General features: G+C 56.4%; 18 protein-coding genes and 1 long non-coding RNA gene across 68 annotated transcripts in view; 10 read left to right on the top strand and 9 right to left on the bottom strand.

The window, feature by feature from the left end:
- Positions 1 to 15,194: 15,194 nt before the first annotated feature.
- Positions 15,195 to 42,090, bottom strand: HAUS8 (HAUS augmin like complex subunit 8). The gene is made up of 11 exons (XM_008539226.2): positions 41,819 to 42,090; positions 37,991 to 38,055; positions 34,635 to 34,690; positions 24,111 to 24,192; positions 21,614 to 21,706; positions 21,415 to 21,509; positions 20,734 to 20,799; positions 20,473 to 20,631; positions 19,085 to 19,226; positions 16,847 to 16,988; positions 15,195 to 15,607 (listed from the first exon to the last, which is right to left on the bottom strand). The coding sequence occupies exons 1-11, from the start codon at positions 41,845 to 41,847 to the stop codon at positions 15,409 to 15,411; spliced, it is 1,128 nt and encodes a 375-aa protein (XP_008537448.1). The 5' UTR covers positions 41,848 to 42,090; the 3' UTR covers positions 15,195 to 15,408.
- Positions 42,091 to 42,147: 57 nt separating this feature from the next.
- On the top strand, positions 42,148 to 127,050 carry MYO9B (myosin IXB). Of its 20 annotated transcripts, none has more exons than XM_070587356.1 (42): positions 42,148 to 42,279; positions 59,800 to 60,695; positions 85,608 to 85,702; positions 90,597 to 90,659; positions 91,125 to 91,224; positions 91,485 to 91,585; positions 93,335 to 93,464; positions 94,411 to 94,500; positions 95,541 to 95,657; positions 95,982 to 96,116; positions 97,166 to 97,287; positions 99,174 to 99,315; positions 99,608 to 99,812; positions 100,340 to 100,418; positions 101,527 to 101,616; positions 102,931 to 103,044; positions 104,312 to 104,351; positions 105,353 to 105,475; positions 106,384 to 106,464; positions 108,200 to 108,310; positions 109,642 to 109,764; positions 110,968 to 111,117; positions 111,200 to 111,366; positions 112,070 to 112,990; positions 113,700 to 113,778; positions 113,959 to 114,083; positions 116,212 to 116,345; positions 116,568 to 116,758; positions 118,301 to 118,399; positions 118,495 to 118,668; positions 118,761 to 118,802; positions 119,020 to 119,131; positions 120,133 to 120,206; positions 120,738 to 120,930; positions 121,058 to 121,186; positions 121,447 to 121,552; positions 121,833 to 121,964; positions 123,618 to 123,741; positions 124,201 to 124,248; positions 124,586 to 124,732; positions 125,414 to 125,549; positions 125,658 to 127,050. In XM_070587356.1, the coding sequence occupies exons 2-41, from the start codon at positions 59,856 to 59,858 to the stop codon at positions 125,546 to 125,548; spliced, it is 6,183 nt and encodes a 2,060-aa protein (XP_070443457.1). In that variant the 5' UTR covers positions 42,148 to 42,279; positions 59,800 to 59,855; the 3' UTR covers position 125,549; positions 125,658 to 127,050. The 20 variants fall into 20 exon arrangements, with proteins under 20 accessions (XP_070443457.1, XP_070443440.1, XP_070443456.1 ...); XM_070587339.1 differs by having other exon boundaries at positions 125,414 to 125,537; XM_070587355.1 differs by having other exon boundaries at positions 125,414 to 125,537; positions 125,689 to 127,050.
- Positions 127,051 to 128,392: 1,342 nt separating this feature from the next.
- On the top strand, positions 128,393 to 131,156 carry USE1 (unconventional SNARE in the ER 1). Its single transcript, XM_008539225.2, has 8 exons — positions 128,393 to 128,527; positions 128,820 to 128,869; positions 128,993 to 129,071; positions 129,166 to 129,318; positions 129,780 to 129,792; positions 130,242 to 130,269; positions 130,533 to 130,707; positions 130,952 to 131,156. Exons 1-8 carry the CDS (start codon positions 128,426 to 128,428, stop codon positions 131,132 to 131,134), a joined length of 783 nt encoding a protein of 260 aa, XP_008537447.1. The 5' UTR covers positions 128,393 to 128,425; the 3' UTR covers positions 131,135 to 131,156.
- Positions 131,157 to 133,408: 2,252 nt separating this feature from the next.
- On the top strand, positions 133,409 to 135,581 carry OCEL1 (occludin/ELL domain containing 1). 2 transcript variants are annotated; one of them, XM_070586500.1, is made up of 6 exons: positions 133,409 to 133,531; positions 133,859 to 134,035; positions 134,165 to 134,346; positions 134,562 to 134,781; positions 134,952 to 135,005; positions 135,191 to 135,581. In XM_070586500.1, exons 2-6 carry the CDS (start codon positions 133,958 to 133,960, stop codon positions 135,311 to 135,313), a joined length of 657 nt encoding a protein of 218 aa, XP_070442601.1. In that variant the 5' UTR covers positions 133,409 to 133,531; positions 133,859 to 133,957; the 3' UTR covers positions 135,314 to 135,581. The 2 variants fall into 2 exon arrangements, with proteins under 2 accessions (XP_070442601.1, XP_070442602.1); XM_070586501.1 differs by having other exon boundaries at positions 134,562 to 134,727.
- A 2,531-nt stretch (positions 135,582 to 138,112) lies between these two features.
- NR2F6 (nuclear receptor subfamily 2 group F member 6) lies at positions 138,113 to 147,091 on the bottom strand. Its single transcript, XM_070586499.1, has 4 exons — positions 146,598 to 147,091; positions 143,082 to 143,176; positions 139,879 to 140,445; positions 138,113 to 138,809 (listed from the first exon to the last, which is right to left on the bottom strand). The coding sequence occupies exons 1-4, from the start codon at positions 146,882 to 146,884 to the stop codon at positions 138,535 to 138,537; spliced, it is 1,224 nt and encodes a 407-aa protein (XP_070442600.1). The 5' UTR covers positions 146,885 to 147,091; the 3' UTR covers positions 138,113 to 138,534.
- A 3,800-nt stretch (positions 147,092 to 150,891) lies between these two features.
- On the bottom strand, positions 150,892 to 159,044 carry USHBP1 (USH1 protein network component harmonin binding protein 1). 4 transcript variants are annotated; one of them, XM_070586514.1, is made up of 13 exons: positions 158,915 to 159,044; positions 158,449 to 158,647; positions 158,208 to 158,356; positions 157,539 to 157,974; positions 155,292 to 155,417; positions 154,982 to 155,118; positions 154,678 to 154,818; positions 154,233 to 154,400; positions 153,326 to 153,575; positions 152,595 to 152,816; positions 151,733 to 151,839; positions 151,411 to 151,533; positions 150,892 to 151,157 (listed from the first exon to the last, which is right to left on the bottom strand). In XM_070586514.1, the coding sequence occupies exons 2-13, from the start codon at positions 158,500 to 158,502 to the stop codon at positions 150,968 to 150,970; spliced, it is 2,103 nt and encodes a 700-aa protein (XP_070442615.1). In that variant the 5' UTR covers positions 158,503 to 158,647; positions 158,915 to 159,044; the 3' UTR covers positions 150,892 to 150,967. The 4 variants fall into 4 exon arrangements, with proteins under 4 accessions (XP_070442615.1, XP_070442613.1, XP_070442614.1 ...); XM_070586512.1 differs by having other exon boundaries at positions 154,982 to 155,121; XM_070586513.1 differs by having other exon boundaries at positions 154,982 to 155,121; positions 158,776 to 158,972.
- Positions 159,045 to 160,346: 1,302 nt separating this feature from the next.
- BABAM1 (BRISC and BRCA1 A complex member 1) lies at positions 160,347 to 167,766 on the top strand. 6 transcript variants are annotated; one of them, XM_070586521.1, is made up of 10 exons: positions 160,535 to 160,895; positions 161,342 to 161,387; positions 161,754 to 162,101; positions 163,099 to 163,157; positions 163,822 to 163,942; positions 164,024 to 164,102; positions 164,889 to 164,913; positions 166,159 to 166,288; positions 166,481 to 166,567; positions 167,291 to 167,766. In XM_070586521.1, exons 3-10 carry the CDS (start codon positions 161,775 to 161,777, stop codon positions 167,492 to 167,494), a joined length of 1,032 nt encoding a protein of 343 aa, XP_070442622.1. In that variant the 5' UTR covers positions 160,535 to 160,895; positions 161,342 to 161,387; positions 161,754 to 161,774; the 3' UTR covers positions 167,495 to 167,766. The 6 variants fall into 6 exon arrangements, with proteins under 6 accessions (XP_070442625.1, XP_070442622.1, XP_070442623.1 ...); XM_070586523.1 differs by having other exon boundaries at positions 160,725 to 160,895; positions 161,792 to 162,101; XM_070586524.1 differs by lacking the exon at positions 161,342 to 161,387 and having other exon boundaries at positions 160,347 to 160,895; positions 161,792 to 162,101.
- A 1,008-nt stretch (positions 167,767 to 168,774) lies between these two features.
- ANKLE1 (ankyrin repeat and LEM domain containing 1) lies at positions 168,775 to 173,523 on the top strand. 2 transcript variants are annotated; one of them, XM_070586516.1, is made up of 9 exons: positions 168,778 to 168,952; positions 169,117 to 169,269; positions 169,641 to 169,746; positions 169,839 to 169,977; positions 170,191 to 170,964; positions 171,112 to 171,283; positions 172,028 to 172,187; positions 172,294 to 172,423; positions 172,683 to 173,523. In XM_070586516.1, the coding sequence occupies exons 1-9, from the start codon at positions 168,891 to 168,893 to the stop codon at positions 172,853 to 172,855; spliced, it is 1,869 nt and encodes a 622-aa protein (XP_070442617.1). In that variant the 5' UTR covers positions 168,778 to 168,890; the 3' UTR covers positions 172,856 to 173,523. The 2 variants fall into 2 exon arrangements, with proteins under 2 accessions (XP_070442618.1, XP_070442617.1); XM_070586517.1 differs by lacking the exon at positions 172,294 to 172,423 and having other exon boundaries at positions 168,775 to 168,952; positions 172,683 to 172,846.
- A 1,255-nt stretch (positions 173,524 to 174,778) lies between these two features.
- Positions 174,779 to 180,740, bottom strand: ABHD8 (abhydrolase domain containing 8). The gene is made up of 5 exons (XM_070586520.1): positions 180,601 to 180,740; positions 178,656 to 179,403; positions 176,550 to 176,720; positions 176,222 to 176,438; positions 174,779 to 175,464 (listed from the first exon to the last, which is right to left on the bottom strand). Exons 2-5 carry the CDS (start codon positions 179,393 to 179,395, stop codon positions 175,309 to 175,311), a joined length of 1,284 nt encoding a protein of 427 aa, XP_070442621.1. The 5' UTR covers positions 179,396 to 179,403; positions 180,601 to 180,740; the 3' UTR covers positions 174,779 to 175,308.
- On the top strand, positions 180,193 to 183,234 carry MRPL34 (mitochondrial ribosomal protein L34). Of its 3 annotated transcripts, none has more exons than XM_070586530.1 (4): positions 180,193 to 181,169; positions 182,153 to 182,507; positions 182,610 to 182,731; positions 182,970 to 183,234. In XM_070586530.1, exons 3-4 carry the CDS (start codon positions 182,670 to 182,672, stop codon positions 183,181 to 183,183), a joined length of 276 nt encoding a protein of 91 aa, XP_070442631.1. In that variant the 5' UTR covers positions 180,193 to 181,169; positions 182,153 to 182,507; positions 182,610 to 182,669; the 3' UTR covers positions 183,184 to 183,234. The 3 variants fall into 3 exon arrangements, with proteins under 3 accessions (XP_070442631.1, XP_070442630.1, XP_070442629.1); XM_070586529.1 differs by having other exon boundaries at positions 180,800 to 181,169; positions 182,100 to 182,507; XM_070586528.1 differs by having other exon boundaries at positions 180,800 to 182,507.
- Positions 183,235 to 184,618: 1,384 nt separating this feature from the next.
- Positions 184,619 to 193,790, top strand: DDA1 (DET1 and DDB1 associated 1). Its single transcript, XM_070586527.1, has 5 exons — positions 184,619 to 184,828; positions 188,859 to 188,939; positions 189,122 to 189,173; positions 189,900 to 189,961; positions 191,043 to 193,790. The coding sequence occupies exons 1-5, from the start codon at positions 184,634 to 184,636 to the stop codon at positions 191,151 to 191,153; spliced, it is 501 nt and encodes a 166-aa protein (XP_070442628.1). The 5' UTR covers positions 184,619 to 184,633; the 3' UTR covers positions 191,154 to 193,790.
- On the bottom strand, positions 193,717 to 203,297 carry ANO8 (anoctamin 8). 9 transcript variants are annotated; one of them, XM_070586505.1, is made up of 19 exons: positions 203,000 to 203,297; positions 202,123 to 202,233; positions 201,880 to 202,012; positions 201,559 to 201,697; positions 201,382 to 201,478; positions 200,617 to 200,733; positions 200,379 to 200,506; positions 200,120 to 200,281; positions 199,651 to 199,803; positions 199,421 to 199,547; positions 199,259 to 199,314; positions 199,098 to 199,172; positions 198,768 to 198,899; positions 197,547 to 198,353; positions 197,135 to 197,326; positions 196,886 to 197,014; positions 196,697 to 196,807; positions 195,207 to 195,864; positions 193,717 to 194,359 (listed from the first exon to the last, which is right to left on the bottom strand). In XM_070586505.1, the coding sequence occupies exons 1-19, from the start codon at positions 203,103 to 203,105 to the stop codon at positions 194,007 to 194,009; spliced, it is 3,786 nt and encodes a 1,261-aa protein (XP_070442606.1). In that variant the 5' UTR covers positions 203,106 to 203,297; the 3' UTR covers positions 193,717 to 194,006. The 9 variants fall into 9 exon arrangements, with proteins under 9 accessions (XP_070442606.1, XP_070442604.1, XP_070442605.1 ...); XM_070586503.1 differs by having other exon boundaries at positions 196,886 to 197,017; positions 203,000 to 203,257; XM_070586504.1 differs by having other exon boundaries at positions 200,617 to 200,736; positions 203,000 to 203,257.
- A 986-nt stretch (positions 203,298 to 204,283) lies between these two features.
- On the top strand, positions 204,284 to 208,911 carry GTPBP3 (GTP binding protein 3, mitochondrial). Of its 2 annotated transcripts, none has more exons than XM_070586519.1 (9): positions 204,284 to 204,907; positions 205,433 to 205,686; positions 205,800 to 205,886; positions 205,967 to 206,169; positions 206,350 to 206,422; positions 206,514 to 206,657; positions 206,829 to 206,994; positions 207,549 to 207,827; positions 208,010 to 208,911. In XM_070586519.1, exons 2-9 carry the CDS (start codon positions 205,446 to 205,448, stop codon positions 208,233 to 208,235), a joined length of 1,419 nt encoding a protein of 472 aa, XP_070442620.1. In that variant the 5' UTR covers positions 204,284 to 204,907; positions 205,433 to 205,445; the 3' UTR covers positions 208,236 to 208,911. The 2 variants fall into 2 exon arrangements, with proteins under 2 accessions (XP_070442620.1, XP_070442619.1); XM_070586518.1 differs by lacking the exon at positions 204,284 to 204,907 and adding an exon at positions 204,959 to 205,099.
- Positions 208,912 to 218,625: 9,714 nt separating this feature from the next.
- Positions 218,626 to 230,778, bottom strand: PLVAP (plasmalemma vesicle associated protein). The gene is made up of 6 exons (XM_070586531.1): positions 230,134 to 230,778; positions 226,151 to 226,247; positions 225,346 to 226,055; positions 223,424 to 223,481; positions 223,198 to 223,273; positions 218,626 to 218,967 (listed from the first exon to the last, which is right to left on the bottom strand). Exons 1-6 carry the CDS (start codon positions 230,500 to 230,502, stop codon positions 218,961 to 218,963), a joined length of 1,317 nt encoding a protein of 438 aa, XP_070442632.1. The 5' UTR covers positions 230,503 to 230,778; the 3' UTR covers positions 218,626 to 218,960.
- Positions 230,779 to 235,165: 4,387 nt separating this feature from the next.
- On the bottom strand, positions 235,166 to 240,883 carry CCDC194 (coiled-coil domain containing 194). The gene is made up of 4 exons (XM_070586532.1): positions 240,276 to 240,883; positions 239,100 to 239,196; positions 238,590 to 238,722; positions 235,166 to 237,989 (listed from the first exon to the last, which is right to left on the bottom strand). The coding sequence occupies exons 1-4, from the start codon at positions 240,597 to 240,599 to the stop codon at positions 237,839 to 237,841; spliced, it is 705 nt and encodes a 234-aa protein (XP_070442633.1). The 5' UTR covers positions 240,600 to 240,883; the 3' UTR covers positions 235,166 to 237,838.
- A 1,454-nt stretch (positions 240,884 to 242,337) lies between these two features.
- BST2 (bone marrow stromal cell antigen 2) lies at positions 242,338 to 246,297 on the bottom strand. 2 transcript variants are annotated; one of them, XM_070586537.1, is made up of 5 exons: positions 245,896 to 246,297; positions 245,194 to 245,269; positions 244,918 to 244,978; positions 244,500 to 244,634; positions 242,338 to 242,531 (listed from the first exon to the last, which is right to left on the bottom strand). In XM_070586537.1, the coding sequence occupies exons 1-4, from the start codon at positions 246,256 to 246,258 to the stop codon at positions 244,517 to 244,519; spliced, it is 618 nt and encodes a 205-aa protein (XP_070442638.1). In that variant the 5' UTR covers positions 246,259 to 246,297; the 3' UTR covers positions 242,338 to 242,531; positions 244,500 to 244,516. The 2 variants fall into 2 exon arrangements, with proteins under 2 accessions (XP_070442638.1, XP_070442637.1); XM_070586536.1 differs by lacking the exon at positions 242,338 to 242,531 and adding an exon at positions 243,944 to 244,270.
- A 3,471-nt stretch (positions 246,298 to 249,768) lies between these two features.
- LOC139077775 (uncharacterized) lies at positions 249,769 to 255,891 on the top strand. The gene is made up of 2 exons (XR_011530244.1): positions 249,769 to 252,931; positions 253,927 to 255,891. It is a non-coding gene; the product is annotated as an uncharacterized lncRNA (long non-coding RNA).
- A 2,007-nt stretch (positions 255,892 to 257,898) lies between these two features.
- Positions 257,899 to 261,702, top strand: MVB12A (multivesicular body subunit 12A). 8 transcript variants are annotated; one of them, XR_011530242.1, is made up of 9 exons: positions 257,899 to 258,245; positions 258,334 to 258,432; positions 258,554 to 258,650; positions 259,717 to 259,843; positions 260,203 to 260,322; positions 260,399 to 260,505; positions 260,718 to 260,779; positions 261,068 to 261,166; positions 261,342 to 261,702. XR_011530242.1 is itself a non-coding variant. In XM_008508683.2 (9 exons), the coding sequence occupies exons 1-9, from the start codon at positions 258,156 to 258,158 to the stop codon at positions 261,402 to 261,404; spliced, it is 822 nt and encodes a 273-aa protein (XP_008506905.1). In that variant the 5' UTR covers positions 257,899 to 258,155; the 3' UTR covers positions 261,405 to 261,702. The 8 variants fall into 8 exon arrangements, 4 of the variants coding, with proteins under 4 accessions (XP_008506905.1, XP_070442636.1, XP_070442634.1 ...); XR_011530243.1 differs by having other exon boundaries at positions 260,402 to 260,505; XM_008508683.2 differs by having other exon boundaries at positions 261,110 to 261,166.
- A 6,795-nt stretch (positions 261,703 to 268,497) lies between these two features.
- TMEM221 (transmembrane protein 221) overlaps positions 268,498 to 268,962 on the bottom strand; it is a 6,348-nt gene continuing 5,883 nt past the window's right edge. For both annotated transcript variants that reach the window (XM_070586539.1, XM_070586538.1), the window contains one exon: positions 268,498 to 268,962. This exon is cut by the window's right edge. The gene's annotated coding sequence lies outside the window, so the exon portion shown is untranslated.

A 268,962-nucleotide genomic window follows, 5' to 3' on the forward strand; every position in this document is an offset into this window, starting at 1 on the left:
TGAGATTTTGGAATCCACGTAACTATTGGGCAGTGTAGACCAGGTCAGACCTCCCCGCCTCACTGCTGTCCAGCTGACCTTTGATGAGGGGCAGGAGAGGAAAATGGTCAAGCACAGGGGAGAGAGGGAAAGACCGGGGAGAGTGAGCTGCGTTTCCTCCTTCCTGCCTTCCTTCCTTCCCTCCCTTCTTCCCTCCTTCCTTCCTTCCTCCTTCCTTCCTTCCCTCCTTCCTTCCTTCCTATCTTTCTTCTCACCCCCTTTTTCTCTTTCTTTTATTATTATTTTTTTTATTGACTTAATGATAGGTTACAATCTTGTGAAATTTCAGTTGTACATTATTGTCTGTCAGTCGTGTTGTAGGTGCACCACTTCACCCTTTGTGCCCACCCCCCACCCCCCCTTTCCCCTGGTATCCACTAATCTGTTCTTTGTCCACATGTCTAATTCCTCATATGAGTGGAGTCATACATGGATCGTCCTTCTCTATCTGGCTTATTTCACTTAACATAATTCCCTCAAGGTCCATCCATATTGTTGCAAATGGGAAGATTTTGTTCTTTCTTACGGCTGAGTAGCATTCCATTGTATATATATACCGGATCTTCTTTATCCAATCATCTGTTGATGGGCACTTAGGTTGCTTCCATGCCTTGGCTATTGTAAATAATGCTGCAGTGAACATAGAGGTGCATGGGACTTTTGGAATTGCTGATTTCATGTTCTTTGGATAGATACCCAGTAGCGGGATAGCTGGATCGTATGGTAGTTCTATTTTTAATTTTTTGAGGAATCTCCATACTGTTTTGCATAGTGGCTGCACCAGTTTGCATTCCCACCAGCAGTGTATGAGGGTTCCTTTTTCTCCACACCCTCTCCAACATTTGTTACTATTTGTTTTAGTTATTTTTGTCATTCTAATGGGTGTAAAGTGATATCTTAGTGTAGTTTTGATTTGCATTTCCCTGATGCACAGCGATGATGAACATCTTTTCATGTGCCTATTGGCCATCCATGTATCTTCTTTGGAGAAATGTCTGTTCATGTCTCCTGCCCATTTTTTGATCGGGTTGTTTGATTTTTTGTTGTTGAGTTGTGTGAGTTCTTAATATATTATGGATATTAAGCCTTTGTCAGATGTATGACTTGCAAATATTTTTTCCCAGTTAGTGGATTGTTTTTTTGTTTCAATCCTGTTTTCCTTTGCCTTGAAGAAGCTCTTTAGTCTGATGAAGTCCCATTTGTTTATTCTTTCTATTGTTTCCCTTGTCTGAGAAGACATGGTGTCTGAAAAGATCCTTTTAATACTGATGTCAAAGAGCGTACTGCCTAATTTTCTTCTACAAGCCTTATGGTTTCAGGTCTCACCTTTAGGTCTTTGATCCATTTTGGGTTTATTTTGGTGAATGGTGAAAAAGAATGGTCAATTTTCATTCTTTTACATGTGGCTCTCCAGTTTTCCCAGCACCATTTGTTGAAAAGACATTCTTTCCTCCATTGTAGGCCCTCAGCTCCTTTGTCGAAGATTAGCTGTCCATAGATGTGTGGTTTTATTTCTGGGTTTTCAATTCTGTTCCATTGATCTGTGCAGCTGTTTTTGTACCAGTCCCATGCTGTTTTGATTATTGTAGCTTTGTAGCATGTTTTGAAGTCAGGGATTGTGATGCCTCTGGCTGTGTTCTTTTTTCTCAGGATTGCTTTAGCAATTCTGGGTCTTTTGATGCCCCATATCAATTTTAGGATTCTTTGTTCTATTTCTATAAAGAATGTCATTGGGATTCTGATTGAGATGGCGTTGAATCTGTAGATTGCTTTAGGTAGAATGGACATTTTAACTATGTTTATTCGTCCAATCCGTGTACATGGAATGTCTTTCCATCTCTTTATGTCCTCATCCATTTGTTGCAGAAAAGCCTTGTAATTTTCATTGTATAGGTCTTTCACTTCCTTAGTTAAATTCACCCCAAGGTATTTTATTCTTTTTGTTGCAATTGTGAATGGTATTGTGTTCTTGAGTTCTTTTTCTGTTAGTTCATTATTAGAGTATAGAAATGCTACTGATTTATGTAAATTGATTTTATACCCTGCAACTTTGCTGTAGTTGTAGATTACTTGTAAAAGTTTTCCAATGGATTCTTTGGGGTTTTTTATATATAAGATCATGTCGTCTGCAAACAGCGAGAGTTTCACTTCTTCCCTCCCTATTTGGGTTTCTTTTATTCCTTTTTCTTGCCTAATTGCTCTGGCCAAAACCTCCAGTACTATGTTAAATAAGAGTGGTGATAGAAGGCATCCTTGTCTCGTTCCTGTTCTCAGGGCGATGGTGCTCAGTTTTGCCCATTGAGAATGATGTTGGCTGTGGGTTTGTCATATACGGCCTTTATTATGTTGAGGTAGTTCCCTTCTATGCCCATTTTGTTCAGAGTTTTTATCATAAATGGCTGTTGGATCTTGTCAAATGCTTTCTCTGCATCTATTGAGATGATCATGTGGTTTTTATTCCTCAGTTGGTTGATGTGGTTTATCATGTTGATTGATTTGCAGGTGTTGAACCATCCCTGTGTCCCTGGTATGAATCCCACTTGATCATGAGGTATGATCCTTTTGATGAGTTGCTGAATTCGGGTTGCCAAAATTTTGTTGAGAATTTTTGCATCTATGTTCCTCAGCAATATTGGCCTGTAGTTCTCCTTTCTCGTGATGTCCTGACACAGGCTTTGGTATCAGCATGATGTTGGCCTCGTAGAATGTGTTAGGAAGTGTTCCATTCTCCCTAATTTTTTGGAATAGCTTGAAAAGGATAGGTATTAAATCCTCTCTGAAAGTTTGGTAGAATTCCCCAGGAAAGCCACCTGGTCCTGGGGTTTTATTCTTTGGGATGCTTTTGATTGCTGTTTCAATCTCTTTGCTCGTGATTGGTCTGTTCAAATTGTCTGCTCCTTCTTGAGTGAGCTTTGGGAGATTGTAGGAGTCCAAGAATTTATCCATTTCCTCTAGGTTATCCCTTTTGCTGGCATATAGTTTTTCATAGTATTCTCTTATAATCCGCTGTATTTCTGCAGAGTCTGTTGTTATTTCTCCTCTTTCATTTCTGATTTTGTTTATTTGAGCTTTCTCTCTTTTTTTCTTTGTAAGTCTGGCTAGGGGTTTGTCCATTTTATTTATCTTCTCAAAGAACCAGCTCTTTGTTTCATTGATCCTTTCTACTGCCTTTTGTGTTTCAATAGCATTTATTTCTGCTCTGATTTTTATTATTTCTCTCCTTCTGCTGACTTTGGGCTTTGTTTGTTCTTCTTTCTCTAATTCACTTAGGTGTAGTTTAAGATTGCTGATTTGGGATTTTTCTTGTTTGTTAAGATGTGCCTGTATTGCGATGAATTTTCCTCTTAATACAGCTTCTGCTGCATCCCATATGAGTTGGTATGGCATGTTATCATTTTCGTTTGTCTCCAGGTATTTTTTGATTTCTTCTTTAATTTCTTCAATGATCCATTGCTTGCTCAATAGCATGTTGTTTAGTCTCCACATCCTTGTGCCTTTCTCAGCTTTTTTCTTGTAATTAATTTCTAGCTTTGTAGCAGCATGATTGGAGAAGATGCTTGTTATTATTTTAATTTTTTTAAATTTATAGAGGCTTGCCTTGTTTCCCAACATATGGTGTATCCTTGAGAATGTTCCATGTGTGCTTGAGAAGAACGTGTATTCTGCTGTTTTTGGATGGAGTGTTCTATATATGTCTATTAAGTCCAACTGTTTTAGCTTTTTGTTTAGCTCCAGTGTTTCTTTGCGGATTTTCTGTCTGGATGATCTGTCCATTGATGTGAGTGGGGTGTTGAGGTCCCCTACTATTATTGTGTTATTTTTGATATCTTCTTTCAGGTTTGTTAATAGTTGCTTTATGAACTTTGGTGCTCCTGTGTTGGGTGCGTAGATATTTATAAGCATTATTTCTTCTTGATGAAGTGTTCCTTTGATCATTATATATTGGCCCTCTATGTCTCTCTTTACCTGCTTTATCTTGAAGTCTGTTTTGTCTGATATAAGTATTGCGACACCTGCTTTCTTTTGTTTGCTATTAGCTTGGAGTATTGTCTTCCACCCCTTCACTCTGAGCCTGTGTTTGTCCTTGGAGCTGAGGTGTGTTTCCTGGAGGCAACAAATTGTTGGATCTTGTTCTTTAATCCATTTTGCCACTCTGTGTCTTTTTATTGGAGAGTTCAGTCTGTTTACATTGAGGGTTAGTATTGACGCATGAGGGCTTAATGCTCTCATTCTGTTGCTCATTTTCCGGTTTTCCTGTGTTTCCCTTGTTTCTCGTCCTGTGTGTTTTAGCCTACCCATTGACTTCTGAAATTTCTTACGCTGGGTTTCTTACATTTTTCCTTATTTATGTTTTGTGTCTCTGTTCTGTTTTTTAGTTTAGTGGCTACCCTGAAGTTTGTATTCAGAATCTCGTTATAACATAATCCATTTTCTGGTGGTCTCTTACTTCCTTAGCCTAGACTGTTTTAGTCCCTTTCCTCCTCCCCTCCTACATTATTATTTTCATCTCTTATTCCAACTTGCGTTGTGAGTGTGTGGTTAGAATGATAAGATTGTCTTTGCTTTGGTGATTTCCTTCCCTTTATCATAATGCTATAGTTGAATATTTGCTATCCTATTCAGATTCTATTTGTCTCCCTACTCTGTGTTTTGTGACTCCTTTCTCCCTTTTTCTCTTTTTTCAGGTATGAGAGCCTTCTTGAGGATTTCTTGTAGTGGAGGTCGTGTGACTATGAAGTCCCTTAGCTTTGGTTTCTCTGGAAAAGATTTAATTTCTCCCTTATATCTGAAGGATATTTTTGCTGAATAGAGTAGTCTTGGCTGAAGATTTTTATCCTTCAACGTTTTGAAGATGTCACTCCACTCTCTCCTAGCTTGTAAGGTTTCTGTAGAGAAATCCACTGAAAGTATGATAGGGGCTCCTTTGTAGGTTATTTTCTTCTGCCTTGCTGCCCTGAGTATTCTTTCTTTGTCATTCATTTTTGCCATTTTTACTACTATATGCCTTGTAGTAGGTCTTTTTACATTGACAAATCTAGGAGATCTGAAAGCTTCCTCCACACACATTTCTCTCTCAATCCCATGATTTGGGAAGTTCTCTTCTATTATTTCTTTGAGCACACTTTCTGCTCCATTTTACTTTTGCACGCCCTCAGGAATTCCGATGAGTCTTAAGTTGCATTTTCTCACTGAGTCAGCTATTTCTCGGAGATTTTCTTCAGTTTTCTTAATTCTTAGTTCTCTTTCTTCCTCTGTCTGGAGCCATTCAGCCTGTCTATCTTCGATTATGCTAATTTGCTCCTCTATGGTGTCTACACGGGCAATAAGGGAATCCGTATTGTTTTATGTGATCCATTGTATTTTTCATCTCTAGTATTTCTGATTGATTCTTCTTTATAGTTTGAATCTCTTTTGTGAAATAACTCCAGAACTCGTTCAGTTGTTTCTCCATATTTCCCTTTACCTCATTGAGTATTTTGATGATAGCTACTCTGAACTCATTTTCACTTAGTTTACCTATTTCCAAGTCCTCAGGACATACTTCTGTATTTTTATTGCTTTCCTTTTGGACTGGAGCTTTTACAAATCGCTGGATGGTAGAGGAGCGGTTTTTGCGCATGATGCTATTGTTCGGTTGCAGTTACAGCCTGTCACCACTAGATGGGGGTTGAGAGCTGCGCATTCTGAGCCCTGCACCTTCAGCCAAGATGGCAGCATGCACCGCAGGTTGTGGGAGGAGGGGCACATTCTCTGGGGTGCAGACCTGGATTCTGATCAGCTCTCGCTCTCTGGTTTCCTGGGGCCCTGGTTTGATGGGTTCCCCCACTCGAAAGCTTTCCCCATTAGAGGGTTTCCGCTGCTCAGGGGGTGGGAGTCCTGGACGATCCCCTGATGCGCAGCCCCTCCCTGGCTGCTTCCCGCACCCGCAGCAGCGATCCCAGTCTCTATGGGCGGGAGTGAAGTTCTCTCCTACCCCATTCCAGCTGTTCCGAGGGCGGCTCCAGCCTCTCCGCCCTCCGTTGTTTGGCTGCTGTGGGTCTCTGATGATTTCTGTTATTAGGATTTTTTTTTTTTGGTTGGAAAGCAGCTGCTCTTGTTGGTTGTAATTTGGAGGGGAGAGAGTCCCGGGTGAGCTCACACCGCCATGTTGCTGACATCACTCCCCAAAGTCTTAATTTCCATTTTCGATTGTTGATTATTAGTGTATAGAAATGCAACTAAATTCTTTTTTATTATTATTTTTCCTTTTTCTCCCCAAACCCCTCCGGTACGTAGTTGTATATTTTTAGTTGTGGGTCCTTCTTGCAAATAAATTTTGAGTGTTGATTTGTATCTTGCAACTTTGCTGAATTTGTTTATTACTTCTAACAGTCTTTTGGTGGAACCTTTAGGTTTTCTATGTATAACATCATGTTATCTATGAACAGAAATGATTTTAATTCCTTGATTCCAGTTTGGATGCCTTTTACTTCTTTTTCTTACCTAATTGCCCTGGCTAAGATTTCCATAGTACTATGGTTAATAGAAGTGGTGAAGCGGCCATCCTTGTCTTGTTCCTGATCTTAAGAGGAAAAGCTTTCAATCTTTCACCATTGAGTATGATGTGAGCTGTGGGTTCTTCATGTATGGCCTTTATGATATTGAGGTAGTTTCCCTCAGTCTGGTTTTTGAGTATTTTTGTCATGAAAGGGTATTGAATTTTGTCAAATGCTTTTTCTGCATCAATTTATATGATCGTTTGGTTTTATTTTCCTTCATCCTGTTTGAATAACCCTTTTCATCTTTATCCTCAGCCTAATGGTGTTTGAAGGGAGAAAGAAGAGAAGATGAGTTCAGCCAGCTGGTTCACGGAACACTATCCACTCCTTCATCCTCCTCTGACACAAAGCTTTTCTAAGCACAAACTTCCCCCGGTGCACAGAGGCTGCACAGTGAGCCCAACACCTGAGGCTCAGGACCAGCTGTTCAGAAGAACATCAGACGACACACGTCTCATTCTGAAACCAATTACAACATGTAGGTTTTCTCCTCCCACCACGAAGAAATTCTCGGACACCAGCTGGGTGTCCTACCATTCAACTCAATTCTGATGCTATCTCCCTGGAGAGTGTGAGATCCCACACGTTAAGGGCTCAGTCCTAAAAGACTGCCCTTCTCTTCAGATGCCAATCGCAAGTCCAGGCTGTCACCTGTGCTTCTGACCAACTGGCTGTAAATCAGTCCCATGACCCCCTCCTTGAGTTCCATTAATTTGTTAGAGTGGCTCATAGGACTCGGGAGAACAGTGTACTTACTAGATTTCAGGTTTATAGTAAAAGGATATAATTCAGGAACAGTCAGATAGAAGAGATGCACAGAGCAAGGTATGTGGAAGGGGCGCAGAGCTTCTGTGCTCTCTCTGGGTACACCACCCTCCCAGCACCTTCACATGTTCACCAACTGGGAAGCTCTCCAGACCCCCTCCTTTCAGATTTTTAGAGGCTCCATTACATGGGCATCACTGATTTAAATCACTGGCCACTGGCGACTGAACTCACTCTGCCGCCCCTCTCCCCTCCCAGGAGACTAGGGGTGGGGCTGAAAGTTCCAACCCTCTAATCATATGGTTGGTTCTCCTGGTGACCAGCCTGCGTCCTTAGGAGTGCTCCAAAAGTCATCTCACCAGCACAGCAGAAGACACCCTTATCCCTCTCACGACTCAGGAAATTCCAAGGGTTTTATGAGCCCTTGCCAGAAACCGGTGGAAGATCAAAGACACATTTCTTATTACAAATCATAATATCACGACATGCCTTCCAGCCGTCCCTTGTACACAGAAAACAAGACTCCAATCACAAAACAGCTTTATGTTTTAAATATCAAATAAAATGGATAGAAAAATAGCTATAGGAAGTGGATAAAGTGATCAAGTTTACTGAATGTCACATCTCCCTCACTGGAAACCCCTCCCCGAGCAAGTGGCGTAGGCCATGCTGTTCCTGGCTGTGTGCAAGAAGGTCTCCCCCGGGTCGGCAAACGTGGCCGGGATGCAGGTTCAGGATGCACGCGGCTCACCGTCACCCAAGAAGAGCAGCTCCTAAGCTCGTCCCGAGGCTCCCAGCAGTGCCCTCTCCCTTGAAATACCCATGGGTCTCCTGGCTCTGTTCCTAGACCTCCAGTTAGGTAAGGCTGCCCTATGACTAAAGGACATAAAACAGCCTTGAAACCTGCGACGCCTGTCACGTTCTGGATGACGCTAGAGAAACACCGCTGGTGACGGCAGTGGTCAGAAGGCTCATAAAACAATAGCAATGGTTTGTGCATGACCACCAAGCAGGGGACTGCAAGGAGACCTGCCGGCGGGGAGCCTCTTCTCCCCCCGGAAACTGACTCTGGAACCATGGGAGGAACTGCCAGATTTTATTCTCCCATCACTTGGAGGGTGCCCTATAAAAACCCTTTGACTGACAAGGACCTGCTTGGTTTATGGATGGCAGTGCCAAGGTCAAGCGACAACTTTTCCCTTTGGAAGCCCAGCTGATCAAAAAAGGTGAAAAATTAGCCGGTGGGCTGAATTGCATGCTCTTTTCCAGCAGTGATAGAAGAACTGAACGATCACAAGAGCCCCCATATCTGGGTTTTTACTGACTCATGGGTAGTGGCCAATGGCCTGGCCACTTGATCAGAAAGACAGCAGAACCTGGCCTACTAAGGGATGCCCGCCTGGGGCACGGCCCTGTGGGGATCACTGGGGGAACGTGAGGGGTGCTTTAGAACAGGACCTATCACTGCCATTGAAGAAACGCCTGCGGCTTTGGAAGGTGATTGGAATCAGCGAGTGGCCACCCCAGGGTCTTCACTCAGGGTGGCCTCCTGGGTGCAGAACATGAGCGGACTCAGGGGTCTGCAGCAAGGCTGAATTTCAACATAGTCCTTTTGCACCCACTGAGGCACAAAATGCCAACAAGAACTGTTCTGTCAGCCAACAAAAGAGACAGAGACTGAAAATGGCGGTGACGGATTCCCGGGGGGAAGGCCCTGATCACAGCTGGAAGCGAGACAGAGGCCAGCAGCCCTCGGGGCGACGCGTGGGTCCTGCCTGGAATAGACAGCGACTCTGAATGTGGCTGTGGTCACCCAGCGGTAGCTGCAAAGGCTCAGAGAGCTCAAAAAGAACCGGAACAGAAGACGTTGCAACAGTTTGGACCGCCGAGTCACATTTCTGCAGACCAAGGAGCACATTTATATGCTATGATGTCCAACAGTGGGCAGAGAGCGAGGTCCTCCTCAGAGTAACAGCTGATAGAGAATGAGAACAGGCCGTGCAAACGTTAGTTGTCAGAAATGGGGAGAGAAAGGCGTGCGCGAGCGCATGCTCACACCCAACATGAGGGAGCTGAGGACGTGTCTCCAGTAAAAAAAAATCTAAAAATTCCCCATTTTTCCAGTGGATCGCTTCCCAAAGGGAGATGACGCAGGTATGACACCTATAATTTTTCCTTCTTCCCCACATGACCTCAAACTTCTTTCTCCCACCTGATGCTCTGGTGGCAGGACCAGGTCTGCAATGACAAGTGCCATCAACAGGGATGATTCTGAAACAAGAAACGGTTAAGTCTGTTGTTACACCTCAAGGTCAGCATTCCTACGGGCCTGATGGGGCAGGGGGTGCTGGGGCGCCATCAGGGAATGCCATGGTATTGCCTGGGGGTCGAGGTGGCCTCCTGGTGCCGTATGAATGCGGCCCTATCCTACAGGAGTGGGGCTGGATGGAGGGGGAGGCGCTGGCTAGACCACTAGTGCTGCCTGCAATCTGGACCAGCACAAGGGCTGAACCCGATGTCTTTCCACAGGTGGGAGAGTTTGGGCAAAAATAGAGAGAAGGAGGAAAAGTAAATGACAGTAAAGGAATGATGAGATGGATAACGTAATGAGGGATGTCTGATATTGGGTGAACACTCGCAGAGGCTCAGGGCAAGAGAAGAAGTGATCTCTTAGCTCCATTCCACCAGACGCCTGAAAGGAGGAAGCCGTCCGTGACCGAGGCCACTCCAGCTTTTGGAACCCGACAAGAGGGAGAGGAAGCCGGTGAGACCGAGTGGCCTCAGCTGGGCACACGTTTTCCTGTGCTAAGGATGATGGACTGGGCTAATGAGTGGCGGCTCAGTGGGGCTCCAGTACTGAGCCATCTCTCTGAACGGTTATGATCCCTTTGCCAAAAGGGATCAGTGGTCAAAAACCAGGGGGTGGCCTGTGGTATAATAAAAAATGCACTTGGTCTTTGTGCCCAGTTCCTGGCACAGAGCTCCTAAAACCCCTGGAATTTCTTGGGCAATGGGCGTGTGTTCTGTTATTCATAATGAGCCCCTTTTGACCACACCTGAGTATACACTAACGAGGTGATCTGGGATGGGGTCCCCTTGGTAGCTTCAGGATGAGGGCCAGTCACCCAAAGGGTGAAACACGGGAACAGAGGGTGGGAATTTTGTGCCCCACTCCTTGACACTGGGGAACTGGAGCTGGAGGTTAAATTCTGAAACTTTTCAGTGACGAGGTGGAGAACGTCTGGGTTGGTGACCACACGGTGAAGCGGGAAGCGTGGCATGCCCAAGGGGGAAACCAAGCTCTGTGACTGCCGATCCCTGATCCCTTGCCCTGTGCATCCCTCCCATTTATCTATTCCTGAATTTTTTCTTTTTAGTAAAGCTGTCATCACTGGTAGAGGACTTCCCAGAGTTCTGTGAATCATTCTAGCAAATTATCAAACCAGGAGGAGGTGGTCGTGGTAACCCCCAAACTTGTAGTCAGCTGGGCAGAAGTGTGGGTAGCCTGGGCACCCCATTGGCGGCTGGTCTCTGAAGTAAGGACAGTCCCGTGGGACTGAGCCTTTGATCTGAGGGGTCTGTGCTCAATCTGGGTAGTTAGTATCAGAGTCGAAACGAACGGTTGGATGTCCGGTTGGTGTCCGAGAACTGGCTGGTGTTGGAAAAAAACATCACTCAACTGAGGTCAAGGAATGTGGGATTCCCTAGAAAGGCCCTGGCTCACGGAAACCTGTGGGCTGGAAGGACGAAAGGACATGGATGAGGAAGCTGTGACTCCTGGGTGAACAGCAGCTGGCTGCCGTCAGTTAGTCACTAAAGGGAAAAACTTACCAGTGGGATTGAGGGCTGGATCCAGTTCCACTGTGCACAGAGAAATGCAAACTAATAAGAAAAAGTGAGGCCTCCAATGTTAAAAACAAGACAATAGGCCCAAATGGAGTCACTTAGGCTAAGCACCACATCAACGAACTGAGACTTAATTTAATCACACTTTCAGCTCTCCCAGAAACAGGATCATAAACAGTCAACTGGGAATCGCCTGGTGAGGGCCAGGAGGTGATAGCCCTACAGATGCCCGCCGTCCCTAAAGGGAAGTCACCTCGCCACAGCCAAGCTGCTTCTGTGCCAGTGCAGCCTCCTTGTTCCTGCTCCCTTCTGCCAGAACAGTCTTTCATTTTGTAAGCTCCTCAGAGCTCCTTTCTCTCTGCTAGATTGGATGCTGCTCAATTCATGAATTGTTGAATGAAGTCAAAAGACATTTAAAATTTACGCAGTTGAATTTTGTTTTTTAACGCCCACCCCTGGTTATTGCTAGGAAGAAGAGCTAGAATGAAAGTAAAGGAGAGTGTTGGCCATACACAAAAATTAACTCAAATGGAGCAAAGATTTGAACGTAAGACCTGAAACCATAAAACTCCTAGAAGGAAATATAGGCAGTACATTCTTTGACTTTGTCTTAGCAGCATCTTTTCAAATACTATGTTTACTTAGGCATGGGAAACCAGAGAAAAAATAAACAAATGGGACTACATGAGATTAAAAAGCTTCTGCAAGGCAAAGGAAATCATGAACAAAAGGAAAAGACAACCCATCAACTGGGAGAAAATATTTTCAAATCATATATCTGACAAGGAGTTAATTCCCAAAATATATAAAGAACTCATACAACTCACCAACAAAAGACAAAACCCCGATCAAAAAATGGGCAGAGGATCTGAACAGACATTTTTCCAAAGAAGATTTACAGATGGCCAACAGGCACATGAAAAGATGTTCAATGTCACTAATTATTAGGGAAATGAAAGTCAAAACTACAATGAGATATCACCTCACACCTGTCAGAATGCCTGTAATTAACAAGATGAGAAATGGTAAGTGTTGGAGACAATGTGGAGAGAAAGGAACCCTCATACACTGCTGGTGGGAATGCAAACTGGTGCAGCCACTATGGAAAACAGTATGGAGATTTCTCAAAAAGTTAAAAATAGAAATGCTATAGGACCCAGCTATCCCACTACTGGGTCTTTATCCAAAGAACCTGAAATCAGCAATTCAAAGACAGCTACGCACCCCTATGTTCACTGCAGCATCATTCACAATAGCCAAGATGTGGAAGCAACCCAAGTGCCCACTGACTGATGACTGAATAAAGAAGATGTGGTATATATATACAACGGAATACTACTCAGCCATAAAAAAGGGAGAAAATCGTCCCATTTGCAACAATATGGATGGATCTTGAGGGTATTGTATTAAGCAAAATAAGACAGACACCATCTGATTTCACTCATATGTGGAGAGTAAACAAACACATGGATAAGAAGGAACAGATTAGTGACTACCAGAGGGGAAGAGGCTGCAGTGTGGGTGAAAGGCATAAAGGGGCACATATGTATGGTGAGAGATAAAAACTAGACTATTGGTGGTGAGCACAAGGCAGTCTACACAGAACCTGATACATAACAGTATACATTTAAAATTACACAGTTATAAACCAATATGACCTCAATAAAATTTTTTTAAAAAAAGAAAGTAGGGTCTGGCCCTGTGGCCTAGTGGTTAAGTTCAGCACGTTCCACTTCAGTGGCCCAGGTTCAGTTCCTGGGCACAGACCTGCACCACTCATTGGCAGCCATGCTGTGGTGGTGACTCACATACGAAACTGAGGAGGATTAGCACGGATGTTAGCTCAGGGCCAATCTTCCTCAAGCAGAAACAAATAATAAATCAACGAAGTAAAGAGAGTGCTGGGTCCCACCTTCATGGTCAAGGCCAGATTTCTGCAGGTCTGAGTTTTGGCTGCCAGCCTCAGAGCTGTCCACAAAGGGGAGGGTTATGTGGGGACAAGAGTCCCTCTCAGGTCCCTGGTTGCCAACAAGGACGTCCACATGGTGTGGGGGAGGGCAAACCAAGAAACCACTGAAAGTGGGGGACAGTGGGAAAGAGCTGCTGTGACCCGTGCATCAGTGTCGTCAGCTCCCTGGAGAAACTTTACTAAACTGGATTGTGAGAGCGAGTGACGTGGGCAGCAGAATCTTGGTCTGGATGCTGGGGAGAGGGAGAGCATGTTTGGGTGGATACAGCTCACTACGGAACCGTCACAGATGGCTGTACGTGACACTGACAAACAGGTTAGTCCCAAGGGAGCAGCCAGCTGGGTGGACTGGATAAAAGCCACTGTAAGGTCTGTTTACCCTGAGAAAGGGGACTGTCCACTGCCCCCATAATGCCAAGTGGGACATCCCAGGTGAAGCAGCTGATACGCTTCGTAGGCAAGCCATGTGGGGCTGGCTTTATGATGATCGAGATATTTATCCACTGAATATGCCCCTTACCCACATCATGGTAACTGACGAGGTTTAGGGGGGGCCTTCTGCATGGGCACCCCGTGAGCCTTACTGCCGCAAAACCGACCCACAGCCCTGACAGGTTTCCATCTCACTTTCCCCTCAGGGTCTTCCAGATGCTAATAAAAACAGGAGATTCAGTAATGACAGAATAAGAGGGAGGAAATCTTCAGACGCTTAAGAAATGGGATGAATGGGTGGCACAGCGGTTGCTCTTCAGCGGCCTGGGGTTCACTGGTTCGGATCCCGGGTGCGGACATACACACTGCTTGTCAAGCCATGCTGTGGCAGGCATCCCACGTATAAAGTAGAGGAAGATGGGCACGGATGTTAGCTCAGTGCCAGTCTTCCTCAGCGAAAACAGGTGGATTGACAGCAGATGTTAGCTCAGGGCTAATCTTCTCAAAAAAAAAAAAAGAAAGAAATGGGATGAAGGAAACAGCCCTTGTTGAGGCTGACATGAAGATGTGAATACATCACCACAGAAGGGTTGGGGGTCCAGGGCCCCTGCTGCTTCCTGAACATTCAAGGGCCCAAACAGGTCCCCTGTTTTTACCCCAGTTTAGAGAAATTTACAAAGCTGGCAGGCAGAGATTATATTGAGAAGGTTGACTTGGAACCGACTGGGGCAGTAATCGGGCTGATTAGTGAAGACAGACTGACAAAGGACCAGGGATCCCAGGGTCGTGGACCCAAAGATTTTTGTACACAAATGGCAAGAAAAACCGGTCAGGGCATGAAGAGAAGTTTCTGGGACTCTGGCACACAAGCTCCAGGGGAAAACTTAATGAGGGCTTCCAATGGACTCGGAGAGGTGGGGCTGCAAGGGCTGACAGGTCAGAGGAGCAGTGTGGCCGAGGCAGGTTTGATGGGAGGAGGCTGGCCCCAGTACCTACACGTCTTGCGGGAAGGGCTATTCCGTGTCACTAGGGGATGCTTCCCCGACCTGCACCTGTACACGCCAGACCTGCTGCCGAGGCCTTGGGGGGAGCATAGGGTTGATGGGAGTAGGGTGAAGCTGGACAAAAGCACCCCGGTTGGAAGGGGCTTTAAGTGCCTGTGTCTCTTTCACCTGATGCACGGTGGCGGTGGACACTGCACGTCCCTTCGTAGTGTTGTTGAAACACAGAAGACACCTGAATGAGAACTAGTGAGACTGCTGGGGCCCACGCGGTGTAGAGAGAAGCCAGAGAGCTGGGTGGGCAAATCCGCTGTGCCCAAGGCCAGTGTGGAGCATGGACTGCAGCTTATGGCACAAACCAGCAGGCGCCCCCAGCGATGGCTACCGGGATTCTGGACTGGATGGGAATTTCCACCTGAGGGCCAATTCCCAGCGTGCTGTCGGCTATGGAACAGAATGGCCCCTGTGACCGGAGGAAGGACAGGAAATCATCTGGAGAGTGAAACAGTCCTGACACCGTGGAGGTCCCAAGGGTCAGGACCAGCTGTTGGGAAGAAACTGAGACAACACGTTTCTGCTGCCCCCTTACACAGAAACCATGGCTCGACTGCAAAACTTTTATTTTTCAAACATCCAATGAGATTATCAAACAAAAATAGCTATACCACTAAATTAAGTATATAAAGTGCTTGAGTTTCCAGAATGTCACATAAGTGCCACGCGGCGCATATGCGCCCTGAACAGTGGGACAGCAGAGCTTCCTCCCCGACGGTCTGCAGGCAGGCCCCCACCGGGGGCGGGTACGGCCTGCATAGATTCACTGTGAGTGCGGCTCTTTGCTGCCTGAGAGAAGCGGGCCCCCCACCTCGGCCCAAGTTCCCCCGCAGGCGCCTTCTTGATTGAAATACCACTGGGTGGGGGCCGAGGGGCCCTGAGCCCCTTCCCAGACCTCTTGGTTGATTAAGGCTGCCTCTTTACTTGCCTCAGCAGAAAGTTCCAGGACCTGGGCAACGCTCCTGTGGAAACAACAAGGTGGATGCAGCCTCTTCATCCTTGGCGCCTGGGCCTGAGAAGCTGCACTGCAGGTGGTGGGCTCAGGCCCCTCTCCGTGCTTGGGGCAAACACGCTTTGTCGGAACAGAAGTCACACGGGGAGGCCGCAAGAATGGGGCCAGGCAGACATGCAAGAAGACGCATTTGTCCGACAAATGTTTAGGGAGTGTATCAACGCTGCGTCAGGAACGACGCAGAGAGAGGGAGCCAGAGCCGCGAAGAGGATGACGTCCCAGCCCTCACGCAACATAAATGACAGGAGGGAAACAGGCAATAAACAAGCGTGTTTAACTACTGGAACCTGCGACTCTGGCAACCCAGCGCCCTTCGTGCGTGCTGACTGCCCCCTGGCACACATCCATGAAAGAAACCCACAGGAGTGGCAGTGCTTCTCTTGAGTACCTTTCAGAGACTCCAGGCATCTCAGGAAGCATACTTAGCCTTGTAAAGGAGAGGAAAACAAGGCTCTTTTTTGGAAGATGTGGGGAAAGCCCCATGGTTAGAAGGCTCCCGGGGGAGGCGCCAACAGTGAGAGAAGGGAGCCGGGGCAGCTGTGGGGGGCTGGGCATGGGCTGCGTTGGGCCTGGGGCTGGTTCCTCGCGGGCACGTGTTTGAGCTGTGCCATCAGGATCTGAGCCTTCTCCGTATGTATTTATACTTCATTAAGAAGTTCCAAGAAGATGCCCCAGCCCTTACCCTGGGACACATTTAAAACAAGAACAAGGGGCCAGCCCCATGACCGAGTGGATAAAGTTCTGTGCACTCCACTTCAGTGGCCCAGGTTTGCAGGTTCAGATCCTGGGTACAGACCTGCTCCACTCATCAGCCATGCCGTGGAGGCATCCCACATACAAAATAGAGGAAGACTGGCACAGATGTTACCTCAGGGTGAATCTTCCTCACCAAAAAAACAAAAACCCACAAACACCCTCCCAGAGTGCCTGGAGTGCCGTGCTGCTCTGAGGAAGGGGATGAGGGCTGAGAATACCGTCCCCTGCCTGTTCCGGCTGCTGGAGACACCCATGGGTCTGGGGAGGGTGGAAGGCTTCTGCACATTCTCCCTCCCCTGCCTTGCTGGACCCCTGCACCCTGGGCCCCTGCAAACGCTCCAGAGCTCAGCATGCAGCTCCACAGTGAGGCCGCCAATGGCCCAGCTCTACCTGAAGATGGGCTACCTTTTTCTTAGAATATTTTCTGAAATACCTTCGGAGCTCCAGATCCTTCTTTTGGGTCAATTCCTTGAGTTCACTCAGCAGGTCCAGCACTTTCCCGTTTTCTTCTGAACTGCCGATTCCAAGTTCTCCCAGCAGATGGCATGTGGTAGTCAATTCCCGCTGCAAATCATCTGGAGGGGAAAAGAGGTCGTCAGCCCTGGGTTTCAATGAGCCCCAAGCAGGAGCTGGGTGGCTGACTGGGTTTTTCTCATTTTGCTGGAACGCTCTCCCGTTGCGCGGGAATCTTGAAGAGCTCAGAGGCAGAAGGGGTCATGAGGGAAGACAGCTGTGCACTGGAACTACCTCTGTGCCACTTAGCCTGAGATCACGGTGGCCTGAGATTGGGGGTCAGGCGTGTCCACCATCCAGGTGGCCATCAGAACAGACCTGGAATGCCACTCGTCATCCACCCAGAAACAAACATAAAAGGTGGAGAAAGCCTGTGTTGTGAGTAATTTAAAAACAAACCCGTTTCCACTCCCTGTTCCCAGCGTCTCTGCACCCCCACCCAGCAGAGAGCCGCCTGCAACTCTCTCAGAGAGCCTGTGTGTGCTGTGTCCCCCTGCTCTAAGAACACCAGCATCTCTCTGCTTCTGGCACATGTCGCATCTGCACATCTACACGCATCACACCTGGATGTTACAGTAACATTCTGGGAACCTCATGAGGGCCTCACACACACATACATCCTCCTACTCTCCCTGCTGTGGACTGAATTGTTTCCTCCCAAAAAGAAATGTTGAGAGCCTACCCTCATGTCCCTGTGAAGGTGACCTAAATGGAAGTGGCCTCTGTCAACGTAACTGAATTAGGATGAAGTCAACAGGGTGGGGCCTGATCCAATAACTGTGTCCTTCTAAGAGGGAAATTTAGAATCAGAGGCAGTCAGGGACACAACTGTGGGAAGACAGAGGCGGAGATGGGGGTGATGCTGTCACCAGCCAAGAATGGTCAGCAATACCGGAAGCCGGGAGAGCGGCTGGGACGGACTCTCCCTCAGAGCCTCCGGGAGCCACTAACGCAGCCGACCCCTTGATGCGGACTTCCGGTCTCCAGAACCGGCAGGGAAGAAATTTCTGTTGCTTTCAAGCCCCAGGTTTGTGGCACTTTGTTACGGCAGCCCCAGGACACTCAGACACTCCCCAATCCCAGCTCCTAGCAACGAGGGAAGACAGCCAAAGAGCTCATCAGAGACGGGGTCCCAGAGCTACAGATGTGCAGTCCACCGCAGGAGTCAGTCACAGGCCGCTCGCCCGCGGGGAGGCCTTCTGAGAAACGCGTCAGTAGGAGATTCCATCGTCGTGCGAACATCACAGAGCGCACTCAGACAAATCTAGATGGTCTGGTCTCCTCCACACCTAGGCTATGCGGTACTCATCTATGGGACCACTGTCGTCTACACGATCCGTCATCAAACGAAACGTCCTATGTGGCGCATGACTATAAAACTGGAATCCTAGACACAGAAAATTGTTCAACATGGCTCATTTTTCAAGATTCCGTGTCATACATATACTATTTCACATTGGAAAAGGCCTGATTTTATTAAAAATCATTTCTGTCTGAGACTGCCAAGACGCAACACCCTTTGTAATCCTGAACTGTGTTTACAGAAAGTTCTGGAGGGAAAGTCCAAGTGATTTTAGATGGCGAGGTTTTACTACATCAGCCTCAAGCAAGACATGGTTAGACAGCTCCTGAGAGCCCCTCTCAGAAACCACCACACTCCAGGGCAGCTGAGCACTTGCCTTGGGAGGGTGCCTGTCCTAAAGGGAACCTGAAGCTGGAGCCTGGCACTTTTCACACTTGCCCATCTCCTCAAGTGAAGTGTTAGGTGGGACGCCACCGCTCTAATTGGAAAGCAGGACAGGGTGGGGGTTGGCAGTCCTGTGGCCCCCTAGCCACCAAGGCAGCCTGGTGGAGCTCCCCCCAGGTGGGGGGACTGCAGGCCGCTCCCCAGGAATGCCCTTAGCGGGACAGAAATCACCAGCGAGTCCCACAGACCTGGATTCCAACCCCAGCACGGTCCTGACTCGGGGTGCCACTCTGGACAAAGCGCAGCCTCATCAGCCCCCCGAGTCCTCTGCCCCTTGATGGGAGAGCACACCATCCACCTGAGAGGAGGCCTGTGACATGACACGAAGGGATAAAGACACCCGGCTCGCAGGAAGCCCCAAGACATGCTGGCGTTCGTCATGCTCCTTGCCTGGCAGACGCCGTTTCCTACCTAAGAACCGCTGCCCGTCTCCGTCCACGTGGACTGATCGCACGGGCAGCTCATGCCTGGTGGTGTCCAGGGCCGTCGCAAATGTCTTGTACTGCTCCATAAAACGTGTGGCCACGGCCTCGTAGGGGCTGAGCGTCTCCATCTGCAGGTAGGAGGGAAGGGTGTGAGGCGAGAGCCCGCAGTGACGCACGTGGGGAGGTGAAGACAAAGCACTGCTCTTTTAGGACCTCCTGGGGGACCCTCCGGGGGCTGCCATGGGGGCGGTGGGCTCTCCCTGCACTCCCAGCCACTCACTGACAGCCCAGCCAGTAGCAAGGTGGCCCGGGCCTCCTCACTATGAACATGAGTCTGCCTTCCAGCACGTTCCAGGGCCAGGCCCTTGACTAGGATCACAGTGGACCCAAGGAAGCTGGGTCTTCCTGCTTCGGAGCATTGAGCTGAAATGCCCACCCCCCACAAGGCTGTCCCCACAGTCCCCTTTGCCTCATCCACGCTGCCTGGATCCTCACAGGGGTCTGTGATGATTCCTCTGCTTGTTTGTCATTTCTTTTCCTTCCACTACTTGAGGACAAGGACCCTGTTCTCAGCCCAGGGCCTGGCCCAGGGCACACACACATGCACACACTGGTGTTACAGGCTGAATTGTGTTATCCCCCCCCACCGCATAATTCCCCTGCTGACATCCCAATTCCCAGCACCTCAGAATGTGAGCTGATTTGGAGACAGGGTCTTCACAGAGATCAGGGAGTTATGGTGAGATCATTAGGGTGGGCCTGTTCAATATGACCGGTGTCCTTATAAAAGGGTGAAATTTAGCGACAGAAGAGACACAGGCAGAAGATGGCCATCTACAGGCCAAGGAGACAGGCCTGGGGCACACTCTTCCCTCACGGCCTTCAGAAGGAGCCAGCCCTGCCGACCCTTTGATCTCGGGCTTCCGGCTCCAGGACTGGGAGAGAAGAAATGTCAGTTGTTGGAGCCGCCTGGTCTGTGGCACTTTGTGATGGCAGCCCTAGGACACGCACACCCTGGGCAGGGAGCCCCCTTCCCGGATCCACGTGCTGACCCCAGGCACCAAGACCTGGCCTCCCATCAGCACCTGGCCCCTGGGGAGGACTGGGGGAGCCGGACCTTCGTGTCCCTGGACACAAGTTGCAGGTGTCTGAAAATACGTGCATGTGTGTGTTGAAAGGACAGCTCTGTCTTGCTAGTTGGCACTCGACAATACAGTCTTGTCCTCTCATAAACTGTCACATACCAACACTGGTGGTGTCACAAGGCGGGCACAGACTTAGAGCCAGGTGAGCAGTGACACTCATTGCAAACTGCTCTGATGGAACAACCCCGCCTGAGGGGACCTGTGGCTCGGAGACCATGTCACAGCTGACCTGAGTGTCAAGGATGGCTTCCAGCTCCCGCTTCCTCTGACAGAGGAGAAGTCGGCGCTTCAGCTCATGGGCCTCTCTCTGTAGCTTCTCCTTCTCTTCGCACATTATTAATAAATTCCTTTCTGCCTTCTCTTCGAACAGAGCAAGACTGTTCTCCATCTAAGTGAAAAATGAGCGCTCAGGCGAGAGGGGCCTCTGCCTCTGCAGCTGACAGAGGTCACCTTCCACACGTGCCGCACGCGAACGAGGTTCCCTCCTCACCTTTACGGTCAGGAGAGTCAGGAGTAAGGTTTGGGACTCCATCATTTCCATCGCTTCAGCCAGATCCTTAAGAAGGAAAAGATGATTCTGTTCGCCAATGAACTGGTGTACATCCAGCTCTCTCCCTGAGGAGGGCAGAACCCTAACCTGCACAATAACCTACTTTATTTAACTCAGTAATTTGATAATTCTCTGCTGTATATCGACCCACTGTTTCTATTTCCTTGGTTAGTCTTCTCGGGCGCTCTGTGAGAAGGAAGAAGATGGGCTGGTCCCCTCTGGTGGCTGGGCAGTCAAGGGCCAGCAGGAAGGTACCCACTAACTCGGCGTCTCGCCAGAACCAAGACTCAGGCCTCCCACCCAGGGGAGACCAGAGCCTAGCCATCCTCCTGCTGGGGGACAGGGCTGGGCATGGTGCCTGCCCTAGCACGGCACCAAGAAACGAAACCCCAGTCTCACGTGTCGCATGCTCCTGCCTTTGTGTCTGCTCCTGTATGTGTACTTGGAGAAACTCAAACTCTCCAAACACTCTAAGAATGTGTGTGGTCTTGGTTTTAGTCCTAAAAGGCAGGCTAGTCTGTTCGCTGTTGGGGCCCAGGGCCTCACGCAGCACCTGGCACAGGGCAGGTCATCAGATTTACCCAACCTGTCAGCAGCTTCCCTTGCAGTCTGCACACTTACTGGGCTCTTTCTCCTCGAGGCAGAAAATGACGTCGACTCAGTTTTCTTTGACATCGTTTTTTCCAACTGTGGAGTCTTTCTGATCACACTTTTCTCTAAGATCAAGAAAAGCATTTTTAAGGTGAGGACACCATGCTTTGGAAGCCCATGGGCATGCGCTGCAGCCCCCAGCCAGGAAAAGCTGAAATGACGGACTTACCGTTAATGGCTGAGAGATCCAGGTCAGGCGGGGCCGTGCCATGCCCTTCCAGCAACGTGGACTGCAGGTCACCTTTGCCGAGTCCACTGCCATCTGTAGGCCCAACAAGAGGCCCCGGAAGGCAGCACAGTCAGCAAGACACTCTCCTCCGAAGCTGGGAAGCAGGCAACGTTTTTGCACAATACCACTTGCTTCCCAAACCTCAGCTTACAAGGACATGTTCTGAGAAAGGGGTCGTTAGGGGATTTCATCACTGTGCGAACATCAGAGAGCGCACGTACACAAACGCAGATGGTACAGCCCACTCCACACCTAGGCTAATCTATGGTACTGATCTTTCAGGACCACTGTCACCTATGGGGTCCGCTGTTGACCAAAATGTCATTACGTGGCACATGAATGTAGCACAGAAGACTGAAAAACCTTTGGAAATTCCCAGCTATCAACTTGAACTTTTTTTTTTTTTTTTGAGGAAGACTAGCCCTGAGCTAACATCTGTGCCCATCTTCCTCTATTTTATATGCGGGACACCTGCCACAGCATGGCTTGATGGAGCAGTGCACAGGTCCATGCCCAGGACCCAAACTGGCGAACCCCGGGCCACCAAAGTGGAAGGTGCAAATTAAACCGCTGTGCGACCGGGCTGGCCCCAACTTGAACATATTAAAGTAGAACTAGAAAAGAGAGGCATTCTTTATAACCAAAAGACGCAAATAAGTCTTTCTGCTTAGTTTAATGAAAGACGCTCTGTTTAGGATGTTAGAGTCTGACACATGCCATAAACTTGTTCTGGCTTCTGCTCTTTTTCCTTCTTTTTCTGGCAGCTTCTGGACTGTTCACCTTCCCTGAAAGTTCCCTACATCTTTTAGCCTCTATTTGAAAACATGAAATTATGCCTTACATCATCCAAAAGTGGGTGCTGGTGTGCTGCAGGCTTCAATTAAGCAAGGGCCCCACAGGACTGCAAATGAACAGATGGTGTGTAAAATATACTCTGCCATGTTAGCAACTAAACAGAAAACTATTTAATGAACAACTATGCAGCTGAGAAAATGAACATGTGGAACAAAAAGAGCCAAGTCGCAGTAACGTGTAGGGTGTGGATCATTCATGTTACAATTTCTTAAAAAATTCTACATAGATAAACAAAAATTCATCAAGAGTGGATGCCGGGGCTGGCCTGGTGGCACAGCAGTTAAGTTCACATGTTCCGCTTTGGCGGCCTGGGGTTGCTGGTTTGGATCCCAGGTGCAGACATGGCACCGCTTAGCCAGCCATGCTGTGGCAGGCGTCCCACGTATAAAGTAGAGGAAAATGGGCACGGATGTTAGCTCAGGGCCAGGCTTCCTCAGCAAAAAAAGGAGGACTGGCAGTAGTTAGCTCAGGGCTAATCTTCCTCGGGGGAAAAAAAAAATTATGCCTGGGTCAAGGAACAATGCAAATTCTGACAAACTCAAAACCAGGATTGGCAAACTATAGACTGCAGGCCAAATCTGGCTTACTTCCTATGTTTGTAAATAAAGTTTTACTGGCACACAGCCATGTCCATTTGTGTACATATGGTCTATGGCTGCTCTCATGCTATAAACCAGAGTTGAGTCTTTGTGACAGAGACTATCTGGCCTGAAAAGCCCAAAATATTTACCATCTGGCCCAGAAAAGATTTGCTGACCCTTGATCTGAACAATAAGGTAGGAAATCTAAGTTCTAAAAGAACATACTTATTTTTTTCCTGAGACCCAAAGCTGTCAGCATTTTGAACGAGGGGATGTGGGCTGAGAAACAGTTTTGCTTTTTGTGAATTGCTCTCATGCAAAAGAAGAGCTGCCCACTCCTGCCGGAGAGGCGGGCATGTGAGGAGGTGGAGTGCTACGCTGGGGAGGGCCCTCCCAGACTTCCAGAATGAGCAGGGTGACTGGAACTGAACACCAAATACGCCAACTGCGATGGTCTGAGTGACAGAGCATGAGGGGGCTTCCGCCCTCGTGGGGCTACATTTCCCATTTTCTATAATGAACACACGTCGCGTCCACAATCAGAAAACTGGAAGTTTTTTGTATCACTTTGGTAACAGTTTCTAGGTGGAGAAGCGTGGGCAGATCATTATGAGGAAGACCCAACCCACGGTGGTGAGAGGCAGGCGGGTGAGGCCTCACAGGCTCTCTGAGAGCCCTGCCCTTGGAGCGTGGGTGAGAAAATGGTCATGTGAACAAGGAACTGGTGCCACAGGAACCGTCAGGACAGCAACATGGGTCTTCTCTGGGGCCAAACAGGAAGGGAGAGACCTCCCCCGATGCCCTCACCATCCTCCTGCAGCTCCCCACATGCCCCAAATGTGTCCTTACACTGAAATGCTCTTCCTCGCTCCTTCTTCTGAGGATTCCCAGAAAGGAAAGAGGGAGTTTTAACTCAACACACTTGCAAAAAGAATTCACCACCACGCTCATCACTTCCTGAGCTCCAGGGCGTTTGGCCCCCTCGCCCCATCATTATGTACCTTTGCTCTTCTGCAGCAGGCTGGGTTTCCTTCCACCTTCGGGCATCCTCCCAGTGGTCTTTAATGCATCTGCTGCAGAAACCTGTGAGGGGAACATGAAACATTTAGGGGACAAGACACCTCCCCTTCATGAGAAAGGGCCCCTTCATGGTCTGTGCAGACTACATCGGTTCCTACTTTGAGGCTTAAGGAGTTCAGACAATTACTTGCATATATATAGGATGAATTAATTTTATCAAAAAGGACGGCCTCACATGCATAGAACATAGGAAACTACCAAAATGTTTGCCTGTGATTATGTCTGACGTGACCGATTACAGGTGACTGACTGTTCTGTATACTTTTTACTATTTGCCAGTTTTCTAGAGAAAATATATTACTTAGGTAGTCAAGAAAAACAAAGTTTTTGTATGGGTATTGATCTTCAAAACTTAGAAAAAAGCAAGAAATGCACGGCGCTAGTAAGCTGTTATAATGTAATAATATAAAAGCAAAAAGAAAATCTTGTAAAGAGCGAGAATATTTCAGTGCACAGACACCATTCCTATTCGACCTAGTAACGGAAGTCCTAGAGTAAGAAATAAAAGGCACACGGACAGGAAAGGAAGAAATAAAACTCTTCTTGCAGACATGATTCTTCATGTAGAAAATCCCAACACATATTAAAAAACGCTATTAAAACTAGCAAGTAAGTTTAGCAAGGTTGAAGGATACAGGGTAAATATAAAAAATTCAATCATGGTTGGCATCATTGCAGAGTGAGCTCTTGCCTTAGACCCTCCCCTGAAGATACAATGAGAAGGACATTGACAAATCAACAGAGAACATTTACATAGCACAAAAGATATCTGAGAGACTCACACAGCCCTATATCTGAAGGCGGTGCTGGACCCCCAGGAGGAGGTAGAAGGAGGTAAAGGGATCGCCTCTCCCTCCCCCAAAGGCAGTGACCCAGGGCAAGGGACCACAAGAGGCTCTGAGAGGAGAGAGGGGAGAGGTGGCTTTCTGTGGGAACACCCTCCCTCTCCAAATTCCCTCATAGCCCACGGGAAAGCCCCACACAGAGGTGGCTAAGCTACTGCAGGGGTGTCTTCATTGAGCCAGCACCCCAGGAGAGCAGATAGCGAGGGCAGAGTGAGGATGCCCCCTGGATCGCGCACACAAAAGAAAGTTGTCCCTCCCCCTGCCTGGTGCTCCAGTTCAGCTGATCAGCCAGAGTGCCCGTGTATATGTTAGAAAAGCAGCAGCTGGGAGCAAACTAGCCAGCAATTACAGATGAGCCTTGTCAGCATAGATTCTAAGGACAAGCACAGATGCCAGGAATCATGGCAGGCTCAGAATACACAGCTCCTGAAACCCCCTCCCAACCTCCATGGCAGCAGGTGGAAGCTGTGATCAGATACTATCACTATGCAGAAACACAAATCCACACCATCGAATAGTATGAAGAAATATATTAATAATTCAGAGCAGAAGGAAAATGACAAGCACCTAGAAATCAACCCTGAAAGCATAGAAATTTACAATCTATATGACAGAGAATTGAAAATGGCTATCATAAAAAAACTCAACAAGGTACAAGAAAATACAGATAGATAATTCAATGAAATCAGGAACAAAACTGAACAAAATGAACAGAGGGAATTCTTTACAAAGGAGATTGATACTATAAAGAAGAACCAATCAGAAATGCTGGAGATGAAAAATACAATGAATGAGATAAAGGAAAACCTGGAGTGCCTGAATAACAGAGCTAATTTATGGAGGAGTGAATCAGCAGTCTGGAGGACAGAAATATAGAAATGCTTCAGATGGAGGAGGAGAGAGAACTAAGACTAAAGGAAACGAAGCAATTCTCTGAGAAATATCTGACTCAATTAGTAAATGCAACATAAGGATTATAGGTATTCCAGAGGGAGAACAGAAGTAGAATGGAGCAGAAAGCTTGTTCAAAGAAACAATAGCTGAGAACTTCCCAAACTTGGGAAAGGAGCTGGAAACACAAGTGAAATAAGTCAATATATCTCCTAACTACATCAATGTAGAAAGATCTTCTGGGGCCGGCCTGGTGGCGCAGCGGTTAAGTGTGCACGTTCCGCTTCCCAGCGGCCTGGGGTTCGCCGGTTCAGATCCTGGGTGCGGACATGGCACCGCTTGGCACGCCATGCTGTGGTAGGTATCCCATGTATAAAGTAGAGGAAGATGGGCACAGATGTTAGCTCAGGGCCAGGCTTCCTCAGCAAAAAGAGGAGGACTGGCAGTAGTTAGCTCAGGGCTAATCTTCCTCAAATAAAGGAAAAATAATAAAATTAAAAAAAATAAAAAGATCTTCTCTAAGGCATATACTAGTAAAGCTGTCCAAAGTCACCAACAAAGAAAAAATACTAAGGGCAGGAAGGCAGAAGAAAATAACTTAGAAAGGAACCCCTATCAGGTTTTCAGCAGATTTCTCAGCAGAAACCTTACAGGCTAGGAGAGAGTAGGAGGACACATTCAAAATTCTGACAGACCTTCAGTCTTCAGCCAGAATACTCCATCCAGTGAAAATAGCCTTCAAATATCATGGAGAAATAAAAACTTTCCCAGATAAACAAAAGCTAAGGGTGTTCATCACCACAAGACCCCCCCTCCTCCCAAGAAATGCTCAAGAAGGCCCTCATACCTGAAAAAAAAAAAAAAAGAAAAGAAAAAGGGTTACAAAGCCTTGAACAAAGAGATAAATAGACAAAAATCAGAAAATTGCAGCTCTCTACCAGAACACTTAATTCTAAGTGTTAGCAAACAATCATAACATTAAAGATAAAGTGAAGGAAAGCACCAAAAATAAATATAATCACTTCATTTTAACCACAAACTCACAACACAAGATGGAATAAGTTTTGAAGACAATAACTTAGAAGGGGAAGAGGAAAGAGACGGAATCATCTTAAAATAAGAGGTTATCAGAAAACAGACTATCTCATCTGTGAGATTCTTTGTACAAACCTCATGGTAATAACTAAACGAATAAACAGAACAGAGACACAAATGATAAATAACGAGAAAACTGAGAAAACAATCAGAAAACTATCTAACTGAATTGGTAGTCCAAAACACACAGGACAAGAAACAAAGGAAATGTACAGGAACCAGAAAATGAGCAATAAAATGGCAGCATTAAGCCCTCATACATCAATAATCACTCTAACTGTAAATGGATTGAATTCTCCAATCAAAAGACACAGAGTGGCAGGATGGATTAAAAAACAACACCCAACAATACACGGCCTCCAGGGAAGACATCTCAGCTCCAAAGACAAATACAGCCTCAGAGAGAAGGGATGGGAGACAATACTCCAAGCTAATGGCAAACAAAAGAAAGCAAGTGATGCCATACTTATATCAGACAAAGTAGACTTCAAGATAAAACAGGCAATGAGAGACAAAGAGGAACAGTACATAATGATAAAAGGGACATTCCACCAAGAAAACATAACATTTATAAATATATATGCACCTGACACAGGAACACTAAAGTACACAAAGCAACTATCAACTGACCTAAAAGGAGATATTAACAGCAACACACTAATAGTAGGGGACCTTAACACTTCACTTACATCATTGGATAGATCATCCAGACAGAAAGTGAACAAGGAAATAGTAGATTTAAAAGAAAAACTAGACCAGATGGACTTAACAGAAACATACAAAACAGTCCATCCAAAAACAGCAAAATACACATTCTTCTCAAGTGCACATGGAACATTCTTAAGGATAGACTGTATGTTGGGAAACAAGGTAAGCCTCAATAAATTTAAGAAGATTGACATCATATCAAGCATCTTTTCTAACCATAATGCTATGAAACTAGAAATTAACTACAAGAAAAAAGCTAGGAAAGGGACAAACACGTGGAGACTAAACAACATGCTACTGAACAACCAATGGATCATGGAAGAAATTAAAGGAGAAATCAAAAAATATCTGGAGACAAATGAAATGAAAATACACCATACCAACTCATATGGGATGCAGCAAAAGCAGTCCTAAGAGGGAAATTCATAGCAATACAGGCCCACCTTAACAAACAAGGAAAATCTCAAATAAGCAATCTTAAACTACACCTAACAGAATTAGAAAAAGAAGAACAAACAAAGCCCAAGGTCAGCAAAAGGAGGGAACTAATCAAAATTAGAGCAGAAATAAATGAAATTGACACAACAAAAAACAGTAGAAAGGATCAATGAAACTAAGAGCTGGTTCTTTGAGAAGATAAACAAAATTGACAAACCCTTAGCAAGACTCACTAAGAAAAAAAAGAGAGAAGGCTCAAATAAATAAAATTAGAAATGAAAGAGGAGAAATTACAACAGATACCACAGAAATACAAAGGATTATAAGAGAATACTATGAAAAACGATGTGCCAACAAACTGGACAACCCAGAAGAAATGGATTAATTCTTAGACTCATACAACCTCCCAAAATGAACCAAGAAGAAATAGAAAATCTGAATAGACCAATCACAAGTAAAGAGATTGGAACAGTAATCAAAAACCTCCCCCAAAATAAAAGTCCAGGGCCACATGGCTTCTCTGGAGAATTCTAACAAACATTCAAAGAAGATTTAGTACCTATCCTCCTCAAACTATTCCAAAAAATTGAAGAAGATGGAACACTACCTAACACATTTTACAAGGCCAACATCACCCAGATCCCAAAACCAGATAAAGACAATGCAAAGAAGCGAAACTACAGGCCAATATCGCTGATGAACATAGATGCAAAAATCCTCAATAAAACATTGGCAAACCAAATACAGCAATATGTTAAAAGGATCATACACCATGATCAAGTGGGATGTATATCAGGGACAGAGGGATGGTTCAACATCCACAAATCAATCAATGTGATACACCACATTAACAAAATGAGGAATAAAAACCACATGATCATCTCAATAGATGCAGAGACAGCATTTGACAAGATCCAACACTGGTTTATGACAAGAACTCTCAATAAAATGGGTATAGAGGGAAAGTACCTCAACATAATAAAGGCCATAGATGAAAAATGCACAGCCAACACCATACTCAACAGGGAAAAACTGAAAGCCATCCCTCTGAGAACAGGAACAAGACAAGGGTCTTGTTCCACTCTCAGCACTCCTATACAACATAGTACTGGAGGTTTTAGCCAGAGCAATTATGCAAGAAAAAGAAATAAAAGGAATCCAAATAGGCAATGAAGAAGTGAAACTCTCGCTGTTTGCAGATGACATGGTTTTATATATAGAGAACCCTAAAGAATCCATCATTAAAGTATCAGAAATAACCAACAACTATAGCAAAATTGCAGGGCACAAAATCAACTTAGAAAAATCAGTTGCATTTCTATACTCTGATAACAAACTAACAGAAAGAGAACTCAAGAATAGAATCGCATTTACAACTGCAACAAAAAGAATAAAATATCTAGGAATCAATTTAACCAAGGAGGTGAAAGACCTATACAATGAAAACTATAAGACATTATTGAGAGACAATGATGATGACATGAAGAAATGGAAAGATATGCCATGCAGATTGATTGGAAGAATAAACATAGTTAATTCACATTCAATGCAATCCCAACCAGAATCCCAATGACATTCTTCATGGACATAGAACAAAGAATCCTAAAATTCATATGGGGCAACAAAAGACCCCAAATACCTAAAGCAATCATGAGAAAAAAAGAACAAAGGTGGAGGCCATCACACTGCCTGACTTCAAAATGTACTACAAAGCCATAGTGATCAATACAGCATGGTATTGATACAAAAACAACACACGAATCCATGGAAGAGAATTGAAAGCCCAGAAAAAAAACCACACATCCAGACAGCTAATCTTCGACAAAGGAGCCAAGAATATACAGCGGAGAAAGGAGTCTCTTCAATAAATGGTGTTGGGAAAACTGGACAGCCACAGGCAAAGGAATGAAAGTAGACCATTATCTTTCACCATACACAAAAATTAACTCAAGGGGCCGGCCCCGTGGCCAAGTGGCTAAGTTTGAGTGCTCCACTTCAGTGGTCTAGGCTTTCGCTGGTTCAGATCCTGGGTGGGGACATGGCACAGTTCATCAGGCCATGCTGAGGTGGTAATCCACGTAGCACAACCAGAGGCACTGACAACTAGAATATACAACTATGTACTGAGGGGCTTTGGGGAGAAGAAGAAGAAGAAAAAAAATCAACTCAAAATGGATCAAAGACTTGAAGGTAAGACCTGAAACCATAAAACTCCTAGAAGGAAATATAGGCAGTACACTCTTTGACGTTGGTCTTAGAAGGATCTTCTCAAATATCATGTCTACTCGGACAAGGGAAACAAAAGAAAAAGTAAACAAGTGGGACTTCATCAGACTAAGAGCTTCTGCAAGGCAAAGGATGCCAAGATAAAAATGAAAAGACAACACACCAATTGGGAGAAAATGTTTGCAAATCATACATCCAACAAGGGGTTAATCTCCAAAATATGTAAAGAACTTACACAGCTCAACAACAAAAAAAGAAACAACCCGATCAAAAAATTGGCAAAGGATATGAACAGATATTTTTCCGAAGAAGATATGCAGATGGCCAACAGGCACATGAAAAGATGTTCAATATCACTAATCATCAGGGAAATGCAAATCAAAACTACACTAAGATATTACCTCACACCCATCAGAATGGCTATAATCAGCAAGACAAAAAATAACAAATGTTGGAGAGGGTGTGGAGAGAAGGGAACCCTCACACACTGCTGTGGGAATGCACACTGGTGCAGCCACTGTGGAAAACAGTGTGGAGGGCCGGCCCCCTGGCTGGGTGGTTAAGTTTGCACTCCACTTCGGCAGCCCAGGGTTTCACTGGTTCAGATCCTGGGCGCGGACATGGCACCACTGGTCAGGCCATGCTGAGGTGGCGTCCCACATGCCACAACTAGAAGGACCCACAACTAAAATATACAACTATGTACTGGGGGACAGGGGTTGGGGAGAAAAAGAAGCCAAAAAAAAGAAAAAAGAAGATGAGCAACAGTTGTTAGCTCAGGAGCCAATCTAAAAAAAAAAGAAAGAAAACAGTAAGGAGATTTCTCAAAAAATAAAAAATAGAAATACCATATGACCCAGGTATCCCACTACTGAGTATTTATCCAAAGAACCTAAAATCAACAATTCAAAGAGACTTATGCACCCCTATGTTCACTGCAGCATTATTCACAATAGCCGAGACATGGAAGAACCCAAGTGCCCATCAACTGAGGACTGGATAAAGAAGATGTGGTATATATATACAATGGAATACTACTCAGCCATAAAAAAGACAAAATCATCCCATTCACAACAACATGGATGGACCTTAAGGGTATTATGTTAAACAAAATAAGCCAGACAGAGAAAGATAGACACCATATGATTTCACTCTTATTTGGGAGGTAAACTAACACATGGACAAAGAGAACAGTTTAGTGGTTACCAGAGGGGAAGGGGGTTGGGGGTGGGCATAGGGGTCAAGGGGCACATTTATATGGTGATTGACAATACTGTACAACTGAAATTTCACAATGTTATGAACTATTATGACCTCAGTAAAACTTTTAAAAAATTAAAAAGGTAAAAAAAAAAACCACACCAAAAAATCAATCATATTTCAAGCAATGAACAATTTTGGAAATTAAAAGACAGTATCATGTATAATAGCACTAAAACACACCAAATACTTAGGTATAAACCTAACGAAACATGGGAAGGTCTATATTCGGGAAACTACAAAACACTGTTGAAAGAAATCAAAGAAGACCTAAACAAATGGAGAGGCATTGAAAAGCTCTGTGTTTTTAAGATGCCATTCTCCATAATCTGATGCACAGACTCCATCATCAAAATCCCAGCAGGACTTTTGGTAGAAAACAGCAAGCTAAGTCTAAAATTTATATAGAACGGCAAAGAAACTAAAAGAGCCAAACAGTTTTGGAAAAGAACGTAGTGGGAGAATTCACACTACCTGAATTCAAGACTTGCTACAAAGCTACAGTAATCTTGGCAGCATGGAACTGACCCAAGGATAGACACATAGAACAATGGGGAACAGAACAGAGTTCAGAAACGATGCACGCATACACGGTCAATTGGTGTTCAACAGAGGCGATGGGACAATACAATGGGGAAAGGAAAGTCAATTCGACAAATGGCGTTGGAACAAGAGAACATCCGTATGCTTAACAACAAACTTCGATGATGTACACCTTAAATTTATATAACGTTATAAACCAATATTACCAGAATAAAAAATAAAAAGGTAAAAAAAATGAACTTAGATTCCATCATTGCACCAGATACAAAAATTAATTCAAAATAAATCACAGACCTAAACATAAAACCTAAAACTATAAAACTCATAGAAGAAAACATGAGAAAAAATGTGGTCTTGGGTTAGGCAAAGATTTCTCACATAAGACACCAAAAGCACAATCCATAAAAGAAGAACTCATTAAATTGGACTTCATCAAAATCGACAACTTCTACTCCTCATAAGACACTCAAAGAGAATGAAAAGACAAGCTAGAGACTGGGAGACAATATTTGCCAATCACCCCAGAGGGTTGCTATCCAGGATATAGAAAGAGATCTCAAAACTCAATAATAAAAACAAATAACCCAATAAAACATGGGCAAAAGATTTGGACACATCACCAAAGATACGAGAATGGCCCAAAAGCACATGAAAAGATGCTCCATATCATGAGTTGTCATGGAAGTGCAAATTAAAACCACAATCCGATGCCAATTCGCACCCCCTAGAACGGCTTGGATCTCAAAGTTCTGACCAGAACTTTCCTCTGTAGCGGGTGGGAACGTAAAATGGAGCAGCCACTTTGGCTAACAGTGGGGCAGTTTCTCAGCAATCCCTCTCCTGGGAGAAACGAGTACCTGGCCACACAGAATCCTGCACCGGAATACTTAAGGCAGCTTCGTTCACAATTGACAAAAACGGATAACTAACCAAAGGTCCTTCCCCAGTGAGTGGCTGAGCCCACTGCTGTCCATCCAGACAGTGGAATATTCTTCAGCCATCAAAAGGCACCAACGTTAACTGTGACGGGCAATGACAGGGAGGGACCGCCATCGTGCTCTTCACATGAAAGAAGCCAGATCCAAGAGGCTGCATCCTACGCGACACCTTTAAGTGACCCTCTGGAAAAGGCAAAGCTTTTCTCCTGGGACAGAAGCAGATTAGGGTTGCCTGGTGTGGGAAGGGGCCGGCTCCATCGGGATGGCTGGTGATTTGGGGGTGACGGACTGTTCTGGACATCAACTGTCATGAGTCTGTGACCGGATGTGTTTGTGAAAACTTACAGAACTGTGCACTGAAAAGAGTGACACTTACTCTCTGTAAATTACACCTTAATTTAAAAGACGAAAAAAGAAAAAACAGAGAAGCTCTCAAAAATCTAAAATACTACAGCATGCAGACACACGAGGGTGCTGTAACCAAGTTTGCAAGGCAATATTAAAATTATGAAGTGTGGACTGTGATCCTTGGTTGAAAATCACTTCAATGCTGTAAACCACGGCTCTGGCGATGAGGCGTCAGTGAGGGTCCTTCGACTGTAAACAAGCACCACTCTGCTGGGGATGTTGATAACGGGGAGGCTGCGCACGTGGGGGCGGGCAGGGGGTTCCAGGGGAAACCTCTGTACCTCCCACTCAATTTTGTTGTGAACCTAAAACTGCTCTAAAAAAATTAAATCCACTAAAAGAAAATCACTCTGCAAAGCGTATTGGTTTGCGCAAAGGTATCCTTTTTCTTCAAGCTGGATCTTAAGTCACATTATCAAGAACCTGACACTCACCTTACCAGAGTAAAAGACAGATAACAGAAATTAATATTGAACTAAACTTGATCATAAACAAAGATCTGAAGAAGGAATAACACAACCTTCACCTCACCACATTCTCAGTACCTACACTCTGAAACAAGATACGTCAGTGGGTCACCTCCTGGCCGCGCGCGCGTTACCCTCACAGCGCGAGCTCACGTGTGGAAGGGCTGCAGGCCGTCACTTCCAGAGTGTCAGAATCCTCACGGGGTGACTGCACGTAGTTCACCCAACTCCTCCCATAACGTTTGGTGATTCAGGCACGTCGTATTTTCCCATAGTCTTTCTCTAAAACCCAGCAAGTGTTTTCTAAACACCAACCAAGGCCAGGGACTGTGTGCTGGGCCCCCGACCGAACTGCTTCAGGACAGACTCTAGAAAGGAATCACCGACGACAGGCGCGAACCATTTCAGGTTTCAACAGAGATCACAACTTTGCAAAAGGGATTCTCAAAGCGATCGGCTGCTCGCAACAGACTCATGACAGCATGAAGGGTACGCCGACCTCAAAGGCAACTGGACAAAGTCCCCAAAACGCTGCCAGGCCGGGCCCACGTCTCCTGGCTCATCTCAGAACTCCGAGTTCATCAAGGCTCCATGTAGAACAGTTTCAAGTGTACGCTACATGTTACCTTTTTGGTGGTTCTCTTCTCATACTGCAAGTATCGGGACTCGACCACTCTTCCACCTGTGGGGGACACATTGTTGGTTTATAACAAAACCACAAGAGTGCAGTGTGAGGGTCCCCGCGTGCCCAACATACCCCCCCAACCAAGAGCCGGGCGCTGTTGGCCCTGCCTGCTCAATGGCAGGAACAGGGGAGCTGAGCTGCTCTCCCTTGTTCCTCTCAGATCCTGTCCTTCAGCATCTTTGAGCATGTTTGGGATACCTACTGTATGCAGGAACATGTATGGGACACCTACTGTATTTAAGTCCCTGGGCTAGGGGTGGAGCCACAGAGATCCAGAGGAGCTGTGACAAAGGAAGATCAAGGAACACACACCAGAGGTCAAAGCAGAAAGTGGACTCAGGGGCAGGGTAGGGAAAGAAAGAAAGACCTTCCCCAGAGGGCTGCTTGTTTGCCTCCTCCTCCCTGCCCAACTCATTTCCAGGGGTCGTGACCTCAACTTTCCCACCTGGGTCCGGCTACGATCCACCCGTGCTACCATCTTTCACGTCCCCTCACCCCCTCACCTAGCGCAGGACCACCCCCCGAGACACGCTCAGCCCGAGGCCCTTCTCAGACACAGCCGTACCCCTTGGCAAGAGCCCAGCCCTGGGTCCCCTTCCATGCCTGCCCCTGGGGCACTGAGGGTGGATGGAGGAAACCCATCTGTGCCCCCAGCCTCCGGGGGCTCTTGCTGCAGGCCCGGTGATCACCCCCAGGCCTCTGTTCTGTCCCCCCTCTCCCAGGCCCTCCTGCGTACCTTCTCCTCCCACCTTCTACAGCGGGCCCATCCTCTGGTCAGCTGGTGACCTGTTTCCTACTTCACTGGAGACAGAAGCAGCCCCAGGAGATACTCCCCCCTCGGCCTCTAACAGCCTCCCAACCTCAGGACCATTTCCTGGCCCTGGCATGTGGAGGAACCTCTGTGCTTGGGGCAAGAGAACCCCCCACTGTGGGTCTACAGCCCAGCCCTCACCCCATAAGGAAAGTGCCCTGGCAGCCCTTCTCCCCCTCCCCCACCCCCAACCCGCCCCAGTTTCTCTCTCCATCAGTCACTGGTACTTCTCCTCCCACTCACCCCCTCTGGCTCCCCTTTACAATGCCCATTCCTCTTCCTCTCCTCCCTCCTTCCTCTGAATCCCCCCACCGGGTCTGGCTCTCACAATCACCACTCACCAAAGAAACTCCTTTCAGCAAGGCCCCCGAGACCTCCCTGCTCCGAAGCCCACCCGCACGTCGGTCTCAGTGCTCATTCTGCGCCATCAGCAGCGCCGGGCAAAGGGCTCGCCGCTCCCTCCTCCTGGAAACACCCTGGGTCCTCCAGGATGGCTGCCCCTCTGGTGGCCACGAGCAGGCTGCCTGTGGAGCCAATTGCTGGGGAAGCTTGAGCACCTCCAGGCACCCTGCAGGCCCCACACCACGCGCAGGGTATCCCTCTGACCTCGTTGCCTCCGAGCCCCACGCACTCAGTCCGTTCCACCACCAGGACCTCTCGCTGTTCCTCCCACCAGCAGGCGCCCTCCCGTACCTGCCCTCCTTCACAGCTCTACTCAGCCCAGCAGAGCAGAGGGTCCAACTCCCTTGGACCCAGAAGCTACCCCCATCTTGCTGTTTTATCCACAGCATCCATCATCATCCGACACACCCTTGTCTCCTGACTTCATCTGATGTGCTGCCTGTGTGCCAGGCGGCAGCTCCAGCTGGGAGCTCGGAACTCTGTTCTTCTTGCTGCTACATTCCACCACCCACAGGGAGTACGTGCTCAGCAATGAGGCATCAAACGCACAATTCTGGACTTTTTCTAGGTGTCTCTAGAGCTCAGGGGTCTCCCTTTTTACTGAAGAGACCCAGAGAAAGTGAGGTGATCAACGTCACGTGGCTTGACAGTTTAGTCAAGCGAGACCATGGTTTCAACCCTATCTTCACGCCAGGATCTGCACCTTCCTTTGGGGACTGGGGTTGCAGCTGCAACCCTGAGAGGAGAGGAGGTGCACCCACAGTTACCGGGGACCCAGGCGCTGGACACAGAGCAGGTGGGGGCCGAGCGTGCCCCAGGCAGGGAAGAGCCATGCCTGCAGTGCGAGCAGGCTCAGACAACAGAGCAGGAGGCACCTAAGGGTCAAGACCAGGACCAGGCAGAGTTCAGGGGAGAGAATCAAGCCACAGAAGGGTCTGCCACAGGATGTCGAGCAACGGATCAGGGTAAAGGACACTCCCAGTTCCAAGCAGAGAAGACCATCCTGCTTTAGGTCTTTCTAATCCCATCAGCAAAGGGTTTCGCTCATCTTGGAAGAATCTGAGGCTCTGGGTTCCTTAGACAGTTGAAAAGTAGTTTCAAGTTTCTGGAAAACTAGAAGGCACTGTTTGTTTTAAACAAGGGTGGATTTGCCACAGACGCAATGTTACGATGAAGGATATAATTTGTGTTCAAGAACTAGAGTGTGTGCGAATGTAATAGGTCCTCAAGACAAGGTCATCAAGCAATGCCGTAACACACAAACCTCCAGTCACCTGGTACTAGAATTCTGCTCTAGGTTCTCTGAGATGCGCACTGGCACAGAGCACACTTTAAGAAAATACTTTGTCATATCAGAGGCTTGAGCTCCAATGAGGGAGATCCTCGGGTTTACCGCCTAAATTGGGCACTGCCAAGAGTCGAAGGCGGGCCAGCCCCATGGCCGAGTGGTTAAGTTTGCACACTCCGCTTCGGTGGCCCAGGGTTTCAGCGGTTTGGATCCTGGGCGCGGACATGGCACCGCTCATCAGGCCACGCTGAGGCAGCGTCCCACATGCCACAACCAGGACCACAACTAGAATATACAACTAGGTACTGGGGGGCTTTGGGGAGAAAGAAAAAAAAAGATTGGTGACAGATGTTAGCTCAGGTGCCAATCTTTAAAAAAAAACAAAAACAGTCAAAGGGGACTGTTAACCATGACCCGGACCCACAGGTGGACATCTGACATGTGGGCACCACCAAGCGAGTGATGCGTTCACCAGGAAGAAACTGAGATTTCAATGTTCAATAACGAACTCAGCTCACACCCCCTCACCCACACTGCCGAGTGACAAGTCCTAGGCATAGCCCGTGACCCCCATGGCTGGAAGGGCCCACTGCCCTAGATGACCCTCACCGGGTCCTCTCGCACCCCTGGCTGCAGGGCTGGGTGACCAGGCTCAGAATCCCCAAAGGGTGACTAGAAGGAAGTCAAGTCTTTGCTCTCCTGCTCTGGCCTGGTTTTTTCTTCCCCAAAAGCACTTACTGAAAAAAAACCACTTTCTCCTTCACTGGATCATGAGGTAGATTCCAGTTCTGCTCACCTTGTGTTCTTCTTCCTTTTGTCTTGGTGCCACTAGGAGTACTGGGCCCCCCTGAGGAAGGCTTCCTAAAAGAGGGAGATGGGGATCTCGTTAATGTCGTTGGACAAGCTCAGGGAAGCCAGCAAGGAGACAGCCCAGACCCAGCCCCCACCCCCACCCCCAGCACCGATCTCTACAAGGCAGGGCCACCGAGACAGGAAGAGGGACATGGAGCCCCAGCCCTGGTCGCCTGGGACAACATGGCCACAGCCCAATGCCTGAGCTGAGAAGGGCCCAGAGTGAGAAGACTGAGCATTTTTGCTGAGCCTCAAAGATCCCAACCTAAATCGTGGGGGCATTAATTCACCGGGCGTGTATGTGCCTACTGGATGCCACTAGGAATACATGGTGAACAGGAGATGGAGTTCCTCCCCAGAGAGGGAAGAGTAGGATTTTCACGTCAGGCAAGCGTGAAGAGTGAGAGCCCCAGACAGGTAAAGGGGTGGGGGAGGCGAGTGACACAGTGCATAGGGAAGGACATTCCGAGACAGGGATCAACAAGGCCAAGGGCATAGGGACAGAGAAGAACGATGCGCAATTAGGAAATGACCAGCACTATGGCTTGGCTGGAGGAGACAAACGGGGATCCAGGATCAGGAGGAGAGGCCGGGCTGGAGATTCTGAATGCCCACCTTAAGGGCTCCAACCTGTTCCTAGAGCCCAGGGGTCGGCAACCGTTCTCTGTAAAAGGCTAGATGGTAAATATTTTCAGCTCCGTGGGCCTTAAACTCACAGTCGCAACTACCCAACCTCGCCATGAGGGCAGGAAGCAGCCACGGATGACGCAGAAAGGAAGAGGCATGGATGTGTTCCAATAAAACTTTATTTACACACACTAACATTTGAATTTCATACAGTTTTCATGTGTTATAAAATATTACTCTTCTTTTGATTTTTTTCACAACCATTTAAAAATGTACAAACCATTCTGAGCTTGCCGGCTGTAATGAAAAAGGGGCGCTCTGGCTTTCACCCACGGGCCCTAGTTTGCGGAACCCTCTTACAGGCGGCAGGACACGGACCGTCAGACAGGCTCTAAGGTTCTAGAAGGACAGGCACCAGGTCTGCTGTCATTCCTCAGCATTCCTCAGTGCCTGTGTATTACTCAGCTCTGGCTGCCATCACGAAACACGAGACTGGGCCACTGAAACAACAGACGTTTATTTCTTGCAGTTCTGGAGGCTGGAAGCCCAAGATCAAGGTGCAGGCGAGCAGGTGGCCGCCTTCTCACTGCGTGCTCACGCAACCTCTTCTTTGTGCACATGCGCAGAGAAAGAGTGACCGCAACAACAGGCCAGCCAGCCCTCTGGGATCTCTTCTTATGAGGACACCAGTCCTATCGGATCAGAGCCCCACTTTTCTGACCTCATTTAACCTTAATTACTTCTTAGAGGCCACATCTCCAAATACAGCCACACACGGGGTTACGGCTTCACCATATGAATTCAGGGATGAGGTGGGGAGACAGGACAGAGACACATAAACATCCAGTCCGGAAACAGCCCGGTAGACAGGAAGCACTTGATAAATATTTGTCATACAAATAACTCAGGAGTGCTCACTTGAGGACAATTTTGACCCCCAGGAGACATCTGGCAACATCTGCAGACATCTGTGATTGTCAGGACAGGGCTGCTACACTGGCACAGTGGGTGGAGGCCAGGAGCACTGCTTAACACCCTACAGTGCACAGGACGGCCCCGCCCCAGAGATGATCCGGCCCCAGATGTCAGCACTGTCCACACTGAGAGCCACTGGCATGGTGAATGGGTGATGGGGAGCATGGCTCTGAAGACAGAGAGAACTTAGATGGGTGCTGTAAAACTTGTGTCAAGAAGTAACAAACAACAAATATTATTCAGCCCTAAAAAGGAATGAAATACTGATGCATACTAAAACAGATGAATCTCAAAAATATCATCTTGGGTGAAAAGAAGCCAGACACATAAAGCCACATGTTGTATGATTCCATTTGTATAAAATGTCCAGAACAGGCAAATCCAGAGTCAGACAGCAGATGGGTGGTTGCCAGGAGTAGACTGGGGTGGATGAGGAAAAGGGAGTGAATGCAAATAGATAGAGGGTTTCTTTCTGGGCTGACAAAAATGTTCTAGAACTAGACAGAGGTGGTAGCTGCACAGTGCTGTGAATGTCTTAATGCCATTAAGTCGCTCACTTTAAAATTATTAATTTGATGTTACATGCATTTCACCTCAATTTAAGTAAAGAACGAAGCCTGATTTAATAGGAGAGAAGAAACCATGAGGTAGAAGTCACTTTAGAAATTCTAATCACCTGGAACGTGCAGGAGGGTCGGGGCTGCCTCTCAGGTTTCTAGTCTGGGTAAGCGGGAGGAGGAAGATGCAGGGGACAGATACCTGCAATGCGGGGGGAGCAGGGTGAGGGGCCAGGCTTAGCTCACTGCAGCCACCTCCTATGCAGCAGCCTCCAAGGACCCCAAGGTGACACCTAGGCTTGCTAGGGGACACCTCCAGGCCACAGTGAGGTGAGGCAACTTAACAAATGATCGCTGGACACCAGCAGCTCTGCGCATTTGCTGAATCCTCCTAACCCTACAAATCCCTAACTGTCGGCCTGCTTTTGCTCGTTTTCTAAACACGGATCTGAGGCTTAAACAGGTCCCCCCTGCGAGTCTCAGAGCTGGAAAGCGACAGAGCAAGGCTCCCCTCTGGGGTTTGAGCCAGGGCTCTGGAGTCAAACCAAATGGGCTCAGGATTAACCTGCAGGGACCTAAGGGTAGGGGGCTCACTGCACCTGTGCCAGCCTCAGGTGCCTCCCCTGTACCTCGGAGAGACTAGTGTCAATCTCACAGGTAGGCCAATGGGCTGCGGAGGAAACACAAGTGATTTCAGCTGGCCCGTTAAACGTTAATTCGCACTGGCACGACAAACATCCACCGAATAAAGAAATAAGACAAACAGCCCCAGAATCATGCCTGTCGTGGAGTAAGTGTTCAAGATCTGTCTTTCTTGTTCTTGCTGTGTGACACTGGGCAAGTGACCTTCCCTCCCTGAGCCTCTATATCTCATCTGTAAATGGGGAGCATAGAGAAAAGTGGGTGAGAGGATTAGAGGAGACACTTTAGTGGCCCACCATTTGTCCACTACAAAACGACAATTCTAGGGCCAGCCCTGTGGCACAGTGGTTAAGTTGGCAAGCTCTTCTTACCCGCTGGTTGGTGGGTTTGGATCCTTGGTGCCGACCTACACACCGCTTATCTAGCCACGCTGTGGAGGCGTCCCACATACAAAGTAGGACGCACAGATGTTTGCTCAGGGCCAATCTTCCTTTCCAATAAATAAATAAACAAACAGACCATGGGAATTTTCAACAAGATAATTTTTTTTTAAAAAAAGATAATTCTAATAGCGACAGATCACGTTTAGGAGCCAGGCACTATTCTAAGCGCTTTTAAGCCTCACACGAGGTCTACAAAGTTGAGCGGCGGAGTCATCAGCTTCGGTTCACAGCGCAGGAAAGCGAGACATAGAGAGGTTAAGCCACTTGCTGGAGACGGCCCCGGATCGAGGCGGCGGCCCGGGACTCGAACTCCCAATCTGGTCCAGCGGCCGTGCTCCGAGCATGCGCAGAGGCCGCAATCTGCAGGGGCCTCCCAGAGCCTACGCTTCCTGTGTGGCTCGTACAGGGGTGAGATCCGACTCACCAAGGACCCTTGCTCCCCAACTCTGCTGCCTTTCCACCCCCAGCCCTCGGTCATGGCCTTCTGGCTGGCACCCACAAATCCAGACCTGCGGCGCCCCAACTCACCCAGCGCCGCGCCCCGAGGAATCCGCCATTTTCCCGCCTTCAACTCAAAGGCCGGCCTTTCAAATCCAGGTCCCCGCCTCCTCGACCTGGGTCGGACCATATTGCGGAGCCGCACAGGGTTGGCCCAGGGCTGGGGGGAGGGTGGCTGTGGGCGGAGCGGGCGACCCCTGCACGCGCGCCTCTCTCTCCTCCCCTTACACTTGGTTTCGCCCACCAGCGGCAGGAGGCTGTGGCCGAGGCCGCTTCGGGGCCGGGGGTGGGGGGGGAGGAGGGGCTTCATGGCGCTCCGCCCCCATGGCGTGCTGGCGTCACGCCCCCGTCCCCGCCCCTCCGGAACCCGGAAGCGGGAGCGCGCGGGGGAGCGGCGAGCGAGGTGGGGCGGAGCGGGTGGACGAACGGCGGGCGGGCGGCCGGGCTGCGAGCCGGCCCGGGACCGGCGGCGCGCGGCGGCCGAGGCCCAGGTGAGTGCCAAGCGGCCGCGGGTTGGGGGCTCGGTCTCGAAGCTCGCGTTGGCGGGCTGCCTTGTAGAGGGACGGAGCTGAGGGGTACTGAGGGGGGCGCGAAGGCAGGGGTCGAAAGGGCGGGAACGAGCTTGGGGGTCGTGCACGGATCGCCGGAGCCGCGGCGGGAGCAGAGCGAAGGAGAGGAAAGTTGATGGGATGGCCTGGTGAGGGAGTTTGCGGACGGGTGGGGGGGCAGGTCTTGTGGCTTTGAGCAGCTTCTCTGAAGAGGACGTGGCTTAAGTGGTAGTTGGGGGGTCGCAGGAAACGGGGCTGGGAGGGGGAGAAGCAAGGAGGCGGGGTGAGAGGCCCAGGCTGGGGGAGAGGGGCAAGGCCGGTGGGGGGACAGCCAGGGAGCGATTGGGGAAAAGGGGACGGCCTGGGGGCGTCTGCCGACGGGTGAAGGGGAAGAAGAATGGTGCCTGAGGGAGGGCGGCGCCTGGGAGTCAGTGAGTGCTCGATAAATGCGAGAGGTTCCGAACCCACTGGCGTGGTGACCGGCCCAATTGGAAAGGGAGGAAATGAGGGGTAGGAGGAGGGAAGAGAGCGTAGAAACCATGGCAAGAACTGAGAGCCGGTCCAGGGAGGGCCTGGGGAGGAAGAGAGAGAAGGAAAGGACTTGAGTGGCTCCCTACCGACCTTGGGGTGCAGCCCATGGAGATTTGGGGACCCCCTTCCCCTCTTGATTCATCTTCTTCCTGACTTCACCCCCAACCGCTGCCCTGCGGCGAGTCCCAGCACCTTCTGGGCTGGTATTGGGGACTTGAGAACCACACCACTCTCTTCCTAAGACAGGGCTGACTGGAGTCCCGGGGATCCAGGGAGCGAGGAAGGAGGCTCTGGGCCCCCAGTGGGGCCGGAACTGGGTTTCAGAGGGGAGGGAGTGGGTGTGCATGCACCCAATTGTGCTAGGCTGTCACCACCTCCTTGGAGTTGCATCCTTGGACATAAATGGGTAAAAACGACGACATACAGGAAATCTGTCCCCTGGCAGCTGTGAGCTCAGCCTGGGAGAGACGCAGCAGCCCACGGCGTGCCTTCCCTTCTCTCTCGGGCGCTCTTTACGTCAGGAGTCTTTAAGGGGAAACCTCTCAGGCACCTCTTTGTCTGAAGTGGAGTCTCATGGTGACATTGTGCCTTGCAGTTGGGTCCCAGCTTCCACCTTCCTGAGGTGTGTTCTAGTCTTGGGGTCCCCAGACTTTTAAGGCATCCAGGAGCAGTAGGAGGTGACATGGCAGCTGGAAAGTTGTTTCACCACCTGGTGGGCCCAGTTCTAGCAAGAGTCTGCCCTGGGCACTTTTGATCAGCGTTAATTTCTCTTCATTCCCAGCTGTGGGGATCCTTGTCTGGGATCTGCCAGAAGGACTGGGGAACCTAAGTTTATAGCTCGTTCAGGAGATGAATCTGGATAGCTTGAATGGAAAGAGGGCCACACAGATAACCACCTCCTTCACTTCCAGAATGTTCTGACTCCTATGGAAAATGGTTCTCTGCCTCTCTTGCTTTGGGACACAGGATTAGAGCCCAAAGTCACGAGTCCTGCGGACATTGAGTGTGGGCTTTCCCTGGCCAGGACTCCTTTCCTTGAACAGGACTGGAATCTCCTGGTTGCGTGGCCCTGGCTGTTGCCTCCTTCCTGCACCGAGAGCGCAGCCAGGCGGGCTCTCACAGAGGGTCCTGTATTGGGGGTCTGACCTCTGTGAAGTCTCTGTGAAGTTTCTTCACCTGCAAAATGAAGGGGTTGGCCTCAGTCAGAGTTTCTCAACTTTGAAACCCAACCCCTCTTGATAATCTTCACGTCTCTGGCACACAGCCCCCTCGGGTTTCATGCAGCCCCCTGCCATGATCCCACTTTTGTTCAGCTTTCCATTCTACAGTTTCTATCTGAAAATGGGTTTTTTGCTGCTCCCTTATCTTCCAGGTAGAAATCTGGTGCCAAATGTGCTTTTGCACATTGCACCTGTTCCCCAAGCTTCAGCTGCATCCTTCTGGTTGGAGGTTCCTGGGTGAGACCCTCCCTCAGGTCCAGACCTGTGACTCAAGGAAGCGGATGGGGGCTTGGGAATCTCCCCTTTCTGTTTGGCTGTGGGATCTGTTTCCTGTCTCCAGTGGGGGCATATTAACTTGCTGCCTCCCTTTCTCGTCTCCACAAAGTCATGTGTCTTGGGTGGGCTCAGAGTTCAGTTAAGCAAGGGCTGATCGTGCCAGGCACTGGAGTCTGGGTCCTGGGGACAGAGATGAGCCCTGGTGCCCTGGAGGAGGGACATTCTAGTGCCCTCCCTCATGGGAATAATGGAGTTGAGAGTGGGCAGTCAGTGTAGCAACAGAGGTGGTGCAAGAAGTTGTGGGAACAGAATCAAGGACGACTAGTGCAAGCTTTGGGGCAAGGGAGATTCCATCCAGTTTCCTTGGAAGAGGTGGCTGTGCCCAGCCAAGCCTTGAAGGATACGGAGGTATTAAGCCAGGCCAGGAAGAGGGAATTGTACCAGCAGATCCCCGTGTAGCTCTGCCCTTCACTGAGCGTCTTAAAAAGCAATGGACGCTTTTATACCCAGTTCTTTTATTCTGGCAACCAGCAGTGGCGGGGCCTGGTTCCTCTCTCTTTCCCCCGTACAGAAACTAAGGCCCAGGGAGGTGATGGCTTCAGAGAGGGCTCTCTGGGCTTTGTAGAAACATAGAGGGTCGTTGGTAACCTCAGATTGGTGAGGACCAAATTGCTAGAGCAGTTTTTCAACTGCAGCACCATTGATATTCAGGCCAGGTCATTTGCTGCTGGGGGGGGCCGTCCCATGCATTATAGGATGTCGAGCAGCATCACTGGCCTCCACTCACCCGATGCCAGTAGTACACACCCACCCGAAGTTGTGACAACTGAAAATGTTCCAGATGTGGCTATGTGTGTCCTGGTGGGGAGAATCGCCCCAGCAAGAACTGCTGCTCTGTAGTAGAAGCTGATTCCTCTCCTGGGCCCACCGTTGTCTCAGTGGTCATTAGTGTTTGCTGAGCTCTCAGAGAACTGCTGCCAAGGGCAGGCATGGGGAAGGAGGCCAGCAACGGAATTCTGCCATCGGGTCAGTTCTTAATCAGAAGTCCCGATAAAGAGGAGGCACTGTTGAGAACAGACCGAGGGGGAGTTAGGCAGCGCGCCCTGAGGAGGGACGGCCGAGGAGAACAGGGGGTGAGCCGGCCGTCTTCACTCGCGGGGGCAGCGGATGCCATTGTCTTTCTCTTCTTTGTCTTATGACTGACCTGGATTTCTGCAGGACACATTGTTGCTTTTCTTCCGAGATCAGCAATATTAGATTCTCTTTTCAAGAGCTACTTTGGGGATGGCCCCGGATCAGCATCGCTCTTGAAGCCTCATTATCTTCTCCCATTTGCCCTCTTGGCTCTAGACGCCGGTCCATCCTCAAGCACAGCCTGTCTCACTTCTGCTCTTTGTGCATCCTTCTCTGCTTGTCCACCGACCATGACATTGCTGCTTTAAGTCCATGGGAGGAAATGGCACGGCACGTTCTGGGGCCCTCCAACCCCTTCTGGACACTGCCCTCCCCCGGTCTCCCTCCACCAGCCCTTTGTATGCCCAGCATCCCCAACCAACTGTGCCAGGCAGCCCCTGCTCGGCCTCCCCACAGAGCAAGACAGGCCCTTCTCTCTGCCGTTGTCCCGGACGGACAGAGTGGCAGAACAAAGGGCTCTGTCTGAGCACTGCCGGCCCCGACGAGCCGCCTGCCCCCAGCCCGGAGCCCCATCACTTTGCCTCTTCAGTTCTCAGTTTGGCCCAGAAAGGGCCTCGGAGGTTAGGCATGTCTCAAAAACGCAGCCGATGAGTTTGGGGGTCTACTCATTTCCTCGTCGAAACTTTCTGAGCCTGATGATAAATAACGTAGTGATTCAGGAGTTCAGCCTGTGGGTTAGTCGGAGCAGTGAATAAGCTGTCCGGGTCTGACTCATTCATTTACATCCCATCTCTGCCCTACTTGACGGGCTCGTGTGCACGAGAGGGAACCCAGCTACAAGCGTCTCCTTACTGTTGCTGCCAGCTAAACAAGTTTCCCGGGCCTGCTCTTACAAAGTGCTGCAGACGGGGCAGCGTAAGCAACAGAAATACATTGTCTCGTGGATCTGGAGGCCAGAAGCCCAAGATCAAGGGGTGGGCAGGGTTGGTTCCTTCTGGAGGCCACGAGGGAAGGATCCATTCAGGTCTCTCTCCTTGGCGTATAGCTGACCATCTTGTCCCTGGGTCTTCACGTTGTCTTCCCTCTGTGGATCCATGTCCCCGTTTCTTCTAAAGACACCAGTCCTACTGGATCAGGGCCCACCCTAACGACCTCACTGTAACTTAATCACCTCCTTCAAGGCCCCGTCTCCTAATACAGTCACATTCCGAGGGCCTGGGGGTTAGAACTTCAACATAACGAATTGGGGGGAGGGGGGTACAGTTCAGCCCATAGCACTGGAAAGGGACAAATTTTGTTTATATTTTATAAAAGAATTTTGGTTGAATAGTCATGTCAATAGAGAGTAAGTTCATTTTGTTTCATCTCCCTCATTTAAATAAACATTTTAGGGGAGATGGGCAGGTTGGCCATGTCAACTTCGGAAGTGCCCTGTTAGGGAATTTTCTGGATCTCACACATGTCCTTACACTCGGGGTGACTGTAGAGAGGCGCAGACCTGGCTCGGGGAGGAACGGATCTCGTGGGACTTTACAAGGGGTGTGTTTAGGGCAAGGCGTGGGAGGCCAGGTGTGCCCACTGGGGGACTGGCCAAGTTTTATAACCAGGGGTCTCTGTCCTCAGTATTGCCATGGTCAGGGCAGGGGATCCAAAAGCAACTCCGTTATTGGACCAAAGTGACTTCAAACCAGCTGCCACCAGAGGTCATTGGACGTAAGAAGTTTCTGAAAGATCTGAAAATTGTTCAGTACAAAGTGTTAATGAGCCAGGTGCAGAGTTGGCTCTCAGGGATACTGAGGGAGCAGAAGTAGCCCTCATCTCCTTGCCCAGAGGCAGATGTCCAGCCAGGAGTCACACCCACGGAAGTCAGATTGCCAGCTGGGTGAGAGCTGTGAAACGCCCGGCACTGGGCGAGCTTGTGACAGGAGCCCGGGCGCGGGTTGAGCTTGCTGCGGAGGAAGAAGGCCCAAGAGCCCTGATGTGGGTCATCTCCTTCAAGGCCGCTGCTTCCTCTCAAGTAAAGTCAGAGCAGCACGTCAGCAACAGGCCCGCTCCAGGCTTTGCCAGGATCTTCCCACTCATCCCTCAGAGCCTCTGCATCCCATTCTGGGGACGTGGAACCAGGAACTGAGGGGTGACGTCAGAGACTTTGCTTCCCAGGTCTCTGGGACACACCTGGACCTTTCATTTCCTGGCAGGCGTGCTGGGACCCCTGGCCACTGCTTGGGAAGATCACCAGGGTCCTCGGCTGTCACGTGGAGATGCTGTTTATTGGGGCAGGTTCAGTGACGCAAACAAAGTGCACGAGGGGAGCTGACCTGACACCCTCAGGGAGTTGCTTGCTTTCCCTTAGCTGGTCCCAAGGGAGTCTGCCCTTGGTGTAGCAGGGAGGGGAGGAGAGGCAGATGAGGAACTAGGGGACGAGTGGTCAGGAACTAGAGAGAATGGTCAGAACGGGGGCAGCTGGGGCAGTTACCCCACAAGGGTCTGACCTCCTGAGGGCCTAGGAGGCTGCGCACATTTAAATATACAAACTGAGCCGGAGGGAGAAAGGAGGTGACTCACAGACAGATGCTGGGGGACCACCCTGGTTGATACCATCTCACCCTTCGGGAATTTATTCTGGTGTGTACTGTGAGCTAGGACCTAAATCAGTTTGGTTTTTTTTCCAAAAAAATTAACACAGCACATCTCCCCCTCAGCACAGCTGACATCTGGGGTTGGATCATTCTCTGGTGGGGCCATCCTGTGCACTGTAGGGTGTTGAGCAGCATCCCTGGCCTCCATCCACCAGATGCCAGTAGCATCCCCTCCTCCAGTTGGGACAACCAAAACTGTCTCCAGTTATTGCCAGACGCCCCCGGGGCCAGAGCTGGCCTGGCTGAGAACCAGTGTGTGAGAGTACACCGAGCTCTAGGGTGGTCGTGGCTGATGGAAACACCGGTGTCAAGCGAGTGGGTGGCCTGCCGGGACACACTTATACCCTCTGCCTCCTGTGAGGCTGGGAGGGGGGCTGGTTGGTGGCTATCAACAAAGAGTTGACAGGGCAAAGCCCTGGGCAGTGGGCCACCTGGGTGATGGGAGATCTCGTTGCGTCTGAAAGTAGAGCCAGGTCCTCGCGGCCTTTCATAGAAACTGGGCAGAGCGTGGGTTTCTTGGCTAGGAGAAGGAGCGCTTGCCCATGTGAAAGCCACAAGGCCTGGGGTCACAGGTGGATGGGAGGAGGCAACCCTGGGGTCAGAGAGGACCCCATGCTGCAGCCAGAAGCATTGGAGGGACAGGGTAGGAGCTGGTGACAGAGGCAGGTGCAGAGCAATGGAAAGCGAGATGGATGAGGGGGTCTTGTTGGGGGCCCAGGGTGATGGCTCAAGGGTCCGGGGTCTCTTTTTGAGGTGGTGGAAATATTCTAAAATGGACTATGGTGACAATCGCACATTTTTGTGACCATGCTAACAGGTGAATTGTATGGTATGTGAATTCTATCTCAGTAAATGGGTTAAAAGAGAAAGTCTTGTCAGAACAAACCAATGCCATTTTGAAGTTAGAACCAGCGGGCCTGGTGGGCCACTCAGAGGGACAAGCCAAAGGGCGCCTTGTTGGAGGATCCAGAATGGGGGGGTCTTGGTGGAAGGCAGCTGGTGGGTTTTGAGGTGATAGTAGCTGAGACATGGCCAGTGTGTATTGAACAGCTGCTTTGGTCCAGGTTCCAGGAAGGAGTATAAAATTTTGGTAGCTGTTGGCACCCAGATCCCATATTGCAGCTGGTGAGGCAGGATCCACTGCCCAGGCGAGGTGTTTGGGGGCCTGTGATGGGGGGTTCCACGGGGACATGTCCCTGGGGTCAGGGCATTCCCATGGACCAGAGCGGCTGACCCTTGCTGAGTGCTCAGGCCAAGGAGCAGCCCCACGCTGTCCCCTGTGACCGGGCTGGCACAGTGACCTCCCCAGAGCCCCACTCCGGGCCTGCAAGGCTCTGAACCGCCTTCCAAAGCGGCCCGGGGCTCCCGTATTCTCCAGGGGCCACTTGGCTGTGGTCTCAAGCGGGGCTTTTGTGTGTTGTTGCTGTGGCTCTGCCCACAGGAGGTTCTCTGGTGGCTTTCTACCTGGGCTTGACAACGGGTGGACTGTGTGATTTGGAGAGGTGTTCTGAAGGAGTCTCCTCCCCCCCCCAGCAGCCTTCTATGTCTTTAGGAGCCCACTGGTCACCTAGGAAAGCCCCAGAGCCCACCCCCCCACAGGGCCTTTCAGGTCTGCCCTCCCCTGTCACCAGAACCCACCTGTGTCCCGCAGGCCTGATTTGAGCCACCATCGGTCCCACCGCCCTAGACACCTGCAGGAGCCGCCGAACGGCACCTCATAGTCCACCTCCCACACTCGGCCTACCTCACCCCTTCCTGATGTCACTCACGTCCTGGTGCTCCCTGCCTCCAACCAGCCAGGACTCTCCAGCAGACTTGCATGAAAATCCGAACCACGTCCCACATCCTCAAGGCCCTGCGGGATCTGACCTTCCCGACCTCAGCCCCTCCCCCTCCAGCCTCGGCCCTGCTGGCCACACTGGTCCCCTTGTTCAGAGGCCAGCCCTGGCCGCCCCTGCCCTTGGCACTCACTGCCTTTGCTTGGACGGCCATCCACAGACGCTCAGCATCCGCCCCCTCCCACTGCACAGGCCCCAGCAACTGTCCCCCTCAGTGCTTCCCTGACCCCTAGTTGGTCGAAAATGACCATGCTGCCCTGGTCAGTTGCCATCTCCAGCTTCCCCACCAAGGCGCTGCTGACGTCTGGGTCTGGATCATTCTCCGGGAACTGTAGGGTGTTGAGCAGTATCCCTGGCCTCCACCCACCAGATGCCAATAGCACCTCCTCCCTCCCCCAGTGATGATGACCAAAAATGTCTCCAGCCTGGCCAAGTGTCCCTGGGGTGGGGCAGAATTGCCCACGGGTGGGAACCATGGCTCTTTCACAGGGCCCTGGACTTTTCCTTTCTGAAGCACTGTCGCTGTCGGAAACGCCTCTCTGCTCGTGGGCTGGGCTGTTGTCAAGTTCCCTGAAGGTCAGACGTCTCCACGTTCCCACTCTCCTGTGCTGGGCGTTTGGTGACCAGACAGGGACAGGGTGGAGCCGTAGCCCTCGGGGAGAAGGATCTACCTGGAGGGCTGATGGATGGACTGGGCATGCCCAGAGGAGGGGCTTTCTCCAGGCCTCAGACCGGTTGGGCCAGACTGGAAGGCCTGGGGGGATGACTTAGGCAAGAAGAGGATGGCCGTGAGAGGGTGCTTGGGATGGGCTTCTCTGAGGTATTCAGTAAAGCAGAAGAAAGGCGGTGGCCCCTCCTGATCACGGCCTCACTCAGAGCATCCAGCATCTTCTGCCCCACACACCTGGATTCGTGTCCTGGGGCTGCTGTAAAGTGGTTCCACAAACCGAGTGGTTTTAACAACAGAAATGTAGTGTCTCGTAGTTCTGGAGGCCAGAAGTCTAAAATCAAGACATCACCAGGGCCGGGGCGCCCCCCCAAAGGCTCCTGGGGGATCCTTCCTTGCCTCTTCCAGTTTCTGGGGGCTCCTGATGTTCCATAGCTTGTGGCCACCACACCCCAATCTAAACCCTCAGTTGTCTTCCAGCTCTGAGCTGCTGAGACTGAGAAACGCACGTCGTTTGTAGCTGTTTCTCAGTGTGTCCATCTTTCTGATAACTTCATGCGATCATTTCATCTTAAAAAGCCTCGAAGGGCTCGAGGAGGCGTGCATGGAAAGTGGAAGTGCGCTGAGCTCTAAACGGCTCTTCCTGAGTGGTCCTGCTGCGATGCCAGCCTTCTCCTTTCAGCTCGAGAATGATTTCATCCCATAAACATGTGGCTTCAAATTAGGGCCTTATATAAACCAAGTGGCTACGCTACATTTTCTGGAGGCCCTGTCTGCCTTATTTTCCAGTAAATTCCAAATCGTTTGCTGAGCTGATAGGCAGAACCTTGCTTTTTTTGTGCACAGGCCTTGAGAGCGGCTCCTTCACATTTGTCTGCTCACCCTAGGGCCTCAGTTTTGTTTGCCTCCCCCTTCCCTGCACCTCCTTTCTCTGAGAGCATGAGAGAAAGACCCCGAATTGAGGTGCACGTCTTCTCCACGTGCAGAGCATTTACCAGTGTGGCCTCTGCAAAGCCTTTGAAGTTTCCGTGGGTCAGGTTCTTCAGCGGGAGTTCTTTTTATCATGCACATAAGATTTGCCATTAGTAACGTTGAGTAGATTCACAGTGTTGTGCAACCATCACCTCTGTCTGTTTCTGTATCATCCCAAAAGGAAACCCTGTCCCCATGAGCAGGCACTCCCCAATTCCCCTCCCCCAGCCCCTGGCCACCACTAATCTGCTTTCTGTGTCCATGGATTTGCCTGTTCTGGATGTTTCATATCAATGGAATCATACACTATATGGGCTCTTGTGTCTGGCTTTTCACTCAGCGTGAGGTTTTCTTGGTTCACTCATGGAGTAGCGTATGTCAGGGCTTTATTCCTTTTAATGACTGAGTAATATTTCGCTGTATGGATGGACCACACTGTGTTTCTTCTTCATCCATCGATGGCCATTTCATTCCCACCTTTTGGCTCTTTCAGCGGGGAATTTTGTATTCTGCCAGTTTGGTTTCCATTTGGTGGTGAGGCCCACGAGTTCTGGGTAGACAGAGCCTGTCCGTTTGGGGACCGGCTTTGCTTCCTGTTCACATGGGGTGCGCTTCAGTAAGCCTCGGTTGGAGGGCAGAATGGGCCTTTTAACTTGGGATGTTTGGAGAGACGGTTTGGATCAAGGACAGACACCCAGGTTTTCAGGACCTGCCACCCCCAAAACATGGCCACAGTCTGCAGCTGCTACTTGGCCAAGCTGTCCCCCCAGGAGACCTGCTGCCCCCAGTTCCTCTGCCCCAGAGCTGCTTGCTTTCATCTGGACACAGTCTGGGGATTCTCGGGGCACAGGTTTCACATCCATTTGTTACCAGGACCTTAAGCCACAGCATGATTGACTTCCAGCTCTTGACTCTGTTAAGACGCAATGAGGAACTATGCTTCGAAGCCAGAGGAAACCGCCTAGCTCCTCCGAGAGAGATGTCACCGTTTAAGAATGTCCTCTGAAGCTATGACAGTCAAACAGCATGGCCCTACGCAGACGTCAGCAGCCCAGAGACAGAGCTGCATGTGTAAGATGACTTAATATACAGCATTGAACAAAGAAAGGAGGCTGCCCGGTTCCAGGAGAGAAGGGTTCTGTAGGAAAGGGCAGGAAACAACTGCTGTCTTCTCGGAGAGGATCGTCTGGGTCCTCACTCCTCCTCCCACACTGTGCTGGCTTGACCAGTGTCCCCCCAGTTCGTGTCCACCCGGAACCTCAGAATGTGCCCTGGATTGGAAATAAGGTCTTTGCAGATGAATTAGTTAAAGACCTCAAGATGAACTTATCCTGAATCCAATAACTGATGTCTTTCTGAGAAGAGGAGAGGACACAGAGACAGAGAAGGGTACCACGTAACAGTGGAGGCAGAGAGCGGAGTGAGACGTCTGCAGGCCGAGGGAGGCTGAGGGTGGCCAGCAGCTGCCAGGTGCCAGGAGCAGCCTGGGACAAATTTTCCCTCAGATCCTCCAAGGGGGCCAGCCCTGCCCACACTTTGATTTTGGACTTTACCAGAACTGTGCGACAGTAAATTTCTGTTGTTTCAAGCTACCCGGTTTGCTACAGCAACCCTAGGAAACTCATACACCCTCCAAAGTAATTTCCAGATAGATAAAGGCTTAAAGGTAAAGGACAAGTCTGGGGAGGGAGAGGAATGCAAACAGAAAATGTAGTTCCATGTTCCTCAGGTGTGGGAGGTGAATGGGTGGTTAGACGCCATAAAAGAGTTGACCCACAGATCTAATGCCTGGAAAATGTAGTATTTGTATCAAAAAACACCATACACAAAAGTAAATTCATATGAATGAACTTCATCGAACATGACAAAGCATTGATACCCTTCCTATATAAAGAGCTCCTCCACAACAATAAGCTAAATAGTCATGGTTCAATAGGAAAAAGTGGGCAACTGACACGAACAACTTACAGAAACATAGTTGCTCAATACACGTTTTTTTCTTTCGACTTTTTCCCGTTTCTGAATTGCTTTCATTAGAGGCTCTCCTGAGCTTGCAGAGCAGGTCATACCCATCATTTTTTTAAAACCCAGGCTGACAGTCTAAGAAATGTGACAAGATGCTCTTTTGTGCCTCCTGATGGCTGTGGATTGAGAACGATATTAATGCTCGGTGCTAGGGAGGTGCCGTAACGCAGGCGCTCTGGTACTCGGCTCCCCAGGACCGCTCACTTGCGTGGGCTTCTTCAGAAGTCACTTTGGCAGAACAGATTGAGGGCCTTTGCAGCGACGATGGTTTTGGCCCAGGCAGAGGGAATCAGATCAGCCCAGTGTTATAGGTGAAATGTTGTCGCCTGTGGAGTGAGGGGACACTGTGTCTCAGAGGGTGCCCCCTGAGATTTTGCATTGGGAGCATAGCTGCCCAGGAGCTGGCAGAGAGGTTCGAGGACAAGGACAGCCCCAGGAGGAGGTGGCAGGGCGAGCTGGCCCCAGTCTGAGATTTGGATGAGAGGAGGAAAGGGCAAGGTGCCCGAGGGTGAGCAGGTGGGCAGCCATCACCAGGCCCGTGTTGAAGGTCTGGTCAGTGGCTCACAGGGATGCAGCCCAGGCCAGGGGACCCAGATGCCCTACTGTGGGTTGGGGCTTTGCGCAGCTTCTCCCTGAATGGGCTGGAGAGGCCCTGCAAGGACCTGGCTGGGTCGGGGGTGGCCGAAGTGTGCGCAGTCAGTTGGTGTGGGGACTGAGGATTGGTTGAGCTGTGTCGAGCCTGACAGCCAGGGGCTCTGAGGGCTGGTCATGAGGTCCCACCAAGGGGCTTTGTACTGCAATGCCCACATCTGGACCGATGCTTCCAGAGGCTTCCTTGCAGCAGCCTGGAGGATGGAGGTGGAGGTAGGGGGTCCACAGTGGGTCCTTATGACCAGCTGGTGAGAAGTGAGGGCAGTTCTATGGACACGGTGACTGCGGACGGATGTGGTCAGTGAGAGGAACGGGGAACAGGCCCCCAGGGTGTTCGGGGGCAGGGCAGGGAGAGGTGGCTCTGCTGGGCTGGAGGTGGGGCAGGTGTCCCTGGGGGGCCGTGAGGAGGTACAGCAGAGTGGATGGGCCCCAGGGACAGAGCATGGGGAGCAGGGCAGGAGGGATGCCTGCACAGGTCAGGTCCAGGTGACACTGCCATCCCCCGGGCTCCAGAGCAAGTAAGCAGCACTAGGAGGGGCTGCTGGCCAGCAAGTGTGACTGGCAGGAGCTTGGCAGCATCTTTGGGGAGGGGACAGTGGTTTCTACTGCATGGGGGGATGGTGGACTGAGGGGCAGGTGGGCTCAGGAAGGGCTGGCTCCAGGCTGCATGGAAGTGATGAGCGAACTCAGCTCTCCCCTGGGCTGGAGAAGGCTCTGTTAGTGTCTCAGGTTTTAAGGCATGTGGACTGTTGCAGTGGGAGGGTCCTTCCCCAGACAAACCACCCAGGAAGTGGGGAAAGAGCTGCTCTGGGAGGAGAGTGTAGGCTTCCTGGGGAGAAGGGCCAAGTGAGGCTGGCCGGGCAGGGCGGCCGCAAAGACAGGTCGGGGCGAAGGGATTTCCCAGGATACAGAGTGAGGGGCCTGTGTAGGCTAGGATGGCTGAAGGGGCAGCTGCTGCAAGGCAGGGCAGGTGGGCCCTGAGGGTTTCTGCCCTCCCCGCCCCCCTGCCTGTGCCTTCTCTTTCGCTGTCCTCCCCTCATCCTGGCGGTCAGCAGTGGCCTTGAGCAAGCCTTATCTACTTCCTCCTGGCCTGGGGGTGGGGTGAGCATCAGCTGGGCCTGTGACTGCCCCACGGCTCTGAGCATGGGGTCTCCTTCTGCTCCCCCCACTAAGGGGCCCAGAGCTACAAACATCCCCTATGGGACTCCAGGGGCACCTGATGATCAACTGGCCCTGGAGGATGTGGGACAGCACAGAGTGCTGCTGGCTGTGCGTCCCACAGTCTGTCCAAGTGTCAGCTGACCCTCACCAGGCAGGTGGCGGAGGCCTCTGGAGCAGGAGCGAGATCATATCATTGGGCTCTGATGGCGTCTTGCTCAGGCCCTTGTCTCCTGTGAGGAGAACGCAGGCACATCCACGTGCCCTTTCCAGCGCCCACATCCGGGCAGCTTGGGCATGAGACAGGGCAGAGCCCCTGGCCTTGAGCTGGATGGTGCCTCTGGAAGTCGTGGTACACGCCCACCATGGCTCCACTAGTGCAGGTCACTGAAGGGGCCAGCTCCACCCGAAGCCTGGGCTCCATGCGGGGGGGTACACATGTGTGTTCATATGTGTGTTCATATGAAGGTGCTGTGCATGCACAGTGTCCATGTTTGTGTGTAGTTTCATGGGTGTGCATATGTGTTCTCTGTGTGCATGAGTGTTCTGTGTGGTTGTGTTCCTATGAAACTGTGTTCATGCACATGTCCGTGTTTGTGTGTGTGCTTTCTCTGTGTGCGCATGAACATGCATGTGTGTGCACGTGAGCGTGGGTGTGTTCATATGAGTGCATATTCGTGCCTGCACGTGTTGTGTGCTCATGCACCCATGAGTGGTGTGTGCTCATGAGCAGGCATGTGGGGGGCTTTGATGAGGATGCATATCCACGGTTTGCTCTCCTGCCTCTCTCACGGGGCTCGGAAGCACATGAACTATGCACCTTCGCGGCCGCATGGTGCTGCCCGCGAATGTTCTATCTTTTGTCTTGTCGGGTTGGCCAGGCAGCAGCACCCCTTGGTGCCTCTGAACACCCGTCACGCTCACAGCTTCCCAACTGTTTCCTTGCTGTGGCGTCTAAGAAACTCAGTGACTGGGCTTAAGGGTTAGACATTTCAAAAACAGAGCGAGAAGTTTTAAAAAGATGCACACCTGGGGCACCGGGTCCCTTCATATTCCATGTGATTTTTTAAAACAGCTTTATTAGGCGTAATTGATGCTCTATACGTTGTGCTATTTTCTGTGAGACCACCCCCCCATCAAGACAGTGAACCATCCATCTACCTGGAAAATCTCCCCAGCCCCCTTTGTTACCCTGCCCTGTCCCCTCCCTCAAACAGCCACTGACCAGCTTTCTGTCTCTATAGATTGGTTTGCGTTTTCTGGAATTATATATACAGGGAATCATGCAGTATGTCCTCTTTTTTAAAACTTTATTGAGGTGAAATTCATGTAACATAAAGTTCACCATTTTAAAGTGAACAATTCAGTGGCATTTAGTACATTCACAATGTCATGCAATTGTCTCTATCTGGTTCCAGAACATTTCCATCCCCCGAAAGGAAACCCCATCCCCATGAGCAGTTACTCCCCACCCCTAGCCCCCCCGGCCCCTGCCACCTGCTAATTTGCTTTCTGTCCCTATGGATTTGCCTATTCTAGATGTTTCGTGTACAAGGAATCATAGAATATGTGGCCTTTCGTGTCTGGCTTCTCTCACTCAGCATGAGGTTTCTGAGGTTCCTCCATGGTGAACCTGATTCCTTTTCATAGCTGAATAATATTCCACTGTCTGCATGGACCACATTCTGTTTATCCGTCATCAGCTGATGGACACTGGGGCTGTTTCCCCATTGGGCGATTGTGAACAGTGGCGCTGTGAGCATCGTGTACAAGGGTTCGTGTCAGTCCCTGTTTTCAGTCCTTTGAGGTCGATACCTAGGAGCAGGATTGCTGGGTCTGCATGTCCTCTTTTCCGTCTGGCTTCTTCACTCAGCACACCAGTTCTGAGATGCCTTTGAGTTGTCCCATGCCATTCTGAGGATCAGAGGTTGGTCGCTTCTCCTGGCTGAGTGGCGTTCCGTTGTGTGCCAGATGGTTCATCCACGCACCAGGCAATGTACATTTGGCTCGTTTTCCACTTGAGGCTCTTAGAAACAATGCTGCAAAGGACATTCGTGTACAGTGTCCGTCCGGACACCTGCTTCATTTCTCTTCAGTAACGCCTAGGAGTGTGGACCTGCTGGGTCCATGCTAGGCATGTGATTGACTTCTAAAGAAATTGCCAAAGTGTCTCCCAAGTGGGGGAGCCGCATCACTTAATACAGCTTCTCTGCAGGACACGGTGTCTGCTGGAACGAAGGCGCTGCGCAATGTTCATATCCTTTTTCCTGCTAATTCCTAGGAGTGAGTCGATCCAGGAAATGCTCAGAGTTGCACATGAAGATGTGTGTCCAAGAGATTGGAAACCAAATGCCCAGTGGTAGCAGAAGGGTCACATACCTCGTGATTTTCTGTATACAGTGGCGACCCAGGAAGCAATGAAAAATCAGGTTTCGAAGTGTGTTTCATGACACGGAGAAATGTTCACGTACACCAACATATCCCGTAAAGAAATCCAAGTTTTATTAAAATATGTATAACATCTGTTAAACTGGAAGGAAATAAACTAAAATTACTTAATAATTTGGGGGAGAGTTTAAGAAATTAAATATTCCCATCTCCCCCAACCTTCCTACCTGTTGCTACTACCTGCTGCTGTGTGAACTACTGTAGGAGCTTCATAATTTATAGTTTTGTTCTGCCTCCCTCCTCCCCGCCCCCCCAACACTGCTGCCAGACTCAGTTTCCCACATCCCGGGTGGTCTCAGCCTCTGTGGCCTCTTGCTCACAATGCTGAGTCATGCTTCTGCCTAGGGCAGAGGTCAGCAAACCTTTTCTGTAAAGGACTGGAAAATAAGTCTGTTCATCTTTGCAGGCCTTAATGTTACTGTCTCCCTCATGACTATTCAGTTCTGCTGTTACAACAAAAGCAGCCGTAGACACTATGTAAGTGAACAGGCATGGCTGCGTTCCTGTAAAATTTTATGTACAAAAACAAAGGGCCGGCCTACCTTACCCTCTTCCCTCCTTTTGCCTTCCTGTTGAACAAACTCCTCTTCATCCTTCAGAACCCCACTCAGATGTTGCTGTTCCCCTAAAGCCTTCTCTGGTTCTTGGGAAGAATGTTTTCTCATGTACTTGGATACACTCTCACTGTGGTTTGCCTGTCTGCTTTTCCTACTGGGCTGTGAGCCGAGGTCTGTTTCATTTGTGTACTCTCAGCCACAGTTGGGTGGCACACAGTGAGCCTGCACGTGACCCACACTGCATTTATGCCTCTTGCTCCATGACATAAAATGAGCCGTTGCCAGCATTGGCTGCATTTTCTGTTTTTCCTGCAATGCCTTCAAGTAGCAAATGCAGTTTTTAAAATAAACTTTTTCTGTTGGAGTCATTTTGGATCTACAGAAAAGTCGCAAAGACCGTGCAGAGAGCCCATATGCCCCGTGCCCAGCCTCCCCCAATGTGAACGTCTTCCGTTACCAGCGCGTCTGTCGCAGCTGAGAAATCGACGTCAGTCCACTGTCAGTGACGGACCTCCTGACATTACTCGGACGTCACCTGTTCTTCTGTGCCCATGCTCTCTCTGCTCGAGGACCTGTCTTTTCAGGGACCCCACTGCCTGTGGTCATCACATCTGCCCAGCTTCCCCTGGTCTGGGACAGCTCCTCGTCTTTCCTTGTTGCTCATGACCTTGGGGTCTTGGGGAGGACTGGCCGGGTCCCGCGGGATGCCCCTGGTCTGTGTCTGTCAGATGTTCTTGTCATGGTTACAGTGGGGTTTGCGGTTCTAGAAGCAAACGCACTCTGAGCACTTTTCTCGAACGAGTTTTTGCGGGCCCTCCCTGACTTCATCCTCCTCCACGGGGCTCCAGGGACCTGGAGTTTCGGAGCACATTTCGTCTTGCTCATCCCCACACGCCCCTCTTTGCCCCTCGTGTGTGTGGGGACATAACCAAGGCTCGTGGGGCCAAGTCTTCATTTGCTTGGGGAGCTGCCAGAGGAAATTTTGTTCACAGGGAGAGGCCAGGCAGGACATGGGCCAGGAAAGGCTTAGCTGAGATGTCCTCGTGGCCATTGGACTTGAGGGTTGAGACGCTGACTCTGGATGTGGAAGGACTGGCTGGGATGGAGCGAACTCCAGGGGAAGGGTTTGATCTTGGGGGGGTTCTGGTGTTGTCACTCTGCTAGAGCCACAATCCTTGGGTGAAAGTTCATGTTTAAGGACAGACGGAGGCTCTTCCGCCCTTCTGGTTTTTCAGGGGAACCTGATCGGGGCAGGGTATTCGGGCTGCGGGTCTGAGGCTGTCCATCCAGGGGCAGTCGTCAGTGTGTCCCACCACCCCCCTAACTGTGCCACCACCTCCCTTCCAGCTCCAGGACGCGTGCCCCGAGCCCGGGAGGCATGCTGAGGCCAGGCGGCTGGCAGGATGAGTGTGAACGAGGCGGGCAGCTCCGGCTGCCGGGGGCAGGCAGCCTACCACCTGCACATCTACCCGCAGCTGGCCACCAACGAGGGTCAGGCCTCATGCCGTGTGACCGCCACCAAGGACAGCACCACATCCGACGTGATCCAGGATGCCATCACCAGCCTGCGGCTGGACGGCTCCAAGCGCTACGTGCTGGTGGAGGTCAAGGAGACGGGCGGGGAGGAGTGGGTGCTGGACGCCAACGACTCGCCCGTGCACCGCGTGCTGCTGTGGCCACGGCGGGCGCAGGACGAGCACCCGCAGGAGGACGGCTACTACTTCCTGCTGCAGGAGCGCAATGCGGACGGGACCATCAAGTATGTGCACATGCAGCTGGTGGCCCAGGCCACGGCCACCCGGCGCCTGGTGGAGCGTGGCCTCCTGCCACGGCAGCAGGCGGACTTTGATGACCTGTGCAACCTCCCCGAGCTGACGGAGGCGAACCTCCTGAAGAACCTCAAGCACCGCTTCCTGCAGCAGAAGATCTACACGTACGCGGGGAGCATCCTCGTGGCCGTCAACCCCTTCAAGTTCCTCCCCATCTACAACCCCAAGTACGTGAAGATGTACGAGAACCAGCAGCTGGGCAAGCTGGAGCCACACGTGTTTGCGCTGGCCGACGTGGCCTACTACGCCATGCTCCGCAAGCGTGTCAATCAGTGCATCGTGATCTCTGGCGAGAGCGGGTCCGGGAAGACACAGAGCACCAACTTCCTGATCCACTGCCTCACCGCGCTGAGCCAGAAGGGCTACGCCAGCGGCGTCGAGAGGACCATCCTGGGCGCCGGCCCCGTGCTGGAGGTGAGCGGGCCTTACTGCGTGGCTTTTATTACTGTTTAGGTCCAGCGAGGGTGCTGCTGTGGAGAAGGTAGTTTCTTGCATTCGTGGTTCCCTAGAAACAGGAGGCTCTGTGAGCCACACGGGACCACACAGGAGGCCCGTGGGTCAGTCGGGCAGCGGTGGGAGCAGGGAAAACGTAGGCAGGAGTCTGTGACAGTTTTCACAGGAAGGATCGGGGGAGGCAAGGCAAGCAGGCTTCAGACTGGCCAGTTTGCGTAATTTCGGAGCTCTAGTGTGGGAGTGCCAGGTTATCTGGTCCTTGGCCCTGGGCTGATCAGGGCAGGAGAATGGTGGCCCTGAGTGAGAGCCCCATGACAGGTGGGGGTGGGCTCTGGACAGGTTGGTCTCCATACGGCAGGCGTGCTTAGAGGAGAGTCCCTTGCTCTCTGTGGTCCCTCCAGGGTCAGCCAAGCCCTGGTGTCAAACCACCAGAATATAAACAGAAAAACCTGATTAATACGCTCTTGACATCTGTGGGACAGCAGTCTATACTCCAGGACCCAGAAAAAAAGATGGTGTGTTCAAACTGAACAGTTCATGATGGGGTGTTTCCGGGGACTGAGGGGGTGGAATCAAGCCAGCAAGGTGTAGTGCAGCCTTGGCGGTGGGGGGGGGGATGACAGTGGGGCAGGGGCAGGGGCCCGAGGTGGCAGGGGGCTGCCTGGCAGCGCCATAGAGGCAACAGGGCAGGTAACACCCTCTGCCCTCTGTCCAGTATCCCCATTGGCCATAGCCCATGGAAGCCATTGATGGGTCGCTGTGAGTGAGCCTTCTGGAAGCATGGGCAGTGGGAGAAATTGCGTGTCCGTCACTCTCGAGGTTTTAGGGGAAGACGCATCCATGTCTCAGAATATAGCATAACCATTGTCGCCTGGTGAGGGCCGAGGCAGCACGTGGGCTCGGGGCTCTGCGCCTGTGGGTCTGGGGTCTAGGACTCTGCTTTCTTTTCTTTATTTCTTAATTTAATAAGATATTATAGTGCAATAGTTCCCCCTCACGTGCGGGGGATACGTTCCAAGACCCCAGTGGATGCCTGAAGCCACGACAGTACCAAACCCCATGCATACTGTTTTTTCTTATACATACAGACCTCTGATAAAGTTTAGTTTATAAGTTAGACACAGCTGGAGAGTAACAACAATAACTAATAAAAAGATAGAACAATTAGAACAGTACAGTGTAGTGACAGCTGTGTGAACGTGGGCTCTCCCATAACACCCTGCTGTGCTGCACGCCCCCCTTCCTGCAGCGATGTGAGCTGATGCACAGGGTCTTGGAGGAGACACTGCAGGCGACCCATGATGTTGGCAACCAGTATGTGAGGGAGGGGATAGAGCTGGCGTTTACCGAGTCAAACATTTCACCATATGGGCCGTTCACCCCTCGAGGAGCCAGGCTGGTGGGTGGGTGTGCCAGGGCTTGGTGAGGACGTCGAGCCCTGAAGCCTCGCGTGACACGGTGTGGTTTCCTTTTCTAGCTCAAGACCATGCAGGGCTCCTGGATGAGGTTCCTAGGGCTGCTGTAAGAAGTCATCACAAACTAGGGAGCTTAAAACAGCAGAAACTTAGCCTCTCGTGGTTCTGGAGGCCAGAAGGCTGAAATTAAGATGTGGGCAGGGCCGCATTCCCTCCGGAGTTTCTGGGGGAGCGTCTTCCTGGCCTTCTCCAGCTTCTGGGCCCCAGGCGTTGTGGCTTGTGGACCCGTCACCCAGTCCCTGCCTCTGTCATCACATGGCCTTCTCTTCTTATAAAGACACCAGTCTTTGGACTTAGGGCCCTCGCCAATCCCGGATGACCTCATCCTAACTAATCACGTCAGCAAAGACCCCATTTCCAAATAAGGCCACTTTCACAGGTTCCAGGGGTGAGGATATGGACGTGTGATTTTTGGGAGACACAAGTCAGCCCACAGCAGCCCCCACTGAGTGACAGCTGGCGGTGTCTGCCAACTTCTTCCTCAGCGGCTGCCCCAGCCCAGCAGCCGTCCTGGGGGCCCATAATTCCTCCTGTGACCTCTGGCGCCTCCCCTGCAGTTGCCCCGAGGGATTCCAGCACATTCTTCGATGGCTGTTAGTCACCCTCTGGGGTGGGCGTCGGCACCCCATGAGTCAGACACCTCTGACCTCGCCCCACTGCTGCCCTCAAGCCTCCTGGGCAGTGTGAGCCATCTCGGCTGAGTCTCCCCAGCAGTTAGGAGCTGCTGGAGGGCGGTGCCCATGCCAGCTTCCAGAACAGGCTTGCGCCAGATCTCAGCACGTCACAGCTGTGAACGTGCTTCCTGGGGCGACTGTTTGGCAAGGAAGAAGATTGTTTTAGTTTGGAGCTGGGCTTCTTGGCACTGCCAACGTCTGGGGCCGGGTCGTTCTCTCCTGGGCTGTCCTGGGCCCTGCAGGCTGTGGAGCAGCATGCCTGGCCTCCCCTGCCAGCTGCCAGTAGCACCCCCTCCCCTGAGCTGTGACAACTGAAAATGTCCCCAGATATCACCAAATATCCCCTGGGGGCGGAATCTCCCCTGGTTGAGAACAGCTGCCTTAGAGTCACAGCTTGCCATCCCACAAGACCCAGTCACCGTTTCTTTCAGGTGCTGACTGTTTAGAAATTGTCCACAAGTCAGTGCCAGCCATTGTGAGCTAAGCCAAGAGTCCCTTTCTAACAACAGGAATACTTAGTTATCAAGCCTTCGGGCCCACTGGGCATCAGGCTTCAGGCGCCTCGGTTTTCATCCATCATCTCTGAGTCCTTACAACAGCTCTCATATTTTAAAGATGGGGAAACAAAACCCCAGAGAAGTGCGCTGGTGTGCAGGTGTCTTGGCTGCCATCGCAAAGTACCACCAACCAGGGGGATTTAAAACGACAGGGATTTCTTCCCTCACAGTCTGGAGGCCAGAAGTCGGAAATAAGGTGTGGGCGGGGCTGGCTCCTTCCGGAGGCTCTGAGGGCGAGTCCACCCCAGGCCGCTCTCCCGGCTTCTGGCGGCTGCCGGCAGCCCTGTGGCATTCCTTGGCTTGTGGCTGCATCACTCCCAGCTCTCCCTCCGTCTCTGCATGGCCTTCTCCCCGTCTCTCTGCGTCTCTAATCTCCTGTCTCTTATAAGGACACCGTCGTTGGATTCAGAGTCCACCCTAAATCCAGGAGGATCTCACCTCGAGATCCTTACCTTAATTACATCTGCGAAGATCCTATTTCCACTCACAGGTTCTGGGGATCGGGATTTGGACATATCTTTTTGGGAGACACAAGTCAACCCAGAACAGTCTGGGTTCCCCAGGCCACACCACAGGCCACCATGGCTGGCCCAGGGTTGGCCCCAGCCTGACCCTGAGCCTGAGCCTGAGTTTCTGGCACCTCTCTGAGTCTCTGTGGAAGGTCTCCTCTCTCAGCTTGGCTGGGGCCACAGAAGGCTGAAGATCAGCACACCACTTGCAGCGTTCGGGACTTTTTCTCAGCTCCTCAAAAGGAGAAGTTGAGTGGTTTTGAGGTTTGGGTGTCTCCGGGTGCCCCCCCCATCCCAGGCGCGGGTTGCAGCCTCGATGTGCAATTCTGACCAGAAAACAGGAAGGAGGCACTGTGGAAAGCCGGTTCCAATCAGCTGATCCGCCCGCCTGCTGCAGTTAACTGTTCCTGTCACCATTTTCACACGGTCGCACTCAGCCACGCTCAGCCACTGCCACCCGCCCTCCGAACCACCCCCGGAAACACGCCGTCCATGCAAGACTGTAGTCTGAGCTCAGGGCACTGAAGGTGCGGAAGGCAGGCTCACCAGGGCAGTGAGCAGCTAGGGGTCCTCCTGCCTTCGTGCGAAGGTCCATTGCCCATCCCACACCCCTCGGAGAATCTGGCGACTCTAGATGCAGCAGCCCATGGCGTCGGCCACTGCGTTGGCCACAGAGTGTGCCCAGAACATGCTCCTCTCCCTCAGCCCACAGACCGCAGCATAGGCACTGAGGGCGAGGGCTGAGGCCAGGATTCTGTTTGTCTTTCCTGAACTGTAGCAAATGTCTCTGCCATTGCCGATGTGCACAAGGGTTTAATTTCAAAAGCAGAAATGAAAGGAGGATCCTTGTTGGCTGGGCCATTTTTCCAAGTGGCCAGAGGCTGCTGTGTGCCAAGTTTGGGGGCCTTTGTGTGGCCACCATGGCCTGGTGCGTGCAGAGAGAAGGGACTGAGAGGCGATGATACCTCGAGCTGCCTAGCACGCCCACAGAAGGCTGGTGACCGGGGACAGCAAGAAATGAGACCAAGGGAGTCCTGGAGCTCACTGCTGTCCCCAACCCACCTCTAAGGGCCCCAGAGGAGCCTGTCCTGGGACTAGGATCTGTGCCAACCTCAGTCCCGAGTACCAGCCCCTCTCCTCCACCTACCAAGCTGCTGGGTCTGTTCCCTCTTCCCTCCATCAGCACTGGGCCAGCTGACCTGGGCAGGTAACCAGAACCACATGCAATCATTTACCTTGACTTTGCCCTCGGGGACACCTGCCCAGGCCATATCCTTCTCTCCCGTGGGGCACTGACAGCCCAGCCTCTACCCAGCCTTGGGGGTACACAGGTGAAGCTACTCAGCCAAGGTGACAGACATGGAAGTTTCTGGAACCAGAGATGTGCCTCTGCAGTTAGGGATTCTGTTTAAGAGCTTTACTGAGATATAATTCACCTGTTTCAAGTGAACAATTCAGTATTTTTTAGCACACATTCACAATGTTGTGCAACCACCACCTCTATCTAATTCCAGAACATTCCCATCATCCCAAAAAGAAACCCCATCCCCATGTACAGTCCCTCCCCATCTCCCACCCCCACTCCCTGGCTCCCACTAGTCTGCTTTCTGTCTCTATGGATTTGCCCATCCTAGACATTCCATATAAATGGGACCATGCACTGTGTGACCTTTTGCATCTGGCTTCTCGCACTCATCATGAGGCTTTTGAGGTTCATCCACGATGTAGCATGGGTCAGGGCTTCACTCCTCTTTACGGCTGAGTAATAGTCCATCCTGTGGATAAGATTATGTTCTGTTTGTCTTTCAGTAGTTGTCTCACAACTTCCATCCTTTGTATGGCCGAGTTTGCGGTTGGGGTTTCTCCTAGGCCCTGGCCCCCTCCCCGCCCTGACCAGGTCAGTGCTCCCCCCAGCAGCGGCCCCCACCAGGTCAATGACAGGAGGATGGAGGGGGCTAGGCCCACACAGAGATGATCCCACTGGGTACTCTTGGGGTTGACTGAGCCGAGCCTGGTGAGAGAGCAAAGTCGTGGCCAGCAGCCTGCTCCGATATCCAGGCCCTCCTCGGCGTGCCGAGGTGGGGGCAGGTAGACACTTCTAGGTCCGCCTGTCCGTGTCACCCATCTCCGTGTGCCCGCTGCACCTACTGAAAGGCCGGCACCCAGAGGGAGGCTGGCATTTGGGACCGATGGGCAGTGAATAACACACCGGCAGACTGCCCAGGGCCTTGGGAAGCAGCGGGGAGTGTTTGCACGGGCCATGCGTGCTCCCCGGGCGGAAGGGTCAGAGCCGGGCAGGCAGAGAGGCGGAGGGGAGGAAGCAGCTCAGAGAGGCCCACACAGCACTGCCTGGAGCTGCCCCTGGGGCGTTGGTGAGCACGGAGGTCTGGGGTGCTTCGTCCAAGGGAGACCCAAGTGCCGGCAGCACAAAGACACCCCCGACGCCAGAGCTTGTCAGGCCTTAGAGGTTGTCCGATCGCACAACCCACAGATTGCATGGGCCGAGAGGGGCCGGGGACAGGTGGCAAGCTGGGGTGCCTCCTGGCCGGCTGCTCAGCCCTGCACCTCGCATGTCAGCCGTGAGAGGAGATGAGTGTGCCAGGAGGAGCGAGTGTTGAGAAAGGGGCCTGTGGCCATAGACAGGCCTCCAAGGACCCACTTCAGGGCACAGGCTATGGTGGGGGTAGGTCAGTGTCAGCACAGAGGGAGGGAGTCCCCTGGTTGGGACCCACTTCAAGGCAGGGGCCATGGGGGCGGGGCCCATGGTCAGGACAGAGCAGGGGAGTCCACTGGTGTTCCCACTGGCAAAGGGGGACCAGGGCGTTCACAGCAAGAGGAGTGTCTGCGCCAAGAGCCTTTATCTGATGTCTGTCTGTCTGTCTCCCGAGGCCGAGGGTCCCAAAGGCCTGGGTGTGTCTGCTTTATCTGAACACAGGTGTTCTGGGGAGAGAGTCCCTCAGAGTGCTTGGTCCTTTGGCCTCTTGAGGGAAGGTGGGATGTCAGCAGGCAGACGGATGGGGGGCAAGGGGCATGGGCTTGGGAGAGTCTGGGCAGCGGCATAGGGTGCCCCAGGGAGAGGTGCACTGGCCACACAAGTCCAGGACAGGGTCTGGGTGTGCAGGCTACCTTGGGCATTTGGCTGAAGTTGCTGGACACCTGGCTGTGTTGGAGCTCCTGCCTTGGGTGAGCTGGGGGGGGTCACTAAGCTGGCGGGAGGGAGGGAGCAGATGAGAGCTCTCAGAAGTCATCCCCCACGCTCCGGCCAGTAGTCAAGGCTCTGACTGGCCTGGCTTTCTTCAAGGCTGGGTTGCCGGAAGGTCAGTGCTACAAACATCAGGATCACCGATCACAGGGGAGGCAGAGTGAGAGCCAGCCGTGGGATTCTGGGAGGTTGGACATCATAGGCGGATACTGTGGTGCGAGGATGGAGGAGAAGGTGCCGAGCATCTGAGAGCCCGGGAAGGAGGTGGGCCCCACCCTGGCAGCTGCAAGTCCGGGGTATTGCTTCTGTTCATGGCGCAGCCTCCCCAGGATGTTTGGGGAAGCAGTTTGAGAGGTCTTGGGTCAGCAGAGCAGCCCAAAGGAACACAGGAGCTGAGGCCAGATCCCGGGGCAGGAGGGAAACAGGGGCAGGTCAAATCGCATAGGGGACGAGGATGAATAATGCCTCATGTGGGGTCGCCTTGAGGCCTCACGGACAGAAACACTCGGGGATGAAGGCCATGCTTCTGCGCCTCCGCCACCTGGGGCCTGATCCTTCTCTTTTGTGGGCCGTCCGGTGCATTGTAGAATGTTCAGCAGCATTGCTGGCCTTGCCCACCATGTGCCAGTAGCACCCCCTGCCCAGCTGTGACAACCAAAAGTGTCCCCAGATATCACCAAGGGTCCCCAGAGGGGTAAAATTGTCCCAGTTGAGAATAAGTTTTAGGCCAAATGCACGCAAAGAAAGATTTCAGGTGTTCTGGGCCCAAATAGTTTCAGGGGTTTTTGGTCACATTTTGCCATTGTAGTTACGCAACAACCCAGCACGATTCAGCACCGTTGCATCTCGGGGTGGCTGGCACGCAGGGATGCAGCTTCCGGCCAGTGTTCTCGTTCATTCCCAGGAATTGGTGGCTGGTGCTGCTTCTCTCCCCACGGCCAGCCACAGCCAGGGTAACAGTCACCGCCCACCCTCGACCAGAAATCCCCTCTTGTCTTTGTTCCCTCTGACAAAGCACACTCGGGTGCGAGGGTCGGGTTTTCCATCCAAGTTTGGACTTCCAGGCTGACTTTTAGTGTCATCTTGAAATGTTACTTTAAGAACTGCTCGTCAGCACCAAAAAAACATGCAGTGGCCGACTGGAGGACCCCCAGCTGAGGGGACACGCTCCCTGCAGCTTTTCTTACAGGTGAACACGAGGAAAGAGCTTTCTGCTGCAGTTGGCGCTGGTTCCTATGCCCTGTCATTTTGTCACCCATCCACACCTGTTCTTCTGGGGGTGACTTTCTGAACCTAAGCCAGCTGTCGGCTGTGGTTCGACTCTTCCCCTTTAAGCTTCTCCCCAGCAGGAAACACTGGGCGCTGTGGTGGGTTTTGCTGTGGGGAGCATGCGTGGTTCTCTGCCCCACTTTGGCAAGATGGTGACGCATTTTATATTATCACTTTTGGTTCCACCCACATGCTTTTCTTTGCTTTTTTTCTTATAGTGCTTCATTTTTTCAGTCTGTTTTTCCTTATAGCAAGGATTGGCAAACTGCAGCCTACATGTGAAATCTGCCGGCGCCTGTTTCTCTGAGTCAAGTTTTATTGGCACACAAACACGCCCCCTCATTTACATACCGTCTGTGGCGGCTTCCACATTAGACGGCAGAGTGGAGCACTTGTGACACAGACACCCTATGGTCTGCAAAGCTGAAAATATTTACCACCTGGCCCTTTACAGGGAAGGTTTGCTGGCCCCTCATACCTCTGCATGCACATAGAACATTCCAGAACTTAACCACAGTTAACTTTCTCTGTGCCTTCTTACCTTCTGCTCAGCTCCCTCTGCCCAAATATAAGGAAACCAGATTCCCACCCTTGTTCCAGATGCTTCCTATCTCCAACTCATGTCTTTCTGCATTTGTGTCCATGCCAAGTATAGATACATATATTCATAAACTTCCGTCTACCTACAGGGGATCTGTGGTATTGTGATTTGTCATAAGTAACATGCATTTGGTCTCCCTCCAGTGCCTGGCGCAGGGCTCCTGAAACCCTTAGAATTTCCCATGATGAGCTTGGCAGGGCATCTTCCGCCGTGTTAGTAACAGGACTTTGGGAACGCCCCAAGGGTGGGGCTGGTTGCCAGGGGAACCTGTGATTAGAGGGCTGGAACTTTCAGCCCCACCCCCTGACCTCTGTGGAGGGGAGAGGGGCTGGAGGTTCATACTCAGTCACCCATGGTCGGTGATTTAATCAGTTGTGCCTGGGGACACATGGAGGTGCTGGGAGGATGGTGCCCCTGGAGAAGGTGTGGAAGGTCTGTGCCCCTTCCCCCATGCCTTGCCCTTCACATCCTTTCTATCTGGCTGTGGCTTGAGTTGTATCTTTTATAATAAACCAAGAGTCTAGGGAGTAAATGGGTTTTCTAGGTTCTACAAGCCACTCTCACAAATTAATTGAGCCCAAAGCGGGGGTTGTGGGAGCCTCTGGTTTGTAGGAAGGTGTGTGTGGAGCCTGGTGGGACTGAGCCCTTACCCTGTGCGATCTGATGCTCCCTCCAGGTGGATAGTGTCAGAACTGAGTTGAATTGTACGCTTGCAGCTGGTGCTGGAGAATTGCTTGGTATGGGGGAAAAACGCACAGATCAGATGCAGTGTCAGGATCGTAGGCCTTGCAGTTTGGTGGGGAAAGGAGAACTCCGACAGACTTTCCGTAAAGTTCGGCAAGGCCGGCTCCAACTCGAGCCTCCATGAAGGGCTTTCTGCTCTCCTGCTCGCTCGCTCTGTGTCCCACAGGCAGCTGGGAGTGTTTTTACAGCCAGAGTGTTTGAGCTCTGGCTGAGGGTGGTGGGGGCTGTGTGGGGTCCCCTCCCTGTCTTGCACCCTCCCTGAGGTTTCCAGCCACACTGTGGTCCCTGAGGCCACCTGCATCCTGCCTCCAAGCAACACGGTCTTCTAGGGGCACAATAGAATGCTGACACCCAGTGAGACCCTGGCACCTCCCAGACCCACCCCCCACCAATCCCCAGATCCTCCAGGAGCTGCTGGGAGGGGCCGCGTAAATGCGTTGGGGCTGATGGGACCAGGCCAGAAGTGTGCACCCAAGGACCAAGGTGTCCCTGGAGGAAGCTAGCATCTGGGGCATGGAATGTGTGCCCAGGAGGATACGCTGGAGCTCGCAGCTGGGGGATAATTCGGCCAGAGAGAGGAGGGTGAGGATGAGCTTCTCATGGCATTGGGTGGGGGGCAGCAGTGTTCCCAGTCCCGGTGCCTAATACAAACCGGCAAGTGTTCCCAGCTCACCACAAGGACTGGCAAGATGTGGAAAACGGTGGGAGCTCCAGCTACTAGGAGCCACCTGGAAGAGAGGAGGGAACAGAGACAGGGTGACAGCCAGCTGGGAGGCTGCCCCCAGCTGAAAAGTGGGGCGGCACCAGAGTGGGAGTGGTGCAGAAGGATGAGAAGGTGTCCATGCCGGCTACGGGTAGGATCAGGATGCCTGACATCCCCTGGGAGCACCAGGGAAGGGGGGGCCACCTGGAAGGCGGGGCCCACCAGCGCTCTCTGTCCCTCCTGTGCCCTGCAGAACTGCGAGGCTGCGTTTCTGGCCTGCTGCATAAAAGTGCAGAGCCTGACGCTTTGTAGTGATCTAAGGCTATTTTAGACAAAGGGAGAAGTTATATTTTTGGGAAATATAGTTAGCTGCATTAAGAGAAGAGTGAAATTATAGAGTATATTTTAAGCACCCAGAAAGGCCTCTGTGGAATTTGCAGAATGAGTTGATTACAAGGAGAAGCATAGCTCAGGCCTGGGACACCCCTGCTGCGGCTGCCGCCCTTCCCCAATGTTCTGGGTGCTTCCCTGCACCAGGGCAGGGCCGAGGGGTGGGGTGCCTGTCCATCCATCAGCTTCATCTGCCTCGCTGTTTGGGGCAGGAGCACAGCCGGGTGCTGAGTGACCACAGGGCCTGGTGGTGGATTGGTGGCCTAGCAATTATCCAGGATGGAGCAGCTCCAGTGCCTGTCCCCAGCCTCACTGGGGAGCTGTCCTCCGGAGTTTCCTTTTGTGTCAGTCATCTGCCCACGAGCCACAGCCAGCTCCCAAGGCCAGGCCCATCAAGACCGCAGTTACCTGGGGCCTCCGGAGGTGGCCCATCTCTGAAAGGCCGAGGAGTCAAGCCCAAGGCTCACAGTCACCTTCCCAGCTGCTGACCAGCCCTGGGACCCCAACTTGTGGCTGCTGACTGGTTCCTCCTGGGTGGAGGGGGGATGCCCAGGCCTAGAGCCTTCCATGGGATGGGCTCTTAGGAAAGGCTGGGTGCTATCCTCAGCTCTTTAAGGCAGAGTGCGTCACAGCAACCTGTGAAAATTTACGGAGTCCCACTTAGTCCTTCCTCACTGTGCGGGCTCTCCAAGGCAGCATTGTTTTTGTTTTTGTTTTTTGCTGAGGAAGGTTTGCCCTGAGCTAACATCTGTTGCCAATCTTCCTCTTTTTTTGCTGAGGAATATTAGCCCTGAGCTAACATGTGTGCCAGTCTTCCTCCACTTTATATGTGGGTCACTGCCACAGCATGGCTGATGAGTAGTGTAGGTCTGCACCCAGGATCCAAACCTGCAAACCCAGGCCGCCGAAGCAGAGCACACCAAACTTAACCACTACACCACGGATCTGGCAGCTGATTTTATTTTATTTTTTTTTTTAAAGATTGGTACCTGAGCTAACATCTGTTGCCGCTGGCACCACCGCCCCCCCGCCCCCAGTATATAGTTGTGTATTCTAGTTGTGAGAGCCTCTGGTTGTGCTATGTGGAATGCCACCTCAGCATGGCCTGATGAGCGGTACCATGTCCGCACCCAGGATCCAAACCAGTGAAACCCCAGGGCACCGAAACAGAGCACGGAAACTTAATCACTGGGCCATGGGGTGGCCCCTGGCAGCTGATTTTTAAATTGAATCTTAGGCTCGGTTCTTAGCCAGGGGCAATTCTGTCCTCAGGGGGCGTTTGGCAGTGTCTGGAGACTGACGTCCAGTAGGTGGAGGCCAGGGATGCTGCTCAGCTTCCTACAGTGCACAGGTTGGCACCCTCTGCAAAGAACGGTCCCACCCCGGATACCCAGTGCTGAGGCAGAAGGCTCTGCTCTAGTTTCAGGGCCTTTAGAAAGTGCAGTTGAAAATCCACCCTGGGGCTCTGGACAGAGTCTGCAGGGAGCCACCGCCTGGGCAGAGCCGCTCACTGGAGGTGCGACTGTTAGTGAGATTGTGGGGAGGGGGAGAGAGAAGATGACAAGGACACGTAGCTCCTAAGGGAACATCTCCAGTTCTGCCAAAGTGCCTGGACTGGTTCTCGCCCCTCAGCATGTGACTGTGCCCGTCCCACCAGAGTTTACCACCTCAGGCCCTCAGGTCTGAGAGCTGCCCCCTGCCAGGAAGCCCAGAGTGGGACCAGGCAGCCCAACTCAGCTACTTACGTGCTACGTGACCTGTAGTAAATCAACTTCTCTGCTCTGCCTCCTGAACTCTCTTGCCCCAGGGCCTTTGCACACGCTGCACCCTTGGTCTGGAATGCTCTTGCTGCCGTCACCTGGCTAAGTCCAAGGCCTGCTGAGAGAGTCAGAGGAGAGATTCTGAATGTCATGTGACCAGCAAAGCTGTAGCACAGAGCCGGCACACAGGGTGGTTCCCCCCACCCCACATCCTGAGGCTCTATGGGTCATGTGGCATTCAGGGGCCTTTTGATTCTTATAGCAAGGTTGTCTCGCTCAGAGCCTTGAGTGTCAGCTGCAGAAGAGCATGGAGGGAGCAAGTGCTGAGATGAGGTCATGCGACGCCGGGTTGAGGGGGCACCTTGTGAGGAGCCTGGGGCGGCTCTCCTGTGCATGGATGGGCTTCCTGGCCCATTCCAGAGCCGCCCCATAAAGAAGACGGAAGACGCCGGGGAAGATGCCCCACGAGAGAAGCCAAGGCTGGAAGCAGGCCTGTGATGGAAAGTCAAAGGGAGGATCGCATCCACCTGAAAAAGAGGTGCCCGGGGGCACTTTACCCCTGACCACTGGGGGTTTCAAAGGGTCTTTGGGTCCAGTGGTCCTCCTGGACTCTTGTAGGCACCACCTGTGCCTCCCCCAGACCTAAGGGAGATGGAGCGACCCACCAAGGCAGGCGGGCTGTGGCCCCTGCCGGCTCTATTCAAAGCAGAATGCACACAGTGGAGGTTACTCTGCCATAAACAGGGGTGAAGCTCTGTCATGCCACAGCGTGGATGGACCTCGAAAACCTCATGCTGAGTGAGAGAAACCAGACGCAACAGGTCACATGCTCTGTGATCCCATCTATATGAAACATCCAGAACAGGCAGATCCATAGAGAAAAAAGATTAGTGGTTTCCAGGGCCTGGGGGAGGGGGATGGGAAGTGACTGCTCATGGGGACAGGGTCTCCTGTTGGGGTGATGAAATGTTCTGGAACTAGATAGAGGTGACAATTACACGACATAGTGAACGTACCGAATGCCACCCAATTGTACATTACGATGGTTAAAATGGTGAATTTTGTGTTATATGAACTTCAGCACAACAAAAGCGGAAGCGCAGAGCAGGCTTCCTGCTCCCTGTCGGGACCTGCTGCCTCCTCCTCGGATTCCTGCCCGCAGATCGTGCAGTTTATTAGCAGACGGGGGCCCGGCCGACCTGGAGCTGATCCTGTTGGCTCTGGCCTCTTTGGTGGCCCCAGGCACACCTGAGCTTCTCCATCTCCTGGCACCATCTGGGCCCCTGGTCTAGCAGTGGGACGTGGGACTGATTTGGGGTCAGACCTGAGCCCCATCCCTAAGGAATAGACCACAGGACCCTTAGGTGGAATTTCTCAAACAAGTGTGAAAAGTGTCTCAAAAATGTTTTCTCCAACCCACTTGTCTCGAACAACGCCATTTCCATCCACAGAAGTCCATTTTAAACATTCATTATGCTAATTGGTGAGACTCCTGATGGCGAGTGGTGATCAAGTTGTCCAGAGTGGTTCGCTGTGGCTGCTCCTAGGGGAATGCATCCTGAATTAAGCAGCTTAAGCTTAAACTCATATAAAATAGCTTAGACCAGGGATCTGCAAGCTTTTTTTCTAAAGAGCCACATAATGAGCGTTTCTGGATTTTAAGGCCATGCAGTCTGGCGCAACTACTCAGCTCTGCGTAGTAAGGCGAAAGCAGTTACAGAGATACTAAATGAATGGGTGGGACCATGTGCCAATAAAACTTTATTTACAGAAACAGGTGATGGGTGAGAAGCATCAGACAGACCCAAATTGAAGGACATTCTATGATACACCTGACCAGTCCTCCCTAAAACGGTCAAGGTCTCAAGAACAAGGAAAGTCTAAGAAACTTGACACAGAGACTTCAAGGAGATGTGACAACTGAAGATAGCATGGGATCCTGGGACAGAAAAGGGACATTAGGGAAAAACTGAGGACATCTGAATGAAATGTGAACGTAGTTAATAATAACCTTCAGTCAGTATTGGCTCATTGGTTGTAACTAATGTACCTCCATAATGTTAGCAATAGGAGAAACTGAGTGTGAGGTACATGGGAATTCTTTGTAGTAGTCTTACAATTTTGCTATAAATCAGAAACGATTCTAAAATAAAAGCTTTATTTAAAAAAAAAGGCATCAAGCCAGACTTGACCCATGGGGCATAGTCTGTGGAAACCCCTCCACATACTTAGACAAGCTACCGTCACCTTGAGGTATGCAAAGAAATTTCAGAAAGGTAAGGTCCTGGCAAGCTGGCCTTTGACCTCAAGCACCTCCGTCCTATTGCACTTCCCGTTTCAGTGGGCAGCACCGTCACCAGCAGTCTTTGGTGCTTTCTTCCGTCCTGCATCACTGTCACCATATCCTGTTGTTTCTTCCTCTGAAATGTTTCCCACCACTGCCTGGGCCCTGGCCACAGTGGCCCCGCCAGTGTTTGCAGGTGACAGCGTCCGGCAGCCATAGTGGTGTCCAGGGCACCGGCTCCCTGGCCGGGCCTGCGTTGGGACACACACAGCCCTTACCAGGATTTGGGCCAAGCCTCTAAGCTCAGTGTCCCAGACAGGCCCTCACTTCTCGGGGCTGTGAGGATGCAAAGCTGGGAGGTGACCCTCGATAATGGTTTCTCCTGTGCCTGTTCCAGCAGCATCTTGGGGACCTGGTTTCTCCTCCTTGCCTCTCCACCTTACTGTGCCAGGCAGAACAAGGCCCTGGAGTGGCCGGCGGGATGGGAATTGGACCCGCCTGGAGTTGGGGTTCAGGTAGAGAGTGGCCAATCTCAGTGAAGCCCTGGAGTATGGAAGTTTCCTATCCCTCAGGCTAAAGGTTAGGAAGGCACTCTGATTAAGTACACCGAGCTCAAAGCTCTTTGCTCCATCCCACCCTTGACCACGGAGACCCCTACTCCGGATGTTCAGGAAAGAGGGAGGCGTGCATGTAGATGTCTTCTTGCTATATTTCTCCCCCAAGATCCTTCATCCTCATACTAAACCCAGAGCAGTAGTTCTCACCCTTCCAGGAAAAGAAGAACCCCCTCGAGCTCTGCTCTAAGAATTTAGATTCCTCAGCCTTTCCAGAAATTCTGCAGTCTGAGATGGAGCCCAAGACTCTGTGTCTTGAACAAGCCCCCGTAACCCCTCCTTGAGTTCTCAAACTTTCATCTCCCTCACCCCAGTCAAGCAGAGCAGCCAGGAGTAGCAACTCTTGGGGGGCCAGGGAGGCTGAAATCTTGGGAATTCTGACTGTCCTTCCCCATTGCTGTAAGCAGGAGACCCCCAGGATGACACATTTGCCCACCCCAGGTATGGAGGGCCATCCCAAGGGGAGCCTGGGGGGGGGGGTCCCTCCCTGAGGGTGTGTAGAAAAGGTGTAGCCCAGGCAGGGATGTGGAGGGGTGCTCCAAGACCACAGAGTCTCCCTCCAGTCCACCTCAGGGAGCTCACCTTTCCTCACACGTGCAAATGCTTGGTCTTGCTGCATAGAAAGTACTAGAAGTCCTTCCTGTTTTGTCATCAGCGCCAGAGTCTGTGCAGTTTGGGAATGTGTGGGAAAGCAAACATCATCCCAGATGACTGACAGAACAGGGAGCTTTCACTGACTCTCACCTCTCAGCTCAGCCTAAGCATGGCTCCTTGCAGTCCACCAGCCCAGTGGGTCCTCACTCCCAGGTGCATCCCACCACACAAATGGAATGCAAAGCAGTTGCAAAGTGAGGTTGAAAAATCTTGCAAAAGATACAGGATTTAGGAAGTCATCAAAAGTGGCCTGGAGAGTTGCTCTGGCCTCCAGTCACTCGGCCACACCCACAAGCAGCAGATGGGGAAGAGAGCTAATGCTGGTAGCCTGAGCTTCAGGAGGGAGTGCGTCCATCATACTGCCACATTTCTGTGGGTGTGATCTGCCTATTAAGAGGAGAGGATTTTCAGCCTGGCTCACAAAGCAAAGTTCAGCTCCATGCTTTGTGAACAAGACTCACCTAAACCAAAGTGGTTCAGGAAGCTAAAAATAAAGAGACAGGCACAGATATAGCAGGCAGATAGAAACAGGCAAGAACAGAGCTGCACTTCCAACGTGGAGAAGGTAGAACTCAGGCCTCTGAATATTACACATGATGAAGTTTTGTTATAATGCCAGAGCCTCAGTTTACGCTCAAGGTGTAATGGTTGTCTGTCACCATTTATCCACCAAACAACACAGCCACTGCCTTTACAAAGTGGAAATGATAAAGATACCAAGAGAAACAAATACAAACACAGAGCACGGGGTTGGTTGGGTGGACAGCAAGGATGAAAGATGCCCAGAGCATGTACTTAAGGCAGATCTTGTGGCCATAGCATAAACCCTTCACTCCCATATGAGAATCACCCTTCTTAAGTATTCACAGAACCTTCATAAAATTAATTCCTGTATCAGATCACAGAGAAAGAAGCATCTAGAACTTCCAAAAGTAAACATATTACAAGCAACACTCTTAACAATACAATAAAACTAGGAGGTAATTTTTTAAAGCCCCTTCCACATGGAAATGTTTTAAAAAAGAAAAAGTAAACTTCTATTAAACAACTCTTAGATGAAGGGGCATCCGTAAACCAAAATTACAGATTTTCTAAAAATCATTGACAAAAACTGTCTATTATCAAAAACCATGGGATGTATTTAAAGCAGTAAGGAGAGGACAATTTGTAGTCACTTTATATCCGTAAATATCCATAAACACTTTGTATTCACAAATATGAATAATGAAAGTAAGTGAATTAATTTCCTAACTCAAAAGCCTGAGAAAAAGAAGCAAGTAGACCCCAAAGAGAATGATTTGGGTTTCAAGTGGCTAAGATGAGCCCTCAGGGAGTGTGATGAATTCCTGAAACATTTTTGGTGCAGTAAGAACCAAGCAAGACCCTCCCCATCAAAGCTCCATCTGTTCTTCATTCTTTCTGTGAGCTGCACGTACCTTCATTATAACCTAAACCAAAATTTAGCAAAGTATAAGATACAATAACTTGTTTCATAGTTGCTTTCTTGTTTTTTCTTTTTTTTAAGATTCTCCCACTCCCCTTCCCACCACCTCTGCTCCCCACACGGTTTGCTGGGGAACTTTGGCCCTGGGTTGGAATCTGTGGCTTTTTTCTTTTATGATGGAGTTATAATTGACATGTAACATTATATTAGTTTCGGGTGTACAACATAGTGATTTGACGTTTGTATACCTTGTGAAATGATCACCACAATAAGTCTAGTTACCATCTGTCACCTTACATAGTTAGAAAAAATTCTTTTGTTGTGATGAGAACTTTTAAATCTAATCTCCTAGCAACTTTCAAATATGCAGTACAGCGTTATTAACTACAGTCCCCGTGCTGTACGTTCCAGCCCCATGATGAATCTGCCCTTCTTAAAGGGCCTCCTCCTGGCCGCAGGGGTCCTTGCTGTGTTTTCAGTGTTTCCATCTGCATCTGTGGCTGACAGTTGGTGCTGTTCTGGGTAAGAGTAACAGAGCCTGTTACCAGCTGAGAGCACAGAGGTGGAGTGAGCCTTGTGTCCTACCGTCACTCAGCTTTCCACACATGCCTGCCATCCATCTGTCCATCCGTCCAGCAACTGGTGGTTGAGAGCCTGCTGGGGGCCCCAGGCCCCCTGGGTACCAGGAAGAGAGCAGAACCCGGGCCCGGGCGAGGTGTCAGCTGGGCCCCACAGAGCCTCCACTTCCTCATCTGTGAGTCTGGGAGCCGTGAGGTTGGAGGGACTTCTCTGCTTCCTGCCCCGAACCCACAGACCCACTGAGCCTGCACTGCCACCTGCACGGGCTGGCAGGGGACTGTGGCTCCTGTCCCCTGCCCCACAGCTGCCTCTTCTCACCGCTGTCACTGCCACCCCCTTCCCGTTGTCATCCCTGTCCTGCCTGGCATCTTCCCTCCCTGGAACTGGCTGGCCCCTCGTAACGCCACCGCTCCCTCCGCCCACTCGCTGCACAGCAGCTCTGTGGAAAATGCATCAGCTGCGCTTCTCCCTCCCCCGCCTCCCACCCGCAGTTCCCAGGGAGCAGACTCCTCTGTCTGTCTCTTCTCACTCAGCGCCCCTGGGCCTGTGAGCCCACTCACCCGTCCCAGCCTCCACGCTTCCTGGTCCTGCTTCTCCATGTCCCCACTGTGCCCCGGGGAGACCAGTCAGCCGTATGACACTCAGCCCCTCTCCTGCTCACTCCTCAAGTGTCTGAGTGTGGGAGCCTTCTCCCAGCCTGGCACTGCGCTGGTGCCCTTGGGGCAAAGAGGACATTTAACTGAGAGCCCCTGGTCCAGCGTCTGGCACACTTTTCCTTTCAAGGGTCCGAGGATCGGTGTGTTCAGGCCTGCAGGGCCAGTCTCCGTCCAGTGACTCAACTCTGCCGTTGTAGTCCAAAGGCAGACACAGACCGTGCGTAAACAGACGTGCATGTGCACTAACAAGACCTTATTTGTGGCCGCTGAAAGCTGAATTTCATATCGTTTTCACATATCGTGAAATAGTCTTGTTTTGATTTTTTTTTTCAAGCATTTAAAAATGTCAAAACCATTCTGCGTTCTCGGGCCGTACAGAGACAGGTGGCTAGCTGTGATTTACTGACCCCAGTAAAGGTCAATGTCCAAGCCTGCCCCGTGCCCCGGCGTCGGGAGGGTGTCCTCCACACAGCCACGTCCATTCATGTCAAGAGATCATCTCTGGCTGCTTTCACGCTACAACGCCAGAGTTGAGTCATTGCAACAGAGCCCAAAATATTGATTACCTGGCCCTTCACAGAACAAGTTTGCTGGCCACTGGTTCACACAGACAATCTCATTTTATCCTCAAACAGCCCAGGAAGGCAAGGGTTTTCCCCTCATTTTACAGGAGAGGAATCCGAAACCCAAGAGCAGTGATCTAATTTGCCCCAGTTGGCACAACTGACGATAGCCTTGGGCCTCCAGCCCTCCCCCAGGCCACCAGGACCTGCCAGAATCCCCTGCAGATGCAGAGCTGTTCTCCTGGGCTCCTTGCCAGGATTAGCCCGAGACCCCACACGGGCCCGGGGCTTATTTTCCCAGCATTTCCGTGCAGAAAGCCTCAGCCCTGACTGGACCCCCTGGGGCTGTTTGCCCAGCAGACGCAGCAGAGCAGACCCTCCGGGCTCCTCGGTCCACGGCCCCCTGGGCCAGGCTGCATATGACACTCCAGTGCTCCACGCAGGCCCAGCACGGCCTTGGGTCACCTCTCAGGCATCTTCTTGCAGGGTCAGACCGTCATCCATGTCCCCACATGCGCACGACCTGTCAGTGGGTGTGGACTTTCACGTAGAAAGGTACACCCAGAACACAGAGAACGCATAGGAGAAAAATATCTCCATTCCAAGTGGTGGGGCCACCGTGCCAACACCGGCTTCCAGTTGCCCTCAGGTGCACGTTCTCCACCCTACCCACAGCTGAGAAGAGTCAGCTCCTGCAGGCCAGGAAACGGGGGGCAGTTTCTCTCTTTCGGCCCCATCTTTAGGCTTCATCCTGGCCTGAGATTTGCTAATGTTCTTTGAGCAAAAGAATCCAATTGCAGCCTCTCTCGACAACAGCAGTCACTCCTCCGTCTTGGTGCCTGACCTTGACCCAACACAAGACACCCAGAAGTCCTGCGTGGCTTGTGGTCTGAGGCAGGGGAACAGAGCTTTACCCAGAGGTAGCATCGCAGAGGGAGGGGCAGCATCAAGGCCACAGGAGGCAGTGGGCACCCACCCGGTCCAGGCAGGCTGGGGGGGCTCCTGGAGGAGATACACCCGAGCCACGGCTGAGGTGAATGTGCAGGGTGTCCCCATGGAACCCCACCAGGGAGGGGGCTCTTTGAGGCTAGAATGGTGCCAGGCACACAGCAGTAGATCAGTAAGTTGTTGTCGAGTGAATGAATGAGAACACATGTACAAAAGCACCACAAACACTTGGGAGGGAGCTCCCTGTGGCTAGGAGGTCAGGCAAACAGAGAAGGCCAACCCAGACGAAGCCACTAGAACCATCTAGAGTGTTCCTCTGAGAAAGGACGGCTGCAGGAAATCTGGGGGCGTTGGAGTTATCTCATGTCAGACCACCCCAGCCTGTTCGGAGGGATGACTGCCCTGCGCCACAAGGCTGGGGGACTTCTCTCCAGGGGACCCCGACTCAGGGCTCACCTGGTGACACAGGGCCAACAAGTGCGTTTGCCTTTGTGAACTCACTCCACAGGGCTTTCGGGTTTCGAAATCTGAAAGCAAAACGCTGTTTGCCTAATGTATCCCTCTCACAGCTCATTCAGTTTTCACGTGGGTTGTGCAAGAGGCCAGGTGTGAGCTCAGAGAAGGCTCGGGAATCTGGCTGGCAGGCCCTGAGAGAGCGGCCTCGGGCCAGGGCCGGCAGGGACCCCGAAAGGTCCTGGGCACGCTCGCCTGGCTCCGGACCCCAAGAACAGGTGTGAAGAAGGAGCCCAGGCTTCAGGACCCAGGGCCCCAGTGGGCGTGGGCCAGGAGGAGGGGTGCTGGGTTCGGACCAGGGCCACATTGATCTCGTGCTGCTCTCAGACTTTGGGGAGGCCAGCTGACCTCTCTGCACCTCAGTTTCCTCATCTGAAATGGGGTTGGCACATTTGGCTCTTAGAGGAGTGCCACACAAAAGAAAAGAGTGGGAAGCCCGCGGTGTGCCTGGCGGGGGACTGGTGCTCGCCACAGCCTGTCTGAGATACCGTTGTCAGTGTTCTTCCTCACGCGTTTACCGTGCCTTCCCACCGAGAGGAGAGCCATCCTGTTGAGATAGAAAATATACCTTCTGGAAACTTCTGGCTAAGGATACTCAACCCTGATGTGTCCAATTTAAGAAACCTTTTTGAATCTCCCAAAAGAAGGACCTCAAAGACAAGGACAGTGGAAGATGGCCAGGCATCCTCCGGCTCTCAGCATCACTGGCAGGATCAGGGGGTGCCTGGTGGGCACGCGGCACCCCTGGGCCCAGGCTGGTCTGCCCCTGTCGGAAGAGGGCCGGGTGTTAGTTATAGCTAGAAGCCACTACTGGGGGCCTTGAATTGTGGGGTCATCTCTTTAGGTTTTTGTTGTTGGGCAAACTTTTAGCATGGTTCTATATATTTTTTTCAAAGTTTACAAATTATATTAGAAACATGTATTTTATATTACAGAAGGGAGAAAAAATTGTTTCTGAGAGAGTAGAGACCTTCCTTGCATAGCATTTTGCCAGAGCTGTGGGTTTTCTGGCCTGCTGGAAAGACAGTGTGAACATGGGCCTCCCCAGCCCCGGTGTCTGGTTATATCGCATCATTGCTGGTGCCTGGGTCCCACTTCCTCCCTCCTGTCCACCTCTGGCCCTGCATGATCCACTGGGCACACCAGCACCCTCTGCTTGGATGCACGCACCCCTGGCCAGCCCCGCGAGCAGCCACACAATAGCTCCCCTCACCACGCCAGGCCAGTGCTTCCTCCTCCTTGGATGTATAATAGCACCAACCGGATATTTTTAGATCAGCTTTGAAAAGTCGCAGTGTGCTGAGACCGCATACCAGACGTGTGAGGTCACCAGGCCCCGCAGAACCAGAAAGCTGGTGAGCCTTACATCCCAAAGATACTCCCTCTTATCCCCAGGACGCCAGGCCTGTTTCCTTAGAAACCTTACAAATCACCACAGAGACTTGTCCCGACTTCAAAAGGGACCACTGGTTCTTCTGGATGCAAATGCGCGTTTCTGGGGTGTCTCTGCAGCGGGCCGTCATCCTGGGCACTGTGGAGACCCCGGCGCAGAGAGAGGCCCGTAGCCCTGGGAAGGAGTCCGCACAGGGTCAGACATTGCTTGGCCATCTGCTTGTGGTCAGGACAGGCAGGACTTTGCATGCTCGCTCACAGAGCAAGCCTGTCCTCAGCTCAGACACTACCCTTCAGGGTCTGGTGAGTGCAACGAAAGGAGAAGACAGATCCGCTGTCTGCTTTTCCCAGAGCGGTGCCTTGGGAGTCCATGGACTTGACTTGAAATGAAAAACACGGCTCTAAGGCTGAACGTAGGGGAAACGGGAGACTAAATCTAGAAAGGCAGTTTTCTCCCCAGAGGACCCCCAGCATCTCCAGCGCACGTGGGGGTCTCGTAATGGGAGGAGGGGCCCAGACTCCCTGACCCTGCGGACCCCTTTACCTCCGTCTGTAGATAGCAGTGCTTCTAAACCTGGGCAACTCAGCCAGCTCTGGGGACATCTTTGGTTGTCCCAGATACTACTGGCATATGGTGGGTGGAGGCCAGGGGTGCTGTTCAACACCCTGCAGTGCTCAGGACAGCCCCCCACAGAGAATGATGTGGCCCCACATGTCAGCAGTGCCAAGGCCGGGAACCCCGCACTGGGTTCCGTAGACACTTGGGAGAGCAGGGCGGACCCAGGCCTGGCCTCCAGTGGCTGGTGCACAGCCGCTGGCAAGTAGCTTGGTCACGTCATCAGGACCTGGTGATGAGGCCTGTGTTTAATCAGCCCTCTGACGACCTTTGCAAACCCAGCAGGTCCACAGGTCCTGAGGAAACATTTGAGAAGAGGAGGAGGAGGTGGGCCCTGTGGCCACTGACTAGGGCAAGCACCTCTTCAGGCTGGGTTCTGCCTATGAGGCCATGTGGAGACCCCCAAGGGGCCTAGCTAACGCCCCGCCCTGAGTGGACCCCCACTTCACGATACAGGGCCAGGCTGCCTCTCTGAGGCCTCATCCTTCGTTATCACTCTCCTGTTTGGCAATTTGGTGATTGGCTCAGGCTCTACAGGGAGGCCATTCCTGGGGTCTGAAGCCCATGGGGCAATGGGGCAGGAAGTCACTTGTCCCGTGACCCGATCTGCCAGGAACGTGACTGGCACATGGGCCCAGCTGGGGCCACTGTCCTGATGGAGAGCTCTGCTGAATGGAGCCATTTTCCAAGGAAGCATCCTGGGCCTTCCAGCAGATGCTTTTTTGTGGGGCTTCTGCCTTCAGGCTGCCTCACCAGAAGCTCTGATCAGCAGTCAACCTGCATCCATCCTCCTGCAGAATGAGGCCTTCAAGAAAATCCCATCTTCTCTACGTGTCTCCCTGTTCCTGACTCCCCTGCAAGCGTGGCTGTCTCTCCCCACCCTGCCCTCATCCTCCTGCTCCACCAGACCCTCAAACCTCCCCCTTCCAGTGGACCTTGGCAGTGGCCTTGCCACCTCCCCCTACTGCAGCCTCGCTCCGTCCCAGCCTCCCTGCACAGCTCGGCCTCTCCAAACAGCAGCACCATCAGCCTGACAGCCCTCTCGCTGCCACACAGCTTCCCTTTCTGGACTATTGCCCTCCAAGTCACCCCTTGCCCAGCCCCTGGGCCACAAGGGCTTGGATGGCTGAGCGCCAGACTCCGTGACCAGCTCTGTCTCTCTCCCCGCCACCCCCACCTCCACAGGCCTCTCTCTCCCTGAAACAGGGAACCCACCTCTGAGGGTACCTGCCCTGCCCTGTGTTCCCTAAGGCTCCGTCACACCCTCTCACAGTCAGTTCACCCCTTGCGGGTGGGTGGGTGCCACATGGGAAGGGGGCACTCCAGGAGCCTGGGCAGGGGACAGGGGTGTTCTGTGTGGTAATCTGGGTGGGGATCATGTGGGAGGCCCCAGGGGGGGACCCCACCCAGCCAAAGGCTCCATGCACTATGCGTATTTTCCTCTGCATGTTGAGAATGCAGCCCTGACCCAGACTACAATGTGGATGAACCTGAAAACATCATGCTGAGTGAGAGAAGCCAGACACAGAAGGCCACACTGTATGATCCCATTGAAGGGAATGTTGAGAACAGGCAGATCCATAGAGACAGAAAGCGGAGTACTGGTTACCAGGGGCTGGTACGGGATGGGGAGTGACTGCTGATGGGGATGGAGTCTTTTGGGCGTGATGGAAATATTCTAGAACTAGATAGACATGATGGTTGTACAACACTGTGAATGTGCTAAATGCCACTGAATTGTTCACTTTAAAATGGTTAGTTTTGGGGCCAGCCCGGTGGTACAGTGGTTAAGTTCATACACTCCACTTCAGCGGCCCAGTGTTCGCCGGTTCGGATCCCAGGTGTGGACCTACACACTACTTATCAAGCCGTGCTGTGGCAGGCTCCCACATATAAAGTGGAGGGAGATGGGCACAGATGTTAGCTCAGGGCTACTCTTCCTCTAAATAAATAAATAATAAAATGGTTAGTTTTATGTTACGCTAATTTTACCCCAATTAAAAAGAAAATTGCTGTGAACCCGCTTGTCGTCCCACAGAATTGCAAGACCCCTCCAGGGCGGGACCTGTCCCCACATCTGCTCCCTCACACCTGCCTGGTGTGCCCAGCCTGGCGCCTGCATCAGCCAGGACTCAGCAAACTCCCTCTGGAAAGGGCCAGATAGTAAATATTTTCGGCTTTGCAGGGCAGACGGTCTCTGTCACAGCTACTCTGCCATCACAGCACAAAAACAGCCGTGGACGATCCATAGTGAACAGGCCTGGCCGTGTGCCAGTAAAACTTCATTTATAGACACTGAAATGTGAATAGTGTTTTCACATGTCAGGAAATAGTCCTCTCCTTTGGGTTTTGTTTAACCATTTACAAATGTAAAAACCACTCTTGGCTCGCAGGCAGCACAGAAACAAGCAGTGGACAAGATTTGGCCCACAGGCCAGAGTTTGCTATATGAACAAATAACTAAAAAAGAATTCTGATGATTGGCATTTTTAACATCAAAAACATAACGCTTCAGCCCTCCCACGGCCCAGACACAGAGAGACAGCGGAAGTACGGAGAAGTGCACGGGGCGCCACGCCTTCGCACTTCCGCTTCTCATCTGGACCCTTGAAGAACTTCCAGCCACCGCGCATCCACCAGCCGGAAGGGAGCTCCGAGGCTCCAGGCCGAGACCAGTGCACATTTCGTGCTCACGATCTGAAAACCTGCCTCTGTTTTCCTCTCAGGCTTTCGGGAATGCCAAGACAGCCCACAACAACAATTCCAGCCGATTCGGGAAATTCATCCAGGTCAACTACCTGGAGAGCGGCATCGTGAGAGGGTGAGTTGGCAGCCACCTGCGCTGTGCGTGACAGCCTCAGTCTGGGGTCCTGGGCATCCCTGCAGGGGGAGCCAGCCCCAGGAGCTTGTGCTGAAATCGTGCCCATGCAGACATTTGTGACTCCGACAGGGGCGTGAGTGTGATTTTAAGTCGTCGTTGTGAAGGTCTGAGTGGTGGGTTGAGGTAGGGGGAGGGGCCGCAGGTCCGTAACTGACCCTGCCGTCCCCAGGGGCATTGAGCATGGGCCCAGGTGCCCATGGACTAGGTGAGCTTGAGGTACTAGCATCATGGGGTTTGCCAAGAACAGGCAAGGACAGACCAACCTATTTCCTGGTTTTGATGAGGTTTCTAATTCCATAGGTCTGGGGAGGCCACAGGCAGAGTTGACATGGACTCTGGCATTTGCCAAACACGTGCCCCTTTAGCCAGAAGGAGACGTGATGCTGGGTAGCCAAGTGAGACGGTTGTCCAGGGAAGTACTGAAGGGTGGCTGAGTGGATGGATGGGAAGGAAGAGGAGGGTAGATAGATTGATGGTTGGTTGGCTGGCTAGATGGATGGATAGATCGATAGATGGACATATGCATTGGTGGATAGGTAGATTTGTGGGTGGATGGATGGATGGATGGATGGATTCATGGGTGTATGGGTAGATTCATGGGTAGATGGGTAGATGGATGGATAGATGGATAGATGGATTCATGGGTGGATGGGTGGATGGGTAGATTCATGGGTAGATGGGTAGGTGGATGGATGGATGGATAGATAGATTCATAGATGGATAGATGGATATATGCATTGGTGGATAGGTAGATTTGTGGGTAGATGGATGGATGGATGGATGGATTCATGGGTGGGTGGGTAGATTCATGGGTGGATTGGTAGATGGATGGATGGATGGATTTATTGGTAGATGGTAGTTTCGTGGGTGGATGGGTGAGGAGATTGATGGATTCGTGGATTGATGGGTGGGTGAGTGGATAGGTGGTAACTGCATTGTGAAGTTGGTTGCCTGATGGAAGTTAAAACAGACCAACATTTTGTGCCAGAAATGTGAGTTATTTAGATGAAGGCACAGTTACTTCAGCTAAATGTGCACCATTGAAATTCTGTTCATTTGCACTCTGTAGTGGTTATTATGCTTATGAAAAATATCTGGCAGCTTTGTACAGTAAGTTAATGTTATAATATTTAAGTCATGATGTCAGAATTCTCTTCTATAGGATTTTTTTCTTTAAAAAATGTATATTCTGGGTAATTTCAATTGGTAAAAAAAAGTAATTGTGATTTAATACTACGTAGTGTTTTGTATTTTTTTTATACGTGCAAAGCTCTTATGAGTCAATATAACTATTTCAAAGTTAAAAAAACACACACACACAGGCATTTTGGCATGATCCGTGGCCTGGTCGCTCACAGAAGTCCACTGCCACTCCTCGTTCGGGTGTGAGGGTCTTCAGTGACAGTGGATTTGTAAAGGCGCCAGGTGATGCTTTGCGCTGCCAGGTGAGGAGCCCTGAGTGTTAGACACGAGGAGAGCTAAGCATCAGGCCCTGGAGGCCGAGAGAAGGCGCCGGCGTTCTGGGAAGGGGGAGGTCCTTGGGGTGATGGCACTGAGGCTTGATTCCAGAGTATGTAGGGACTTCTGTCCATCTAAACCTGACTCATGGTCGTTTCAGTCCACGGTTCATATTCAAGACACGAACAAGAATGATTGTTTCCCCGAATCCTTCGGCCTCTGGCTTCTTTCCTTTTTTCCCCGCTTCCCAGGCTCCAGTGGCAGTGGGGTGGGTGAGAGGCTTGATAAATGCCCATCTGCTCCGGCCCCTCGGCCCTCGGGGGCACTCAGAAGCTGGTGATTCTCCCAAGCCCTCAGCCCCCAGAGGACGTGCCCCTGTCCCCGAGCACTGCTGGGCCCCAGCGCGGCACCTGCTTAGTGGGCCCCAGCACCTGCCCGTAGGATGTGCCCTGGTTAATCAGACACCTGGAGCAGCCTCCTGTCCCCACTGCCCCATAGGCCTCAGCTGTTTCTTGCCAAGGACCCTCACCTCTTATGTAAACATTTTTTTTTCTCCCGTGGGTCCGTATTTTGCAGTTGTATCTGCCACATTTTGCAGAGCCTCTCACCAGCAGGAGACGCCCAGAGTGTCTTCTTGGGCAGACAACACAGAATTATGTTGTTTCTGCAGTTCCAGGGGCTCTCTGGGGGAAGCAGAGATGCCGAGAGGCTTCCTCACGTTTTCCTGGGTCCCAGGCTGGCTCTGCAGGCTCTAGACACCAGAGCCTTTGCTCGCGGTGGGTGCTGCTTGCCTTCCCCAGTTCTCTCCTCCATGTGGGCTCTGCGTGGTGTCCTGGGGCTGCTGTAACAAAGTACCACAAACCTTGTGGCTTGAAACAATAAGAATTTCTTCTTCACAGTCTGGAAGCCAGAAGCCCAAAATCAAGGTGTGGGTGGGGCCACCCTTCCTCCGGAGGCTCTGGGGGAGGAGCCTTCCTGCTTCACCCAGCTTCTGGGGGCCCCAGGGGTCCTTGGCTTGTGGACTCATCACTCCAATCTCTGCCTCCATTGTCACATGACGTCCACCTCTGTGTCTCTCTGTTCTCTTGTATCTTTTATTATACTTATCCTTGGATTTAGGGTCTGCCTGGATCATGGGGGATGATCACATGTCCAGATGCCTCACTTAATTACCTTTGCAAAGACCCTTTTTCCAGATAAGGTCACAGTCACAGCTTCCAGGTGGACATATCTTCTGGGACCACCGTTCAACCTGGTACACCAGCAAGGGCTGGCCCTCAGCTGAGTGGTCCACCCAGCCCCACCCACCTCAGGCTCCCGTCAAGCCCATGGCCAGTGGCCCTGAGGGGCTGGATCTCATAGACAGGCTTTTGAGAGTGGTATCTGTGGCCTCGGATTCAGGAAAGGAAGTCCCACCTTGGCCATGACCATGGGCCGCCCACACTCCGAAGAGGGAGGTGCACTTCCCGTCCAGGGAGCAGCTGCAGCCGGCTCCCAGGGGGCAGGCCCAGACCCGGTTCTGCTTTTGGGCAAGTGAGACTACTCAGCGCCATTTCCCGCTGAGGCCAAGGGTCAGGGGCAGTCCAAGCCTTCGTCCAGTTCCCCAATTTGCAAGGCCTCGTCTTCCTGTGGGTTCAAGGGCTTGGTGCCGGGGGATCCCTGGCTCCTTACAAGACCCAAGTAGGGTCCTGGGCCCCCAAAATGATCAGGAAAGGGAAGGAGCTCTCGTCAGTCCATTGACCACTCGGTGCTGGTGAGGGGTCATTGTCCTCCCCCATACACTGACATAGCACAGGGAATCGGCTGCAGGTTGAGATTCAAACATGTGTCTGATTCTAGAACCACATGTGGCCACCCTACCCGGGAAAACGAACTGCTGATAACTACATAGTCACCAGCCAAGGGAAGGAATGGAAGAAAACATGGGTTTGAAAGAAGAGAGGATGCAGGCTGAGCCCTCGGAAAGCCACCTGTGCGTGTTGTGTGGGCGTGCGTGTGTCCAGTGCCAGGCTGCAGAGAGAAGACTGCCATCCTGGAGACACAGGCAGGCGGCGTCCAGCAGGCCCTAGGAGCCCAGCCCTGTACCCGTAGGGCACAGCTGCCTCTCCTGTAAAAGCGATGGGCTCACATGAAGTGATGTGCAGACCTGCCCAGCTCAAATACTTGGTGATAGCGAATCCCAAGAGGTCCCCACCGGGCCACCTCCCTCCTGTGGGGTCCCAGGCAGCCTCTCCAATGTTAGCACCTTGTCCATCAGTGGGAGCCACAGTGCCCACCCTGGAGAGTGGGAGGATCCAGGGCGTTAAATCCTCACAAATCAGTGCCTAGAACATAGTAGATCCTCAGGGAATGTTCGATGTCACTACTACTGGTGCTGAGTGTGGGGCTGCAGAGGTGCCTGGGCCCTGCCCCAGCACCCACACAGCCTTGTGGACCCATGTCCATCAAACATCGGTCGGGCGAGGAACTGATAAATGAAGCATGACGTGTCCACGTGTAGAATGTTATTCCATCATAAAAAGAAATGAACTTCTGATCCATGCTGCAATGTGGCCGAATTTCAGAATCTTTGGGCTGAGTGAAAGAAGTCAGACACAGTACATGTACTGAATGATTCTAGTTCTTTAAAATTCTAGAAAACCCAAGCTAATCTCGAGTGGGATTGATCAGTGACTGCTTGGGGGTGAGGAGTGGGGAGGCAGGACAAAGGCCCCAAGAGAGCATTTCCAGGGGCTGGATGTGTTCACTATTTTGATCGTGGTAGTGGGCTCACAGGGGTTCGCATGTGTCACAGTTCATCAAATCACACAGTTTCAGTTTATTCTGCATCAGTTACACCTAATAAAGCTGTTTTTAAAGGTTGTGTGAATTATGAAAGGACAGCATCACATTGCACACGAAGTTTGTGCAGTTTATGTAAATCAGTAATCAGTAAACCTGTTACAAATACAAAGATGAGTCCGTCACGTTCACATTTTCTGTTGGAGAAACACTGAATTGCTGGGGAGGTGGAGGGGCGACCTTCCGGGATTGTTCCTGAGCTCTTGGGCGCAGTCTCTCCGGTGCCAGTGCCTGGGGCCGGTCCCTGCATGGGGCCACATCGGCTTCCGTGCAGCGGTCAGCCCCAATCTGGTCTGGGGAGCAGAAGTGGCCAGCCTCAGTTCCTTATTTTTGTGGATGGTAGTCTCAGGGCGAGGTGACTTTTATGGCGGTTATATTTGTGACAGGGTGATTGTATTTAGGTACCTGTATTCACCTTGTGTCAAAGGAAATTAATCCATAGCTGGCTTTGCTGTGGAAACAAATTCCTCTAGTTCTTCAAGGAAACAATATTAAAATGTAACGTTCTATTCCTTCTTTTTCCTTTTAATGACAGAGCTGTTGTCGAAAAGTACCTGCTTGAAAAGTCTCGCTTGGTCTCCCAAGAGAAGGATGAGAGGTAGGAGGGGGTCCTCCTTCCCTGCACAGGAGAGAGGCGGAGCTCCTGAGATGCAGCACACTCCCTGAGTGGGGCCTGCTCTGGGGCGCGGGCTTGGCAGGCAGACTTCCTAAGCCACCTTTTTGTGCGGATTTCTGTGCCTCCCTGGGGCTTGTACCCAGAGTCGGTGCTCGGGTGTGTGCCAAAATGTGCTTCTGTTAGAAGCATCTCTGAGCCACCAGGGAGTGAGACGTGCGCTCCCTCCCCCCAGAGCTACTCCCTGGAGAAGCTTAGGGTTCGGGGGTTTTGTTTTGGGGGGTTTTTTATAAGACATAATAAGAATCAACTTATTGTCTCAAATTTGTATGTATTTCAGGTGCTTTTCCCTCCCTGGTGTGGCCTCCAAAGCAATATTAGTAGTGGTTTGAAGAGTAGCTGTTGCTTGGCCTCCAAAAATGACTTTTTTCTCCTAATTCTGACCCACAGGAACTACCACGTGTTTTATTATTTGTTACTTGGCGTCAGCGAGGAGGAGCGTCAAGAATTTCAGCTCAAGCAGCCTGAAGATTATTTCTACCTCAACCAGGTAAACAGCCCGAGCCCCGGCCACAAATACCGCCTCTGTTCCCCGTGGGCTGTTTACGCGCCACCGGGAGGTCAGAGGCCAGCTGCCTTGGCCCTCTCCGGCCCCAAACCGGCTCCAAGGAGGCCCACAGGAGGCAGCATAAAGGAGCCCATTCATTCCCTGGGTCCTGGGCCCTGCCCCTCGGTTCCAGCCAAAATCCCTCTTGCACGCCACCCTCGCCGGCCAGAAACACCCAGAGTGCCGCCAACCTTGTTTTTCAGCATAACTTGAAGATCGAAGACGGAGAAGACCTGAAGCACGACTTTGAAAGACTCAAGCAGGCCATGGAGATGGTGGGCTTCCTCCCCGCCACCAAGAAGCAGTAAGTGAGCGGCCGGCCACCCTGCCGCCTCCCGCGCGGGCGCCCCAGCTTACCAATTCCTCTGAGATCTGACCGAGACCCCAGGAAGAGCTGCACTGAGGAGGCCAGTCCAGTGACAGGGGCACATGGGAAGGGACTCGTCCTTAGTCACTGGGGGTGCCAGTGAAAACCACAGCAATGTGAATATACATAACACTGTGAAACTGTACACTTAAAAATAGTTCAGATGGTAAATTTTATATGACGTGTATATTACCACAATTAAAAATTTTTTTTAATTTTTAAAAACCACGTCAGAGGGGTCTGGCCCAGTGGCACAGCGGTTAAGTCACACGTTCCATTTCAGCAGCCCAGGGTTCGCAGGTTCAGTTCCCGGGTGCAGACTTACGCACCATTTGTCAAGCCATGCTGTGGCGGGCATCCCACATATAAAATGGAGGAAGATGGACACAGATGTTAGCTCAGGGCCCATCTTCCTCAGCAAAAAAAAGAAAGAAGAGGAGGATTGGTGGCAGATGTTAGCTCAGGGCTAACCTTCCTCAAACAAAGAACCACATGGGGTACCCTTCACCCCTGCCTGGACGACGGGTATACCCAGAGGGAACTGCCCACACGCTGCTGGGAGGGCGCACGTCGGGCCAAGCACTTCGGAAAACTGTGTGGCAGTTTCTGCTACAGATGTGTATACACAACAGAACGCATCCATTTGCTCACCCAAAGATACACACACGAGTGCACACAGCAGCCTCGTTTCTCACAGCTCCAAAACCTGGACTCGCCCCCTTATGTCCACCAACAGGAGATTAAATAAACAAATTGCAGTATGTCCATGCAGGGGTCGGCAGACCTTCTGGCGGGGGCCAGACAGTAAATATTTTCAGCTTCGCGGGCCAGATGGTCTCTGCTGCAGGTTCTTCTCTGCATTTTTTGTTTGGCTTTTTAATGACCGTTTAAAAACTTAAGAACTATTCTTGGCTCAGGGGCCCTCCAAAAACTGGCCGACTCCTGGACTACTCCACGCCCAGCAGCCAGCCGTTCTCACCAGGGCTGATCCTGCTCCAAGGGGACACTTGGCATTGTCTGGGGACATTTTCGGTTGTCACACTACATAGTGAGGGAGGGCGGGGGACAGTGCTACTAGCATGTAATGGGTGGTGGCAGGGATGCTGCTCAACATCCCACAGTGCACAGAGCGGCCCCCACAGCGAAGGATGGGCCGCCCCAGGTGTCAGCAGGCCCGAGGCTGCCACACTGAGTACGAACAAGCCGAGACCCTGCGCGGTACAGGCACGGTGGCTCCACGGCTCGGTTTTCAGTCACAGGCCAGCTACAAACGTGTGCATTTCACTGACATCAAGTTGCCGGTCGGTGTTAGACGTCAGCACAGAAGTTTCTGGGGCCTAGAATGTTCTAGTCCTTGGTCTGAGTGCTAGTTACAGGACGTGTATATTTTGTGACAATTCATCAAGCTCTACACTTGGGAATTGTGTGCTTTTTTTGTGTTCACGTTATGCTCCCATAAAAAAAAAATTTTAAGCTCCCTAAATCTTAAAAGAAAGTATTGTTGAGATATCTGTCTACAAAGTCACATTCCACAGAGAGGGTCCCCAGTAGAGGACAAAATTTTTCAAACTTCATGTGTTCTGACTAGAATTTGCTGGTTTTATGAATTCAGCTCAGTTCAGTGGAAGCTTCTGTCATCTTACAGTTGTGGACAGCACCCCAACCTGGGCTTCTTTTCTCTCCCAGGATTTTTTCTGTCCTGTCAGCCATCCTGTACCTGGGCAACGTCACTTATAAGAAGAGAGCCACGGGCCGAGACGAAGGTCTGGAGGTCGGGCCCCCCGAGGTGCTGGACACGCTGTCACAGCTCCTAAAGGTAGTGCTCCCTGCCCTCCCGGCCAGTGGCCTCCCAGGGCCCAGGCTCCTGCACAGGCCGAGCTTCTGCGAACCGAGGTCTGCCGGCCTGCTTCCTCCCCACCATCTCTGCAGCGTCCCGTCCTCATTGCTGAGGGACTCCCTCCTGGGCAGCCCCTCCCACAGAAGGCTGTTTAAAACCACAGTTTAATTGGCGAGGCCATGTTATCACTGGACCTGCCAGCCCCTTGTCCACTGGTTCTCAACCCTGGGGCGCCGGGCACTGTCTGGAGGCATTTCTGGTTGTCACAGTGTAGGTGCTGCTGGCATCTAGTGAGTGGGGGCCAGGGATGCTGCTCAACACCCTACAGTGACAGGACAGCCCCCGACAGCAAAGAATGGCCCGGCCCCCAGTGTCCGAGCACCGAGGCCAAGGAGCCCTGTGCTTGCCTTTGTTTTCTGAGCTGCATTCCACCTGGGGCTCTTAAAGAAGGCGTGCCTGCTGTGGGAGCCCTCGCTTCTGCGTGCTCACGCCTGCCAGGGGATTGGCGCGGCTTCCCTGCCCCTCTCCTGTTGCTGCTGGCTTGTGGAGGGGGCTTGGTGGTCGGAGAGGGACCAACCCCTTGCCCAGCCCTGTACAGAGGCTGGGACCCCGCTCCAGCAGCGACAGCTGTAAGTGCAGGTGGCCAGCCAGCATGTGGATCTGTGGCCTGCAGTGACACCTGTGCAGCCACACTCCCAGGCCACCATGGTCGTGGGTGAGCCTGTGAGTGTGATCATCCTGAAACTCACCAAGCGTAGTACATGTCACCGGTCGGCAGCCCTGAGGGGTGCTTTGGGCCCACTTCCTGGTGCAGCTGCTAGGAGTCCTCCCATGAAGGCTTCGGGCCTTGCCGCAGTGACATGAGGACCCACCTGACAAGCTCTCTGTCCCCCTCCCCTTCTTGCCCTCCTTGCCCTTGAAACAGGTGAAGCGAGAAATCTTGGTGGAGGTTCTGACCAAAAGAAAAACAGTGACCGCCAATGACAAGCTCATCCTGCCCTACAGTCTCAGCGAGGTGAGCACTGCCCTGGCCCTCGCAGCTGGCCAGGCCCCAGGTTACAAGCACGGGGAGTCCTTCGGAAACAGCTGGCGTAGGTCTCCTTTTTCCTGTCCCTGAAGTGACAGAGGAGAACCCTGGCAGCGCCTTGGGTTCTCAAGAGAGCTCAGACACGGCACAAACCAGCTTCTGTCTGGCCTGTGCCCCAGCCTGGATGTCGTCTTTGTGGTGTGTTTGCTTGTGTTTTTACATCTCTAGAGCAATGTGACTTGCGGCTTGCAGCTTAGATAGCAGCAGGAAAGTACCTAGCCATCGGGGGGATTTTTAACTGAGGTAGAAGCTGCTTGGGCGTCTTACACATGCACCGGAGACAGTCTGAGCCCCCATGGGCAAAGGCGCTCTGCAGTGTTTTATGAAAGCTGTTGTAGGACATCTGAGACCCCAGAGTGCGGTTGCCCCCAGAGGTGTCCCGCCGAGTGAAGGACTCCAGGTGCAGGGCTGCGTTCCTCGCAGCTCCATTTCCACAACCCCCTGGGAAAGGCAAAGCCAAAGGGATGTGTTCTAGATGTTAATTGTGGCCAAGTACATCTGGCACAACTTAGATCTCAGTAGATAAAAAGAAGAAATTTCATGTATGTAAATTAGACCTCAATAAGCCTTTAAAAAACTTTTAAAGCCATTACTGCTTTTGCACACATAATAGTGGCCCTGTGGTCCTCACAGAACTGCAAGGGGCCTGGCCTTGAACCCAGCTTGGCCTCCTCACTGGTCCTCCCACACAGGCAGGCCTGGTGCCTGCCTTCCACCCTCAGCAGTCCCCAGGTTGTGCTGAGGAGTGAGCTAGCAAGTGAGCAAGATTTGACTGAACCACAGGCCACTGGGTCCAGGCTTCCTGCTTCATGCTTTGGTGTGCAATGGTGTCCAAGCTGACAGGATGGTGTGCAAAGCGAGAAGGGGTGTTTAAAGTTGCTGCCTCGATTTCCCCATGTGTGTAGACCTCGGGGTGTTGCAGCATGGGGCCTGCCTTACCAAAGTGTCGTGCCCCTCCGTGCCCACAGGCTATCACCGCCCGTGACTCCATGGCCAAGTCGCTGTACAGTGCCCTGTTTGACTGGATCGTGCTGCGGATCAACCACGCCCTACTCAACAAGAAAGACATGGAAGAGTCCGTCTCAGTGAGTGCACCCCCGCCCCACCACGCTGGGCCCTGGGAGCCTGTGCCCTCAATGCCACACTCTTCAGCAGATCGCCTGTGACATGGGGAGCAAGGTAGCTGCGGTCAGTGTTGGGCGAGGGACCAGTTTCCCCAGGGGCAGGCCTGGGGAACAGGATGGGATGCAGTTCGTGGGGCCCAGCGAAGAATGACAACTCAGGGCTCCTTGCTCAGATACTCCAGATTCCAAGGCAGCAGCGACAGAATGACCACAGGCCTTCACGACCTGACAGGTCGTCTCCATACAAGGACCGACCAGTAATACCCATTTTCTCTGTCTCCCCAGTGCTTGTCCATCGGGGTCCTCGACATCTTTGGGTTTGAGGATTTCGAGAGGAACAGTTTTGAACAATTCTGCATCAACTATGCCAATGAGCAGCTCCAGTATTACTTCAACCAGCACATTTTCAAACTAGAGCAGGTAAGCCCGTACCATCTTGTTGCCTATCCAGCCCACGGGGAAGGGGACGAGCCAGAACTGGGATCTCCCTTGGGGCCCTATCTGCTGGTGAACCCACCCCAGAATTTTTCTCTGCAAAAGGGAAAGTCTGGGAAAATCCCACCCAGCCCAGTATGAGACCAGTGTGGAGGATGTTTTCAGCCCCAGGTCAGCTTCGCCTCTGCTCTCTGCTCAAGCGTGAGCGTCCTTTCACTGGGAGGCAGTAGGGCCACCTTGTAGGGATGCGCTTTGGTCGGTGATGGTCGTAATCCGTCCCACAGGTCTTTGCATGCCCGTCAGCCATCTTGTATACCCATGTATTGTCCTTCTCACTGATGATTGTGATGGCGGAAAGAACCCATGGGTTTATGTAAATATTTAGTTGATTTTACTCTGACACCCTCTGCCTATTGGTTGATCCAAATTGAGTTGTGATGAAGAGCAGAATACACAGATTTCGAAGAGAGTTAACTTCATCTGTTTGTTTCTACATTTTTAAATATGACTTTAGAAAATTTGAAGTTATGTACGTCACTCACATCATATGACTGTTGGTCCAGAGCAGGGACTGGCAAATGGCAGCCCATGGGTCAAATCCAGCCCCACAACCTGTTTTTATAAATAAAACTTTATTGGCTCACAGCCGTTTATATATCATCAGCTGCTTTCAAGATACAACAGCAAAGCTGAAAATTGGAACAGACACCATCTGGCTAGTAAAGCTTAACATATTTACCATCTGGCCCTTTGCAGAGAAAGGTTACTGACCCCTGGGTGATTTTAAGTGTGGGTTAAGCACCTTGTGTGGTAGATGTTTGAGGATATGCATCCCTATTTCCTGTTGTTAATTTATCTAATAATTTTATGTATGAATATATTTCTACTGACACGTTAATATGTGTTCTATGCCATTTACACACTTATATATAAATACATACCTGCGTACACAAATATAATAAGTTTATATACAACCTGTGCTATGTGAACCTTAACATAGCCATGAAATTGTTGGAAACCCCCCCACCTTATAGGAGGAATACCAGAGCGAAGGGATCTCGTGGCACAACATCGACTACACAGACAACGTTGGCTGCATCCATCTGATCAGCAAGAAGCCCACTGGCCTCTTCTATCTGCTGGACGAAGAGAGCAAGTGAGTGTCCACAGCCCGGGGGTCCACAAACGCAGCTACTCGGTCTGGTTCTGCGGCCCCCAGAGCCTTACCCCCAAATCCAAACCATCCTGAGAATTACTTCTGAGTTTCTTGGACTCATTTGGCCATAATTCCTGACCTCGCATTTGCAAAATGCATGTACCATTCACCACAAAAATGTTAACACGTGCAATAACCGTGAACTCTGAAACACGTGCCCGGGAGTTCTCAGGAAAGGATTGTGGGACCTGAGTCTAGAAGCTGGGCATGGTGTTGGTGCCTTTTTGCAAAGGGCAGCATGTGGAACTGGGGGCCCAGAGGCCAGTCTCACTGCGCAGCCTCGTGCCCCTCGTTGGCAGGACATGATGAAGGTGGAAGGGCTATTTTAAGGTGCTCCACGCTTGGTCACCCCACTGCAGTCACTGAAATTCACTTACTGAGTTAGGTCGCTGCGGCTGCTATAATTAATCACCACAAAGCAGGCAGCTTCAAACAATAGCAGTGTATTCTCTCACATTTCCAGAGACCAGAAGTGCAAAATCATCTCAGTGGGCTGAGACCAAGGCCAGGCTCCCTCCAAAGGCTCGAGGGGAGGGTCCTTCCTGGCCTCTTGCAGCTTCTCATGGCCCCAGGCGTTCCTTGGCTCGTGGCTGCATCACTCCAGTCTCTGCCTCTGTGATCACATCACTGTCTCCTCTTCTATTTGTCTCGTCTCCTCCTCTTATAAAGACTCCAGTCGTGTTGGATCAGCGCCTGCCCTAATGACCTCGTCCCAACTAATTGCATCTGCAAAGACCCTGTTTCCAAATAAGGTCACAGTCGCTGGTTCTGGCAATCAGGATGAGGACACGTCTTTATCAGCCCCTTGTTTGCTGCTTAAGTCCCCAGAGGCCAGAGTGGGTCAGGCTCACCCTCTGCCTGAGACCAAGTCTCCTTCCAGGACAGGCAGACACGTCCATGCGCAGCCAGATCCTGCGAGGATGTTCAGATAGGGGAGGGGGCGGAGTGTGAGGACAGCTGAGCCGTACTCCGAGGACGCTCCCAGAGCTGGATCTGGGGGAGGAATGTGAGGCAGGGCCGGGCTGAGCTGGGGCACATCTGTCTTTGTTTAAAAGTTGCTATTTTTGTCCATCGTGGATTTTTTTTTTTTTGGCATTGATTTGAATTTTCTAAAATAACACGTTAAAATTTTCTTTGTCCCTGTGACCGGGTGAGCAGGTCCCTCACTGTCCTCCCACTTCCCCAGCTCTAGAATCGATGTGCTTTGTAGCTACGGGATCTCCTCCCTGCCCCCTTAAGCCGAGGAACCCGGCTCCGGGCATTCGGGAGCACGTCGCACTGCCCGTCTTTGCGGTGAGGCTGCTCATGGGCAGGGTGCACCCAAGCCGACTGTGGCATTTCCTTCCTGGGGGGCAGAACTAGCCAGGTACAACGGGTTCATTATTCTGCCCCCCTGTCTCCTGGCCCCTCCTTTTAACAGGAGCACAGGCAAGACCCTCTCCAAGACATGGCATCCAGGCACAGACGGATCCGGGACCAGAAGTCACTCGGTGCTGGGGTTATTCCCAGGAGCTGCCCACCGTGGGCCAGGTCCCAGTCTCACCTGAGCCGAATGCTCACGTGGGCACCGGGGCCGGGGGCCCAGGCGTTGGGCCGCAGGGCTCTGCTCTCAGTTTGCTCTGCAGCCAAGGGCCTCACTTCGGCCTGGGCCTTTTGATAACAGACGGCAGGTTCCCTCCTGGCCCTGAGGCCATGTGTGCAGCTTCACGGCGCAGAGCAGCCCTAGCCGCCTTGTCTGTCCGTCCGCAGGCGGCCTGCGACCTGACATGCAAAGCCGGTAATCACCCGCTGTTCCTGCAGCTAAAGGTTTCCAATCTTCTTCCCAGCTTTCCCCACGCCACAAGCCAGACCCTGCTGGCCAAGTTCAAACAGCAGCACGAGGACAACAGGTACTTCCTGGGCACCCCCGTCATGGAGCCGGCATTCATCATCCAGCACTTCGCAGGGAAAGTGAAGTATCAGATCAAGGTACACGTCTGTCCTCTGTCCCTTGTCACTCAAGTCATGCTCTGCCTGGGGGGCGAGAAAGGGACCGTGTGGGTGCCCTGGAGGCCCTTCCTTCTGGTGCCTGCTCCATCATCTCCTTTATCAGTTGTGCTGGGCGAGCTTCCAGGGAGTCTGGACCCACCGAATCCCGGCCTCCATGGGTGGGAGCTCTCTGTTGGGATGGGCCCCCCACCCCGCCAGCCCGTCTCATACTGGCCTCCTGGGCCGCGGTGAGCACCATCCAGTGACCCCCCCCCACCTCCATCCCTTGCAGGACTTCCGGGAGAAGAACATGGACTACATGCGACCAGACATCGTGGCCCTCCTTCGGGGCAGCGACAGCTCCTACGTGCGAGAGCTTATTGGCATGGACCCCGTGGCCGTGTTCCGCTGGGCTGTGCTCCGGGCCGCCATCCGGGCCATGGCCGTGCTCCGGGAGGCCGGGCGCCTGCGGGCTGAGAGGGCCGAGAAGGCTGCAGGTAGGAGGGCCCCATCTCGCTCGAGAAGGGGACACTCGGAGTCCCTTGGAAAGTGCACAACTCAGTGGCATTTAGCACATTCACGATGTTGTGCAAACATCACCTCCACCTAGTTCCAGGACAGTTTCGTCGTCCCAAACAGCAACTCCGTCCCGGCCTGTGTGATTGAACGTCCTCCTCCTCTCAAGGCAGGCAGGCGTGTGCCCCTTTGTCTGTAAGGAAACCTGAGGCTCAGAAGAGCTAGTGGCTCCCCCAGGGCCACACGGCTCCAGGTACCAGCCACAGGGTTCTGTTTTACCAAGGGCGTCAATTAAAAAGAAGACCAAAAGGATAACGCGTATGAGCAGTAGAAATAATTGGTGATGTTTTGTGGGTTCAGACACCTCACAAGCCCCTGCTCTGCCCACATTTGAGTATCAAGCTGTCTTTTTAAGATGGGTTCAAGTCAGGATGGCAGCCTGCATGGAGAAGACGAAGGCCATCGGGCTCTGGGCCCCCCGACACCCTCTGCTCTGTGTCCCTGGCAGGTACAGACAGCCCCAGTGCGCACGGTCACCTGGGAGAGCTGCAGAGAGGAGCCAGCACGCCGTCAGAAAAAGTGTACCGGTGAGCAAGAGCTTGCTTTGTCCCAGCCTAAGCCACTAGACAGTGGCAGAAACCCTACCCCCTGAACCCAGGCTGGGGTTGACCCAATAAGGAACCCAGCAGCCGTTTGAACCAGAAAGACCCAGAGGCCAGTGGCATCTGTTGCCCCTTTTCTGCACACAGAAGGGCAGGCCTTGGTATACCATCTGCCGTAGGGGGACGTGGGGCGGCTCAGTTTACAAAGGTTCCTTTTAATGGCCAGTCTGTGTGGCCGTTGGCAGGGGCGCCCAGGGGCCACGGCCGTGCGCAGTGACGGGCTTGATTTAAGAGAGCTTCCTGCACAGCCTGGCCCAAGTGTCCCAAAGCAGATCTGCTGAGTTACTTCACTCACAGCCAGCCACACGGACGCCTTGCCACACATGAGAGGGCACGGGTTGTTTCTTGACCACCTAGCAATGACCGAGGGCCCTCCACTTACTGTAGTGAGTGTAAAAGTGAGTGGGCACATGCTCCGAGAAAGGTTGGGTGAAAAAGGCCACAGTGGACAGACATGCAAGGCAATGACAAAGCCAGAGGTGGGACGCTTCTGGCAGCCTGAGAGAGCAGGCTGGCTGCATTGAGAAGGGACTAGTTGAGCCAGACAAGGCAGGCAGGGTGTGCCAGCAGCAGAGGCAGCATGTGCAAAGGCTCTGGGGCAGCCAAGTCCCTGATTTCTTTTTTAAGACTCAAAAATTCCCAAGGAGCAGGTTGCTAAATTTTCAAACGTGAAAAAGTCATTTTATTTTTGAGCCCTTTGTGATAAAAAACTTCCTGAAGAGCTTCATAAAAGTGTGCATGTGGAGGTAAAGTTAGTACCTAGGTAAGTGACCGTATGTCATTTGTCTGAAAGCACAGTGTGTCCTTTTCCTGCTTTTAAAAAGGTGTGTTTTTAAATCAGCTTTTTCACCCAAAAAAGAGTAAGACAAAAAAATACGTCCCCCTATTTGCTTGTGGGGTTTTTTTTCTCTAAGACTAAAAGTGGCCTCTGACCTGCAGTGGCTGAAACGATGTCAGTCTCCCCAGGGCCTGGCCACAGGCAGTGGGTCCCACTCTGGGCGCACGTGTAGTTTATACAGATTCTCCCTTTCAGCTGTTCAATGCTAGATTTCTCATTTGACGGCTCTGAGGAGTTCGATATTAACGCTTTTGAGGACATCATTGCTTTCTATGAAAGCAAGAAGTAAGTAGAAGCGAGGCCTCGAACCCAAGACCAGGGAGGCACATGGAGAAGAGCCGTCATCCCAAGGGACTGAGCCCACATGCGGGCCAGGAGAGGGGCTCGTCGGGCTGTGGGCACTCTTGCTGGATCTGACTGGGTCAGGGGGTATGGGCCGAAGCCATGGGCCTCAGGGGAGCTCTGGCCGCTGCCCTGACCACTCAGGGTTGGAGGTGAAAGTGACCCTCTGTTGTCTTTGCTCTGTGCCTCCCTGGAGGGCGAGGGAGCAGCGGTAAGTGTGGCCGTCGCGGCCCTGGGCGTAGTGCATGGAACACTGGTGAGGGGCTACCGGTCAGGGTCTCTCCAGGCCAACTGCCCAGAGCTTAAACATGTATTTGAAATAACTGGAATGAGGAATTTAACAAAAAACAGAACCTCCCACCTCATCCTGCAGTCATTGTTACCTCATTTCCAGAAGTTCTGTCAAAGATGTTTGTCCTCCGGCTGTGCTTCATGCATATCCATTTTCGGAGGTTTTGATTATTGTCTCTAAGCCAGTCTCATGCTTATGCCTTGGTGCCAAAGTTTGGGCCTATAATGTACCCTCAGGCCTGAACCCACAGCGGTTGAACAGAACGAAGCTCATAAGGTTGAATTTTTTAGGGTAAAGACCTTTAACTGGGGTTTCTCCCCCTCGGCATGATGCCAGTCACTCTCTTGGGGGACCATCCTGTGCACTGTGGGGGATTGAGCAGCATCCTGGTCTCCACCCACCAGATGCCAGTAGCACCCCCCACGCCCCCGCGAGACGACCACAGATGTCTCCAGACATCAGCAAACCTCCCCCGGGGGGCGGCATTGCACACAGAACCGCCGTGTGAACCCCATTCCTTCCTCCCAAGGCCTTTCTTGAAGCCGACAAGGAGGTTGACATGTGGCCACAGAATCATCAAGAGAAACTAATCTGCTGCTGCCCACAGAGGCCCTCCGGTCTTCTCTTTTCAGTAGCCTCTTGATGCTTTTTACAGATTCCAAAAGGCTCTTCAACGAGAGGCCTTTGTCAGTGGTCCAAGATGCCATGTGGCAGAATCCATGCAGCCTGAAGTGAAGCGGCCTGCCCCCCAGAGGAGGGGGAACCTCCTTTGCGGGGACAGTGGCTCCTGGCCGAACCCCCTTAGTGCAGGCAGGAGAGGCAGCAGCGTGCATGCTCCCCGCGCTGCATGTTTTGGCTCCAGTGGCCTGGGGATGGTCCCGACTGTGCTGGGGACCCCAGGGTGGCGGGCCCACTGCTCTAACTCCGTCTTCTCTCTGTCACTGCGCCCCCACCCCCACCCCCAGCGATTTGCATGACCAAATCATCAGGACCATCAAAGGATTGCCCTGGCAGGGTGAGGACCCCCGTAGGCTTCTCCAGTCCCTCAGTCGGCTCCAGAAACCCCGCACCTTCATCCTGTGAGTGCTCCCGAGGCTGTGGGTGCCCCCCACAAGTGCAGCGAGCCCCTCTGCGCTCCCAGGGCCTGCCGCTTGGGCTCCCTGTGATGCTAAGTCAGCCACCACAGACGCTGCGCTGTCCTGTGGTTCCTTCTCACACCAGCCGCCGCTAAATGGCCCTCATAACGCTCCCGCCCGGTGTCCTCCCCAGCTCCCTGGGGCCTAGCGCAGCCTCGCAGGAATGCGCCTCCCACGGAGCATCTCATTTTCTGCCTCAAATGTGCAGAGCAAGGCTTGCTTGCCCACCTCTTTGCCACTGTGGGCTTCTAAAGAAGCCGGTGGAAGTCGGCCGTGTGGTTCTGCACGCCTCCACGCAAGTCGTGGCCCTGTTTTCTGTGGCGTGACATGGTAGGAAGGGCCCAGGAGCCACACAAACTCGGCGGCGGGCTCCCTGCCACCAACTCACCATGTGGCCTGAGGTGTCCGCCTGCAAGGCAGGGGTGGACAACCTTCACACCCACAGCACCAGGTGGCCGCGGCCTCAGCTCAGCCACGAGAGGGAAGCTTGTGCCCACGACGGGGCCGGTCTTGAGATTTCTTTTTGTTGTGCCTTATTCACCCCACGGGGATTAAGCTGAAACCTGACACACTTGCAGATCTGTGGGGCACCATTTCCTCAGCTGGTCCTAAAAACAAGCCAAGCTGCGATTTTTTAAAAAATTTTCTCTTGTCTGCAAGATTCCATAAAGTGTCTGAGAAGTTGGGGGCCGCTCCGTCCCGCAGCCAAAGGTCTGCTTTCGTTTTTCACTTTCTCGGCAGTGCGAGTCCAAACGGCGCTCCTACCCAGGCCTCATTTCAGTTCTTTGCAGGGCACACCCTGCCCTGCCCACCAGGGGTCCAGAAGCAGCTCCTAATAGAGCTGGGACAGCTGGTAGGCATCGGGACCGTGCAGGTCCCTGGAAGCTCCAGTTGGGGCGTCCCACTGTCGTTTTGTGGGATCCATCAGCTCCCCGTGGCCTCCCCACACGGACGCACGTTCTGCCCTACCATAGGGTACCAGCGCCCCTGCTCCCGGACGCCTGGGGTCCCCCACCCAGGCCCACGCAGCGGCATGGGCACCCCGAGGCGCCTGCCGAGCGGCCGCGGGTCCTGGGGCGGCGCGCTGCGCTTGCGCTTCTCACCGGCTCTGCGCTCGCTCGTCTAACCCGCCAGGCGTGGCTTGCTGAACTAACCAGATCCAGACGCCATGGGCCTTCTGTTCACAAAACCGTTTTTAATATTTTGACAGGAAAAATAAAGGTACCAAACAAAAGCAGACCATCCCAAAGGTAAACACGCAACACTGTCTCTTGCCACCTGGCTCTGCCCGTCTTGGGAGCGCCTGGCTCAAGGCATCTTCCAGAAAACGGGTGGGGGGCAGGGGGAGTGCTTTTAACTTCTCTGGCTTCTTCAGTTCCTTCCTTTTCTCCTCCTTCCCCTCCAAAAAAGTGTCTCCTGTTGAAATGATTTGGAGCTGTCTTTGTTTGGGTGTCCTAGAAGCAGAGCCTGAGACGAGGGTATTGGCGCAGGTGGTGGGTAGGGGGCACTCCCAGGAGAAGGAGAGGGGGAGGCGCTGGGGGCAGGGAAGGCCGAGCAAGGAGGTGGGCTCAGCCTGACCCCGTGGGACCAGGAGCATGAACAGCACTTCAGAGCTCATCCTGCCCAGAGGCAAAGGGACCCTCCTGTTGGACACCCACATCAGAGTCTAGCCACAAGCCACCTCCAGAGGGCAGGATGGGACACAGCACCTCTGGGCATCCAGGGAAAGAAGGCCCTGCAACCAGGGTAGTCCCACCAGGAAGGGGGCAGCCCGGTGTCACTGGCAGCCAAGACCCCGGCTACCGGCCTCTGGTGGAGTGCACCTGGCACTCTGTCTGGTCTCCACGTACAGCGTGCAGATGGAGGACAAGGTTTTCAGAAGAGTAAGAGCAGCCTTGCGGTCTGGCCAGGAGATGGGACAGTGCAGGTCCCTCTTACCACCTGCTAGTAAGGATTGGCGTGTGTGGGAGGACACCCGGGTAAACTCACGCAGAAGCACGTGGGTGGCCCTCCCTGAGCTGTGCAGAGGGCAGGCCGTGCGCCACAGCCCTTGGCTTCCGGGCAGAAGAGGCTGTAATTAGTCGTCCTGGAGCCCGGCTCCGTCCCAGGGTCACCCCTGCCGCCCACCAGGCCCGCCTGCCACCTGGCACTCATGAGGGGGTGTAGTCCTGGCTCCAGGGCCGTGTGCCATGGCTCCCTGTGCCTGTTGGGGCCTGGGGAGGGCAGGCCAGACCCTGTGCATCTGTCCTAGAATCTGCTGGACTCCAAGTCCCTGAAGCTCATCATCAGCATGACCCTGCACGACCGCACCACCAAGTCGCTGCTGCACCTGCACAAGAAGAAGAAGCCGCCCAGCATCAGCGCCCAGTTCCAGGTAGGCGGCCGCAGAGCTAGGAGCCACGCCACACCCAGCCTGCCACTCGCCTGGCGCGGCCGGGGTAACCCAGCACGGGGAGCTGGTCGTCATCCTCAGGGTTCCCAACCTTGACGCTGCTTGACATGGGCTGGATCATTCTCGGGGACGGGGCCGTCCTGTGCATTATGGGACACCGAACAGCATCCCTGGCCTCCACCCACCTGATGCCAGTAGCATCCTCCAGTCATGACAACCAAAGATGTCTCTAGTCGTTGTCACATGCCCCTGGAGCGGCAGAATCACCCATGGTTTAGAACCACTGCGTTAAAAGGAGCACAAGTTAGCTTGTTAGTTACCATGACTGCTCGGCTGTGTCCTTGGGTCATGGTTCCCTTTTTTCCCTGGCTGCAAGGAAGCTCAGGGATGCCTTTGTTTTTTAGGGGGTCCAATGGATGCTGACCCTCACCATTAGTTTTGTTGTTCCTTCCCTCTTTCCTCAATCTGAGTCTCATGTTCCCACCTCGGCTTTTTTGTGATTACCTCATGTGGGAACTCCCACAAATCCTTTTTGGAAACAGCAGGCCAGAGACCGAAATCCCCGCATCCTTGGTCCCTGCTGAGGCTGATGCGTGTTTTAAGTCCCTGGAAGGAGTTCATTTAGTCCCACCCCCTCCCACCTTCCACCTGAGACAAAGACAAGAGCTGGGTGGCCCTGGGAAGATGGTGGTTCCCAGCTGCAAGGACCCTGCAGCCCCCTTGGGGGCTCCCAGGGGTAGTGCAGCCTTTGGTCAGAACATCCAGCTGCAACCTCCCATGTCCTGCATCAGCATGTACACCCCCCGCTGACCCCAGCAGGAACTGGGTCCCCTCCCACTGAGCAGCACGCCCCTGGGGTCCCAGCTCAGCGTCCTCTCTCTCTTCCCCAGGCATCCCTCAGCAAGCTCCTGGAGGCGCTGGGGAAGGCGGAGCCCTTCTTCATCCGCTGCATCCGCTCCAACGCCGAGAAGGTGAGGGCTCCGCATCTCGGGAAGGTGAAGGCCAGGGTCTGGCGGCTCAGCAGGGGGTGCTCCTGCCTCAGCCTTGGGGTGGGGGCGCCAGGAGAGGCCTCAGGGAACCAAGTGTCTACACCAGTTCCGGGAGCTGTAAACAGCATGCCGTAGCCGCCCAGGCCTGGAGGGGGGTCAGCAGGAAGCAGCGAGGGCAGCCTGGTGGCCAAGAGCAGGGACGTCATCTGGAATGTGGGGGGTTCCCAGAGAAGGTTTGCAAGAAGAGGGACAGATCGGGGGTGCTCCTCAGATACATCCCAACGTGGCCAGTGCAGAGAATGTACCAGAAGAGAGGGGCAGAGGTTGTGCAGCAGGAACACAGAGCCTGCTGCTCATCCAGAAGTTTCTAGAAAAGACTGTTGGAGCACAGAGGGGCAGTTCTCAATGCTGGGCTTCCTTTGCCCCAAGGGTCCACTGGCCATTCCATCCCCTCAGGGACTTTGGGGGGACTGCTCGGGATCTGGGCTCCCTCCCGGGGGGAGTAGACACCTGGGCGGGTGCCTCCTGGCCACTGTGTCCGCCCACCTGTCCCCATCTCTGCGTTCCCCACTTCCTGGGCTCTCTCCTGCTCCTGGGAGGCTCTGCTAACGTCCAGAGCCTGGCTTCTCCCTGCGGGGACTGCAGCTTCCGTCTTCCCAGACAAGGACCCAGAACCATTCCCTCTCTCCCGTTCCCGGGAGGTGCCCACTGGTGTCTCAGAGATTCTCTGAGTTCTCCCATTGGGATTCTTACTTCAGTTTTGGGCAACTCAAGAAATGTTCCATCAACACCTGCTCTGGACAGGGGCCATGCCACTAGATTGTTCTTTGCCATGGGGACCATCCTGTGCACTAGAGAGTGTTGAGCAGCATCCCTGGTTTCCAAGAGCCCACCAGATGCCAGAAGCACCCCCTGCCCAGTCGTGACAACCGTCCTTTCATGCCCTTCCGTCCCCTCCATCCACTTAAAATAACATCCACCAGCACGGAGGCTGGGCCCCTCAGCTCCAGGCTGGAAGCCCACTGAGGCAGGTCGTTTCCAGCCCCTCCAGCGGCGAGCATCTCTGTGTCCCTGTCAGCCCTTCGGTTTCCCCCTCCTCCTCTGGGCCTTCACCAGCTGTTCCCTGCCCTCCTCCCTCTGCCCATTCCCTCCTCAGCCCTCAGCCCAGGATCCCCTCTCTTGTGACACCTCCCACAGGGGCCTGGGCAGTGTCCGGCCCGTCCACGTGTGCATCTGGCCCCCATGCAGCGCCATGTGCTCCTCCTGCCGAGTCCCCAGCAGTTTCCCCAGAGCCTGGCACAGAGCACAAGCTCAGCGTAGGTTTGGGTTGAGGCCCTTAGAAAATAACTCTTTGCAGCAAATTATCTTAAATTAGGCAGTAAGGCGTGGCATCTGTCTCCCAGATGCCAGGGAGCAGAGCAGATCAGCTGCCAAGTTTTCTAGAAGAGATGAATGCCTCGAGCACTGCTGCTGAGCGGCCCCATCTCTTTATTCCAACGACTGTCTGGAGTGAGGAAAGACAAACGGATCCCCAGGGGCCCACAGCTGCCGTGCTGGGGACATTCCCAGACCTGGACTGTGTCTGTATCTTGAAGCCCGTGATAGAGCAGTCCCATAGGAATTGGCACCTCGCCCCACAGCTCCCTGTCCCTGGCCACCAACCAGCTCAGGCGTCTGCCCGGGGACACCTACCCTGACCACTCACATCCCATTTCAGAAAGAGCTATGTTTCGACGACGAGCTGGTGCTGCAGCAGCTGCGCTACACGGGCATGCTGGAGACCGTACGGATCCGGAGGTCTGGCTACAGCGCCAAGTACACGTTTCAGGTACGGCACACACACACATTCACATGCGTGGCTGCCCGTGACGCGGGCCGCTTCCCTGTCCCAGGGAGAGCACTTCTCTGCGATGTGAACCCGGCAGGTTACTTTACACCAGGGCTTCTCCCCGCCAGCACTGTTGGCATTTGCCGGATCATTTTCTGGTGTGGGAGGCCAGTTTCCTTGCAGAGGTGGCTGAGCCCAGCCAAGCCTTGAAGGGTACGGAGGTGTTTAGCCAGGCCAGGAAGAGGGAATCGCACCAGTGGATCCCCATGCAGCTCTGCCCTTCACTGAGCATCTTAAAAAGCGATGGGTGCTTTTATACCCAGCTCTTTTATTCTGGCAACCAGCAGTGGCAGGGCCGGTTCCTCTCTCTTTCCCCTGTACAGAAACTAAGGCCCAGGGAGGTGATGACTTCAGAGAGTGCTCCCTGGGCTTCGTACAAACACGGAGGATCATTGGTAACCTCAATTCAGTGAAGATCAAATTGCGAGAGCAGCTTCTCAACCACAGCACCACTGACACTTGGGGCAGGTCACCCTCTGTGGGGGGCCGTCCTGGGCACTGCAGGGTGTGGAGCAGCATCCCTGGCCTCCACCCACTCGATGCCAGGAGCATCCCACCCCTGAGTTGTGACAACCAAAAATGTCTCGACATCACTGAACCTCCCCAGGCGTCAGCCTGGCCTGGGTTGAGAACCCTGCTTCATGCCATGAGTTGGCACTACCCGTGTGGCGCCTGAGTGAGCTCTGGGCCTGAAGCCAGAGGTGGCGGCTCCTGGTCCGCATTCAGGCTTTACCCACCTGGCTCCAGGGACTTGGCTTCATCAGGGCATGCCTCTCTTTTCTCGTCCACCCGCTGGAAATAAGGGCTTCCTGATCCTGTATAAATAGGAAAGGCAAAATTACAGAAAAGGGAAAACATGCTCATGTGTTTTACTAATGCTTGGCTCTTAAAATTTGAAATAATTTACTTACAAAGTGCATCTCTCCAGCTGTGATGCAGCCCTTTAACGAGCTGTAGACTCCCAGGGGTGGCCCCGCCTCCCCCCGCCAACTCCCAGGGGCAGCCACCCCCCAACAGTGCCAGCACCCACAGTGCTCGACAGCCCCTCGCTGACTGACTGAAGGACCCAGTCCTCTGTGTCTGCGAGGCTCTTTCTTAAGCTTTAGGCCGTTTCAGAAGGTCTGAGATTTTAGATTTGTCGATCCCGTTGACGTCGAGCCAAGTTTTGGCTTTGCAAACTCGGCTTGACCCGGGAACTGCTGGAACCCTGTCTCCTTGGTGGTGGTGGAAACGCTCACTCGTCTTCTCCTTTCTTGGCCCGAATCACCCAGGATTTCATCGAGCAGTTCCAGGTGCTGCTGCCCAAGAACGCCCAGCCGTGCAGAGAGGTCATCTCCGCCCTGCTGGAGAAGATGGACGTAGACAAGAGGAGCTACCAGATCGGGAAGACCAAGGTCAGCGTCCCCACCTCGGGGCGGCCGCACAGCCGTGCCCCACCCTCCACTGCACACACGGTGCTCCAGGGCCACGCGCTGAAAAGGAAGGGGCTCTGCTGAGGAAGTGCGTCTCTTGGGGCCCAGCACAGTGTCCCCCCGGGAGGCAGAGGTGCACACCCAAGGGGCGGGGCTCGGGCAGCAGGCCTGTTTACCATTTTCTCCTGGGTGGGCTCGGGACGATCACAGCACACCACAGTGCTCGGGGCCGGTCAGCACCCTCCGCCATGGCACCACGGTGCTTGGGGCTGGTCCACACCCTGCGCCACGGCCCCATGGTGCTCGGAGCCGGTCAGCACCCTCTGCAGTGCCTGGAGAAGGGCTCCTTTGCTCGCCTTCCCTGCAGAAACCGCCTCGCGCCTCTCCGTGTGTGTGTGTGTCGGTTGCTTCTTGTCAGGGCGCTGCCTGCTGTCCTTGTCTAGCAAGTGCCAGGGACACCTCCCCATTAGGACTTCGCCTGCTGTGAAAAATCCCCTCGTGGTTCCCCAACAAGTTAATCACAGAGTCACCAGGTGACCCAGCAATTCTGCATCTAGGTATCGACCCAAAAGAACTGAAAACCAGTGTGCAAACTAAACCTTATGTACACATGTGCTCAGCAGCACTAGTCACAATCACCAAAAGGTAGGAACAGCCCAAGCGTCCGTCATCAGATGATGGATGAACAAAATGTGGTCTGTCTGTACAATGGACTAGTACTCAGCCGTTAAAAGGGAAGAGGCTACAACAGGGATGAAGCTCGAAAACCTCATGCCAAGTGAGAGAAGCCAGACACAGAAGGCCACATAGTGTGTGATCCCTTTTATGTGAAATGTCCAGAACAGGCAAATCCACAGAGACAGAAGCAGATTGGTGATTGCCAGGGGCTGGGGAGGGACTGCTCATGAGGATGGGGGTCTCCTTTTGGGGTGACAGGAATGTCCTGGAGCTGGATAGATAGGTTGTGCAACATTGTGAATGTGCTAAAACCCACTGAAGTCTTTACTTTAAATGGTGAATTCCACATCATGTGAATTCTGTCTCGGTACATTTAGAAAAACTCCCCCGGGTCAGGTCAGGGAGCACACAAGCTTGGTCTCCCTCGCTCCCGCGGTGGACTGTGCAGACCACCCAGGCACAGGGCTTCCAGGGCCACGCTGACCAACCTGTGCCCACACCCACCAGGTTTTCCTGAAGGAGACAGAGAGGCAGGCCCTGCAGGAGACGCTGCACCGTGAGGTCGTACGGAAGATCCTGCTCCTGCAGAGCTGGTTCCGGATGGTGCTGGAACGCCGGCACTTCCTGCAGATGAGGCGGGCGGCCATCACCATTCAGGTGCCGGGCGGGCCCCACCGGTCAGGCAGAGGGCGGCTGGGAGGGTGCACACCTGGCCCCTGAACACCCACTTCACCTGCAGGCCTGCTGGCGGTCCTACCGTGTCCGGCGGGCGCTGGAGAGAACACAGGCGGCTGTGTGCCTCCAGGCCGCGTGGAGGGGCTACCAGCGGCGGATGGCCTACCGGCGCCACAGACAGAGCATCATCCGCCTGCAGAGCCTCTGCCGGGGACACCTTCAGCGCAAGAGGTGAGCAGAGCAGGGCCCCTGCCTGCTCCCCCAGAACATTCTGGAAGCCAGGAAGTTCACTCACTCTGTAGCTGCCTGAGATACCGTCCATCTGGCAGAGCTGTCAGATTGTCATTCTGGATGCAGGGAGGCTGGAGAGAGGCTGGTGGGAACCCAGCCGTCTGGCCACCTGGGACCACAGGGAGATGTACCAGGGCTGGTGGATGTCTCTCACTGGCAAAGCCTCATGGCGCCATTGCTGCACTCGGTCTCTGCCGGGGACCCCCGCTGCACCTGCCCACTCCAGGCCAGTCAGCGAGCACCTGGATTCAGAGGTGGAGGCTTCAGACCACCAGGACCGGCCTGCAGCAGGCTCCCTCCCCCTGCGCTCATGCACGGGGAGCTCAGGGACCCCAAGGGCATTCAGGGATTTCTTAACAGATCGTTCTCACCTAATCAGCCAGGCCAACCCAGGACAGAGGTGACTATGATGACAAGGGGCCATCCTCTGTACCCACTTCCTGGCTGAGGAGCTTCCTTCTTTCTGGAAGCATCTCTGAGCACCAGGGTCACACCACTCGGTAGAGGCAGAGCCCAGCCCCTAGCCCGAGGGCAGCACAGAGGTCCCACCAGGATGTAGCTCAGAGGTCCCCATGCCCTGGGGGATTCTGGAGGCCGTGTGCCTGTTGGTTCCTGAACCTTCCCCTTTTCTCTCCTCACACAGCTTCAGCCAGATGGTTGCAGAGAAGCAGAAGGCAGAGGAGAGGGAGAGGGAAGCGCAGCGAGCCACAGGGGACGAGATCTCCGAGGGCGAGCCAGGCCAGGCGGCCGGGCAGGAGCTGGGGGCCGAGCAGAGCCTGGAACTGACGGAGGACAACGAGCATTTGGCAGTGCAGCCCGAGGTGTGTCCAAGCGACCAGCCCCCGGCGCAGAGGTCCCACTCCGAGAAGGAGGTCCCGAGCCCAGAGAAGGCTCTCCTACCCCAGAAAAATGCTGCTGAAAGTCATGAGAAAGTGCCCAGCAGCCGGGAGAAGCGTGAGTCGCGGCGGCAGAGAGGGCTGGAGCACGTGAAGCTCCAGAACAGACACATCCAGTCCTGTAGGGAAGAGAATGCCCTCAGAGAACCTTCCGGAAGGGCTGTCTTGGAGCAAGAGGAGAGCGTCCCTGAAGACAAAAAGGAAAGCAGACAAGATGAAACGCCTTCAGACGCGGGGTTGGAGGTGGAGAACGCTTCTCCTCAAAAGCAGCCTGAAGAGCCACCGCAGGCCGTGCTAGCCAGCCAGGTCTCGAGGGAAGCCGTGGAGGCATTCCAGAGTGAGAGCCCAAGGCCCAGCCACATGGAACGGCCCACCAGCCTGGCCCTGGACAGCAGGGTCAGTGCACCAGCCCCCAGCACCACCCCTGAGACCCCCAAGGACAAAAGCAAGCCAGTGGGTGGCCTGAGGACGCAAGACAGGCCCGAGAGCCCGGGAGGCTCCACCCAGATCCAGCGGTACCGGGACTCGGACTCCGAGCGGCTGGCCACTGCCGTGGAGCTGTGGCGGGGCAAGAAGCTAGTGGCCGCCAGTTCCAGCGCCATGCTGAGCCAGTCCCTGGACCTCAGCGAGCGGCACCGGGCAGTCGGGGCCCCTCTCACGCCCACAGAGTAAGCCCCGCACCCTCATTTGTCCGAGCACCATGAGTGCCAGGCCCAGGTGGGTGGGCAGGGTGGGGGATGCACAGCCAGAGGCCCAGCAGCAGGACCAGGGCAGCACCATGCAACCCCAAAGCAGTGAGCAGCTCCAGGCCAAGAGCTGGCCCCAGGTGTGTGGCAGCCCCGAGGGGGGCAGGCGAAAGTAAAGATGAGGCACCTGCCCAGGGCCACCCAACTGGGGCCTGGCCAGGAGCCTAAGCCACAGGAGCTGTGTTCACAGAGAAAGCCCCAGGCCTGGGGGCAGTGGCCCCTCAGGTCGAGGTCCCCGCTCCCTGGCCCTCCTGGGCCTCAGTTCCTCAACGAATGGGACTGATGGCACTCACCCGGGGGTCAAGGCAGAAGCCGCCTCACCCTCAGTTGGGTAAACCCCCAAGTGACCCCCAATCTCCAGATCTCCATCCCAGAGGCCTGCGCGGCCAAAGGAGAGAGGAGTCAGAGGAGGACGCAGACCTTCTGCCAGGGCAGGCTTTCCCAGCCTCGGCCACGGACCCCCAGAGCCGGCTCATCTCTGGGATGGGGCCATCCACGCACTGTGGGGTGCAGAGCAGCACCCCTGGCCTCTGCCCACTACATGCCAGGAGTACCTTCTCAGGTCACGACAACCTAAAGTGTCTCCTAACTTGTGTTTGTTGATACAAGCCACATTTCTGTCATCTCACAGGGAGAGGCGCATTTCCTTATCTGCTAGCGACGTCTCCAAGCTCCTCCCGTCCCCGTCCCCGTCCCCGTCCAAGACTCAGGTAAAGCTTCAGCTGCAGCTCTCGCCCCTCAGGTCCCAGCCCACCGCTGGCCTGGCCACCCCAGCTCTGTCCTAAGGACAGCTTAGGAGGAAAGAGACGTCCCCAAGATGCAGGGACCCCTGCCTTCCCTCCCACGAGGGCTGCCTGCCTTTGCTCATGGAACAGCCTGCTCTCTTGCAGCCTTCTCCGGAAACGGTGGATGGGGAGCCGAGCACGAAGAGGCCAGCCGTCCAGAAGAAGAAGTCGGGTGACACTTCCTCTGGCGCAGATTTGGGGCTGTCGCCAGGCTCCCAGACCGACTCCAAGTAAGTGCCGGGTTTGGGAGAGCACTCTGGCCACCAGAGGACAGACAGGGTCCCTGCTGAGGCCTCCAGCCTCTGAGCAGGCTGGTCTCCTAAACCGACGGCCTAGACAATGCGCGGTCAGGCAGGCGTCTTCTCCTTAGCAGCTTCGGGAGGAGAGCGCGCGTGGAGCCCAGATTGTGGCCACGTTGGGGTGAAACGATTCCTGCTGAAGCCTAGAGCCGATCTTGGTCACTTCTTCTGGGTCCACAGACGGCTAACGTTTTACTTTTTATGGAATCAGAACCAGCTCCCAGCTCCCCCATCCCTCCCTCTGGAACCCCTCCTGGGTCCTCAGATAGAAAAAACTGGGCCAGGGCCAGCCCAGTGGTGTAGCAGTTAAGCTCGCACATTCTGCTTCGGCGGCCCGGGGTTCGCCAGTTCGGATCCCAGGTGCGGACATGGCACCGCTCGGCAAGCCATGCTGTGGCAGGCGTCCCACGTATAAAGTAGAGGAAGATGGGCACGGATGTGAGCTCAGGGCCAGTCTTCCTCAGCAAAAAGAGGAGGATTGGCAGCAGATGTTAGCTCAGGGCTAATCTTCCTCATAAAAAAAAAAAAGAGAAGAAAAAAGAAAAAATTGGGCCAGGGCTCTATCCCCAGAAAGCCCCTGCCAGAGTGCTCTGGGTAGTTCCAGCTCAGAGCAGAGGGGATGGGCTGTGGCACAGGGGAGCTCTGATCTGAAAGCTGAGGTGGGTGTAGAACAGGCTTATGGCGGGGGTGGAGAGCCCCCCACGGCACGGGGACCCCACCACCAAAACAAAGCACCTCAAACCAGGTGGCTTCAAACAGCAGGAATTTCTCTCACAGCCTGGAGGCCAGAAGTCCAAAATCAAGGTGTCGCAGGGCCGCGCTCCCTCCAGAGGCTCCAGGGGAGGGTCCGTCCTGCCTCGCCAGCTTCTGGGGGCCCAGGCGTCCCTTGGCTTGTGGCTGCATTACTCCAATCTCTGCCTCTGTCTTCGAATGACATTCTTCTCTCCTCTGCGTTGTCTTTTTCTCTTACAAGGACACTTGTCATTGGATTGTGGCCCGTCTGGGTAATCCGGGATGATCTCGTCTGGAGATCCTTCACTTCGTGTCTTAGTCCATTCAGGCTGCTGTAACAAAACCCCACAGATCAAGCAGCTTAAACAACATTTACTTCTCACGGTTCTGGAGGCTGGAAGCCCAAGATCAAGGCGCCAGCAGATTCAGTATCTGGTGGGGCCACTCCTGGTTCACAGACGGCATCTTCTCACTGTGTCCTCACATGACCGAAGAGGCCAGAGAGATCTCTAGGCTCCCTTTTATAAGGGCACTAATCCCATCATGGCTCCATTCTCACGACCTAATCACCTCCCAACGCCCCCCCTCAACACTGTCACTTTGGGGGTTGGGCGTCAGCATATGAATTTGTCAGGACACACACATTCAGATCCATAGCATTTAGTCACATGTGCAAAGACCCTTTTCCCAAATAAGGTCAGGCTCACAGGCCCTGAGGGTTAGCACAGGGACACTTCTTTTTAGGGGCCACCATTCAGTCACCACACCTCCAGTAGCCACAGTACATGATTTGGCATTTATTCTTCCTGATGTTTTTCCTAACCTGTGCCTGTAAAAACACGTGAGGGGGCGGGGGGAGTGTTATTCACTTTTTAATAAAAAATGGGGTCACACTTCTGCCTAGCATCTAGCATTTTCACCTGACTCCCCTGTCATTCACACAAATCGACCATATTTTTAGTAGCATCCCATTCCACTGATAACCAAGAAAGGGGCCATTTCTCTCTACAGTAAGATGATCCTTTTTGTTTTTTTAAGATTTTATTTTTTCCTTTTTCTCCCCAAAGTCCCCCGGTACATAGTTGTATATTCTTCGTTGTGGGTCCTTCTAGTTGTGGCATGTGAGATGCTGCCTCAGCGTGGCCTGACGAGCAGTGCCATGTCCGCGCCCAGGATTCGAACCAACGAAACACTGGGCCGCCTGCAGCAGAGCGCGCGAACTCAACCACTCGGCCATGGGGCCAGCCCCAAGATGATCCTTTTTTCAGCCTTACATCCATTTTCATTTTCTGAGGTTTTAAATGGAGCCTGTCACTTTCTCCTACAGATCTACATTTAAGAGACTTTTCCTGCCTAAGAACAAGGATAAAAAATATAGCCTAGAGGGCGTGGAGGAGACAGAGAGCTCAGTAGTTGGGAACGTCGTGCTGGAAGCTGCCACCATGAAGAAGAATCTAGAAGGTTGGTCACCCACAGCCTCAGCACCAGGGCGGGGCCCTCAGGCATGTGGATGGTCCCCAGGTCGGGCCTCGGGCACAGGGCTTCAGGGCTGGTCCCGGCCCCCCAGGGCGCTCTATAGCTGTGGAACCCCAGCGTGCCGTGGTGTGGGGTCCTGGCTCTCAAGGGGCTGATGAGTGTCCTCCCCAGAACCCGCCCTTGCCACTCGCTCCTTCTCCCCTCCAGCCCCCTCCAGCCACCAGCACCGCCACGCCACCAGCGAGAAGCCTGCCAAGGAGCCAGGAGGCAAAGGGAAGAAGAACAGAAACCTCAAGATCGGCAAAATCACAGTGTCAGAGAAGTGGCGGGAGTCGGTGTTCCGCAAAATCACTAACGCCAACGAGCTCAAGTACCTGGATGAGTTCCTGCTCAACAAGGTGAGCCGGCCACGGGTACACGGGAGGAGGGTGCACTTGCAGGGTCGGACCCAGGCCTCCCCAGAAGGGGCCTCATCACCAGCAGAGTTTTTCAAGCTGCCACACAGTAGCCCTTAGTGGGCCGATGCAGGAACTTTCAACATAAAGTCCAGGTGCAGAGTTTCAACACACAGAAAGTTCCAGAAACCAGCCACTTATTCCTAAGTTTGGCATCAGCTTGTTTTCTCGAAACCCAGCCTGGGCTCACGTGAGACCATTTGGAGCCTCATTTATCTCGCTCAGTGTGAACCTTTACATTTCATGCAGGATGTCAGTGGGTCTTATTATGGGGGCTGCACAGCACTTCTGGAACCATGGTACATCCAAAGCATCTGATTCTGGGACGTTCCAGTCCCAAGGGCCTCCTGCGAGGGGTTGTGGTCCGTGTGGGGGTCGTCTAGAGCATGTGTGTGCATACGCGCATGCCTGGGTCCGGCACCCAGCAGGTGCGTTTTGTCCTGTGGTCCCCACCCTGGAAGGTTGAAATCCGTGGTGAGCATCTCGTGTGTTGTTTCACAGCGCCCCTTGGGCAGCTGCACCACTTTCTCGCACACACGAGGAAGTGGGAACACTGCCATCCAGAATGACCGTCCGTGCAGGGCACTGCGCACACCGTGTCCCACCAGGCTGTCCTTGGGTCCTGCCGCCTTCCCTTGTCCTACCACTCAGCCACACCTGGCCATGAACTTCCTACAGATAGGTGTCACTTAATAACGGGGACACGTTCTGAGAAATGCATCCTGAGGCAATCCTGTTATGCGAACATCATAGCACGTACTTAGGCAAACTTAGCAGGTGTTGCCCACCGCACGCCTGGGCTCCGTGGTGCTGATCTTACAGGACTACCGTCATCTGTGCCGTCCATTGGTGGTCGAAACGTCGTAATACGGCGCATGACTTTTTTTTATCTGGAGGACACTTTTACAAAAGGTACTTGGTCCGAGGCAGACACCGATTGAGCGCTTAGTGTGCAGCGGCAGTGAATAAGCCGTGGCCTGTGCTTGGGGTGTTTACAGTCCAGCTGCGGGTGATCTCCCGGCAGACGGGGGTACCCGGGGTCTCTGCAGCATGGCAATGGGCTTTCGGGGACACTGAGGGGCCAGGGGGCCCTGTGAAGGGCAGGGGCATCAGGAAATGAGCAGGCTGTTTGAGGCAGCCCTGGTCCAGAAGCGAGGCTGGGCACCGAGCACCTGTAAGACAGCAGGAAGGGCCCCAGCGAAATCAGCAGGTCTCAACGGGGCGAGCCTGCCCCATGGGACACTCGTCCTCATGCCTGGGGAGTGCTGCCAGCATCCAGCGGCTCGAGGCCAGGGGCGCCGCTTCACACCCCACAGTGAGCACTCCAGCCACAGATGCCGGTGGCTTTGACCTGGGCTGACGGGATCAGAGAGACCGGGACTGGCTGGAGGGCCCGGCTATTCTCCTGCGAGCCTGGGGGAGCCAGGGAAGGGCCTGGGACGGGGCAGAGCGGTGGGGTCAGCGCAGCTCTCCCTCCCTCTCCAGATAAACGACCTCCGTTCCCAGAAGACTCCTATCGAGAGCTTATTCATCGAGGCCACCGAGAAGTTCAGGAGCAACCTCAAAACCATGTACTCCGTCCCCGTACGTGGACTCCCAGCCCCGGGAGGGCCCCCACGGCGAGCCCCTGGGCGCCCCCGTCAGTCCGTCCCGTGGGGTCACACCTTGCATCCCCGCAGAACGGGAAGATCCACGTTGGCTACAAGGACCTGATGGAGAACTACCAGATCGTCGTGAGCAACCTGGCGGCCGAGCGTGGGGAGAAGGACCCCAACCTGGTCCTCAACCTCTTCCAGTCGCTGCTTGACGAGTTCACGCGTGGGTACACCAAGAACGACTTCGAGCCACCCAAGGTGGGTGCTGTCCCTCCACGGAGGGCAGGGCTGGCTGAGGGCTGGGGTGCTCCCAGGGGCCCACGCGGACCTCACCTCTGTGCTCCTCTCAGCAGAGCAAAGCCCAGAAGAAGAAGCGGAAGCAGGAACGTGCTGTGAGTATGTGTGTGCATGTGCGTGTGTGAGTGTGCACATATATGAGCATAGGTACAAGTGTCTGTGGGGGCGTCTTCCCGCTGCCCAGCCTAAGGAACCCTAGTCATGAATGAGCAGGTTGTCTGAGCTGCTACAGGCAGCGTCCACACTGGGCAGCCCATGGCGACCCCATGGGGGTGTGCCCCCGCCACTCAGCACCGCCTCCGTGGCCCCCAGGTCCAGCAGCACAACGGGCACGTGTTCGCCAGCTACCAGGTGAGCATCCCGCAGTCGTGCGAGCAGTGCCTCTCCTACATCTGGCTCATGGACAAGGCCCTGCTCTGTAGTGGTGAGTGTCCCCGACCCCCACCACCCCCGGCGTCACCCACCATGCCCCATGACTCCACTACCACACCCCCAACCACCAACCATGTCCCTGACCCTTCACTGTGTACCAGGGCCTTCACCCCAGCCTCAGGGCAGATCTTTCTGGAACACTGCCCAGCCCCATCTCACCCACTAAGACCCCCATCGTCACCCTGGGGCAGAGCCCAGTTCTTCGCTGGCCCTGAGCGCCACCCCCTGCAGCCTCCCCGCCACACCCCCATCCAGGCAGGTCAGAGGTCCCACCTCCAGACCTTCGCACACGCTGCTCCCGCTGCCTGGGTCGACAGTGAGTCCAGCTATCCCCACAGGGGGCTCTGAGAGACAAGGCGCAGCTCAGGATGACCAGGCTGGCCCTCACTCAGGTAGCCAGGAGATGACCAAGCCAGGACCAGAGCCCAGTCGGCCCCTGGAGGCCCAGCAGGGTCAAGTGGGCCTCTAGCACTTGTATTTTCTTGACAAAACCAGCAGGGCCTGGCTCCCTTTTCGCCCCAGGGTCTCCTTTCCCCATGGCCCTGTGTGAGCTGCGGTCCAGCACCCCTATCCGTCATAAATACTGGGCACTTGGCACTGTCCTGAGACAAGGACATCTGGATACTCCTCCTTTCTGTCATAGCTGATTTCCTCTCTGTGCGTGACATCAGCTGATAGTTGGAGGCTTGCTATTGTTGGGAGAAACAAAAGTAATGTCACTTGTGCCACTGTAATTGGCTGAGTCCCCAGGGCCACCACCTGGCAGGACTGAGGCCCAGGCCCCCCAAACCCCTGCTGCTTGTCCTGATGGTCAGGCTGGCTCTGAGGCCACTGACGGTCTCCAGTTATGGACACCTGCCCACGCGGCTTCCTCACCAGGGAACCAGGGCAGAGATCCATATAGTGTGAGTTTAGAAGCTAGTCGGCAGGCCCCCAGCCACTGGGACCTGGGGCCCCTGCCACACCATCTGTGACCCCCTCATGACCTCCTAGTGTGCAAGATGACCTGCCACAAGAAGTGCGTGCACAAGATCCAGACCTACTGCTCTTACACATGCGGGAGGAAGGTGAGCCCACTGTGGCCAGGAACTTTCCAGAATGACACTGTCATTCCAGGGCCGGGTGCCTGGGGGAGGCCATCCTGAGAGGTGTGGAGGAGAGGGGGTGCTTGACGTGAGGTCAGGGAATGGCGTCAGGCAGGAGCAAGGAGCTGACGTAGGGGGAGCCCTCCTGCAGCAGAGCACCCCGGCCCTGTCAGAGGCCGCAAGGTCCCCCGAGGCAGGAGCTGGCCTCTGTGTGCCTCTGAGACTCCTGGCCCTGCTCCTCCCTCCTCCCAGTGGAAGGCAGGCCCCTGACTCTGCACAGGATGGAGGTGGGGTCCCGAGCACTGGGACTGCGGCAGGAGCCAGGGTCGGCTGCTCCAAAGGGGCCACAGGTGCTCCACATAGGGGGCCCAATGTCCATCGAGCTGCCTGGAGCCCCCAGCAGCCTGCAAGGGGGAACGAGGGACAAGGAGGGATGGGGCCCACAGAGGAGATACAAGGGGCAGCCAGGGAGGACAACTAGCCTGGGCCTGACTGCCACCCCTGGCCTTGCAGAGCGAGCCAGGTGCCGAGCCGGGCCACTTCGGCGTGTGTGTGGACAGTCTGACCAGCGACAAGGCCTCAGTGCCCATTGTGCTGGAGAAGCTTCTGGAACATGTGGAGATGCATGGCCTGTACACCGAGGGCCTCTACCGCAAGTCTGGCGCTGCCAACCGCACACGGGAGCTCCGGCAGGCGCTACAGACAGGTGGGTGCTGTGGGAGGTCGGGCCTGCAGACAGGTAGGTGTTGAGGGCAGGGGGGCACCAGGCTTGGCTCTGGGTGCCCCGCTCCTGCCTGCACTGTGCCCACTGGCCACACCCCCTCTCCTGACAGACCCCACGGCGGTCAAGCTGGAGAACTTCCCCATCCACGCCATCACCGGGGTGCTCAAGCAGTGGCTGCGGGAGCTGCCTGAGCCCCTCATGACCTTTGCCCAGTACGGCGACTTCCTCCGAGCCGTCGGTGAGTGCCCCAGCAGCGGCCAGGGGAGGCAGGTGGCTGAGGTCAGGGGTGGGAGCTGCCAGTGCTCACCGTGAACAGCCAGGAAGATAGGACCACCCTGTCACAGCTGAGAAACTCAGGCCTGGGGTGGGCCGGGACCCTTCTGTGGCCCTGCATTCTTGCCACACATCCGTCCCGGCCCCCCGTGGTGGGAGGCTCCCCGGCGCTCCAGGGCGTGTTGGGGTGGTCCCCCAGGGAGCTGACGCCCCGGGCCCTCCTAGAGCTGCCGGAGAAGCAGGAGCAGCTGGCCGCCATCTACGCCGTCCTGGAGCACCTGCCGGAAGCCAACCACAACTCCCTGGAGCGGCTCATCTTCCACCTCGTCAAGCAAGTGCCCACCCGCCCGCTCTTTGAGGGGTGGGGTCCCCGCCAGGAACCCCGCCAACAGCATTCCCGGGGCCGGTGCTCCGGTGGTTCCGCGCCAGGCCGCGGGCCTGGGTTGGGGGTCTGCAAGGAGCCCTAGCTTCTTTGGGGCAGCTCTCCATGCTGCGGAAGCGAGCGTGTCACACCACCCAGCTGTGGTGGCACTTTCCCCACAGCAGCCCAGGGCTCTGGACTCTGGTCTAGGGGCTCCCTGGCCGCCCCCTAAGTGATGCTCACCACGCAGGGTGGCCCAGCTCGAGGACGTGAACCGCATGTCGCCCAGCGCGCTAGCCATCATCTTCGCACCCTGCCTCCTGCGCTGCCCTGACAACTCGGACCCACTGACCAGCATGAAGGACGTCCTCAAGATCACCACGTGAGTGCCAGGCCCGGCCGGCCCCCAACCCCAGCTCACACCCAGCACAGCCCAGCGAGGGACCCCATGACGAACGGGACAGCCCAATCTGGAATCCTGGGCCAGCTCAGTCCCGCTGTGTGTAGACCCGCATGCAGAAAAAAGTCCAGAAGACAACACCTGGATCGAGACGGCCTGGGTGGTGTCCCTGAGCCCTGGGGTCGGGGTAGACTTCTTTTGGTAATTTTACTTGTCTTTCTTTAAAACGTGCTCTAATGAGCACACGTGACTTTTGCACTAAGCCCAATCTTCTAACCAAGCCTGGACGTGAGGCGCTGGCTGCTGTGTGTGGGGAGGGTCGCCCCTCCCACGTGGGGGCCCAGAAGCAGCCCCCACAGCACGGGGCCCAGACCTGGGCAGAGACCCAGTAGCGTCTCTCCTCAAGCAGTGAGGGCGAAGCTTCCAAGTTCTTTTGAGGCTAGAGAACCAAAAAAGAAGAGAAACTTCTCATCTCTCATGTCAGGGCGAGGGGCAGACAGTGACCCCCAGCATTCTGGGCTGTGGTAGCAGTGAACCCCACAGCAACAGAAGTGATGCTCTGGCGCTTCTGTCCCCGGAGCCATCTTCCAAAGCTCTCAGCGGGCTCCCCAGGAAAACTCAGGAGGTCCTCAGACGTCAGTCACTAAGAGGACGCTGTTTAGGCTGCGAGTTGTGAAAATAAGAACCTGTCACCCTAGGCGGTTTCATGAGGCAAAGACACGAAGAAGGCCCGACACTGCGTCCCCAGGCCGTGCTCGTCACAGTTAGTGAACAGTGACAGGCGGTGAGAAGAGCCCACCGTGGCCCTCACACCACCTGGTGGCGGCGTGGTGTTGTCGACAGATTTGTTGTGGCCTCTTCCAGCACATGCTTTGGTCTTCTTTTCTTATGTTGTCATGATGGTGGGAAACTGAGTTGTGACTGCCTCTCCATCCAGGCTGAATCTCCCCCAGTACTGACCACTCTGGGCTGAGTCGCCCCCAGTACTGACCACTCTCGGTTGAGTCTCCCCTGGTACTGATCACTCTGGGCTGAGTGCCCCCTGTTACTGACCACTCTGGGCTGAGTCCCCACCTAGTACTGACCACTCTGGGCTGAGTCCTCCTGGTACTGATCACTCTGGGCTGAGTCCTCCTGGTACTGATCACTCTGGGCTGAGTCCCCCCTATTACTGACCACTCTGGGCTGAGTCCCCCTGGTACTGACCACTGAACAGATGTGTGGCAGTGAGAACACACGTTCAATGGCCCTTGGGGCTGGTTGCCTGCAGCCCCTGGGACTAACCGCACTGGCTCCCTGCGCCTCGTACTTCCGCGTGAGGCAGGACTGTCCCCACCTGCAGGGAGCCTAGGAGGGGCTGTTCACTCCGACTCGTCATACCAGCCCTCCTCTTTCATACAACAAGGCTTTGGAGGTAGGGACTCAAGCTCAGAGGGGTGGAGTGAGCTGCCCTAGGTCACACAGTGAGTGAGCAGGGCTGAGGCCGGAGCCACAGCCGTGTCCTTGGCCCTGTCTGGTCTCTGGGTGGGTCTCTGCGCGGCCACTGCTCCCCAGTCTCCAGCCAGCGCCTCCCTGGATGCAGGGGCTCCCACACCCACAACCCCTGGAACGGTAACTGAGTCGCCTTCTCCACAGGTGTGTAGAGATGCTGATCAAGGAGCAGTTGAGGAAGTACAAGGTGAAGATGGAGGAGATCAGCCAGCTGGAGACCGCAGAGAGCATCGCCGTCCGGAGACTCTCGCTCCTGCGCCAGAACACTGTGAGCGTGTGTGACGAGCGTGTGTGACGGGCCCACGGTGGGCACGGCCTCTGGTGGGGCGGGGCTCGGGCATTAGGGCTGGTCCCGCTTCACTGCTTGGACTCCCAGGACACCCTTGGCCATAGGCAGTTGGCCAGGGGCGTCACGGCAGCAGGCTCAGAAACCGAGTCCCCGCCTCGGCCAAATGCCCATCGTCCTCGAGGGACCTGTCACCCACTTGGTGGTGGTTTGGGTCATCCTCTGGCCTGTCTCTTGCTGACCTGGGCCCTGCCCACAGGGAAGTGTTCCCACAGCAGAAGTGGCTCCACGGTGCAGGGTGGAGGGTGGGAAGTGGGTTCTGCACTCTGTGGGAGGGCTATGTCCTTGTCCCTACGGTCGGATGTGGCCAGATGCCGATGATGCACACCTGTGTCGGGGTCATGGCCCCCAGTGGTCACCCTCTGTTCATCTCTTCCCCAGCCATGGCCTCTCCAGCTGGGGTTTTCGTCTCCCTATGAGGGGGTGCTGGTATGTACGTGCGTAGCGGCCTGCCCTGCATGTCTCCTGGAGCGGTGCATGCTAGGGTTCCCCTCGCCCTAGGGCCTTTGTAGGATAGACCTTTCTGAAGTGCATGCTGGGGGAGGCCCGTTGCCTGCTGACCACCTGTGTGAGAAGGATGACTAACCAGCCGAGCACTGGCCACCCGGGCCCTACGTGACCCCTGGAGAAGCCTCACTAAGCCCAGCCACCCATGGCAGAACTAACCTTCCTGGCGCTCACACTGCTCTCTCCACCCGCCGGCAGTGAGCCCTGCCTATCCGCCCGCCCGGAGGGGCCGGCCAGACCTGCCGCTTCTCTGTTGCAGAACAAGAGCCCCAAGGCCCGGGGGAACAGCAGCGGCGGCCCAGAGGAGCTGGAGGTGCTGCCGGAGGAGGAGGCGGCCGGCGGCGACGAGGACCGCGAGAAGGAGATCCTCATGGAGCGGATCCAGTCCATCAAGGAGGAGAAGCAAGTGCCCCTCCATCCCCTTCGCACCCTCCCACACGGTCTGGCCCCATTCACAGGCCCCTCCGCCACAGGGGACCTGGCCGTTAGCCGGCTGCCCGGCTAGGCTCGTGCCGTCGTCCAGGACCCACCTCGCAGAGTGCCGCTGTCCTAGAGCACGACTTAGGGCTCTGTTTAAACCCCATGCTTGGCCACAGGGAACCACGGGGAGAAGAGGCAACAGAGGAGTGATGCCCGAACTTTGTCTGGAAGTTGGCATTAGCTAGGGTGACTGACGAATTTATTGTCCAGGCAAGATGTGAATGTCAAGGGGGTGCTGCCAGGACAACAGAAGTGACCCGGGCTGCCTGGCCACCCTAGCCCTAGGAACAGGGTAGAGCAATGCAGGTGGAGGGAAGAAACACACGCAAAGGTCCTGAGGCAGGAGCTCCTCACCAACTCAGTCCTGGCCCAGGTGCCTGGCTTCCCTCAGCACCCTGACACCTTCCTCCCATGAGCATCACAGGGCCAGGGACAGTGTGGGCCAGGTGTGCTGTGGGGGTTTGGGTGGGGTGCCGGGGGCAGGGAGTTCCATCCAGGATCAGGATGGCCTGCCTCTGTCCCCTACCCGCCTGGCACTTTCCCTGGGGTGGTCTTTCACCATAGGAACAGCCTTGGACACTGTGCCCTTCCCCACCCCCCCAGGGAGGACATCACCTACCGGCTGCCAGAGCTGGACCCGAGGGGCTCTGACGAGGAGAATCTGGACTCGGAGACGTCGGCCAGCACCGAGAGCCTGTTGGAAGAGCGGGCCGGGCGGGGGGCCTCGGAAGGTCAGTATTAAGGTAGCGTCTGCTTTTTTCCTTCCCATGTCCACCGCCAGCCGGCCCCGGGATGAGGGTCCATCTGCCGGCCCTGAAGCTGCAGTAACCCCGCCATCTGTCTCTCAAAAGGGACCCCTGCGCCTGCTCTCTCCTGCCCCAGTGCGCCCGCCCTGAACCCCCTCCCCGCAGTGGCCGCCCCTCCACGACGAAGGCCATCGTCCTTCGCGACGGTCAGAGGGAAGACCCCCCGGCGGACCCCAATCATGCCCACGGCCAACATCAAGCTCCCACCCGGCCTGCCCTTCCACCTCTCCTTCCACCTCCCCGGCCGGGCACCGGGTGCCCCAGAGGCTACTGCCCCCGTCAGGCGCCGAGAGCCGCCGGCCCGCCGCCCAGACCAGGTACACTCCGTGTACATCACGCCCGATGCCCACCTGCCCGTGCGGGGCATTCAGGAGCCCCTAGACGAGGACAGCCAGCCACCTGGGGCCAAGCGGAGGTACTCGGACCCCCCAACCTACTGCCTGCCGCCCGCCTCGGGCCAGGCCAATGGCTGAGGGCCCACCGCTGCCAGAGTCTGCACGTCTGAGGACAGCCCAGAGCCAGCATTTGGCTCTCCAAGAAGGATCCGGAATGAAAAGCCCCAAAAGCGATGTGGGGTGGGCACCGGCTCCTAGAGCAGAGTCCAAGTGGGGAGAGGCCAGCTGAGGCCAGGCCGCCCTCGCGGAGCCCCCACGCCGCGCGCATGTGCCCGCCCACAGCACCCAATCGGCCAGCGGCCCGTCTCCCACCTCCCATTTTGTACTTTTTTTACAGTAACTGTTTCTTTGTGCGTGGTTTACATAACTTTAAACTGTAACAGCCTTAACGGAAGACCAAATTGTTTTTTATTTGTGTGTGTACCAACTTTTATATTAACACCCTGCATCTCCTTCATAACCTGTACCTGAGTCTTCGGAGGCCGCCCACACAGCTGCCCACCTCGGAGGCTCAGCCCCGCCCGCGCCGAGTGTGACCCTGCACCAGGGGTTTGGACACTTGGGCCACCTGACTGCCTCAGTCTCTCTTGGACTCATGCTCTGGCCTGGCTGGTGTCTACCTGGCCACGGTGCATTTGAGGGAGCACGGCAGCCATCCGTGGGGATCGAGGCTGTCGGCTGAGCCAGGACACGAAGTGGGGGCAGCCTCCACCCGGGGCACCAGAGACCTCACGTCCCAGGGAGACTCCAGTGTGGCTGTCATTCCTCTGTCCACCACGCCTGGACTCCGGAGGCTGTAGGAGGCCGCCCTTGGCACTGCCCTGATGAGGCAGCACAGGAGCCAGCGACTCAGGAGGACCCCGCTCACCAGCAGGGAGGGCAAGGCCTGGGTTGTCCCGCTACAGATCAACAGTCGCAGCCTGGGGATCACCAGTGGGGCTCCTCTCAGGTTCAGCCCACTCTCCAGGCCCCTGGACACGTGACCACAGGCCTGGAACAAGAGGCGCCTCCCAGCCGTGTGAAATAAAGACAAAGTGCTGAGAGAGGTTTGCGTGCGGTTCCTGCTCACAAGGCTCTGCTCCGGGTTGGAGGGCCAGGGCTGGTGGCGGGAGTCGGGGCGGGGGGCGGGGGGGGGTCCACCCTGTGGCTGCCGCCAAGGGGCTTGCAGGGCAGGGCCTTGTGCTGCTTGTCTGGAAGGCCCTGCCTCGATCCCCCAGCATGCGCTGTTGGATCTCACCTGTGCTCTTGACCTGGGGCAGGTGGGCTTGTGTAGTGACCCGGAAACCTGGGGGAGCAGACAGCTCCTGCAGAGTCGCATTCAGTGCAGAGAGCCTGCTGTCCAGGGGGCCGTCTCCCATTCCCCCGCTTCAGCACCCAGACTCTCCTGAGGTAGGGCTAAGTGTCAGCTGCAGGGGCCACCGGCACGTGGAGGAGTCAGTTCCTGGTGGGCTGGCAGGTGGGGCCTGTGAGGATGGGGTGGGGGGACCGTGAAGAACTTGAGTGCAGATGGCACATGCCAGAGGGTTGGGGGCTTCTCCAAGACCACACAGCCAGGGTGGGGTGGGGCTGGGCTCCAGACTCGGCCCCATCAGCCTCTGGAACTCCCCCTTATCCATCCTGGACTTGGTCTTCTCCATGGGACTTTGCAAGGACACGAGGCCCACCAGTGTGACTGGGACAGCGGTGACCTGAGGGCTGCATGCCAGGCTCCGGTCCCCATGAAGCCCCATCCTCACCGCGTGCACTCCAGAAGTGGGGCTCGCAGGACTGGCCTCGGCTTCCTGGGGCCCTTGGCGGGCTGGGACTGGGTTCTCTCCACAGGAGTCTGAGCCTTAGGGGTGACCCGGCCCCGCCTGCCGCTCCCAGAGCTAACTCGTGTCCCCCTAGAGGCTAGCACTGTCCCACTGCCCGTTCCCCAAGGGAGGAAACAGGCCCAGAAACAGCGGGCGGATGGAGTCAGAGTCAGGCTGGCATCCGGAAGCTCATAACCGCAGAAGGTTGGATGGGCCCCTAAGCCGGGCCAGGGCCTCTCCCCAGGAAGAAATCAGGGAAGGGGGCCTGGATGCGGAAGAGCTCAGTGTGGGGAGAATCCAGGCAGCAGTGGGTGTCGGGGAGGAACTTTGAGCAGGGGAAAAGGAACGAACAGAGGACGCGTTGCACTTGGGCCTGACACCGCAGGAGCTGGTCCTTTCCACCCTTCCTGAGGGTTAATATGCTCACGAGGAAAAGCAGGCGATTCAGCCCTGAGTAACTACGGACTGAACGGCTCCTCTCCTTGAAGACATTACTTCCGCCCCAAACAAAGATGGAACGGCAAACGAGTAGAGCACAGCAACCCAGAGGGAAGCCAAGTGAAGGCACTTCCGCCCTCTCTTGAGATGGCGCCAGCGGAAGGGGCGGGGAACCACCGTGGGGGTGATGGCGGCGTCGAGGCTGGAGCTCAACCTGGTGCGGCTGCTGTGCCGCTGCGAGGTGATGGCAGCGGAGAAGAGGGACCCAGACGAGTGGCGTCTGGAGAAGGTGAGGGGAGCCCGCGGGATTGCGTAGAGCCCAACTCCCCGACGGTGGTCCCGGAGCTGGCAGGCACCGAGCCCAACTCCCCTGCCCCAACTGCCACCCTGGCCACGCCCCTTCCGGTCGGCTCCGCCACGTCCACCTGCAGCTCCCTCCTCTGGAGTTCCTCTAGCCACGCCTCCTTGGTGCTTGGCCCCTCCCACCATAGCCCCGCCCCTTATTGGCTCTGACGCCTTTGAGCAGGATGGGGAAGGGTGGAAGTGGGGGACCGGGCTGATACCCCACTTTCCCTCCCCAGTACGTGGGAGCCCTTGAGGACATGCTGCAAGCCCTGAAAGCCCAGGCGAGGTGAGTGTTGGCGGCCAGAGGGGTTTCACATCCGGAGTGGGGGTAGAGCTCAGGGCCCTTGCAGGCACCTGCCCTGAACTGGGCCAGCGGGCAGGTCGTCTTTGTCCGCTTCTCGCCTTCCAGCAAACCGGCCTCCGAGGTCATCAATGAGTATTCCCGCAAGGTCGATTTTCTGAAGGGGATGTTGCAGGCAGAGAAGCTGGTAAGCAGGGCCACCACCGCTGCCTCAGCCCTCATCACCACTCCCCTGGGTCCCCAGGCCCTGCCCTCTGGTGACCCTCGCCCCTCTTCTGCAGACCTCCTCCTCCGAGAAGGCACTAGCCAACCAATTCCTGGCCCCTGGCCGCGTGCCCACCACAGCCAGGGAGCGGATACCTGCCACGAAGACAGTGCATCTGCAGTCACGGGCACGGTACACCAACGAGATGCGGGACGAGCTGCTTGGCACGGTAGGGCCCTTCTGGTCCTGAGAGCCCTCTGGTCAGTGACAGGAGTTCAATGCCTGGGGGTGGCCCGAACAACAAACACTGTCAGGTGCAGGGACCCTAGGGGCCCAAGAGCCTACGCCCTGGGCCATCAGACAAGGCTTCCCAACAGAGGGATGCTGTGGCCGGGGCATGGATAGGTGAGTAGGAGTTTGGTACAGGGCAAAAATAACATATGTTTGGTTCAGACAACTTTATTCCTCCGTAAAATAGGAGGACAAGTGCGTTTCTGAGCACTTTACTTGCATCAGGTAAACCCTTCAAAATGTGAGCTGTTATCAGTTTATAGATGAAGAAACTGAGGCTCATAGGTCACGGAACTTGCCCAGGGCCCTGACTGAGGGTGGGGAGTTTCAGGAGCAGAAAGGACAGGTTTGGGGCCATAACAAAGTGGGTGACTTCATGCCCCTCCCTTTTTGCCACAGGACTCTGCCGGAGGTGAGTCAGCCTGAGCAGAACAGGACTTGGGGCCCAGCTACCTGGGACAGGACACATGTCCTTGCTGCCCCACGTGCCCCGTGCCTAGCCTCATCTCACAGCCCAGGCCAAGTGTCCCGGGGGGGGTCACTGAGTTATGCCTGGAGCGGGGGCTAGGACAGAGGAAGTGGACCCCAGAGGAAACTGAGCTGGACACCCCCAGCCCATGGGGCCAAGGTTCAGCTGGAGGGAGGGACCTGGGGCCTGAGGAGTCCAGAGCAAGGCAAGGAAACTTCTGAGAAGAGGGGGCATTTGAGCTCGGGCTCTGAAGCGTGATGAGGAGCCCACCAGGCCGCAGCCAAGACTGGAGGGGCGCCATGAGCAGCAGGCCTGCTAGAGGCAGTGGTCAGGAGGCCGGTCGGCAGGAGGCCAACCCCTCCTTCTTTCTGCTGGGCCTGTTTCCCTTCCAGAGCCCGAGCTGGACGTGAGGAAGAGAACGTGAGTGTCTTCAGCCCTGGGGCAGCACCAGGGGGCGGGGGGCTGGATGAACCTGGGGCCACTGAGGCGCCATGAGCACCTAAACCACCAATCAGCAGCCCCTTCTGGGGACTCTCTTCCCAGAAGCCAGAGCAAAGAAGGGATAACTGAGCCCCAAGCAGGGCAGTGGCTGGAGCCATAACCTCTGGGCTCCTTGGGCACATGTCGGTCTCTTCCCCTCCCCCCCATCTCGTGCCCACCTGTCCACCCCTGTGTGGGGTCAGCGGGGTGGCAGGGCCCAGGCCAGGGAATGAGAAGCAGTCGGCAGCCGAGTTAGACCTCGTCCTGCAGCGACACCAGAGCCTCCAGGAGAAGCTGGCAGAGGAGATGCTAGGCCTGGCCCGGAGCCTCAAAACCAACACGCTGGCCGCCCAGAGTGTCATCAAGAAGGACAACCAGGTGTGAGGATTGTGGGAACTCTGCACTCTCTGCCTTGGGTCATCTGAGAAGGTTTCCCAGCAGAGGGGAATGGTGACTGGGGCTTGGCTGGAGAAATAGGAGTTTGGTAGAAAACAAAAACGGCATTCCCAGCAGAGGAAACGGCACCAACAAGGGCCAAGAGGTGCAGACTTTGCCCCAGGGTGTTAGGGGGAGGCCACAGTTGGCCCCAGTCCTGCTGATATTCTCCCCACCTCACCCACAGACCCTGTCACACTCACTCAAGATGGCTGACCAGAACCTGGAAAAGCTGAAGACAGAATCAGAGCGGCTGGAACAGCACACACAGAAGTCGGTCAACTGGCTGCTCTGGGCCATGCTTATTATAGTCTGCTTCATCTTCATCAGCATGATCCTCTTCATCCGGATCATGCCCAAACTCAAATAAAGACCTGGCCTGGCCCGCCTCATCCTTCTGTCCTTTGTCTGCCCTCCACCCTGTCCGAGGGTGCCCTTTAGGGTGGGCAGCAAGACGGGAGGGTCTTTGGAGAAACACAGACAGCTCATGAGCAGGGGAGGAAGAAGGTCAGGCTGGGAGGGTAGTGACTCAGCAACCCTCTCCCATTTCTCCCTCATTACCACCCAACAGTGGACAAGGTCAGGCCCCAAGAAGCCCCAGGAGCCCCTAGTCTGGTACAGTCAGAGCCAAACACAATGCCTTCAGCCCTGTGGGGCCATGCCTGGAGGTCAGCCTAGAGGAGGAAGCTTCGGTGCTGGGCCTTCCTAGGGATTAAAGGTGATAATTCAGGGACAGGTCTTAGCCCAGACACAGCCCCACCGCTCTCAGGAAACCACGGAGGCTTCACCCAGTCAGTCAACAAACACATGAGGGTCTCTGGAGGCCTTGCCCTGCCCAGGTCTTAGTCTGATCATTTCAGACGAGAACTGGGTGGGCACGGGAGTTGGGACCCTGGAAGAAGTAACAGAGTGGGAGTCCCAGGGGAACCGCTGGTCCCCTGGGCTCTGCTCACCCCTACTCCAGACACGGGGCAGGGCCTGTGGGAGCATGATGGAGGGAGCTCGGGGAGGGCAGGTGACAGGTGCATGGGAGTGTCCCAGACTCACAGGAGTGTGAGCAGGCACTGTGGGACCCCCATCGACTCAGGGGCAAAGCCACCAGATGGAACCTTTTATAAGCTCTAGTGGCAACTTTTTAAAAAAGTTCAGAAGAAGGCTCCCATCTGAGATGCAGAGACGGTTCGATGTTAGAACGCCTGGCAACAGCCACATTAGGGCATCGGAAAACAAACTCGTGGGCAGGGAATATGGAGGAAAGCAGGCTTTGTACTGTTCAACCTCTCTAAAACAATAAGGAATAGATGGACGGTTTCCTCATTTAACGGAAAAATTTCAAGCGAAAGCGTTGAGTTTAACGGGCAAATACTGGAAGTTCTGCCATCAAAGTGAGGAGGTGGAGGGGATGCCGACCGTCCACCCGCCTCCCCCAGTGTTTTCACATTGTCCTGAGGTGCCAGTTGATGCAACTAGACAAGAAAAAAAAATGACATTGGAAAATTAGAAGAGGCAAAATTATGTGCAGATGATACAACTGTCTGTATGAAAGACCCAAGCAAACCAACTAAAAAGCTACTCCAATAAGGGAATTCAGGGGCTGGCCCGGTGGCACAGCAGTTAAGTTCACACGTTCCTCTTTGGTGGCCCCAGGGTTCGCCGGTTCGGATCCCGGGTACGGACATGGCACCGCTCAGCAAGCCACGCTGTGGCAGGCGTCCCACATAGAAAGTAGAGGAAGATGGGCATGGATGTTAGCTCAGGGCCAGTCTTCCTCAGCAAAAAAGGAGGATTGGTGGCAGATGTCAGCTCAGGGCCAGTCTTCCTCAAAAAGAAGAAGAAGATAGACTAGCTGGCTAACCTAACTTCCTCAATATATGAAGAGCTCCTAAAAATCAACAGGAAAAAAAAGATTTGCAGTAAATAAGCAAGAAAAGAAATACAAATGGTTTCTAAACTTTTTCACTCACCAGATTAGGCAAGATTTAAACTCTAAAAATACAATTTGCAGGAAAACGTGAGAACATCAGGGCTGCAAAGTTTGTGGGAAAACCGGTGTTTCCCTCACTGCTGGTCAGAGGCTCACACTAGGCCAGCCTCATTGAGACCAGCCCGCAGCCCCCTTCCAAATGAAGAGGGCACGTCCCCTCGCCGGCCAGTTCCGCTCCAGGGTCACCCGGCCGAGAATCCTCCCACAAGTGGCCAAGCAAATTTGCACGTGAATATCTTTGCAGTGTCTTCCGCCGTGAGGAAAATATTTATACTTGCTTGTCATTTAATTAGGATTTCGCCAGAAGGAGACACAATTAGCTGCTGCTTCTGCGGACAGGGGAAGGCGAGAAATTCACTTTTGCCCTACGTGTCTTTTCTATTGTTTGAATTTTCTAAACATACCTCTAGCGATTATTTAAAGAAATGTTTAAAAAATACAATTGCTGAGTAAATAGATAAGTGCAAGTGAGCCCAAACCACGGGTTTTTCAGACAAACTGAGTCAAAGAGGCTGAGCCCCAGACACACAGCAGGTCTGTGTCTTGGTCGGACGCGAACCTGCGCTTCTAGGGTGTGGCTCCGCTTTCTCGCCCGCCAGGCCCCGCCCCCTCACCGCCAGGCCCCGCCCCTCGCCGCCGGCCCCGCCCCCTCATCGCCAGCCCTGCCCCGGTGCTGGGGAGCGACCCCGCCAGTCGGGTCCAACTTTGCAGTTAATGCACAACTAGGACTCCGGCGCCTCCCAGGGAGTGGACCCAGGCTCGGAGTTCCGGACGCTGGGACAGGTGACCCCGGGCGGGAGCGGCCCGTGCGGCCTGCAGCAGGGGCGGCAGTCCGGGGCGCTTCTCGGGGGTGGTGTCCGAGGGCTCCGCGCGCCCTAGCGGGCGACGCTGCGGCAGCGCGGGGGTTAACGTGAACCGGGCCCGACGCGCCGTGTCGACGGGGCTTATTTGCATAGCGTCCTGCCGGGTGACGCAGCCAAGGGCGGGGCCTGGGGGAGGGGGTGCTGTGAGGGCCAATCGCGAGCGTCTATGCAAATAGAGGGGGCCGGGCCCGCCTCCGCGCGCGTGCCCGCCGAGCCCCTCCAGGCGCGTCCTCCCCGGTGTCCGCAGGCCGCCCGCCGACCGCGCCCGCCGCGCGCGGCTCCCCGCGGCCCCCGCGGGACCCGCCCTCTGCCCCGGGGACGCCCGAGCGGCCCCCCCCCGAGGCCGATGCCCTCCCGGAAGCCCCGGCAGACCCGCGGCGCCCCGGGGGCCCTGCAGACCCTCCCGCCCGGCCCTGGGCCCCCGGTGAGTCTGAACGGGAGGAAGGTCCCCAGGCCGAGCCTAGGCCAGGGCTTCATTTCCCCCCAGTTTGAGGGATCCCGGCTTCCCGATTCCCTCCTTAACTCCAAACTCTGATTCCTGCGGCGTCTGCAGCGAGCGGAAGCCAGCGCTCCCTGCCGTCTGTGCCAGCCCCAGCCAGGGGCGCACAGGGCAAGGCCCAAGAAGATTGTATTTGAGGATGAGCTGCCCTCCCCCGTCCTTGGCACCAAGAAGTCTATTGGAACCATCCCTGGGAGACGTATACCTAGGCCCCAGCCAGTGCCCGACTATGAGCTGTGAGTGTCCCCCATGTGGTTCCTGATGCCTGGGAACAGAGAAGGGGCACTGAGGCTAGGGCTTTGACAAGTGAATAAGAGTTTGCCAAACAGTAAAAACAAAAAGGACATTTGGAGCAGGGAGCCTAGCATGGACAAAGGAAAACTAATTACATTGACTAGGGCAAAGGGAGGGTTCTTTACACTCACGCTGTGACCCCATTTCAATCCCAAAGTAAGTATCCAGCAGTGAATAGTGAGCGGGGCCGGCGCCGCTACGCAGCAGTGTTCCAGGACCAGTACCCAGAGTTCTTGGAGCTCCAGCAGGAGGTGGGCGCTGCACAGGCAAAGCTCCGGCAGCTGGAGGCCCTGCTCAACTCACTGCCCCCGCCCCGGAGCCAGGTCAGCCACCGGGTGGATCCCTGCGGCGGCCTCCGGGCCTCCCACTGGCTCCAGGTCTCCAGGCCTCTTCCTCCACAGGGCTGGGTGGGCACCACAGTGCATGGGTCAAGGTCAGCCCCTGAGGTCCTCCCTAGATGGGTTACTTTGTCTTTCGGAGCCTCAGTTTCCCCATCCCTCCTCGGGTCCAGCTCCGCTGAGCCCCCGTCTTCCTTCTCCCCTTGCAGAAGGAGGCACACGTCGCTGCCCGCATCTGGAGGGAACTTGAGAAGAAGCAGATGGTGAGTCAGGCCTCCTGAGGCCCGCAGCCTGGCCTTGTGTCCCTGAGGCCCCTGTGAGGCCGGGACACTCGAGCCCAGTGTCAAGGAAAGAAAACAGGCTCAGAGAGGAAAACGCAAAAAGTCGAACAGCTTGAGGGCCATAGGCCAGACTGCCACAAGGACTTCCCGGCTCTTGCCCTGCCCAGGACCCCAGCTTCCTGGACAAGCAGGCTCGCTGCCGCTACCTGAAGGGCAAGCTGAGGCACCTCAAAACGCAGATCCGGAAGTTCGACGAGCAAGGAGACAGCGAGGGCTCTGTGTACTTCTGAGCATCCTGGCACCCAGGCACAGGGACACGTCCCACTCTGCCCTGGCCTCTCGTCCCGCCTCAGGCCTCAGCCCTTGCTGTCCACCCGCCTGAGTCCCGATGCCTCGGCCTTTGAGGCTCAGCTTTGAGGGCCCCTCCTCCAGGAAGTCCTCCCAGGACCTTGTCTGGGACCCCCGGCCCTGACCCCATGGGGACCCCAGGTTTCAGTCAGTCCCCTAAGTCAGGTCCTGCTTTCCATCCCAGGGGAATAAACGTTTATTAAATATCTACTCCTGATTTCACTCTGTTGGCACCAAAAATCTGTTCTTCCATTTTCTTTTTTTTTTTTTCTCCTTTGTCTCCCCAAACCGCCCCCCGTACACAGTTGTATATCTTAGTTGCACGTCCTTCTAGTTGTGGGATGTGGGACGCCACCTCAACGTGGCCTGACGAGCGGTGCCATGTCCGCGCCCAGGATCCGAACCCTGGGCCGCCGCAGCGGAGCGCGTGAACTTAACCACTCGGCCACGGAGCCGGCCCCTGTTCTTCCATTTTCTAGAGGGAAGAAGATCGGGTTTTGAGAGAGGGACTCCGGGCAGGGTGTGGACCCTCGTCTGTCCAGGGGCTCCTTCTCCCCGCAGAGCCTTCGGGGGCTGTCCGGCGGGAAGCGCAGGGCCCCTGCAGCTTCGCCTCCTGGGCTGGCCGCGGCGGGGAGCCCCCGGGCCAGAGTTCCCGCAGGGCTGGTCACAGGGCGCACCAGGCGGAGGGTCCCAAGTCTTGTGGGGTTGTGTCCTGGAGAATTCCTGTGGCGCGATGCTGGGGACAGCCCAGCGGGGGGGGACGCCAGCGCGGGTAGGTGGGCCCCTAAACTCGTCCACGGCTCCCGGGCGGCACAGGCTGAGCCGTGGTCGCCGCTGTGCTGTGAGCCCAGTTCACGTGCCTGGTCTGAGGATGGTCCTTCGGTGTCCACCCCATGCCAGGGCCCAGGTGGGTGGGGCATGGGCAAGGCCAGACCCCCTGGGCCCTCTTTGAGTCTTGGCCTCCCGAGGGAGCCACAGGGAGGCAGACTGCAGGCAGCAAAGGCAGTGCCAGCCACAGGGTCACAGAGAGGCCTCAGTCCGAGATCAGTCCTCATGGAGCCCCTGTCCCCAGGGAAGACAGCCCTGGGCCCAATGTGATAGAGCAATAACAGAGGGCAGGATGGCAGCCTTAACAACCAAGGAGGCTCAAGAGGTCTTTTTGCAGGGGGGCCATATCGGTAGGGTTTTGTAAAAGAAGTAGGAGTTCAGCAGTCAGGTCTGAACAGGCACGCAAGACTGACCTGGGGACTGGAATGGGCTTGCTAGTCCTCAGATGTCCTGTGAATCTGAGAAATGGGGCATTGCTGTCCAGCCCGACTGGAGCGACACATTCACTTACCCACAGGACCTCGTGGAAGATGCTGACCCACAGCAGAAGCCAGTACAGCCTCCACTGGGAGCCCTGCAGCCTATCCATCCCAGGCCCCTTCTGGGTGCAGAGCATATCACGAGACCCTCATTCATTCCACGGGCAGCAGCCTCACTCCCCGCTCTTCCCAGGCCCCCTCCGAGGTGGACATGGGGGAGGCTGGGAGTGCTCACGGGGAGCATTGGGAGGACTGGGACTGCTTCCTGGACTGAGCGCCGGCCCTGACTGCAGCGTGAGGCCGGAGTTCTTCTCTCACTGTTTCAGGGCATCTTTGATGGACGGCTTGTCTGCCTGGCAAGACCTCAGTCAGGACCCAGGGGTACACCCCCCACCACTAGCCACGCCTCCTTTACCCACCCACTAGAGCCACAGTCCTGGGAACGACCACAGAGCTGGGGCACAAACCTCCAAGGCCAGGATGGCAGGGTTCCTGGTGACCTGCATCACCCTGTATCAACTGAGTGAATTCCACATTTCAAAGTCTATCCTTAGAGGTCCCTGCCTTCCAAATGCCAATCTCGGAAACAGTGTTTAAGTTATGTGTGAGAAGAAACCATACCTAAACTGGCTCAAGCACAAAAGGGGAAGTCAGCTCATGGAACTGAAACTGAAGTCTAATGGTTTCAGGTATGGCTTGATCCAGGAGCTCGAAAGTTATCCAGCAATATTGATGTTCATCTTTTGCCTCTGCTTTGCTTTGATTATATCTTCCTAGTCCCAAATCCTGCCACTCAATCTCACTGGCCAGCTCTGGGCCTCCCTGAACCAATCACTGTGGCCAGGGGCATGGAGGGCTGTGTCTGGGCTGGGAAAGAACTAGCCCACGAAGCACCCTGTGGCCAACTGGTTAAGTTCACATGCTCTGCTTCAGCAGCCCAGGGCTTCACTGGTTCAGAACCTGGGCGCAGACCGAGCACCGTTTATCAAGCCATACTGAGGCAGCGTCCCACATAGCACAACTAGAATACACAACTATGTACTGGGGGGCTTTGGGGAGAAGAAAAAAGATTGGCAACAGATATTAGCTCAGGGCCAATCTTTAAAAAAAAAGCTGGCCCCAGACGTTTCTCGGAGGACACTGGGGCCCAGACACCGTGATGAACGGTGAAACACCGTTTGGTTCAGGGCATGTGTCAATCCGCGAAGCTCCCAGCCCAGGCCAGAGCTTCAATTTGAACCTGAGCCACCTGCTGGGCTGACTGGCTGACCTCAAGCCCCACACCCTGCCCCCAGCCTGTTTCCCCACAAAACTGTCTAACAAAAGCAGCAAGGAGGGCTCTCGTTAGGCTGTGGCTATTCCAGATGGCTGCGTGTGGGTGCTCCCGGCAGGCCCCATCCCATCCCGCGCTCCCCTCACAAAGATGCTGGGTCGTGCAGGCAGGAAACATTTTTATTAGTGGCCTTGATTCATTTGTCATGTAGTGTCTGACGGAGATGACATGTCCAGAGGACCCACCTGGGGCGCGCCACCACTGCCCGCTGGGGCTGCCCCTGCAGTCCAGATGCCAGGCCTCTGTCCATCACACCAGGGGAGCCCACCCCACGCCCACGAGGTCCCCACCGCTGGCCCCTCAGGCCCTAGGCCCCATCTTGGCCAGGGGTTGTGGGGAGGACAAAGCTGGAGTCTGAACCACCAGTTTCGTTTTGGTTTCATGATCATTTAAAAAACAGAAAAGACAAACATTTCACAGTCTTTAAAAAAACAAGAGTCCGAAGACAGCAGCCGGGGTCCTCCACCTGGGGTCCCCGTGGCGGCCGGGCTTCCCTGCCCGGAGGCCGGCGCCCGCCCGGCGCTCACTGGCCCGAGCCGTAGGGCCAGCTGAAGGTGCTGCCCGACAGCAGCATGTCCCGGATCAGCGTCTCGATGGGCGTCTTGCCCACCAGGCGCATGAAGAAGAGCTGGGATATGAGGGAGGCGGGCACGGCGCGCAGGGCGGGCAGCCGCAGCAGCAGGCGCCCGAAGCGCTGTGGCTGGGACGGGTACTGGGCCCGCACATACTCGGTGAGGGCCACCTGCGCCTTCTCCTGCAGGCTCTCCACGTGCGCGGGGTCCGAGAGGCCACAGGCATCTGGGGGCACAAGGGCGAGGTGAGACAGGGGTGGGAGGTGGCGGGACGATGCAGGGCCCCAGGGGTGACTGGGGGCCACCACTCAGGGTGTGAGTACGGAAGGACCGGGCACTCGGGGTGGGAGATGGGACCTGGACACAAACAGAAGTATCTAAGGCAGTGTCGGTCCTAGAGATACTGAGGTGGCCTCATCTAAGGGCGATGACACAGGGCTAGGGGCAGTGATGTCTCAAGGGTGCAGGGGGACCCACCCGACTGAGATGCCTGGCCCGGAGACAAGTTCTAATCAAGCTCAAGGGGAAGCTGGGGAGGGAACTCGGGGAGTAAGGCAAAGCCCCGAGGCGGTATTCAGACAGCCCAGAGGAGCCCGGGCTGTGAGTGACCGGCACAGCATGGCACAGCATCTAGCCGGGGCCGTGAAGGTGGGGGGCAGTCTTCTGGGAAAGGAGGAGGGACAAAGCCATATTTATCAGATGCAAGGCCCGTCCCAGAGGCTTGCGTATGGTTGCCGCATCCCTGGCCCCAGGGAGACACCTAGCGGGATCTTGCGCCATCCAGAGCGCAGAGCCAGCCGGCCACCAGTCCCCGGAATAAGGTGCGGCTTTTGCCGTCACTCAGGGCAAGGCCGGTATCCGGACAGCCCCGCCCCTCGGCGGGAGGGGCCCCCAAGCCCCGCCCCTACGCGTGCAGCGTGGCCCGAGCCGCGCGGACGCCACCCAGGGGGCGGGTTGGGGGCCTGGGACCCAGGGAGAGGGGCAGCCTCGCGTGCGTGCGGGAAGAGAACCCTAAGTCGGCAGAGTGGGTCAGAGGGTTTAGGAAGGACAGAGATCAGGGAATGAAGGCCAGAACCAAGTGTCAGAGGACACCCCCCCCCCCCGCCACGACCCCTCACCGAGCAAGAACACCTTGATGAGGGGGCGGCGGGGCGGTGGCTCGGGGAGCCTGGGAGTCAGGGAGAGCGGCTGTGGGAGCCCGAGGCACGGGGCCAGCCAGAGCCAGCCTTGGGTCCGGGGACCCCGGGACCTGGGGGTGGAGGCCTCGGGGCGCAGGGCGCGCGCCCGCCTCTCACCCGGCGTGAAGAGCGCGATGGCCTTGAGGCAGCCGTACTCGGCCGAGTCGACCTGCAGGCGGCCCAGCTTGTCCACCTGCTCCTGGAAGGCGCGCACCTGGTCCATGAAGGCCACGGCGCGCTCGGCGGCCATGGGCGCGGCGTGGAGGCCGGCGGCGGCCAGCAGCGGCGCCGTGTGCAGGGGCAGCGCCGCCTGCGCCGCGTTCAGCACGAAGAGCTCGCTCCAGCTGAGGCGCAGCAGCGCCACCTGGTCGGCGACCGGCAGCTCGGGGAAGAAGGGCGCGTGGCGCGCCCACTCCACGGTGCTGAAGAGCAGCCGCGCCGCCAGCTCGCACACGTTGTCGATGCCCAGCACGGCGCCCGCCGCGCCGGCCCCCGCGCCGAAGCGCCCGGCCGCCGCGGGGTAGGGCTCGGCGCGCAGCAGCTGCGCGATCAGCTCCGACACCGGCTGCCCCGGGAAGAGGTCTCCGCCCGCCGCCGCCGCCGCCAGCGCCGAGCCCGGCGGGCTGCCGGAGGAGGCGGCCACGGCGCCCGGCAGCGAGTGCGGGATGCGGCCGCGCTGCACCGCTGCGAGGGGAGGGAGGGGGTCGGGCCGCAGGGAAGGGAAGCGGGGAGGAGGGCACGGAGGGGACGGGAGAGAGCACCCCCCGCCCCCCGCAGGAAATGGGGAAGGGAAGGAGATGGAGAAGAAGAGTCACGGAAATGGGTACGGGAAAGGGATTGAGGGCCCCGGGGCGGGGGGGGGGGGGGACGGACACGGACACACCAGAGAGGGGAGGGTGGGGTGTCAGGAAGAGGGAGGAACAGGGAAGGAGGAAGGGGAAAGCAGGGGCCGGAGTCATGGGGGGGGGAGGAATAAAGAGGGGAGACAGTCATTAGAGGGCCACTTGGCCCCTCGGCTCCAAGGCCCAGGACGCCCAGCCGTCCCCTGGAACCCCATCCCCACCCCATGGGCGAACAGCTCGCTGGGAGGCCGGGGCCTTACAGGGCCCCCCTGCCCTGCCCTGTGCCTCCAGCCTGAGGCCAGGGCCAGCCACCATCCCCACCCCTTCCCCGCAGAGGAGCCTGGTGCAGGGACCTTGGCGCGGGAATGGGGCCGCTAGGGGAGGGCTAATTTAATCCACACCTGGCCCCCTCCCACTGGACCGTGTGAGCTCTGCTCTGCAGCCAAGGAGGCTGACCTGTCAATCACGGGGAATCCAGGGGGAGACCTCTACCCGCCCCCAGCAGACCTCCCGCGGGGTCCCTGCAGCCGCCCAGCGCTAGCAGCAGCAGCCTGGCCTGCGGGACGTGCTCAATAAAGCTCAGCGACCCTCAGGAGCCTTGCTGTGAGGAGAGCAGGACCCACTGCCGGCCTTGGCCAGTGTCGCAGGTGACCAGGTGGATGAGAGGGAAACCGAGGCACAAAGAGGAGGAAGAGTGGCTGCATGCCTGTCCAGCCCGTGCCAGGCTGGGCCCGGTGCCAGGCAGACTAATGAACCAACTGAAATGAGCTGGCACGTCCTGTCCCGTCACCCCCGTGAACTTCTGGTCAACCCACCATGGGGTGGATGGGGAGCGGGCCCTGGGGGGGACCCGGGGGTGGCAGAGCTGAGCAGGGAGGCAGAGGCTCAGGTTCCAGCCTGCTCAGGGGACTTCTAAGTCTCAGGGTCGCCTGTCAAATGAGTGTGGCCGGATGGGGCTGCAGTGAATGCCAGCTTGACCCCTGGCTCTGGGGGATCGGAGAGCTTCTCCTTCCCCCTTTGCTCACTGAGTTGTAAACCCCACCTCACCATCCCTCCATCCCCCAGCCATGGTCCCACCTCAGGGCCTTTGCACCTGCTGTTCCCACTCTGAGCACCCCTTCCCCAGCTCTTCCTCCTCCTCATTTAGCCCAGACCACGGGTTCAAGTCCCACACAACTCTACTGCTCTCTGACCCCAGCAAACGGCCCCGCCTCTCCACTGTGCGCCCAGTTTCCCCGTCTGTAAAATGCACATGCTGACAGTGATAACAGCAATGCTGACACCAATCACTGAATTAGGTGGCACTCTAATAACCTGTTTGGCACGAAGTAAGACCTAAACAGACTGTCATTCAAGCCCAGAGACATTTACTGAGTGCCTTCTGTGTCCCAGGACCTGCTGGGGGCACTGGGGATATGTCAGAAAACCAGACAAGAGCCCCTGACCTCGGGGAGCAGCCGTGCTTGTGGGGGGGCAAGTGAATCAGACAGCAAGGTGGATGGTGTGAAATAAAGGGGATGGCGAGGGGCAATCAGGAGAGCTTCTCTGAGGAGGTGGTGTTTGAGCAAACTGTAAAAGAGGGGAGAGAGGAAGCCAAGCAGGTATCTGAAGAAAGGAGGCTCCAGACAGGAATCAGCCTGTGCAAAGGCCCTGAGGTAGGACTGTGCTTTCAGGCATGAGCTAAGATTATGATCATTTCCACTCCTGAAACTTTAGAGATCTGAAGCTCTGATTTAAGGTACAGTAGGATTTTAGGTCAAATGGAGGCAAAATGCAGGTGCGGGGGTGGGGCAGGAGAGTCACCTCAGACTTAAAAGGATCAAAGGGAGTGAATGATCAGACGGTTTTAAAAGAAAAACTCTGAGCAGCTGTTCCCAGCTTCTTCCACAGAGGCCCAGCAGAGAAGCAGCCAACTTCAGAGCAGGAGAGACTCCGGCTGCAGGTGGAGAGAAGCCGTGGCCACAGCCTGGCCCTGAGAGCACACGCAGTGGCATGAAGCCCGGGGTGGGGTGCCCAGGCTCCGTGCGCAAGTCTCTGGGTTCCGCTTGAACTCTAAGGGGGTTTGGTTGAGTTCTAGGCCCAGCTGCCCCGCATGTGTCCGCCCAAGTCCCCGGGGCAGGGACAGGAGGCTGGCCTGCCCTGGCTCCGGGTGCCCGGGGTCAGGCGGAAGGGTAAACAGCCCTTTGCCTCTATCGGGCGAGCTCCTGCCTTGGGCAAACACGAGGAGGCAGGGAGGAGAAAAGCAAATCAAATAAAAAAGTATACCCTTGTTCAGAAAGTGGTGGCCGGGCTGGGGGCAGGGGGCCACCGACGCGGCAGGGCTAGGGAACCTGCCTCAGGGGCCCGGGGAGAGCAGTCCTGACATGGCTGCCCACCGGCTAATCAGATTCCCGCAGCCCAGGGCCCGGCCCGGCTCAGAGGTGAGGTCAGCAGGCCCAGAGCCCGCCCGCCCCCGCGCCCGGCCCCACGGGGACTCACCCTCCTTCCTCATGCCCACCCGGAAGCACTTCTTGAGACGGCAGTACTGGCACTGGTTCCGGTGATGCTGGTCGATCTGGCAGTCACGGTTGGACCTGCGAGCACTCAGAGGTCACCGTGGGGGTCACCTGGACACCTACATCCTGCTCCCTGAGCCACTTTGAAGGATGCACCAGAGAAACACCACTGGGGGCCTCCCTGGGGCTGGGGAAGTGACCTCAAAGGGGCCCAGGGGCTAAGCCTGCAGGTCTGCAAAGAGGAAAGAAGAGTCGGGGTGGGTGGTGATGGATGAATAGGAGTCCATGGCAAAGCAGATTAGCATACTAGGGAGGGTATGCTGGAACTGGGTTTTGAAGGATGAACAGAAGTTCCCCAGATGATCAGAGAGAGCGAAAGCTTGGAAATTTGAAAATATGGAGGCCTAAACAGTTTCATTTTACTTGGCCATTGTCAGCCTAAGGGGTGGAGTCTTTGTCCCAAGAGCAATGTGAGAGCAGAGAAAGAACGGAGTCAGGGAGCAGGGTTCTGAGAGATGACCAAGAGACTAGGGGCCAGGCCAGGGACCCCTATGGGGTCACAGCACTGTGGGGCCCAGCATCATTGTCCTGCACAAGGCTGCCACCAATGAAGGAACGAATGAATGAATGAATGCCTGTCCCCCCTTTAAGGTCCCACCCCCACCTCCCCTCCTGTGGGAAGACCTCCCACCTTCTAACTGAGCCCAAGAAGCTTCCTCTGGGTGGCTCTTGGGGGATCGTTGTTGCTCCTCCCAAGGGCCCTGCCCTGCAAGAGAGTGAGCTCTCCATCTGTCCGTCTGTCTGTCCAAGGTCAGCCTCAGGCAGGCAGGTTCAGGCCTCTGTTCCTCAAATGCCCTGGCACCTTCTGCTCCCTCCACATCTCTCCGCACGCAGCCCAGGGCAGACACCCTGGGAGCCCCGCCAGGCCACCATGAGGGTGCCGGAGGCAACCACAATGAAACCCTCAAGGTAGGTGACAAGCAGACCCGCCCAGGCCCAGGCAGCCACTTTTCCACCCCGCCTCAGGCTCCTCACCTGGAAAAGGAAGGCCAGAGGCCGCCAATAGTAGGAGGCGCCGGGTCTGGGGAAATCTGGGGGCCCTGGGGCAGTGCCTCAAGACCCAGGCCCCAGCTGGGGGTCCCAATGGCAGCTTTAGGAGAGCTGAGGCTCTGGGGGACCTCCAAGTGCCCAGGGTCCTGGCCTGGCCTGTGAGCCCAGGCCTCTGCTCTCTGCCCCTGGACCAGCCTGAGCCCCCAGGAAGAGGCCCTGCTAGGGCGGAAGGAGCTCAGGCAGAACCAGAACAAAGCCCAGCAAGCAGGCGGGGGAGGGTCCTGAGCAGCTGGGTGGAAAGGGCCCCTGACCTCAGCGGAGGCCCTGAACCTTCTGCCACCACTTCCCCAGGTGTGGAGTCAGGACAGGTCTCCTGTCCCTCCAGATGGGAAGTTCTGCCTGCTATCCCACCTAAAGAGCACATGCTTGGCCCAACTCTGTGGCCCAGCTCAGCCTCCTCACTGAGCTTCTGGCCTCCAGTCCAATTTGATCCCAACCCTCTCTTGTCCACACATCCTCCGTGGCTCCGTGACACCCTCGGTCCAGCATCTCAGATCCACTCAGTCTAACTTCTCCCCCGCCTGGGGTTCTCACCTGACGACAGTGCCCCTGACCTGCCACGAAGCGTCCTAGGGCAGCTCTCTGCAGGAGTGCCCTCAGGCGGCAGGCCCCCTCTGTGGTCCTCCTTCAAGCGGCCCTCCCTGAGCCTCAGGCAGAGCCCCTTGCTCCCTCCTGGGACCCCAGGCCCATCCCTCCCTCTGCCCAGCCCAGGCCACAGGCTGGGGGCATCTGCGGCTCTGTCTCCTCCCGAATGGAAGAGGGCTGGGCTTGGAGCTGGGTTTCTCTGGGGAACCACCCAAGCTGGGCTCTGAGGAGACTTTGCTGAATCAATCTGAGGCTCAGAGAGCAGCAGTGACTTCACCAGGTGACCCAGCACAGAGCTTCTGAAGAACCTGCCAGCTCCAAACAATGCTGCCTCCTTCCTCCACCTTGGTGCTCCCTGCCCCCGCCCTCAGGGAGCCCCTGGACCCGGAAAGTGCCTGAACCCCTCCCTGCCCTCCCTAAAGACCCGGCCAGAGAGCAGGCAGTTATTGCAGCAGTAAGAATGAGGCCAAAGTCTGGTGGCCCAGTTAGCGCGGGAGGAGGGACTAAGCCAGCCCCCCACCCCCTAAACAGAGCACACACGGCCACCCCAGACAAGCCCTGACCCTGGACCTGGGGCCAAACTCCAGCCTTGGGTGTCCCGCCTGGTGGCCTTGCTAACGAGCCCTCCATCAGCAGCTCTCCAGGGGGATGCCCTGACCTCGACTCAACCACCGCCCTCTCGCCAGCCCCACGTGCCCCCTGCTAAGCCCAAGTGCGGCAGGGCCTCCCCCCGGTGACCCAGGGCAAGGCTCTCCGGCCTCAGTTTTGCGCATCTGGAGCATGGGACTCTCCATGTTGGCTCTGCAAAGCCGTACACGTTCAGAGGACGCAGAGTGGGGCTTGTCAACGGAGCGAAAGGACGCTCACCAGAAAACGGTGGGAAAGGGACACCCAACCCCAGAACCTTCTCCAGGGGACCTAATGCCCCAGGACCAACCAGAGAAGCTGGCAAGGCCACGCCCTGTCAGCCGGGACTGCAACCTAAGGCGCCCCGGCTCCTTCTCGGAGCATTCACGCCCACCCCGTCTGAGAGGCCAGCGAAGTTTCAGGGATTTTCCGGGAGCCTCGGTCTGCCCCGACTCCTGCCAGGGGTGAGAGGGCACGGGGGCGGGGAGCAGCCGAGGCGCGGGCAGATCCAGCCGCCCTCCCAGTCCTCCCAGCGGCGGCTTCCGGTGACCCAAGGCCCAGGGTGAGCCCGGGGGGTTCCCCCCATGGGCAGACCCAGCTCCACCCCACAGCACGGCCCCCCCAGGCGAAGGAGGCCGCCCTCTGCCACCCAGTCTCGCTCCGGCCGCCGCCTCGGTGGCCAGGGCGACTTTGGAAGTGATATTTGACCCCAAGGGCGCGCCGTATCGATCCGCGCGGCCGCAGACAATGGCCCCTGGACGCTTCGAGCCCCACAGTCCAAGTTTCACGTTCGATTCCCGCGGGGGCCCCCGTGCGCCCGGATGCCCGAGAGGAGGGATGCCCTGGGGTTAGGGTGCCACCCTGACAGCACCCCTAACCCCTCCCCCCCGCGGAGATGACCCCTCTCCGGAGAAAAGAGGGAGAGAGGAGGAGCAAGTAACTGGGGCGGAAGCCGCAAGGGACCACCCGATGAGGGACCCGCATCGAAACAGCGCCGACTGTATACACAACCCTAGAAACGGAAGGGAGAGGGGAAGAGGGACCTGTGCCCCTATCCCAGAGGGGGAGTGGAGGCCCAGGGAAGGTCAGCACCAGGCCCAAGGTGACCGAGCAGGTCACAGGCCCGGTCCAGGCCGGGGCTGGGGGCGCGGCGGCGGGGCGCGGATAGAGGGCTCACCGGCAGGTGTAGCTGAGGTTGCGGCGGATGCTCCGCTTGAAGAAGCTCTTGCAACCCTCGCAGGTGAAGACGCCGTAGTGCTTGCCGCTCGACTTGTCCCCGCACACCACGCAGTCCACCTGCAGCCCCGGCCGCTCCTCGTCGCCCGGCTCCGCGTCGCTGGCGGCGCCGGGAGGGGAGGCCGAGTCTTCCTCGACCGCGCGCGGGTAGCCGCCCGCCTTGTCCACGCCGTTCGTGTCGCCGCCGCCGCCGCCGGGGCCGCCCCAGCCGCCGGTCACCATGGCCATAGCCCCAGGGCAGCGGGGCCAGGGCGCCCCCTCCGCGCTCCTCCCTCCGGGCACCTCTCTCGGCCCGGGGGACCCTACCCGGCGCGCATCCGGCCCCGGCGCGCGGGGGGCACCGGCTGCACCCCCCAGAAAAGTTTTGCAGCAACTTCCTGCGGCCGGTCCGCGCGCCCGGGCGGAACTGGTCGGGCCGGTTCCAGGCCAACTTTCCCACGCGTGCGCGAGGCAGGGCCCGGGGCCGGGGGGGGCACGCTAGAGGCGCGGGCCGGGGGCCCCGGGGACTCGCGCCCCGCCGCCCTGGAGCCCCAGCGGGGGCGCGCGGGCCATGGCCCGGCCCGGGCTGCGCAGGGGGCGCCCTCTGGCCTGGCCGCCGCTCGGCCGGGGGCTGCGGCCAACTTAGCGGGCCGCCATCGGAGCGCTGGAGGCCGGGGGGAAAGTTTGGCCGCAAGTTGCGCGGCCGCCCGCGCCGGGGGGGAGGGGCGGCGGGCGCGCGCCGGGGCCGGTCGCCGCGCCCCCTGGGGCCCCCGGGCCCCCCGGCGGCTGAGCGGGACCTGCAGGGCCGCGGGCCGGCGCTCCCCGAGCTGCCGCCCCCGCTGCGGCCGCGCCCGCCCGGCCTGGGCCTGCGCCTGGGCCCGAGCCTCGCTCTCGCCGCCGCCGCCGCCGCCGCCGACCCCGCGCGCCGGCCTCGCGCTGCGGCCGGTTTGACACACAACGTTCCATCCGCGGGGCGGGCGGGGGGCGGGGGCGGGGGCAGGGGCGCGCGCCGCGGGCTGGGGGCGGGCGCTCGTTGCCCCGGCGACGGCCGCCCTTATAAGGGCATGGGTGGCCGTGCGCGGCGCCCGGCGCCCGGGCCGGCGGGGGGGCGGGGGCGGGGCGCGGGCCGCCGGCCTGACCCTGCCCCCTTCCCCGGCCCCCTCGCCGCCCCCCCCGCGCCGCTCCAGCCTTAACCCCTGCCGGGCCGCGGCGGGAGCCTGAGCCGCCGCTGCCCTCTGCCCTTCCGCAGCCTCGCCAAGATGTCTGTCCGAGGCCCTCCCCTCCACCTCCGGCCTTGGACGTTGCGTCGCTCAGCCGCCCTCGAGGCGCCCCTCCGAACCCCCCCTGCATTCCCGGCAGAAGCAATAATGGGGGCCAGTTGCACCCGGGGGGCACGCCCCTGCGCAATACACACACACACACACACACACACACACACACACGCACACACAGAGCCTGGGGCATTTCTTTGCACAGTCGCATGATGGATTGTGTTTGCTTCCTCTTCCAGAAAGTCGCCGCGTCCGACCCCCACCGCACCCTTTCTCTGCTTGGGCTAACACCTGGTGCTCGGAATCTCCAGGGGGAAGGGATGTTGCGGTCTGCGGCAGGCGGGGGCGCGAGGTCAGGGGGCCCCTCGGCAGAATCTCAGGCCTCTGGGGGCAGGGCGCCCAGCCCAGCCAGGCTGGAGGCGGCAGGAATGCCCACCACCCCTGCTGGGGCCTGCCCTTTTTCCTCCTTAATTTCCTTTCCTTTTTGAGCTTTACAGAAAGGGCTTGGCCGGGCGGCCGGCTGGACTGCAGATGTCTCTTCCAGGCTCCCCGGAGCTTCCCAGCTGCCGCCCCGCCTCCAACTCCCCACCCCACTCCCGCCCCCCCACGCCCCAGACGCCAGCTGGGGCCCACCAGCATTTATTAAGCACCCTTTGTATGCCCCCGCTCCTCCGGGCTGGGGAAGCCAGCCTCTAGCTCTGGGCCTGTTAACGTTTAACCGGCTGGAAAAGCCCTTGCTGGAGTGACCTTTCCCCTCGGAGTCCCGCAGGTTCAGTCGCCTCTGCCCTGCGCAGGGCCCACAGCGAGACACCAGAGCACGTGGCTGGGCCTCTGGGAGGGCTGCGGGCAGGAGAGCAGTACCCTCTACCCCCCGCCGGCTCCTACACCCGCCTCTCTCAGGAAGAGGCCTTGGGAAAAGGCATCCCCTCTCCATATGACATCTGAGGGAGCACCCTCCGTGGTGGTGGGCGGGCGCGGCGCTGGGGATGCCTGGAGACATTGCAACACTTAGGACACCGAGGTTCTGGAAAAGCCAGGCACAGCACTCTCAGGGAGGGTCTAGCTGGACATGATGTGGGGGAGGTTTTAGCAAATACAGAAACTAAGAAGGACTAGAGTTAGCCAAGAGCAAGGACTTCCCATGGGTCTGAGCAGAGTGGAGTTCTCTGCCCTGTAAGCCCCCTGGGGAACGGGGACCTGGAAGGTTAGAGAGGACCCTTTGGTTCTGGGGCTGTCCGGCAATGTGGGGGCGCTGGCTGGTTTGTATTTGGGGCGAGGACACGGGTCCTAGGCCCCTGGCGGGACTTTCTAAGATCCTTGGCAAGGGAAGACGGGGTGGGGATCTCAGAGAAGGGATCAGAAAGGGAGACTGGGAAGGGAAAGAAGGCTCAGGGAAGGGAGGGAGAGGGGAGGGGTGGGGCAGGGAACCGGGTTTGAGGGACACAAGTCTGGGGGCCGGTTCAGAAGCGACAGTCTGGGGCCAGTTTGGAGATTTAGGGGAAGAAAGTCGCCGCAGACCCCAGAACCAGGCTGGTCCAACCCCTCGGCGGCCGCCCCGCCCCCTCCCAGTACTCCGCCGCCCCGCACCCCCTGGGGCCCTGAGGGAGTCCGGCCCCACCCCCCTGACCCCTGCCCGCGGCCCCGCGGTGACATTTGACCTTGCGGCGGCCGCGGACGGGGACAAAGAGGCCCGGGCCCATCTGCGCGGGGGCACCCGTGGGAACGGCTAGCGCCGGCTGGCGGCCTGGGAACCTGCCCCGGCCCTCCTCCAGCGCGAACTCCTCCCACCCTCCAACAGGTCACTTCGTCTGCTTTTGTCCCCTCCCCCGGCCCCCCAGCAGGGGCAACCTTGTGAGTCTGGGGGCTAAGGTCATTCTTGCACTACTGGGGAGAGAGGGGACAAGAGCGGGTAAGGTCGGCTCCCGTGCCCCGCCATGGGCGACCTTGCCCGCCTCGGTTTCCCTGCTTTTCTCAAAGCCGGCCTCGGTCCAGAGGGTGTGCGCGGGGTGCGAAGGTCGCCAGCCCCAGGGCCCGCCCGCGGCGCCCGCGGCTGGGAGGACCCGCAGAGGCCAGGCGGCGGGCTGGCGCAGACCTCGGCCGCCGGCGCCCCGCAAAGGCAGCCACCCCACCCCCCGCGCACGCCCGCACAGGGGCGGCCTGGCAGCTAGCCCACACCGGCCTGCGATGAAACCCCTTCTAATCCCGTCTTGGGCTTCAGCTACCGCCCTGCAGGGGACAGCTGCCCACTAATCCAGGCCGGCCGGGTCGCCCAGCCCCTCTCCCGCGCGGGCGGACGGCGCGGAGGGCCGGGACACGTGGCCCCGCAGGGGACGCGCCGGCCGCCGGCCGCTGGGACCCTGACGCCGACGCTCCGGGGGCTCCGGCTGAGGGCGGCGCGGCTCCAGAGCGCCGGTGCGCCTAGCTGCCCGCCGTGAGCGCTCGGCCGTCCTCCCCGCCCCGGCCGGCCCGAGGTCGGCTTGCAGGCTTTGCCTTCCAGGCGCCCACACCCCGGAGGCCCTTTAGCTTCGCCCCGCATTCTTTGCACCTTCCAAAGCAGCCTCTGAGTCCTCCTCCCCCTCCGCCCCGCGAGCCCGTGCTCTTCCAGCCAGCCTTCCGCCCTGGACCGCGCCAGCCTGCACCTGCCGTCTGGGATGGGGGCATCTTCCTCTTGGGAGCATCTGCCAGGCCCGGCCCAGGAAGGGGTGGGCAGGGGAAGGTGTGTGGGGGCTCCTGAAGGCAGGTGAGAGTTGGAATTCCAGCTCTGGATGTAGGACCTCACTGACCCCCTGACTGCACAGCCCAGGCTGCTTCGGGCATGACCCCGCTGACATGTCCTGTTAACATGACGCATGGTGCCTGGCAAGAAACACCAAGTCTTTCTCAAATGACCAGCCACCTTCCCCCCCAGGCCCCAGAAGCTCAGGTGCACCAGCCCCCACCGTGCTGAACGTGCCTCAACAAGCAAAGTCACAACACATGACATCATAACATCACTCCGGGACAGTTTATGACATGGCCTGCCACAGCTGTCTGGCCGGTCTGGATGCAGCAGGGGCAAGGCCTACAGAAAGGTTTCTCCTGGCCCGGGGGTTGGGCAGGGCGGCCGGGGCCTCCCCAGGGCCCTCACTGTGGCCTCCAGCAGGGCCAGCTCCTCCGCCTGTCGGGCCTCCATTAGTGCCATCTGCTGCTCCAGCTTCCGTCGTTGCCCCTCCTGCTTCCGGTGGGCGCCACGGAAGGCCAGGACCAGGGCGCTGGAGGGGGGAGGCTGAGCTAGGAAAGAGCCCCCGCGCCACCCACGAGAGGGCTCTGTACCCCCCGCCCCAGGCAGGGGCTCTTTGAGACTGGGTCTTCCTGAGGCCTCTGCATCATTCAGCAGGGGCTGACAAACATTAGGCACCAGGGGAGGTGTGGGGTGGATTGAACTTGTCACCCACATTATGGGGGCAAGCCGAGGCTCAGAGAGAGCCAGGGGCTCTTCCAGGTCTCCAGGGGAGGGGCACCCACCTGTGAGCCTTGCATAAATCACTGTTCAGCTCAGCACTCTGAGCACGTCTGGCTCGCCCCTTCTGAGCCATCTGTTCCAGTTCCTCCCACAGAGACTGCAGCTGCTCCCGCAGGCCCAGGGCCCTGGTGCAAGGGTGGGGAGAGAGGGGCTCACAGCCATACCAATCCTGTCTTCCTTCCCGCCTCCCACCTCCCTGCTCACGGTGTTGTCTCCATGTGAACACAGCTGTACACAGGCATGCACACAGCACCGCCATGGGCTCTCCCAAATGCCCCACCCAGGCCACACATCCCCCAGCCTGGGACCCAGGCACACACACACCGGGCGAGTGACGCTGCCAGTTCCTGGGCCAGCTCCTCTGAGTCCTGCACTTTGCCCACCTGGCCACCATCAATGCCCCTGCTGCCACCAGGGACAGCAGGAATGCCCTGTGAGAGACAGAAGCAAAGGTAGTGACATTGCCCAGGCTGAGGGTTTGCTCAGCCCAAGCTGGATGTTGAGGTCTCCCAGACTGTGGTGGCCACAACCCCTCCCCTCATAGAGTCCCCAGTCTGGTGAGATACCCCAAGAAGGGTAAAATTAATTCCTAACAAAGGAAATAAATCATAGGAGCACTCATCTTAAGGCAGTCTAGGAGGGCTACCTGGAGGAGGTGATGTCTGAGCTCAGACTGCAGGAGGACAAGGACTTAATCAGATAAAGAGGGAAGTGACTGGTGTTCCTGGCAGGAGCACAGCACGTACAAAGGTTTGGAGGTGGAAGAGATGATTCAAAGGAGGGTTCCAGAAGCTGCTGAAGGCTTTAAGCAGAGAACAGACAGGATTAGACAGGAAGGGGCAAAAGGGAAGCCCTCAGGGGGGAAGCTGGAACCAAAATCTAGGAAGAGATGATGCGTGGGCTGGCCTGTTGGAGTGGAGGGGGAAGTGTAAATAAGTCTGGGAGTGAGAAGGAAGAGGGACAGCTTTGAGTGACACGCTAAACCCCTTGGGGCTCACTGGGCTCAATTCTCTCCAAGAAAGAAACCCTAAAGTACAGGTGGTAAAGCTGGACATGCAGCTTCATCGTTTAACTCCTTCCTTTTTGCAGAAATGGAAACTGAGGCTCAGAGGGGGCCAGGATTGACCAGAGCCCCCTAGCCAGTAGTGTGCTGCTCTCTCTGCCAGGTCCAGCAGGGCCCGCTCACCTGGACCCGCTCCTCCTCGTCTCCGCTGCTCTGGCCTCCACTGCTGTCGCCACCACTGCTGTCGGCGCCCCCCATCTGGAGCTGTGCCCGCTCCCACTGCAGCTGCTCCAGCAGGAGCACGTGGGCCGGGCCCTGGGCGCGGAGGGCAGCCTCCCGCAGCTCCAGACCCCGCTTCTCCCGCCGCACCAGCTGGAGCCGCAGCATTAGGTCCGCCAGGGTCTCCTGAGAGATGAAGGAGAGGGCAAAGAATGTGCGCCTCTAGGATCAACTGCTGGAAAAACAGGCCCCGGGAGGCGCCCGCTGATGGCCAGTCAGGCAAGAACTCCGTCTCACTGTGATCTTGTGTGGTGGCAAAGACCGTCCTCCCACAAAAACTACAGCCATGGAAACGGCCGTGCAGAGAGGGCAGGTGTCTTAGACAAGTCAGGCAGCAGCTCAGGGGAGCAGCAGTCTTCATGCCAGGCTACACACCCCAGATTATGTCCCCTACCCCCATCTCTGTCCCATAGGAAGGGCATTTTGCAAAGCCAGATGTGGAGTCTTATAAGAAACTGAATTCCAGAGGACAAACTCCTATTCATCCTCCAAAGCCCAGCTCCACATTCCCCTCCCTCCAGGAAGCCTGCCCCCAGCCCAGCCGAACTCTCCTTTGCTACTTGGTCCCCCAACCACATCCCTCTCAGCCTCAGTCAAGGGTTTTGTCCTACGTGGTGACCAAAGCCCATGTGTACCCGCGTGGCTGCCAGGTCCTGCTGGATCTGCATCTTCTCCAGCCGGGGCAGGGCTGGGCCAGGCTGGGTCCCCAGAATGGCCTGCACCATGGCTTCTGCATGAGGCACGGCGGGCGTGGGTGCCAAGGTGGGGCCAGGCTCTGGGGGAATCTTCACTAGAGCACGGCGCTCCTGGAGACGCTGGACATAGCCCCGGAGCTGGGTGGCCACCTCCTCTGGTGTAGGCCTATCCACACTGCTGCCCTCGGGGCTACAGGAAACATAAGAGGGGCCTATGTCAACACTGGCAGACATGGTTGTGCTAACTTCATGCTGGCCCTGGTGGGCTCTATCATCTTCCATCTTACTGACCATAATGGATCTTATGCATCTGTGATGGGTGCTCTCCAACCAACTTGGTCGGCACCATAACGCTGACCCCAATGGCAACATCATCCATCAAGACAACGTAGTGAACACCCTTGTGCCAGTGGGCACCATTGCTCCTGGCAACGTGGTGGATGCCATCACACCAACCCAGTGGGCACTGTCACTCCTGCCAACATGGTAGACAACATCATGCCAACTCAATGGGCACCATCACTCAGCTTGCCAACTCTGTTAGGCAGTATCGTGCCAATCCCAGTGGGTACCAACATCAGCCCAACCCCATTAAGCACCATCATGCTAGTTCTAATCAGTGGGCGCCATCATCCATCTTCATGCCAAAGATGTCCTATACCAAACCCAGTGGCTGTCAACCACCATGCCAACTTTGTTGAGTAGCAACCAGCCAACTCCAGTCAGGCCTCATGCCAACAACAGTGGGCCACGCCAACCCCCAACACAGGACCAGCTCTGGGAGCCCCATTCTCCAGTTACGACCCCATTCACTGGCCCGTCCACTTCCCAGGGTTCCCAGAGGTACCTTGGTTGTGGCTCCCTCAGTGTCCCACCATCCATGGCAGCCTCCTCTTGTGCCAGCAGCCTCTGAGCTTCCTTCTCAGCTGCCTCCAGGTCACCCACGCAGGCTTCTGCTCCTGAGCCCGCTTCCCAAAGAGTGAGCAGGGCGCCATACCCGTCCTCACAGAGCTCACTGTGGGACACTGGTTCTGAGTGCTCCAGGACACCCAGCCCCAGCTTGCTGTGTAGGTGACATCCCCACTTGCTCCTGGCTCCCTTCCTTCACCTCCCACCTCCGCCCCCAGGAGCTTGCAAACTCCTTCAGCACCTTCACCTAAAATTGCCTTCATTTTTGCGGTGGGGGAAAGTGCTTTCCTGCAAGCACCCTGTCTCTCTCTGAGGATGGGGGCCCTCCTCAGGGCACACCCCTTCCCTTCCCAGCCGGTGACGTCACGCTGGGGTGCACGGACCTGTATTGCAAGGCCAGACGCAGCGCGGTGGCCTCGGCCTCCCGCTGGCCCAGCTGCATGCTGAGGCCCTCACAGCGGCCCTTGCACTCCTGCAGCACAGCCGACAGCAGGCGGTTGAAGCCTTTCAGCTTCTCGATGCTCCTGCCTCCGAAGGTGGGGAAGAGGGAACGTGAGAGGCCTCTCGGGGTGGTCAGGACCTGATGGATGTCGCCACTCCTCCTCCCTGCCCTGACTCCGGCTCCAGGCCCGGCTTTATATGGCATTGCCCAGGTGCCCTCACGAGCTCAGCCTTTGTGGCTCTTACCCCCGGAGTTGCTCCATCTGGGCTTCCATGATGTGCATCTCGGGGGCGACGGGCTGGGTGGGGAGAGGCCCAAGCATCTGGGTGCTGGAATCACTCCGGAGGCGCCGGAGCAGGGGGTGAGCCAGGGAGAAAGGGTCCTGCTGGGAAGATGTGACTTGCTTCACTGATTTGTCACCGATAATCACCATGCATCGTCGGTTTAGGCCTTTGCCAAGCCTGGAAGCTATGGGATTGCATGCCCAGGATTTGAGGCTCCCCACCTCAAATCCTAAGGATCTCAAAGTCATGGTTTTGAGCTTCCCACACTCACATGAGTCCCCCAAGGCTCCTCGTCTGCCCCAGAGCTGCTGGAACCACTGCCCAAGCCACCTGCTCGGCCACGGGAGGGAGGTGGGAAGGGCTCCAGGCTCACCAGGGAATCCTGTAGCTCCTGGACCTGGTGGGAGGGGGGCGGGGGAGGGGAGGTCAGGCCTGGGGGCTCCAACCACTGGCCAGCCCTCTCTAAGACCTGTTCCTAGAGTAGTGGCAAGAGCGCCGGCTGGGAGAAAGGAACCCCAGCTACTCAGCCCACCAGATCCCTCACTATACGAGCTTGGGCAAGTCACTCAGCCACTCAAGACTTCTCTTTCCTTAGACATACAGGTGGTCAACAGGCACATGAAAAGATGCTCAACATCACTAATCAGCAGGGGAATGCAAATCAAAACCACAAGGAGACAGCCACCTCACACCTGTCAGAATGGCTGTCATCAAAAAGACAAGATAACGTGTTGGCAAGGATGTGGAGAAAAGGGGATACTTGTGTGCTGTTGTGGGGAGTGGAAACTGGTGCAGTCACTATGGAGAACGTATGGAAGTTTCTTAAAAAACTGAAAATGGAACCACCATATGATCCAGCAATTCTGCTTCTGCATGTTTCTCTGAAGGAAATGAAAACACTAACTCGAAGAGATATGTGCACCCCGTGTTCACAGCAGCATTAGTCACGAGAGCCAAGACGGGGAAACAGCCTGAGTGCCTGTCGATAGAGGAACGGATAAAGAAGGTGTGGTATATATGGAATACTACTCAGCCACGAAAAAGGAGGAGCTCTTGCCATCTGTGACAACATGGATGGACCCTGAGGGCATTATGCTAAGTGATGTAAGTCAGACAGAGAAAGAGAAATACCATATCACCTCACTTACATGTGGAATCTAAAAAACAAAACAAAGCAATTGAACCCACAGATACAGAGAACAGATTGGTGGTTGCCAGAGGCGGAGGATAGGGGGGTGGGAGAGAAAAAAAAAAGATTTCCCTTCCCAGCCGTGAAATGGGCCCCACTCCGTAGGGAAATGGCCCCCCCCTTGTGCTGGGCTCCCACAATCTTGCCACGTGGTCCCGCGGGAGATGAGGCCTGCTCCCCACGATCTCTTTCAGCCACATGGCTTCAGGTGCCACCCACATGCTGAGGATGCCCCAATGTGTCCCTCCCAGCCTGATATCTCCCCCACGCTCTGGACTTGGACATACAACTGTCCCTTTGATGGCCCCATGGGGGTGGCCCATCGGCATCTCGAGCTGATCAGGACCCAAGCAGCTTCTGGTCTCCCTCTCACCAAACCTGCCCCTCCCGCAGCCTCCCCATTTCTCACTTCCGGTCCCTCAGGTCTCCAGACCAGGACTTGGCCCCAACCCCTCTCTAGCTTTCAGACCCCCACCTGCCAGCTCCACCTTCAACATCACCCAGAATCTGCTCAGTTCTCGCCACCTCTACAACTCCCACTATCCAGCCAGTGTCTGGACTCCCTGAATCTCTAGGCTTCCACCCTGGCACCCTACAAGCTGTTCCTCCCACGGCCACCAGAGGGCACCTGTGAATGCCTGCGTCAGGTCCAGACCCTCTCCTGCTCAGAAACCTCCGTGGCTCCCACCTTACTCAGAACAAAAGCTCAAATCCTCCCCACAGCCCACAAGGCCGTGCACAACCTGCCATCACCTCCATGCCCTCATCTCCTCCCACTCACCCCCACACTGGCCTCCTCACTCTTCCTTGAACACACCAATCACACTCCCACCTCAGGGCCTTTGCATATGCTGGTGCCTCTCTGCCCACCATGTTCTTCCCCCAGAACCTTGCATGGCTCCTCCCCCACCTCCTTATGGTCTTTATGGAAATGCCACTTCCTCACTGGGCCTCCCTGATGGCCTTCGCTAAGATTGGAAGGGACCTTTGTCTGTTTGGGGCTCTGCAGTCAATGCTCCATAAAAGGTTTTTTTTTTTTTTTTAATTTAATTAATTAATTAAATTTTTGAGGAAGATTAGCTAACATGCATGCCCATCTTCCTCTACTTTATACGTGGGACACCTACCATAGCATGGCTTTCCAAGCAGTGCCATGTCCGCACCCGGGATCCGAACCAGCGAACCCCGGGCCGCCAAAGCGGACCTGCGAACTTAAGTGCTGCGCCCCCGGGCCGGCCCCGAAGGCTTTTCGAATGAACAAATTGCCCATGCTGGGCCTACCTCCTCCCTCAGACGGGGAGCCCTGGGAGGCAGGCCTGTCCCACTCACCTCTCTCTGCAGCGTCGCCTTCTCAGCCTGGATGGCCTTCAGGGAAGCCTGTGTGCGAATCAGCTCGTCCTCGCGGCTGCCCAGGGCCAAGCGCAGCCAGGCATTCCTCTCTGACAGGCGGGCAGCCTCCCGCCGGCAGCCTGCCCCCTCCTGCTCCCAGCAGGGCACCGGTCCCTCCTCGCTTCTGCCCTCCTCCTCTGTCGGCCCAGGGCGGCCTGGGGGCCGGTGGCGCCAGGCTGCGGCGGCGGCCTCCAGCGCGCTCAGCGCATTCTGGAGAGCGTGAAACACATCAGGGGCTCCGGGCCCGGTGGGGCCAGGCTCCTCCTCCCGGGGGGCTGCCTCTGGTGCCTGGTGGGCTTCCTCTGCAGGTTCATGGGGTCCCTCGGGGGCTGGAGCCAAGCTCCTGCTAAAGTCCCCATCAGCCTCTTTGTCCGTCCTGTGAAGAGGCGAGAGATGGAAGGTTCTGGAAATGGGATCCTCTGGGGTGGGTGGCACACCGAGGCTGTGTGTCAAGGCTGCGGCTGCATCATGCAGGGCCTTGAAAGTCAGGCTGCGGAGGGCAATGGGGAGCCCTGGTGTGTGTGTGAGCAGGGCAGGGACACACACAGATCTGTGGGTGGGGAAGCTACACCAGGGCTGAAGCGGGGGGCACAGACCAAGGGGCCTTACCTGCTCCCCACACCCTGCCCACTGGCCTCCACCTCAGGGCCCAGCAGCTCCGGCCTGCAGCTCTCCTGAGATGGCACAGGGCCCAGCTCAGAACTCCCGCTGGCTGCCTCAGCCTCCTCTGAACTTTCTGCCACAGGGTCCAGCTCACCCTGCAAAGAACCCAGGGCTGAGCTCTGAGCTAAGCAGGGCTGGGCCCTGGGGTCCCAAAGAGCTGGGTGTGGCAGGGAGAGGGGACACTTACGGGCGGAGCGTGCCTCCCTCGTCGGCTTCTGGGACGTGTGGCCCGGACACTCATTGCTGTCCAGAAATCGGTGTCCTCTGAATCCTCCTCCTTCCTCACCCCCAAAAGCCACAGCCTAAGCTGGGCTCTTGCCTTTGTTGTCCTGAGCAAATGACAGCCTCAATTTCCTCTTCTGTGAAATGGGCATTAATTTTCTCCCCTGGAAGGGATCTTGAGTTATCAATGCTGACTCGGCACATTTGAATGCCTCCCTTGACAGGTAGCTCACTACCTACCAAGGTTGCCCTCACCTCCCCCTTCTCCTTTGTTTCCTTTATCTTTCGCTACCTCTGTGCTCCCCTCCCTGGGACGAGGACTTCAAGAGTCCCCTCTCCTCGCCAGGGTGCTTCTGAACCAGAGGCCCCATTCCTGGGGTTGGGTCACCCCAGCCCGCTCTACTTCTACTTTTCTGTTCCTCTGGGAGCACCTTGGTCAGAGGCTCGAGTATCTTGAAGACTCTTGGGGTCACTCTAGCCACTGCCCGCTCAGGCCAGGGCGGGCCAAGATTGGCCTGGGAGGGGCCGGGGAAACAGGAAGCCCCCTCCCCTGGTCATGTGACTTGTTATTGTGCGGTTTCCTCCTCAAGGACAGCGGCTTCCTCCAGCCCCAGTGGGGCACACGTGTCCGTGTCCAGCTCCCAAGATGTCAATCCCTCCTCACTTCAGCCTCTGAGCTCCTCCAACATGTGAGCCTGAGATTCCTTATCTGTAAAATGGGGTAATTACAGCATTTTCCTACAGTGTCTTGGGAGTTCTAACAAGCACTTTGCACGCGGCCGGCTGGGCACCATCCGGGAAGTGAATCGTAACACACCCTCCTGATTCCCTGCTATCTCTCTGTCTGTCCCATCTCTGCTTCCTCTGCCAGCTGCTGTTTTTCTTGCATAAATGCGGCATTCCTCAGGGCCCAGATGGTCCCTCCATCCTGTCCATTTTTCCGGTATCCATCTCTAAAAGGGCCTCTTCGTCTCCATCCATAGCCACAGCCCAAGCCTCTCCCCTCCCATGTGGCTGCCAGCTCAGCTCCCTCCCTGGGCTCCCCAGACACCCCTCCACTCCCTTCCTCCCAGGCCCCAGAGACAGAGATCTTACTGTTCCCTTCCCCTACTCACACACCCTCCATAGCTCCCCATTGCCCTTGGGAAACATTTCAAGCTCTTCAGCCTAGCATTATAAGGCCCTTACAAACTATGCCAGCTGCTTGCACCCATGCATCCTCTCTGCTCTAGCCACGATGGGCCCCTCTGTGAACAGCTGAAGGTTCTCAATTCTCTCACACCCCGGGGGGCTTTGGCCATCCTGTAACCTCTGCCTGAAATACCCTTTCCTTCCTTCTGCACTTGGACTAAACCGTGCGGAGACTGGATTAGCCTGAATCTTCCTGGTGGCACTGTCAGCCCCTGGAAGGCTGAATCTTCCTGCTTCCGTGTCTGCAAAGATGGTAGGAAGAGAAGTTGTAATTCTCTGACTTTGGGTACCCCGGGGCATTGAAATCCTCACCCTTAGCTCCGCTCCAGCCCTATTAACCTGTTAAAAGCTCTACCACGCCAAGGCTCTTCCAAGCCTCCAGACCCTCGCCCTCGCCTCTGCCTAGAATGCCTTGCCCCTCTTGTTTATCTAGCAATTTCTCCATCCTTCAAGGCTCAGCTTACACAGCGCCTTCTGGCTGTCACTGAACCAGAGCTGGCTGATGTGGGCAGGCTTTACCGACGCTTTCAGAAATAAAGAAACCGAGGCTCAGCGTGGTTTTTAACCGGTTATGGGGCTCAGGGGAGAAGTGTGCAGGAAGGAGGAAGGGTGCTTTGAAATAGTTCCGGCTTAGTACATATTTTTGATTTTTGCAAATATACGTAAAATAAGGAGCAGAAATAAGCAACTGGGAGGAGCCTTGGGGCCTGGACCACGCCCATCTCTGTCCGCAAAGACTCGCCCCTCACGAGGTCGAGGTCAGTTCCACTAATCACCAGTCAGCCCCGCCTCTTCCCTTAAATGCCGCCCAACTCAGTCTCTCTCAGTTTGTCACACCGCAAGCCCGGCCCCCTCCGCCCAGAGCGCCGCTCCGCTCGGCCCCGTCCCGCCTCGCTCCGCAGGACCGCCGACCACCGACCGCAGTATCAGTCGGCCAGACGGAAAAGCTCCGCCTAATCTCGCTCAGCCAATCACATTCCAGGGCCCGCCCCCGCAGCCCCGCTCCCGTCTGTCACGCCCCAAACCCCACCCCCAGCCCAGCCCCAGCCTATCAGCTTCCACGGCTCTCCAGCTGCGTCTGGTTCGTCGCTCCGCTCGCCTGCGGCCCGAGGAAGGACATTTCCCAGGAGGCGTCGCGGCCGCGCCGCCCCGCTTCCGGCGGCGAAAGATGGCGGCTTCCTAGCGAGTCGGCGGCTGAGGTGGAGGGAGGTCCAGGCTACGGTGAGCGGAGAAGTGGGCCGTGAAAGCCTGTGGGGCCCGTCCCCAGAGACTCACCTCCCCTAGCCCCAGAGGTCCCGCTTCCGCCTTCAGCTCCGGTGTCTCCTGCAGTCTAGCTTCATTCCTCTTGCTGCAGCTGGAGCGTTGTTTTCCTTAGATGTAGGGGCTGCAAGGCGCGCAGAGACCACCCCAGGCAGCCCGCACCCATTGCCCAGATAGGCGCGCGGGTCCATCGGCGTCCTGTGCTTGCTCGAGGGACCCATAACACCCCGATCCTGCCCCTCCCCTGCACAGACAGCCCCCGGGCAGCCCAGCGCCCACTGGAGAGAGTCCTAGAGATTATTAGTCTTTTATTCACCAAGACATTTTCAGTTTCAGGTAAGAGAAAGCCCAGCTCAATCTGGCTTAAGTAAGAGAGGGGAGTCAGTGGCTTGTATCTCTGGTTGCAGGCATAGCTGGATCCAGGTGCTCACAAGTCTGCCTGCCGTTTTCTGGGTGAGCATCACTTCAGGCGGGCTCTCTTTCCCCTCTCGGAGGCCAAAGTGGCTCCTGGCCCTTCTCGACTTCTCTCCTCCCAGGTCTGCGGCTCTAAGGAGCCGCTCTTCCGTAGTGGGACCGCTGGACCCTGTATCGGGTCACGTCCCCATTTCTGAGCCACTCACACTGGCCAAGGAAGGGGGAGGGGTTAGCCTTACGGAAAAACAGGGAGACCGTGACCTTAGGTTACAGGATAAGCCAGCGGGCCGTGTGAAAGGCACCTCTCCGCAGATGAGCAAACAGGCGGGAGGAGTGACCCTCACCGTCAGTGAGCGGCTCAGCCTGGCCTCCTGCACTGTCACCAATGTTGTTAAAACCCCTCAGGGAAGGATCCTGGCTTCCCCCATGTCTGCTCCATCCAGCCACTCAGGAGCCATGGAGGTGGCAGAACCCAGCAGCCCTGCCGAGGAGGAGGAGGAGGAGGAGGAGGAGGAAGGGGAGCAGTCCTCGCAGCCCAGGCCCCGCACGCGCTCCAACCCTGAAGGGGCCGAAGACCGGGCGCTGGGGGCCCAGGCCAGCGTGGGCAGCCGCAGCGAGGGTGAGGGCGAGGCGGCCAGTGCTGACGACGGGACCCCCAACCCTCCAGGAGCCGGCCCGAAGCCCTGGCAGGTGCCCCCGCCAGCCCCTGAGATCCAGGTGCGGACGCCAAGGGTCAACTGTCCAGAGAAGGTGGTAAGTGAGGGCCTCGGCCTGTGGCTCCGAGGCACTAGGGAACCTTGGGCTTAAACATTCTTGCCTTTTGGGATTCACTCTGCAAACAGTCCTTTCGTGTGAGTTTCCTAGGGCTGCCCCAACAAATGACCACAAACCAGGGAGCTTCAAACAACAGGAATGTGTTTTCTCACAGTCCTGGTGGCCAGAAGTCCCACATCAGGCGTCAGCAGGGCCACCCTCCCTCCACAGGCTCTGGGCAGGGGCCTGCCTGGCCTCTTCCAGCTTCTGGGGGCTCCAGGCGTCCTCGGCTGTGGCTGTGTCATCCTAGTCTCTGCCTCCGTCTCCACGTGGCCTTCCCCTCTGTGTCCCTTTGTCTTCCTCTTCTGTCCCTCATAAGGACACTTGTCATTGGGTCAGGATGATCTTATCTCAAGATTTCACCTGAATTATATCAGTAAAGATCCTAATTCCAAATAAAGTCACATTCTGAGGTTCTATGAGGACATATCTTTTGGGGACCACAATTCAACCCACTATATCCTTGGTTTTGTGGGGGGTTTTTTTGTGAGGAGGATTAGCCCTAAACTGACATCTGTTGCCAGTCCTTCTCTTTTTGTTGAGGAAGATTGGCTCTGAGCTAACATCTGTGCCCTTCTTCCTGTATTTTGTATGTGGGCCGCAGCCACAGCATGGTTGATGGGCAGTGTGTAGGTCCATGCCTGGGATCTGACCCCGCGAGCCGCTGAAGTGGAGACTTAACCACTACACCCCAGGGCAGCCCCAGTATATCCTGTTTCTGTGTCACATGTCCTCTGGTTCATTTATTCACTCATCAAGCTGGAATCCTGAATCCCCTGAGCCCCGTCCCGAAGTGGAGAGCTTGGCTAGGAATTGGGGGCGTCGTACCACCTTTGCCGAGGGGGCTGCTTGGAGAGGCCAGCGGAGTGGTGGGGCCGGCGTTCGTGCCCCGGTGCTGCTGGGCACAGTGCCCTCCCACCGTCCGCCTTCATTGCAGATCCTCTGCCTGGACCTGTCGGAGGAAATGGCCCTGCCAAAGTTGGAGTCGTTTAATGGGTGAGGGGCACATGTGGGGCTTTGAATGTGCAGTCACAGCTGGGAGGGGCCCAGCCCAAAAACTGCAGGGTGGGCTGTCGGAGACTCCCCGCAGGCTGGCCCGGCCTGGGCCTGGCGGTGTCAGAGAGGAACGGGGATAACTGGTATCGATACAGCCGCAGCGGCTGGGGCCCTGTTCCAAGTGCGTGCGAGCTGTCAGCGCCACCAGTGTCAGCAGTGACTTGGAAACTCTGAGATGCAAAGTCGCCCAGGGCCCCACAGCAAATGGGCAGGGCCGGGATTCAGACGCAGGCCTGGCTGACCCCGCAGCCCTTGCCCTGAGCAGCTGGGTCTCTGTGGGGTTGGGTGGCAGGGGCTGGACGGTGCCTGAGCAGCTCTGGGAGTTGCTGGGGACGGGCATCCAGGACTGCCTGTGGCTGAGCAAAGGTCTGGGGGAGCTCTGGTGGGTCCCATGTAAGAGCCAGGCTAGCCAGAGGGACCCCCTTGGGGCGTGCGGGAGCTGGAGAGGGTTGGCTGGGCTGCGCCAGCCCCCTGCTGCGTGACCCGAGCCTCCAGGGCCTCGTCATGGGGCTGCTGGAGGCGTCCCCAGGATGAGCAGGTGAATGGGTGCCGCCAGGCCCGGAGGCCTCGCCTTAACACCCCGTCACTGTCTGTCCCTCCCCAGCTCCAAAACCAATGCCCTGAATGTCTCCCAGAAGATGATCGAGATGTTTGTACGGACAAAACACAAGATTGACAAAAGCCACGAATTTGCGCTGGTGGTGGTGAACGATGACATAGCCTGGGTGAGGCGAGGGCGGGCTGGGGTGCCCTGGGGTCCTCTGGGGGTCAGGGAGCCGCTTGCTGAGGCCTGTGCTTCTCCACAGCTGTCCGGCCTGACCTCCGACCCCCGCGAACTCTGCAGCTGCCTCTATGACCTGGAGACGGCCTCCTGCTCTGCCTTCAGTATCCTTCCATGCGGGGCCCCCTGTGTGGGGCTGGCCGTCCTGTCCCCAGATCCCAGGAAGCCTGAGCTCAGTTGGCTCAGGTCAACATGCCAGCTCTGCCGCTACAGGCTGGGGCGGCTCACCTCTCTGAGCCTCGGTTTCCTCTTCCGTGAGGTGGGGGGCACAGTATGCCCACTCCCTCGGGGCGCCGTGGAGATCAGGTCAGGACAGAGGAGCAGAGAGCAGCTGACTTGCCCTTTGCGTGAGCACACTGCACCCACACAGGGAGCACTCCACCCAGGCCAAGTCTATGCTCGGTGCTTAATAAATGGCAGCATGACTGAAAGGCCACAGTCCCCACTGCAGCCCCTTTCAGCCTGGGCACGGCACCTCGGATGCTGACTCGACCGTGGGAGGCCTGAGTGCAGCCTGGAGCGTAGAGTGTGATCGCTGTGAGCTACAGAAGAACTCAGTGGCGAGTCTTGGCAGGAGGGGACAGCGCCCCCCGTAGCTCCTTCATTGTGAGGAGAGCAGCCCTGGCCCTGAGGGGAAGGGGGGCTTTGAATCATCAAGGGTCTTCAGGGTGTCCAGTGCCAGCCCCCTAGTTCATGATCTATGCCAAGGGATACTGAGGCTCAGAGAGGGCAAGCAATGGGGCCAGGGTCGCACAGCACACCTCTGGCACAGGGGTACTTGCCACCAGGCTCAGAGGCACCCACACTCTCTTGGTGTCAGGATGAGGAAAGCCACCCGTCCCTGCCCACCCATGCTCTGCCGCCAGCCTTCTCCTTAGTGTCCCCACCAGATCTGGAAGGTCTCGTCAGCCTCATGTAAGTCCCCTGTGGGGAAATTATTGTTCACCTTGGAAGAGAAGACTCTTTTCTGAGTGAAAGCTTCAAACAGCCCAGAAATGTCCTTTGAGGAGGCCGAGGTCGGCCTCCCGCAGCTTGTCTCCCTGGAACAGCTGCGCACTCACCTTTCTGGAAGCATTTCTTGCAAAAGCAGCGCCTCCTCCAGTCTCCCTTCGCCGGGGTCTGTCGTGGCCCCTGTCCCTCCGCCCCGGTGTCTCAGCCCAGGAGGCGGCCCCCTGTTTCTGTAGGTGGCCACGTGGCGGGTGTTTCCAGCTCAGCGGGCCACATGGTCTCTGTCAGCCGAAGGCAGCCGCAGACCCTGCGTGCCAGGCGGCGGTGGCTCGTGCCGGTCGGGCATGCCTCACGGACACTGCCAGGGGAACCGAGCGGCATTGCCGCGTGTCGCGAGATGCTCTGGTTTTGACTTGCTTCTTTCCCCACCCCCATTTAAAAACATACACACCGGTCTTAGCTCATGGGCCCTGGTGTTTCGCCCCCAGTTTTCCAGCCCCGGATGGTGGACATGGCACCTGTTTTGCTTTTGCTGTCACAGTTAACTTGGTATAGCCATCCAGGCAGGTTTTGCAAGTGACCCCATGGCGTAGATTCCCAGCGGAGGCCTGCTGGGGCAAGGAGGGGTGTGTGTAATTTTGCTGGACTTCAGGGACACCAACCCTGTTCCCTCCCCAGCGTGGGGGTTGGTCACGCTACTGGACCTTCTGCTGCCTGATAGGTGGGAAGAGGTCATATGTGGCTTCGCTCTGCTTTTGTTTTCATTCATTTGTAGGCCATTCAGTGTTCCTTCAGTAACTTGTCTACTTATCCCCTTTACCTATTATTGTAGGGGATGGAGGCTGAGTGGGAACTGGGCGCTGACTTAGAATCTGAGATCCGGGCCCCGCCCCAGAGTCTCCTGGCCTGGTGGGGCAGGTCCGGCTCAGGCAGTGGTGCGGCCCGCTCGGGGCGCTGAGGGTGCCCAGAGCAGGCTCCAGCTTCGGGGTCAGCAAAGCGTCCCTGACAGAGCGGGAGAGGTCAGGCGGAACAGCCAGGCTGGGGAGGGCTCCGGGCGGAGGGAACGGCCATGTAGGCAGGCCGGCAGGCAGTGGTGGACTTGGGAGGGGTCGCTGGGGCCTCGCATGCCCGGTGAGGAGCTGGGCGCTCCGAGGGCGACGGGAGGGGAACCCCGGAGTGTGCTCTGACATGGCCCCGCTCCCCACTGTGCAGCCAGCAGAAGACAGAGCTGCCGGTGACAGAGAACGTGCAGACCATCCCGCCACCCTACGTGATCCGCACCATCCTCGTCTACAGCCGGCCGCCCTGCCAGCCCCAGTTCTCCCTGACGGAGCCCATGAAGGCGAGCGCGGCCGGGCGCAGGGAGGGAGGGAGGGAGGGCTGCCCACAGCCGGCACGGTGGTGGGGAGGGGCCTCTGACCGCCGGGCCAGCACGCCTACAGGCAGCTTCCCAGAGTCTGAGGCGGGAGCTGCAGAATTGTCATGGAGGCATGGGGTGACCCGAGTCCCCAACGCTGGTGTCCTTCCCCTGCAGAAGATGTTCCAGTGCCCGTATTTCTTCTTCGACATCGTTTACATCCACAACGGCAGCGACGAGAAGGAGGAGGAGATGAGCTGGAAGGTGAGAGGTGCGGCGGGCGGGTGTGGACGGGGTGTCTTGGAACCCGCCTGCCCTCGGCCTGGGGCCCACCTCCGCTGTGCAGCCCTGGAGCCCTGGCTCTGCTGACTCTGGGTCATGCGCTTACTCAACAGCCATCCTCACACGGCTACTGCGAGGCAGTGGGGCTGTTGGCACAGTGGCCCCGGGAGCATGTAGGGTCCTGCCCACCTCATCCCCAGCATCTGCTTTACTCTCTTCCTGTCTTTGCCCTCGTTGTGCCCTCTGCTTGGAACACCCTGCCCTCCCTGCCTCCCCAGGCTCTGCTGGGCTTTCACACCCCAGCCCTGAACTAGCTGTGTGACCTCAGGTGACCCACTTACCTCTCTGAGTATCAGTTTGCCCAACTGTGAACAGGAGCATTGAAACCAGCTCCTACTCATATCTCAATACCCAAACTAAAAGTCCCTATTCTGAGAACCCTTCCCTGCTCCCCAGAGATCAGTGTGGGGGCCGAGGGATTGTCTGTATCCCATTGTGGGACCTCTGGGACAGACCTCTCAGGGTCCCTAAGACTGGGTAGGTGGCAGGTAATGTTTGCTGAATGCAGGAATGTTTTCTGCCTGGCAAGCTCCCTTCACCTTTCAGAACCCACCCCTCATGCCCCATCCTCTGGGAACCCCTCCCAGGACAGGGAGAGCCTGGCAGGGGCACCCCTGCCTGAGCAGCTTCTCCCTGGTCCCACAGGACATGTTTACCTTCATGGGCAGCCTGGATACGAAGGGGACCAGCTACAAGTATGAGGTGGCACTGGCCGGGCCGGCCCTGGAGCTGCACAACTGCATGGCCAAGCTGCTGGCTCACCCACTACAGCGGCCCTGCCAGAGCCACGCCTCCTACAGCCTTCTGGAGGAGGATGACGAGGCCGCGGAGGCGGAGGCCACTGTCTGAGCCCTCCCTGCACACCCACCCTGCTCGCACAACGAAGCCCTTGGCTTCTCATACAGGGCTCTGCGCGACACAGGGGAGGGATTCCAGAAGGCACCCAGGGCACCTGGGGAGCCCTGGAAGGAAACCCAGGATTCCAGGAGGCAGCCCAGGGACTCTGGGCACCCATTACCCATATTTCCCAGCCCACATCCCACTGCCAGTTTGTCAAGTGTGATTTTTGTTGTTCCCTGTTATTTTTGTTGCCAAAACAAAAATTTGAGAATCCACAGCAATCAGCTTGTGTTAATTGGGATCTTTTTGGTTGCAAATGACAGAAAACCCACCCACTGAGCAAAAAGGGGGATGGCTTGGTTGGTAGGGATAAGCAGCCAAGGTGCAGCTTCAGGCTTGGCTGTATCCAGGTGCTTGGGCAACACTGCCATTGGGGAGGGCTGAAATACCCTGCATAGTTAGTGTTCTGTGTGCCCTGCATACCTGCCAACCTGTGGAAAGGGGTGAGATGGCCATGAGCAGTCCCCAAACCCCAACCCAGGAGAAGTGGCACTTCTCCCAGCATCCCCGTATGACTGGCCTTGCCTGGGTCGTGTGACCTTGCATTGAGCCAGTCATGGGCCAAAGCTCTGGGATGCTCTGATTGGCCAGGCCTGCATCAAGCGTCTCCTGTGGGAAGGCAGGATTACAGCGCGATGGGGAAATGCTGTGGTGCTCTCGAGGGGAAGGGAGACGGAGATAGGCAGACAGGTCCACCCTTCGGCTGTCTTCCTGGATGACGAGCAATCATGGAAGAAGGGTAGCAACCGGACTTTCTCAGTTCCACGTAGAAGGAAACAGCTCTATGGAGCAACTGCTTTTCCTCCCCGTGAGCATATATTGGGCACCTGTGTTCCAGCCCCTGGTTCCACTTCTCAGCGGCCCGGAAAGGATCACTCTCCCACTTGGCAGATGGGGAAATAAGGCCCTCGGAGGCCCACCGCTCCAAGGAACGCCTCCGGTTCCGCGGGCCTGAGCACAGCGACGCCGAGCTCCTGGCGCGGGGGCGGCCACGAGACGCCTCACACGGCCCCGGGCTGCGCGCGCCCACGGCCGCCGCCCCGGCAGAGGCTTCCAGGAGCTCTGGGGCTCCAGCTCGCAGCCCCACCCCTCCGGCAGGGCGCCTCCGCGGGGCCCCGTTCGGAGACGTGATAACGGCGCACCTCGCGGCCTCAGCCACTCCGGCCCTTATCGGCTGCGCCAGACGGTGCCCGCGCGCCACTGGGGGGCGCCGCCCCGCACGCGCGCCCAGGCTCGGGCCCCGCAGGCGGCGCCGTCGGGCTGGGGAGCCTGCGCGGCGCGGCGGCGCGTGCGCACACGGGCGGCGGGCCGGCGGGCGGGAATCCGCGCGCCGGGTCCCGCGGGCATGGGTGCGGCGGCTCGCCTGGCGCGGCGGCTGCGGGAGGCGCTGCGGGAGGAGGAGCCACGGTGAGCGCGGGGCGCGGGGCGCGGGGCGCGGGGCGCGGGGCGCGGGGCGCGGGGCGCGGGGCGCGGGGCGCGGGGCGCGGGGCGCGGGGCGCGGGGCGCGGGGCGCGGGGCGCGGGGCGCGGGGCGCGGGGCGCGGCTGGTCTACGCTGAACCCCCGTCCGTAGGGCCGTGGAGCAGCTGCTGCGCCGCGGCGCCGACCCCAACCTGCTGCTCGAGGATGGCGCGGCGGCCATGCACCTGGCGGCCGGAGCCCGGCAGCCGCGCGCTCTGCGGTGCCTCGAGGCTCTGCTGCGCCGAGGCGGGGACCCCAATGCTCGGTGAGGCGGAGCTTGGGCCGGGGCAGGGTCTTCCTAGTCCCGGCGCCGGGCCTGGGAATCCGGGAAAGGGCGTTCCACGGTCCAAGGGTGGGAACTCACTGCCCGAGGGGGGGACCTTGGGAACCTGGGCAGGGATCCTGAGGGTCCAAGGCGGGGGGAAGGGTCCCAGACCGACGGTGGGGTACGAGGTTGCGCTGGGGCCGAAGTGAGGATCGAAGGTTCGGCTCTGGCGGTAGAAGCTCTAGGGTCAGAGAGCTTTGGGTCCCGGCCCGAGGGCGCATCTTCTGGTTTCCGAGGGTGGTGTCTCAGGCTGGAGAATGGAGATGGGGGTCGCGGGGGCCGGAGATCGAGTCCGTCTGCTCCTGCCCCAGCTCGGCCGAGGCGCTGACGCCGCTGCACGTGGCCGCCGCCTGGGGCTGTCGCCGCGGCCTGGAGCTGCTGCTGAGCCAGGGAGCGGACCCCGCGCTGCGTGACCAGGTGGGCGGCCCTGCGCGGCTGCGGCGGGCGGCCCCGGAGGGCGGGCGGGGAGAGGGGAGCGAAGGGGCCCCCTGCTGACCGCGCCGCCGCAGGACGGCCTCCGGCCGCTGGACCTGGCGCGGCAGCAGGGGCACCAGGACTGCGTGCGCGTCCTCCTGGAGCTCGAGACCAGGACCAGGACCCCGACCCGGACCTGGGCAGAGACCCAGGAGCCCGAGGCAGAGCCTGATGGTGAGGGGGGCCTGCCGGCCTGGGGCTCCTAGCGTCTGATCTGGCTTCGCTGTCTGTCTGTGCTCTCCTCTCTCCTGCAGCTCCGTGTGCCTCCCACGCCGTTCTTCCTTCCCACAGCTTTTGCTGCCTCTTGCTGTGTGGTCCAACTCCCATCTCTGTCTCTGGCTCCCTCTTCTGCTTCGCTCTGACCCCCCATCGCATCTGCTGCTTCAGGCCCAGGCCCCCGGGGAAACGGGCCGGACGCCAGCCCCTCTGAAGCCCCCGACGTGACGCTGGACTCCACAGCACCGGGCAGAGGTGACACCAGAGACAGGGACCTGGGGCGTGGTCCCGGACCCCCTGGTCTTCTTGCCAATCCTGAGGCGGCGGACAAGTATGGCAGCTTGGAGTTCCCCCCAGGGCTGCAGGACTGCAGCACAGACGCCTCCTTCGTCACGGCGGTTGAGGCCTCTGAAGCCGAGGCCCCAGCCCCAGACATCTCCCCCTGGGCAAGGTTATTGCCCCAGACCAGGCAGGGGCTCCTGACTGGCGTCCAGCCCTCCCAGAGAGTGCCGAGATCTCTGGGTACCCCACAGCCGGTACATCAAGCCGTCCTGGCCAGTAGGGAGGCAGAACTAAATGCTGGTCTGCAGGCCCTGACTTTGACCCCTCTGGATGCCTCCCCCTGCCCCATGTCCCTCCCTAACTGGAGCCCAGCCCACAGTCCCCCTTGGGAACCACTGTCTGGACCCCCCAATTTCCGCTTCCTGACCGATGACCAGTTGTCCCTGGACAGTGATGTGGCAGCCCTCTGGCTGACGGAGGACGAGGCGAGCTCTACAGGCAGCAGGGACTCTCTCCCCTCCTCCTGGCGCCCACCAGTCCCTGCCACGTCTGACCTGGAGCTGCTACAAGGGCCCCGTGTGCTTGGCACGAGCCCTGGCCCCGTCATGCCCCGCACCCGGCCGCGCTACCTCCGGCGGCTGGGAGAAGCACCGGCTGCTCCTGGTTAGTCCCTTCGGGGCATCCAGCATCCAGGGTGTCTCCAGGAATCCCGGGAGATGCCTGACTTCCTGTCGTGCCTACTTCACTCTTTGTCTCTGGGAACCCCCCTTCCTCTGTCTCCCTTGACTCAGTTTCTTCTCCCAAACCCAGACTTTTCAGGGCACAGCCCAGAGCTGGCCAAGGCCTTGCAGACAGGCCATATCCCAGATGCCCAGGCAGATGAAGATGAGCTCGCCCAGCAGTTTGAGCAGCCAGATCCCACCAGAAGGTGGCGGGAGGGGGTTGTGAAGTCCAGCTTCACTTATCTGCTGCTGGATCCCAGGTATTTGGGGCAGGAATGACCGAGAAGTGGGAGCTGGAAAGTTCCAGGATTGCTGCTTTTTTTAAAAAGGTTTTGTTTTTCCTTTTTTCCCCAAAGTCTCCCGGTACATAGTTGTATATATTTTTAGTTGTGAGTTCTTCTAGTTGTGGCATGTGGGACGCCGCCTCAGTGTGGCTTGATGAACGGTGCCATGTCCGTGCCCAGGATTCGAACTGGCGAAACCCTAGGCTGCCAAAGCAGAGTGCGCAAACTTAACCACTCGGCCACAGGGTCAGCTCCCCAGGATTGCTTCTGATTTGCTGTGTGTCCTTAGGAAGGGGACTGGTCCTCTCTGGGCATCAGCTGCCTTATCTATAAAAGGTGGCTTGATCCAATTCAAGCTGCTGAGTGTCTTCGGGGAGCAGCTGCCCCTCTCTGCTCTATAAAACGGGGGTCACTGGAGGCTGAGCTGGTGGCATAACAGTTAAATTTGTGAGCTCGGCCTTGGCAGCCCGGGGTTCATGGATTTGGACCCAGGACGTGGACCTACGCTCATGAAGCCACACTATGGCAGTGTCTCACATACAAAACAGGAAGATTGGCACAGATGTTAGCCCAGGGCTAATCTTCCTCACCAAACAAAACCCCCCAAAAAAAGCCCAGAACAAGGGTCACTGGATGTGGGTTCAGTTTGCCTTGTGAACTTAGTGGTTGTTCTGGGGCAGCTCTCGTCACTGCCTTCTCTGAGCCACCCTATTCATCCAGGAGAACTCAGGACCTGCCAGCCCGAGCCTTCTCACTGACCCCAGCTGAGTGCCTTCGGACTTTCGTCCATGCTATCTTCTATGTGGGCAAGGGGACACGGGCCCGGCCAGATGTCCACCTCTGGGAGGCCCTCAGCCACCGTGGACGGCCAGGAAAGCAGGTGTGAGGATAAGGAGCAGGATCATGGCATGGGCAGCCAGGCTGTGGGCAGATAGAGTAAGGAGGGAATTGAGGGGCAGACTCCTGATCCTGCCCTGGCCCCCTAGGCCTGCCCTAAGGTGCGTCAGATCCTGGACATTTGGGCCAGTGGTCGTGGTGTTGTCTCCCTGCATTGCTTCCAGCATGTGGTCGCGGTGGAGGCTTATACTCGAGAGGCATGTCTTGTGGATGCTCTAGGTGGGTGCCTGGCTTATGGGATGGGGGGTGGTCACAGGAGGGCCACTTGATCTACCAATTCCCTCATCCCTTCCCTCTTAGGGCTGTTCATTTGTTTAATGAGCAGTTATTAAGCACCAACTGTGTATCTGCATGTGCTCATATATTGCTCTGTTGGTTTATCCCTGCTCCAGGGCAATACGTAGTGGGTTCATTGTCGTGTATTTCTGCCAGGGGTTCACCAAGGCTGCCCCTGTGACCTCACCCCCAATCTCTCCAGGGATCCAGATGCTGACCAACCAGAAACAAGGGCACTTTTACGGTGTGGTGGCTGGCTGGCCACCTGCCCGGCGCCGCCGCTTGGGTGTGCATCTGCTGCACCGCGCCCTCCTTGTCTTTTTGGCTGAGGGTGAGCGAGAGCTACGGCCCCAGGACATCCAGGCCCGCGGCTGAGCACTGGGGAATTGGCCATCCAGCCTGGCTAGAGCTCAGGGTATTTGAATGTTCCAGCTGCCTCGTGCTGAGAGCAGCCCTCCGTCTGCAGCTCCAGAAGGGTGGGGGGTGGGGGGCAGCAAGGCGAATTTCCCCTCAGGCTGAGGAACTTTGTTACAGATGGAGCTGCTGGAGAGGTAATGACCTCACCATCATGGGAGGATGGGGATCAGAGGTTCTTTGGAACATTCCAGTGCTTCGGCACATGCTGGTGCTTTGGAAGTTTGCTCCTGTCTGTGTGGACAGAGCCCACTTTTGTCTCCCAGACACAGGACCCACAATGTGGATGGGCTGGGGGAGTCTGTCCAGCTCAACAGCCAGGTTTTGCTGCTTCCCAGCTGTGGGACTTCAGACCAGTAGTTTGTCTCTCTGAGCCTCAGTGTTCTCAGTGTACAGTGGGGACAGTGACAGGTCCTGCGGGGGTCATTGTGAAGAGCTTTGCACTGAGCCAGAGGCGGCCCTTCAGCCCAGGTGGAAAGTCTGTGGGGGAGGGGAGGTGGGAGGTGCGGCTGCGGAGGTCGGGTGTGAGGGTGAGGGAGCAGCCTTCCTGGGGACCGCTGGGCGCCTTGAGCCTCCCGGATTTCTCTGAACCTCTTGCTTCCACAGTAAAATGGAATCAATAGCCCTGACTTGCTGGTGACGCTCTGCGATTTCAGACTATTCACATATGCTCAAAGCTTCAGTAAATGCCGAGCCGCCGTCGTCGTGGCGAGGTGGTGGCGGGATCATTTAAGTTTTCCGAAAGTGTCCAGTGGGTTTAGGGACTTGGGGAGATGCGCTGCCTCATTGGGCTCTGCACCTGCCCATCATCGCAGCTCAGCGAACCAGGTCCTGCAGGGGGCGGGCGTGGCCCGGGCGGGTTCCCCGGCCTCCAGGCCTGCACTGCAGAGCCCTTGGCTCCTCTGGCGGGAACGGCTGGTATAGTAATCAGGCACCTGGCCTCTGGGCTGGGCCTGGGCTCTAACGCTTTAAGGGAACTGAATAACCCTCTCCTGAGCTTGTTTCCTCATGTGTGAGATGGGGAGCCTCGCAGCCACTAAGTCACTTGACGAACAGCGTGCCATCGGCCCAGGAATTCACTAACAGGTCAATGGGAAAGAATCCAGAGACTCCAAAGACCCCACAGAGGTGGGGTCTGCCTAACACGGTTTCCCAACCTTGGCACTGCTGACATTTGAGGCCAGGGTTTTTCTTGCAGTGGGGGCTGTCCTCTGCATCACAGAGAGTCAGGGCAGCATCCTCCCCAGTGGGGGAAATCAGAACTGGCTCCCGAATCTGCCAATGGACAACAGTACCCCTGGTGAGACCCCTGGTCTAACCCAAGGGTGGGCTCATCAACCGGTGGGGAAAGGACAGAAGATACAGCCACTCTTTCCTCCCCTGGTGCCTGCAAACCACAGGAAGACCTAGGCCTACCAAGATAGAATAGAGCAGAACCCAGAGCACAGCTGTGGGGCAGAGAAATCCTTCCTCCAGGCGGAGAAAGACAGATGCGGTGGCTTCAAAGTAAAAATCATCGTGATAAAAGCACCCCTAAATCAAGCTGAAAGATAAGTAGGGACAGGAAGAGGTATTGACTGCTGGCTGGGATGGGGTGAGGGGGTCCGTGGACCGGGGCGGGGGTGGGGCAGTCGGACCCTCAGCACAGGCCTTGTATACAGCTGGCTGCTCTAGTCGCATGCAAAGTCCACTGGTCACCTCAGCCGCCGCACTGACCTCAGCTGGCCGTCGCCCTTCCCTCTAGAGACCAGGAATTCACCCCCTGGCTCTGGGAATCCTGCCCAAGCAGCCCCTGAGTTCTGAGAAGGGAGGGAGAATTTGGGAAGTCAGCTTGGACGGTGGAGAGGACCCCAACTTGCGGTCACCCAGCACAGTTCCAGAGACTCAGATTGTCACTTTTTTTTTATTGAGTTACAAGTTGGGATGTGCAGGTTCAGTGGCGCCAGCCCCCCCGTCCCCGACTCAGTCCCAACGCTCTTGGGCAACATCGCTCCCAGCGCCGAGGAATAGGAGGTGGGGGGGTCTCGGGCAAGGGGGCGGGGACCCGAGGGTCCCTCCGGGGCTCGCAAGTCCCAGGATCAAGCACAGCTGACACGGAAGACGGAGAGCGGGGTAGGGGGCCTGCCTCGGCCATGGCGCGGGTGGAGAGGGGGCTTCTGTACAAGGTCATCCTCCGCGGGGGTCCCGGCTGCGGCCCGAAACACCGCCTGGCCCCGCAGGACGGAAGCAGAGAGCCTGCGTCCACCCGGCTCCCACGGGTGCCCCGCCCTGCCCAGCCGGTCTGGGGACGTCTCCCGACCCGACCCCGCCCACCGGGGGCGGGCGGCCAGCCCAGGTGGTCCGCGCTGCAGGGCCGGCGCCGGCTCCGGCCTCTTGCTCCTCCGCACGCCAAGCGATGCCCGCCGGCCCAGCGGCTACTTCTCTTCCGGGGGTGCGGGCAGGGCCTTGGGCGCCGGCTCGGGCTCCCAGAGCAGGAATTCATGGAGCAGCGTGTTGACTGTCTCCGGGCACTCCAGCATCACCATGTGGCTGCCTTCGTCGATGAGCTTCAGGAAGGCCAGGAGCAGAATCTGCGGGGGATGCAGGCTCAGGGCGGGTGGAGGCAGGACGGCGGCGCGCGGGGCCAGGCTGCCCTGGGACTCCCCGACATCCATGCATGGCCTGCGGTGTCGGGAAGTCTCTCCTGCAGCCAACCCATCATCCCTCCACCTCTAGCCAAGGGGTATCTGGGGGATGGCTGTCGCCCTGCTGGAGTTGGCATTCATTTGTTCTGTATTAAGTGTCTACAATATGTTCCGGGCAGGATTTTCCAGCCCTGGCACTACTGACACTTGGGGGCCAGATTATTCTTGGCTGTGGGGCGGTCCTGTTCATTGCGGGGTGTTGAGCAGTATCCCTGGCCTCCACTCACTAGATGCCAGTAGCACCCCCCCCAAGTAAGACAACAAAAAAGCCTGCAGACATTTCCAAGTGTCGCCTGTGGGCAGAATCTTTGCTGGTTGAGAGCTGCTGGCCCAGAGCTATTCCCAGTGCTAAGGATCCAAGCCCCCTTCTTGGGAATCTCTGATCTAAAGATCCCCTGGCCCACCCCCTCCCACAGTGACACAGCCCATGACAAATCCAGCTGTGAAGAGCACTTTTTATGTGCATCGAGGACAGGGCATAATCCTAACACTTGTCTAGGGTGGGGCTGCTTCCTGGATTCCACCTTTGACTCTCAGTCTAAGATCCCACTTCCCTGGGCTGGAGCACAAGGCAGAGTGCCCCCAAGCTGCCCTGGGAGGGGAGGGGGGTTTGAGGGTGTGGTGAGGGGTGCCATGCCCCTACCTCGGCCATGCGCTGGTCTTCCTCTACCGGCACAAACTTGTCGTGCATGCCGTGGACGAGCAGGACAGGCACGGTGAGCTCGGCGTGGTAGACTTCATCGCCCTCGGGCCAGTACTGGCCGCTCATCATGGCCCGCAGCACGAAGGATGACACGTTGAATGCGTTGCCCTCCTTCAGCAGCTGTTTCTCTTTGGCCCCTTGGCGAGCAAAGCCAGCCCTGGTGGTGGGGAGGCACAGCTGGAGCCCCTGTGCCAGCTCTGGCCATACGGGTTTCCCTCCCACACAACTTGGGGACACATCGGGGGCCACCAGGGCTAGGGTCACTCACTTGAGGAAGCTCCAAGCCAGGCAGGGCGACAGGCAGTGCAGGACACAGGTGGGCATGTTGAAGATGGAGCAGAAGCTGGGCTCCAGCGCTGTGGGGCCCCCGCCGTTGATCATGATCACCTTGTGCACCAGGTCTGGGTACTCATGTGCCAGGAATGTGCAGAAGGAGACACTGCCCAGAGGAAGGGGGAAGGATGGGTTGAAGGGTGGAGGTGAGTGGCATACAGGCAGTGAAGGGGTTAATGCCCTACCCTCACCCAGGAGGCAGGTCCTTGGGGTCCAGGGGCCCCAGAGAGGGGTGAGGGATAGATGGGGCATCTTGAATGCCCCAAAATTGTGAGACTGTGTGTGTGTTGAGGGTGGGTTTTTTTTTGGAGAGAGAATCCAAATCTAGAACTTTCATCAGATTCTCGAAGTCACCATGACCCCCAAAGGGATAAGAATTACTTTTTGCCAAGTATTAGGACAGCAATCTGATTAAATAAGCCCTTCGGCTGCCCAGGGAAGGTCACTATTGCTTTGCCTCCCTGCCCTTTAAGGGTCTTCTCTCACTGGCCTCTGGGCATGGCCTATCTGCCTGCCTTATGCAGGTGGAAGGGCACAGCCCAAACAGCTCCCACAGTCCAGCTCCTCATTCCCTCTACAGCAGGGTTCATATGGCCTGCGGGCTAGCCACTTGTTTTTGTAAACTAAGTTTACAATTTTGTAAATTTGTAAAATAGTTTGTAAATAAAGTTTTATTAGGACACAGCCATGCCCATTTGTTTACAATTATGGCTGCTTTCCTGCAATGAGAGGAGAGTTGTGAGGTTCTGACGAGACTGACTATATGGCTTGCAAACCTAAAATATTTACTATCTGGCCCTTGAAGGAAAAGTTTGCCAACCCTTGCTGTAAAGTGTGGCCCTGGGATGCAGGTAGGAGTCGGGCCGACCTGACTGACAGTGACTCACTCTGTGCTCAACAAGATTGTTCAACCTCTCTGAGCTTCTGTCTCCACATCTGTGAAATAGTAACTGTGCTAACCTCATAGCGATATTGTAGGGTCATAGTAACTCTCACAGATGGGTACTCATTCAATTGACGGAATTGTTTATCATAAACATCCACTTTGGGGGATGTTATCATAAACAAATAAAAGCTATGTTACCTCCCAGCCTGGCTTCCTTTCTTTTGGAAACTTATGTAACATTTCCTTTTCTTGTCTAATTGCATGGGCTACAACCACTAAAACAGTGGTTCTCAAGCTGGCTGGCTGCTGGGATCCTGCATTACCTCCTAGGGAAAGTAGAAAGTGGTACCACTTGGTAGTGGCCTTCCATGGAGTGGGCTCTCATCCAGATGCTAGATGGTATTATCACCCCTTTACAGGGAAGTGAACTACAGCAACCTGTGCCTTTGTTGACAGAATTTATGGTATTCCAAGCAGCCCTTGCTTGGGATCTCCAGAGCCTTTTTTTTTTTTTTTTTTTGAGGAAGATTAGCCCCAAGCTAACTGCTGCCAATCCTCCTCTTTTTGCTGAGGAAGACTGGCTGTGAGCTAACATCCATGTCCATCTTCCTCTACTTTACATATGGGACACCCACCACAGCATGGCTTTTGCCAAGCGGTGCCATGTCCGCACCCGGGATCCAAACCGACAAACCCCAGGCCGCCGAAGCGGAACATGCACACTTAACCCCTGCAGCACTGGGCCAGCCCCTCCAGAGCCGATTTTTGAACTTAGCTGAAGACTGGTTCTCAGCCAGGGTGATTCTGCCCACCAGGGGACCTTTGGCAACATCTCAAGACATGTTTGATTCATCGCTAGACCACTGTGCCAGTGGCATCTAGTAGGCAGAGGTCAGGGATGCTGCTAAACGTCCTACAGTGCACACGAAAGCCCCTCACAGAAAAGAATAACCTGACCCCAACTGTCAACAGTGCGGGCATCGAGAAACACAGTTTTAAAACCATGTGAAACAGTTGCATTAGTGGCAGGAATCCTGTCTTGTTGCAGATGCTAATGGGACTTTTCAAGGAGGGAAATTGGCATTTTGTGAGTGGGTGTCCGGTCCCTGCTGACCCCCAGCCCTCCCCCCTCCCCCCACCTCAGCGTTGGCTCACCCATAGGAATGCCCAATGAGCACATTTCGCTTCTTGGCGTAGCGCTTGAAGATGGCGCGCATGTCCTCTGCCAGCGCATAGAAGGTGTAGGCTGCAGCCACCTGGGGTGCCGAGCTGGCCCCATGGCCGGCCAGGTCAGGGGCCACCACCTCGTAGCCTAGGCGCACAAAGAAGTCCAGCTGCTCCTTCCAGATGGCCAAGGAGCCGCCGACACCGTGGATGAAAAAGAGCACCACATCGGCCTGTGTGCCTTTGCAGCTGGTGATGCGCTTCTCACAGTCAATGAGGATGGTCCGCTTGGGGCGCCGGGCTCGCCGCCGTCGCCCACCACCGCCACTCCCGGCACTGGTCGGGCCCACGCGGCCAGCACTGCCCGCTGGGTCTGCCAGCTCCACCTCAAGGGTGGCCGGTGGCTCCCCGGAGCCATTCTGACCATGCAGGAGGTCAGCTCGAGGTGCTGGGCCCAGGTTCTCCACCAGTAAGCGCCCGTTGCGGTACACGGTGATGCGGCGCTGGCAGCGGACCAAGCCCGACTGGTCCCCGTGGGCGGCATCTGGCAGAGGTGGTGGTGGGTTGGGGGCTGGAGCGGGTCCGGCATGCTTCACCCGCAGCACGCGGCCAGGCTTGACCTCCACAAAGGTGTAGCCATCACTGGACTCGACGCTCTCCAGTGGCCCCACAGCATTGGGTGGTGCACCCAGCAGGCAGCAGAAGATCCCGCCGGTCACCCCGGTCAGCATGGTGTGTCCTGGGAGTGGGGGTAACAGCCAGCTCAGGGGCTGTCTAAATGAGGAGCCCTCCACCCCCACAGCATCCACTCCCCACACCTGGGTCAGGGGAGCCACACTGGGAGGCCCCTTTTAGCCTCCAGTTTGCAGAGAGCCAAAGCCAGCCACGCACCAAGATGTTCTGTCTGGGTAGTGCCTGCGTGGTGGTCAGCTACCCTCCTGGGCCAGCCTGGTCTACCCTAGAGAGAAGGACCTGGCTGTGGCTGACCCCAAGAGACATCCATAGTGAAGCTGGTGTAGTCAGGGGGTGCTTCCTGGAGGAGGGGACATTGTGGTAAATGTGTTTCACCCCTGAGGATCCCCAGCTTGAGTTTACAGCATATCAGCTATGCCTTCCATTCATTCATTCATGCGTGCACTCTCTCATTAACTGACTTTCACTGAACTAGCTTATCCTGAGGGCCTCTGACGGCATCTAAAAGATGCAGATCCCGTGAGCCCCCACCCCAGGCCTCTGAACCTGGCTCCTGAAAGGTGCGGTCCTGGGGGAGAGGGCTCCGGCCCAAGCTACAGAAGGCCTTGCCCAGTTCCGCGAGACCACATTCGCTGGGTCTGTTTCACAGATGGACAAGCTGAGGCCCAGACACTCTGTCTCCCTTGGTCAGTACCCTAGGTTCTGGGCGTCTGACACACACCCTCCAATAGTGGAGAGGAGGATGGAGAAGGCAAAACCCTGGCTGGGGGCCTCCAGGCCTCCATCCTGCTCCCTGCCTCCCCCCGCCCAGTGTCCATGACAACCGCAGACAGTTACATAACTCGAGGGGGGATACCCGCGCAGCGCACCCCCCATTGTCTAGGGCCTGGAGATGGGACCAACCCCTCCCCCATCCCCATCCTGGGCGCTGCGGGGATAAGGCACCTGAAGGCCCGGCCTGCGGTGGCCTGTTACTTGCTGTTGGAGGGGGAGCAGGCAGCGTCCCACCTCTGGCGAGTCCCAACCCCCTATTGCGGAGGGGGCGCAGATGCGCCACGCCAGCCCTCCTCTTCAGGGTTAGGCCCCCGCCTCCCGGGTGCCCGTCAGCCCTGCGGCGGGGTTGAGGACACTGGGGCTCCGCGGCTTTCTAAGAGCTCGTGCACGGGCTTTGCGGACATCCCCCTCCTAAGGGGAAACCCTGGGGGCCTCGATGTCCCCCTCCTAGGGCCCGCTCCCCGCTCACCTCATTGAAGGCCCTGGAGCCCGGGGCAGGGCGGAGGGGTACCGGGCGGAAAAACCAGTGTCCGCCTGCGGGCGCCGTTTACATGGTGGCGCGGGATCTGGCCAGACGCATCTACGCAGGCCGGCGCGGGCCCAGGGCGGTCAGCGCCGGGGCGTCCCGCGGCCGCCGAGCCAGCCGGCCCTTTAAGTCTCTCCACAGAGGGCGGGGCCGCAGCCGACGGACGGGCGCCTCCACCAATCGAAGCTGCGGACTGACCTGGCCTAGTTAGACGGCCAATCAGAGGCGGCAGCCCCGGGATGGGGGCGGGCCCTGGAAGCAATGGCCCCGCCCCCCTGCGGGGTTTACCGAGGTGGAGGGAGGAATTGGGCCGGGCTCACCAGCGGGAAGGGGTCACAACCTGCGGTCAGCCGAGCTCCTGCCGGGCCGCAGCCGGAGCCTCCTCGCTGCAAATAGAATCTCCTTGGCCTTCCCCTACCTCTGAACTGCCCTGTCCCCTCCAAATGGAGCCCCCATGTCCTCTCTGTGCTGACCTTTCCGTTCTGGAGACTCCCAGATCTTTCCAATTTCAGGTGGGGAAACTGAGGCTCAGCTCGTAAAGGGCACAAGGTCACAAGGCAAGGGCGGGGGTGCAGAGTTGGGACTTGGAACCACAGCTGTGTGTGTTTCCAAGTCTGGAAATTGTTATTCATTAAACCTTTAAACAGTCCTCTTGGAGGTGGAGTTTCGCAGATCGGCCGAATTTAATTGTTGGCCGATTCAATCGGTGACTCTGGTCCCAGCTGGGGTCCGAGAGCCCAGGGTTCAAGTCCAATCTCTTCCCTTTGCTGATCTGTGACCTTGGGCAAGTCGCTTCCCTGAGACTCCATTTTATTTCTCTGAAATTCATTCCCTCGTGAGTTTGCTCTGCAGGTAAAACAGCACGGAAAGTGCTCGGTACATTTTTGGCATTATTATTGAACCGCTGTAGTGGTTGGCCAAACGACGGTGCAGGTAGAATGGGCTTCAGAGAACAAAGGGTTAACCATTCCTTGCCCACTTTCATTCCCTGGAATTTGCTGCCAGAGCTGGATGAGGTCCAGCCGCCCACTCTTGTCCACTCAGGGCGCTCCTGGGAGACTACAGTTTATTCGTGCAGCAAACACTTCTCTTTTCCCCTCTCTGGGCCCTCCCCACCCTGGGGGATGCTGGGGTGCCTACAAGGACTCAGCCCAAGCCCTGGGCTTTGGGGAACGTCTGAGGAAAGCCCCGTGGGGGCAGCGTGGGGCCAAAGGAAGGGAGAGGGCTGGAGGGAGGAGGGTCTCTGAGGAGGACTTTAAAAAGATGAATAGGGGAGCATCAGGCAGAGGAAACTGTGGCTGAAATTTAGGGTGTGTGCGTGTGTCGGGGGCTTTGCTTGCCTGCCAGAGGAGTTGGATATTTTCCCTGGGGCAATAGGGAATCTTAGAGGGTGTTTGAGAAGGGGAGGGGCTCAGATCTGAGTATTAGAAAAATTCTCCTAGGGCTCGAATGCGGGCACTGCCAAGGGCAAGCTTGCAACCCAGGAATTTTACAGACTGAGAAACTGAATCCCGCAGAGGAGCAGGGACCACCCCAAGGACAGCCAACTCGAACTCGGATCTCCTGGGCTCCCCGCCAAGGAGAGGAAACGGCTGGGGCCAGAGGAAAGCTGCCAGCCAGCTGTGTGCCATCTGCCCGGCTCCCGCTGTGGGTGGAAAGATGAACCAGCCGTTTCCTGCGACTGCCACCAGCTGCGCCACCGCCCCCGAGGAAACCCTCTGCCTGCCGACAGGAGAAGGAACTGCAACTCCCAGCAGACCCCCGGACGTAATGTTTTGTACGCACGCGCATACCGAGAAGGCGCCGTTCGCCGGCCGCCTGCTGGTCCACCTGAAGAGCTATACTCCCTGGTGAGTACGGACGCTCACGCCTACGGTGCGCAGGGGGCCCCCGCGGCAATTCGGCCTCCGCTGTAGGAGAAACTACATTTCCCAGAATTCTTCGTTCTGCAGCGGCTGAGCCTATGGGCTTCAGAATAGCTGCGGCGGGGACGGCGTGACTAGCTGCAGGCCATGGCTTTTTTGGCCCGATCCTTGGGTCGCCTGTTGGGTCCGGCGGCGCTACTGGGTGGCAGGTGAGTCTTCACGAGGAGCCTTCCCCAAATCTGGGGGTAAGGGCTGCGTCGGGGGCTGGCTCCAGCTGTTTACCTACCACGTGATCTACCAATGCCTCGCGCACTTCTGGAGCGCTTAAAATGCATGCAGGCTCCGTCCCGGCACAGATCGGGAAGCCCAGTCTCGGAGAGGTTGAGCGCCACGCCGAAGTCACAGAGCGCCCCGCTGACCTTTCTCGCCCTCTCTCTGCCCCCTCAGGTGGCTCCAGCCCCGGGCCTGGCTGGGGCTCCCCGACGCCTGGGGACTCCCTGCCATGCAGCAGACCCGGGGCAAGGCGCGCGGGAACGAGTATCAGCCGAGCAACATCAAACGCAAGCACAAGCACGGCTGGATCCGGCGCTTAAGCACGCCGTCCGGCGTCCAGGTCATCCTTCGCCGCATGCACAAGGGCCGCAAGTCGCTGAGTCATTGAGGAGCGCGACGCTACCGGCGGGACCGCCATTAAAGCATTTTCCTCGCCTCAGACCTTCTCCTGCCGCTGTTTTTGTGGGGAGCAGGGACGACTCAGACATGAGTGCTCCTCAAATTGTGGGGTAGGCCCAGGGGGAGAAGTCTGGGTTTGGACTGAAAGAGGGAGTGGGAAGTCAGACCTTGTCAAGTCCCTTTTTATGCATTTGAATTAGGAAGAATTTCGAACACGCGCCAACAGTTCACAGAAGAGTACAGTGAACCCCCGTGTACCCGGTACACAGCTTTGACCACCAATTACTCGCGACCCAGCTGCCCCTTCCTGTGTTATTTTGAAGCAAATTTCAGGCATCGGGTTATTCTGTAAATATTTCAGAATGTCTGTTTCCAAGATAAGGGCTCTTTGAAACGTAAGCTCAAAACTTTTCACTCCTAAAAAGATGGCCAACAATGCCTTAATATCTTTGAACGTCTTTAATGCCTAATAAGTGTTCCAATTTCCACTTGTCATATATGTCATGACTTTTACAGGTTGGGAAGGCTTGCCGGGAGGTGGGAGAGGTTTGAATCCTTCTCTAGCCCCTTGGGGATGGACTGTGCGACCTTGAACGAGGCCTTAGCTCTCTGAGGCTCATTTGGCTCCTATAAAATTAGGTGCTGGTTTCTCCTTTGCTGTGTTGTTGGGATAATAATATTTAGTAGCTTCCACTTAGTAACTTATGGAGTACTTTCTATGTACTGGGTGTCCCGTCTTTGTCCTCACCAGCCTGTCAGCCTGGTAGTGGTGGGGGGACGTGATTTGTCCCTAAGCAGTTTGGACATAGCGGAGTCAGGGCTGGGAGGAGGATTGTGAGGGCTGTGGGAGCCCAGAAGAGGCGCCAAGTCATTGGCTTTGGGAAGAATGCAGGGAAGGCTTTCTGGAGGAGGTGGCAGGGTCTGGGAGGGCCCAAAGGGAGTAGGGATTAGGCAAGGGTCAGGATAAAAAATGGACAAGGGAGGCCAGAGGGGCCCAAAATTAGGGACCGAGGAGGTGGGACTGGATCCTTGAGGCACTGGGGAGCCACGGAGGTGTTTGAACAAGAGAATCTGAGCTGTCGGTTCAAAGATATTTAAGCAGCTGGTGCGGAGCGGTTGAGATATGCCGCAACCTAAGGAAGGCTGGGACCCTGGGGAGGAGGCTGGGGTGTTACGGCGGACCCCGGTCTTCTGGGGCTGCTGTGGGATACCACAGGAAAAAGCGTAGCAAACGCTAGAAAGAGAGGGGATCTGGGGAACCTCCGGAGTTGGGGCCTACAAATCCCAGGAGGCTTCGGGGGGCGGCCTCCGCCCACTTCCGGATTTCGCTTCCCGTCGCTCCTAAGTCCCGGGAGGGGTTTTGCTCTCTCAACTGAACTTGCCCACGAAAGGAGGAGGCGTGACGACCAATGGGCGCGTGACTTAGCCGGATCTGGCCAATGGGGGCGCGCAGAGCCGCATATCCTGAGGGCGGGGCTCGAGGGCGGGCCAATGACGGGAGGGTGACCGTGCCATCAGTGTTGGCTGTGCTGTGGCTGGAAGTTACTGTGCAGCGGCGGCTAAGAGGGCGGCTGTGGTGGCGGCGGCGGCGGCTCAGGCGGTGGCTGAGGCAGCGACGGAGGAAACAGAAGATGGTGAGGGCGGCCGCCGGGCCGGTACTCCCCCTCCGCTCCACAAAATGGCGTCGCGGGCCCACCCACCTCCAGTAATCCCCGAGGCCCCTCACCTCCCTGCTCGGCCCCCTCAGCCCCGACCCCGCCCCTCGCTCTGACCTGTGACCTTCCACCTCGGGACCCTGCTGTGAGCTTCCTGCTGACCCCGCCCTGGCTGCTTCTCCGACCCCTGACCCCATCTAGGTTTCCAGGCCCTGACAACTCATTCATTTCCGGGTCGCGGCTCCCCCGGAAATCGCCTGGGTGGGGATGGGGTCCCCTGAGACCCCCAGCTTAAGCCTCGTCCTCGGCGCCCCGGGCCTGAATTTCTCCACTTCAGGCGGGTTTGGGAGGCCGGCCTGGGCCTCGGGGCGGGGAGGGAGCTTGACATCGTGACATGCGGGGGGGGGGAGGCCATTGTCGCCAACGGAAGTGCGACATCGCAGATTGCCCCGGTCCCCGGAGCCCCGAGCCCACCCCCATCATTCTGGGCCCTGACTTGCCCCTAAGAGGGAGCACCCTCGTCTCTCCGATCCCAGGCCCCGTCCCTGCTAAACGGGAGTAGCAGCGGTCCGGACCTCCTAGGGTTGTGACAGTTTAGGCAACTGACGTCGCAAAGGGCTTGTGACAGTGAATGCTCAACAGATGAGCTGGGCGACCCGGGCCAGTGACCTCCTCTCCGTGGTGTCTTCTCATATTGAAGTGGGGATGATGCCACCTGCTTGATGGGAGGTTAAAGTCCCCTCTGGGCGACTTGCTCATCCTGGGATCCGGTCTGGTGGTTCTTTGGGGTTGGATCCCCCCCAACTGTGAGTGGACTCAGCCTCGGAGCTGGGCTGAAGCCCCCCCTCCCCTCCCACACTTTGACATCTCCAGGGCTGACGGGGGTGATGGAAGCTTTTGTCAGGGCAAGTCGGAGCCCATTATCCCCAGACCCAGGGCCCCAGTCCACCACCCACAGTCCTGGGGATATGGGGGGAGGAGCAAAGGAAGGCTTCTTGTCAGGAAGGAGACGAGAAGCGGGGTTCCCAACACGCGGTCCCCAAGCCTGGGTGTTGTCCTTGGTTCCTCGCTGCGTCCTTATCGCCGACACCCAGTTGGTACCAGGGTCCAGCGGGCCCTGCCTTCAGGATACATGCTGAGTCTGGGGTGCTGGCCGTCCTGGTCAGGCACTCTCCTGCCAGGGCCCCCGCTTCCTGGTCTCCTCCCTGCCTCCTGCAGCCAGGGGCAATCTATAATTCATCTGGAAGCAGAGGGAGCTTTAACAGATGGAAATCAGATTTTCCCCTTTTCCAGCTTATAAAACACACCAGGGGCTTCTTGTGGTAACCCCAGCGAAGCCCCAGATCCCCCCTCAGCCCCCAAGGCCCCTGCCCTCCTCCATGACCTCATCTCTACCCTCTTCACCCCTGTCTCTGTGAGGTCCAGCCACACTGGCTTTGCTTTCTCATCCTCACACTCCCAAGTTCCTGCTTCCCCAGGGCCTTTGCACCTGCTGCTCCTTCTCCTTGGGATGCTCTTCCTCCTGTGAGCATCACCTCCTCAGAGGGCCCCTTCCTGACTGTGGGAGGCCCCCACAGCGCTCTTCTCTTGGACACCATTTCTTTTCCTCATCTCACTTTGGTTGGGTCCCTGGTGGGCTGCCTGCACAGGGACTGGCACGCAGATGTTCAGCGTGTGCTTGCTGAGGCAATAGGCAGCTGCTGGGCCCCACTGTGGCAAGGATTTGTGTGGCTGAGGCCAGGGTTCCTCCCCTGTGTCGGAGGCCGTGCGCTCCTGCGTAGCTACCTGGAGGCCTGGCTGTGCCCTGGCTTCATTCACTTTTTCAGCACAAACGCGTGATGCTGGCAGCTGCCCTCAAGGGCAGGAGCTCCCCACGCAGCTCTTTCCCTGTGTTGTATGGCTGAGACTCGAACAACCCTGGGAGGGCCCCCTAGTAACCCCCAGTTCACAGGGGAGCCAGCCAGGCTGGACAGCCACTTGCCCCAGGTTGCACAGCCAGGATTGAGTGCAGGCCTGGGGCTCTGACCCCTGGTGAGGCCTGCTCTCTGCCCTCAGGGAGGTGCCAGTCCAGCCAGGGAGGCCATTGTATAAACAGACGCCCTCGGGGGGCGGGCGGGGTGCACGCAGGGTGGAGAGAGGGATGGGCTGGGGGTTTGAGTTGGGTGGAGGGGTTCGTGGGTGTGTCCCACATGGAGGAAGGAGGGGCATTCCTGGAGGGTGGCCTGGCCCGGGCTGAGGGAGCATGGCCAGAGGCCAGCAGGGACCAAGCCCACCAGGGCTGTGAAGGGGTTTGAGCAGGGACAGGGACCCCTCACCCTTCGGGTCTCAGCGCCTGCATCACTGCCGGTGGGCGGCCTGCCCTCATCCCCCAGGCCAGCCAGACCTGGGGGATGCCCCATGTCCTGGGCCCCACTGCACTCTGTTCTCATGGCCTCTTCATGGGCTGTGCGGCTCTTTGATCCACACCCTAGTCTCTGTGCACTGGATGCTCCTGGGGCCAGCCAGTCTGCTGTGGCTCCCCAGAGCCCTGGTGCCTGGCATGGGCCTGCCAGCCTTGCTGGATGGATGAGGCTGGCCCTGTGGTCTAGGGCCGAGCTGGGGCAGGGGGCCTGGGACTGGGGAGGCAGGTTTGAGGGGTGTTGAGCTGGCCCTGGGGCACTAGGTGGGAGCAAGAGGCTTCTTCCCATTCCTGTCTCCCTGGCTGCCCTGTGCTGCCAAGGTCTCCCTGGGCCCCACTGAGGTGAGGACACCTGCTCCCTCTCGCCTGCCCTAGGTGGGCGAGCACCTGAACGGCGGCCCGGGTGGACCACCAGTGAAGGGTTAACATAGTCTGTGGGGGCTCTGAGCTCTGGATTTTCAAGTGGGGAAACTGAGGCACCAGCATGTCATATGACAGAAGGGCTTGGCCTCTGAGGGCAAGCAAACCTGGATTTAAATCGGCTTCCTCAGACGAGTGCCATGCAACCTTTCTGCCTCAGTTTCTGTGTCTTTATGATGGGGTGCCACAGGCTTGGGCAGCCCCTGGCTTGGGGCAGGGCATGTGGGGAACCCCACATGGGCCGCACTTCTCCCCAGCTGTCCCACTCCAGGCCTGACGACAGCATCACTCCCTGCTCTGTGGGGAGGTCACTCCCTTCCCAGGCTCTGGGCCTTCATCCCTCCCTGCACACCTCCAGGCTCTCGTGCCTCGGCTTTCCTAGGTGGATGGGGCTCCTGTTGGCCTTTACTCCCCCCATCTTGTGACTGAGGCACCCCCCCCGAGTCAGTCTTCCCCAGCCAGGCCCTTGCCGTCCTCAGCCAGCTGATGCCGGAGCACCCGGGAAAGGCCTTTGGAAGCAGTGGCGCTGGGCATGGCTCCGTGCTGGTCCCAGGCCCCTGCGCCCTGCCCACTTGCCGCCCGCTCCTGCTCGGCCTCTGGGCCTCTCCCAGGAGGTGTCCTCCCCTCCTGGGGCAGCCGCCGAGCTGACCACACCCCACACTCATCTTACAGAGGCCTGGCTACCTGTAGAAGCTTGGCGGTGCCATGTCAAGCCAGGATTTCTGTCTTCTCGGAGCTCAGCGGCTTGGTTGGCCCTGGCTCCTGCTTCCAGCCCCTGAGTGTTGTCACCCTGCCCCACGAGCCTCTCCTTCCTGGGCCTCTGGGCCACACGGACCGAGACAGGGAGTTTAGTGTGTGACCAAGCACAGAGGGTAGGTCTGCAGTCGGACGGCCCGGGTCCCACTCCCTGCCTTGCTGTTGGCTCATGGGGTGACTGAAACAGGTGGCTTGTCCTTTCTGAGCCTCAGTTTCCCTACCTCTTGCCTGCTGCTGGGGCAGCTATGAGGAGCCTGTGGGAGAAGAGGCGCCTCCCCCAGCTGGTTACTTTTCTCTGGTTGTGACAGGGTACATGTCAGGTAGTTAGCTCAGGGGGCACCCAGAGAACAGAAGGAAGGACCCTGGCATTGAAGGCGCTCCAGGGGACACGTGCCCGCCACGTGTTTCTCACCTACCCTCTTCCCTGTCTTCTAGGCAGATTTTTTGAAAGGACTGCCTGTCTACAACAAAAGCAATTTTAGTCGATTTCATGCCGACTCCGTGTGCAAAGCGTCGGTGAGTGCGTGTGCGGGGGCTTCGGGGGAGGGCTGTGCATGATGTGTCTCGCCGGAGCAGAGGCACCCCCCCAGGTCTTCGCAAGTCTTCTAGTCTGCAGTGGAGGGGGGCCCAAGTCGAGGGGCAAGGGGACCCCAGGCCTGTACGCTCTCCTAACACACGCCTTCCCACCCCTCCCGCAGAACCGACGCCCCTCAGTCTACCTGCCCACGCGGGAATACCCGTCAGAACAGAGTAAGTGGCCTCACAGTCTGTCCCACCCGGCTGCCGAAGTGGCCCTGGGGACGCCGCTCAGCCTGTGCACGGGGAAGCCCTTGGGAGCAGCAGGAAGCCTGGCTTTCTCCAGGACCTTCCTGCCCCATGCGCTGGCCTCCCTGTCCATCCCGCAGGGCCCAACCACGCCTCCCATCAAGTCAGGCGCCCCCTGCTGGCTCTGCAGCACAGCCTCAGGGCTGGCAGCCTGGGGAGGGGCCTCCAGGGGCGGGCCCTGCGGGAATGCTGGAGCCACAGAGCTGGGCCTGAGGAGGTTTGCCAGGGTCGCAGTGTCTTGTTTTACCCCTCAGAAAGGATGCCCCCGGACTCTGCCATCCGGGCCCTGTGGCTGCTGGAGGACAGCTGCATGCATCTGTGCCCCCAGGGGGAAGCACACCATGAGGGGGTGCTACATGCTGGGGCTCACTGCCCCTGATGGCAGGGTCCTGCTCAAGGCTGAGAGGTGGTCACCCTGGCCGAGCGGCGGGCTCGGGCCCCTCGTAGTGGCCTTGTGCCTGGGAGGGAAAACGGTGGGCTTCTGGAAATCTCCCGGGTTGGGGATGCTGACTGGAGTCCCAGGAGGCAGCCAGGACAGAAATGGTCTGGAGGCCAAAGGCCAGCACCCGTCCGGGAGGGGCGGAGCAGGTGGGGGTGGGGCCTGGCCACCTGCAGCCTCTGCCTGCAACTTTGTCTGTGTTTCCTCCTCAGTCATTGTGACAGAAAAAACAAACATCCTTTTGCGCTACCTACATCAGCAATGGGACAAAAAGGTAAAGCACGTGGGTTTCAGGTGGTGCCCAGCAGGGGGCTCTAAGTAGGGGAAAGACATGGGTGGCTGGGAGACCAGGTGTTCCAGTGGGGCCTTGAGGGCCCATAGGAGTTCACCAGGCGATCCAGGAGAGGGAACAGCACTGCCGAGGAGGGATGGCTGTGTGCGGGCCATAGGGCTCTGGTGTTCGGGGACGGGCAAGCCGCACCGAGGCCCAGATCCCTCTGAGGTCTGGCTCCCCACTGCTAGCAGCGAGCAGGGCCCTGGTGGCAGGTAGATTTCGCCTTACCACCTGGAATCTTTGTTTTGTGGCGAAGTGTATATATGATTAAAAATCTAGGTGACCACAACTAGAAAGACCCACAACTAAAATATACAACTATGTACTTGGGAGATTTGGGGAGAAAAAGCAGAAAAAAAAAAAAAAGACTGGCAACAGTTGTTAGCTCAGGTGCCAATCTTTAAAAAAAAAAACCCAGGTGACACAAGAGCGGGTAGGTGCAGTAGGAAGTTCTCCCAGAGGCCGTCTTCCCAACACGCAGAGTGTTTTCTTTACCGGAAATCTGTGCCTGTTGTTCCGCATGTAGTTGGTTTGTTTTTTTCCTAACATTGAACATGGGACAGCCACCTGCTCGGGCGAGGTTGGAGGGGGATCCCGTGATGAAGTGCCTGGCCCACCCCCTCACCCTCCCCCGCCCCACAGGCCTTGATTCCCACCACTGGAGAGGTTCCCAAACCTCTTTTCTCTTCCGTGGCAATGCGTGGGCTTCCCCAGGCGGCTCATGAGAGCCCTTTGCCCTCTGGCCGGTGGGACACTCCTCTGAGTGTTTTGGGCCCCTTGTGCAAGCTGTGGTGACTCCTCGCAGTGCCCAGGGCAGGCTGGCGGCCCCCGGGACTGTGGCTTAGCTGGGCAGGTCTGGGTAGGGGGAGGGGCTGCCCTGCCAGGGGCCCTGGGTCCATCACCCTTCTGCAGGCCCAGCCCTGTGACGCCCTTGGAGCCCCAGGGCCTGGGCTGGTATCAGGATTTCGGGAGCTCACGCAAGGGAAGACTCACAGCCCCTCTCCCGCCCCTCACCCCCCAGAACGCCGCCAAGAAGAGAGACCAGGAACAAGTGGATCTGGAGGGGGAGAGCTCGGCGCCCCCCCGCAAGGTTGCCCGGACCGACAGCCCGGACATGCACGAGGACACTTAAGACTCATGCTCCCCACAGGCGCCTCCTGTCTTGTCTGCTCCTCGCCCGCCCGCTGTGTAAGCGCCCCCGCCTGCCCCGCCAGCCCACACCCCGCCGTCCACACCACTTCCAACCTCATAGGAGCCGATGTATTTATTTTCCTTGAGTTTTTATTTATGCTGTAAAATGTACCAAGTGATGGTTAAAGGGGACGTCAGACCCAGTAGTGTGATGTTGGTAGATGCTTTTTGAAAATAACATTGTTATTTACCTCCCCTGCCCTGCTCCCCCGCCTCCTGCCCCCCAGTCCTCCTCCTCCGGAGAACCAGAGCGTGTCTGCGAGGGTCCAGAGCCGGGCCCTGCTGCAGCCGGCAGGGGAGGGGGCGCTTCTCCCTGCTGCCCCCTGCTGGTCCGGGCCTTAAAGACTTGGCCTTGTCTCACCTTCTACCGGGACCTATTCTGTGCCCAGACCTTGCTCTGAGCGTGCGCCGGGGGAGAAGTCAGCCCTTCTGGATCTTTCTCTTAAGTCATTTTATCATGGACTAGTGCGTGCTCCGTGTCCACCCCAATAAAAGGATCTTTCCTAGTCGACCTTGCGTCTTTGCTCCGTGTGCCTCGGCCCCAGAGGACGGAGCCACTGAAAGTCATCCCGTCATCACCAAGAGGAGCCGAAAGGGGCCCCCACATGCCAGGGCCCTGGGACCAGCTGGATTCTCTCTTGGGCCTGCTGCGGCTGCCTCACTGAGCTCCAAGACCTGCCTGGACCTGCCCTGCTGCCTTACCTGCCAAGGGACCAGGACACCCCTGAGACACAGTCCATGTTGCCAAGGACAGAGCTGTGGTTGATTCCACGTCCAGGACACCAGCGAGCAGGGTGGCATGGTCACCAGCCACTGTGGAGACAGCCCGGTGGCCTGGCCTCACGTGCCCCTGGCTCAGCGAGCAGGCACACGGAGCGCCGTGGAATTCCCTGCCTAGGTGCCGTCAGTTGGCGAGTTCCATGACCACTCACAGGCCACCAGCTGGGCTGGGTTTGGGGCTGAGCTTGGGGACGTAGGGGGCTTTTGGGCTCTGGGCAGAAGGTTAGAGGCCCTGACCAGTGAGCTCGGGGCTGGGGAGAATACCGCTTCTCCCCCACCCCCGCCAGCCCAGCTGGGCCACGGTGTGGAGGCTGAGTGCTGGGCGTGGGGGCTGGGGAGGGCTTGAGCAGTGGGGCTAGAGGAGGTGCCAGGCCGCAGAGGGGCGCCCACCCTGGAGTGTCCAGCCTGAATCAGGCTGCTTGGGCCTGGGCTGCCCAGCACCTCCCAGGGTGGAAGGTTCCAGTTGGCTGTCCAGCTGTGCCATGGGGCCAAGAGGCTTCGCCTCCCAGCTCTGGGCAGTACCTCCACCTGTGTTCACTCCCTGTGTCACAAGGCAGATGCTTGGGAAATGCAAGCTGGACCGTGGTCGTGCCAGGGTGGGCTGAGTCCCCAGATGCTCTCAGACCGACGTGGAGTCCCCAGCCCCAGAGATCAGTCAGACCTGGGCAGGTGCGTGGTATTGCCATGTGTTAGTGACTGAGAAGATGGAGGCACTTCAGAGGCCACGGGGCAAAGCACAAGCAGGCTGTGCCCTGTCTTTCCTCAAGGCTCACCCAGGCCTCCCCAGCCCCAGCTACCCCTTGGAGGGGCTGGGTTCCATCTCCCGCCAATGCTGTCCGCGGTGGGGGCGGTGGTCCTGTGGCCGTGGCCTGCCCAGGCCTCCCTATGGTCTCCCCAGAGCAGGCCCCTCAGCCTGCCTCCACCAACCCTGCCTGCTTTTGGTGTCCCCCTCCTCTCCTCACCTGCACACCAAACTCTGCCTTCCCACACCTCTGTGCCTTTGCACAGGCTGCTTTTCTGCCACCAGTGAGCCCCGGCTTCTCTCACAGCCCCCCCAAAGTGCCCTTTCCTCACACTGGCTCCCCTTGGGTTCCCCCAGTGCTGAGGCGGGGCCCACTGGGCTCTGAGCCTTTGGATATGGCCCCGCTCGAAGGTGGGAGAGGCCACCTCCACCCCTGATCACACAGTGAAGAGTCCCAGCGACTCGGTCTGACAGCTGTCCCACAGTGGGGCATCCCAGCCACTCCCCCATGCCACCCCTCAATGCACATCCCCTCAACATGGAGACAAGGGCACCAGATGCCTTCTGATCCTCACACCCGAGTTCTTCCCGTGGCCCCAGCTCCTCAGATGATGGCCCAGGAAGTGGGTGTGCCAGAAAGTGTGGCCGAGAGGACTGCGCGACCCCAGCCCTGGCAAGGCCAAGATGCAGGCCCAGTGCCCAAACTGCTGAGTCCTTCCAGCACTTGGAGATTCCTTCCTTTGTCTGGGAGCCTGAAGCCAGGGCCTGAGGCTCTGCAGCTCTTCCCAGGGGCCCTGGGCCTGGAGTCGGCCCCCAAATCTGGGTCATCTCAGAGGCAGCAGTCTGGAGTTTTCCATTTGTGGCCTGGAGACCCACTTCTTAGTGGGAGGGGCCCCTATCCTGGGCCTACCAGGCCCCAAAAGAGCCTGTGCCAACCTGGTCACTGGGCCCCTGGAACCCCTTCCACTGCTCTGTCCTTAGGCACTGTTGAAATAGACTTTATTGCATTTCTGCCGTTTTACAAAAATATGACAAAATAAATTAAAAACAAATAAATAATCGCCTATTCTGTGTGTTTCCTGTTGGTTTTGGGGGTTGCCTTTCGTGTCCCCCATCCTGGTCGAAAGGAAAACGGCAGATCGGGGGCCGCGGCCCCGGCCCTGCCTCTGGAGGGCGGCCGATCCCGGGGCCGTGGCCGAAGCGCGGTGGCCGGCGGCGTCGCCCCGTCGGGGGCTGCTATTGCATACAGAAGAGAAGGCCGGGCGGGCCCAGCTAGTGCCAGCCGCCGGGCCAGCACACGGCCTGGGGGCTGGGGCTGGGGCTGGGCGAGGGCGCCGCGGGCTCGGGGGGCTCGGGGGGTGGCGGCGGGAGGCTGTAGAAGCTAGCGCCCCCCGGCAGGGGCTGGAGGCCGGGCGCGGGCCCGGCGAGGGCACAGGGCGGGCAGTCGGCTGCGGCGGCGGTGGGGGCCTGGCGGGGGGCGGCGCTCTCGCCCCCGCAGCCCCACGGCCCATCCCACTGCCAGCAGCCGGCGGGCGGCGTCGGGGGCCGGGGCAGCGGCGTTGGCGGCGGCGGCGGCGCGGGGCTCCGGCTGCGGCGGGTGCGCGGGGCGGGGGCCAGCGCTGTCCCTGCGGAGGCGAGAGGGGCCGTTCCGGGGGTGCCGCCCCCGCCGCCGGGCCCGCTGGGGACCCTGCCCGCGCTCCCTCCCGGGCTTCCAGGCACATGGAGGGCCTTATTGCTTCTGATCAGTGACAAGGGGTGGGCATCTTTGGGTGCATCCCCTGCCTCTGGGCACTGGGCCCCTCCCCTTCGTGAGGAGAGGACAGTCTGAGGAAGTCCCTCTGACTTCTGATCTATGTCCCTGCTGCTGCAGCTGCCACCTCTTGGGCTCCCTGGGGATGGGCTGATCGACCCCTGGCTGGGCTTGGGAGGGGCAAGGTGGCAGGTGTGGGGGCCCGCGAGTCTGCTCCACACAAATGTGGTTGCAGCCCGTGGCTGGGCAGCTCAAGCTCCAGGCCGGGGAGGCAGCCGCAGCCCATGCCTCCAAGGAAGGCCTCCTCGAACAGCTGGGCCACGGGGTGGAGACTTGCATAGAGGCCTGGGGTACAGTCCCCCAGAGTGAGCTGAGTGTGGGGTCTTGTGGGGGCAGGAGAGGCTGGGCCAGGTGGGGAAGGGGCCTCCCGCATCTCTCCTGGTACCAGAGCATGGCGGGTTGGGTGCCCTGGAACAGGGGGCTTTGGAATCACTCCCTGGGCTTGAGGAGGGTCAGGCACGGGGCTCCAGGCTCTCCAGGGTCCTGGAGAGACTGGCAGGCTTTGACCAAGAGGCTCCGTGTACCATGTGCCCAGGTCCCCAGCCGGTACCAGAGACCGGACCTCCTCTGCCTCCTTCAACCCCTCTCCCCTGGCCTGGCCACCCCACCCCTACTGCCAAAGCCCAGCCCGGAGTCCCCACCCCCGAGTTAAAGCTTGTGACCTGAGCCTTCCTCTTCAGGCCGGGGGGCGTCTGGCTCCTCAGCCGCAGCCTCGTCCGCCGGCCCACTCCGCTGGGCCCGGCCACTGCCACCTCCAGGGGTCCCATCCAGCCGCGCCTGCCCGCCTGCCCCGTTGGACCCGGCCTCAGCCCGGGCCCCACCGAAGGGGAAGAGCTTGCCAGCGTGGAAGGCCTTGGGTGGCGAGTGACTGCGCTCGGGGTCCCGCCGGGTCTCAGGCGACTTGAGGAACTTGAAGCTGAGGAAGGCTGGCAGGCGGGTGTCACTGCCTGTGGGCGACTGGGCGGGGGGCGGCCGGGCAGCGGGGCCGGCCCCGGCCAGCGAGCGGGCCCCTGACGACAGGAACTTGCCCTGCAGCGGTATGATCTGCTTCAGCTTCATGACGTTGTTGGGCGCCAGCAGGGACCCTGGGCGCTTGGGCCGCTCTGGCCCGTGGCCGCCCGTCCCGCTGCCCTTGGCCTTGGCTGAGGCCTTCTCAGGGGCGGTGGGGTCCAGCCCGGAGCCCTCGGCCCGCGCCTCCTCCCGGCCACTGGCATCGCGTTCCCGCCGGGTGTGATGCTCCGCGTGGCGCTGGCGCTCCTCCTCCTCCCGCCGCCGCCGCTGCTGCTGCTGGTAGCGGTGCTGGGCCTGGCGCTCGTGTCTCTGTGGACACAATGGAGACGTTACGGGGGACTGGGAGGAGGGGCCCAGGCCCACGCGGGTGCTCTATGTGGTGGAGAGCTCTAAATGCTTATTAGGTGCCAGCTGCACACCCAGACCCACACTGGGTCTACGCAGAAGTGGGGAGAGGGCTAAATGCTTATTTGGCGCTAACTGCATCCCTAGACCCACAGCAGTACTGAGAATTGAGATTGGGACGTTTACTGGCCACCACCTCTGTCCCCAGCAGTGTGCCAGGAGAGGGCAAACAAATATTGGGCCTCAGTGGTCCTCTGCTTTCTGCAGAACCTGCGAGAGACAGAGCCGTGACTGGCGCAGAACAGAGTCCACACTGGCCAGTCCCACAGCCAGTAGCCACACGTGGCTTTGTCAGTATCAATTCAAATAATTCAAATAAAAATTCTGTTTCTCAGCTGCACCAGTGCTTGTTGGCCACCTGTAGTGAGAGGCTACACGGACAGCACGGATACAGAACATTCGGTCACCGCGGAGAGCTCCACCGGTCGGCGCCGGTGAACTCCTTGGCCCACTCTGCAGCTTTCTGAGGAACTCAGCAGAGGCTGGGCTTCTAGGAAGCATGCTGTGTCCCTGGCCCTGAAGGAGACACTGCCGGGAGAGCTGGCGGATGACTGAATGTCGACGAGTGCCAGCCTGGTGCTGGATGCCACCAGGATTCTGGAAGGGACTGGCCTGTTGGGAGCACTAATTATTACCCCGGGCTCTGTGCATCTGCCCTCCTTTGAGGGCTTGGCCGCCAGCCTGGCGACGTGGAGAAGCCCCACTGAGCAACGGAGCCCGGCCCCAGCCTGCGTACCTTGAAGGCCTCCCGACGCTGGTACTCGAGCTTGGCCATCTCCTCGGCCACCCAGCCGGGGATGTCGGGGATGGCCACGTGGATGAGGTACTTGAGGAGCAGAGCGAAGTGCTGAGGCAACAGAGGAGAAGGCTGCAGGCTCTGGGATGCCTGCCCGCTGCCCAGCCCCTGCCCCGCCGCCAGCCCCACCTCTAGCACCACCACGGACACGATGGCCGCCTCAGGGCTGAGCCAGGGGAAGAGGCGCTGCAGCTGCCCGCACTGGCCGATGAGATAGCAGTTGACCACGATTGCCAGCACGCCCATGGCCTCCATCACCTTCTGCGGGGGACACGGGGCTCAGGCGGGCTCCAGCTGCTCTCGGGGGCCTCCTGCTCCTCCCTGGTGCACCCCATCTCCCTCTGGGCCTTGGCTCAGAGCCCTCGGCCCTCCGCACACCTGCCACTGGCCGATGCTCTCCACCCGCTGCCCAAAGGGCCGCTGCAGCCCCGTGCACAGCTTGAGCGCGTCGCTGCGGATCTCGATGAGGTTGTTGACCAGAGCGCACAGCGCAGCCAGCGGGAAGGCAGACGAGAACAGCACAACGTAGCCAAACTGCACAAACATCTCCTGGTAGTCCTGGAACGTGTCCTGCAGGCGGGCACCCCTCAGACCAGGACATCTCCTCCCTGAGACCCCCACCTTCTCTTCAAGCCCACCTCCCCAGATTATCCTGCAGGACCCAGAGCCTCCTCATCCGGGAGGTTCCCAACCGCATCATGAGCCCATTATCGCCCCTAGCGCCCTCCACCCTCAGACTGTGTGCCCGGCCTCTGAGGGCCCTGCCCCCATCCTCAGACGCTCTCCTTACCTCGTACTTCTTCATACAGCTCTCGAGCTCGGCCTGGGTGAGTTGAGGTGAGTATTCCTCCTCGGGTGGGTCGATCCAAGATGCCCGATTCTGCCGCCGCTGCCTCCGGGCTGAGTCACCTGATCCCGGCTCCGGGTCTGCACCCCCGTCTGGCCCTTGGTCACGGCCCTCGCCCCCAGCCCGGCGGAGCAGGATGGCTGGGGGCTCCCGCTCAGGGCTGCCAGGAGCCCCCTCGGCCTCATCATCCTCCTCGGCCAGTGTGAACACACCGGGCTCCAGCCCCTTCTCCACCATCGTGGGGCTCCCCTCCTCCAGGAGGGCCTCTGGGCTTGGGCCAGGCCGGTGCCGCCCAGCCCCCCGTTCAGCAAAGCTGACCTTCTTCAGCCGGAGCCCACAGTCCAGGAGGCTGCCCTCCTCACCCTCCTCTTCCTCCTCCTCCTCGTCGTCTTCTTCCTCCTCCTCCTCCTCCTCCTCCTTGTCCCCCCTCAGCCCGTCCCCCACCTCCCCACCTTCCCCTGCTGGCCGCTGCTCCACCGTAGCCTCCTCTTCCTCCTCGGGGGCCCCACAGCCTCCACCGAGACACCTGCGTCCCATGCCACTGCTGCTGCCACCCCCCTCTTCGGCCTGGGGTTCAAGGCGGCGGGGCGCAGGGCGCCGGAGGCTCAGCAGGCCAAGCAGGGCTCGGGCCAACTCCCAGGCCGCCCGCAGCCCGAGCTCGCCGCGGCCCAGCCGCCGGTACAGGTGTGGCTGCAGGACCTCGCGCACGTTCTGGAGGAACTGGCGGGTGATCAGCAGAGTGGCCAGCATCTAGGGGTGGGAAGGGGGTGGAGAGAGGCCACATGGGGGGCAGGCAGGGCTCTGGGCACCCACCCTCCCAGAGCATGTTTCCAGACACTTGCCCTGAACCCAATTCCTGTTTCTGCTTCTTTAGATGTCCCTGGACATGGAGGCCCGCGCCTCAGCATGTCACTCTCACCTGCCACAGAACCACCGCCTGGGCGCCCCTGTGCCTCTCCACCCACCCAGGCTCCAGGCCTCCCTGCTTACAGCGCTGCCTGGAGGCTCAGCTGGGGCCTGGGGCCTTAACGGGTCCCTGCCACCTGCACTCTGTCAGCACAGCCCCAGCCCCTCGGAGCATGCCCCCTCGGCTTGGGGTGAGGCCCCAGCACAGCCCCGCTGCCCACCCCGGCGAGGCCTGGTGGGCTCGCCATCTGCCCGTACTTTGGCCTGGGCCATGAGCAGGAGGCCCCGGAGGGAGAGGAGGAGCAGGCGGAACCGCAGGGCCACGAGCGGGACCAGCACCGCCTGAAGCTGCCGCTCGAGGCTCTGGGACAGGGACAGGACGAGCAGGAGCTGTGGAGGGACCGACGGACAGGTGGACGACAGATAGGGAGGTGACAGGCAGAGAGAGGACGCACGGACGGACAGACGGACAGAGAGGAGAGAAGGATGGAGGAGGGGGGGGAGGGGCTGGAGAGCCCATGGACCCCTTTGGCCAGGTCCGGCCTGCGCTGGCCGCCATGGGGGTGCTGCCTGGGGCGGGGGCCTCACCTCTTTCAGGCGCTCCATGTCCTTGAGGTAGAAACCGATGTAGAATAGGCTCAGGTAGGAGTTGACGAACTGGAACTGCAGCGGCAGGGAGGCGGGCGGTCACTGTCACCCCGGCCCCAGGAGCCCACGCAGCCCCTGCCCGCCTGCTGGCCGCCACTCACCAGGACGACCTTGATGATGAGGTGCTTCTCATAGGCGCTCTCCAGCCGGTAATTCTCTGGAGGCCAAGGGGGCGAGTGAGGGCGCGACCCACATCCCCGCGGGCAGTAGGCACCTCCCCCGGTGCAGGGTGGCGGGCAGCGGGCCCTCCCCTCCGGGCATACCCATGTCGTTCAGCCAGACGGCGAGCTTCTTGTAACCCTCAGCGCTGGCGCTGACCAGCAGGGCCAGCACGACCTTGGGCAGGAAGCGGGCGAGGCGGGGCAGCCCCCGCACACTCAGCACCAGCTCCTGCGGGGCAGGGGTTCGTGGTCACCCGGCAGCAGGGCTCCGCTCGGTGCCGACCTGGGCAGGTGGTCACCAGGTCGGGGCCAGGGCGGGGGCCAGTGGTCACCTGCAGCTCGAAGCAGCCGAGCATGAGCAGGAACACGCAGGCCAGGCAGGTGAGGCACAAGGGGAGGCTCACGAGCAGCTGGAAGAGCAGCCGCTTCCAGGGTGGGTAGTAGAACTCCTCCGCCCGCGTCACGGGGCTGATGCGGCGCACGCCCTGGCGGAAGGCGCCCGGGCCCAGCGTGAGGCCCCAGGGGCTGCCCTGCGCCGCGCAACCTTCCCAACCCTCCGCCCAGATTCCTCCGCCAGCCTTTGCTCTCTCAGCGCCCCGCCTAGGGCACCCTTCCCAGTCCCTCGAATCCAGGGTCCCACCCTCCCCCTCCAGCATGCAGGCCCCCACCTGGCATACCCTTTTGACGCTGCAGCCCTATTTCACGCCTCCCCGTCTGGGTTCCTGCAGTGCCCCTGGCCCAGTGTGTTTTCTGCTTTACCCCATGTTCGGAGTCCTTGGATTCAGGCCCCTCCCGACTGACCCTGAACTGGGGTCGTGGCTCCTCCACAGCTTCCCCGGGTGAGTCCAGCGTCCCCCACTTGTAGGCCAGCTCCGCCCCCCTCCGTTTCCACTCCTCTAAGAACAGCGTTGACCAGACCACGTTGAAGAGGGCAAAGACCACACAGGAGACATCCCGGCTTGTCTGGAGATGGCAGAGGGGGGCGGACCTGTTGGCCAGGCTGGCCCAGGGAGGAGGGTGTCTCGGGCACCGCAACCCCTGCCCGGCCCACGCGCAGCACCTGATCGGCTTCTGTGAATGTATACAGGACAGAGCCAAAAACAGCCGGGTACACCATCGCCGATGTATAGAAGCCCAGCCAGGCGAAGTACATGGCAATCTTCACGCCAAAGTAGTCACAGATCTCGTCTGCCAGGGGGACAGAGGGTCCCGGTGAGCCCTCCCTGCTTCCTGGGACTCCCGCCCCCTGCACCCCCCTCACCACCATCCCCCCCACCCCCGCCCGGCCAGGGCCGCACCTAGAGGCTGGTTTTCACACACAGCCTGCACCCATGACTTCATGAGGCGGTTCAGGATGCGCTGCTCATGGACTGGGAACACCTGCTGGATGATCCCGCGGGCTGCCAGCTCAGGGACTGCTGGGCAATAAGAATGGGTGACCCCTGGCCTCTGCCTGTACCTAGCCTGCCCAGCCCCCCTTGGCTGAAACCCAAGTCACAGCTCGTCACCTGCTCTTAAACCCACAGAGGGTCTCCCAGGGGAGGAGTTCTGGGTAGATGGAATATCTGGTTCTTCAGAATTTGGGAGGTGCAGGGGCAGGCAGGGAAGGGTGCAGGAAACCTAGCGGGGGGGGGGGGGTTCCCTGTGGTGAACCATGTTTTTAAACAAAGCCACTTGGCTTCAGTGTATTGCTCCAAATCCTTAGGAATGGTGCAAAGTTGGTGTCAGAAGGTGAGCTTGTCGCGGCTGATTTCCTGGAGGAGAAACTGAGGCCCAGGGCCGCACCACACAGTACATGGAGTGCTGTCGATGGTCCTGCCCCTGCTTTATCCTAGACCCAGAAAAGGGTTTCTCGTGGACCTGCCTCCCAGGGGATAAGCCCCACCCCTTCGCTAAGGCCACACCCCTTCAGTTTATTGATTAACCTATCTCCAGGCCCCGCCCAACTCTTCACTAGCCTGATAGGTTGGACTTAGACCCTGCCTTCATGCCTTGATAGGCTGTCCTGAGAGCCCCACCCAACTCCCCACATGTGATTGGGGGGTTGGCCCCGCCTCACTCACTGATTGGCTGGTCCTCCAGAAAGCGCACATTGTGCAGAGCCTCGCCCTGCTTGGCTCGCAAGTTCTGCAGCCAGAAGCGGATGATGCTCTGGCGCTCCTGCAGGGGACAGGGCATGAGCACAGGGAGCCGCAGCCCACGTGCTAGGGATGCGCGCTGGGGGCCGGAGGCTGCCACACCTGGGAGGTGAAGAAGCGCATCTCACTCTCCACATTCTCGTAGATGAAGTCCTCCTCGCAAGAGAAGCTGCGGGTGCCCCCACCAAACTCGGCCTTCACTGCCTTGCGCAGACCCAGCTCATCGGCCCCTCGGAGTAGGCTGCAGGAAGGGCAGGGGAGGTGGATCAGTGGGGAGACCCTGGCTCACTATCCTGGAGCTAGGGATAGTGCACCTGGCAGCCGCCTGGGACAAATGCAGGGCGGCCTGACCTTGCAATTAGAGCTCGTAAGGGCGAGGAGCTGGGTGACAGGGTAAGCAAGAAGCCAGGGACAGGGACTCGCCTCTCATACGTGGCGGTGACGAAGAAGGCATAGGCACGCGTGTGGCGGTGGTGGCGGACTTGCACGATGAGCTCGGGGATGCCCACACGGATGTGGTTCAGCAGCCACAGCAGTGTGTGGTCATCAGTTGTGTCTGCCAAGGGCACAGGGACTGATGGCTCTTGCCACAAGTGGTCTGAGGCCTCCTACAGACTCACACTCTGGGGAGCCCAGTCTGGGCCCTGGGCAGATGGGCACGGGTACCTGGGAAGGTCATCAATACATCGCAGTTCTCCGTGGGCACCGTCTTCATCCACGCTTTGTGGGACACCAGGTATCGACCCGCCTGCAAGAGCCGCTTCCCAAAAAGCTTATCTGGGGGGCAGGCGAGACAGGCCGGGGTCAGGCCACTTGTGGACTCGGACTCCTACCTCCAGTCTGGATCTTTCCAGCCCTCGTCCCTGCTCATACACTCGCCAGGGCTCCTCGGCACTCAGCCTGGCATTCAAGGCGCTGCTAGCTCTGGCTTGGCTTGCTTCCTTCTCTCCATGTCCTTGCACCAGCCAGGCCCTCCCCAGGAATGCCCTTCCCCCAGGTCCTCCCTTACAAATCTTACTCATTCTTGAGGCCCAGCTCCGCCTCCAAAACCACAATCGATGGGGCGCTCACTAACAGCCCTGAGTTCTTCACCACATTATGTCAGCACGTCCTCACAGCTGGGTGTGGTTCTCACCCCATTTCGCAAGTGAGGAAACTGAGGCCCAGAGCGTGTAAGTCACACGCCCAAGGTCACAGAGCCGAGCTGAGATTCGAACCCAGGACCTATGATTCTATATCCTCTGCGGAGAGGCTCTCTCAAGCGCATTCCCGCCCGGCCGAGATCTGGTAGCCCAGGGGGTGACCGGACTCAGCCTCCGGCCTGGGCTCTCGAAGGGGCGTGTCCGTGTCTCTGCGCCGGGACCCCCGCCCGCTGCACGGGCTCCGCCGCGCCCGCCCGGCCGCAGCCGCAGTGCCGGGAGGAGCCGGCCCCTGGTGTGGACTCCAAGCCTGGGACAGCTGACCCCAATCCCCCTCCCCGTCTGGCCGCCGCGCGCACCCCAGGCACCTGCAACCCTGTGCGATGCGGCCGCCGCACACATACCCAGAACTCCGGACGCCGGGGTTGCGGGCTCGCCCTCCGGCGGGGGCCTCTTGCCGCGCTCGCCCTCCAGGGACGTGCCCCCGGCGCCTGAGGTGGCTTCGGCCATGGTGAGGGCAGATCAGGTCAGGGGCTGCGGGCGGCCCGGGCGCCGGGGGGCCGCGGGCTCATGGGGCCGGCGCAGCCGAGGAGAGCGCCGGAGGAGGAGACAAAGGCCGCGCCCGCCCGCCCGCGCCGGCCGCCGTCCCCGCGTGCCCGAGCGCTGCTTCTCGTCCCCGCCCGCGCCAAACCTCGAGTCTCCTCCTCGGCCCCGTGCGCGTCGCTTTTGGGTTCTCGACTCCGCCCGTGTCGTTTTGTGGGTTTCGTTCTCGCCCGCCAACCTTGCTCTCTGGTGCTCGTCCCCGCCCGCACCGAAGGTGCATTCTCCTCCTTGTCCCCGCCCGCGCGGTATTCTGGGTCTCGTCCCCGCCCGCCCCGGGCCTGGATTCTCAGCCTTAGTTTCCCCGTCTACAAAGGTGCGGTGTGGAATCGGAGATGGGCGTGATTTCACTTGGGCAGGACGTGGCAGAGGGCGGGCCTGGTCGGGCGAGATTCCGGGGAGCAATAACTTCAACCACCACAGCAGGGATGCGCAGAAATAACCATAGCAGGTCCTGCCTCAGGACCTTAGCGCATGCAGTTCCGCTGCCTAGGATACTCTTCACGCCTCTTCGTCCAGTTAACCCCCGCATTCTTCAGGGTGTACCTCAGAGAGGACCCGGTAGACTTGCCAAGTTTAGCAAGTAAAAATACAGCTCTCCCAGTTAAGGGTGAATTTCAGATAAACGAATAAATGTTTAGTACCTCTCAAATAATACACGGGACATAGTTATACTAAAACGTTATCCGTTGTTTATCTGAAATTCACATTTAACTAGGCGTCCAGTATTTTGTCTGGCACCCGGACCCTTGACCATCCTGAGTAGCCTCCTCCGTTAGACTGGGAGTCCAGCGAGGGAGGCGCACACAGTAGGCATTTGATGTATACCTGTGACAGCTCCAACAGCTCGGGGACGGCGAACGTCATCGTCCCTTTTACTGATGAAAAAATTGAGCAGGGCGGGCATAGAGGGATTAAAACTCTAGTCTGTCCGACCGATTTTTCCCAAAGTGCAGGTGCGCCGCCCGCCCGCTCCGTCCAAGAGCCAGAGAATCGGCCGTGCGAAAGCGCCCCCGGAGACCCGCCCAGCCGGTGCCTGGAATTCCATCCTCAGCGCGTTTTTCCGCGCCCCTGCGCTGTCCTGGCTTAACCCGAAAGTCATCTCCGAGGCTGCCCTGCCTGGGTTTCGGGAAGCCGGACACAGAGCGGACACTCAGCTCTGCACGACCAGGCCGGCGCCATGGAAGCCCAGAAGGGAGAGAGGGCTGTGCGGGAGTTCCAGGAAGGCTTCCTGGTGGAGGGGACCTTGGAGCTAGACCCTGAGGATGAATTTGTCAAGTCAAGGGTATCCGAGGCCAAGGGAGAGGCCGGAGGGAAAGGTGGGGAGTGGCGAGAAGCTGGAGAGTTCCGGGAAAACGAGTAGAAATCCCAGAAGTTTGGACAAGATTTTTCCAGGGCCAGTGCGTGGGTTCCCCAGAACCCAGCCCTCCCGGCCCCTGAGACGCTCTTGTGTCGCCTAAGGCTACGGAGTGGCCAGATGGAAATAACGGGACTCGAACCCGTATCTTGTTGTAATTCCCACGGCCTTGAGGCAAGCCCTGTCCTTCCACCCGTCATTTCCGGTGTCTCGGATTTCCCCGCCGCTCTAGGATCCTAAAAACTCGGTCTAATGTTTCCGGGGGAGCGCCATTTCGTTGCACCCCGCCGCGTGCAGCCCCCTGTTTCTTTTCCTGCACCAGCCAATAGAAACGAAGATCATCGGTGGGTGGGCGGTACGTCTCCTAAGGAGCCCAATGGTAGTCGAGAATCACTGAGTGCTTTACCAGTCACGCCGCAGGGTGGGCGGGGCCTCCTGCCCGGCCTTGAAGCTTCCCAGGCAGGGCGGTCGGGCGGGTCGCTGGTTGTGAATCCATGTGGCGGGGACTGTGGACCCTGGTAACCCGGGCGGCACATGGGCCTCGCAGGTGAGGCGACCCGGGGAAAGGGGTGTGAGGGCGTGGGGCGCTGCTTGGGCCCCAAACTCTCCCTGGGACCTGGGGGCCCATTTCCCTGCGGCCGAACCGCCTTTGTTTTCTTCCAAGTCCCAATCTGTCCATCCCCGTGCCACAGAGCCCACATCTGGGTCAACTTCTGCTCTCAGAGACCTCAATCTGGGCACCCTCCCGCCTCAGCCCCTCCAATCTGTCCCTGCCCCCGCCGCAGTGCCTCCACTTGGGGCATCTCCCGACCGGCGAGCCCTCGATCCACCTGCTCCTGCCGCAGATCATCCCAGATGCATTGACTCTCCTCCTCTCCAGTCCCAGATCGTGCATGCGCCAGGCAAGCGGCGCCCCGGCCCCCGGCTCCGGGGCCACCATCTTCGCGCTGAGCTCCGGCCAAGGCCGGTGTGGCATCGCAGTGATTCGGACCAGCGGCCCCGCCAGCGGCCACGCCCTCCGGAGCCTCACGGCGCCCCGGGACGTACCCCCGCCCCGCAGCGCCTGCCTGCGGCTGCTCAGCGACCCCCGCACTGGGGAGCCGTTGGACCGCGCGCTGGTGCTCTGGTTTCCAGGTGAGGGACTCCAGATCTCGAACCTACTGTAGCCCCCATGACCCAGTTTACCCACTCCAGGCGTTTGCCCAGGCTGTATCCTCCTCCTGACTCCCCTCTCCTCGCCTCACGAGGTCCCCAGAGTTTCACGGGTGAGGACTGCGCAGAGTTCCACGTGCATGGAGGCCCGGCCGTGGTGAGTGGTGTCCTGCAGGCCCTGGGTGAGTCTGCAGCCTTGGGTGCTATCTGCCAGCGGCCTGCGTGAGGGCAAGGGAGCTCAGTACCCGCGACCTTCCCTCAGGCAGTGTGCCAGGGCTGCGGCCGGCCGAGGCAGGCGAGTTCACCAGGCGGGCGTTCGCCCACGGGAAGCTGAGTCTGACCGAGGTGGAAGGGCTGGCGGATCTGATCCATGCGGAAACCGAGGCTCAGCGGCGGCAAGCCCTGAGGCAGCTGGACGGGGAGCTGGGCCACCTCTGCCGCAGCTGGGCCGAGACCCTCACTAAGGCAAGTCCTCTATTTGCCGGTTCTTTGCCTCAGAGCCCCCCGCCCCCTTCCATCCCCTGCCTGGGAGCCTGTTGTCTGTAAGCCGCCAATCTGGCCCGTTAGTTTGGGCTGGATCTGGGCAAATTGGCAGGTCGGGTGTGGGTTCCTGGGTGATCACACTACCTACTTCCCGTCCCCCAGGCTCTGGCCCATGTGGAGGCCTATATCGACTTTGGTGAGGATGACAATCTGGAGGAGGGAGTCCTGGAGCGAGGTGGGTCCGCCTGGGGTGCGGGGTTGGGACACCTGGCATCTCAGCTCCCAGAAGCCCCCTCACTCCCTCCCTCTGCTTCCTCCACCCACAGCTGACAGCGAAGTGCGGGAGCTGGAGGTGGCACTGGGCGCACACCTTCGAGATGCCAGGCGCGGACAGAGGCTCCGCTCAGGGGCGCACGTAGTGGTTGCGGGACCCCCCAACGCCGGCAAGAGCAGCCTGGTGAACTTACTCAGTGCGTGGGAGGTGGGCAGGGGCGGGGCCAGGAGCTGGGGAGCTGTCATTCCGGTGTAAGGAAGGGGCCAGGGAGGACGCAAGCTCAGTCTGGCGCTGGGCGGGGGAGGGAGAGCTTGAGGGAGGGGCTGTCTCACTCCTGCACCCTCATTCTCTGACCCTCTCCCCCCAGGCCGGAAACCTGTTTCCATTGTGTCCCCTGAGCCAGGGACCACCCGCGACGTGCTGGAGACCCCTGTGGACCTGGCCGGGTTCCCAGCACTGCTGAGCGACACGGCGGGCTTGCGGGAGGGCGTGGGGCCCGTGGAGCAGGAGGGTGTGCGGCGCGCCCGTGAGAGGTGGGCTGGCAGGTGGAAAACGGGGCCTTTCCTCTGTTGTTTTCCTCTGTTGCATTTATTTTTCTTTCTTCCTGAATCAGAAAAGGCTGCTAAGCTCCCTTAACCATGGGGACTCCGTGATTTGGGGAGGGCAGCCCTTGGAGTTCGGCCTCTGCCTCGCCCCTCGCTCTCCGCCCCGCCCCTCGCTCTCCATCCCGCCCCCCCCGAGTCTGCCCCGCCCCTTGCTCTCCACCCCCGCCCCCCGAGTCTGCCCCGCCCCTCGCTCTCCGCCCCGCCCCTCGCTCTCCGCCCCGCCCCAGGTCTGCCCCGCCCCTTGCTCTCCACCCCGCCCCCCGAGACTGCCCCGCCCCTCTCCGGAGCTGCCCCGCCCCTCGCTCTCCGCCCTGCCCCTTGCTCTCCGCCCCACCGGGTCTGCCCCGCCCCTTGCTCTCCGCCCCGCCCCCGGGTCTGCCCCGCCCCTCGCTCTCCGCCCCGCCCGATGCCCTCAATTGCTCACCTCCCCGGGCTCTGCTCAGTGGGTTCTCCCGCTCACCTGGTTCTCCCTTCCTTCCCAGACTGGAGCAGGCTGACCTCATTCTGGCTGTGCTGGACGCCTCTGACTTGGCCTCTCCGTACAGCTGCAACTTCCTGGACACGGTTGTCACCCCTGCGGGAGCCCAGAGCCCCAACGGGAGCAGCCAGCGCCTCCTGCTGGTCCTGAACAAGTCAGACCTGCTGCTCCCGGGGGGCCCAGAGCCCAGTCCTGACGTGCCCCCTCACTTGCTGCTGTCCTGCCTGACCGGGGAGGGGCTGGATGGCCTCTTGGAGGCGCTGAGGAAGGAGCTGGCTGAAGTGTGAGCCCCCCTCTCGCCCGTCCCACAGCCTCCCTTCACCCAGGTTCAAGCGGGGGCTGAGCCCCTGGCTTTGGGCGCATGACTGCCCCGCAGGCTCAGTTTATATCTGCAAAATGGGTACGGATCACCTCCCTTCGAATAGTAGTTGTGAAGTTGGAAAAAGACGGTCTTTTTCCTTCCAGATGCGGGGACCCGGCCACAGGCCCACCGCTGCTGACGCGCGCAAGGCACCAGCATCACCTCCAGAGCTGCCTGGACGCCCTCGGCCTCTACAAGCAGGCGAAAGACCTGGCTCTGGCGGCCGAGGCGCTGCGGGTCGCCCGGGGGCACCTGACCCGTCTCACCGGTGGAGGGGGCACCGAGGAGATCCTGGACCTCATCTTCCGGGACTTCTGCGTGGGAAAATAAGGGGATTGGCGAAGCTCGGACCCAGGCTGGCTGGACGCCCGGAGGCTGTGAGACATCTGAGAACAGCTTAGGCCAAGTGGACTCTCATCCCCTGGGGGAAGAACTTGACCCCAAACGGTGAAGCCCCTGTTGTTGGCCAGATGCGGCTGGGGGCGACTTGTTGGGCGCGCAGGTCCAGGAGTAGGACTGAAGGAAGTCTCTCTGGGCACCTGATGCTGGGGAAGTAGGAGTAGAGGGTTGGGACGAAGCTCGGAGGGTCTCAGGGTTTTTGTTTCATGACTTTAAATTTTGCAAGTACCCAAGGAATGTGAAAAACTCAGGTGATCTGGAAATGTTTAAACCTCCCCTGGGTTTGACCTTCCCTGGGGTCATGGCTTAACTTGTGTCCTTCCAGAACTTTCTCTGTGTGTTTGTATTCTTGTGGCTGCACCTGTAAAATATGTTTTGTCTTGCATTTTATACATAAATTGTGTTTTACTTTTTATTATATTGAGGTCAGAATAGTTTATAGCATTGTTTATGTTTTAGTTGTACATTATTATTTGTCAGTCACCATATATATGTGTCCCTTTAACCCTTATGCCTACCTCCCAACCCCCTTCCCCTCTGGTAACCACTGATCTCTTCTCTTTCTGTTAGTTTTATCTTCCACATATGAATGAAATCATACAGTGTTTGTCTTGCTTTGTTTGGCTTATTTTGCTTCACATAATATCCTCGAGGTCCATCTATGTTGTTGCAAATGGGACAATTTTGTCCTTTTTTCTTGCTGAGTAGTATTCCGTTGTATAAATATCCCACATCTTTATCCATTCATCTGTCGATGGGCACTTGGGTTGCTTCCAAGTGTCGGCTATTGTGAACAGTGCTGCCGTGAACATGGGGTGGCGGAGATCTTTCTGCATTAGTGTTTGCATGTTCTTTGGATAAATACCCAGTAGTGGGATAGTCATATGGTATTTCTATTTTTAATGTTTTGAGGAATCTCCATACTGTTTTCCATAGTGGCTGCACGTGTTTGCATTCCCAGCAGCGCTGTGAGAGGGTTCCCTTTTCTCCACACCCTCTGCAACATTTGTTGTTTTCTGTCTTGCTGATTATAGCCATTCTGATGGGTGTAAGGTGATGTCTTAGTATACTTTTGATTTGCATTTCCCGATGATTAGCAATGTTGAACATCTTTTCATGTGCCTGTTGGCCATCTATATATCTTTGGAAAAATGTCTGTTCATATCCTCTGCCTAGTTTTTGATTAAGTTGTTTGGTTTTTGTTGTTGAGCTGTGTGAGTTCTTTATATATTCTGGAGATTAACCCCTTGTCCGATATATGATTTACTCTCCCAGTTGGTGGGTTGTCTTTCCTTTTGATCTTGATTTCCTTCGCCTTTCAGAAGCCCTTTAGTCTCACGAAGTCCCACCTGTTTATTTTTTCTTTGGTTTCCCTTGTCCGAGTAGACATGATATTTGAAAAGATCCTTCTAAGACGAACGTCAAAGAGTGTACTGCCTGTATTTCCTTCTAGGAGTTTTATGGTTTCACGTCTTACCTTCAAGTCTTTGATCCATTTTGAGTCTATGTTTGTGTTTGGTGAAAGATAATGGTCTACTTTCATTCTTTTGCCTGTGGCTGTCCAGTTTTCCCAGCACCATTTATTTGAGACTTTCTTTTCTCCATTGTATGTTCTCAGCTCCTTTGTCGAAGATTAGCTCTCCACAGATGTGTGGTTTTATTTCTGGGCTTTCAGTTCTGTTCCATTGATCTGTGCCCCTATTTTTGTGCCAGTACCATGCTGTTTTGATCACTGTAGCTTTGTAGTATGTTTTGAAGTCAGGGATTGTGCTGGCTCCAGCTTCGTTCTTTTTTCTCAGGATTGCTTTAGCAATTTGGGGTCTTTTGTTGCCGCATATGAATTGTAGGATTCTTTGTTCTATTTCCTTGAAGAATGTCATTGAGATTCTGATAGGGATTTCGTTGAATCTGTAGATTGCTTTAGGTAGTATGGACATTTTAACTATGTTTATACTTCCAACAATGTGCATGGCATATCTTTCCATTTCTTTATGTCATCATCAGTTTCTTTCAATAGAGTCTTATACTTTTCAGTGTATAGATATTTCACCTCCTTGGTTACATTTATTCCTAGATATTTTATTCTTTTTGTCACGATTGTAAATAGATTGTATTCTTGAGTTCTCTTTCTGCTAGTTTGTTGTTAGAGTATAGAAATGCAACTGATTTTTTTTTTTAAGGATTGGCATCTGAGCTAACAACTGATGCCAATCTTTTTTTTTTTTTTTTTCTGCTTTATCTCCCCAAACCCCGCCGTACACAGTTGTATATCTTAGTTGCACGTCCTTCTAGTTGTGGGATGTGGGACGCCGCCTCAACGTAGCCTGACGAGCAGAGCCATGTCCGCGCCTAGAATCCGAACCCTGGGCCGCCGCAGCGGAGCGTGTGAACTTAACCACTCGGCCATGGAGCCGGCCCCGCAACTGATTTTTGTATGTTGATTTTGTACCCTGCAACTTTACTGTAGTTGTTGATTATTTCTAATAGTTTTCCAATGGATTCTTGAGGGTTTTTGATATATAAGATCATGTCATCTGAAAACAGTAAGAGTTTCACTTCTTCACTCCCTATTTGGATTTCTTTTATTCCTTTTTCTTGCCTAATTGCTCTGGCCAAAACCTCCAATACTGTGTTGAACAGAAGTGGTGAGAGTGGGCACCCTTGTCTTGTTTCTGTTCTCAGAGGGATGGCGTTCAGTTTTTCCCCATTGAGAATGATATTGGCTGTGGGTTTGTCGTATATGGCCTTTATTATGTTGAGGTGATTTCCTTCTATCCCCATTTTACTGAAAGTTTTTATCATAAGTGGATGTTGGATCTTGTCGAATGCTTTCTCTGCATCTGTTGAGATGATCATGTGGTTTTTGTTTCTCATTTTGTTAATGTAGTGAATCACGTTGATTGACTTGCGGATGTTGAGCCATCCCTGTGTCCCTGGTATAAATCCCACTTGATCGTGGTGTGTAATCTTTTTAATGTATTGCTGTATTCGGGTTGCCACTATTTTGTTGAGGGTTTTTGCGTCTATGTTCATCAGCGATATTGGCCTGTAGTTTTCCTTCTTTGTGTTGTCCTTGCCTGGCTTTGGGATCAGGGTGATGTTGGTCTCATAGAATGTGTTAGGTAGTGTTCCATCTTCTTCAACTTTCTGGAATAGTTTGAGGAGGATAGGTAGTAAATCTTCATTGAATCTTTGGTAGAATTCTCCAGAGAAGCCATCTGGTGCTGGACTTTTGTTTTGGGAGGTTTTGATGACTGTTTCAATCTCTTTACTTGTGATTGTTCTGTTCAGATTCTCTATTTCTTCTTGATTCAGTTTTGGGAGGTTGTGTGAATCTAAGAATTTATTCATTTCACCTAGATTGTCCAATTTTTGGCATATAGTTTTTCATAGTAGTCTCTTATAATCCTTTGGATTTCTGTGGTATCCATGGTAATTTCTCTTCTTTCATTTTAAATTTTATTTATTTGAGTCTTCTCTCTTTTTTTCATAGTAAGTCTGGCTAAGGGTTTGTCAATTTTGTTTATCTTCTCAAACAACCAGCTCTTAGTTGTTTTTTTTTTAGGACAATTAGCCCTGAGCTAACATCTGCTGCCAATCCTCCTCTTTTTGCTGAGGAAGACTGGCCCTGAGCTAACATCTGTGCCCATCTTCCTCTACTTTATATGTGGGACGCCTACCACAGCATGGCGTGCCAAGTGGTGCCATGTCCGCACCCGAGATCCAAACCAGCAAACCCCAGGCCGCTGAAGCAGAACGTGCGCACTTAACTGCTGCACCCCCAGGCTGGCCCAACCAGCTCTTAGTTTCATTGATCCTGTCTGTTGTTTTTTCAGTCTCTATTTCATTCATTTCTGCTCTAATTTTTATTATTTGCCTCCTTCTGTTGACTTTGGGCTTTGTTTCTTCTTCTTTTTCTACTAGTTGTGTTAGGTGTTGTTCAAGACTACTTATTTGAGGGACCGGCCCTGTGGCTGAGTGGTTAAGTTCGCGTGCTCCACTTCAGCAGCCCAGGGTTTTGCTGGTTCAGATCCTGGGTGTGGACATGGCACAGCTCATCAGGCTATGCTGAGGCAGCGTCCCACATAGCACAACCATAGACACTCACAACTAGAATATACAGCTATGTAATGGGGGTCTTTGGGGAGAAGAAGAAGAAGGAAAAAAAGGAATTAAAAAAAAGATTGCTTATTTGAGACTTTCCTTGTTTGTTGAGCTGGGCCCATATTGCTATGAATTTCCCTCTTAGAACCACTTTTGCTGCATCCCATAAGAGTTGGTCTGTTGTGTTTTCATTTTCATTTGTCTCCAGGTATTTTTTGATTCTCCTTTGATTTCCTCATTGATCCCATGGTTGTTCAGTAGCATGTTGTTTAGTCTCCACATATTTCTGACTTCCCCAGCTTTTTTCTTGTAGTTGGTTTCTAGTTTCGTAGCATTATGGTTGGAAAAGAGCTTGAAACAATTTCAATCTTCTTAAATTAATTGCAGCTTGCCTTGTTTCCCAACATGTGGTCTATCTTTGAGAATGTTCCACGTGCACTGGAGAGGAATGTGTGTTCTGCTGATTTTGGATGGAGTGTTCTATATACGTCTATTAGTCCATCTGCTCTAGTTTCTCATTTAGCTCTGCTATTTCCTTGTTGACTTTCTTTCTGGATGATCTGTCTGTCGATGTCAGTGGGGTGTTAAGGTCCCCTACTATTATTGTGTTGCTGTTAATATCTCCTTTTAGTTTTGTTAATAGTTGCTTTATATATTTGGGTGCTCCTATGTTGGGTGCATATATAAGTTTTATGTTCCCTTGATGGAGTGTCCCTTTCTTTTTTTAAGATTTTATTTTTCCTTTTTCTCCCCAAAGCCCCCCAGTACATAGTTGTATATATATTTTTTCAGTTGTGGCATGTGGGATGCCGCCTCAGTGTGGCTTGATGAGCAGTGCCATGTCTGTGCCCAGGATCCAAACCAACGAAACCCTGGGCAACTGCAGCGGGGTGCTCAAACTTAACCACTCAGTCATGGGGCCAGCCCCCATGGAGTGTCCCTTTTATTATTATATTGTGCCCCTCTTTGTCTCTCATTGTCTTTTTTATCTTGAAGTCTACTTTGTCTGATATAAGTTATTGCAACACCTGCTTTCTTATGTTCACTATTAGCTTGGAGTATCGTCTTCCATCCCTTCACTCTGAGCCTGTGTTGTCTTGGAGCTGAGATGTGTTTCCTGGAGGCAGCATATTGTTGGGTCTTGTTTTTTATTCCATCCCACCATTCTGTGTGTTTTGACTGGAGAATTCAATCCATGTATATTTAGAGTGATTATTGATATATGAGGCTTAATGCTGCCATTTTATCACTTGTTTTCCAGTTATTCTGTATTTCCCTTGTTTCTTTTTTTCTTTTTCCTTAAAGATTGGCACCTAGGCTAACAACTGTTGCCAATCTTCCTTTTTTTTCTTTTTTTTAAGGATTGTCACCTGAGCTAACAACTGTTGCCAATCTTTTTTTTTTTTTTTCTGCTTTTTCTCCCCAAATCCCCCTGGTACATAGTTGTATATCTTAGTTGCAGGTCCTTCTAGTTGTGGCGTGTGGGTCGCCACCTCAACGTGACCTGATGAGCGGTGCCATGTCTGCGCCCAGGATCTGAACCAGCAAAACTCTGGGCCGCCGCAGCAGAGTGCTGGCCCCCTGGAGGAGGTCTTTTTACATTGATGTAATTAGGAATTCTGTAAGCTTTTTTACTTGTAATTCCAGCTCCTTCCCCCCTTTGGGAAGTTCTCTACTATTATTTCTTTGAACAATCTCTCTGCTCCTTTCTCCTCTTCTCTCTCTTGAATACCTATAGTCCTTATGTTGCATTTCCTAATTGAGTCAGATATTTCTTGGAGAATTTCCTCACTGTGTTTTAGTCTGAATTCTCTCTCCTCCTCCATCTGAAGCATTGCCATATTCCTATCCTCTAAATTGCTAATTCCATCCTCCATAATATCAGCTCTATTATTTAAGAACTCCAAACTTTTCTTTATGTCATTCATTGTTTTTCATCTCCAACATTTCTGATTGGTTTTTCTTTATAGTTTGAATCTCTTTTGTGACGAATTCCCTGTGTTCATTAGTTTTATTCCTGATTTCACTGAACTGCCTGAGTTCTCTTGTAACTCATTGAGTTATTTTCTGGTAGCTATTTTGAATTCTCTGTCATTTAAGTCGTAAGTTTCTATGTCTTCAGGATTGATTTCTGGATGTTTGTGTTTTTCCTTCTGGTCTGGAGTGTTAACACACCTCTTTATACTGTTTGATGGGGTGGGTTGTGCCATCGCGTGGTGATAGTATCTGGTTGCAGATTCCACCTGCCGCCACTGGAGGGCGGGCAGGAGCTGTGCATTCTGAGCCCACTGTGATCCCTGGCAGTTATGCCTGTCTGAGCCTGGGTCAGTCCTTGGGCCCACAGTGGCGCTGTTGACTCTCCCACTGGATGGGAGAGTAAGCACACAGGAGCTCAGGGCGGCTGTCACCTGCTTCCGCAGTCCTGCTGAGACGCGCTCCCACTTTCAGGGCCGCAGTGGTGTGGGCGCTCCAGACACGAGAGCAGTCACACGCATGCACAGGGCTGCTGGGGGGCCAGAGAGTTCACCCAGCTTTGCCACCTCCCCGGGGCAGTGCATCCCCCTTCAGGTGTGTATCTGCGTGCGTCTCACAGGCGTCCTGTTGTGCTGTGCGGGTGTCCTCCACAGATCAGTGAATGTCCATTTAGTTGTGGTTCCAAGGATGAGAGACAAAGGGAATAGCTCACTCTGCCATGTTGCTGATGTCACCCTCCAATTGTGTGTTTATTACTCTACAAATTGTCATTCCTTTTTTAACCTTGAAACTCTGCCTCTTGTATCTCAACAGTGACTCACAAACTCCCAGGGCCCTACTTTCTCTCCCAGCTTAGTCACTCCCTCACTCATTCACTCAGTGAATGTCTGTCGCACACCTTCCGGCATGGTGCACATCAGGCACAATGCTGTGGGTGTTTGTTACAGTTTTACAGACGAGGAAAGAGGCTCAGAGAAGCGCTTAGTTGCTGGAGGCACCAGCTTTGGAATTTGCACATGGGTCTGTTCGGCTCCGATTTGAGTGTGCTGTGGGCCTGCTGTGCAGTGCTGGGAACATGGGGGAACAAGCAGGCATCGCCCCTGTCCTTGTTCAAGGAGAGACACAGCTCCTGACACTGAGGTCTGATGGTGCTGTGCCAGTTTACAGTGAGGAGACCTGACCTGGTCAGGGCCTGGAGGGCAGCCTGCCCTGCAGAGGTGGCCTTTGTGCTGGTATCTGAATGGTGAGAAGAAAGAAACCAGGTGGAGGAGGCTGGTGAGAGCATCCCATGCATAAGACACAGCACCTGCAAAGGCCCTGAGGTGGGAGCATCCTGTGTGTTCAAGGAATGTGAGGTGGCCCGCGTGGCTAGAGCAGAGAGAGTGAGGGGTGGAGGAGGGAGATGAGGTGGAGGAGGAGAGGAAGGGCCTGAGCCAGGCTTGATTGGGAGACTTCTGGGGCCTGATGTGATGGTGATGAACCAGCAGAGGGCGCCGTGTTCTCCCGCAGGATGTGCCGGCATCCTCGGGTGGCGCCCTGCTGCCCTGGGGTCCCAGGGATCCCAGCTTCCACTCCCTGGTAGCATGTGAAGGTTAGCTCCCCTTGCCAAAGCCGGAAACTGAGTCTCCATTAGGGTCCGGATCTTTTCCAGAGTCAGGAAAAGATCTCCACCTCCAGGGGTTCAAGGTACGAGCTCTCAGGTGACAGGTGGCAGGTGAGCAGTGGCTGGGAGGTGGCTGCGTCCCCCGACCCTGTTTCTTCACCGACTTCATTGCAACTTGTCACTGTTCATTGATTTGTTTGCTTGTTCAACAGCTGAGGTCACCCCCAAACGGGGGACTCCTGGAGGGAAGGGCCACCCCATGAGCCGAGTCCAGGGCTGTCACCATTACTCCACTTTGCAGGAGAACAAACTGATGCCCAGAGAAGAAGAGCAATGACGGGGGTCTAGCGGGGGTGTGGGTCCAGGTGTCCTCTCTGGGCGGTCCAAGGGCTCCCAGGAGGGATAAGCGCCATCTGGGTGCAGAGGAAGATGCTCTTTGGGCAGGATGCTGGGCCCTGCCCAGCTCCCCCAGGCCCTGGCACCCGGCTGGACTGAGGTCCTTGGCCACAGTCCCTTTTTTTCCAAGAAGGGTGAAGTGGTTTGTGGGAAGCAGCCATGGGGGTTATTTATAGAGGTGACAGGAAATCCCCAAAGAGCCAGGACCTCACCCAGTGTCTGGACCACAGAGTCAAGGAGGAGTCTGCCCTTGCTCGCTGACTGGTGCTCCGTGCCTGCCCGTGTCCCAGGGGGAAACACCAGCCCCTGGGAGCCAGAGTACAGCGTCAGGGCTGGAAAGAGGAAGGGATGCAAAGGCTGTACCTGGGGCATCGAGGAGGGCTGCCTGGAGGAGGGATCTCTGGGGCTGAGCCTTGGAGAAAAAAGAGTTTGTCAAGCAAGCAAAAGGCTTCTAGTCTGAGGGCACAGCACAGATGAAGAGTCAGTGAGTCTTCAGTCAGAGAATTTAACATCCTGGACGGCTGGAGACAAGGGCTGTACCGTGCGTGGGAGGAGTGGGCACAAGAGAGCTGAGGAAGTGGACTTTGTCCCCAGGGTAATGGGGAGCCACAGAAGGTATGTGAGCAGGAGAGGGATGTGGTCAGATCCCGTGATGGAAAGATCCCTCTGGACCAGCACAAACGCCATACTGGAGGCAGAGGCTGAGGTCCAGATGTTGCAGAACTGAGCCAGGGCCAGGCGTGGGGGCCTGTTCAAAGGATGATACCCTGGGATGCTCTAGCTGAAAGAGACGAACCACGGGTCAGAGACCTGTGCCAGTGTGTCTGGAGAGTTTAGAATGATTAGTAGTACACCCATTTCTCAGACGAGGAAATGGAGATTGACTGAACCAATGTTTGAAGCCAGGGATGTCTGGCTCCAAGCCCAAAGTCAGGCCTCCTGGGGTTGCTGGGACTGGCCAGCCTCAGCATCCTCCCCAGACTCTGGGCTGCCCGGGAAGTAGGCTCAGGGTCAGGGACATCCCTGCTTCCTTGGGGCCTCCAGACTGGCCTGTCTGGGCGGCCTAGTCTGGCTGACCCCCAGCCCTGGCTTGGCGGGGCCCCAGCCGAGTGTTTCCTGCAGCAGCCGCCTCTCGCCCACATTTCTGGATCCAGGAAATATCGCTCCTTTGTCCCTTCTGACTAGCCTGCCCTAAGTGTGGCGTTGCCAGCCCCGGCTCCTCGTGACTCATTCCCTCTCCGTCGGGTCCCAGGGGATGGGCTGGGAGGGAAGGGGGTGGGGGTGGGGGGGAACAAGCTAGATTCTACACCACAATTATTTGGCCATTTTTCTACTCATGGCCATTTGCTTTGTTTCCTGGAGTTTTTGCTTCTTAGGAATAATGTTCCAGGAATGGCACTGCCGAGTCACAGGGTTCGTGCATTTTACTTTTATTAAATATTGCCAAAGCAGCTTCCCGAAGGGCCATGACGAGATCTGCATTTCTACCAGTCCTGTAGGAAAAGGCCCTTTTCTCAACATTTTCACCAGCAGTAGGTATTGTGGGTTTTGGAGTTTTTGTTAAAGCTTCAGTGCATGGTTGTGTAGCCTAGTTGTTAGTTTCGTTGTCTATGTGAGCTGCCTGGTTCCACAACCCGGAGACGGTCCCGGGCTGCAGCCGTAAGAGTGCCGAATCTTAACCACTAGACCACCAGGGCTGGCTCATTATTATGTTTTTTAAACTTTTTTCCCCAGTCTGCTGGGTACAGCGTGATTTCTCTGTGCTCCTTTACTGTGCTTCCCCAGCTACCCGCCAATTTAGGGACAGGCCAGCTGAAGTGCCCCAAATGCTCCCGGTGCCCTTTCTGACATCCCATCTCGCCACAAAAATGAAGCAGAAGGACCGTCCAGAGCCGCGCGCGGTCCGTTCCTGGACTCGTTTGGACGGGTGGGGGCGCCTTGCAGTGGTGTCGGTACCTTGGGGAATCTGCAAACCCGGGGAAATCAAAGCTACAAAGGGACGACCTGCTTCTTCAGCAACCGCCTCTCCAGTATCTGCCTATTGACTCTCACTCCGCCTCTCTCCTCCCAGGCGGGGACGCGCACACCTTGGGGGAAGCCGGCGTCCCCGCGGGTCCGGGTGCACGGGCTTCTGGCCTGCGGCTGGGGGAGAGCGCGCCCTGGCTTCCGTCTGCTTTCTCGCCTTTTCCCAGTCACGGCCACGTGGTGCCTTTTCAAAGCAGAAATCAGACTCTGGAGTCCTCGAACGGATCCCATAGCATTTACTGAGCGCCTAACGATTACACTGGCCACAGGCGGGGCTGGGAGGGCCCTGGGACAGCCCTCCCTGGCAGGGCCAGGAGGGCGCGGGGCGGTGCAGGGGCCGGAGGCTGTGGTGAAGGGGCGGTGGGGGCGGTGGGGGGTGCTGCGTGCGTGACGTCCCCGCCTCTGTCTGCGACGTTGGCCGGCGCGTGCGGGGGAGGCCTCGTGTGCGGCTGTGAGAGTAGCGGGCGGCGGCCGAGCGGGGGTGCAGACAGAGGACGCCGGCTCTGCAGCCGGGCGAGCCGGGGCCTCCCCCATCCTGGAGGCCTGCAGCCTCCTCAGCCACTAGGGCAGGAAGGAGACAGGAATACAATAGTCAGACAGACGGAAGGACAAACCTCGCCTTCACCCCCTCCTTCCCCGGGCCCCTTCTTGCCCCCAAGAAGCCTAAGGCTCCTTTGGGTTCAACCTCCCCTTAGACTTCTACCTGTTGAGCCTCTCTGGGACGGTGGACAGAGATGTGTGCCTCCTCATTATTCAGATGAAGAGACTGAGGTTCAGAGAGGACACCTCCTGTGCTACAGGCCTCTGCTGCAGTCTGTCTGACTCTCCTTTGCTCCTTAAGGCCCTAAGGATCCTAGGAGTTTGCCCCAAAGGACCTGGCTCCCCCAACCCCAGGCAGGGCCTCAGTCTCCCTCTTTTGTTTACACAGAACTGACCTAGGGGCGGCCCCTCACTCATTCCCAGGAGGGTTTTTCTAATGGGCCTGCCCCTGCTCACATGCTCTCCATGGCTCCCCAGTGCCCAAGCCAGATCCTCTCTATCTGACATTCAAGGCTCCACCCACTCTGCCCCCACCAGGCCTCCCTGTCAGGGACTCAAACCCTGCCAAAGTCCTTTGAAATTCCCCGCGCCGTCGCTGGCCTCCCCGTCTGGTCCCCGCCTCTGCAGAAGGCACCGCTGTCCGGAATGCCCTTCCCCTCCTCGGCCAGGGAAGGTTCTGTGAGGGGTCAGGGGTTGGCGCAGAGGCTGCTTCCTGGTGGGGGAGGGGGCCTCCGCCAAGGCCCGCTTCCGCTGCCCCTCCCTTCCTTCCCTTCCTTCCCGCTCTTCCCTGGGGCCCCAGCCGGCTCACGTTCCTCGGCTCTGCCCAGCCACGCCCCCCCCCCCCCCCCCCCCCGCTCCAGCCTCTGTCCTGGACCACGATTCACCCGGCCCCCCACCCGCCAGCCCTGACGTGTGTTCTTCACTCACTCCTGCCCAACAGCCTGCGAGGGAGGGGGGGGGGTCCCTGGGCGTCTTTCAGAGACTGGGGCTCCTAGGTCCCCATCATCGCCTGCCCTGGCCAGTGTAGTCGCCTGTGCCCTGGTCTGGCCTCCCTCCTTCACCCCCATAGCGATCAGAAGGCGCCTGTGAACATGAGTCAGGTCAGGTCCTCCTCTGCGCACAGTCACAAGGCCCTGCCTGATCTACCGGTCGCCTCCCTGACCTCATCTCCTTGAACTCTGCCCCTCGGTCACTCTGCTCCAGCCGCACTGGCCTCCTCATTCAAATTCCCCAAGTCTGTTGTCCTGCCTCAGGGCCTTTGCATGGGCTGTGCTGGCTGCCTGGTGCACCCTTCCCGGGATAACCCCCATGGCTCCTCCTTCATCTCCTTTAAGTGTCTGCTCAGGTGTCACCCTCCGTCAGGGAGGGAAGGCAGCCCTGGCCACCGGTGGAAAATTCCAGCCTCCTACACTCCCCTATCCATTTTCTGTCTCCCATCAGCAAGGGGCCTTATCAGGGCTCTTGGATCTGGTCCATCACCTGTCTCCCCCACCAGACAGCCGCACGAGGGCGCAAGGTTCTGCGCCTCGTTCCTTGGTGGCGTCAGCACCCAGTGGCTGCTCAGTACATACGGGTTGAATGAACACGGGAATCGTAAGAGGGATGGAGGGCGCTGAGCTGAGCGACACTGAGCCGGCTCAGAGCCAGGCCTGGACACCCGTCTCAGCCCTCCACACTGCAGCTCTTGCCACCTCCAGCCACACAGCCCCTAAACTGATATTTACCTAACATTTGTCTCCATATCACCTGTGTGGGTTTTCTTTTGTTTTGTTTTCTGCTGGGAAAGATTGGCCCCGAGCTAACATCTGTTGCCAATCTTCCTCTCTTTTTCTTCTTTCCCTCCCCAAAGCCCCAGTGCATACTTTTATGTGTGTTTCTTAAATAAATTGATTGCCAAAGGACACTCAGTAAAGGAAAGCTGGTGCGCTGGCCACCAAGAGGAAGTGACTTAAAAATGTTCACTTGAAAAGCAAGACCGTGCAGTGGAGTCCGGCTGGCACGGGCCCTGGTCTGCCTGGCCTAATGGGCGTGGGGGCTGCGGGGGCTGCAGGGTGCAGGGTGCCGCTCCAGGTGCAGAAGGAGTAAGAGAGGAAAAGGCGCCGATTCTCTGGATCTGGGGCCAGGCGGTTTGATGCCGCCGGGGGCCTGGCCCTACTGGGCGAATCTGGACTCTCAGCCCCAGGGCTGCCCAGGGAGGGGCTGGTGGAGCCGGGACTTGACCCCAGAGCCCGTGGCCCTGGGCCTGCTTGTCCCTGCCCGTCTCGCAGGGGCAGGCAAACCCAGGCTGGAGCCCAGCGGCCGAGGCCGTCCTGCACCCCCGCAGAGAGAGGCAGGGCCCAGAGAGGCTCAAGCATGAATTGTTTTCTCGCCTCCGGCAGGGATGTCATGGGGTAAACAATGTCAAGAGCTTCCCCGTCCTTGTCCTCGTCCTCGGCAGGGACCGGGACAGACCTGGGCTGGGAGCCTGGCTCCAGCTCTGACTCGCTGACGCACGACCCAGGCTAATCACTTCCCTGGGGCCTCAGTTTCCTCCTCTGAGAAATGGACTAATAATAGAACCTCCTTCCTTGCCACGATGGCTTCAGGCCAAGATGGAGAGAGGGAAACCGCCTGGAGCAGGATCTTCTCCAGGGGCTGCCTGAAGTGAGGGACTCCTCCTCCCCAGGCAGAGCCATTCAGGATGATGGGACCAGTTCCACGAGGGGGTGAGCTCCCCTTCAGAGGGGGTATGTAAGAAGAGGTCTAGATGGAGCCGGATGTGGAGACCCTGGGAAGTTGGCAAAGGACCTCAGGAAGTCTGTCTGGCCCCAAGGCCTGCGTTTAGCACCCTGAGGCTGAAATGCAGCCAGGCTGACGTTAGCCTGGTGGCACAGCCGGTGAAGGCACAGGCTTGGTGTCAGAGGGATTGGACTCAAAGTCCTGGGTGCCTCCCTGAGCCTCAGGTCCTACACCGCAAATGGGAACGTCAGTGCCTGACTCAGATCAGCGGTGTGGGCCTGAACGGGAGCGTGGCCACGACCTGGAGGGGTCACAGGATGTCCTCGGGGTGGTGGCCTGAGTCACCTTCGCTGTGATCCACAGGCTGTGTTCCAATGGATGACTGAGCCCTGGGGGGTGGTTAGGGGGGCACAGGCCTCGAGCCATGACCAGAGGGTGTGCCGGGCACCCCTGATGCTCCCCGCTGAGGCCCCCAGCCTCTTGCTCCAGCCATTTGTGGACAGCAATTTACAGTTGGCAAAGTGTCTCCAATGCTCTTGGTTTCAGAGGTCTCCTATTTTTTTTTTTATTTCTTGAGGAAGATTAGCCCTGAGCGCTGCTGACAATCCTCCTCTTTTTGCTGAGGAAGACTGGCCCTGAGCTAACATCCGTGCCCATCCTCCTCTACTTTATATGTGGGACGCTTGCCACAGCATGGCTTGATGAGCGGTGCCACATCCACACCCAGGATCCGAACCCGCAAACCCCGGGCCACTGAAATGGAATGCACGCACCCAACCACTATGCCACTGGGCCGGCCCCAAGGCTTCCTATTTTTGTACGGGTAGAAAGTGAGGCTCAGAGGGGTGGGGTGAGAAGCCCAGGGTCACTCTCGGACGCTGCCCTGGCTCCTTCCCTTCCTCCTCTCCAGCCACCCTCCCCGACCCTGGTCCGGCCTCTGGGCCTTTGCCCCAGCTGTTCTTGCTGCCTGGAACACTGTTCCTGCTGCCCTCCCCCAGGCCAGCTCCTGCCTATCTTCCAGCTTAAAGGTCCCCACCTCACCGAGGCCCTCCCTTGCCTATCTGCAATCCAGTTGCCTAGGTTCATGTCCCAGCTCTGCCACTCCCTGGCTGGGTTACCTGGGGCAGGATACACACCCTCTCTGTGCCTCACTTTCCTCCTCTGGCAAGTGAGGATTACAGTAACTCGCCCACTGACTGGATTGTGAGGATTAAATGAGTTAATAGTGCAGGGAGCTTAGAACTGTATTGAGCTCACAGTAAGCGCCTAATAATTGTAGGCTCTTGGTCACCCTTCTTATCCTGGCTCCTTCATTGTCTCTCTTGCACACTACTCAGGGGGTTTCATGAGTAGAACTGTGTGTGTCCTGGTCACTGCTGTGTCCCCAGGGCCCAGCCTAGGCCCTGGTATTACAGCAGGTGCTTAATTAAGGGAGCAGCAAGTGCGAGATGTGCCTTCCTCCATCCCTAGTCCTGTCCCCAGCCTGGTCAGAAGCCCTGAGACTGAACGGTCTCAGCCTGCCCAGTGCCTCACCTGGCTGCAGCGCTGCCCAGAGAGGGCCGCTGGGACTCCAGGATCCTCCTCTTGAACTCCTCCAGGACAGCTGGGTCTGCCGAGAGAGGGAGGTCTCAGGCCCCAGCAACTGCCTCAGTAGCCCCCGCCCCTGGGCTAGGGATGGTCCGGCAGGCTGGAGAACAGGCCTGGGCTGGGATACAGCTGGAAGGAACCCCCCTTCGTGGCTCCGCCCTCCGTCACTCACCGATGGGCTGGGGGTTGGGAGCAGGACCCACAGGTCTCGGCGCAGGCATCGGCTGCGACTGTGGGAAGAATGGTGGGGGCAGGTTGGCAGAAGCTGGGACCCCTGAACCCGAGTGCCAGGGAGCCTTCTGCCCTCTGCCCTCGGAGACCTGGGTCTGGGGTCCTTCCAGGGCAGAGGAACAGACACCCTTGGAGAAGGGTACACCTGATAACGGATGGATGGTCACCTGCACCCACCTGCCCTCAAGTGACTGGGGACTCCAGTGTCTGGCTTCCAGTGGCAGCCCCCCAGAGACTCGACTCTGCCGGGCTGGCCTGCCTCGGTCTCCTCAGCACCATCTTGACCCCGATCCATGACCCCAGCTGAGTCCATCCCCCCAACCCAGCCCCGCTGCGGACTGAAGCCGCCCCACGCTGCAAACCAGCTGGACCTCGATCATTCACGCCGGCCCTCAGACAGGCCTGAGCGAACCCCCAAACCGGAATCAGAGCCCGTTCTCGACTCCGTCACCTAAAGTCTGTTTCCCATATGAAAACAGAGCCTTCCTGAGAATCAAGCCCCAACCTAAGCCCCATCCCAATGGCAAACCTGCTCTGACCATAACTTTAGACCTTTGGCCCCAACTCATTCTCTAGACCCGGCTGTTATGAAAAATCCAGCCCCAACTCCATAACCCAGCCCCAGCCCTGGGCTCCACCACGGCCACGCACAAGCACCTTTCCAATGCCACCCGCAACCCCAGCTCAGCCCAGACCCCAGCTTCTGTCTGAAATGGGACCTAACCCAGCCCCACCCCAAGATCAGCATCCACACAGCTTCTACTCTAGACTCAGCCTTGACCCTCACCCCAACCCCAACATATCCCCACCCTAACCCAAGGCTGCCTAATCCTTCACCTCAAATACATCCCAACGCCAGCCGAGCTCAACCTGAACCAGACACCCTAAACCCAACCCAACCTCAACTCCTAGCTTACGGCCAGGCCAACGCCATCCCGATGCCAACGCCCGTGAAACCCTAAATCCACTCTTGGCCCCAACTTCTAATCACCTCTAGACCCGCCAGCCATCGGCACCCTCCTCAGCTTCAACTCTAGTTTCAATGCTTCCACTCAACCCAACCCCAAAGCCACTGACACCCAACCCGACACTCAACAGCCGCTCTGTGTGCGACTCCTGACCCAACTTTAACCTCTCCTCACAGTCCGAACCCCAAGCTCGACCCCAGTTCTAAGACTCACGAAGTCCTAGACAAAACCCCAAACTTAACCCAGACCAACCCTAGATACAGCAGTCGCCCAGGACTCACCTGGACCCAGTCATAAACCTGAGTTCCAGGTCTACACCAACCTTCCTCAAGACCCGCCTTAACCCAACGTCACCCCCGACCTAACCCAGTGCCTTCAGCTCAGCTCAAACACACGCCAACCCTGACGCCAGCCCGCGCTGAGTCCCTAATCCTGAACCTGAACCAATTTTGAGGCCCTCTAGCTGCCCAAAACTCCACGCCAGTCTTAATGCCAACAAAGTCCTACATTAATACACAACCACAATCCTAAAGGCAGCCCTGGGCGCTCCAGCCGCCCACGTGCGATCCCAGCCTCAGGGCTAAGTCCACCCTCAGTGCCTCAAGTCAACCGGACCCCAAAGCTCCTGAAATCCTAGATTTGCTGCCACTCAACCCCGGACCCAACTGCCGCCTGACCTCCGACTCCGCTCTTAACTCCACATCCTTTCTCAGTGCTGACCCCATTCCAAGCTCTGCCCCAAGCCTAATGGCGGGGAAACTCAGCGGGTCCTAACGACCTGACCTAGACTAGGAGGCTGACTTCAAGTGAGGAGCAAACCCAGTTCAACATCACCACCACCTCAGCCTCCAGACCGGCTCCCCGTGCAGCCTGCGTCCGCGGCCCCCCAGCCCACCTTGGCCTTGATGCAGGTGTCCAAGGCTGAGCTGCTGACGGCCAGCTGCATCTTCAGCTGCTCCGCCTCCCGTTTCTTCTCCTCCAGCAACTTGGCCAGGTTGTCTCGCTCCTTCCGCAGCGCCGCCTTCTCCTCCAGCACCAGCTGGGTCTGCCGGGTGCATTCGGCCTGGAGCTTGGCCTCCCGGGCCTGAGCCTCCTTCTCTGCCTTCCCCTTGGCCTCCTGACTGGCCCGCAGGCCCCGCTCAGCCTCCAGCTTCTGGCGCTTGAGGTCCGAGTTCTCGCGGGCCACGCTGTTGATGCCAGCCCGCAGGCTCCGGGCCAGCTCCTCCACCTTGGTGCTCATGATGGTGGGCAAGTGGTCGCAGGTCCTCCGGATGGACGCCAGTTCCGGGTTGATGGGATGGTACAGGCTGTAGCCCATGTCGAGGGTGCGCGGGATGATGGAGTCTTTCCAGAGGGTGCGCAGTTCCGTCTCCAGCTTGTCCTTGTCCAGCGGGAGGCAGTGGGCCTGCACCATCAGCAGCTGCTCCTCGGCCAGCTGTCGCTCCTGCTGCTGCTGCTCCCGGGCCTTGCCACACTCGGCCAGCTGCTCCTCCACGGCTTGCTTGCTCCGCACTAACTCCTCCTTCTCCTTGGTGCACACCACCTTCTCCTTTGCCAGCTCCACCTCCAGCGTCTTGATCTTCTGGTTCAGCGTGAGAGCCAAGGCTATGGGTACAAGACAGTAAGACTCAGGAAGGTTGGGCACTACCCAGAGATGGCAGGGAGCCCCCACCCAACTCTCCGCCTCCCCGCCCCCTCACCGTCACAGCTCTTGTTAGTTTCCTTGAGTTGTTCTCCGCACTGCTTCTCACTCAAGATGATGGCAGCCATGTACCGCTGGTTGGTCACGTAGATCATCTATCCGGATGGGACACCGGGCAGAGCTCAGAGGCTGGCCCCCGGGGGTCCCCCTGCCCCCAGGCTGCCCAGACCCTCCAGGCTGGGGCCCCGGATCCTGCACCCAGGTGGCCTAGTTCATGAGGGTGTGGCTCCTGTATGAGGGATGCTGGTCTGATCTTCAAAGTTTGTTACAGTGAATTGGATTTGGCAACAAAAGGGAACAGAGCACTGATACACGCTACAACTTGGATGAACCTTGAAAATATTAATTCACATTTACAGTCAAGTAATGGCTGACAAGGATGCTGTAATGGGCTGTTGTGTGCCCCCTCAAATTCGTATGTTGACGTCCTAACCCCCAGGACCTCAGCATGTTACTGCATTTGGAGATAGACCATCCGAGAGGTAATTAAGGTAAAATGAGGTCAGCTCGATGGGCCCTGATCCAACGCGCCTCGCGTCTTTATAAGAGGCAGTTTGGACACGGACCTGCATGGAGGGGAGAAGATGTGAAGACAGAGAGAAGACGGCAGCTGCTAGCCAAGGAGACGCCTGAACGGGTCCTGCCCTCAAGGCCCCCAGAAGGAACCAACCCTGCTGACGTCGTGATGTTGTACGTGTGTGAAAATACATTCCTGTTGTGTAAGCCGCCCGATTCGTGGTGCTCTGTTAAGGCAGCCCCAGCAGACTGACACAGGCGCCAAGATCATCCCCCTGGGGAAAGAAGAGTCTTTTCAACAAACGATGATGGCACAGCTGGATCTCCACACGCGGAATCATGAAGGTGGACCTGCCTCACACCATATACAAAACCTAGGTCAGAATGGATCCAAGACCTAAACGTAAGAGCTAACACTACAGCTCTGTAGAAGGAAACATAGGTGTGAACTCTGCACGAGCTTGAATTTGGCCGTGGTTTCTTAGATACAACACCAAAAGTACAAGCAACCAAAGAGAAGGAGAAACAGATAAACTGGATTTCATCAAAATTGAAAACTTGTGTGCTTCAAAGGATACCGACAAGAAAGGGAAAAGACAGCCCACAGATGGGGAAAAATATTTGCAAATCACATATCTGATGACGGGACTAGTTTCTGGAATATATGAAAGTAAACTCCTACAATTCGATAATAAAAAGACAACCCAATTGCAAAGTGGGCAAAGCATCTGAATAGACATGTCTCCAAAGAAGACAAACAGATGGCCCGGAAGCCATAGGAAGACAGCCACTGTCATCAGTCATCAGGAAATGCACCTCAGAACCACAGGAGATGCCACCGCACATCCCCCAGGATGGCTATGAATAAAACCAAAAGCGGGAATGGACAGTAACAACTGTCGGTGAGGACGTGGAGAGGCAGCATTCTCAGACAGAGCTGGTGGGAATGCACAAACGGGGCGGCCGCTGTGGAAAACAGCTCTGCAGGCCGTCAAAAAGTTAAACATCGAATTACACTATGACCCAGCAGTTCCACTCCTAGGGGTAGACCGAAAGAAACGGAAGCATGTGTCCATGCGATCTTGCACCCAAATGTTCACAGCAGCATCAATCACAATCACCAAAATTGCGGCAACAACCCAAGTGTCCATCAACGGGTGAATGGATAAACACAGTGTGCTCCACCCACACAGTGGAATATTACTCAGCCGTAAACAGGAATGGAGCTCTGACGTACGCCAGTGTGGATGAACCTTGGAGACATCATGCTGAGGAAGAGAAGCCAGACACACAAGACCATACAGGGCATGACTCAATCTAGATGAAATATCTAGAACAAGCAAATCCATAGAGACAGAAAGCAGACTGGTGGCTGCTGGGGGCTGGGGGAGCGGGAAGGTGGAGTGACTGCTAACTGGCGTGGGGTTTCTTCTTGGGGTGACTGGGATGCTCTGAGATTAATTGTGACGATGGTTGCACAACTCTGTGAATGTACTAAAAATCATTGACCTGTGCACTTTAAGTGGGTAAAGTGTAAGGCGCACAAATTAGATCTCAATGAAGCTGTTTTGTAAAGTTTGCACAATTCAACAAAGGCTGTGCCTTCCAAACTGTGGAACAGAACCCTCTGCAGAAACATATCAAGTACAGACGTGAAGAATGCCAAGGGTCTGCCTTTCTGCCCCTCCTTGTCCTTCCTCCTTGGAAGCTGGCCCTGTGCTAATGCGCTGGGTGTGAGGGAGGCCAGAAATAGCCTGGGAGTTCCAGCGACTTCTTCTTTCAGAAGTCTCAGCCATAGAGAGGAAGACCTGCAGATGCAGAAAAGTGACTTGGATCCAAACACGACGTGGGAAAGAGGTTTTCTTCTAGTTGGAGGAGAGGACAAAGGGGGCCCAGGATGCTGCTTCCGCCACCCTGACACGAAAACCACTGAGTTCAACTCTCCTTTCTCTTCCAGGGTCTCAAGGTCAGAAATGCAGTTGCATTTGCAGAAAATTTAAGAAAAATCACATTTCTCAGTACCACCAGAACTGGGCAAAGACCAAGATTCATCTGCTACTGCTACTGCTATCAGACACACGGGGCTGCCCTGGCAGGGGCAGAACCTGCTTCTCGGCATCAGCGACCTCCTGGGGGGGCAGGGACATGCAGCCAGGACCCTGAGGAGCCCCAGGGCCCCTGGAGAAAACCCTGAGAGGTTCTAGCACAGAGGAATCTGTGAACTCAAAGGGGCAAAAAAAGCTATGATTTTCAAATTTTAAAGTTGTAAAGATCTAGATTCTTAGATTTCTAATATTCTGTGATGGGGGAGTCCAGGATTCTGGGATGCGTGTGAGAGGCTAAAACTTTATTATCCTGGCATTCCTCAGGGCTCCTGGACCGGATGGCCGCGCGCATCCTGGAAGGTCCCAGCAGGCCAATTCCCGGGAACTGAGAAGTCTGAGGGGCTCACCCTGGCCTGGGGGGTACCTGGCCCTGCTCTGGGGTCTGAGGGGGGACCTGCGCCATTCTGGGCATCTGAGGAGGCACTCACCCGATTCTGGGGATCTGGGGGGTGCTTGCCCTGCCCTGGGGCCTGAAGGGGGAGACACAGCCCCTTCCTGGGCAAGTCTGAGGGGGGCATGCACATCCTTCCTGCCCAGTGAGGGGGGATGGGTGGGCTGAAGCCCAGAAGAGGCCTTTCCTTCCCACTGTCCCCAGCCCTAGTCGGCCAGGACAGCTCCTGTGGGAGAAATCGAGGCTGCCCCCGCCCAACCTTCCCTCCCCCGTCCCCCCAGCTCTCCCCTCATCCCAGCCGAGGGCTGAGGAGGGGCCCCTCTCCTCAGTGTCTCCCGGCAGCAGGACCTCCCAGAGGAACCGTGCTGTGAGAACACAGGCAACTGTCGAGTGGGTTTGACAGGAGCTGGGGGTGTGAGGGGTGGCCGTCTCCGTGAGACCTGGGCTGCTTGCATCTGTCCCCTGGGGAAAGCGCCCCTCTCTCAGAGCTCTGTGTGCCTGTCGGCAAAAGGGTTGAGAGCATGCCCCCTCCCGGGAGTCGATGATGACATAACATTTCTAAAGCAGATGCCCAGCATGAGGCAAATATGAGCCGTTCATACTTATTATTACTGAGTCAGAACCAAACGCTCTGAGTCTTTATTTAGCTAGTTCTTACTGGCAGCTAGCATGTGCTGGCACATTCTGGATGCTTCATGCATGTTCAGTCACGGGCCAGGCCTGTTAACAGGATGCCCAGTTAAACTTGAATTCCAGACAGACAACGAATAATTCTTTTTAGTATCAGTATATCCCAAATATTGCATGAGATATACTTTAACAAAACAGGCACTGCTCATCTACATGGACTCCTCATGCAAAACGCAGGGTCTGGGCTGCCCCCAGCTCATGGATGAGGAAACTGAAGCTCAGAGAGGTGATGTGACTTGCCCCGGGGCCCCAGGGTGAGTGTCTGGCCCGCAGCCTTACCAGCTCGGCCTGGCACTGGCGGAAGCTGGCGTTGATTCGGTCCAGGTCACGGCGGCTCGTCATCAGCCTCTGCATGAGGGTGTCCCTGGCGCCAGCGGTGATGTTGAGCTCCTTCGACAGGTTGGCCTGGGTGGCGGTCAGCCCCAGCACCTGGCTGTACAGGCTCCCGGCCCGGCGCTCGGTGGCCTGCAGGTTGGACTCGGTGCCCACGTGCACGTTGCCATAGACCATGAAGAGGACGAGGCCCAGGATGATGAGGGACTGGATGAGCGAGACGAAGAGAAAGAAGTAGCGAAGGTAGTACCAGCAGCCCCTCGGGCCGCCCCCCGCCCGCGCATACGGTCCCCCGCGCTCCATGGCCAGCCCCATCTGCCCGGCGCGCTGGCCCTGCCGCGGTCGCCTCGCCCTCCGGGCCGCCGCAGGGGGGTGTTTATATTACTCCTCTTAATACTTCCTCTGCCTGGCTCCTTCCTGGCCGGGAGGAAACGGGGGCTGTGGGTTATCACAACACTCCCACCCGGGCTGTGAAGGGCGGGCGGGCGGGGCGCCGCCGGGCTCTCCGCCCCTCCTCCTCGGCCTCTCTGAGCCTCAGTTTCTCCGCGGCCCTTGCGCTGTGCCGGGCGCTGTTCTCAGCACTTGCCGTCTATCATCCCACGTCATCGTCCCGTCGAGCGGCCGGGGAAACTGAGGCCCAGCGAGGAGAAAGGGCCGCCCCGCGAGAAGGGGTCTCGCGCCTTTGGTCCACAGAGCCGGATGCCCTCCCGCCGGTGGCTCGAGGCGCGCCCCTCGCAGGCGCTGCTCGCTCGCTGTCCCCCTGCCCGCCCTAGCCAGGCGCTCCCCAGGGGCTCCGGCCGGGGCAGCCGCGGGAGCTCGCTGACTGACCGGCTCTGTCTGCCTCAGTTTCCCCTCTGTGGGACGGGCATGCCTGGGGCGCAGTGCCAGGGACGGGCTGTGGAAGGGGTTCGCTGTGGTCGCCGTTGCTGTCATTTGCTGCTCTCAGCATGGTCTGGGGCTCGGTGAGATGGCAATGGGAAATGCCAGGCAGGTGGGGGTTGACCTTCACTGCGGGGCACCCAGGCCGGCATGGAGGGGATGTGGGCACCAAGAAGCAAAGGATTCTGGGTGCACCCTCCTGCCCGTCCCCTCAGAACCAGGAGCTCCAGGGAAGCCCCCTGCTGGGTGATGCCCCAGCCCAACAAGAGGTGTCAGCCCCAGGCCTGGATGTGAGGACCCTCAGTCTTGAGGAGACAGAGCAGGACCATGCCTTATCCCCACAGGGTCAAGGTTGGCAAGAGAGAGGGACTGGGCCCAGGGGAAAGGGGCAGGGAGCTTGACAGGCGCTGGACCCTGGACAAGTGACAATAACGGTTGCCACCCACTGCCTCTGGGGGGCACAACAGGGTGAAGGCTGTGCAGGGGGACCCACCCCTTCAGCCAGGGCAATGGAGTGGGGTAGTGGACAGCGGGGAGGGGTCCTTCAGGGCCGTGTTCATCAGGGAGGTGGGGGTTGGGCCGGGAAGGAGGAAGTTCCCAGGGGTGGGCAGGAAACCCCTGTCTGACCTTTGGTCTTTGCAGCTACACGGTGATTCCGGACCCTTCCCAGTGGCTAGTAGGGGAGGAGGGTTGGGGGCTGCAAGTGTGCCCAACCAGCTATTTCGCTCGGTTGGCCAGGCCCCCTCAGGGTCCCGCGGAGCAGCGGGAGGAGGACACCTTCCATCTTGCTCACTGGGGCCGGTAGGCAGAGTGAATACACGCTTACAATGGAGGGCTCTAGGGTTAAGTTCTGGCTGTGCCTCCCACCACTGTGCGGCCTGGGACAAGGGGCTTCCTCTGCTTGAGCCTCAGTCTTCTCCTGCCTAAAGTGGAGGCAACATAGCCAGTTGTGAAACGCTTGTCACAGTGCCTAGCACATACTCAGCCTTAATAAATGGTGTTTTTTTTTTTAAGGTGGGAGGGGCTGGGTCCTGTGCAGCCTCTGATGCCAGGCTGAGGAACTGAGATACAGGGGAGGGGCACCATCTTCAGATGTGGTGCCCAGGGCCTGTGGGAGCAACGGGGGAAAAGGGGCATGACAGAGGTAAAGCCTGAGTGACAAAGGTCCAGTGGAGGAGCTCAGGCATGGGGGCAGTTCCTGGGTCAACACCAGGAGGTGTGACACTCTTGGTGTGTACTTGAGATCCTGGCTATTCTTCACGATATAGCAAAGGTGTTGCACACATGTATATATGAACAGGACATCTGTTGTCAAAGAAAAAGAAAGGCAACCATAAACTCCCAGAAAATTAAAAAGCCACCCTATACCTGATGGTGCTGACGTGCTACAGTGTTGAGCAACTGTCGCAGCTAAGAAAAAGCATTTTAAATATACACACTAATGTCATTTGTATCAAGCTCAAAAATAATATTCTGTTTCTTTTTGGCAATTTGATCTCACATCTTTGATCTGTAGTATTTCTTTTTTGAATAACTTGTTTTAATAGCTAAGTTTTTTTTAATGGAAAAGGTCATGATGAAACTTCCTCTTTTCCCTCAACATTATGTCTTCGAGATCTGTTTATTCCTTTTCCTGCCATTTAGGTTTGCACCACAGACATCACCATAATAATTTTCAATGGGGATTTAGACTGTTTCTAAATTTTTTGTCTCAATGAACTAAATAAGATTTGATATCAAATCCCCACAAATGAAATCCCTGGGTCTCAAAGCAGCCACGTATCACATTTTGACAGCTGTCACCAATTTGTCCTCCAAAGAGGTTTCCATTGACATCCCTGCCAGCAGTGTCTAAAATCTCTAAAAACAGACTTTTTTTTTAAGATTTTATTTTTCCTTTTTCTCCCCAAAGCACCCCGGTACATAGCTGTACATCTTAGTTGTGGGTCCTTCTAGTTGTGACACATGGGACGCCTCCTCAGCGTGGCCTGACGAGTGGTGCCATGTTGGTGCCCAGGATCCCAACCCGGGAAACCCTGGGCCGCCGAAGCAGAGCGCGCGAACCCAACCACTCGGCCACAGGGCCGGCCCCTAAAGACAGACTTTCTGAACACGTTCTGCCTACATCCCTAGCCAGAAAATTCCAGAGGAAGGAGGCGAGCGACTGACTGGTCCTTGGATTCACATGAGGTCAAATGCATCAGCCCTGATATGGAGCGTTTGGTTTTTTCCTGAAAACAGTTTATCATGTTCACAGGAAATTTTGTGCATGAATCCCTCTGAATTCCCCTGGTGGGTCATCACAAAATCAGGCTTCGGTTTTAAACTTTAAAAAAAAAAATTAAAACAATCAAGTTGGTTTCATTTGTTTGGGCCGAGAAGGGACAACTGTCCTTAGGAAGCCACCTCTGTGTCACTCTCTGAGAAGCGACACTGAAGTTCCCAAGGAGACACGAGGTTTTTAAAAACTCACACAGGGGCTGGCCCCGTGGCCGAGTGGTTAAGTCCGCGCGCTCTGCTGCAGGCGGCCCAGTGTTTCGTCGGTTTGAATCCCGGGTGTGGACATGGCACTGCTCATCAAGCCACGCTGAGGCAGCGTCCCACATGCCACAACTAGAAGGACCCACAACGAAGAATATACAACTATGTACTGGAGAATATACAACTATGTACCGGGGGGCTTTGGGGAGAAAAAGGAAAACAAACAAACAAAAATTTTAAAAACAAAACAAAGCAAAAACTCGCACAGAACTTCAGGAAGGTCCTTGAGGAAATAATATTTCTAGTGAAGAAAAATTTCAGTGAAGTTCAGAAAACCCTTCACTTTTACATCAATATGTTTGGTTTTTGGGTAAATTCAAGTGAAATTAATTTTTGTGCTTTTGGAGATGACAGAGAAGGCAAAGAGAGCCCTTTGAAGAGGAACAGCCTTTCCTCTCTGAGCCTCCATGTGCCTGGCGATCAAAGGTGACCCACTGTCTTACCTGGAACTCGGGGGCTGGTGTCCCAGGTGCCCCCACGCACAGCTGCACCAGGGCTTCCCATTGCTGCCCCCCACCCTGTCCCTGCAGCCATGAGAGGGGCCTCCAGGGCAACCAGGCATAGGGGAGGCCAGGGCAGGGGCCTGCCAGGGTGTTCTGGGGATAGAGGTGGAGACACAGAGATAAAGAAGGCTAGAGAGAGACTCAGAGACAGAGAGACAGAGACTCTGAGCGATAATTAGAAGGGCCGCGAGAGCAAGGCAGAACAGAACAGCAGGGGCCCACCAGGGAGGGCTGTCTGCTCCCCTGGGCAGCCTGGGGAGCCTCAGGGCAGCTGGGGGGCCTGGGCCTGTTCTCCACAAGTAGCTCCTAATCCTCACCTCCTCCCTATCCTACGGCCTCCCGGGGGTGCAAAGCCCCCAAGCTCTGCCCTCCATCCTTCCCTCCCTTCCCAGCTCTTTCTGACACCAGATCTGACTGTGCACTTGCTGCTCACACACCAGCCACAGCTCCACATCTCCCTCCACCCCTGGAATTGATATTCACGGCCCGGTGGGTGGGTATGGCCAAGATGGAGACAGCAGAATAAGTGAATAATAATGAGAATGTTTTAGGTCCCATTTACAGCCCTGGGCCCCGCCCTCTATGTGGACCAGCCCTAGGACCCCATAGCTGGACAGTCAGCGGTCTTAAGTCCCTGGGGCTCCAGACAAGGCAAGGCCCTGTCCTGGTCTCAAGCGCTAGATGATTCCAGAAGGAGAAGCTGTTTCCTGCTCACCTCTGGATTTATGCCAGGTATGGGGGCGGTCTGAGACCCACTCTCCCAGCCTCTCCAACTCTGGGCCATCAGCGGGCAACGACCGGGTCTGCAGGCTGGGGCGACCCCTGGTGCCCAGCAGCAGAACAAAGCAGCTAGACCCTCTTATCCCCGCCTGGGCCTCACTTCTTCCTTGGGGCGGGGGCCTCCACTTCCCCCTCTAGGTGGGCCCCGTCCCAGGCAAAGGCTCTGATCACGCAGCTCCAAGCCCCAGTTGGTCGGGGGGATAATGAGCAGGACTGGCTGAGGGGGATCCGAGTTCCAAGGGTTCCCACACCCATCCTTACACCAGCCTCTTAGGGATTTTTAAAAACAAATTTTAATTATTTTAATGGTAATACATGTGCATGATTTTAAAAATGCAAACTTTACAAAAAGGGATACATAGAAACACGAGACTGCCTCCCCACTAACCCCAGCCCCTTGGTTCCCACTCCAGAGGCCAGAGCTGGGACCAGGCTTTCCTGCAGAAATATTTGGATAAATGTCTCCCCCATCCTGCATTTAAAAAATGTACACAAATTATCACTCTCCTGCTTTTTACATGAACGTGTCTCGGAGAAGATCGGCTTTGGCCTTTTAAGCGGTTGTGTAGTTTCCACGCTGTGGCTGGGCAGACACTCACTTCAACAGTCCTGGATTGGTGGACACTGAGGGTGTTTCCAATTTTTTGCGATTACGGAGAATGCGGTGATATGTCCTCATTCCCCCCACCCCCGACTCTGTCTCCTTTTTAAAAGTCAACTTTTTATTTTGGAATAATTTTAGATTTACAGGAAAGTTTCAGAAATAAATTTAGATTTACAGAGAGTCCCTGATTCACCCTCCCTCAGCTTCTTCCATAGTTAACATCTTTTATACCATGGCTCATCTGTCAAAACTGAGAAATTAACCTTCGTACATTACTGCTAACTAAACTCAAGACTTGATTGGATTTCCCCACTAAGTGTTTTCCTGTTCCAGGCTGCAGCCCTGTGTTCTGCATTGCATTTAGTCCATCATTTTGTATGCAAGTAAATATGGCCGCAGAAAAATTGCTGGAAGGGGAATTGATGGGTCAAACAGTGTGTGTCCTTTTAATTTTGAGCGATTCTAGAAAATCGCCCTCTCCGGTGGGTGGACCAACGAGCGGTACCACCAGCACTGCGTGGGATGGCTTGTTTCCTCACAGCAGTACCCACACAGTGTATTCCCAAACTTTTAATTCAATTTTATTTTTATCTTGCCAAATGAATGGGTAGAAAGTGGTACCACATTCTTGTTTCATTTTGCATTTCTTGTCCAGGAGTGAGACTGGCTTTTTTGTATGTTTCCGTGAACTGGCTATCCATGTTCTTTGCCCATGTTTCTAGTGAATTTTTTTGAAAATTAATTTTTAAGAGCTCCATAAATAAAAAGGAAATTAGTTTATTCCCAAGAATAGATATCTAAAATGGGATCTTTCTTTTCTTCCAAAGGATTTTCTAGCTAGTTGTTTATATGCAGGAAAGTTTCAGTTAATTCTCTTGGGTTCTATACGTATAAAATCATACCACCAGCAGACAATATTATCAGGTCGAATCGCTTCTGAGGCATTCCTGCCCAAAATGCCAACCTGAAATTAATCATGAGGAAACATCACACAAACCAAACTCTGACTCCACAAAATAACTGGTGTGGACTTTTTAAAAAGTGCCAATGTCATAAAAAGGCAAAGACAAATTCAGGGGGGTTCCAGATTAAAGGAGAGAATTGACAGATAAAATGGGTGAGCCAGGACATTCTTTTGTTATAAAGCACATTGTCAGAACAGTTGGTAAAATCTGACTGAGGTCTGTAGATTAGATAACAGTGCTTTATCAATGTTCACTTCCTGATTTTCATAATTGTACCAGGATTATGTAAGACAACGTTCTTGTTTTTTGGACATGCATACCCTAGTATTTATGGTTAAAGAGATATCATTTCTGCAAGTTTTTCATAAAGGTTCAGAGAGAGAGAGAGAGATGGATAAAGCAAAGGTGGTGAAAGTTAACATTTGTGGAATCTGGGTAGAGGGTATCCAGGAATTCTTTGTACTGATCTTCCAGTTTTTCTGTAAGTCTGAAGTGTCAGATACAAAGGTAAAAGACAGAAATAATGTGAAATTGAGCCATGTGAAATTGCGTATATTTCAATTACTTTTGACCTATATAAACAGTGCTTTCATATGATTCAACCTATACATTCTCTTCTTTTCTAATATGTGGACCTCTTATTTCTTTTTGTTAACTAATTGCATTGGCTACTACCTCCAGAACAGTATTAAACTCTTGACAGTGGCCATCTTCACCTTGGCCCTGATTTTGATGTTTTTTCAGAACTTTTCTCATTTGATCCGTTAGTATGGGGAATTTTATTAACAGACTTCCAAATATTGAACCATCCCTGCATCTCAAGCGTAAGTCCCCTTTGTTATATGTTTAAAAAATGTGTTACTTGGTTCTCTTTGCTAAAATTCCATTGAGGAGTTTCCTACCCTCCTCACAGGCAGAGGGGTCTGTAGTTTCCCCATTGTGCCATCTTTGTCAGTTTTTGGTGTCAAGGATAGGCTGGCTCTCTAAACAGATTCCAATCATTCATTTTACAGGTAAGGTAAACTGAGGCCTTGAGAGGAGATGTGTCCAGGTCACACACCCTAAGTCCTCATGTCTGCGGGATGAGGGCAACTCTGTTCTTAGAGGGGACTTAAGTCCCTATCAGCACTATCTCACTGTCTGACCAAATGGGCCTCAGTTTCCCTGTCTGTAGAATAGGCACTAGATGGTCAGGGAGAGAGGCTCCAGTCTCCTTTCTGTACCGTTTCCGTTCAGAGCGGCTCCTGGGTCTAAAGTTGAGCGTTGATGGGTGTCGACTGGGCGTCTCATCCAGCGTGGGCCCCTCTGTACGTGTTCCCGCTGGGCCCCTACAGTGTCTGTCCTCCTGGCCTCGAGCCCCCATCCTGCTGGGGGCTGACTCACCCTCGTGCGCGGCGCGCCGGCCGCCGGCAGCCCCCCGAGGGTCCAGGGCGAGAGCGCGAGCGGGGACTGGGTCGGGGTCGGGACCCCGAGCGGGGCCGGGGGTGCAGCACTCTGCGCTGGGGGCTCATCTTAGCTTCCAGGGCTTTACTGCCGGGAAGGGGGGAGGGGCCCGTCAGCACCTGGACCGCCGTCCCCAAGGAGCCCCCCCCCAGCACTATTCCGCCCTTCCTAAGAGCCTCGCTCCCCAGAGATCCCATCCTCCAGGATCCCCCATCCCTTCTCCACCCCGGGCCATTCTCGAGACCCCTTCCCAGGGACTCCCAGCCCCTTCCCCAGAAGCTCCGCCTCCAGACCTCCCGCCGCCCCTCCCTCGTACGCTCTTTTCCTTGCACCCTTCTCTTCCGCTCCCCACCACTCCCCGGGACCCCCACACCCGCCAGACCCCAGGGACCCAGGCCTCCAGAGGGCCAGCCCTAACCTGGGGATTCCCGCCCCGACAGAGCCCGTCCGCACCACAACCTCTAGGTTCCAACTCCAGGACCCTCTCTCCGATCCTCCCCTAACTTATCTCCCCAAGGCCCCGCCCACACGGCCAAGCCCCTCCTCCCTCCCCAGGGACCCTTCACCCCGTCCCCCCGCGTGCGTTGGTGCACGCCCCAAGTGATGATTGGCCGAAAGAACGAAGCCTTGCGCAGCCATTGGCCGCGCACCCCGCCCGTTCCCCCCTCAGGCCCGCCCCTCACTCACACACGCTCGCGCAGCGCCGCCTCCCGGGCTGCGCAGGCTTCGCCTTCGGCCTCGGCCGTGCGCGCGCGCCGCTGCGCCTCGTCCAGCTGCCGCGCAGACTCCGTGGCCGCCGCCTCCCAGCGCAGCAGGGCTTCTGTGGGCGCAGGGGGCGGGGTCAGGCTGGACGCTCGGCGCGCGGCCCGCGCACGCCGGCGTCCGAGTTTTTGCGTGCTTTGTTTTATTTGAATTAAATTTGAGTGCTCTTTGCGTAACCTTTGAGGGTTATTTGCATAACTCCGCATTGCCTTTCAGAGTCGTTTACATAGCGTTGGCATATTTTGTTGCACGTATTTGCACTGTTTTTGTGATATTTGCATTGCTTTGGCATGTTATGTGGATTTCTTTAAGTTTTCGCGTTCATTTGCATTCGTTTGTATTATGTATACACCTGTGCGTGTCATTAGTGGAGCTAGGAACCTTCTAGGCTCCTCCCACCTCTAGCCCTGCCTACCCCCTTGCGACCCAACGCACCTGTCAGCTCCCCGTTCTCGACCCCCATCTGGGTCCCCTGTGCCTTGGCCTCGTCCATCTCAGTCTTCAGTGTCATCAGTTGCGTCTGAAGCAGGCTCTACGGAGTGGAGGGAACGGGGAGGGGAAGAGTAAATTGGCCCCTCCCTTTCTAGGGGAGATTCAGACGACACTGGTGTTCCCTGAGCTTTACTTGGAATGTCCTTTGGGGCCACACAGAAGTGGCCGCTAAACTCTGGGGTACCGAGTGGTGACAGTGTCTGTGTGGTAGGAGGTCTCTGCCCAGGTCCACCGCCCCCAACGCCAAACCACCGGGGTGTGGAAACGGTTTAGGTCTGCAGTCAGACTCCGGTTCCAATCCCAGCTACACCTAGACTCGCTGACTGGGGTTTCAAACCAACACAAGCCAATTTAGTGGCTGACAGTGATTGGGTTTCTGGGGTATGCTTTGTCACCTCTGAGACATTCTGCAAAGCAACTGGCCTGAGTGTTGAGAGCATCTTCCAGCGAGGGGCGGAGCCAGACTTTGAAGCCGGGGCAGGCTGCCCTTAGCTCGGCCGCCCCGGCCCCTCCCTTAGGCAGGCAGGAAGGGGGAGGGGTCTGTTTTGATTTTGAAAATTCACACGCGCGAGCCGCCGCTGGCCCGGTCCGCAGCGGGACACAGTAGTTCCTCAATAAACGGGAATGGTCGGGCTTTGAGGACGGTTCTTCCGCGAGGTCCGGGGCTGGGAAGGGTTAAGGAGGAGTTTGAAGGGGGTGGCCAGAGGAAGAGGGAGGAGCTGGCCGGTACCTCCCGCAAGAGGCCAACTTTAGCCTCCTAATTACAGGTGACATGAATGTCCCTCTCTGGAAATAGGGCTGCGGAACTGGCTGGGGGCGGTTGAACGGGCACCTGGGGGGAGTGTTAGCACAGGGCCTGCCCAGGTGGGCTCAGGGGTCTTGGGCTTCTCTAGCCGTCACCATTTATCCGGTAAACATTAGCGGACGGTGGGGCCTTCTTGGTCAGGAGGTAGACTCAGGGTGAACCGGCATTGTAGGAGTTGGAAGGGACTACGGTGCTATTCTCATTCACCTCCCTCAACTGAAGAATTGGGTAAGCCGAGGCACAGGCGGGAAGCGTGGGGATGTGGTGCAGGCCCTCTCCCCCCACATTCTGGATGCCCCACCCGGCCCTCCTACCTGGCGGCCCTCACAGGCCCTCAGCGCCTCCTCCAGCTCCCGACGGCCGCCCTCGGCCTGGTCCAGCTGCCTGGCCAGGGCCTCCTCGCGCTGCGCAGCCTCCGCCAGCCGCCGCCGCAGCTCCTCGACCTCGGGCGCCGGGGCCCCGGGCGGCGCCGTGGCGTTGGCCCCCGGCTCCGGGCAGCGAGGCCCCCGGGAGGCCGAGGCGGCCAGATTCCAGGCCAGCAGGGCCGAGCCCGCCGCCGCCGCTGCCAGGAACACGGCGGCCCCGCACAGGGCGAGCAGCCGCCACGCGCGCCCCGGCTCCGGCCCCGGCTCGGCCATGCCGCCGTCCGCAGCTCTGGCCCCAGACGGCCACGAGCATTTAATTGGCACCTTGGGGCGCCAGGGACACCCACTGTTCCGCCCCGCCCGGCCGTGGCTTCCCGAGTCCGTTGGGAGGGGCTGGACCCCCGCCAGGGCCAGCCCAGGCTGCGGGGGCCCAGGCAGGACCGGGGGCCCTGGGTTCCAGTCCTGCCTTTGCAACCCACGTGCTGTCCTCCGAGCCTCAGTTTCTCCTCTGTGAAGTGAGGAAGGCCGCAGTTCCTGCCCCTTAGGACTTAGTGGGAATCACGTGAACACGTCCGCGCAAAGCCCCATCCGCACAGGGTGCGCTCTGAGAGTCTCGCGGTATATTGTCCCCACTGTGTTCATGGAGAAGCCGAGGCTAAAAGATGGGAGGCTACGCGACCTACTGAAGTCGGCCTGCTTCAGGCTGCCACACTTTCTGTGACTGGCTGTGAGGGCCAGAGGGTAGACTTGAGGGTGGACCGGCCCCATCTCCCTGCCCGTTCTCCATTCGGCCGCCAGGGGGCGATCTTAGAACATGAATCAGATCCAGGCCAGTCTACACGGTGTCCCTGACTTCTCTTCCCTCTCAAAATGGAATCTCCTCCCCCGCCTCCCCCCTCATCTCCTCCTGGCCCTCCTCCATGTCCGTCTCCCCTTCCTCCTCCCTACTTCCTCCCTTTCATCTCCTCCCCCTCTATCTCACCCTCTACTCTTTCTTCCCTTCCTAATCTTTCCCCTTTCCCCTGCAAGGCCCTCCATCATGTCTTTGACGTCATTTCCTCCCCATTTGCTCCCTCCAGCCCTCCTCAAACTTACAATGGCAAGCCCATTCCCACCCCAGGGCCTTTGCACTGGCTGTTCCCTCTGCCTGAGCGACCTGTCCTCCCTCTTTGCCCAGCTAACTCTTCTTACCAGCTGTTTCCACCGTCCACGCCCCCGCTGTGTCTCCTCTTCCGGCGCCCTCCCCTCCCCCACTGACTCAGGCGCCTTTTGTTCAGCTCTCTCAGCTCTGCTGTACCTTTACCTTTGATGTGTTTGGCTGATTCCCCCCCCCCCCCGGCTGGGTGAGTCCCTGAAAAGCCAAGCGGGCATCTGCCTGTTCCCACTGCCACCGCATAGGCCTGGCACACAGTAGTCTTGCAGTAAATGTGAGCTGGGTGAACACTGGGAACTGGAATCTCAGTGTCCTCCCCACTACACATAAACCGGAGCCCAGAGAGGCCAAGTCTCAGCACAGGGACACACAGCAGCCTCTGCTTGCTGCCAGATTCCTGCTGGGGCTGGAACCCCTCAGGCTTGCAGGACCCCTCAGTCCTGACTACTCAACCCCTGGTGAGCAAGGCAAGAGGGCAATTTTTAGGAGGAAGTTTATATCGTGTGGGGGTTTGGGGGAAGAAACTGAACAGGTGGAATCCATCATATTGGGCGAACATGCCCCCCTCCATCAGCAAAACCCAGCCCCAGTGTTGGGGGCGGAGGGCAGCACTGTGTCAGGACATCCCAGTAGCCCAAGCTGGGGTTGGGGTGGAGGATGGTGAAGGCGTGCTGGGGGACTGGGGTCACGTGAGAAGGCTTTGCCTTGTGGGAATCGAGGGAACCTGCTGGAAGCAGGGGTTCAATGGCCTGAGCAGCTGAGGAAGCCCGAGCAAGCACGGGCACTTCCCTGGGCCTCAGTGTCCTCATCTGTTACAGGGGGAGACGCTTTGATATATTGACGTATACAGGGAAGCCATTCTGGTTTGAACTTGATTTGGCCTGAACTTTATTTGAGCCAAAGAAGCCTGCTGTGCGGGTGTCAGCGCTCGCTGCCCATCTGCTTCACGCGCCCGCGGAGGCAGAGAGCAGCCTGAGGGTGAGAACCAACGCCTCCCTTCTTGTGACGCCAGCACTCGACGGCAGGTCTCCATCCCTGTGGCACCGGGTCACCTGTAACAAAACATCGCCTTGAACCCTGCAAAGGATGCGCCTGTCAAGCTCGATGTAAGTCTCCTGTTGGACGTGACTTTCCGGAGTGCTTTCCTCCTGTGCGAAGGCTGCGGCTCCCTGCCAGGCTACAGGCCTGTGTGGCTCAAATTTCCTCTCTTCTCTTCTCCCCTGTGGAACGCTTCTGGATTATTTGTGTCGACAGTTAGATGGGGCTGTTGGTGGCGTGAAATGATTCGGCCATCATATATGACTCCACGAGCTCCCGCTGAGCCCCGTGCAAGCTGGGGACACAGATGCGAGGGGGACCCGAGCCTCACTCTCTAGAGCAGCGGTCCTCCCCAGAAGCGGTGCTGCCCCCTGGGGACACTCGGCCATGTCTGAAGGCATTTTCTGTTGTCACAACCTGGGGTGGAGGCGCTATTGGCATCTGGTGGGTGGAGGCCAGGGACGCTGCTGCAGTGCCCAGGGCAGCCCCGCCAGAGGCTGGTCCAGCCTGAAGTCAACAGAGCCAAGACTGGGAAACACTGCTGGAGAACTCGGGGGGGGGACCCCACAACATCAGTGAGCAGAGAAATGGTCAGGGAGGGTGGAGCATGGTAAACAAGGTGACGTGAGGGGATGAGAGCCAGAGGGGCCTGTGGCAGGGATGCCATTTGGGGGATCCTGAAAGGACAGTGGGAGCCAAGGAGGGGGGTCTCCTGAACATCTGGTCTGGGGACTGTGGCACCTGAGGGCAGTGCAGAATTCTAGGAAGTCTGGGCAGACGCAAGGGTCCCGGCCCTAGTGCCCCACACAGGAAGGTGCCTGAACAATACTTGGGATTCCAGGGGAAGTTGGAGGCAGGAAGATAACAGAGGAGGAAGGGATTACGGGGCACGGCACGGGAGGACCCAAGAAAGTGGGTGAAGGGTCGACCGGACAGTAGCCCTCAATTCTGGGGAAGCCGAGACTCTGGAGGAGGGCTTCCCAGAGCTGGGTACTGCAGGATGAGCAAGTTTAGGGGGGAAGGACGGGGGACACTGGGACAAAGGCCTGGCCTGTGTGTGTCTGCAGATGCAGGTTTGAATCCCCAGCCCTGAACTTTCTGTGGGAGGGGTTTGGGAACCAGGACAAGGTGTCCCTCGCTGTCCTTTGTTGCAGCCTCACTTTCCTCACTGGAACCACGGGTGAGAGCAGAGCGCTCTGCTCGCAGTGAGTGCTGACGAGGGCTTGGAGCCTTTTAAGATGATCTCAGCGGGGAAGAGGGCCCAGGAGGCAGTGGGGTGGTGCCTGCCTGAACCTGGGGGGCGGGAATACCTGGGAACGTTCTGGAACAGGGAAGGCTGGGTATGAACATCAGCAGTATCCACCCTAGCCCGCAGGGCAGGCCCCAGATGCTTGGGGATGACAATGACACTCCAGGAACTTCAGAGTAAGGTCTTTCCGCCAAAAGGGGTGTTTACTTTTTTGGAGCCCAAAGACCCCAGAACAAAGTGACCTTCCAGAAACCGTGACAGCAAGAAGCAAGAAGGCACCCTATGCCCTGCCCAGCTCTGGGGTCTGGTGGGGGGCAGCCCTGGGCCAACTCTGCTGCTTCTCTACCCCCCAACGCTGCCCCATGGTCCCCCCAGCAATGCTTCATGGCCCCCCACTGCTACTCCATCCCCCTGCCCCTCCCCCCAGCAGCCTGCAGTGCTCCTGGAACCGCCAGGTCAGGGAAGTCTGGAAGGCAGGGGAACCGGACCAATCCAGGTTGTGACCTAAGAGACATCATAAGAGGGACTCAGGGCAGACTGAGGCAGACAGAGCACGGGACGCCCCGCCCCAGGGCCGCCACGCTCTCGCGGTGCTTTCTCTTCCTCCCCAAGACCCTTCTCCCCTGCGCCCAGCCCCCTACCCCGCAGGCAGGCACCTCCCCAGACCCTGGCTCCGCCCTGACGCCCTCCCGCCCCTCCTCAGCCTTTTGCTCCCCAGGCCGTCCCTGCTTACGGCGGCTTCCTGGGACCTCAGGCCTGCAGATCCCAGAGGCCCAGGGGCAGGAACACAGCGGCCACCAAGGGGCTGAGGGCGTTCGCCGAGCTGGCAGGGTCGTTGTTCCCACCTGAGGCCCCATCATTCCTTTGTCTGGGGTAGAGAGGGGGACGACTCAGGCAGCTGCCGGGCCGGGCTCCCCCAGCTCTGGGCCTGCCACTCCTCGGGATCCCCCCCTCCTTCCCCCACGAGCCCAGTCGCTGGGGAGGATAGTGACAGCGGCCACCCACGGCTGTATGCACGAGGCACAAGGCTTGGACTTAAACTTCGCCCCCTGAGCAAATGGGGGTTTTTAGAACACAGTGGGTCCCGGCTTTTGGGGCAGGGCGGGGGTGGGGGTGAAGGGGCATGCCGGGGGTGGGGGGAGGTCTCGGACCGTAGTCGTTCCACCTCCGCCAGAGCGTTCTGCAACTGCTGCTTCAAAGCCGCCGTGTCTCCTGGGGGGGCGGGGACAGAACCAGGGGGCGTGTCTATACTGTGGCCCCGCCCCAGCCCCGCCCTTATCCGGCCTCCCCTTGGAAATCTGGCGTGCTCCCTTCCCACCCTCCTCTGGATCCTGGACTCGCCCCTCCCTGGGACTCCAACCCTGGGACCCTCCCTCCCCACCCTCCTCAGTATTTCCCCGCCCTCCGAGGCCTTGGGCTCCGCTCACCCTCAAGCTCCTGCACACGGGCCAGCTGCTCCCGCCTGTCAGCCTTCGCCATCTCCAGGGAAGCCCTCAGGGTCACCTGGGACAGGGGCGAGGGTCTGAAACTGGAGTTCCGTCCTTGGGGGGGCTGGCTGCTGGCCCTGGGCCCTGGGCCCCTCCCTAGGCCCTGGGATCAGAGGAGCTCAGGCCCACACCCCCTTCAGGCCTCCTCTCTGTCCCTCAGTCTCCCACCTCAAGAATGGCCACACCTCCCACCTTCCCAGGGCCACCCAGAAGGGTGTGAGCGTCGAAATGGGAGTTTTGAGACCCCCATCATGGGAATTTGGAGGCTTCCCATGCCCAAGCCCTAAGAGAAATTTCCAGACCCTCTGGGCTATTGCCATTTGTTCTTTGGGGCCTGGCGAGGTCCCCATCCCACCCCCTAGAGGGGATTTCTGCTCCCTCACGCCAGTGCCCTGGAGTTGGAAGATTCCCCACATCCTAGTGGGGATACTGAGGCCCCTGATTTAGGTGCCCTGGGGAGTTTTAAGGCCACGCCCACACCAGGCCCCCCCCCCCCGGAGAACTTAGAGGTCCCCAAACCCTGGTGGGATAATTCAGGCTGTTGATCCTGGGGCCCAGGGGCAGTTTCAAGGTCTATCTCCATCCCCACCTACACCCTGCGGCCCGAGCGCAGAGCCCGCTCTAGGAGTTGCAGTGGCTTACCACAGTCTGATTGCAGATGGCAGCCTGGGTCTCAGTCCCCCGTAAGACTTCCTGGGCCCGCCTTAGCTGGTGCTCCAGAAAGTGGGTGCCGTTGCGACACTCCTGCTCTGCTCGGAGGCCATCCTTGCAGGCCTTGCTGTTGGCCTGGACAGCGAAGATGATCGTGGTCACAAGCAGAAACACCACCACCACCACCACCACCACCACCAGGAGCAGCCATCTCAGCAGCCTGTGGTCCCCCATGGGCACAGGCCAATTGTGATAAGAAGTGAGTGCCAACCAGATCTGCCCTTGGATGTGCGAGTCTGGGCAGGAGTTAGGGGCAGATGCTGGAAGCTTCTGTGGGCCGCCCCTGGTTAGCATGGGGGCCGTCCGGACCAATAGCAGGCTTCAGGAACATTTCCTGACCTGAAGGCTCTTAATGGGGACTCTGCTGGCCGTGGGCTGACTTTCAGTTTCTGTTTCCTGCAAGAGAGGTGTTTTTTTTTCTGCCGGATTGTGGCCTCGGGCTCTCCTGGGCTGGGTGCCAGCCTTGAGACCCTGTGGGAGGGGAGTTGGGGCTGCCTGGGACACCCCATCTCAAGTCCCTGCGCTGCTGAGTGCTACTGAGGGTGACAGTTGCAGTTACTGAGTGCCTAGTGCATTGTGTTCCCCTGTGCCACGACCTGAAGTGGCGGGGGCCATTGTTGGTCCAGTCCCCAGCTCAGGGAGTCCAGTTCTCAGTGGGGAAACTGAGGCTGGGTGGCAAGTGGTGGGCTGGGGCCAGGGCCTGGGTCTAACCCAACAGGCTGAGATTTGTGTTTAGGGGTCTCCAGGGTGACCCAGCAGGGGTTCACTCAGCACAGAGGGGACCCAGGACGGTGTCAGAGGAGGGACTGGAGCCTGAGGAAGGGGCGGGGGGTGGGGTGGGGGTGGGGTGGGGGCGCGCACGTGACTTAGGCTGCACTTCCCCCATCTGGCCACCAGGGGCCGCCCCAGCCAACAAACAAGGTCGCCCCGGCCCTCGGCGTGGCTCCAGCCGCCCACAGGTTCCAGAATCTGCCCCTGCCGCTACAGGACGCCAAATAAACCCTCGAACCTCAGTTTCCTCATCTGTAGAGTGGACAGTAACAAAAGCAGCCTCATCAGGAGGGGCCGGTGAGGAGCTGCGAGTAAAGCGTCTCTGCATCCAGTAGGCGCTCAATGAATGCTCGGGCCGGGCCTGTGGCTCAGGGCAGGGGAGAGGCGGGTAACCTGCAACGTGGCCGTGGAGCAAGGAGCGCGTTACGAGGAAGGACAATCAGGGCCATCTGGGACACGCCGGACCGGAGGGGCCTGGGGGCGTGTGGGGAGAGGCCTCAAGAGGCGGCTGGAGCCTGGAGGGCGGCTCGAGGACGCTCAGGCCGCACTGGCCGCCCCCGTGGAATCGGCCGGCTCTGGCGGCCTCACAGCTGCCTGCGCTCCGGGGCCTCTGCGGCCGCGGCCTGGCCACCGTGCGGATTCCAGCCGCTTCTGTTGGGTGGGCCGCTGCGGGCGTTCAGCGGGGCCAGGTGGCCGGCCCTGGCCTTGGCCTCCCGGCCATGCTCGAGGAACACCCAGGCCCCTAGTGGGACGTCCCTTTGCCTAGAAGCCCCGCTTTAAAGCCACTCAGGAGCCAAATGACAAAGGGTGGGGGACGATCTTGTGACGAGGCCCAGGGGGAGCTTGTGTGTCCCGTGAGCAGGGGCCTCTCTCCCCGACCAGGACCCCACAAGCAAAGGCACGACCCTGGACCCTCGGCAAAGCTGACTTATTTCAGCCGCTCTCTGCTGGCCTTCAAACTTTAGGGTTGGCGGCTGGCCCAGTGGCTTAGTGGTTGAGTTGAGCACGCTAGGCTCTGGCGACCTGGGTTCGGTTCCAGGCACAGACCTACACCACCTGTAGAGGAAGTGAAATAAAATTGTGGTCCATTAAAAAAACACTTTAGGGTCAGCTTGGGACCCAAGTGCAGGTCAGAGGCCAAGGTTGTGCACGAACGGCCCTGCCTCCCTGTGGGACCCTGGGCAAGTGACCTCCCCTTGGTCTCAGTTTCCGTGGCTGTGAAATGAGGACGATAATGGAACATTTTGGTGCCCCCCCTAAATTTTGTACCCGAGGTAGCCCCCTTACTCACCTCGCTCTACCCGCTCCCTGCAAACAGAGTTTGTGGGTTTTCCTCTAAAATTCCAAATGGAAAGTAATGCCACCATTCTTCTGATTTTAGCTTTATCTTTTGAAGAATGATTTTGTTTTAGAATAGTTTTAGATATTGCAGAAAAATAGTGAAGACAGTACAAAATCGTGCCGTATATCCCACCGCCAGCTTCCCCTGTTTTCTAACATCTTACATTAGTCTGCCACGTCTGTTACAATGAATGAGCCAGTACAGGTGCGTTGTTATTAACTCAGGTCCATGCAGGATTCAGATCTCCTCAGCTTTTCCGTCCCAGGACCCCACGTCACATTTAGTCATCGTGTCTTCTGGGCTGAGACAGTTTCTCGGACTTTCTCATTTGGAGGAGAACGGGTCAGGGGTTCGCAGGATGGCCCCAGCACCGCGGAGCAGGCTCGGACAGTGGCTGCGAGTGCCCTCCTGGGGCCCTGAGGGCATGGGCGGTTGGACCCAGCCTCACATTCTGTGGCTGCGGCTGGGATGGCGCTGTCCTACAGAATGCGGTGACGGCGGCTCCCTCCCGGGGTGTGGTGAGATTCCACAGGTCCGTCTAGGAAAAGTGCTTAGCCCAGCGCTGGTGGCATCTGTCGACCCCAACCCCGTGAGAGCACATCCTCGTTGTCATCTGATAAGGTCCGGATTCGATGGAATTCTTTCCGTAGATTGAATTCCCTGAAATGGGGTGACTGGGTCCCAGGCGATGCCTGTCTCCCTGGCTCTCGCTTTCCCTAAAGAGGAGTCCAGGACTGCGTCTGTTGTCACCGCTGTGGTGAGCAGTCACTTGCCTTTCCGAGCGTGTCTCAGTCATTCTTGTCTTTCCAGCTCCTTCCCCCTCCGTTCTGGCCTCAGCAGCACCTTGTTCTTCGGCAGCAGACTCCTCTCTCTCCTGTAAGACACAAGGGCTCCAGAGTGTCCTCGACCCACTGCGGACACGGCCCCGGGTCCATGGTTGGTTCAGGCAGCGCCGCCTTCTCAGTCCTGGTCTTCCTGACCAGCCCTGGGGCTGAGTGTTGGTGTTCAAAGCACGTTCCGTGTTGGAGGCGGCCTTCTCGAGGACTGCCCAGGAGCTGGCCCTGGCGGCCCGCGGCGCCTCACCCGTCCCTGCCCATGGAACGTGCGTTCCGCCCGCTTTCCCTGCATTAGGAGCCACTTCAAGGCATGACCTTGAGAGAGCACTGTGGTGTTGAGAGCATCTGGATGCAGACCTGACTGGACCCCATTAAGGCTCTTAAGATAAACTCTTAAGATTCTGGCAGGCTGGGAGATCATCTCGTCTTGTGGCCGCCCAAGACAAGCCTCACAAGTAAGTTGCCCTTGCTTATTAAACCTGCCACCTACCAGTCCGGAGGGGCCTGCCTCTGTCTTCGCTTCCTCCTTTCCCTCCACATATGGGGCCACTATCTTTCTTTTTTTTTTTTTGAGGAAGATTAGCCCTGAGCTAACTGCTGCCAATCCTCCTGTTTTTGCTGAGGAAGACTGGCCCTGAGCTAACATCCATGCCCATCTTCCTCTACTCTATACGTGGATGCCTACCACAGCATGGCTTGCCAAGTGGTGCCATGTCTGCACCCAGGATCCCGGCCGGCGAACCCTGGGCCACCAAAGCAGAACATGCGCAGTAAACTGCTGTGACACTGGGCCAGCCCTGGGGCCACTTTCAGATTTCACCCGGGGAGCCCCGAGGTTGGGAACTGACAGCTGGTGGGCCAGCCAGGAGACCGAAGAAATGGGGCTTGGGAGAGAGGCATCCTCAGGGGCAGTCCCGGTTTGGCCGTCCACCCCTGCGTTAGGTGCTTGTGGACGTCGCGTGAGTGCAGGGACGCCCCAGAAACACTGGCGGGTCCCGGACGCTTGTTTGAGGAGCTGCGCGTGGCGTACAGCAGCAAAGAAGGGAAGCACACGGCTGTTGCATGGTCTGGCCTGACTCCAGGCGGTTCGACTGGCCCCTGATGCCCAGCTGGAGGTTGCCGCTCAATCAGGAAGTTGGAAGCAGAGCTGAGGCTAGAGAAGGACATGCAGTGTTCTCAGCTCTGCTAGCTTCAGGCCGGCAGGCAGGGTGGGAGAGCAGGAGGATCAGCTGGGGACAGCAGCATGCCATTGTGCAAATCTAGGAGGGCACGAGCTGCCACGGATTAAGGTCTGAGCGCTTGTGACAAAGCCTGATTGGGACACTAAGTGGTGGAACCCCTGGGAAAGTGAGGAGAGCCAAGAGGAGGATGTGGTGGGGATTCATGGTGAAGTGAACGAATGTTTTCCTTTTGTTACAAAGGAAAACAAAAACACAGCAACAGCAACCCCAGGCAGTGGGACCGCCCCCGTTCAGGAAACGCTCAGGATGAGAGAATGTCCTCCCCTGAGCTTGTTGACACGGCTGGCAAGTTCCAGTGTAACTGAACTCAATGGGTCCGTGTCTTGGTGAGTGTGGAGCCGAAAAGCACAATCAAGGCTGAAGTGGATGAAGGAAAAAGGGTTAGTGCACAAGCCAAAGAGAACCTGGGGACAGTTCCCACAGCAGTGCCGCCCCCAGCTTCGTGCAGGTGGGCACTTTGTGCAGCACAGTGCAGAGGAGGTGTCACAGCTGTGTGACAACCGCCCCAGTGAGGGCACGTGCAGCCAGCTCGTACGAGCTCAGCGCAGCACGCCAGTACACAGCAGGTGCACGGTCACTTTTGGACACTTAGAGCTGGGGCAGTTGGCAGGGGTCCTGCTGCAGCCGTGTCTGTTTCACTGTAGGACGCTTCACTGTAGGGCAGGAACATCTGCAGAAATGAGGATGGCAGCTTCTGAAAAACAGCAGTTAGTTTTCTCCTTGTTTGGGAAACATTTGACAGACTATGTTTGATGCCAGCCCTGATTTCAGTTCCCCCACATTAAACCCAGCATGTGTGGGGTTAAAACGTAAGCACTGCTTCCCTGCTCCCTGGCTTCCTGGCTCCAGAGTTCACTATCCGCCATGGAGACAGACGGCCAAGGACAGCCACCTGGATTCCTTATCATCCTCCTTCCTGTGAGCAGCCCTACAAGGCCCAACGCAGGCTGGCGGGAAAGCTCCAGCAAGGCCACGGACTACCCTCCCCTCCCAAAACAGAGACTTCATTGCAACCTTTAAAACCCCTCGCCTCCCATCTTTCGGGGAGACGAGAAGAGAGGAGACCAATTTGAGGGCTCACTCTCGTCTCCCGGCTGATGTCACCTGAAATGAGAACCCTTTCCTTGTCAGAAGCCTGGTGTCCAGCTTTTATGTGGCCCTTCTCGTGTGGCAGGTAGGGAACCTATGTTTGTAGCCGGTAACATGGTTAGTTACGGATCCGATTTTCAGTAACCCTTTCCTTGCCTGGGTTCTGGTCACACCAGCAGAAGGCCAGGGAGGGTATCCGGATGTGGTCCATGCAGCTGTGGGGTGCAGAGGGGCGACACAGTTCTCTGACCAGCAGGAGGTAGAGAAAAGGAGCACCCCTGCCACACAGCCTGCACTCCCGCAGCAGCCTCAGGAGCTCAAGGTACTCGCTCCTTGTAGATTGGATTATTCTAGTCTGCAGGGTGGCATGGCCCAATGAGGGGGACCTCCCTGGGCACATGGGACCCTGGAAATCTATAGAGGAAGTCCTACAGGCCCTTAGGGAGGCGGGCCCCGATCAGGCACGCTCACTGCAGGAATGGAGCCAAGATGCTCTCGTCAGCCTGCAGCGCCTGATGTGGGCCGCCGGTCTCCAGGCTGAGCAGGTGGTGGGACAGTCCACTGCTGGTCCGGAGGAAGCTGACCAACCCAGGGACCTGCCCTGGGTGGGCTGTGGGAAAGACCCAAGACAGGGAGGGAGCTCAGGAAGCCGAAAAGCCATCCCCACGGGCTGTCCAGTGTCCAGTAAAAGTAACCCTGAAGCAAATGTGGCTTTGATACGGAACGCTTACATCTCAGATCTGCGTGCCCGATGCGCAGCCAGCCAGACACTCAGGCGCCGGGGCCTGAGACGGAGAAAGGACCCATTCGAGTCCGCCAAGAGAAGGCGGGAGCCTGGCCAGGCTGAAATCCGCCTTCACTGGGGCAAAAAGCCGGGGTTTCACAGAGCTGAGGGGCTCGGCAGGAGGAGCCTCGAGAAACAAAGGGCCCCTCCCAATAAGCAGGCTGCGACAATGGGCCTTTCAAGGCCTTCCCAAGGCTGCCTGCACAGCCCCACCGCGTGTCCTGGGATGGTAGCCCGAGACCCGTCCCCGTCCTCCCTTCTCATGTCAGTGAAATGTGCCCATCACATCAACGATGCAACGCTGACATGTGAACACTGGCCTCTGCCGCGCGACACTGCAGACTTTGCTGGAACGTCTGCGAGGGAGAGGATGGCCGGTGAACCCACAGAACATTCAAGGCCCAGGTACCAAAGTAAAGATTTTAGGAGTCGTTTAGTCGCTAAGACGTGTGTTGTCTCAGAAGCCGTGACTGAGAAGGTGCGAGCCTGTCCATCCCCAGGAACGGGAAAGCGGGCGAGCCTTTGTAGGGACGTGGGGTTGGAGGACTTCTGTTCCCACCTGGCACAGTGCCCCCAGCCCTCGTACCGCCGGCTGGAGGACGGGCATGTGTGAGACCGGAGATCAGAGCACCAGCCGCTTCTGAGAAGCAAAAATACTCGGGAAGCAGATGACAGCTCTGGGCCTCTCCCGAGCAGGCCACCATTCGAGTCAGATGTGTCTGTGACTCGGCAGGAACGGCCAGGCACTGTGGCAGAGACACGAGAAGGAGAGGGTGCCCCTAGGATTTTAGTTCCAGCTCTGGAAGGGGGCAGAAACCTGACGGGCCTCACAGAGCAACGGCTGCTGGCAGTGTACACAGCGCTCCTGCTGGTGGAGCCTCTCGCGAAGGAAGGGCAGCTTGTGGTAAGAACGTCCCTTCCCATCTGGGGGGTTGAGAATAGGCACCATTGACCCCCCTCTGCCGTGGCTCAAAGCCCCTCGGAGACCGAGCGGCCTGTTTGCCGCAGAGGACCGCCCTGTCGGGCAGCCCTCTGCCTCTGGAAACGTGGGGGCTCCTGGGCCCTGTGGAATAAGTAGATCTCTGCGTGCCCCAGCCCCCTGACTCCTGTGGCGGCCTCTGCGCCTGCAGAGCGGAAGCGGGGATTCCCGCTGATGCCCGCTGTGCAGAGGGGTCTAGTGGAGGACTGCAGTGCTGTTCAGCCCAATGCTGACACCATCTGGATGGAAACAGGCATGAACCAACACAGCCAGTGGGCTGGACTCCGAGCCGTCTGGCAGTGGTCGCTCAGGAGCCCTGGCTGTTCACCCTGTGCACTGACGGGGCTGTTCTACAGGGATGAACCCTATGGCTGGGACAAGGGGAAGCCAAGGGCTGGATGATCATGAATGAGGCCTCGTGGGGTCAGGATGTGTGGAGGGACATTTGGGCTCACCCGCAAGAGCCTGAGGCAGTTCCCACTGTCTGCCACGTCCGGTTCATGAGGCGCTGACGCCCCCTGGCAGTCAGGAAGCTGATGGCCCAGCACAGGGACAAGCCGGACAACCGCCCCTTCAGTAGACACAGCAGACTGGGTGCACAGGAAGGAAGAGCAGCCACTGCAGGCCCCGGGGCGGGGTTGGGGGGGGGAGGATGACACATTGCCAAGGATGGTGACTGCCCTTGAAATACAGTGACTTGGTTGCTGCGGTAACAGCACGTCCTGTGTGTTCTAATCAATGCCCCAGGCAGCTGCCAATGGAGTCCGGGGCTGACCACCGGCATTCCCCACTGGAGAGGGACTGGACAAATTGGTTTTATGGGCCCCCTCCCTGTGAGCGAGGGTTCTAAGTCTGTCTTGGTTTGTGTGGACACCGCATCTATGTTAACTCGAGCTTTCTCCCGTCACTGTGTAAACCAGGCTGCCACCCTCGGAGGATTAAAGAAGCTGAGTACCATGTGTGGATGCCTTCATCGACTGGACAGTGATCAGGGGTCACATTTTCAGGGTCATGATGTGCAAGATTTGGCAAAGAACATGACATCGAATGGAGGTTCCTTCTCCCTGTAACCACAGCAGCAGGGTTGGTCAAAAGGAAGAATGGATCTTAAAGCAGCAGATTAAATTACTACTAGGTGAAACCACCGTGGCCAGGTGGACTGAAGTACTGTCCCAGGCTTTAACAGGTCTGAATGATCAACCATAGGGCCTCTTGCCCCATATGCCAGACTGGGGACCCCTGCCGAGACACCCAACACTGTAAAACATGGAAGTCACAGGAGACAGTCATTGTCCCGACTCTCACTGAGGATCAACCTGCTATGCTGCTGAGAACACCAAGCCCATCATGCCTGGGAAAGGGGTTATCTGCTGGGATCGGCAATGGATGTCCCACTGGGACGGGTGAATTACTTTGCACCCCTGGGTGAGGGGGACTCCTCATTCTCCACTGGGATCCTGTTCTGCTGCAAGTTGGCCCTGTGGAAACATACCGCACCTGGAATGGAGCATGCCCACTGGAAGAGACGAGAAGGCAGGGGTCGTGGGCTGGCATACCCGCCCCTAGTCCATCTCCTCACGCCTGCCAGTGCTGCCTCCCCCAGCCAACACGTGTGCTGTGCACAACCAGCTCAAGTTCCGAGAGCTGCAGCCGCATTAACATCTAAGGACCAGGTCACACAAGTAATTCTTATAGAAGGAGAAGCCTTCCCCTCCAAGGTCCTACTCAACATCCGTCTTTTTGACCTTAGACTTCTGCTGCTCCTGTGGTGGCTGGTCACAGGATGGACAGCTTTCTACAGTGGCCACTCATATGCACGGCAGAGGAATCAATCCAACTGCTGGGTCTGTGGGCAGCTGTCCTTCTCTAGCTCATCAGGATTGCCGTGGTGGGCGTCACCATCTGGGGGAGCACTGGAAGGCCCTGGAGCAGTGCACTGAGGAAGAGCAAGCTAGGACAAAGGCTCTGAGCTCCTCTGATGTTACCAACACAGAGCCAGAAACCTGGCCTGTGGCACACTCTATCAATAACACGGAGTGTGGGGGTTCTTTTCCTGTCAATTAAACTACATAGGCAGCCCGTCAAAGTGTCAACCAGAAGAGTCCTGAAAACACCACAATCAGAGCCGTATGTGGCTCTGCTCAGATTTGGGATGGGTTCATGTGGCTTACCCCGGGTTATGGATATTTGAGCACCAGGCACCCCTATGCTGGTGTGGAAATTAACAAAAGAACCTTAACTAAACTGGAGCTGGGAAGGCCTGCAGGGGGCGTTCTCACCCCCTCACACACAGTCAATTACACCAAACAGGAAGAGAGGATGCTTGCATCTCAGACAGTAGTAGAACTACTTTACTGCTGAAGGAAGGCTTCTCTCCCCACCTGGCAACAGCCCAGCCAATGAGAAACTGCACAGCTCAGCCAATGAGAAACCCCACAGGTCAGCCAATGAGAAATGCCACAGTGCAACCAATGAGAAATGCCACAGCTCAGCCGGTGAGAAACGCCACAGCCCAGCCAATGAGAAACGCCACAGCTCAGCCAATGAGAAACGCCACAGTGCAACCAATGAGGAAGGCCACAGCTCAGCCAGTGAGAAATGCCACAGCTCAGCCAATGAGAAATGCCACAGCCCAGCCAATGAGAAGTGCTGCAGCTCAGCCAATGAGAAATGCTGCAGCTCAGCCAATGAGAAGCTGTTGCTGCCCTGAACCGCTACTTTCCAGCAACTGACTTTCCTTTAGAACAGCCCCCCCATCCCGCTTTTTCTCTGTAAAAGCAGCTCCCCTCCATTCTGTCCAGATTTGCCTGTGGTCTGCCACAGCGTGCACATCTCACATTGCAATTCTTTTGGCTATTTCTAAATAAACTCATTCTGAGATAAAATAACAGGTAAATTTGCTTTTTAAATTGACATTGGGAACAGAAAAACCACTCTAAATAGAACCAATCTAATTGTACCAGGGATATGGGATGGATATCACCAGAACTGTGCAGTCATTCTGTCACATTAAAGGACAGTGACCGATTTGGCACTGATCATGCTGGCCAGGTACTTACTGGGTAGCCCTGGATGAGACCCAGTGGTTCTATGGCACAGATCTTTGCCATGGCTTCCACCTGGGTGGTCAGGCCACTGCACCCTGTGTTCTCCCTGGACACAGGGGAGACTCTGCCCTGTGGTAACAAGAGTCGCCAACCTCCCTCTCCTCAAGGCTGGATGGGCACGTTCTGTTTTCCACTGGTACAATCAGTTGGCCACTGTCCTCGTTCCCTGTGTTGGCCTGAGTGATGTTATAGCACACATGGAAGCCCTTACTAAATTCACCCAGCTAGCCTTAAATGAGCCAACAAAGCCTCTCCTTACTGAACACTGAAATGTCTATAGTGACAAACACTGTCCTCCAAAACAGGATGGCCTTAAACGTCACAAGGGGGCACCTGTGCCATTATCCAAGCAGAACATTGTGTTCATATCTGATGAGTCTGCTAATGTGTCATCTTTATTAAAGCACGTGAGGACACAAGTGACTCGACCCACAGCCTAGAAGACTTGATAAATCAGTGGTTGGGGTCATGGAGCCCTTGGTGGAAAAAACTGTATTTTGGGAATCATTATCTTAATCTGTGTCTTCTCTAGCACGTGCCCCTATTGCTGCTGCCATACCTGTCTCCAGTGCAGCCAGATAGCTGCCAAACAAGCCACCTCCGGGTTAATGAAACCCTGTGCTGACCACTCAGGGCACAGTGCCGGGGGGGGGGGGGGGGCACCAGGTGAGAGTGTAAGAGCAGGTCCCGAGGGCCGGAGTGTTGGAGGAGGCCATCGAGAGCATGTGACCCCAGGCTGACCCCAGAGCTGCGCTCAGGCAATCGGAGGCTCATTCCCTCCCTCCCCTGTCCTTGGAAGGTACATCTCACCCACTGTTCTCATACCAGGAGCAACTTGACGTTCGCAGCCTTGAGAGACTACTGTGTTATTGAGACCATCTGGACAGTGTATGTGACTGACCCCGTTAAGGCCTCTATAGAAACTCAAGATTCTGGCAGGTGGGTACGGAGATCTGCTCATCCTGCTGCCACCAAGACAAGTCTCGTACATAAGTTCTCTTGCTTATTGCCCATCTGGAATGGTCTGCCTCATTCTTCCATCTCTTCTTGCCCTGCATGTATGGGGGCCAGTTTTGAGTTTCCCCCGGGGAACTCCCAAAGTTGTGAACCAATATTCCTCTTAAGCAGTGGGAATAATGGGGTACTTCAAGAGGAACGCATAGTTTGTTCATTTCTGTATCTCATTATTGGGGTGTCTTTTCCAGGATTTTTGTGTCTGACGGGCACTGACATTTGAATTTCATTTAATTTTCACATGTCATTAAATATTATTCTTCTTTTGATTTCCCCCCAATCACTTACAAATATAAAAATCATTCTTAGCTCATGGGTCCTACAAAAAACAGGCAGTGGGCCAACCCATGATATTGTAGAAAATCTGAAAATATTGAAGAATAGTTAATATTCTGTTCCCTGATTTTCCATATTTCGTCCCTGAGGCGTGTAAAAGTATGTCAATATACTAAATACTTTGATGTCTCATTTTTAAAAACTAACTGTATCTGTGAACAAGTCCTCAAGTCATACCCAAGATTTCGTGGCTCATGGTGGCCCATGTTTTTCGTTATTTAAACTAAATGCTGCATAAGCCATGAAAGTTTCCTTTAACATCACTTCCTAGAACTAGAATTGCGGGTTTTTCACATTTCTCCCCCAAATTTCCTGGGAAACACGAGCTTGTTTCTGAAGAAGCCGCTAATGCTGCAAGGAATTCTGGGGAACGTAGTTCAGCTTTGCAGCAAGCGAGTCTCCCGGCGCTCCGCAGGAATATTTCCGGCGGAAGTTGCTCGGCGTGAGAAGGCGGCGAGATAGTTTTCCACAAACGCCGCTCACCCGCGCGCCTGGATAGCGCATGGGGGGGCGTGGCTCCAGGTCCCCACGCGATTGGCTGGTGGCTTTCCGGGCACGCGCATACGGCGCTTCGGCCCCTGCCCTCACAAGGCCGTCTGGGAGTTGTAGTTCGGACTTCTGCCCGCACTCGGCCGTCGGGCGGCTGCTGGAGGTCCGAGGCAGTCCCCCGCCTTCGGCGTTTGGCTCGGAGGATGGATCCTGGGCCCGGGCCCGACGCGGCGCCGCTGACTGGCCTGGCCTGGTCGTCGGCCTCGGCGCCCCCGCCGCGGGGATTCAGCGCGGTGAGCTCCGTCGGGGGGCGGGGGTTGAATGGGGGCCAAGGCGGCCGCAGCCGGCTAAGGGCTGGGCGCTGATCCGCGTCCCCCCCAGATCTCCAGCACCGTGGAGGGGACGCCCGCCAGCTTCGGCAAGAGCTTCGCGCAGAAATCTGGCTACTTCCTGTGTGTCAGTCTCTTGGGCAGTCTGGAGGTAAGGGGCGTCCACCCTCGAGATCCCCGGGGTCCGCCACCTCCCGTGCCCATTCGCTGGGCCCTGCGCCAGGCGCGCCGTCCGCGCTGCTGGGTGACTCTCGCTCTGTCCCCGCCCTCAGAATCCGCAGGAGAACGTGGTGGCCGAAATCCAGGTCCTGGTGGACAAGAGCCCTCTCCCGCCCGGCTTCTCCCCGGTCTGCGACCCCCTGGACTCCAGTGAGGCCCGCGTCGGAGGCGGAGTTGGAGGGCGGAGGGGGCGTTCGCTTCCCTGCGGGGAGGACCAGGAAGGGAGTGGAGGGACGACAGGCGCGCGATCTCTGAGCCTCTGCCGTGCCCTCGATGCACTGGGTGATGACAGGGCTGGCTGTGCACTTGGAGCCCTGTTCTAGGGCGCGGCGCTGTGCCCTGCCCTGCGTAAAAATGAGCGATTGGCACAGCTTGTGCTAGAGTAAGAATTCAGTCGCCGCCTGTTTTATTACTATTCCTGCTACACCTGCTCCTTACATGTAGCCAGGCTGAACCCCCTGCGGTTCCTTTTAATTTCCAGACTTTTGCGCAGCCGCGTCCTCTGCCTGGAACACCCTCTCCGTCCTCGGGTTAGCTGATGCTTCCTCGCCCGCGCCCCTCCTCTTCTGGCTTGCGTGCCTCGAGCCTCCTGCTGCCCTCCCAGCCCTGACTTTTCTGGTGTCTAACCACTTGGCTCTCCCTGCCTCTGTCGTGTCTTGTCGTTTATATTTGACTCTCAGAGCAAATCTATTGATAATGGACTTGGCAAACTTTCGGTAAAGAGCCAGATAGGAAATATTTTAGGCTTTGTAGGCCAGATGGTGTCTGTTGCAAAATTTTTTTTTTTTTTTTACAACACTTTAAGAAGGTAAAACCATTCTTAGCTCTTGAGTGGTGCAAAACAGACCTTGGGTGGGATTTTGCTCGTGGGCTGTAGTTTGCTCACCCCTGGATTTGAGGACTGAGGAAGAACAAGATTTGGAGGGCCAGGATGGGGTCCCAGTTCTGCCTGACTCCACAGCTACCCACACTTGCTGTGGTGTGCACGGCCACCCCATGAATGCTCCTCCCTGTCACCAAAGGTGAGCCTGCCCCAAGGGCTCCTAAAGACTGCGTGGAGTCCCCTCCTATGGCCATACCATTCACGATTTAACCACCACCCTAGCACTATCCACGTGGCTGTCTTAAACCACGCCCTGGTGAGCATCCTCTGGGACCATCTTTGGACCCCTTCCCTACCTTTCTCTCTTCTCACTCCCCTGCCCCCCACTCGCAGAGGCCTCCGTGTCCAAGAAGAAGCGCATGTGTGTGAGGCTGGTGCCCCTGGGGGCTGTGGACACGGCTGTGTTTGACGTCCGGCTGAGCGGGAAGACCAAGACAGTGCCTGGGTACCTGCGAGTAGGGTAGGGTCGCCCCCAGCCCCTGGCCTCCTTCCTTGCCCTTCCAACTCCCATGTCTACTCTCTGACCCGCAGGGACTCCCTTGAGTCTCCCTGTCCTTTCTACCACCTCTCTGTTCCTCAGTTCCCACACGTTAAAATGGGGGCAGGTGCACCAGTCTCGTAGGCTCATCGTGAGGAGTAAATGCGCTGGGGTGTCTAAAGTGCCTGGCACGGGGATCGGGCCCAGCAATGTGAGTTAGTGTGTGGCTTCGGGTATGGGCTGAGACACTGAAACAGAAATCTCCTGGAGGCCTGGCTTCCTCCTGCCTCCCCTGGCTGCACACTGGGCCAGAGCCCCTCCCCTCTGTCCTCCGCCTCTAGGGACATGGGTGGCTTCGCCATCTGGTGCAAGAAGGCCAAGGTCCCTCGGCCGGTGCCCAAGCCCCGAGCTCTCAGCCAGGACATGAGGGGCCTCTCCCTGGACCCTCCCGGCCAGCCCAGGTGAGTCCTCAGGCTCGGGGATGGGGGCGGCCATGGAGGGCGTCAGACCTGAGCCACCCCGTGCCACCTTCACCAGCAGGAGTGGCTTGCCGGAGCGGACGCTGTCGAGGATGGGCTCGCGGGCGTCCACCCTGCGGAGGAACGACTCCATCTACGAGGCCTCCAACCTCTATGGCATCTCCGGTGAGTGAGAAACTGTGGGGTTTGTGCCACCGCTGGCCGAAAGTTGTATAGTCCGGAAGGGGCAGGGCCAAGGTTGGAACCAGGCCTGGGCCTCCCCGGTTCTGTGCAGACTGGGGCGAGCGGGGCCTTCAGGGGGCCTCTCAGGTGGGGGTGGGCAGCAGGCAGGCCTCAGGTCCCCTCTGCCTCAGCTCCATCCCCGCCTGTTTCCTCAGCCATGGATGGGGTTCCCTTCACACTGCACCCCCGGTTTGAGGGCAAGAGCTGCAGCCCCCTGGTGAGTCTGTCCCTGAGGAGCCTGAGTCTGCTCTGCCCATCGCCTTTCTAGGCACCAGGATGTGGGGAGCGTCCTCTGTGCATCCAGCGTCCTGGCACCGAGGCCCGTGTTCCTGGGTTGGGGGAGGCTGGAGGCCAAGGTGGGGGCTGGAGGGTCTTGGTCCTGGAATGGGGGTGTCAGGAGGGACAACTGGACGCTGGTGGCTAGAGGCTGTGGCGGGAAGGGGAGGGGTGTTCAGGCAACTATTGAGGGGGACCCTCTGTGAAGATGAGGGAATGGGGGTTCCAGGTTGGGGTCCCTGCTCCAGACTGACCTGCCCCTGCCTGCCAGGCCTTCTCTGCCTTTGCTGATCTGACCATCAAGTCGCTGGCGGACATTGAGGAGGAGGTGGGTGACGGGACCAGGATGGGGTGCCAGGACCCCCCACCCAGGCCACAGAGTCTCCCCCAGCCACACCTCACCTCCCAGGGGCAGGAGATCGCTCAGCCCCTGATCCCCACCACCCCACCATCCTCCGGGCCCCCACAGTCCCTCCCTCACTCTGTGCTCTCCCCTCCCCCAGTACAACTACGGCTTCGTGGTGGAGAAGACGGCAGCTGCCCGCCTGCCCCCCAGCGTCTCGTAGCCCCTCGCCAGCCACTCGCCACCCGACGCCTGCAGCCTGGCAGCTGCGCACCCCTCCCCATTTTGGGAACCTTGGGGATGGAGGGCATTCTGGACCCTCAGTCCCCTGGCGGAGCTGCATTCCTGGAGGAGGGGACAACCTGGCTGTTTGGTGATGGGGTTTCCCACCCCTGGGCCCTGCAGGGCAGGGGTGGGGGCTGGATGAAACCAGTGCCTTCAAGTCATTCGTGTCAAAACTCTCTGGGGCCTGGAGGCCACGTGGGCATCCTCCTGGCAATAAACACAGCCCTGTCCCGTGACTGGTCCTGATGCTGCCGTGGGGCCGCTGTTGCTGGCGGTCTCCACCACGCACACGGAGCACAAGCCGGGGCGGCGCACACTGAGCAATCCGGTGAAATCAGCGGGGAGGCAGCGCTGCTGCGACAACCATTCACAGATAGGGAAACGGGCTCAGCGAGTGCCTGAGCCGGGATTCTAGGTCACAGACATGACCTGGGCCCGCCCGTCCATCGTTGCACGTAACAGGGATAATAGTAATGGCCACCGTTTATATGGTATGGACAGCACCCCCCATCCCCTGCTGCATGGCGTCCCATTCAGTCCTCCCACAGTCCAGGGGGAAGCCCTGGTTTTGCCACCGCTTTACAGATAGGGAAACTGAGGCAGGGGCGGCTAGGTCACAGCTGGGATTTGAACCCAGAGCCTGCTGTCCTAACCATCACGCTATTGTGCATGGCCCTTTTCCTCCGCTGCCCGGTGGATACTTAACAATCGATTCTCGTTATTCGCGACAAAGTTCTATAGGGTTGCCGCAAAAACTGAATTAGGAATTAGGGAAAACTGGGTTTCTGGAGAAGGACTGGGAGAGGTTCCTGCGGGCCTCCGCGCACCGTCGGGGTCGGTCAGCGCATGACGTGTGTTGCCGGTGTGGCGTTCCAGACGCCTTGTTTGACGCATATTGTCGGTTCGCTGGTGCTCCCCCCGCAGCCCCCGGCGCTGCGGCTGGTGCCTGAAGGAGGCAGGCCTGACCCCTGCACTCTCCCTGGGACGCATCCCGGCCTCCTCACCTGGGACACCGGACAGCACTCAGCACTGCCCTGGGCCCTTCTAAATGCGAAGTCACCTAGGAAAAGCACAGAAATGCACGAAACGCGGCCCTAAAACCCGCGAGAAGGACGCTGGTTTGCAGCCAGAGAGCTGGACGGGAGGGCAGGGCGTCGCCTTCTCCCACCTCAGCTGGGAGCGTGTGCTGCTGGCGGCTCAAATTGTCCCCTGCTCTGGGCATGTCCTCCGGGGACCACGAAAGCACTTAGTATTCATTCTGAGGGTATAGGTAAATTTTAGCCAGTAGGAGAATTTCCAAATACAGAATCTGCGAATGTTGAGGGTGGACGGTGTCTGTTAACTTACCCGGGCCAGGCTCACACCCTCTTCTCCCGCTCGTCTGCCTCTGCCTTTTCGGCTCTTGTCCCCAGGTGCCCGTGGTGCCAGGCTGGCCCAGGTGCTGCTGCAGTCAGGGACGTCCCCAGATCTCCGTGGCTTAGAAAGGCTGAGGCTTATTTCTCATCCCCACCACGTGCCCCTGGCATGGGGCAACAGACTGCTGGGGAAACACGCCTGAAGGGGTGGTCACTGTGTCACCAGACAGTGGGGACAGACTCAGAAAAGTCTCTGCTGTCACTTAAGTGCTCCGGCCTGGAAGCGCCATGGAAGTTCTGCTCACAGCTCATTGGCTGGAGCAGGTCCCACAGCCCGGAGGGGACATACCACCCACCCAGGCACTTGTGTCTAACAGCCCTGCCCTGGGGCCTGAGGGGGCAGGCACAGCCCTGCCCTGGGGCCTGAGCGGGGAGGCACAGCCCAGCCCTGGGGTCTGAGGGGAGAGACAGTGAGCTGTCCTGGAGGGGTCAGTTGGGGGAGACCGGGCAAAATGTAGCCCCTCCCCCACGCACTTGGCCACCTTGGAAGAAGCAGGCCTGTGGTGCTGAGCCCTCCCCGCTCTGGGCACAACCAGCACCTGCCAGGTCCCCGCCCAGGCTGCTCTGGCGCCGGCCGCGGAATCCGATCCGGCCAGGAAGCAAAGGCTGTTTGTTCTCCCTGGCCACCTGCTTGGCCACCCTGAAACCAGCCCCGGATCACTTTCCAGGGCGTCCGCGTGTGACCAGGGGCTGCTGGACGGCCTGGGCTGGCCTCGGGTTTGACTGGACCAGCCATCATTGCTGAGCCACTGAGCCTGCAAAGTCCCAACCCTCCGAGCCCTGCCAGGCCTGGGCACAGCCTCAGGACGGGCTGGAGGGTCCCCATGGAGGTTGCCCACCCCTCCTGAGTGGGGGCATCAGTGCTGACCGCTCTGGCTGAGCTTACCTCATCTCGGGCTGCGGTGGAGGGAGCCGAAACCCGTCCTTCCTGCATTTTGCTCCCAGATGCTGAGAGCCAGGTGTCACTGGGGCCTGGGTACCAAGAGGGTTGTTTCTGGAGAAACATGGTCCCAGCTGCACCACCCACCAGCTGGTCACCCTGAGCAGTGGCTTCGCCTCTCTATGCCTTAGTTTCTCCATCTTTTACAGTGGGGATCTCAACGGTCCTCACTTCATCGGCTGGTTCTGAAGAACACCTGTGCAGCTGTGTCTCTCCGCTGCCCCTGCCAATTGCTGCCAAGACATTTCCCGGCTCTGAAAGGCCTTCTCAGCTGGAAGGTTTCTGCAGCCTGAAGTCCGAGCAGGGTGGATGGAGGGTGCAACTCCTGGTGGCTTCTGCTATGGCAAACTCCACACTCTCTGTCTTCAAATGTTGTAGAGCCCAGCTTCAGCCTCTGCTGCAAGCTCCACCCCCAGGTCGCAGCGCTGACCTGGGTCAGCCTTGAGCACCCCCTCAGACCCCCTCCAAGCCAAGACCCCAAAGCTACCGTCTTCTACCCCAGCATTTTTTCTGCCTGTTCTTGAGCTTGATATAAATGCAATACCCCAATGAGTTGTATTCTGAGTCTGGCTAATTCTGTTCAATATTATGTCTGTGACATTCCTCTGGGGTGTTGCCTCTGTCAGACACCTCCTCTTTTTCATTGCTGAGTAATATTCCACTGTGTGGATGTACCACAGTCTGTTCATGCATTCACCTGTTATGAACATTTGTGTTGTCCTTAGTTCTTGGCCCCTCAGTGAAACTGCTCTGAGCACTCTCGTACGTGTCTGTTGATGAACACAAACTTGTTCCCGTTGGGTCCATACCCTGAGTGGAAATTCTGGGTAGCAGGGGAGGTCTATTTTCAGCTTTCACAGATATGGCCAAGCAGGTCTCCAAAGCCTATGTACAAATTTACCCTCCCACCTGCAGCGAATGAGAGTTCTGGTGGCTCAGTGTCTTCGCCAGCACTTGGCATTGTCAGTTTCCTTAATTTTGGCTATTCATCTCCCCAGAGCTCAAATTTCATAGCTATCCCGGTCACTCTTGCCAACCTAGACATGCGAGCTGGAAACAGTTGACGCCTGCTGTGTAGAAATTCCCCCTTTGTCCTCTTGCTCCTTCACTTGCACTGTCTGTCTGTCTTTGGGCAGAGTGTGCAGAACTTAGAAGACACTAGGTAGCTTCCGAGACGGTCCCTAAAGACCACAGCGTTCAGGTGTTCAGGCCTGTGTAATCCGCTCCACTCGAGCGTCGGCTGGACCTAGTGACTCACTTCTGACTGACGGAATGAAGCCCAGGAAACGGGGTGTCACTTCTGTGATCATGTCATACGTGACCCCTCCAGCTCGTCACAGACCCCTCTTGTGGCTCTGACGAAGCACGCTGCCCTACAAAGAGCCTCTCACACCGCAGAACTGAGGGTGGCTTCCACTGACAGCCAGCAAGGAACCGAGGCCCCCGGCTGACGGCTCTCAGAACCAAATGCTGCTATGGTCACAAGTGAGTGTGGAGCAGATCCCAGCCCGGCTGAACCATGACTGCCGCCTGAAGAGGAGGCCCCTGCTGAGCTGTGCCCAGTTCCTGACCCCTGAAGCTGTCAGATAATAATCGTGTGTTGCTTTGAGCTGCTACCTGGTGGAGTGATTTGTTATGCAGCAATAGCTAACTGGTACAAATGAACAGGATATTCAAGTTAGGGAGAGAAAATGTGCCGGCTTCTCAGCTAGCATCCATATGATTCTTGCTCCACTCACCCTTTTGCCTCTGAGACTAAGTCCAATTTGCACTGTATCTAGAACCATCCTGAAGATGGTAGGCATGAAGTCTTTTCCAAATTCTTATTTTACCCAAAATATGTTTTAAAGGGTGTTAATAAAGTGTTTGCTCAGGGAAATAGGCTCGTTGTTGCATCGCGTAATGTCCTTCAAGGTGGCATCTGGCCTTCTGTTCTGAATGTCATCAGCACAGAGGACCCCAACTCCATTCTGTCACTTTCAGAAGACTTCATGTGCAGAAGTAAAGGATACAGACCCATGGTCGTATTGAGGGGACAATGGTGATACCTGTGTGAGTTAGGCAGGCTGTTTGGACACAATGGCCATCCAAAAGTCAACAGCTCTTCTCAACTGTAAATAGTGCAGTTAAGTGCTTTCAATATCCCAGTTATGCCTGCTGTTGCAAAAATGCAACACAGCTGGAGCAGATGCTGTCTGTACCCCCCCTCCCCTTCACCCCCTCCACATTCATCTCTACATGATGAAGGTCACTCACAGCAAGTACCTGCAGCCCTGTGTGGGGCTTCCTGGGGCCACAGGAGTGTGTAGAGCTAGTGCCCAGGGAAAACCAGCAGTGTGAGGGGTCAATCCCTCCAAAAGCAGCTGTCAGCCAATGCCTGATGGGGGTCAGAGGATAAATACTCCAGCCCCCGAGGCCCTGGCGTGCAACCTGGGACCCCAGCTGGATGGAGACCTGGTTGTCCACAGTGCTGTCTGCTCATCGGTGCCCCCTGAGGGCTCCAGAGCTCCCTGCGGTCACCTCCAAGATAAATGAACAGCAACCCTGAAACCATCTCAGGGTCTGATGGCCCCAAACCAAGGCAGCATCTTTGATGGATTTGGTCCACATCCTAAAGCACACAGGACTGCTGACAGCTGCTCATGTCTGCCAGGCCTGTGGAATCACGTGAGACGGTTACACCCTTTCCAATCTGGTCCTCCTAGCTGTGTTCAGTGGGGTGGGGGAGGTCGCCTCATTTTATACAGAAGGAAACTGAGGTGACAGGTCACATGACTGTTCCCTGAGCCAGGGCTGTCCCAGCTCCTGGAGGACCAAACCCACACCGGGCCTGGGACATGCAGAGACCTGAGCATCTGGCTGCAGCCCAGGACCTCGTCTGGTTCTGGCCGAGATGCGAAGCCCATGGGCGCCCTCCGAGGGCAGCGCCGAGCGGGCAGGTTTTGGTCAGGACGGCGGGCGGTGCTCCCAGCCTCCCGAGCCGGGACCCCGCAGACATTCCAGGGCGCCAGTGCTGGGTCCCCGGAGGGTGAGCAGGGACCAAATGGGCAAGGCGAGCGGCGCACAGGGCGGTGTGGGAGGGGCGCACAGGGCGGTGTGGGAGGGGCGCACAGGGCCGTGTGGGAGGGGCGCCGCGTCACACTCAGAGGCCTCGGCCCCTGCGGGAGCCTGAGAACGAGCACCTCCTTACATTGTTTTGTTTTTAGTTGAAGTGAAATTCGCTCAACACAGAATTCGCCATTTTAAAGTGTACAATGCAGTGGCATTTAGTGCATTGATGATGTTGTGCAACCATCACCTCTGTCTAGTCCCAGAACATTCCCATGATTCCCAGAGACGACCCTGTGCCCATGAGCAGTCCCTCCCCACCCCCACCCCTGCCCCTGGCAAAACTACTCTGCTTTCAGTCTCCATGGATTTGCCTGTTCTGGACGTTTCCCGTAAATGTGTCTGCCTTGTGTGTCGGCTTCTCACTCAGCGTGATGTTTTGAGGTTCATCCGCGCTGTAGCGCGGGTCGGGGCTTCAGTGCTTTTTATGGCTGAATAGTATTCCACTGTGTGGATGGACTGCATTCTGTCCACCCACCACCCATTGATGGACGCTGGGGCTGTTTCCCTTTTGGGCGATTGTGAGCAGGGCTGCCGTGAGCTTCATGTACAAGGGCTGCTTTGAACACCTGTTTTCAGTCCTTCAGGCCTCCTTACACCTGGCACCCCACCCTAGTTCCTGGCCTTGGCGAGGAGTTGAGGGTCCAGCTTCTGGTGCCCCTGACCGGCCCAGGAGATGAGTCATTCTGCGCCTGCAGCCCACCAGGGTCCTTCCTCCCCGGCCCTCCTCTCTCCTCCACCCTCAGAGTCCCCAGGGCCTGCCCCATTCCAGAAAGTTCTCAGAAACTGGAGTCTCCAGTGTGTCCCGGGCACCTGCACTGTCTGGGAGCCCTGTGTGACGGGGAGCCATGGCCGCTGCCATGTGCTCTCACAGGAGTAGCCTCATTTCCTGGGCCTCAGTTTCCCCATCTGTAAATGGGGTTGTCGCCAGGATTAACAGGCCAAGAAAGCGCCTGGCGCCTGGCTGCAGCAGCAGGTGTGTGATGCAGACGGAAGGCAGGTTCTTCTTTTGTCCTCTTCGCTGATGTTGATCGTGTTCGCCAAGAGCCGGCGCTTACCAGGTGCCCCACGCCGGGACCACGCAGGCCGCTCACGCACGCCATCTCTTCACCCCGCTCCAGCCGCGAGGAGGAGGTCTGCGCAGCTTCGCGGGACCCAGGCTGGTGGGGCACCCAGGCCTGTGTGTATCTGATCAGCTGGGTCCCTACTGGGCACTGTCACCTCTCTACCCATCGAGAAGAGTACCAGGGGGCTTCATGCCACGGTGTGGCTGAGCCTCCTCCACTCCCTGGGCACCAGAGCCCCTGCGTGGCCCAGGAAGGGGAGGCCAGGAGACCTCTGGGGACACCTGTCTGTTTGGGGTTGGCGTGGGGGCCAGGCCGTCCTCGCTCTCGGGGAAACTTACATGCGTGAAGATCTGTGGGACACAGGTCCCAGACTGGGGTATACCAGGGGCACACCCCCGCCCCTCACTCCTGCCCTCCCACCCCACTCCTGTCACCCCACCCCTCACCCCGGGCCAGGGCTTGGCCACACAGCACATTTGGATGTGGCTCAAGTGACACGGAGACAGTGAGAGGCGGAGTTTATTTGTAGGTCGTGCAAGACGGGAGGGGACCAGGGCCCCTGGAGACCCCTGGGGCTCCGAGTTATCCACTCCAAGCCCTGTCAGTCCTGGGAGCCCCAGAAACTGGCCATCAACCTGCATTCCCCGTCACCAGGCACCCTGACCAACAGCAGCATGGTTGACATGCACTGGGGACCTACTGTGCACAGGCCCCACCCAGAAGGGCTTACACCAAGGCTCGTGCAGGCCCTGGGAGGAGGGCCCGCCTCCGTCCCCACGTTACAGATGAGGAAACTGAGACACAGAGTGGTGAAGCCCTCAGCCACGGACCCACAGCCAGGAGTCTGGGTCCAGCCCTCCAGCTGCACCAGGGGCCCTGGGCGGCTCTGAGTTCGGCACACAGGTTTCAAACGCTCACAGCCCGGAAGGAGTCGCAGAGTCTGAGCCTTGCACTGTCAGCAGCATG

This window comes from Equus przewalskii, chromosome 20, assembly GCF_037783145.1.
Source record: "Equus przewalskii isolate Varuska chromosome 20, EquPr2, whole genome shotgun sequence".
Lineage (NCBI taxonomy): Eukaryota > Metazoa > Chordata > Mammalia > Perissodactyla > Equidae > Equus > Equus przewalskii.

Excerpts from the sequence above, each read along its gene's own strand:
- HAUS8 (XM_008539226.2), bottom strand. The coding sequence starts at position 41,847 with ATGGCGGATTCCTCGGGGCGCGGCGCTGG. Across the intron at positions 24,193-34,634 it reads AGAAGAGAACCACCAAAAAG|GTTTCTGCAGCAGATGCATT; the intron begins GTAACATGTAGC and ends TTCCCCTCACAG. Across the intron at positions 20,632-20,733 it reads TGACTCTCCTGACCGTAAAG|ATGGAGAACAGTCTTGCTCT; the intron begins GTGAGGAGGGAA and ends TTTTTCACTTAG.
- MYO9B (XM_070587339.1), top strand. The coding sequence starts at position 59,856 with ATGAGTGTGAACGAGGCGGGCAGCTCCGGCTGCCGGGGGCAGGCAGCC. Across the intron at positions 109,765-110,967 it reads ACCAGATCGGGAAGACCAAG|GTTTTCCTGAAGGAGACAGA; the intron begins GTCAGCGTCCCC and ends CACACCCACCAG. Across the intron at positions 111,367-112,069 it reads GGACACCTTCAGCGCAAGAG|CTTCAGCCAGATGGTTGCAG; the intron begins GTGAGCAGAGCA and ends CTCCTCACACAG.
- USE1 (XM_008539225.2), top strand. The coding sequence starts at position 128,426 with ATGGCGGCGTCGAGGCTGGAGCTCAACCTGGTGCGGCTGCTGTGCCGC. Across the intron at positions 130,270-130,532 it reads CTGGACGTGAGGAAGAGAAC|CGGGGTGGCAGGGCCCAGGC; the intron begins GTGAGTGTCTTC and ends GTGTGGGGTCAG. Across the intron at positions 130,708-130,951 it reads TCATCAAGAAGGACAACCAG|ACCCTGTCACACTCACTCAA; the intron begins GTGTGAGGATTG and ends CCTCACCCACAG.
- OCEL1 (XM_070586500.1), top strand. The coding sequence starts at position 133,958 with ATGCCCTCCCGGAAGCCCCGGCAGACCCGCGGCGCCCCGGGGGCCCTG. Across the intron at positions 134,347-134,561 it reads CCAGTGCCCGACTATGAGCT|TAAGTATCCAGCAGTGAATA; the intron begins GTGAGTGTCCCC and ends TCAATCCCAAAG. Across the intron at positions 134,782-134,951 it reads GGGCCTCCCACTGGCTCCAG|AAGGAGGCACACGTCGCTGC; the intron begins GTCTCCAGGCCT and ends CTCCCCTTGCAG.
- NR2F6 (XM_070586499.1), bottom strand. The coding sequence starts at position 146,884 with ATGGCCATGGTGACCGGCGGCTGGGGCGGCCCCGGCGGCGGCGGCGGC. Across the intron at positions 143,177-146,597 it reads AACCTCAGCTACACCTGCCG|GTCCAACCGTGACTGCCAGA; the intron begins GTGAGCCCTCTA and ends GAGTGCTCGCAG. Across the intron at positions 138,810-139,878 it reads CATCGCGCTCTTCACGCCGG|ATGCCTGTGGCCTCTCGGAC; the intron begins GTGAGAGGCGGG and ends TTGTGCCCCCAG.
- USHBP1 (XM_070586512.1), bottom strand. The coding sequence starts at position 158,502 with ATGAGTGTCCGGGCCACACGTCCCAGAAGCCGACGAGGGAGGCACGCT. Across the intron at positions 155,122-155,291 it reads AGGAGCCTTGGGGGACTCAT|CAGGACCCTTTCTCCCTGGC; the intron begins GTGAGTGTGGGA and ends ACATCTTCCCAG. Across the intron at positions 154,819-154,981 it reads CAGATGGAGCAACTCCGGGG|GAGCATCGAGAAGCTGAAAG; the intron begins GTAAGAGCCACA and ends CTTCGGAGGCAG.
- BABAM1 (XM_070586521.1), top strand. The coding sequence starts at position 161,775 with ATGTCTGCTCCATCCAGCCACTCAGGAGCCATGGAGGTGGCAGAACCC. Across the intron at positions 162,102-163,098 it reads TCAACTGTCCAGAGAAGGTG|ATCCTCTGCCTGGACCTGTC; the intron begins GTAAGTGAGGGC and ends CCTTCATTGCAG. Across the intron at positions 163,158-163,821 it reads AAGTTGGAGTCGTTTAATGG|CTCCAAAACCAATGCCCTGA; the intron begins GTGAGGGGCACA and ends GTCCCTCCCCAG.
- ANKLE1 (XM_070586516.1), top strand. The coding sequence starts at position 168,891 with ATGGGTGCGGCGGCTCGCCTGGCGCGGCGGCTGCGGGAGGCGCTGCGG. Across the intron at positions 168,953-169,116 it reads CTGCGGGAGGAGGAGCCACG|GGCCGTGGAGCAGCTGCTGC; the intron begins GTGAGCGCGGGG and ends CCCCGTCCGTAG. Across the intron at positions 169,270-169,640 it reads GGCGGGGACCCCAATGCTCG|CTCGGCCGAGGCGCTGACGC; the intron begins GTGAGGCGGAGC and ends CTCCTGCCCCAG.
- ABHD8 (XM_070586520.1), bottom strand. The coding sequence starts at position 179,395 with ATGCTGACCGGGGTGACCGGCGGGATCTTCTGCTGCCTGCTGGGTGCA. Across the intron at positions 176,721-178,655 it reads CTCATTGGGCATTCCTATGG|TGTCTCCTTCTGCACATTCC; the intron begins GTGAGCCAACGC and ends TCCTCTGGGCAG. Across the intron at positions 176,439-176,549 it reads CTGGCTTGGAGCTTCCTCAA|GGCTGGCTTTGCTCGCCAAG; the intron begins GTGAGTGACCCT and ends CCCCACCACCAG.
- MRPL34 (XM_070586530.1), top strand. The coding sequence starts at position 182,670 with ATGGCTTTTTTGGCCCGATCCTTGGGTCGCCTGTTGGGTCCGGCGGCG. Across the intron at positions 182,732-182,969 it reads GCGGCGCTACTGGGTGGCAG|GTGGCTCCAGCCCCGGGCCT; the intron begins GTGAGTCTTCAC and ends CTGCCCCCTCAG.
- DDA1 (XM_070586527.1), top strand. The coding sequence starts at position 184,634 with ATGGGGGCGCGCAGAGCCGCATATCCTGAGGGCGGGGCTCGAGGGCGG. Across the intron at positions 188,940-189,121 it reads ACTCCGTGTGCAAAGCGTCG|AACCGACGCCCCTCAGTCTA; the intron begins GTGAGTGCGTGT and ends CCCCTCCCGCAG. Across the intron at positions 189,962-191,042 it reads ATCAGCAATGGGACAAAAAG|AACGCCGCCAAGAAGAGAGA; the intron begins GTAAAGCACGTG and ends CTCACCCCCCAG.
- ANO8 (XM_070586502.1), bottom strand. The coding sequence starts at position 203,105 with ATGGCCGAAGCCACCTCAGGCGCCGGGGGCACGTCCCTGGAGGGCGAG. Across the intron at positions 202,234-202,999 it reads CCCGGCGTCCGGAGTTCTGG|ATAAGCTTTTTGGGAAGCGG; the intron begins GTATGTGTGCGG and ends CCTGCCCCCCAG. Across the intron at positions 198,900-199,097 it reads ACATGGAGCGCCTGAAAGAG|CTCCTGCTCGTCCTGTCCCT; the intron begins GTGAGGCCCCCG and ends GTCCCTCCACAG.
- GTPBP3 (XM_070586518.1), top strand. The coding sequence starts at position 205,047 with ATGTGGCGGGGACTGTGGACCCTGGTAACCCGGGCGGCACATGGGCCT. Across the intron at positions 206,423-206,513 it reads GGAGGGAGTCCTGGAGCGAG|CTGACAGCGAAGTGCGGGAG; the intron begins GTGGGTCCGCCT and ends CTCCACCCACAG. Across the intron at positions 207,828-208,009 it reads AGGAAGGAGCTGGCTGAAGT|ATGCGGGGACCCGGCCACAG; the intron begins GTGAGCCCCCCT and ends TTTTCCTTCCAG.
- PLVAP (XM_070586531.1), bottom strand. The coding sequence starts at position 230,502 with ATGGGGCTGGCCATGGAGCGCGGGGGACCGTATGCGCGGGCGGGGGGC. Across the intron at positions 226,248-230,133 it reads GCCAGTGCCAGGCCGAGCTG|ATGATCTACGTGACCAACCA; the intron begins GTAAGGCTGCGG and ends CCATCCGGATAG. Across the intron at positions 223,482-225,345 it reads ACACCTGCATCAAGGCCAAG|TCGCAGCCGATGCCTGCGCC; the intron begins GTGGGCTGGGGG and ends TTCTTCCCACAG.
- CCDC194 (XM_070586532.1), bottom strand. The coding sequence starts at position 240,599 with ATGGCCGAGCCGGGGCCGGAGCCGGGGCGCGCGTGGCGGCTGCTCGCC. Across the intron at positions 239,197-240,275 it reads GGGCCTGTGAGGGCCGCCAG|AGCCTGCTTCAGACGCAACT; the intron begins GTAGGAGGGCCG and ends TCCACTCCGTAG. Across the intron at positions 237,990-238,589 it reads GCGGCGCTGCGCGAGCGTGT|TAAAGCCCTGGAAGCTAAGA; the intron begins GTGAGTGAGGGG and ends CCTTCCCGGCAG.
- BST2 (XM_070586537.1), bottom strand. The coding sequence starts at position 246,258 with ATGCTAACCAGGGGCGGCCCACAGAAGCTTCCAGCATCTGCCCCTAAC. Across the intron at positions 244,979-245,193 it reads CCGTGTGCAGGAGCTTGAGG|GAGACACGGCGGCTTTGAAG; the intron begins GTGAGCGGAGCC and ends CCGCCCCCCCAG. Across the intron at positions 244,635-244,917 it reads GCGGAGGTGGAACGACTACG|ACAAAGGAATGATGGGGCCT; the intron begins GTCCGAGACCTC and ends TCTCTACCCCAG.
- MVB12A (XM_070586533.1), top strand. The coding sequence starts at position 257,966 with ATGGGGGGGCGTGGCTCCAGGTCCCCACGCGATTGGCTGGTGGCTTTC. Across the intron at positions 258,246-258,333 it reads CGCCGCGGGGATTCAGCGCG|ATCTCCAGCACCGTGGAGGG; the intron begins GTGAGCTCCGTC and ends CGTCCCCCCCAG. Across the intron at positions 260,780-261,109 it reads GCAAGAGCTGCAGCCCCCTG|GCCTTCTCTGCCTTTGCTGA; the intron begins GTGAGTCTGTCC and ends CCTGCCTGCCAG.